The sequence below is a fragment of the Simochromis diagramma genome, unplaced genomic scaffold (assembly GCF_900408965.1).
Source record: "Simochromis diagramma unplaced genomic scaffold, fSimDia1.1 OVJJ01000205.1, whole genome shotgun sequence".
Classification (NCBI taxonomy): Eukaryota; Metazoa; Chordata; class Actinopteri; order Cichliformes; family Cichlidae; genus Simochromis; species Simochromis diagramma.
This window is the reverse complement of record NW_024386782.1, coordinates 12,608,908-12,874,670: the sequence shown is the minus strand read 5'-3', so window position 1 is coordinate 12,874,670 and position 265,763 is coordinate 12,608,908. Positions and strand designations below refer to the sequence as shown.

The window sequence follows — 265,763 nt, the reverse complement described above, 5'->3', positions numbered from 1 at the left end:
ATGTTGGGCCATCAGTGCCAACATGCATGAAAGCTTTCCTTTATGTCATATTTTGAGATTAGGCAATGAAAAAACAACCCCCCCCCAAAACAAACAACAAAAACACATTTAACTAATGTGACATAACACCCACACAAAGTGTTGTGGGTATAAAGTGTGTAGTTAAAAAATAACAGTATTTTTGTCAGTTTGCAGATGAATTCATAAAGAGTCTCTAAATAATATAAATGATTTTAATTACGTGTGTTTGAATTGTTTAGTTGTGTTAAAAAACATGTTTGGGCTCAGTGTGTTTCTGGTATAAATGGCCACCATGCATGTGTGCTGTTCTTGCTTTGCTATTACACCTTATTATACACTTTATTTCTGATTAATGTTATCTAACAGAGCGATAATTTTATTTTTTTAGTGCAAAATCAAACAGTGTCCCTCAGTGTGCGACATGTGTACTTCTCCATGTTTGTTTACACCAAAATCCTGAACTAATTTTTTACAAAACTCTTAAAGTTTTCTGCACATTTATAAAGATGCAGAATTATTATCCACAGATTCTAAAATAGTTTTTGATTTCGTTATGTATGTTATGGCTGTAACTTTGAAGTAAAACACACAGAAATTATTTATTTGTTATGCATTTTCATTTTTGTGAGGTCAGTACAGGATTTATTTTAAACTGCAATTAACCATAATAGCATATGAATTTCATTAAATGAATAATAAGAATTATTATCTCAATGGTATTTTTGTAGATTACACGTTTTCCACTTTGTTGCGTTTTGAATTTAATGTCTGAATACAAACAGCAATGACTGATGGTGCGAATACATTAAAAAAAGTTTCATTTCTTTGTGTTATTTGGGTTTATGCCTCTTCTGTAAAGCCTGTGTGAGCTGTGTTGGTGTTAGTGTTGCATGCCATAGCTCACAGGCCTCATATTAGACTGAACCAAGTACCCATCAAAAGACTCAACTCAGTGATGCAGCAGGCCCTGTAGGGGAAGATTTCATGTTTGAATTTAATAGATAAACCTTATTTAGAAAAAATCAGCAAATGTTTTTTTTTTCTTTTTTGTGTCTTTTTTTCTTTTTATATAATGTCCTATTTGTGCATTTGTTATGGAGTGGATTATAGAACAATAAAATGCAATGATAACAAAACAGCAGTGTGATTAGTGCATTTTGAGGTTAAGATGTGCTTTCAGACACAAGACATCAAATCCATTATTGCAAATTAAGTAAAAAAAAAGGGGCAAAAGTAAATGAAATGCAATTTAAAGCAATTAAAACAATATAATCTATAACACACAAATTAATCAATTATTCGTTGTGAAATGACAATATGACGTAATACATTAAGAAAATAGATTAAAACTCCTTTAAATATAAAAACCAGTGTATTGTCAGTTGTGCTGTAAATACGCCTTTTTCCATAAGAAGACCAGCCAATAGGAAACTACAGTTATTAAAGAGCCTGTTTAATAACTAAAGAGACCTTTATCATATGAATATGTCAGAGACAGTTTATTCACATGATTAAAAAAAAGCTATTAGAGAAAAAATAGTTCATATTTGTTTATTTTAACAGTCCAAGCTTCTTTCATATCTTCTCTCGAAAACGCAGTCAAGCTATTAATAACGTTTAAGCAAAGCTGAGACACAATCACACTTTTACAGGGGGCTAAAAAGTTGCCCATCTTCCGCAAGTCCGCAAGCAGCGGAAACATGCGCCACTTACAGCAGTTTATGTAGGACATTAAACAAGTCTAAATTCAGCTTCAAAGGTGTTAAAACTGCTCGCAGTGAAAATATACTCCGGCCTCTGTCGCAGTTTTCATTAACACGAGAGAGCCGTGGATGTAAAGGCTTAGCGCAGGCTGTGTAAACGTGTGTATAAACCAGTAATAAAGTTCTTACCTCAGCAGGCTCCTGCAGAGACCTGTTAATTCCTCCTCTGCCTGGCGTGAAAGAGGGACCGCCAGCCTGAGCCCTCGTGCCTTAATTTGAAGCAGGCTGGGTTTTATGATAATCAGCGCTGACACCGACCTGCGCGCCATGAATAGAGGAGGGCACCCTCGAGCCTGCGTTCCCACGAGCCGCATTCCTGCGGTCAAGTTCAAGCTCAAAGCGCGAGCCACCATTACTATGCGAGGCGTGCCGCGTGGCTAATTCCAAAAAGGCGCGCACTGCTCGCCGTGGGAGAGTTCGTCACCTTGTATTCAAATGCAGCAGCAGATAGACGGATAGGCCCACTGAGAGGTTGTGGGCTACACTCTGAAACACACCAACGGGGCTTCTGCTGGCTTTACTTTCACCAAAAGCTTTAATAAATAAACAAAAAGCACACAAACTCAATCTCCAAATATCCTGCAGTTAAACAAAACAAACAAAAAAGGAATACAACTTACTTTCAATAATTATAATGATCTAAGTGTCCTTTAAAAATATCTCAGTGTGAAGATTTACTATTTTTTTAATTTTTATTTTTTATACACTCCGTTTTCTGTTGAGAAACTTTCAGGTTCAGTGATCTGAGTGAGCCCAAATGGAAAAAATAGTCATCAAATGACTTATCAAAATCTCTAAAGCCTAACAGCTGGTGTATTTTATTAGACTATAAGTGTGGTAAAAAACAAAAGTGTAAAAAAAAAAACCCCATGTAGCAACAACATTTAACTGAAATTCCCAAATGAAAAAGAAATGATTCAGCGTCTACAGGTGATCACAGATCAGCACAAATCAGCATCAACATTACAACCCCTTATCAGATTATGAGTTAAAATGTATATTTTTGTTATCTTTGGGGGCAGTTTATATTTATATATATGAAAAAATAGTAATCTACAGAAACACAATCTGAGGAAATCTAAATGAGACAGAAATTTTGGTACAGAAATTGTGATTGTGTAACAGTGACGTGTCAGTGGATATGAAACATTTCTGAAGGGCAGATTTACTAAAACAGAAGTTTATGTTCACATTTATCAGAAACACGCAGCCCGCGCTTTCATTTAAACCTTCTGAAGGAAAAAGACTGGGCTTTTTCTTCATAGTTATTATTATTAATATTATTATTCCCACATCCAATCAACTTATTGTTGGATACAGTGTATAACACAATAAACAGTGTGCTTCAACTGTGGCTTAGGCTAAACTTTATATTTTGGATGATTTGCAGATTTAAATCTTTCACAGTTTAAATAAAAATAAGTTGGATGCTTTTTGAATTCGTACGATGAAGGCTTAAAACCAGACTACATGCTTGTATGCACGAGGATGACATCCGTGTGAGTAGTTTCAAACGCAGATCATTCCCACAAGTATGGCGGGCGTGTAAGTGTGATGTGTCTAGTCAGAGTATAATTGGCTGGCTCAGTCTCAGACAGCTCTGTCCCACCTCCCCATGTTCGTGTATTTGAGGTCCCATAAAACAGTGTCTGGCTCGCTGATCCCCCGACCCCTGGGGGAATAAATCCCTCACTCATGATTTGGATTTTCCGGCTCTGTCTGCGATTGTAAAGTCGAGAGTTTGAAATGTCACAAAGTTCTTAACACCTTTAAAGCATCTATTTCTATTTTCATATTCTTTCAAAATTCACTTGGTCTGACATGTCACTGTGACTGTCATCTATGTAAAGCTATGATTAATATTCATATCTGAAATTAAAGTCAGCAAATTATTGGCTTTTGCTAGCCTTTAGCTACCAACAAAACAAACAACACCAAAACATGGGTTTCACCCATCATGTAGCTCTGCTATTGTTTAGTATTTACAAGCCAGTATACCATTTCACTAGCCTCTTTTACACCGACCTCCTCAGCTGGCGTTTAAAAGCCAGACAACCTCATAAAGGCATTTTACGTTCAACTCTCTGTGGTCCTGCTAACAGAAACAGATTGATCAGTGTGAAGGGAAACGTCTTATTATGTAATGACGACAGAGAGGGCTGGCCAGGTCAGATGTGAGATGAACCCCTGACCCCGGCTGAGCTGCGGAGTGTGCCGCTGACCACGGGGCTGTTGATGAAGTCGTGGACCTGTGGACAGTGCATTTGGTGACCTTTGGTGTCAGCTGCCGGGCAGCAGACGGATGTGTCTTTAACTCAATTAGCACTGATTAGTTGACCTGTGGAGGAGAAGCCAGCGAGTTACCTGAGCTTAGATCAAAGCTGGATTGGAAGAAAAACTGTTTTCCTTTAATATTATCTAAACCTCCCCAAAACACGGAAACACAAGCTTTTAATCTCCACAATCCAGCTTTCACAACATTATTCATTGATCATTGTTATTATTATTATTTACAGCTTATTAATTTAATATTTTTTCTGTATTTTATAATTTAACAAAATAATATATGATTACACACAGAAAATAGCTAGAAAAATAGCTAGTGTTACAGAGTTTTATGCGTCTGTTTGTAAATATGTTCAAAACTCCAGCAGACGCCAGTTTTTCAAGAGAAAAATGCATCTTAACTTTTAAAGTTTGCCAAAGCTTTCATCCTCTTCCAGTGACCTTCATAAACAGATGGGGTTTGTTTACTCTCTCTGAGGTTGACGAGATATAAATATAAATTAGTACAACATAAAAATACCAGCTTTAGACTGATGAAGGTATGTTATGTAGTCAGTCATTAATTATTAGTTTGTCAAAGTTATTTCAAAGAAAAAGGTGGCAAAATTTCATTGGACTTAAAAATAGCAATTTAAAAGTATCTAGCAGTGTATTGAAAACTAAATCAATAACCTTAACTTTTATGTGTTTTAACTTTCAGTGGTTTAAAGTAATTTTAATTGTCTCGCTTTCTGTATATTTACACAAAATTCCCTGGTCTCTATCTATCTATCTATCTATCTATCTATCTATCTATCTATCTATCTATCTATCTATCTATCTATCTATCTATCTATCTATCTATCTATCTATCTATCTATTTATTTATTTAAGAAAAGTGATTAATGCCCAGATTTTTTTCTTTTCTATTCTTCCTTGTCAACAGTTAAAAGAAATCCTTTTTGTTTTGTTTTTTAATTTTGCCAGTGCAATGATGGTCAGTCTGGTGGGCAATGATTTCATACCCCCAGCCCACCGCACACACTTACACACACACATACACACCGCAGGGCAGTCATTTTTCAATCAGCCCTGTGGGCCTCTGACAGGTCTGGGAGAGGGTCTGCCTCCATGTAAGGCAGACTGGCAGGAGTGACACCTCCGTATAGCAACGTTAATTATGGGCATCTGTTCGGACGCCCCAGTCTGGGGGTCTTCTAGGGTCCTTGGCTGTTGCCATAGGGACGGTGGAGAACCGTTGGTGGTTTTGGGGGGCAGACAGAGACCCCCTTATTCTCTTGAGGGGTGGCCAGACATGACCCCCCACAACTCACCCCTTTTGATTTGGGTGGGAACAGGGAGCAGCCAGCCAGGAGAGAGAGAGATCTTTCCAGCTTCATCTTGGGGACCATGGGTGCACCTCCTGAGAGGAGCAGAAACACTTTTAGTTTCAGTGCAGGAATATTGTAGCAGTGAGAGTGTTGTCCCTGCTTTCCTAAACGATTTCCACATTAATACTGAGTGGTTAAACTGTAATATGGTAGTACAGATACAGAAGACATACATGCAAACAAATTAGAAATACCCAACACTTACACTGCATTCTTCAGACTATCCTCCATGACACTGCACTGACTTACATTCATCTAAACCTCACCACACATAGCTACAACTGGGGTTCAGTCTGAACTCCAACCTGAGCTTACATCAAACCAGAGTCATCTCTTTATGCTTCGTGTTATGAAAACTTTCTTCTCATCCTCATAATGTGATTGCATAAAAAGATTTAAGTCCCCACTGTATGAGTGATACCTGGACACACACACACACACACACACACACACACACACACACACACACACACACACACACACACACACACACACACACACACACCCTCTGCATGAACACCCTTTATTCCCACTTTGCATACATTAGCCAGTGTCTGTGTTCTGAATGCATTGTTGTGTTTTCCCACACCCCCCTATTTGATGTCTCTTTTGTCACTGTGAATAAAAGCAGACTGACGAATGGGAGGTGGGCTGTAGCTCCATTTCAGGGGGAGAGACCCCCATTAATTGCCAGCTACAGAGGCTGTAGGTGACCCCTGCTGGACAACATGTGAATATTCTGAGAAAACTCTGATCCTCATGACCTGAATGGAAATCTGAGTCTCACAGGAAGCTTAGAATAACTGCTTTGCCTCCATGTTTGGTTGTGTAAAATAACAGTTGCATGCTGCACTCTTATTTGTGAAATAAGTATACACAGTGGAGGAACAATTCTTCTGAATGTGATGACGAGATCCCAGCAGACTAAATGTGGAGCAAAGAGCATGTTTGTGTGGGATAATGCGGGATTAATGCTGAGAGGTAGTATGAAACATTTATAACCTATATCTACCTTCAAACACAATGATCATGGGAGGTCAAATATAGCTGTTTTATATCTGAGGGTCATTTTTTTTTAGCTCCCCACAGAAATTCAAACACTGCTGTATTTTCTTTTTTTCTGTCCCCATAACTGTTAAAAATGTTATAATTACACTCTTGCTTTTATTTAATTTGCTTATCTGTCTCATCTCTGGTTTTAAGTAGATCTTAACACATATTTTATGTGTTTTATGTGCTCACATATATTGACTTTTGTAAATTAGAGCCATTAAAGATGTAGGGTAGGAGATAAAAACACTGTGCAGTCTGACATAAAGAAGGACACATAGTCATCCCAACTCCTGAAGTAAGAGGAGAAATGTTAGTTGCACATTATTGTCTATTAATATATTGTGTAAAAGCATTGTGTTGCTGATTTATTAGGTGTTGTTAACACTTTACACCCACATAGACTGTTTTATTAAGAAAACCCATCAAATCAAATGTAGTCCAATAAAAAGCTGTTCCTCAAATATTCCCTGATAATGAAAAACCAACAAGTGTGATTCAGTCTTCTTTTTCTTCTTCTTTGTCCTTTTAGGATTTGCCACAGCAGATTACTGATACATCTATCTGTCTCTATTGTCCTCCTCTGCCACACCATCCCTCTGCATGTCGTCCTTCACTAAATCCATGAATTTTCTCCTGTGGTCTCCCTCATTTTCCTCCCACCTGGCAGCTCCATATTCAGCATCTATTGTCCAGTATGTCCTCTGCACATGTCCAAACCGTCTCAGCCTTGCCTCTCTAACTTCTTCTATCTTCTCTTCTTCTACCTTCTCCTATCCTTCCTCATCACTGCCAGTGAAAATCTTACCATCTTTAACTCTACCACCTCCAGCTTGGCCGCCAGCCTTTTTGTCAGTACAATTGTTTCTCAATCATGCGTCACAGCAGGTCTCACTCACTTCCAGCTTACAAACCTGTAATTAAGAATAAACATACAAGTAAAATTAACACATGTTTCACATTGTGAACACAAAGTAAAAATGCAGAATCTTTGAGAAGCAGAATTTATGGCAGAGTTGTTGGGATTGCATAGGAAAGGTGTTCCTAATAAAGTGAGTCAAACAGGGGAACAGAGAGAATTTGAGTCATTTAACTACTGTAAGTGAAGGTATTAATGTCACACTCAATAATATTCCTGTGCAGTCCGGGCTTTATTTACAAAGTTCACATATATTAACGGTTTTCCCTCTGATGTATTGATTACAACCTGACTTTATAACTTTGCTGTCTCCTTCCTGTAAAATGATGTGTGGCTTCTGCTTTGCAAATGTTGGATTTCCAAGAAAGAAAAAAAGTAGAAAAAAAATAGTCACCTGTCATGTGACACCAATTGTACCCACTAGATGGCCCTAAAACACCACAGTGAATGCTCCCCCTCAGTCACCTGGTGTCTTGTTCCCTTTTGTGAATCCATAATGAATATCATGTAAAGAATCCAATTTTGCTCAGTCAAGGTTTTCATCACAGAAACTTTTCACTCACTCGCTTCAGTCCCACTGGTGTTACTGAGAAGTCTTCCGTGACGTTTGAAGCGTCCTTCAGCGGAGTCAATCTGAGTCTGACGTGTAATTTACCGGAGCACCGAGGACAGGCGGCAACATCTCGGTGTCCTTCAAGAAAGTTGCTCCGAGCGTTTATTAGCGCAGAAGTGGCAGCAGGGAGCGAGACAGTGAGCAGTGGGTGTGAGAAACAATGCTTGCTTTGCAGTGATGAGACCATTAGTGGTACTGTGCTGTGAAAGGGATGAGACAGAGGGCAAAAGGAGGTGACCTGCTATCAGGACTCTGTGAATGTCACAGTTCAGCTCTCCTGAGCCTGTCGAGGTTTCAATTAGTCTGCCCTTTCTACCCACGAGGTTAAAAACCAATCCTTGTGCAGTGATCAATGGGATTGTTAGCCTGCTGCTCAGGTATGTGTCGATGTGGTGTTTGGGTGTATACACGTTTATACACATACCTAAAATATAGTGTTAAAAATAAATGAATGCCCTGTGCTTTAAAACACAGTGTGCCAGTACTGCAGTGTGAAGCACAGACATTTCTGCTACTGAAGGATTTACAGGTCTGTCTGCATAATCCACTCACAACACCTCCCACCCCCTCCTTTACCCAACCAGCCAGACAGCAACAAGAACTCAAAAGGCACGGAGGAGAAAGATGTTCGGTGGACAAACGAAGGACGAACAGGTTGCTCAGAATCACAATGAGCTATGAAGGGCAGGTTTTAGAGCTAATGGACATTTAGGCTTCACTTAAAATAATAGTTTGACATTTTGGGGAAAGACCCTTAATTTTGCTTTCTAAAGGAGACTTCCACAAGGAGACTATGCTGTAATTATGAAGATGTAAATACAGGGAGGCAGCTAACCTGGCTCTGACCCAGCCTCAAAATCCAGCTCACAGCACTTCTATCAATCACTAATTATTATAATTGATATAATGCAAAGTGCAAAGTCCTGACACCACATGCCGACCAGCATTTGTAGCTCGATGCAATCGTTCTTCCAGCATTTCTTTTACTAAAAATGAGAGCGTTTGCTTTCCAGAATCTCACACACATCATCACCCACAACAGTATTTGTAATTAGAAATGGAAATCTTTGAGATTCTTCCAAAAAACAGTGGAAAAAACACAGATCCTGTAAAATCACTGCAATTTGGTTTCATGCATTCCTATAGTGTCAGTCAATGTTTTCCCTGTCTTGCTGTTATGACAGGCACGTCTCAGCAAGCCAAAACCATCACTTGTGGCAGGTTTAATGATATTGATTATCCTTTCGTATCAAGATTACCATGTGTTCGTATGAGACCGTAGGCAGGGGTAGAGATAATTAGCACGCCTATAACAGCCATGTATCTTTGAGATGCACAGTATCTCCAGTGGAGTTGTGTGCTTTAAAAAATATGTTGGATTCACGCTGTGTTAATGTTCTGACAAGCCAAATGTGTTGTAATTAGGAAAAACAAACAGATGGGCATTTTCATTAGAGGCGTTAAATGTGGGTGTGTGTGTGTGTGTGTGCGAGAGAGAAAGGAGAAGAAGAACGTGGGGGAACTCGAGTTTTCAGAATTGTAGGTTTGGTGAGAAAAAGTCTAATGAGCGTCACCAACAAAACCCCCGAAAGCTTCTCTGTTGAACATTTGAGTTATTTCACTGCATTTTATTCAAGAGGTTTCGTCACCAGTCTGTTGATTTGCCTTTTTTTTTGCTTGCGTGCTAAAGCTAGAGAATAAATTAAATGCATTTATGTGCAAAGCATGCTTTGTTTGCAGTGATTGGAAATGGCTCCATGTTTTCCATTTCAATAGCACGCAGAAGAGAGGGGAGGGCTGCTAACAGACAGACATGACATTATGCAAAGCTCCACGAGGGGTGTTTACACTGCTATGAAAAAACAGCCCTTGAACATGTGAAGCATCGCTGGTTGGCGCAGAGAGACAAGAAAAGAATGAGGCTGGAAATAAAAAAAGCCAGAAGACCTGGGTGATGAAACCAGGTTAAAACTGGAGTAAAGTGGGTTAAGGAGTCTGTAGATCTAGTAGATCATTTAGTCAGATTTGTCTCACAGTTGGGGAGGCCGTATGAGGCAATCTGAATGAAACACGCTCTATTATCGGGCCAACTAGGGCAAGACTCACCTGCAGCGATAAAGAAATAAAGACCTACTTGTTTCTTCTACTCATTACTGTGTAAAGTTGTGATAAAATAGGTATAAAATAGGTGAGTTACAGGACTGAAGGACACAGTAATGATGTGTAGAGGAGAGAAGGCTGAAGGCTGGGTACAGAGGAGCACAGTTACAGGGAAATCTGAGGCTGTGCACTGGCAGAGTAGAATAAAGCAGAGCTAAAGGGGCTTTACACTATTACACGTCAAATTAATTTACACATTATGCAGCCTGTAAAAACAGTGGTATGTTATCAAAGGCTGCAGGATTTTTAAGACTGATCCCGATAGTTAGTGATTTGAAAATCTGATATTCTGATACATCAGCTGATATTTTTCCTCTCAGACATTTATTGGCCGTTACTGATAGATCGTCACGTTATCGGCTGACAATACTTGCCAGCTGATAAGCTGGTCAGGCTCCACATATTCTGTTGTGTTGTGGAAGGACACTGTGGCTCAGATCACATGCTTTAGTCCCTATTTTGATGGCATCAGTGAATTCAAACCAGTCCTCCAACTAGATACAGACATATTGATCATGTGACGTAAGCATTCATTAAATTTCATATAGCAGTCGTTCTATAGTAAAAGAGTGAAAGATCAGTGATTGTTAAAATACACTCTTTCACACGGGTTTGAAAAACCTGTTGCCAGGGTACTGAGCTCTGTTCCAGCTAAAAGTGACGACACCTTTGCAAAGACTTCTTCACACTACTGCTTATTTGTAAAACTCCTTGCACAAATGCCCTGCAAGGTCGTGTTCAGGGATTAGACAGTCTCTTAATGCAACACGGGTGCATGGATCCATAACAATCAAAATTTAAATGTGGTACTCTGAAGACTGGATCACCGGTATCTTGCTTTGGTTGCGCTTTTCAACCTCCCATGCTGAGGGACCAGAAGGATGAGGCTAACAGTCTGAGGCTCCTTAGTGTAGTGGTTTACATATTCAGTGCAAACGACTCCTAGTTTGAGACCTGGAGGAGACAGAAAGCAAGACTTTTATGAACACTGACATCTCATGTGTTGTGGCATTGTTTGGTGGTAAATCTGTCTTTAGTGTAGAGCAATTAAGATAAAATAATAAAATAATTTATTAGAAGAGTTCATATTTGAAGTATTGACCAACTTGAACATTTTGTTAAAGTTGGGGCGCTACAGTGACATTTATAGTCAAATTGTAAATACAAAACAACAAAGGACAAAAGTGTTATGTGGCTCTAAAGGCTTATTGGTGAGATGCGCAATCCAAAAAAGGAGTTTCTGAGGAAATCTGTTAAGGATGAAATCAGGTAAAACATTTTACTCCTGGAGATGTTCAGTAGGTCACTGTGATCACTGTGTGTCGACTCTAAGTCTTTATCAGGGTCTGTCAATTTGTCATATCACAGTGTTAGTTCCTTTGTTACTTCATTCTTAAAGCAACCTAAACATGGAGTTAAAATAGCCTTTCCAAAGCAGAGCAGCTCTTAGATGCTATTAGAATAATTAAATAACTGATTAAAATATGGATCAAGATAAGGAGAGTAGAATTATTTAGCATTTTTTGTAGAAGCTATCCATTTATAAGCTCTCCATTATTTGTGAAATAAAATAATCGATGAATTAAACAATATTAAAGAGAAAATTACAGTTTATTACAACTCAGGTTTTGTTTTTGTATTCAGGAGGTCTTTGCACTATAACACCGTATCCAGTGCACTACTCAAAGAAACTGTTAACATGTGAAAAAGGTGCAACATTTCTAAAAATGCAAAAAAAAAAAGGCACGCATTGTCAGGTCATCAGAAAGGTTTTAGACAGAACTATGTTTTCCTCCCCACATGAGATCCAACTTTAGACTTCAGTGAATAAAATAGTCAGTCTCCTACTTGTGATGGAAATTTACAATTTGGGGTTTTTAAAATAAAAAAAGGGCGTGTTTTTTTTTTTTTTTTTGTCCATTCACCTTTTCTCTCTTTCCTAAATATTTTTGACCCATACTCATGCCAACATGCTGGATCTATTTAAAGCAAAGATGCAGCATTTTCCCACTGGTAGAAAGAGGAGACCAGAGTTTAGAGCTGAGCAGCAGCAAAACATGGAGTAGTTACATGAAGCAGAGCACACGAGAGCAAAGTGATGAAGAAAACTAAAAGAAATAGCAGAATTTACTGTTGCCCCAGTACGAATGATCATGTCTTCCTCTTTTATGACAGGATCTATTCAGGACCGTGCCTACAGTATGCACTTGTCCCTGTGTGTGTGTGTGTGTGTGTGTATTTCTCTCTTCATATACCGTATGTGTGTTAAGGAGGAGAGCTTTCTGTTTTCAAATCGGTGTGCTATGAATACATCGGCTTCCACAGACACTGGATGAAAGCAGGAGGAGGAGAAGGACGAAGGCTGAGTGTGACACGGACCACAGATGCTGCACAGGAGAGCTCATTAGAGACATGTCACGCACACACACACACACACACACACACACAACCACACACACACACACACACACACACACACACTTCGATCATACTTACACACCTGAATCACTGAGAATGTACACAGTTACACACAAAGACACGTGCGCAGCAGACACACACTGTCTCGCACCCACAGCTGCTCTTTCACACGTGACCTGAATTTTAACTGCCAAGGTAGATCAGTGCTTAATTGAGCATGTAAAAGGTTTTCTCTCTTTCTTCTGCTTTTCTTTTCTTTTTTCTTTTCTTTTGGAAAGTCTGAATGTTTATGTGTGCGTGTGTGTATATGCGTTGTTGGTGTTAAAGCTGTCATACAGTCAGCATTAAAAGCCCTCCCACATCAGCTAAACCGTAAGAAAAGAACAATTGCACACACAAACAAATCAGCCCTGAAACTGAACAATGAAGATAAAAGATTTTTTTTTAAATCCAAAGAAAAGCATCACTAAATTTAGTTCCACTGTCTAAGAAGCACATAGCTCTCAAACATCACCGCTGAACTACTTTTGATTTAGGAATGTGCGCCTCCTTCGTTCTCTCCTCCTCCAAACTCTCTGTTCTCTCGTTTGATTATTGTCTCTCAGCTGCTGTTTAGCTTTTCATTACAGTTTCTCATCATTCTTCGACACTGACAGTTTCTGACAAACATTTTTCTTGTCAAACTTAAAATCGCGAATTAGTGACAGACTCCAACCCATCTCAGCAGCACCCTTCACACCAAAAGCAAGGTTAATTACTTTGCTTTTGCAGCAGGCCCCTGGTGTGAAGGCTGCCAGTGGACTGGATTTTGTCCAGAAAAGAACAGGTAAATGATGAGATGGACGACAGGATGTTACAAAAAAGGAGCCCTTAAGTTTAGAAAACCAACCAACCAGTCACACACAGCTATGGCATGTGGGGCGAGCTAAGCTAGCTTCTCTGTCTTACCGTGTTAAGCTTCATAGCGCACAACAGACACCAATCCTAACAAGACAAACTACTGGCAAAGATTTACCGGTACTCGTTATTCCAATTATATGGACCACATGTACGACGTTATTACTTACAAGCAAGAAAGAGCAGACAGATAAATGAGATGGATGACAGGTACTGTGATTTCCTCTCTCGCTTCTGCCAAGTTTGAAGAGCTGACTCGAAACCAAACCGTCTCACAAGGGAGGAGATGCTTCCCTGTTTAAACTACTGCACAGAATCAGAAAATTAAGGACCTTATTTAACAAAATGACAAATTAAATACACACAGAGTATAAGAAATTAAATCATTAAGGCATGTCACACTGTGGTCTAAGCCCCTTACCTATTGTACTGTCATATCTCTATGTCCAGATACAGAGAAAGTAGGCTCACAGTTTTGAAGTTTTATGTAGTAGGACATAAATGTATCTCTTAACAGCCTTGACACAGCATTTCAATGCGATTGAGGTTTGGACTTTAACTGGGCCAGTGCAACTTTGACTCTTTTTTTCCTGCCATTGTGTTTAGCTTTTCTGCTGTGCTTGGGATCATTATCCTGCTACCTGATCGAGTTTGGTCGAAGCTTTATCTGTCCGAGGTAGCTGTAGAACAGGAGGTAGAGCTGGTCGTCTGCTAATCGGAAGGTTGTTGGCCAGTGCCAAATATCCCTGCACTCACTGACTGGCTGCTCCAGTCTGCATGCCAAATACTTGGCACACATACATGTGTGCAAATGTTAGATAGAAAGCCCTTCTGTATAGAATTGGTGCTTGTGTGAATGGGTGAATGAGGTATGTTGTATAAAGCGCTTTGAGTGCTCTAGGAGAGTAGAAAAGAAATATATAAGAATCAGTCCATTTACCATATTCGAGAATACTTTGATACACGGAGGACTTGAAGGTGCTCGGGTCCTGTGGCTGCAAAACAATCTCAAATCATCATCCCACCACCGGCTTGACAGTCAGTATGAGGTGTTTAGTTTTCTCCAAATGTGCCGGTGTGCAGCTCTGCTCCATGGCACTGTGTAAAAACAAACCTGGATGCTCAAGACCTTCAAACTGTCAGAACGTCTGCTTTTATAGAGGCGCTCACTTCCTGATGAGCAGTTAATTAAGTGCATTTCATTATCAACATCTGGCTGTTTTGTACCCTCTTAATTCCTGTGGAAGTAGAGAGGGTTGCTTAACTTTTGTTGTGTAATAGAGTAATTTTTTTAAGTGCTATTGTGATTTTTCTCAGCTTGTATTTACCTAACTTTAAGACCAGTTAAGGAGCAGATGATTTTTTATTTTTTTTAATTGTGGCCTGAAACATAAAAGTGTAAAACTGAAAGAAGATTATTTTCTTTTTACATGAATGTAAAATGATTTTGGATATGTGTCATAAACTATTGGAGGAACTTGCTTTATGAATTGAGAAAATTGTTCTCTCTGTATATGAAAAATGAATGAGATCATAACTTGTGGTCATATTTGATTATAACCAGTTTTTAGTGAAGCATGGCATCTTGCACTGGATGTTTTGCCTAGCTCTTCACTACATTGTAAGCACAAGGAAAAGTGTCCTGGAGTGACTGGACTCCCATGTGTGATTTACAGTAATTTTATGGGATTACACAATCCCATCCCTGACACTGTCAGTGGTTGAAGTGTGAAGAATAAGGTTGTCCACATATTTGTGAGTATTGTTTAGAGACCAGATTTTGACCTTTCATTAAAAAAGGCCTAAAAACCCCCAAAAGTGACGTCTACATCCATCATTTCAGGAAACTGCCTCATGCAAACAATAACACGGCGCACAGTGGTACTTTTGGTTTCTCACTTATGCTCGAGGGGTTGCCACAGTGGATGGATCTGCATGTTGGATTTGGCACAGATTCTCCACCAGATGCCCTTCCTGACAAAACCCTCCCATTTCTCCAGGCTTGGGACCAGCAGATGCACACGTGTGACCCCCTGAGGCTGAGAGTGTGTCTCCATCAGGTCTCTGCGCACAGTCTGACATCGATAAAGGAATTGAAAGCGCACACCTTTGGCACTTTAAGACATTGGAAACATTCATCCATCCATTTTCTTCTGCTTATCCTTATCAGGGTTACAGGGGACTGGAGCCTATCCCAGCTATCATAGGGCAAGAGAAATAGTTTCTTTGAATTTCAGAAGCCAGACACACCCCAAACACTCTCCTTCTGATTACATGTGTATAAATATCTACTTACCTGAACCACACACACATTTATTGTTGTTTCAATGCTGTCATTCACATTCACATGCTCGCCGTTTTAACCTCCAGAGTTGCTGTTGTCAGTCTGCAGAGAGAGAGGGGCGATTCTCAAAAAGTACAGCCAACCCTCTAAAAGTGATTTAGTCTCCCAAAGTTTACAAAACCAGGAAATTAAAACATTCTTCTTCTGTGGTGACATGTGATCTGGCCCACCTTTATCAAAGCTCAGCTGTGAGCAGCAAAGAGTGTCCACTTTCCAGAAGTTCTGCCAAAGACGCATGCGGCACTGTGTTGCCCTTTAAGCACCATCCTTTCCCCACTTCCTCGGTTATCTACTGTATTATAGCACCAGAGGCTAATTTCCTTCATCTGTTAAGTAATGGCAATTACTTTAATTTCTGGCACCGGGATTCCAGTTTCAAAATTCTCTATCCTACTTTTTCAGCATACTTCAGCTTCCATTTCAGGCAGCAGGTTGCCAGATAATCTCTTCTCTATCCTACTTTTAAAGATTCTTCAGTTCCCATTTCTGGCTCTGAGTTACCAGAGATGTTTCTCTGCAACCTACTTTTTCAGCATACTTCAGTTCCCATTTCAGGCAGCAGATAGCCAGATTCACTTTCTCTATCCTACTTGTTATATTTGCTTGCTCCCACTCCGGGAATCGGTTGCCAAATATTTCTCCGGCCCCACAGGTGAGGGGCTGTATTTAGCCGGATAAAACACAGCAACCAGATTGTTGCTGCAGATTGGATTAAGGCCCATCATGGTGTGCACTGTCTTCTGATATGGCAAGTTACATTATTCCTGACTGGGGTACAGTTGTGACAGGAGCTGAGAACGTGGGTTTGCAGCAAATCTCTTCATTCAGTCTGGAAAATGCAGGAAATTGTTGCATATAAAAGTGCCCTAAAATGGTCTTGGTTCATCTCTGGTTTAAAAAGACTTCTAGATTTCTACATCCAGTATTCAGCTTTTAGACTTTGGGCGAGGCCATTGTATTTACAGGTTGCAACTTTCTCTTCCGTCTTTTGGTTGGAAAGCTAAATAAATTATAGAAGCTAAACTATCATAAATTTCAACAGGTTTCAACATTGCATTCTTAGATCTTAATGTGCGTTGTTTCATGCAACAACTCGAATGGTCAAACATGTTTGATCAGTGCTACTCTGACCACAAGTGGAAAGTAGAGGGATTCTTCACACCAAGAGATCTTTCTCCTTTACTTCAGATTACACTTATTTAGATTCAGGAAATGTTATTCAAGCATTTCATCGTGCCATTCCAGACAGAAACCACAGAGAAATAGGATCTTAGCTGCAGATTCCTGGTCTTTAGCACTGGGATGCCACTCTTCTTTACTTCTATCCTCCTTTTTAGAAATCTTTGGCACTTCTCTTTGGCGCTCATTATTCAGTCTCATTATTTGACTTTCACACATCAGCAACCTTCAGCTAGTGACGAGTTAACAGTTCAGTCTGCCTCAAGTTGCCAGATGCACATACTGCTTGTTTCATTTTTATCATCTGACTACATTGCAGGTCCTAGAATTGGTTGCGACATCCTTGAGGGTCAATTCACCTTTCTATCAGAGATCCCACCTTTTAAAATACAGCAGCCCCAAAACCTTCTGTAATCTATAAGCTCCCATATGGCTCTATAAGCTCTATATCTATGTTAACAAAGTGTTTTATGGGGTCTTGACATCCTTTGACTTCTTCATAGCATTTAAACACCAGATTGTTGCCCACAGAGAAACTTGATGGCATCTTTCTCCTCACAAAACCTTGTCTTAATCTGTCCTGCACCAGTGTGCTTCCTCTTGTGGCACTTGACTTTGGCTGTGTCCATCATTTTTCTGAGATGTTAGTTCAGTGTTACGCCCTCTCGCTGCATCATCCTCACCATTGCTTATCAGCACAATTACCTTTAACAGCCTGCCTAAATCAAAAATATGCCTCCAGCAAGAACCTTTGCCTTAAAAGGCATCTTCTTTTAGGGTCAACAGTCAGTATTTAACAACAATATTCAACTCTACAAAGATGTCGCTCCTTTTTCCAGTTTTGGGGGATCCACCAGTCCCACGAGCTGCTGCTGATCTTTGATGTGGCGTTCCCCAAACCACATCCTCTGGCACAGCTTGTTGCTTTATTATCAACAAATGTTTTCCATTCACATTTGTGGTTGGGGTCCTTGCTACTAAAAAACGTTTTCTCAGCCCATAGGCAAACACAGAAATGTCTATGTCACACATATCTGTGTGGAGAGGCACAGGTGAAGATGATCACTGGGTTGCATTGAGCAACTGATTTTGCTAAAACATAAGGTCAGAAGAGATGGAAGTGAGATCACATCCCTCTCAGAATAAAATAAAAACAGCTGGCAGAAGGGAACAGATTTTACATTTACACAGCAAACAGGATGAGTAGCATCAAGAGGTCTGACTTAGTTAGTTGAAAGGCCTGAAGTTACAAGGAATAAGATTATGTAGCCAGATTAACTGCTATGAGGTTGTACCATAGACAGTATAAGAGATGGATGAAGCACCATGACAACACCCACTGATTCTGGGCTATTAATTTTGAAGTTTCAACATTATTTGAAGGCCATGTTGGTATTTTATAGCCAGACATGACCATATTTGGATGAAAAGGTGGAGTACTAAGTTGTCAGTTAATGGTAGCTCTCTTACACAGTGTGTTTTGTGTCCTGTCTCCCTCCCCTCACCCTCAACTGGTCGGTCACAGCAGATGGCTGTCTGCACGAGGTTTCTTCCTGTTAAAAGGGAGTTTTTCCTTCTCACTGTTGCCAGTTTTCTGTACTTTGCTGTAGAGGCTACAATCTAAAGCACTTTGTGGTGCCTGTTATCGTTAAATTGAACTGAATTGAACTAGGAATCTTAGCTAGCAAGCCTCATCCTTAAACTGTATGAGACATGGTATGGTATTTAGTAACAGACTAATAAAATACTAGAATATAAATCACTGAGACTGAATGGACTATACAAGGAAAGCAATGAAACTAGGAAAGACTTTACAAAGAAAGCCCTAATCTTAGGCATTAGATAACTTTTAAACAAGAATGGTCATTCAGTTAGGCATCGTTCAGGATGCAAGGGAAACCCATAAATAACTTCAGCTGACAAAACTTATGGAACAAATTTATTTGGAGTAATGAGACAAAATAATGAGAAAAAAAAAAGTTTTTAGCCACAACCTTAAAAACTACGTTTGGAGAAGAGTCAACGTTTGGTGTGATGAAAAGCACACCATCCCTGCTATGAAACTTGAAGGTGGATCACTGACATTTTAGGGATTTGTTAGCTACACAGGGAACTTGGTTAAAACTGATGGCAAGATAAATGGAGAGTGTTATCCGAAAATACTGGAGGATAATTTACACTCATCAGCCTGGAAGCTGCGCATAGGACGTATTTGGGTGTTCCAACATGACAATGATCCAAAACACAAGGCCAAGTCGACCTTTCATTGGCTACAGAAGAAAAAAGTTCTCGAGTGGCCATCTCAGTCTCCTGACCTCAATGTCATTGAGCCACTTTGAGTTAGGAAATGGAGGCATTTTGGCAAGACGAATGAGCAGCTTTACCATCTGAGAAGATGAAGTGCCTCATCCACAACTACCACAAAAGACTTCAAGTTGTCGTTGATCTTAAATGAGGTAATAATAAAATATTTGGGTAGTTTCTCATTATGATTTAAAGAGGACAACCACAATTGTTCACCCAACCACTAGCCATAAGGAAAGAAAAGTTAGGTATTATCATTAATATTCATATAAAAATGACCCCAAGAAATCACAAAAATCACAAATTCTGCCAGGTTATGTAAACTTATGAACACAGCTGTTTGTTCTGGGGGAACCCGATATCACGGCAAAGCATGTGATAGACACGTGTGTCCATTTTACGCTTTGCCTCTCAAAAATGTGAAATGTACACGCATGCAGAAGTAATTTGCAGTAACAGTAGAGGGAGATATTTTATTTGAAGCACAAAATAATCTCAGGAAAGCCTTTAAACAGAAATTACTAACACATTTACATGTAAATACACATTAGCTGCCTAGCTTAATCGTTCCTGGGAATTAAGAGACAGGGAATGTACTTCATATGTTTTTTGCTCACTACCGACTTTCTGGCTTTTAACATATTATCTCCCCCTGCTAGTAAAGCATCTTTTGCATGCATGTCCATCTCACGTTTTGGAGATGCAAAGCGTGAAATGGACACGGTGGACCGGCGTGTCTATTTTGCTGTGATATTGGGGACATTTTGTTTATGTCATATCTGCTCTCTTTCTACATTTTTCCCATAAAATGTTTCTTGTAAAAGAAAGACAAAAAAAAAAGAGAAAAGAAACAAAACTCATGTAAACCTTTCTCTCAGTGCTTCAAATTATAACCCAGTGCATGCATGTCTGCTTTTCTAGAAACTCAGCCTCAAGCCTTTAAAGGAAAAGTTCTTCAGTGAAGCCTCCGGAGAAAACATAAAATATGAACGAAGGGAAAATTAGGCCAAAGCAAACATAAACCAAGGGCCCTGTGGTTAGACGGTATGGGGGTATTACATGTGGTTAGCTCCGCTGCCAACCTCGTCTCCTCCACTTCCTCCATGACTGCCCTGCTGCCGCCCAGATGGGCCTGCTGGGCTCGGAAACATTTAAACTTAGCAGGGTGGCTAAATCAAGCCTGAACAACTGCCCCATCAGCACAGAGACTGGAGTTTGTAAAATCTAGCTCAGTTTATATTTCTCCTGACTGGGAGGTATCCTGTTTTCCATCTTTTTATGTGGTTTTCTTTGATCTCCTCTCATTATCAGCAAGGCCAGCAAATAATAGGCAAACATGTGAGTCTCAACCAGCGTGGAGAAGCCATGATGCTACAGAAAGCTTCATTACGCAGGCTGCCTTCCTACTGAGGGCAGCCTGCGTTACTTGGAAGTGGCATTTTGCTCCAGTGAAGATGCTGTAATAGCTTTCCAGAAGTCTTTTTTGTCTCAGCATCCTCATCCGACCTCCCTTGTGTGCTGTGTGTTCTCCACTGTGTGCGGATGGCTGCCCCCTTGCTGGAGAGTGATTGACATTGTTTGTCTGTTTGGTGAGGCGCCTGACATTTCTAAAAGTCACAGCTCACATTAAGGATGAGCCTTCTTCGGGCTTGCGTGTGCATGAATTGCCGCCTGTGTCCACCACCACAGCATATCTGTTCTCTATGACTGTAAACTTTAAGCAGAGCCAGACTCAGATGTCTAGTTTTGCTTCCGACTATGAATAAATACAATTTGATATATTTGGTCTTTATTGCATCTCCTCTCCTGCAGCAGAGTGGCTACGAACCAATCAAAAAACAGCACAGGGCAAACAGTTTAATCCTGCAATGTTAGTTCTGGTGGGCTGATCTTACACATGTTCAGAGCTCCCTGTAGCACTTCCCAAAGGCATCTGCAGTAAAAACTCTCAGAGCGGTGCTTCTGCGGTTCTCTGCTCCTCCTCCTGTCATGTTTTGAGGGAATCTGAGATGCACTGAGAGCTTGATGAATCCCCCACAGTTTAGCCCGTCTCTATTTTTCCATCAGTCTCAAAGCGCTGATGAGAACGTCTATAAATGTGTCCGCTTGTAAAATAAACACACCAACTGGATCAGGAGTTTATTTTATTTTACTGGATCCATAAGTGTGTATGTGTGTAAGTGTGTTTGTGTATGCGTGTGAGTCTGACTGAAATTTCCATGCACTTTCTCCTGTCTCATAAATCTTTTACAAAACACAGCATTGTGTTTGAAAGCCACCATGAGTAAAGCAGGAACTAACACGAATGCAGCCACGTGTACACTCTAAACCAGATTAAATATGACTGTAACACAGCTTTTTTGTGGAGATTTTGGATTTTTATTTTGTATTTTGTTCCCTCATCGTGAAACAAAAACAAAAACAAACACATAGACATCAAGAGAGCATGATGAGGTGTTCGAATGGCTGAATGAACTCACATTTGCAGGGCTTGTTGTCACGTGCAGCGCTTCTGCTGAAGAGTTTTGTGTTGACAACAAAAAGGAAAAGCTTTTGCATCAGTCCGGGAAGGAGATGCAGAAAGTGCCCCTGCGTTTTAAGACTACACTGTTTAACAAAAGCAATAATTTCATGTTATTTGGAGCTCCCTTGCCTCTGTGGTACAGCCGTACTGTTTAGATCTAAAGTCGGCTTCTGTTCCAGACGATCAATTTGGGGCTGACACACACCTCTCCTTGTACGCTCATGCGCCTTGTTTACAGCTCAGGCAGCTCTGAATTCCTCAGTGTTGGAAGTATAAGTGGAAACACACAGAGGCATAAACTGAAGAGTCATCTCTACGCAGGTGTGAAATTCATTGCAAAAGCACCGCATTATATTTCAAATGACTCGTGTTTATGCATCACTACCTTACCATCTGATGTTAGGAAGCACCGCTTTCAACACATTTTATGGATGTTTAATCCCTTGACATCCAAATTTATCCCTATTTCCCTTTGAAGGTGCTCCAATTAAAATTTGATAGGAACAATAGATGAAAAGTCTTTGTGTTCTTGAATCTGCAGTCCCCCCGAGCTCCGTGGAGTTTTTAGCATCTTTCAGCTCACTGTTTTGGTTTACTCTGTCATTCCCAAACCTCTAATCAGTGTCATTTTCAGAAGCGGTGGTAGACGGCTGTTGTTTCTGTAAATGATAAAAATACGTAAAATGATATAAATACGGCCCCCGAGGCGAAAGACACATAAAAGCCATCCGACCCATTCATCTAACCACCCCGCTAAGTGATTACTTAGTAACCGTGATTTGGCATTACTGTATATCGCCGCTTTCATTGCCAGCAGAGTGCTTCCACTCTAGATTTAGGGGCTTTCGCCCGCTCTTCCCTCTTCTTCTCCAACTCTTCTGATGAGGTCGCAGGTAACGTGTCCTTCTGATGACTCCTCTGCGTGGGTTTTGTTTGTTTGGTACAGTGAGCTGCCTCTCTCGTGCCAGCCAAACGTTCATCTCCTTTGGAGGCATGCTTTGTTTTGTCTTCCTGCCCAGCATACATCCAGTTTTCTCTGAAGGTTTTCTCAGGCTTCCAGATCTCGTTTTGACTTCACAGTTCCCTTTAACCGACATTTCTCAGTGACATTTCAAACGACACTTTGATGTCTTTTTATAGCGCGTCCCTTCTTTGTAGACATCAGTTAGATTCATTTTTAGATCCTCCGTCAGAGGAACCGGAGGATGTTGAGTGTTAAATAAGGTTAGAGGAGTTTATCTCAGAGTCTGGGACTGTAATCAGAGGACAGTTCCTAATGGCAGGTACATTACACTCCAGTAGCTAATTCATTAAGGCATAACAAGCTCCTAAAGCCCAAACTTCACAGGCTGCAGTCGTTGCTCAAGCCCACAGACTTAACATTAAAGATAGACATCACTATGATGTCAACCATTAATGGAAAACAACTTTGAAACATTGGGCTTTGCATTTATGTGCGACAGTGAAAATGGGGCATTATCAGCTAAAGCTAGAGCTTCCATAATTCATTGTGTTATTAAACACAATGCTTTTTTTGGCTTAAACCAAAGAAATTAAAAATGAAACAGCTGAGTCCTTCGAACTTCTTCTTCTTGTCCTCCTTCTTCTTCTGTGGGTGGGGGCAACCTCCAAGTGACTGATTTCACATTCGGTGACTGATTGTACTTGCAGTGACCAACATCAACACAACTCTTTGGTGAACCCTTTCGATCCCAAGACGGCACAGGAGGGAGGCAACTTTGTTGTGGTCTGACTGCAACCACTCTGAAACAGACTGACAAATGAAACTGCGTTAATATATTTGGATCGCTTATCACGGCTCGCATTCTTTTATTTTATCTATATAGTTTTCTTTTTTAAATCTTTTATATATCTGTTGTATTTCTCATACGCCCTCTTTATAATTGCTGTTTAAATTGGTTTTAATTATCATTCATTTTTCTATTTTATATGTGGATTGTTTTCTTTTTTGCATGTATTGTGGACAGCAAAGAAAAAGTTTGACTGCACAGAGAAACATGATTAATTACTGCGCATATGACAATAAACTTTGAAACTTTGAAACTAAAAATACTTTGAGGTCTAATTTATAAACGCAGACAGATTTTCAGCAGGTTGCAATCAATCTGAATCAGATGAGCGCAACTCATCTGTCATACGTCTCGTTGCAGGGGGCTCAACTCCGCTGGTTGCCAACTGGTTTTATTCTGTTTATATTCTTATGAAAGTAAACCTGCTGAGCTTCTGTGGCATTTGTTACATTTTTCTGCCCTGCAGCAACTACGTCACGATTTGCGGAGTTTCTGAATTTCTGCTTCACATCTATGAGGTTCTGGTTGGACTTTGAATGCAATCAGGTTTATGCCATTTGTGATTTTTAGCAACTGATCACAATTAATCATCACAAACAGATTGCATGTAATTGCCAACATGACCTCATTTGTCGCAGACTGATGGCAGACTGATTCTGTCTTATTTATCGCTGTCTTGATGCACTAAAGTCACTTTGAAGATGGCGGCTGAGTGTTAGTAGTTGCAGACTTGGTCTTCATCTGTGAAGCAACCATTCTAGAGGCAGCAAGATTTCAACAGTTTTGGTTATGCTATAGCCTCCAGTCACTGTTTTACCCAGTGTTAGTATAGCACACTGGGCACCTGTCACTCCTGCCAACCCCTTACTTATGCTTAATCTCGAGCCTTTTATTATTTCCCCCTTAATAATAAAAACCTTCATTTAGAAATGAAAAGTTGTTATCTTTGTCTAATATTTAAATCTGTGACAAGCATACAAAAAACAGGAAATCAGGAAGGGGGCAAGCACATTTTAACACCACTGTATATAAATAACTCAGACCAAGTAAATAAAACTGCTACTTGGACAAGATTTTAAAAATGTCTATTTCTGCTGTGAAATCTGGCAGTTTTACACTGTGGGGTGAGGAACTGTGGGTTTGACTTAGTTTGGAGACGTAACTCTTATGAACTGCAGTTCTTGGGACTTGTTCTTTGAGTTGGCTTCATTTTTCTTTTTCTTCTTTTGTGATTTTCCCTTTTCTTTTCTTTTCTTTTCTTTTCTTTTCTTTTCTTTTCTTTTCTTTTCTTAAAACTACCCCCAAACAAATAATGCAACATTTGAAAAAAATGCTCATTTTCACATTTACTTGTGTTTGTTTGCTATCACATCAAACTTAGCCCAAGGCTAAAAACGGCTGTTGTTAAGTATTTATCAGCTACAGAGTCAGATATTTTCTTCAGGAACAGGTGGAGCCCAAATCACAAATATTAAACTTGCATTCATTATGTGGTTGCTGGACTCTACATGAATGCTGATGCTGCTCCATGTCTGCTGGCTTTGCATGTTTACTTATTATTGCAATGATCTAATATTAGAATACATTCATTGTGTGTTTACTGGCGTTTGCTATCCCCAAGATGCCAGAACAAAATTTGATTTACTTTAAGTAGTTTTAAGCAGGTAGCACAAACTCACAGGTGAAATATTTAAACTCAAAAATCAAAACATTCCGTATTTCTGCACGGTCAAACTGAAACACGCTGTTTTACACAATCCCAAAGATGCATTGTCGTATCTCCACTTTAATATGAATTTGAACAGGTCTGAGCAAACTTCAACACTATCTAGTGGCCAACAGGTGAGCCAGCTTTATTACATGAAGGTAAAAATTAACTCATATTCTTTATTACTTGTTTAATGCTCTAATTTAAGGCCTCAATTCCACGCAGATAAATCTGAAATATGAAGTTTTTGTGCGCACGCCAGCTCCGTAAATCCCCTCAGTTCTCCAAATCTTATTATAAGAATAAATGAATGAAATCAAACAGAGTATATACAGACTTTTTTCGCAGTCATCGTGATTATCATGATTAGTGGCTCGATTAAGATTCGAAAACCAACTCCTGCCTGTATTACACAAGGGAAGATGCATAATTCAAAACCATCTTGAGCACGGAGCAACAGACTGCAGACCTACAGTATGATGAATAACAAAGAGGAGTGAACTGCTCTTCTCACTTGATCACTGACAGGAATCAGTGTAGGAGCTGGACCTGTGGTCAGACAGCCCCAATGGCCAAGAGCTGCCATCAGCAACAAACCGCCGACTGCTGCTGGGTTTGTGCTCACCCCGTTGCAGCAGTGAGATGTTGCCAGGTTGGGAGATTTGTCTGATGCAGCCGGTTAACAGTTAACATTGCTCAGCATTAAGGTCAAACCCTGCAAACGTTAATTAAACGGACAAGAGCCCCAGCTTGTCTATAATAGGTGGCCTGGGGGTTATACGCGTAAGCACACAAGTTCTTCCATTAAATGTGTGGAAACACGAGGTGACACGAGGGTGTTGGGGTGGGTGGGGGTTAACTGATGGTCAGACTGTCACTGTGAGCTTACGGGTAAATTTAATTCGCAGACCCCGGATCAACCTCGGAGGTTTATATAGGAATCGGATTATGGTCACATAAACTACATCCCTTCTCCTCTCTCCTCTTTTCACCCCCCACTCTCTCCTCAATCCCTCCCACCCACCCACACCGCCACCCTATCCCCACTCTTTGAATGGGGGGCGCTGGAACCGTCTGCCCGTCACTGCTTGCCTCTTTGTTTAGACCGATTCCGCTTCTCTCCCTCGGCGTTGCTGCTGGCGAGGAGGGGGGACGGAGGGAGCACCTTGCTGTCTCTCTCTCGCTCTCTCTCTCGCTCTTTCTCTTTCTGTGTGAGTGCTCCTGCTCCGATCTGGCACAAATCGGCGTCTGACGGGATGACCGGCGCATAGGCTGCTGCTCAGTGAGGAGAGGATAATGTTGAAGGAGTGAAAAGTAAGATCCGGAGCGCTTGTGCAGACACTCGCCCTGGTCTCTGTTCTGCCTCTGCAAAGTGCTGTTTCACCCTTGTTCCGTCGTTCGCCGTCTCTGCACCCCTCGGGGAGCTTTGGAGAGCACCTGATCTGAGGCGCAAAGCTTTGCTTTCCCTAGGACTGCACCACTGAGGCGAACCTTGGTTCGGTAGACACGGTAAGAGAGAGAGAGAGAGAAAAAGGCAAGAATACAATGTTTTTCGCTTGCATGCTTTATGAAATCAGTCATTTGGTCAGTGTGTCATGTCTCAAGTCGCCGGGTAGCCGGAGGCGGCTGAGACCGCTCTGCTGCGGGAAGATGCTTTGAAGTGTGCGTTTCTCGGCTTAAAAAACGCACTTTTAGAGCAGCTAGAAGAAAAAAAACCGAAAAAAAACATGGGTACATTTTTCTCACATTGCTCTAATTATATGCAAATACAATACCAGAAAGTATTAAAGTATTTTTTTCTTGTGGACCAATCAATGCCTTCCTGTTCGATCACACCGTCAGCTTTTGAGAGGCGCGCAAATCGCACCCGTTTGGGATATCTTTAATTATTTACAGGTCAAAGCTTTTAATATTGGTCTATATTTACAACCCATGTATGTTCATGCATAAATCATCAACTCAGCGAGTAACCTCGTTAGCGTGCCCATTACATGGTTTCATCTCAGGAGAGCTTGTCTTCATATCACGAGAACTGGTTTACACGGGCGCAAAAAAACCTTCTTAAATCTTAATCTACAGATGTCAGAAAGAAAGGAAACCAGAAGGTGAAGACGCCTTCTGCCGGTGATGCAATTATAGAAGCGCATCCGAGCTCTTGAACAGGTGTTTGTGAAATCTATTATGTAAATCAGAGGCTTTTGGTGAGCAAACAACATGTGCTGAGTGACTGCCAAAATCAGATCTCGTGGTCCATCTCCAGAGCTGTCACCTGCGCCTGACATCAAAGATCCTCCATGGAATCTGAGTTACTAATGATCACAGGGTCTGCTTGTCAGTATGTTATCTTTACACTGAAGTACCCCGTGCCAACTTTGCTTTGCTGAAAATATGTGAGAAGAAAAATGAAGCAACAAAAAAAAAGTGTCGGTAAAAAGATGGATTGCCTGGTGCCAAGTAGGTGAACAGATCTTAGAGGGTTTTATATTGATGAGTGCCCACTCTGTAAACAAACACTGGCATGTACAAATCACAGTGAAGGAGGAGAACAGTTTAAGTCACCTTGACGAATGAGCTGTATTGTCTGAGAATATGAGAGCCCCTGCAGCCCAATAAAGCCCATTCTGTTTCCATTCACTGCCTCAGCCTGGAGGAGTCCAAGTCTTTTCTTCTTTTGCCTTGTTAGTGCGCCCACCACCAGCTGTGTGTCAGTGCCATAAAGCAGGACGAGGTTAACTAGGCAACGACACGTTATAGAGGAGCTCAGGAAAATGTTTGCAAGAGGCTACAGAGAGGCAGAGAAGTGGTGCTTACAGGGCGAGAAGAGAAAAGTGAGGAATGAGGCAAAGAGGCTCAGCTGAAAGTTTACAGCATGCATTTTTCATCCTGTCCGGATCTGTGTGTGTGTGCTTGAGAGATGGTGTATGTGTGTGTGGGTCATCCATGAGCCCCGACACGCATGCAGTAGTTGCGTGTATGGTTGCGTGTTGAAGTGTGTATGTAGATGAGTGCACTCATACGAGCAGAGGGATCAGAGAGCGGTGTTGTGAGGAAGAAAGGGGTCTGATTCTAAAATAGAGTACGAGCTCAGTTCAGCTGCCTCGCTGTCTATTTGCTGCACACTTTGCACTCATTCAGCCTCTGTATTGTTTATCGTGCATCTCTCTGTGAGCAGTCTGCAATTTAAGGAGCCACTTTGCATCAGTGGAAGATGGAAAAAAAGAGGCTCATATGCAATGCTTTTAGAGATGCTAGAGTGTGATTAATCATTGCACAAAACTAGTTCCAGCTTTATGTGAGCATTTTTCTGCTTTTTTTGTCTTGTGTATGAACATGAGCTGAATTTCTGTAGTTTGGCTGGAGAAAATAAACAATCTGCAGAAGCATTTCAGTGTTTTTCTGCCGTTTCTGTGGAGACAGAAATGAATTATTGAAACAATCACTAAGTTATTTGTAGCTGAGTGACAAACATCACTGTTTTTCCAGATGTTATAGAACTGCAGAGTCAATATCTTTGGGTTTCAGTGGGCAATCAATGAAACTGCTGTTTCTTTTTTTGTGTGTTATTTTCTGATGAAAATAATCATTAGTAAAAGCCATGCTGGTCTCAGCTCATGTGAATTTTTTTCAAGAGCCTTGCTGCTGGCATATTTGTCAGTGGAAGCCAAAGGTAATTCTCAGTCAAGGTTTGATTTTATTCTCTATGGTTAGAAAGTGCCAACTCTAATATGTCACTTAGGTGATTATGGGTTCTATTCCCCACTAATACAGTGTTAATAGCTAACAGAATGGGACTATATAAATGCAAATGAGCACCAGCTTTGCGCTTATAGCGGCTTAGGTATGATCAAAATAAGCTTAACTTGGAGAGAGCCACGGGCTTGTTGCTGTATGATTGTGCATCTATTAAAAGGTTCTGATATTGTTTGGCTCAGAATGTGATGGGCAGTGTTTTAAACCTCTTTTTGATGTTTTTTAACCTGGATTTTATAAGCAACGGACTCATCTGTGAACTAAGCTGTGAACCAAAATGGGAGCTTTAACGATCTCTTTGGGCTTTGTGGTCCGTGTGGAGCCAGGAGGGGAATAGGTTTGTGGACTAACAATGACTTTACAGTGAATGTTGTAAAAACTGTCTGTTTTCAGCACTGGACAGCTCCCAAATCTCAGAGCTCGGGGACCTAACTGCAAACACTTGGGAAATAGTGCAAGAGAAATGAATACTCAGTGTTTTGAGGTCCTTGGATTGGGATATTGTCGAACTCCGTCACTCTGCGGAATATTGAAACCCTCTCGCAGCCTGTGCACCCAGCAGCCAAAACCCAAGGGGGATTGGGCAAGCCAATCCATCAATCAAATTCAGTCTATAGACTGGGAGGGACTAAAGCAACCCATGAAACCAATCATTACAAGCCTAGATGGGACCACAGCTGAACAGCTCACCCACACAAAGAGAAGGGCCCTCTCTTTGTCTTTGGCCAGGGGCTCTCCTCGAAGGTCTGGTGGAAGACAAATGTTTGGTTTCACAGATGGATGAGGAGAAGGTCTTGAAGGCAGCACGGAAGTTTTAACAGCCCCGCAACACAGAGATTAGAATATCTTCCACACGTTCGCTGGTTAATGCAGTTATGTTGTGATGTGTAACGTCCTCCCTGTTTGAAATATGTCCATTCAGCAATTCTTTGCTGTTATTGTTAAGTGCTGATGTGAGAATAAGCTGATGGCTCAAGACTCTCCAGGCATTTGGCACTGGTGACAAACACTTGGAGGACAATACTCTTCCATTCTTCTTTCCTCGCCTAGTTGATATTCCACAGACTCAGCACATCATTAAAGACGAGGAATCTTCTTGGATGATGTCCCACCAGCGTGTGGGTCTATTATTCCATTTCATTTCACAGCTACTCACTTTTCTGACCACCTCTGGCTGCAGAACTGAACTGTGGTCATAAACGGCGGTCTGTTTACGGTAGATCCGATGATGCAAGGCGTACACAGAGGGCGTGAATGTGTGGAGGTTCAATATACTACAGAAGGTAGCACCTGATCCTTTGTTAGCATTGTTCCTCAGAGCCAACCTCAGAGGCTTCACCTTTGACCTGTGCTCTCCTTCAGACACAGCAGGCTTCAGCATGCTAACAGCCTTTCGATGCTTATATTTGACCTTTGACCTTTAAATCATTACTCATTTGACTTACAAAACATTTCCATGTGTAAAGGTGCTTCTTTCTTTATGATAAAACGGAATAAAGGACTGTAACGTGAAAGGTGCTGTTTGCAGCCTATTTTAGCTCATTGCTTTGGTTTTGTGCCTGTGTTTTTATTTTGCTTTAATCTCAGCAACAAGCAGCAGAGAGATGGTGTTATTAATGGAGGATTAGCCTGATAATGGACAGAGATGGACAGAGACTGAATATCAGAAACCTGAGGAAAAAGTAAAAAGTATCAAGTTAGCGCACTAGCAAATGTTACAAATAGCAAAAAATGATAAGATTTCAAGCTGAAACTACGATTCAGTAAGTTTTATTTGGTACAGCAAGTATCTAATTAGTACCAAGTACAGCAAAATGTAATTATTTAAACTTACTTACTTAACTGTACAAAGCCTTGAACCACCCCTCATTTCTGTGCATTTTGCTTCCAAGCATTTAGACTTTCTCGTAGTTGTATAAAGTGCTCTTGAGCAATAGTTCTCCAGGCTTTCTGAAGGTCATTCATTCAGCTATTCCTTGGCTGCTTTTTCACTCCTTTTCAGTCTTTGTATGTGACCATTTTCAGAAGAGTCGAGCATAAAAAAGGCACCCGACTCAAGGGATGAATCACTGTTGCTCTTACACATAGATATAGACAGACAACTTAGCAACAAACCAATTTAAGATTGTATCTTTAGGGACTATTTTTTTACTAGAAGCCTGTCACCAAACATGTAATTTGTTAACGTTTCTTAAGTTGAATCTACAAAAGATAACACAGACTTGACATGGTACTTTTTGGAACAACAAAGTGATTTCCAAAGAGTTATTAGCTGAAAACTTGGCACTGTGTGCAACGTGCCCTTAAAAAACTATGAAAACTTCGCCATAGCAGATGAAGAGTATTTCCAACAAAGACCTGACACAGAACCTGAGAGATGCATCTGGCTCTTCAGTTGATCCGTTTGCTGTTCACTGAAGCCTCATCAGCAATGGTCTCAATATAACATCCTTCAAGAATCCTGGAGAACTACTCCTGAAGACTACAGACAAATCTGTGTCGAAGAATAAAAGTGGTCAGACCAAGTATTTACTTCAGGCTTGTTACAATTATACAAACTCTGTTTTTGCCTTCTATGGTGTAGGTTTGCACGTTTTAATAAATCAGTACAAATATTCCCCCTTTTCTAACAAAACATAAAGAAATAAGAGGCGACTCCAGACTTTTGCACAGTACTGTAACCAGTGAAAACTATGAAATATTTCACCTAGATAGTGAGATAGTGAGATTTGTACCTACAAATCTTAAGTCTCTATCTCAAGATTTTTATTCATTTTTTCATCATTTGGCCTGAAGTCTTCTGGAATCCACAAGCAAATTCTTCTCCATTATTTACAGACTTTACAGTCACAATATTTCTCCTCTGATGTTGATATATTTTGATGCATTTGCTTCAGAGCAGTGATTGACTCCACACAGAATCTGCTGTGTGCTGGTCTTTATTTTCCTCTGAAAGCTACCTTACAATGCTCCACTCTCACACACTTATAAATAATGCGTCTCCCTCGTATGTTAATCAAATGCATTTAAATTGACTTTTTTGTCCAACTCGCAGCTGGCTGACCAAATTTCTCTCTCTCTCTCTCACACACACACACCAACACACATATGGCAGTGACAGAAAGAGGCTGAGAATGAAGAGGTGGAGAGAGAAAATGAGCATATCTGAGATCATCTGCTGCAGGTCTGTTGAGTGCAGCTCCACAGCAGCTTAATAACACTACAGGAAGGTAGGAAACAGATGGATGGTATAAGAGCTGTCAATCTCTCTCAGGTACCTACAAATCACTGGCGACACATACATTAAAGAATTTCCTCTTTGGTACCTGCTGCATGTTGTCTCACTGAATAATTCACACACACAGACAGACACACACACACACACACACACAGAAAGAGTAAAGTTGTTACAGCTTGTAACCTACTTACACTTGTGCAAAGCCGAGTCCTGACCTAAGTCATTACACTTCTCCGTGTCTATCTCACTGGACTTGTGCGTCAAGGATCCTTCAGATTGATCTAAATTGCCTTTTCCCATTTTACTGGACACACATCTAGTCAAATTTTACCTCGACCTCTCCTGAGCGTGTTATCGAGCTGTTTTAAATAACCCCCGTCCCAGCACCCAGTGAGATCAATGGTGTCAGTGTGAGAGGATGGAGTGTGTAATCTTGAATCGGAGGGACCAGCAGCTTTCCAGTGTCCTCTCTGCAGCTGAAGCCCAGGCCAGAGCTGTGAGTCATTAGCTGCTCTGAGTATAATCAGTGACCACACAGGCACACTGAGTGTGAAGGCTTTTGAATACTTGATCCAGATTTTCTTTTTCTTCCTCGTTGTTGTTTTAAATTCTTGAGTAATTAATGTTCATGCTCTCTGGTTTTATTGCCTCTTTTATGGTCCGACATCAACAATGCAATTTGGATTTTTTACTCTTTTCTCTGCAGTTACTTAGGAAAAGTTGGATTCGAGTGTGCAGAGTCTCCAGGATAGACTGGCCTCAGTGTTTTTTTTGTTGTTTTTTGCGCAAACATTAAATGAAAAAGACTTACAGAGTTACTGGGGCAGTTTTTAGACCTTCCACCGTGGCAGTGTGTTATTGTCATAATGCTGATAAAATGACCTTCCTCTTTCGCTCTTCTCTCCTTCGTCTTTTTCCTCTCACCACTTTGTCTGTCACTCATCCGGAGCTGTTTTTCCGCTCCTCACTCGGCTGCTCTCTGGAGGTAATGGTTTTGTGAGATATGATTAAAGAAGAAGGGGAGAACAGGAATCACCTTTTGCTGTCGGTTCGCAGTAGGAGACACGCGGCAGACAGTTTGACTCGTTTCTGTAAAACTGCTTCAGTTTCTGTCCTCGGGCCAATTCTTAAACTATGTTACGTTGCTAGACATTGATTGTGCTGCTTCCTCTTGTCATCTCAAGATTTTGCAGATTACTGTAAAAAAAGGAAATAATATTAACGCCTGGATTTTACATCACTCAGAAAGTGAAAGAAGAGCTCAAACCCTGAAGGTTCAGTCAAATGTTGAGCATGAAGTGATTTTTTTTTCTTTTACTGTGAAAACAAATATGAACTTCGAATTTTTCACAACACAAACACAGAAATCAATTGCATTAATTGGCTATACGGTGTATTATTGACAAGCTGCATGCAGCTAGCTCCCACCCTGCTGCAGTGGAAGAACAATACTTCTGTTTTGTTCTGGAGTTAGTGAGACATGTTCATACTTCTCCAGTCTTAAATTCTATCAACTCGGTCTCATCAATGTGAAGATAGATTATTAAAAATATACAAAGCTGTGAAACTAATCTTTACGTTACTATAATCAGAAATCAAACATTTATTATTTGCTCGTGAAACAGAAGGCAGACTTTTTGTACAGTACCCTTAATTTCTCATGCTAAATGATGGCTATTATTTTGGAGTTTTACAGTTTAAAAAAAGTCAGCTGGAAAAATGAGAAAATCTTCTGGAGACATAATTTCACCGAACTCAGTGTTCAGTGATTATAGTCCAACTATCTGTAACATCAGCTGATAAAATGACTTTGTTTTTCCATTCTCTGTCAAGATGATCCCACACTGCTGTAATAATGTTGATGTCTGGGCTCTGGGGAGGCTAATCCATGACTGATAGTTTTTCACTGTGTGTTTTTCTATCCAGCTCTGCTTTTCCTGCTTTGGCAGTGTGTTTGGGATCATTGTCAAGCTGACAAGTTAAGATGTTGCCATTCAGACTCTTTGCAGATGGTACTGCACGGTGGATCAAAATCTGAACATACTTTTCTAATTCCATCAAGTTTGACAAGATTCCCAACAACTACTGGCTGAAATACAGCCCAAAACCAAGACAGAGCCTTCACCATGTGGTACAGATGGCTGTAGACACATACTGGTGGACCTCTGTCCTCTTCTCTCCCGCACATATTGACAAAAGATTATATCAAAACCTTCAATTTTTAATTCTTCAGTCCTGTTGCTGCTGATTTGCAGACCAGTTCATATGTAATTTGGCATACCTCAGCATTTTCTCCCTGTTTCCTTTCCTAATGAAGGAACCCATGATAGCCAATCCTCCACTGAGAGCATTTGTCATGAAAGGTAGATCAACTGAAGGCCGAGATACTTCTGTCAGGTCCTGTTCAGGTCTTTGCTGGCTTTTGTCCCATTTTTTAATGTTATAACCCTTAGTTAAAAATTATTTTGTTTTCTTTTGTCCCACAGTTGCCAAGTTTTTGATTAATGGCTCTTTAAGAATCACTCTTTTTATCAAACTGCGTCATCTATCTTAAGACTTTTTTTGTAGATTTAACTAAAAATTCCTTGAGATAGTATCTTCTTTATGCACAAATAAGTCAGTATTAAGGAGTTTAACAAAGAAAGAAAACAAACAAATAAATTCCTCTGAAAATGGTCGGGTACAAGGACTGGACTGAAAATGAGTGAAAGACCTTTTTTAGAAAGCATGGAGAACTTTTGCTCAAATATGACAGACACTCTGGCTGCCTGGAATCATAATATAAAAAAATAAGGGCTTGCTCAAGACTTTTTTGCAAGGTACTGCACTTTGTGCAATTTGTGATGTGGCGCACATGTTCATGACAGTCACGCTGGTCCCAACCTGGCCTGATTAAGTAAACCTTTGGAGCATATGAAACATGTAGCATGACGGAGGTGCAGGCGTAAAGTTGCAACGTTGCGCATGCAAACATTTATATGTAACTGCAGCAGGAGCTGATATTTTCCTGCTTTTTTAACAACCAAGTGTCCTACCAACTGAAAACCTGAAGGAGATTTGGGATGGGGGAAGGGGCCCTTCCTGCCTGCATCATGATGATCATGAGTGCAGTCAGCAGACTCACATGATGTAGGTCTGCCAGGCTCGCCTGTTAGCTTCCTTTGCATCTCTGTCACTCCCCTCGCCGGCTCTTACAATGCTCTGAGAATGCATCCTATTCAGACAACATCGGGAAAATGTGTCAGCTGGACATCCACATTGAAATCCACTGAAGCATTTTAGAGTCTTCTGGCTCTTTTCTCCTCAAGACACAACTGTGCCTGTTAAAGAAAAAAGGGGCAATTTAGAGGGAGGCGCTCACAACATCTGATGTCTCATCCTTAACAAAAGGTGGTACTGGTTAGCATTTGCTGCTGTGATTGGATGACCGGTTCACTGTATGTTGTAAATCCCCTCTGGTAACACTTTGAATGGCTGCTGTCTATAGGCATACAGTGTTGTGTGTCATGTAGCACCCATACAGACTGAGCTCTGTATTCTGCTGGTGTGGGTAGTGACTGTTGGGCCCCTGCCAGTCCCAGGCCCTCAGATACAGCGCTCTCCAATGCTCTCCGTTTTCAAGTCTGGGCAATCTCCTCAGTGTCACGACCCTCTCCAAGCCTTTAGAAATCTCTTGTCACCCACCCAGCCAGCTCAACCAATGGTTCAGGCCTTAAACATGCAGAGAGCCCAACGGCTCGACCCCAATCTGTCACAGCCCGTCACGAGGGCCTAACCCACCTTTAGAGATGGGATGCCTCAAAGTGTGTGGCGCTGCGGGGTCTGTGCTTCTTTTCAGTCATCCAAAATGGAAATGATTGCCCACTATTAAAAATTGCACACTCAATAGTTGTTTAATGACAGCTTAGTTTGGCAGGTGTCACTGAGTCCAAGAGGAAGGTTTTCTTTCCAAGACCTACACACTCCGGTTTTATACATTTGAAGGTTTCACTCAGCTTTTCTCATGGTCAGGACACAGCGCAACCATTATTCCTGTAATTTATTAAAGCCTGAACTGGTGTTACACAATCTTCTTTCTAAGCATGAGGGATGCTGGTGGCATGGGTTGCTGTTACCGTGGTAAATGCAAAAAAGGCCTTTTGATTTCTTGGATAAATAATTTACTTTAACTGAAATCAAGATGTGTTGGACAAATTTCTCAAAACAATTTCACTTTCTTCAAAGAGTCTGCTAGGAAACCTCAGTTAAAGGTGTTGGTGTAGTCAAGAATGCTTAAAGAGACAGCTTTGTCCACAAGTGAATTAATCATTTAGATTTACCCGTGCTGTTTAACCCGTCTTAAAATATGTATATATTTTAAAAACATAGAGTAGTTGTGTTTTCTTCAAACTGCACGCACTTCTCTTCATCTCCATTTCATACCACATAGCTCCATCTCAGACATCTCACCATTGAGCTGAGAAGCCTCGGGCACCAAGCCAAATCCTCTGGCAAAGTCAGCAGCTCTTTTCCGATGTGTGGTAGGATTTCCTGAATGTTGTGCAGTAGGACTGCACCACAATCGCCTTTTTACTGCGGTAGTAAATGTTCACCCAGTCTAACAGCAGCTTTTGGAGCGATGCCATTGGGTTGTCAGAGAATTCAGTCCAGTTTTCTACATTAGATTTCTCTCTTACTGCGTCTGGTACATCAAACCAGACTCACAATATTCAAAGCCTCAGCTGTTGCATCAAATCTGTTTGTATGTGTCAAACAGGAAGTTGAAGCTCAGGTGGAAGAGAAGCTCCTGGGCAAAAAATGTAAGTTGCTGTTGGCAAAAGCATTTAGTGAAGGTATCCAATAATGCATCCATAGTGCCTCCTACCATTTCTAGGAGAGGAAGGGTTCAAAGGTCTCCTTGTCTCATCGATTGAAAGCAGTTTACAGGCTCTCACACACAATAGCGTTTCTTAGGTCATTGTCTAGACAACACGTGGATGCAAGCTCTAGTGAAGTGTGTTTGTAATGCAGTATTACTTTTTTGTTATGAATAAAATCGATCACCTAAGGTTTCGTTTTCAGCGATTCAGTGTTCAAGGCTGTTTTGGGGGAAGGTTTTTTTACGTTGCCACTGGTAAGCTGGAAATGGAAAGGAGTGAATAAAGGATCAGAAATTTGCGCATTCAGAAACATTGTGAAGGTCAGCATTAGTTTTTCTGGCAGTACTATTTGATTCTGCTCCTTGTCAGGGCTCCACAGGTTTGGTTACCCTAACTTATGGATGTATATACAATACTGTGCAAAAATCTTAAAGAAAAAACTGAAAATCTTTCTTTATATTTTGCTTCCAAAGAGTCAGACTTCTAGTTTTTTAACATGCTGTTTTTAGCAAAAGCACTCCAGGCATTCTGAAGGTCTAGAAAAATCGTTTTTGGACATTGCCTTTCTGACTTAGTCCGGTCCTTGTACGTGACCATTTCCAAAGGAAAGGGGTTTTATTTGTTTGTTTTATGATCTTTCAAGCATATAAAAGCACCTGATTCATGATTTTTTCTCATTTATGTAGTCGAATCTATGAAAAATATCAAAGATAACATAGTTTGACAGACATAAAAATATGTTCATGCCAACTACGTGTTTTGAAGAAACGGGACAATGGGTGAACAATAGATGAAGTGAAATGCTTTAAAAAGCTACCTACAGCACATGAACATATCTGAAAGTCATGTCCTTACGGAATAGGGAAAAAAAATCCAGCAGGGACCTGACACAGAACCTGAGAGATGGATCTACTATTCACTGAAGCCTCATGAGAAATGGACTCAGTGGGATGTCCTTCAAGACGCCTCTTCCTGAAGAAAACTCAGAGACATTAGAAGAAAGCTTGCCTGGAAGAGTTGAGCCTGTGTTGAAGAATAAAGGCAGTTGGATCAAATATTTAACAACAGCTTGTTACTCTGTTTTTGACGCATGTGTTTCTATTTCCACTGCACTCATTTCCTGTTTTTTAGCAAAATAAATGAGGGGTGACTCAAGACATTTGCACAGTACTGTACTTGTATTGGAGAGTGAATGAACAGGATGCTGCGAGTAATTTCCTTTTTGCTGTGTTGAAATGGCACAAAAGCTTTAGATTTTACATACTAGACATGCAGCCCTCTTTTGCCACAGTTATTACTAATTTCACTTGGTCTGCTTAGATTTGAAGAAGGTTTTATAAACAACGTCACCTGGTTTTTATCAGGCACACAAAAGGAAACGCAAACCTTCACTTCCTCAAACAATGAAAATGACCAACGTGTTTCACCTCATAAAAATCATATTCTAATATTTTAGGACTTTTATTCAAAGTGCTTTAAAATTTGCCTCATTTCCTGCTTCACACACTCACACTTACATGCTGGTAGCAGCGACCTGCCATACAAGGCATTACCACTGGGCACAATTTGTGGTTGAGTGCAGCTGTAAATTGGACCCCTTCAGGGCTGTTATTTTTCTACAGCCTGAAGGGGTTGAGAAATCAAATTTTAACCAGCTTACTTTTACTTTTCTCTAGTATATAAATATTTTTCTTCATTCTATTGACCACAGGCTCTGAAAGCATTAGAGCTGTAGAGTTTCAAGATGATAGAGAGCTCTAATAAGATCTAATTCAACACAATTTCAACTATAAAAAAGGTGGCATGTGAAAATTTCCTTTGGTGGTTTTGATTAGAATTACATTTTAATGCCAGCAGTCTGGGAACCCACTGTTTATTGCTTGATGACTTTGTTTCTGGAGATGGGGGAATATTTCCTAGTGTATTTCTGGTGTTGTCAGAGGTGTTGCCTGAGGCTGAGACTTCCTCTTCTGTCCACTAATCATTGCTTATGTATGCAAATAGTTTTTTAAAAGCTAATGGGTTAATTTGGCAAATGCTTTCCCTCTTTAATGCGCTACTCAAATGGCTTACATGGTGTCAAAGTCTGCTCAGAGGTGATTGGTTAATAGCACTTAAACTACAAGTGGAATCCAAAAAGCTTCCTGTATCCATAATCCGGACATTCTGCAAACATATTAATGCGCAAATGTGTGTTTCTAGAAATTAAATGTCATGTACGGCATCAGGCAATTGTCTGACTCGACCAATTTTGTGTATGCACAAATCTGTCATTTTTTTAAGATCAAAATCATATTAGAGTGAAATAATGAGGAGACTCTAATAGTTGTGTCAAAAATCTGAAGCTAAAGTGAAACGGAGCAACTAAAATACTTTTGCGCCAAGCATAAAACCTGAAGTTTCAGTTGTACAAACACACTGACTTTCAAAACATTTTTACCTCCGATTGAGAGGGATTTTCACTCCCATATCATCGCTCCCTCTCACTACTTTCCCTCCTCCCCCTCTCTCAGCAGGTCTAGGATGGGGCTCGCTCTGTGTGCAGCTGGGCGGCAGATCCTCTTTCCTCTGATGCTGCTGCTCTCTTTAAGCTTGGGTGAGTTCTCTGTCTCCTTCCTGCACATTCTGCTCTGCAGAAACAAATCACCACAACAACACAAATAATAATAACAATAACAACAGACAAAGTCGACATACAGTTGGGGATAGAGATACCAGAGATAACAGGAAAGAACAAAGGGAGGTGGAGTAATCGTAGCAGAATAGAAAAGAGCCAACAACACACACACACACACACACACACACACACACACACACACACACACACACACACACACACACACACACACACACACACACACACACACACACACACACATGTATATAGACCTTGACCTAGACAGGTCTGTAATAATTTGACTGTTTTAAGTGAGACCTGACATGTTGGGGATGTTTGCAGACATGCTCAGAGGGACTGAGCTGGAACCGCTCCAAGCCCATTTATGCAAGTTTAGCCGACCATCTGTTCCATTACAACTATGCATAAAATTCACAATTACAGAACAAAAGAGAAATCATCCCCGAGCTGCAGCTCTCTATTGGATAGTATCACAGGTTTCAGGTCCCACACGCAGCCAGCTGACTGCCCGTACTGAAGATAAGTTTCTCTCTTTAATTACTTTCACTGCAATTGGCATGCACGGCAGTGGTCAGCCTGGATTTTCATTAAAACAAAAACCTGCATTGCACATTTCCAGAATCAGAGCATTACTTTACTAGTCACTGCTCTCTGACAACATACAGTTTTATCTCGCCACATGCAATAGTATTTTGTCTGTTTTTGTTGCACAACGAAGAGTTAAAAATAAACCTGAAAGATATTCCAACTGTTAAAATGAAACAACAGGATTTGAGCCTGTGATGTCTTTCAGAATTGAAGGGAGCAGATAATATTTTATCATCTCTGAGTTCATCACCATAAAGTCATCCTTGTGCATATAACAGAGTGTGGGCTAAACAAGATTTAAAACTGGGAAACAGAGAGAGCTATATTAAGGTTATATAAACTGTATAAACTGAAGAAAAATTGTAAACAGTGTACAGAGTTTATAGTAAAAACTTCACCTCAGTAGTAATGTTTTATTTCAGCAGATCTGTAACAGATACACATGGTCACATTGTGAGTTGATGAAAATCACAAGAAAATGCCAAAAAACTACCTTTGGCTAGTGCAAAGTGCTTTGTTAAATACAGATCGCCTCAACGCACCTCTGCAAGGTTTAACTGCTTGCATAACACTGGAACAGGCCAGGATTATTATATACCAGCCTAATGATGGATTTCTCTATAAAGGAATAGTTGCACACTTTGGGGAAAGCATGTTGTTGGAGCATTAGATAACAGCGTGGTTTGGCTTAGTGTGAAGGCTGAAAACAAAGCACACCAGGATGTAACTTTCCCTCAGCTAATGTTGAACACATTTTAAAGATTTTGTGTTGATACAGACAAAACTTTTGTTTTGTTACACATGGACTTAGCACAGCTTGCTGTTTCCTGCAGTTTCCAATCTTTGAAGTTAACCTGTAGCTTCACACTGTGCAGACATGTGAAAGATGATGGGGCTGGTGAAACTAAATTCAAGTACAATATGACAAACTTTTATGATATTTGGCAATTAAATACTCCAAGAAAAGTTCACATAATTTGTGAACAATATCAAGGCGCTAAACTCAGACTTTTCCCAACTGACCTCAGTGTATTGGGCACATTAGGTTTAAATTTTGGGTCATGGCATTTCCATTTGAGCTATTCCAGTAAAACAGAGCGAGGAAAAAATACAATACAATACAGTGAGCATGCATTACTTTAATCTCTTTGATTCTGCTGTGATAGGCTCAGACTTTAAAGGCTTAGGCTGTTGGACAGATTGTGTTTTTGTACAAATGATTAGCATAAAATACAATCTTTCATTTGTAGCATGCAACATTTCAGGTGTGATTTTATGCTGTTTTGTCTACATAATGAAGGGTTTGCTTGAAATTACTAAAATTTAAATCTTTGGAAGCTGAGCACTCATTTTTTAATTGATGGATAAGCAGTTACATTTCTGGGACTGCCCTCTTCAGATTTAAGTGTATTTGTGGGAGTTTTTTTTATTTTTAGAAAGCATCCCTGGTGCTGACAGATCAGCTTTGACCTGGTGGGAAATGTACATGGGACCTCTGGAGGGCTGTCAAGACAGCTGACAACACCCATGTTGATTCTCAAATGTTGGCAGCCGAACCTTTAGATCCTGCAGGTTACAGAGTGAGTCCAGTGGGGATTTTGCTTGACCTTGGACCTCGGGCTCTTCTCTGTGGTGTGGTGTGGCTCACTGGCCCACAGTAGAGGCTGCTGCCATTGGGGAGTGCCACTGACATGGAAGAATCAGCTTAACTAAAATAATGTGCCTGTCAATGTAACATCTACATGGATGTCACGACCTAAGGCCTCTGGAGCATTGCAGTGTAACGAGATGAGGAGTTCAATTAACTCCTGTCTGTGGTTTTAATGCACAGATAGACCTACAGTACCTGGTGATCTGCTGCAGCTGGAATGTGCTCTGATTGGTATCCTACCCACATGTGACTCTTAAGTGGTAAATGACAGCAACATAAATATTTTTAAAATACACTTTACACTTAGAGCTTTAAAGTCCATAATAGTTGGAACGATATTGACCAAGAAGAAAAATAAATTTTTGGAACTACAGATGGGTCTGTTCATGACAGAGAGCATCCTTTCATGTCACTTCCCGCTCTTTGCCTGGGGTTTTCTTTTCTCCCCTCCCATCACCTCCAGGCTACGAGGTACACTTCCTCCATTCAGTTTGTTGGATTAACTATTTTCCTCCATCCCTCTCTCATTCCTGCTCTGCCTCTTGTTTGAGCTCTCATTCTTTTCCCTCGTATTTGTGATTCTGTGATTACATCTGATTGGGGGGAAGGCAGCGGGGGCGTCCTTTGCGCGGAGTTTCTCTCAGGGGGTTCAGTCTGTGAAAGCCGTCCAATCTAAATGCAGATAGAAATATCTTTCTGGGATTCTGTTCCTCTGTGTGCACTATTCCAAATAAAGCAGTTTTTTTTCTTTTTCATACATGTGCTCTTTTTATGCCCCTGATTATTTTCTATTGTACTTGACTAACTGTGAAAATTTTAATGGTGAGGGAACAGAAAAGGCTTATGAACAAACAATGAAATATAAATAGGTAAGCAGCAGTTTATTTTTTTTTTTTAAACTATATTAAAAATATACCAAAAATAAATAAATGAATGAACTGAGGGTCCTTTTGGAGACTTTAGATGTATCCTAAAATCTTCACTAATAGTGGATGGACAATGCTCAGTCATCAAGGCAAGTGTTGGCTATCATTATAATTTATCTACATAGGTTCAACCCTCTATAAATATATAGATATAATACAATAACAGAAGGCTGGGATGTTACAGCAATGTGCACAGTGTGGCAAAAAATGTCAGAAGATTGTAGGAAATAGTCATATCTGTACAGGTGTTGTCATGGTTACATTAAACCTGTATGTCATGGCAACCAGACTGAGTTAGTTGCTGATATCAATCTGCAGAACTCAATATTTTGTGCACAGAAAGTGGCATTGAAAACAACTAATGCCATATCGTGTTAGTCAGTTTGGTTTATAAATTTCAATACAGCCTAAACTTCCTGTGTACGTGCAACCTTTTATGCATATAATGACCAAAATCAACCAGAAGACATCATTCATGTATGTACAGTAGTGTGCAAAAGTCTTGAGCCAACCATCATCTCTTTTTTATTTTGCTGGGAACATGGGAAATAGATGGAGTGGTTTATTGAAACATGTGCAGACATACATGGAAATACAGTATATGAGGCAAAAACAGAGTTTCCGCAATTCTAATGAGCATCAAAGTCAATAATTGGTAAGAACACCTTTATTCTTCAGCACAGCCTGAATTCTCTTAGACAGCTTTCTGTTAATTTCATTGTTGGCAAAGATTTATACCAAAATGTTCAAATTTGGATTCCCTCCACAAAACCTCTCTCCCAACTTCCTCTGCAGGTGACCAAAAATTCAAATCACTCCATAAGACCTGCTGACCTGTTGCTAATTTTTCAGAACATGGCACATGGCATTTGGCATTCCTCAGCCTTTTCTCTTTGTTTCCCTTAATTAAGAATGGCTTCTTGACAGCCAGCCTTCCACTGAGACCATTTCTGATGAGCCTTCAGTGAACAGTAGATGGATCAGATGCATTTCTCAGGTTCTGTGTCAGGTCTTTGCTGGACTTTTTCCTAGGACATGAGTTTGAGGTGCTATTCATCTGCTTTAGATAGAGTTTTAGGTCTGTTACTTCTTTTGTCCTCCACTTGTTCATTTCCCCCCAATTTTTCGGACACACTGTACAGAATGCTGAGATTTGCCACGTTTTAGCTAAACAGCTCTTTGTGAACCACTTTGTTGGTTCTATTTTATTTCTGCCACGCTTTGTTATGGCTGACATTTTTCATAGATTCAGCTAAATAAATTTGAACAAATTATGTGTTTTCATGACAGGCTGCTAGTAGCAAAACATCTTAAGATACAATTTAAAACAACAAGACTGTTTCCTCCCCTGAGTTAGGTTCCTTTTTATGCTTCAATGCGTCATAGGAAATGTTAAATGGCTTAATAAACATGGTCTTTGTATACTGAACTGAAAATAAGTGAAAAAGCAGATAATGTTCAAATAAAAACTCAGAAAGACTATCTATCTATCTATCGATATAGATATAGATAGATATATATATTCTTTCCATTGTTTTCATTTCTTCTAAGCTAAATTTCCTTGAACGCATTGCATAATCATGTTTGTTCTCTTGTTCATCCTCTCCAGGTGCAACCTCCTCCATTGTGAACATGCGTAGGATCACTCATCCTACAGTGCAACAAATGTTGGCAGGCAAAGCCACTCTGCCTTGTGTCTTCACCCTCCAGACCAGCACCTCCACTGGGCCTCCTCACCTCCTGTGGACTCGTACTAGGCTAGCAGGGGGAGGACAAGGTGCTCCTTCGGAGCAGACTGTGCTTTCTGCTAAAGGTAAAACAACAACCTAATGTTCCTGTTTCACTGAGTCAGCAGTATTCTGACTTTATTCAGTCAGAATACCCAGTGAGACTTAAAGCTACACTAATCAATAGTTTTGTATCAACAACAGATCAAATGTGTATGTGTGAGGTGTTGTTCACAGATATTAGCTGACTCAGCTGGCCAGGCTGCAGTATTTATAGAATTTATCTTAAGGCCACAAAAGAAAAGAGGGAAAAAGATCTTAACAAGCTGATGGTAACAGCTCCTGGAATAAAAGTGAAACAAACCTGCACTTCTAAATGTCCAAATCTGCCTGAGCAGTGCTGATTAAATCCATCCACAGGGTACCATACAGCAGACAACTTAACATTTTATCGGGCACAGCTGCCAGCTGTTTTCAGTGAAAGAGCTCTTACAACGCACTGTAGAAAATTGCTAGCACATAGCATAAAGCATTCAGCAGCAAAACAAGCAGAGATCAGGTGGAGAAAGAAATATAACACAAAATGAATGCTAATGTTGTTCTGTATGTGTTTGATATGCAAACGTGAAACTGTTTGCTAACATGTTGTGCAGTTTATAATTTGGAGACTCACGGGGTTAACTAAATGCTGCAACGCTCAACAAGAAGTATGCAAATACTAGGAGGGAGGCAAAGACTACATTTGCCCAGGGCAGAACAGGGGCACAGGTGCATACAGGCAGGAAATAAACAAAGGCAGGAAGTGGAGGACCTGAAATTAGAGACATGAATCCCAAACAGGAAGCAGAGAAATCAAAGACAAAACATACTTCCTTTAAGATCATGGATCTGTCTAAATGTCAGATCTCTGCAGCAAACAGTGACTTTCTCAAACAACTGGTGAGAAAAGACTAAAAACCAAAAACCATGTCAGGGGGGTAACTGTTCTAACTTTGTTGGACAGTTAGGTGTTAGTGGGTCACCCCATTGCTGGTAGCAAAGGCTTTTAAATCCATATACGCAAACATGTAGCAAAGTTTATTTTCTACCTCTAAAATCTCTTTAATGATGAAACCTCTCTTTCTGTGCCCAAGGCGATGTAATCAAGGTGAATAAGGCTTTCAGTGGTCGCATCATGCTGCCAGGATACGCTGCCAACCCTCTGAATGCTACCATGGAGATCTCCAGCCTCCGTACCAACGACTCAGGCACTTACCACTGTCAGGTTGTCATGGGCAACGACTATGAGAAGGACACTGTTCCCCTGGTGGTGTCCGGTAAGTGCAGCAGCCGCCGACGAGAGATTTCTGTGTGAGGAAAGTTTAGGGCCCCAAAGGAAACATATAGGTTAAGCACAAGTGATGCACAGAGGGTGAAGTGCATTAAATCGAAGGGCTTTAAAATTCCTCTTCCAGCTTAATTGATTTTGGTGTTTTATTGCAGCCAAGCCTTGTTGTGCTAATGTAAAACAGATAATGGCAGCTTTTAAAACAGAAGCACCTCATCCCCCCCAAACCACTTTTTTTTTTGCTTTTTTATTTAATTAAGCATTAATAACATTGATTCACTCTATCGATATTATAATGACTGCTTTAATTAATGTAGCGTCATGCTTTCTGTGCTTGTTTTGTTTTTGTTATCTGGTTTTCCGCTTGAATAATTGTGTTATTCATTTAATTAAAGTGTTTGCACTGAATACCAATACCGGTTTCTCTCGCTCTCTCTTTTTTTTTCTTTTTCTGTGTGCTCATGTGTGAAATTTCAGCCGAAACTAGAGTATCTTTGCTTGATCTGTTTGTGGCCCCTAATAACATGTTCGCTGATTACATTCCCCCGATGTATTGATTCTGACTGTGTTGGTATATCTGTCAAATTAAAAGGAATTAAAACAGTTTGCCACCTGTCTCTGGGTCTGTCTGTGTAGGTGTGGTGTTTCACTACCGGTCTCCCAGCGCTCGTTACGCCCTCTCGTTTAGTGACGCCCAGCGAGCCTGTCAGGAAAACTCGGCTCAGATCGCCACTCCGGCCCAGCTGTGGGCAGCGTACCATGACAACTTCGCCAGCTGTGCTGCTGGCTGGTTGGATGATCAGACTGTTCGGTGAGGAGACAATCAATAAGTTCTCTTCTCTTGCTCGCTGCTTGCACTTTCTGCAACACTGTGGCACTTTGAAGGACTGAAACTAATGACTATCCTGTTTGCTTCCTCTCTTCTTGGATCATCTGCTTTCTCTATTAATATTCCTCAGTTCTTTTTGCCGCTTCATCTACTTTAAGATCGTGTTCTTTTCTGTGTTGCTGTTTCTTTGCTATTAATTTTATTCTAATTTATTCTAATCCCTTACCCTTTAAAAGAGAATGCAAATAGGAATTTATTCTTTACTGATATTTAAAGTCTTAATGAAAAGAAACACTTTGATATGTGATCTAACACATTTGTCACGCAGTAAAACGTCCAAGTTATTATTATTTTGAAACAAAAGCAAAAAGTTACTTACATCACTCCCAAATGGTTGTCTCCACAGATATGCTGTCCAGGTTCCAGAGCTTGGCTGCTACGGACATAAGGAGTACTCTGCTGGAGTGAGGAATTATGGGAAGAGGGACCCAAAAGAGCTGTTTGATGTGTACTGTTTTGCAAAAGAATTGGATGGTACACAAACACACACTCACATTCATGCACACACAAACACACACACAAGAGAAGATATAAAACAGCATCAAGAGCTCTCACAGCTTTTGGCTGGTTTGCATCATATTCTGCTACAACATTAAAGGGATAAGTCAGGACTTTTTTTTTAAGTGTTCTTATTGTTCTCACCAAATCAAGTGAAAAGACACAGAACAAACCCACATGTACACATGTGAAAGTAAGTCAGCAATCCAAAATAACAATAAAAAAACCACCATTAAAGTTCATGCGCTACAAAATCATGGCTCCCTATTTTTTATTATTTGCATTTTTTTTTATATAACAATATTCACATTTTCAATACTTTCAGAAGGAATTTTGGCCTTTAAGCCACGCGTGCTGCAGAAACTAAAAAACCCCCCAAAAAACTTAAAAAGATTTTACAGGTCTACAAAGAGTCCTGTGAAAAACTAAATACTGCCCTCAAACTAGTAAAAAAAAAAAAAATTAAACAAAAAAAACCCCACACACATATATATATTTTACTGTGCATGTGCCAGTCTTCCTTATCCACTTTCTTCTCCTCCACCTCCTCTGTAAGATATATTCAGTCTTGTGAAAAACTAAGTGCACCTTACTGTTTTCATGGGAATTAAAATGGTAAGGTACAGACAGGTGCAGCTAATCAAACCTACTTGATTAACTGATCTGGAGCAAGTGTATAAACGCATAGGTTTTCTTCAGGTGTGTTATCACAATGCCTCTATCTTCTCAGGAGTGAAGGTCCCCAAAAATTCAGCCCAAGGTCAGACCGTGCAACACTCGGAGAAACTGCAAAAACCCAAGACTCATGTCTCAGAATCTGCAAGCCTCAGTTAGCATGTTAAATGTTTGCGATAATACAATTAGAAAAAAGACTGAGCAACTTGTTTGTGAACAAACCACGTGACTTCTTGAACAATGTCTGTTGTACAGACAAGACCAAAGTGGAGATGTTTGGCCACAATGCACAAAATTCAAACGCAGCTTATTAGCACAAAAATCTCAAAAACAGGACCTGGACCCCTGCAGTTACTGAGTTGAACATGAAATCTTTATACCAAAATACTTTAGACTAAAGTTGGGTCATGTGACAGTACAATGAGAAATTAAGAAAACAGTCAAAGGTCAAAGTTCAGACCTCAACTTCATTGAAATGCTCTGGTGGGACATCAAGAGAGCTGTGCATGAATGAATGCCTGCAAACCTCCATGAAAAGAAGCAACATTTTATGGATGAGTGGGCTGAAATTCCTCCATAATAATGTTAGAGACTGAAAAAGTCGTACAGATAATGTTATTGAGTTATTGCTGCTAACGGTGGTTCTACAAACTGTTAAATCATAGGGTGCACTTTACTTTAGAATACCACCAGCCTCGTTATTTTACCTCGAGCACTATTATATAACATTATGTGGCATTTCAGTAATTTAACCTATTAGAAATTTGACAGGCACCATCTGCTGTCTCTTTTGTTTCCCTGCTCCAGGCGAGGTGTTTCACTCCTCGGTCCCAGGCAGACTGTCACTTTCTTCTGCCTCCGACCGCTGTGTGTCCCTTGGGGGCCAGCTGGCCACAGTGGGGCAGCTGTACTTGGCCTGGAGGGCCGGCCTGGACAGCTGTGCCCCAGGCTGGTTGTCTGATGGCAGCGTCCGCTACCCAGTGACCTGGCCTCGTGCTGACTGTGGAGGGACAGAGTCAGGAGTCCGCACGGTCACGCCCAATGACACCGCTGACAACACTACAGCACTATATGATGCCTACTGCTACAGAGGTATGGTGGCCTAGGGGTCAAATGATGTTTGTTAATTAAGTATTAACACAGCAGAAAACATCAATACAGTGAATTTATAGTATGATAAGGTTATGTAACATAGAATATTGTTTTATTTCCCATACAGGAATTAATAATGACTACAGGCATGATTACATACACAGATGTGACTAACATATCACTCCCAAACAAAGCCTTGAGTGTTATTAATGCAGGAACAATGACAATAAATGTCACTGCCAATGTTGTAGCTATGGCAACACTTGTTTCTGATTCATATCTGAGAAACTGTTGGATTGACAGAAGCTGTGGGAGAGAAAGAGAGAGAGAGAGAGGGAAAAGACGGGGTATGCTTAAGTTTAATATCTGGATGCTCAACTGTCAGTTTAGGCTTTTGTGCTGACTAATATCGTCAAAATTAAAACTCTGTAAAGCTTTTAGAGGCAAAAACCTTCAGTGAATGTCATACAAACAGCAAATCTCTTTGCCCTGTTTCCTAGGTAAAGTGAAGAACACAGGCTCCATCTCTCAGATCTACACCTCCCTGTGGAAGCCCTGGAGCTACCTCGCAGGCTCGAGCGATGCTGACTCTACAGGGACAGCTAGTCCCGACGTGACTTCACAACAAACCACCACGATCAGAGGTGTAACATTTATCTGCAGTAGGCACATGAACCAGTGACGCCAACCATCTGGTTAACCAGAAAATTTGCTCATCCAATCAGTCGATGTAGACAGTGAGAATTAATGTAACATAGAAGAATTAAAAGTGTATTTTTCTTTGCACAGAGTCACCAGATGACAGCGAGCTTTCACCTTCCAACTGGACGGGATTGGTTGACCTAGAAGAGGAGGACTCCTTTCACAGTGCTGATGCCTGTAAGTACAAATGCTAATATTGACTCCCATAAGAAAGAAAACTGGGTTTGATGGGCAAAGACAGCACAAATGAACATTCACATCATTGTCTCAAGCCTCAGACCCTTGGTCCTCAGAGTCCTCGACAACATATGTAACCCTCCAGTTAATCCCGGGACAGAACTCCTTTGACTGGGGAGAGTCACTGGAGCCTGGACCCGACTCTGAGGAGTTTCTCCTGCCCCCAGTCCATCCAACTCCTCCCGAGAAGAAGGTTGGTTTTAAGATTCTGTTGGGACACTTTAAACACTGAAACAGGGACTTTGTATTGAAATCAGCTTTAATTTTAGGTTATTTCCAAAATCGTCAAGTCCATTTGGAAACCGTGGAACTATCTGGTGGGGACTGAAGATGAGGAGGGAACCCAATCACCGAGAGGAGAGTCGGAGGAAGAGAAGATTGTGACGAAAAAGGTTGACGAGGGTTCACAGGAATCCAGTACAGCACCATCAGGTGAATGGATGTGTCCTGTTTTAAACCAGTGAATTAAGATTAGCCAGTGAAGTGGGATTTACTACATTAAAATGCTTTTATTACTGAATGAACTCAAAATGTGTAAACAGACCTTGATGTATGTCTTACTTGGAGATTTCTATTATTCTGTATAGTTTAAGAATAACAGGACAAAGGGGACATGCTATAGCTCTACAGGCTCTTTAAGGCATAAGTCTATTGCACAGGGTTGGGTTTCTTCTCCCTGCACTCTCTCACAGCTTATTTGTCTACCCTCAATTGTCCTCCTATCATAATAAAGGCTAAAATGCCCCCAAATACTTAAAAAAAAACATAAAAAGAGAAGAAAGAAAGGACACAAATACTCAAATTATAGACCTGAATGCACACATGTTCATTGAGTCTGTTGAGAAGACTAACTTGCGATCAGATTTTCTATTGAATTTTACTATTACATTAAAAGTATATATTTTTTAGACAAATACAGATCAAAACTGTGAGAAAGTGAGTATTTCAGATTCTAAATTGGGATCTAGCTGAGACAGGAGGAAGGCCATTTCTTAGGAGACACATTTTAGAACTGTGAGAAAATTGTCAAAATCTGATCAAAAGATGTTAAATCGAGCTCAGGTCTGTGTGGGAGAAATGGGAAGAGGAATAGGATGAAATAGGCCATAAGGAGACATCTTATTTAGATTTTTCCTTTTTTCTTCAGAACCACAGCATCTGTGTTATGAAACACTGACAGGGCTTAATGCCAGTGTATATTTATGAGCATGTATTTGGAGCATATTTGTTCAGTAACTCGCACAGTGTGTGATGTTAGGGATGAGCAACTCAACAAGATGATGCATTAAGCTCCTGGAACAAAGTTTATTAAGAAACAGTGACATTGGGGGGGAAGCAGACGCCTTTACTGAGGAGAGCAGAACTCCTGAAAGAAAAGCAAACTCTGAAGTCTGGAGAGAAATTAAAGTCACACTGACATACAGTAGCTCAGCTGCCACTCCCGCAGGACTGCTTTCAAGCTGTGATTGATACAAAGTGTGACAGCTGACGAGTTCTAGCTTTAAGCGGCGGCTTTCTTCACACTGGGATACAGTCTGTAGCAGAGGTTCTCAAACTTTCTGCGGTCAGTAGGGTCACTGAATTGTTTCTCATTTTTGTCACTGAGTTTTTCCTTTGGAAAAAAATGGCAATGGCAACATGTCATCATAACAATGAATCAACATTGCAACTGATCAATGATGCCATCTGAGCACTCAGGTATCATTAGCCAACAAGTTAGCTAATACTTTAAAAAACTGTCACTAGCAAACCAGCATGAGTAGCCTAAATTTGGCTAATAGTAAACCTCACTTGATAATGTATTTATTATATATTATAAGTTACTAAAGAAAACACTACACATGCAGACCATTTGTTCCAGAAGAGAGTTTTATCATGGAAAACATTATTATCATGATACAGGAACAGCACCTCTGTAGCACATCTATACATATGGACATTATTATACGAATAAATGTATTATACTTTTCAGCTAACTCTTCCGGGGAACCTTTAACATGACAGCTTTTGTTATGTACATACTGGGTATCATATGGGTTGAATGTAATGGTTTGCAGAGTAAAGATCCAATTTCAAGACACCTGAGCTCAAAAACAAAATGTGAGCTTTAATTCTGAAATGCAAGGATATAGTTGAAACAAAAAGTCAGTCTGGAAAAGCAAAGGGCAGAAACGATTCAAGGCTGGAGACAGTAGAACAAGGCACTGAGCAAAATCAGCAGACTGAAGCAACACAACAAATGTAAATACTAAAACAGAGAGGTGTCTGTGAAGGTTCTCAGTCATCCAGGTCATCGTGCTACAAGCAAGTTCAGCATAGGCATTAGTTGGCTTGAAAAAACTTAAAGCTCCAGTCAGAGATAATGGGTATCACACCAGAAAAGGTAGCGTGTTCCCACATAATGTTTTTATGTTTGATACTTAAGAGCCAGGTAAAAACAGAACTAATTTCGTGACTCAGAATTTCGTGAGGCTGAACATAGCTCGTTAAAACCATGAATTGCTTCACTCACTGATGGTTAAACAAGACACAAAGACACAAAGACAAAGTCAAAGACACACAAGAGTACTAATCATCAAAGTAAGACTGGAACTCACAACACCCCCCCCCCCCCACCCCGAAAAAAAACCCCTTACACTGTATAAATTCAAAACAAAGGAAAAAATAGTCTAAACAGGAAAGAGAAAAGATGTGATAAACACAAACGTAAAAAGAAACACAGACCTTTAGTGTGCAGCTGAAAAAAAAATAAGAAATAAGAATTTATTATTGTTTTTATACCTATGCTTGATTGGGTGACTCATTAGTGTTTCTTTAATGTTTGGTGGTTTTTCATTAGCTACAGAGTAACAAAGACAAGCAGACACTCGCTTGTATTTGTGACCACTGTGCTGCTGTACTATACTCTGAACCATTTCCTGTGTGATGCTGCTCTATTAGCACATCTCCACCAGTGTATCAGTGGAACGGGGATTTGCACCTTAGACATGGGAACCAAGTTTGGTTGCGAATGTGAGCAGACAACAGAAAAGGAGTGAAATGGAAGTCATCTTTTTCCATTTCCAACATGTCAGTGTTCAGCAGGTTCACAGGTCTGTGTGTGTCCACAGTGGATGAAAGTGGTTTTAAAACTGCAGGCATCTCTGTTCAGTGTGTGTTTAAACTATGTTGGAGTTACTGATTTAATTTTGAGGCTTTTTGTGCAGAGCTTTTCAGTTTGATTCTGTTTGGACTGACTGAATCTTTGTGTGTGCGGCGTCTATTTTAGCTAACAGCGACTGTTTTTGAGGTAATGACACAGGCATTTAAAGTTTAGCACTTAAATCTCTCAGTAACTTTCAGAGTTCAAGTCAATCTATTTTTGTTTCTTAGTTTCTTACATCTTATTGATAGAAATTATTTATTTTAGCCACATCAGAGAATTGTATAGCTTTCACACCAAAGTCTGCCTCGTTGCATTCGCTGCCTGATGCAGCAGTCAGGTATGTGTGGATGTTTTGATGTTAACAAGCAGCCTTCACTGAAGAGAGCTGTGGGATTCCAGAGTAAAATATACAGTGCACTGACAATACTACAGCGCAATGTTTATTATTTTTGCTTAATGTGGGTTGATTTTTATCTGTTGTGTTACATAAATGTTAAGCTGACTAAAGCTTCAAAGGTAGTGTGGTGGATATTTTATTAGCATCTTTTAAAAAATATGTTTTATGAAGATTTCTTCAACTCCGTGGCATAGTTTTCACTAATGTGCAAAAGTCATGAGCTACCCTAGATTTCTATATATTTTGCTAGGAAAATGGGAAATAAGTGCAATGATTTAGTGAAACGTGTGCAAACATACATGGAAATACAATATATAAGAAACAAAAACATAGTTTGCACAATTGAACTCTCTTAGACAAGCTTTCTTTTCTAAGAGACTACTCATTTCTTTAAGTAGTCTTCAGGAATAGTTCTCCAGGGTTCTTGAAGGACATTCAGAGCTCTTCTTTGGATGTAATCTGCCTTTTGTTCTGTTCTGTCAATCCTATACTGCTTCAGTAATGTTCAAGTCTGGGCTCTAGGGAGGCCAGTCCATGTCATGCCAATAGTCAATGTCACTGTCAATCAGACCCTTTCCAAAATCCGATGGTACTTTTCTGAATTCTGAAAGGTCCCCAACACCACTGGCTGAAATGCAGCCCCAAAACATCACAGAGCCTACACCGTGTTTTACAGATGGCTGCAGACACTCACTGCTGTACCTCTGTCCTCACCTCTTCTGTAAATATTGACAAAGATTTATATCAGAAATCTCAAATTTAGATTCATCACTCCATTGGGCCTGTGGTCACTGGCTTCCAGTCCAGTTCTTGTGTAATTTGGCATACCTCATCCTTTCCTCCCTGTTTCCCTTCCTTAAGTACGGCTTCTTGACTGCCACCCTTCCACTGAGACCATTTCTGGTGAGGCTTTAATGAACAGTAGGTGGATCAACAGGTTAAAAAGCTGAAAACAAGTGAAAAAGCAGCCAATGACCAAAGAAAAACTTTGAAAGAAAGCCCCGAGACTCTTGTTCAAAATCCCTGTTTGCACAGTACTGTAAATGTATTTGTCCAAAATTTCCATAGTGGATTCATCTTAGATTTTAATTATAGTTGTTTATTTTTTTGAGTATTTTTGCCATGACGCAGAGGTAATGGGACCCAAATGAAGACTCAGAGGGGAGGTGGAAGTAAACTGAAAAGGAAACTTTTATTTCAGGCTGCCACAAAGCCTCCAAATCAAACATACATAGGAAAGACAAAAACAGAATATCACTACTGACAAGGAACACACGGGGAGGAAAACTGCACATAGGAAACAGACACTGAAATAAGAACTGAGGGGAAGATAACACTATTTATACACATGAGGTATTCAAGTGAAGTGGGCAGGGGAGAGTAATAAGAAAAAGCTGAAACTAATGACAATGAGACAAAGGAAGTAAAACTAAACACAGTAACACAGGAGCAAATAAACTACCAAAATAAAACAGGAAGTAAATAATAACTGGAAAAGGAAAAGACAGGAAGAGGGCAAAGGAAACACTGAGGAGAATGTTACCAACATTATTAGACTATAACCAAAACTGAAGATTCAAAACATGAGATAACCGTGACACCAAAGCCAAACAATGACTGAAAACAGAAGACTCCTAATAACATCAGTAACCGCAAACGTCCAGAATATAACCCAAAAATCCCATAACAAAACCCACAGACCGTGACAAGTTCGATATTGTTCAGCACCAGCTCAGATATTTTCCCTTACAAAAATCTTGGTTTATTCTTTTCATGATTATGTCTTGTTGACATTTAAAAGTCAAAAAGACACAAACACTGCTTAATATTCTGAAGCTTCACGCTAGACTCAGACAAATGAACTGCATCAAGTTTGAGTAATTCTACCCATACTTCTTACTTTTCCATGTGACATCCAATGTTTGACAGATAGAGGCAAGCACTATTGAGGCTTCTTTTTTAAATGGCTTCTCTCGGTCTCCTGCTAGATAGTGTTGTTAATATTGAAGTGTAGAGAGTGCAGCTACAGTTATGGAGGAAAACAGCTGATGTAAAGCTCACACAGCTTAGAAGTGTTTGTTTTATCACCCTTGGCAAAGCTGAGAGAATCCATAAGATGAATTTCACTTTGTAACTCCTTTCCCTGTCTGGAGTAATTGCACTGCTGACTTTTATTTTGCTTCTCTTTTTCTTTGCCTTATGCCCGGCACAGATTTGCTTTCTTTGGGAACGCCATGGTTCAGCAGTCCCCCAGGAGAGAGCACCACACCAGCGAGTGAAGATTCACCCACTCATCTGGCATCTACTTTGGCTGCCTCCAGTATATCTATGACTACAGAGAGCAACAAGAGCTGGGAGAACTCGGAGACACCTACGTCCACAACCTCCAGGCCTGCACCTGAAATCCCCTCTTCCAGCGGAGACGCCTGGATCCGTGTCGATGCCGAGACCACGACTCAGCCTGGAGACAAGAGGGGGGAGACGGTGACCTCCAGAGCCAGTGGGAGAGGACGAGGAAGAGGGAAGAAGAACAGAGGGGAGGATAGGAGCAGGGGAGAAGAGAAGGGGAGAGGAGAGGAGAGAGGGAAAGCAGAGGAGGAGGGGAGTGGAGAAATCACCGGGGCAGAAGCAAAAGGAGAAATACAGGTCTCACGCCGGCCAGTCGGAACAAGTAAGCCAAGAGAAAGATCCAGAGAAAGATCCAGAGAGAGAGGTCACAGGAGAGGACACTCCACAACTACCACAACCACAACTACAACTGACACGGCCTCAACCACACCTGACACGACCACAACCATAGATGACACGACCACAACTACAGCTGACACGACCGCAACTACAGCTGACACGACCACAACTACAGCTGACACGACCGCAACCACAGCTGACACGACCACAACTACAGCTGACATGATCACAACCATAGCTGACACAACCGCAGCCATAGCTGACATTAGCACAACCACCACCATCACCACTGACAGACCTCATGAGCCAATAGACATGACCACATCTGGTACAGAAAGTGACTTTCCTACTTCCAAATCCTCCCCTGCTTTACCAGAAGCAGAAAAGTCATCCCTGTCAGTCTCAGATGCCCCATATCAGACACTATCTTCATCTCCATCTGCACCCCCATCCACCATGCCATCCATATCTTTCTTCAAGCCATCCCAATCTGAAGCTGAGTCTCATTTTCTCCCCTCATCTATCCCCTCTTCCTTCTCTCCAACTCTAACACCTTCCTCACCCCCACTCCATCCCCAAACCCCATCTTTTTCACCTTCAGTCCCTTCTAACGTCCCATCAGAGACTCAAACTGTTGGATTGGGAGACAAAGCTACGTCACCTCATTCAAAAAATCAGGAAAGCTCCACTGACGCCCTAACGCCACTTCACTTAGTCCCAGTGGAGAAGGTGGTGGTGAACGGCTCTCTGGATAACCCTCTGTCCCTGTCGGGACCCCCAGATGAGGAGGAGCCTGCCTGGTCTCATTCTGTGGGCTCAGGGGCCCTGTTACCCGTCACCATGGAGGAAGAAAGCAGCAGCACAGGAGGAGGAGGAGGAATCAACATCAGCACCACAGCGCTCAGTCCAACATGTAAGCATCTTATGTCTGTTTTCAGATATTTTGTTATGCCTTTGGTTGCCTTTACCTTTCGTGCTTGCTCATGTAACTTTTGTTAGTAATCCACAACTATTTTTCTTGTATGTAATTTAAAATTAAAAGAAGGAAAATCGGGCAAAGAAAACACAAACAGTCAGACAGACACATATTAATGAAAGTTATCTGGAAGGGAAAACAAAGGCAGGCTTTAAAAGGATGAACCCAACTTTCTGAGATAGCTGTTCATCACAGTTTATGTTCTCTTTCATCTTTGACCTTTTGTGCTCACCATTACAAGCACTTTTTGTGTTCGGTGACTTATTACTGAGGATGTTGGCAGTTTGCAAATGTCTTTTTTCCACCCACATAAAAAACCTCGTTAGGAAGCTCAAAGATTCTCTTTAGAAATGGGACCAGGAAGATCTGTTCTTTAAACCTGCCATGACCATAGTCTGTATATAAAAGAAACACATAAATCAGCCAATTGTCTGTGTACTTTTTGAAACCAGACGTAACAATCGAGCAGTGGTTCTGAGAACATCGTATGGTAGCAACTCAATCACAAGGTGGCCAACACCCCTAAGGCTCACCCTGCTTTATCATCTACTCTAATCTGTACCATGAAACTAGTGCTTTGAGTTGTCTTTATGAGCATTCATTCACACTTTTTGGGGGCTTACGCTAACTCCTGAGGTAAATATGAGGCTCTTTAGCAGCTAAATCCTATTCTATGTTCACCAGCTGCTCGCTGTCTTCTTAAAAAGACGTGAAAAGTAGACGTGGACATTAGAAATCTTTTTTTATGGGGTGTTGAAAGCAGCTGTCTGGAAATCCAAACAATGATGCTATGAGTATCGTTAAAGGTAATTTTTTGTACGATAATCACCATGAATGGCATGCTTCATATTGCATTGTTGTAGTAAAGATCATATCTGCTTTATATCTGCTGGTAGCTCCAACTGGCTGGGCAGCATAAGAAAGTTAAGTAATGCATCAATACTAATTAAATTGTCTTCAGGGTAATTTGCAAAGCAATATAATACACCGTCTATCCGTTGAGAAATATAGAAGCGACTTCATCCTTCAAGTAAGTACACGCCTGTGTCATGTCCTGTTCCTTGGAGTAAAGTCTGAGGCGTGCCTGTGTAAGCTGTTGTCCCAGAGAAAACTGAAAAGTAAGACGTGAGTTGTTGGATTACAAAAAAAAGAGGGAATTATCTTTCAAGACTACCTTTTCATTACTTTCCCTCTGACCTTGCCTCTGGCTTATTTATTCAAAAGATGCAGTTTGTTTTTCCTGGCAACAGAAGATGAGCCCACCATGCACAACTCATGATTAAGTCCGCAGCGCAGTGAAGCTGCTGGCTGGCCACCTGCTTTACTTCTTATTTTGTGCTTGATAATGAGAGCACACACAGAAAGCGTCCTATCGCTGAGCATTTCAAAACCCCCTGGGCATCATGCTATCACACATTTCTATGGTGATTTATTTTTGCTATGTGAAAGCTGCTCATGTCTGTGGCAGGCATGGTGAGGAGTCTGCGGATGGAAAACAGCTGTAAACTGTATTGACAAGAAGCCGAGGGCAACCATCTGGGCCGCTGGTGCGCAGTATGAGGGTTGATTGATTGAGTGAGAGACCCTAGAGTCATGCAGGCAGAAGGCCATAAACACACAGTTATATTTTTTTGCTATACAAACAGTAGAGTGGATGAAGTCACTCGCAGCAGATTGGACCTGAATAATAGCGTTCAGCTTCACACGTCTTTCTCGTGTACACACCTCTGCTCGGGCTCGGTCCCTTGTGGTTGGGTTTCATGCTGGTGGTCATTATTTGCTCTCCTGACTGGATCACAGAGCACTTCATCAGTCAGCTGAATCAATGAGACAGAGGAGGAAATAGCCTCAGGTTTGCTTTAAGGACCTTTAGTAAAAGCGCATTGTTCCTCAGAGGTGAACAAACACACATGTGGCTCCACATTCACTGCACAAACACGCACGTCGGATCTTTTTAGGCAGATTCTTATCTTTCTGTGGCATTTAAATTGCAGCCAGCTGTCTTGTTTCCACCTTTCTATTTGCGAGTGCTTATGCACGAATCATATTTTCAAGATAACCCGTACTGTTGCTGTGCCCTTGGCTATGATTACCAGATGCAATGCATAATCTGTGGATTAACTGTCCTATCTCTGTAGACATATTTACATGAGTACAGTTTTGCTGTTGCCAGTTTATTGTTGATGTTGGTACCCGAGCTGTCAGCCTCTGTGCAGAGCGAAGGGGCAGTCCACTCTGTCAGCTCCCACTACGGGCTATTGATTTTTCTGCACCACTCGCTTTAATGAACGAGCAATCGCACAAGGTTTATCTTTCACACATACATCCATACACACACACACACACACACACACACACACACACACACACACACACACGAGGCGTAAATCTGCTTGTCACAGCAGTTGATATTTGTCAAGATGTGACCTTGACTGATGCAGGGGGTGCAAGTGCACGTTAGCCCACACTGATGTACATTAAATGAAATGCATGGCTGGGTTTAGCACCTGACTTCAGCGGAATTCAAAGCGTGATGCGAGAGGAGTAGCTCGCAAAATTCATCACAGAGCTGAAGCTATTGACAGTTCTTTCTCTGCGCTCGGGTCCTTGTGGTTGAAAGCTTTCAATGCTCTTTTGTCCTTTAACCTTTAGCTCGCAGCGTTACGATCATTCAGAGGATGTGTGCTTCTGATCAGTTATTGAAGAATCTCACCCTGAGGGCTAATCATAGCCAGAGTATTGATTTTAACTCATCGTACCATGTAAATACACAAAGCCACACACCAAGACATTCACCGTCAACCTCACAAACACACACCACCCCCACCTAAGCAGCCTTCGGTGTCAGGGAGAGAGCTGGCAGAACAAAGACTCCCACAGCCGAGCTTTTGTGGCCAGGATGAACGAGTGGTGGTTTTCAAAGACCTTAACTTGCTATAACGAGCAGCTCAGGGGAGAAACACGTGGTAGTGTGTCAATTGATATGGAAATTTTTAATTGTGGAAATGGACCACACACACGCACACGTTTAGGGGGTGAATGGCTGGGACGAGGCGCTCAGCGGGAGGTCCCCTCATTTCTGTTGTGGATGGCTAATGTCTCAAGTTCTCACGCTGCCCACTATGCTCAATGGAGTGAGCGCAGGCTCGCTTTCCATATGGTAACCATGACAACTGTGGCTGTGAGTGGATGGCGAGGTTGAGGCTCTTCGGCTTCTGATCCCTTTGAAAAGAGACGGAGTGTGAAATGGATATGCATCTGTTGTAACCGCTGGTTATGACTGAGCTGCGCTGATGGAAAATTTAGAGCGCCGTGTCTTTTTTCTTCTTTTTTCTTTTCTCAGAATCATACATTGATTTTATTGAGGAAATTATGTTTAATCCGTCCATTTTAAGAGGATTAAAACAGAAATCTTTTCACCGCCTGCGAGATTAGATGCACCTGCTTTTTCTTGAAAAAAATAAATGATATCTACAAACGCAAAAAACATTCTCTTTTACAATGTTGCCAATTAACGGTTCCATTTTTCCTCCCTTTACCTCCCTCCATCCGTCTGTCTGTTTTAGCTGAGGTGGAGCCCTGCATGACAAACCCATGTCTGCACGGAGGGAAGTGCCTTCCTCAGGGAACGGGCTACACCTGCTACTGCCCACAAGGATACACTGGGGAGAACTGTGAGATTGGTGGGTCACGGTCACACATGCACAACACACACAAACATACACTGTGATATAATGAAGTCATCCCCGTGTCTGTTTGTATTTAACAAAGTAAGGCTCTCTAACAGCCCTTTAGAAGGGTCAAAGGTCAAGCTGTCCATCACTGTGGGAGATAAGGCCAATGGGAGGCAGAGGTCAAAGGTTAAGTTCACACTGTCAGGGTCGGCTGATGGTTACAGTCCCTCAGGGTCAAATTAAGTCAGCATTTGCATAAAGAACTTTTATTTTAGCTAAAAAAAAATGTGAAGGAAAGAAAAGAAAATTGCTCCAGGACAGAAATGACAAATCTCTGCCAATGAAACAGACTTCCATCATTACAGCCTCTTGAATTGTGTAAGCTGAATTGATTTCTTGTCCCTTGAAGAAAAAGATTAAGGTTCTGGAGTCATGTCAAGGCCGCTTAGTTTTACCAGGAGTTAAAAAAAAACCCCACCCTACTAATAATATCAGAACTCACTGACTCAAATTAGCACAACAAATGAATGATTTGTTTCCCACCCGAATGGCTTCATGTGCCTTAAACTTGATTGATGAATCTTTTCATTGAATAGATTTCTGTGCTGCTGATGGACAGAAACGAAAAGCAGAGCAAAGCTAATCTACTTTGCAGAGGTATAAATAGAGTTGAAAGCTGCTGTTCTCTGTTATTTGTGACTTTGCAGTCACTGATGCTACAGATAGAAAGAACAAGGTCAGAAGGCCCAACCGGCTGCCATGTTTTACAAAACCTACTGATGGTGACGCGAATAAAACTATAAGACAGAGAAGGTGTCGGTTTCACCATTTATTTCTCAGCATGTAATTCAGTCCCTGACTTTGAGCTACTTATTATATCAGCTTAAAAGATGAGATCTGAATTGAGCCTGCCGAGGTGTTGTGTTGTTGTGGTTGACCAATCTAAATATAGATTGTATTGATACCAGCGCTGGTATTGGATACTGGATATAGAATACTAGTGCAATACGCTCGATACTTTGTTTCTCTCCTCTAAGTGCAGTATGTAGCCCACTGAATTATGTTAAATAAAAGCTTTTTTTGGAAAAGAAAAAGTATACCACAAACATGCTGAATGAAAAATGTCTGACTGTCACGTCTATTTTATTTATAGCCTAGAGCACATTAAAAACAACAGATGTTGACCCAAAGTCCTTTAGAGACAGACACATTTACATCCCAGGGTCTCAAAAAAAAAAAACCCAATTTACATGAAAATCTCAAAGTTGTGCTTTGTTGTGTGTATTGTCTAATTATTGTGGAAAGTAAAAATGAGTTAGCGGTCATTAAAATCTGTTCAGATTTTCCACGATTCATCTCGTAAATCATGACACACAGCTCTCCCCTACATAAACTCCATCTACAGGTTAAAAGGATCACTACTGGTATTGACAATACTGGCCCTGTATTTACATGGTATCGGATCAGCACCACTGGTGGTATCAGGAAATCAGATTGTGTTTTGATACAAAAACACACATCTGCGTAGATTCAACTATGGATTGCATGTGTCTGCATAGAAAAACAATATTTAAAACTGCCAATATGAACCCCAAATACAAATGTGTCCAACACACCATTGCTAACGATCAGATTTTCACACTAAAAGGATGTGTTTGATTTTTTTTGTAGCATTTTCAAAGTGTTGCAGCATACCCAGTACTGTGCCAAGTGCATAGGTTGTCCAGGGGTCTTAGAGTATGCAAGCAAAGGACATAACACCAGCAAAAAATATACCACAATGCAATGCATTCATGACACACATAACAGCCACTGCCAGGTGGTGTTCACGTCAGCTGAGGCTCATAACTCTGCAATTTAGGTGTTAAGGTGTTTAAATACAGCTTTCTGGCATATTTTCTTTTTAATTTGTTACTCGGTTCTCTCAAAATGAGGTCAGGTTACCATAGAAACACTCTCTAACCGTTTATAGGTGTATACTCATGCACTAAATATCTGAAGCTGCTGTTCCCTTGCTGCATCATGTGCGTGCAGGAAAGTCTAAAACAAAGCCGAAGTCACGTTCTCTGTTAATGTCTCTGTTAGTGTCAGCGTCACAGTATCATTACACCGGGATATAAGGTGTTTCCTGAAAAATGTATGTATATGAAACGTTTTCAGGAACTGTATTAATGCTGTGAATACTGATAACGTCCCAACATACTGTACACATTAACTTGACTGACTCCCTAACATGGTAATATTTCAGAAGAAGTGCTTACAAGCCTCATTCTGTCTCTGCACGTCCCAAAGCAGACACCAGGAGCACTTTCGCTTCGGGACTGTGACCCTTTGAAACCGAGATATAAATCTGCCTTGAGGGTCCAGATTTGTTACTTAACACATGCTCTGCTTATTAAACAGCAAGTCAATCAAGGAAGCGAGTCAACAAAACAAACCGCACACACACAATTGCATGCACAGTAGCACCCTGTTCTTACTAAGTTTTGTGCTTTCAGTCACGTAAAAATGGACGGATGGACAGGCAGACAATCAAACTGACAGCCAGCAGCCGATGCGTGGGCATGATGCAAGGCTTTGTTGTGGATTTGCAGAATTTGCAGTATTATGTCTCTGAGGAGCAGCATCCCCTCTGCATAATGGATGAGCGGGACAATCGGATCAGACTTTTTATATTGAACAACAAAGAGCTGCACTGATTTTAATGGGGGAATGAGAGAGTTAGTGGTGCGTGTTGAACTGTGTGTGGTTAACAGTGCTCCCACTGATCCCGAGGTCATTCAAAGTCAGGCTACATAACGAGACCGGGGGGTTCGCATGCATTTGTTATATTTAGGAACAGGTGCCTGTGATTTTGATGATTTGAATCATGTAAGACTGAGTTCAACATTCAGTACATCATTTAATTTGAGTCCCAATTAAAAAAAAAAAATGTCAGTTTGGTGCCACAGAAGCCAAATCCTGCACATCGTGCCTTAAAGGTAGTTTTTTCTTCTGAATACAACATGTGAATTTTGAGAAACTTTAGGAATTTGTGCTCTCTTGAGTTGATATTTGATTTTAGGGACAAACAACATTGTTTGGTTGATTAAAAGTTTCCACACAGACGAGTGGGAACTCTTCCAAGAAAACACATTAGCATAAATCTCTTGATATCAGTCATTAAATCCATCCTCAAAAAACAGCCTAATTTTATTTCATTCTTCTTAAAAGAGGTGCACGTTTTTATAAACAGATAAACGACCTTAAACTGAAGTCATAAAAGGAAAAAAAAAAGGCCCAGAAACAACCTCACAGTGCATCCTGAAACACACACAACCGCAGGTTAGCCCAGATTAAAAATTAATCCTTTTGCAACATCACACTCAGGCTGAAGTGTGAAAGTCTCGCATGAGGCTAAAGGTCATTCTGGGCTGATCTGTCACTCAGATTTAGCTCTTCACAGCCACTGGCCTTTTCACTGCTTTTCACTGGAACTAAGCAGTCATTAAGCTGAGAGGAAATACTTTGAAATTCTGTTGAACTTGAAAGTCGCCTTCTTTCTACACTCTTGCTGTGAGTTTTAATAGATTTCTGCAGTCCTGGGGTGCATCTGTTATTCTGTGTCAAATAAAACCCCACACTGGTGAAGGAAGATTACATGCCCTCCATTTATAATGATAAAGAGATATTTTATTGATCTCTGTAGAGAAACGTTCTCTTTGTCTGATTTAAAAAAAAAAAAAAAAAACAGAGGTTAGAGAGAATAAGCAGCTGCAGAGAGCTGGAAGGGTTTCTGTTGTTGCTTAAGGCCTCTTAAGGTTGGGGGCAGGATCTGCTAAAACAAGAGCTTGAACCTAGATCTTTTGGTCAGACTCTGCCTTTCTGCTGGGCTATCCATCAAATTTACGCCTGTTCTTTAACTGCATTTAAAGAAAAGCATTCCACTGTGTAGCCTACTACTTCTCGCTCATGCAGTTGTTTGTAAATGGAGACAATGCAGAGAGAGAAAAGAAGAGAATAGACACATGAAGTCAACCTTGGATTCGGTAAATGCATAAAAAGAATGTAATAACACTAGAAAGGCTTTTAGAGTGCCTTCCTCTGTGAGAGAATGAGGATAAATAAGGAATGTAAGAGGAGATTAGACTGTCTGTATTCTCCTCACACCCCGTCTGAATTATGATAATGTACTCAGCAACATGGACACATTTCAGTGTTTAAAGCAGGACTAATAACCAGCTCATCTTGTGTCAGAGCTTGAGTGGCAGCAAACGCCCACACTGTTTTATTATTTTTTTGTTCTGAACAGCATCACTTCAGCTGAATATGTCCTATTAATTTGAACCCTAATGAGATCTGCAACCCATCTGTTCTCACTGCTTTTTCCCTTCACCGCAGACGTTGACGACTGCCAGTCCGAGCCTTGTGCAAATGGAGGCACTTGCATCGACAAGATTGATTCCTTCCTCTGCCTTTGCCTGCCCAGCTACGGAGGAGACATGTGTGAGAAAGGTGAGAGGCTGGTGCACGCACACACAAACACATACATGATTAAATAACAGATTACTCCGAGCTGTGTGAAAGGAATTATTTTGCAGTCTGTGTTTGAAACTGGCCTTTTCACCATTGTGACGCTTGCTCTGAAAGGTTTGTTGCTAACTGTGCTGGTGGAAATAATCCTGATCAGTGTGCAGCATCTGTTACTGCCGTGTGTCATACCACAATATCACAAGGGTGCGTCGCCTTGCAGATATCAGACAATGTATCTGAGTGTCACAGGGCTGCAGGGTGACAGATACTGACAGAATTTGGCCATGCACGTAAATCCACAGACTATTTTTTTAAAGCGTCAGTTAATATTTCCACCGTTTTTCGTCAGCACCACACATCCACAGGTTTGTGTAGCAGGTGATAAGAATCAAAAAACATCTTCTACCGTGTGTGACGTGAAACTAATGTTGATTTATCATTTATGACTAGTAATTGTCATAAATGCAGTAACTGTTTTATGTACGTTTGCATAAATGCAAAATTTAAAATGGGAAACTGGCATTTTTGATCTCTCTTGGTGGATATCATCTGTGCCTTACTACACATGATATTCAATTCAATTCAATTTTATTTATATAGTGCCAAATCACAACAACAGTCGCCTCATGGCACTTTATATTGTAAGGTAGACCCTACAATATTACAGTGGAAGTGATTTTGCACAAGACAACTCAGTGGATAACTGTCTTGCAATATTTTTGCAGAAATATTTAGATGCTTTACACCGAAATTAGCAATACAACTGTGTAAAATATGCACAAGTTACAAGCATCATTCAAAACTCTTCTTCACGTAAAGTACAAAATATTAGCATCAAAATATGTCTAAAGCAAAAGTCCTTCTATTACACATTATAAAATCATATAGAGTATATTATTCATAATTATGAATACATTAATAATAATCTGGGGATAGGAATACCACTTCCTGATGCTTTAATAGTTACACCTTGCCATGTTATGTTAAAAAGAAACCCAAACAGTTCCTGATGATTTGAGCTAACAACCAGTGTTATCCAGCTGGAAGAAGTCGTTAAAAAACAGGTACACTGTGGTCATAAAGGGATGAGCACACCCAGCAACAATACTCAGGTTGGCTGTAGTGTTTAAATGATACTCAGTTGGTAACAAGGAGCCCAAAGTGTGCCAAGAAAATATCTCCCGCTCCATTTACACCATCATCCAGCAGCCTGAACTGTTGATCCAAGGCAGGATGGATCCATGCTTTCATGCTGTTTATGCCATTCTCTGTAAACTGTAAAGTTGTTGTGTGTGACATCAGCAGTTTCTCAAATACTCAGACCTGCACCAACAACCATGCCAAATCAGCTTTCATCCACATTCTGAGGCTCAGTTTAAACTTCAGCAGGTTGTGTTGAGCACGACTACATGCTTAAATGTATTGAGTCGTTGCCATGAGACATGAGACATGCCAGCCTTAACAAGCAGATGAAGATGTGTAGCTACTAAAGTACTTTTGTAGATAATAGCCCGTTTTTAATGACCCCAGGAAGAGTTGCTGTTACCACAGAAAAAAAGATTGCTGATCTGGATGCACGCAAGAAAACCTTATTTATAAAACACCTTTGAAGCATAAGTTCAAAGTGCTTGAAAAAATGAATGTGGGAACAAAAAAGATAAAAGAGACTGAGAAGATGATATACAGTATAAAAGTAAAAAGAATAAAGTGGACAGCTGACAAAATGTTTTTCAATTCCTAAATAAAAAGTCAAAGGAAATGGAACAGCTTGTTCAGTCCAGAGGTTCTCCTTGTTTCCAAAATTTGTGTTGCAGCCTTGTGCAGGGTGACAGATACTGGGTGAATCTCCTGTGAGCACACACACACACACACACACACACAGACACACACACACAGACACAGACACACACACACACACACACACACAGCGCTGATTCATCTCTGCACTGGTCTTGGACACCTCCAGCTACAGATCCGTCCTCCTTGTGTGTGTGTGTGTGTGTGTGTGTGTGTGTGTGTGTGTGTGTGTGTGTGTGTGTGTGTGTGTTTGCCTGTGTTCGTGTGTGAATGTCGTGCACTAGTTGTAATGAGGATTAATGAATTTCTAACCTTTGCGGTTATAAATGATTCTACGGGCCTTGGTGTTAATAATGAATACCAATAGTGCAGAGAAAGAACCACGTGTGCTGAGAATGGAAAAGAAGCCTGTGTATAATTACAGTTCATGTATTTTACTTCTGAAGATGCCCGAGTCATATGTTTTAGTCTTTATTTGCTAAATGGAAGGAAAAAAACGAATTTCTGCTTCCTTATATAGACTATAGCATCTCACATAGCGTGCTGTATTTGACTATGTTTAAAGTAGAAACAATTTAACTTCCCTTCCTCTTTACAGATGTTGAAGGTTGTGAACACGGCTGGAGGAAGTTCCACGGCCACTGCTACAGGTAAGAATCATGGAAAACGGAACCAGCTTACTTTACTGCTCTGTGCCAGTTTACTCAGGAAAGACTGAGAAAATTAGCAGAGAGAAGTTGTAGGAATGACTGGATCCTGACAGAGTCTCGATGCTGCTGGTGATGGACCAGAGTGAGATGCCCCTAGATAACATGGATGAGCTGGAGGGGAGATTCAAATTAATTTGTATCAAATGATAACAATAGTTGCCTCAATGTGCATTATATTGTAAGATAATAGAAAGAAAACCCAAAAATCAGATGACCACCTGTAAGCAAGCACTTGGTGAAAGTGGGGAGGAAAAACTCCCTTATAACAGGAAGAAACTGCTGGCAGAAGCAGGCTCAGGGAGGGGCAGCCATTTTTAGCCAAGTCATACTTTAACCATACATTAATATAATACTTTATTCTCGACATCCATGACCAGGTTAGAATCACCAGTTAACCTGCATGTCTTTGGACTTTGGGATAATCCAGAGAACGTGGAGGACACAGCTGGAAAAGAGAACATGCAAACTTCTATTAACATTAAAAACAGAAGCCTTCTTGGCGACAGTGCTCCACTCCACAGCGCTGGTTGCACATTTTGAGCATCCTCAAAGTTTCATATAATGAGGTTAGAGCCCAATGAGCCAAAAGGACAGGTTTTGGTCGCCTTCTGACACTTTTCTCCACTCTTGGCTGTTAATGGTGTCGCTGAGAGCTGATAACCTTAATATGTTGATCTCAGACATGCAGCAAAACTTCTTTCTAGGAGTGACAGCTAAAACAACTCTAAAACAACTTGTTTCAGGTAAAAGGATTGTTATTTTGAACTGTGAATTATGCAAAATATTGTGCTGGAAATGAGCACAATAGGTAGGCAGATTAACTTGGAGCGCATGGATCATTAGCGAGGAAATCCAACGTGCTTTTGACGGAGTTAAAGTAGAGACTGAACACGGGAGATCAGATGTCTCGTTTTAAAGTTGAGCATCATTTAAATCTTTTGGGAAGCATAACATGTGAATCAAATCTGCTTTCACCGTGTCGTCCCACAGGTACTTCACCCACAGACACACCTGGGAGGATGCAGAGAAAGACTGCAGAGAGCACAGCGCCCACCTCAGCAGTGTCGTCTCTGCTGCCGAGCAGGAGTTCATCAACGGTATGTCTGACGGGTGATTTTGATTTATTCAGTCATAATCTTTTGAAAGAAAAAGAAGGAGACAATCAAGACAAATGGCACAAATTAAACCCAACACTCTTAGGAAAAAAATATTAAAGCAGAACAAAGTATTAATATCATACATCACAAACAAGGGGCGTGAAATCGAAGCTTAAGGGATAAAAACAATAAAAGGTAGAGTGTGAAAAAAAAACAAGAAGAGAAAGCAGCAAGTCACAAAAAACATGATTCACAAATTCGATTATACGGAAAAGAGGGAGAAGGTGGCGGTGCGATGCTATCAGATACATAAATAAAGATCTTACAGAAGCAGTTAAATGAAAGGAAGCCATGTACTGTTCGTTCCAGGTCTCGGTCACGACAACGCCTGGATCGGTCTGAACGATCGCACAGTGGAAGAGGACTTTCAGTGGACAGACACCAACGATTTGGTCAGTGATCGCTTTTTACACTTCCTGTTTTCAGACTGTGAAAAGTCATCATAATAAACCAGCTCAATAGGAAACACACGTTTAAAGCTCACAAAATTACATTTGCGTAAAAATACCATTTTTTTTCTTTTCACTTAAAAATATGACAAGAATCCCAGCCTGACTACAATTACAGATGAACTCAAATGCAGGTGAAATCTGGTGTTTGCTGCCGTGCAGGTTTACGAGAACTGGAGGGAGAGCCAGCCCGATAACTTCTTTGCAGGTGGCGAGGACTGCGTGGTGACCATTGCCCATGAGGACGGCAAGTGGAACGACGTGCCCTGCAACTACAACCTGCCCTACATCTGCAAGAAAGGCACAGGTACTGTAACAATGCTCAGCTCGCTAACAAAACTGAAAAAGGTCTTTTCAGATTGTCGGACAGGGAAGGACGCTCCCTATCAAAGATCTCCTGTCTTTACATGATTGGGTTTTCTGTGTACTTACCAGCTGGCCACCAGTTCTCATGCAGAAAATCAGTAGTTGGCTACACTTCACAAGTTGCTTTTTTGCTCTATAAAAGGTCATCGCTGCAGACGCTCCAAAAATTGACAAAATGCACGCGTGAAGGCTGAGATTCAGGCTAAAACCTGTATTGATTTTTGAGAGGAATATCAATCTAAATCTTCCTCTCATTGGCAGCTCTTTTTCCCCTGGCCCCACTTACACTTGTTCAGGCAGAAGAACTGAAACTGCAGTTATTGTCCTGTTCTCAAACGCCATGTGAAATTCCTACAAGCTGTTTTTTGTCAGCTTTTCTTGATACTTACTGTACCCAAGCCTTTCCTCTGGGATTCAGTCAACCTAAATGTGAAAGCAATGAGATCACATAGACTTGGGGGAAAAAAAGAAAGAAGACATGGAAGACCATCAAGAGGCCTTAGAAAAGGACGGGGAAGGATAAAGGAGGACAGGGGGAGAGGGATTAAGTCATTTGAGAGTGTTTGCTTGTCTGGCTGTGGTCTCATGGCTCTGTGGTTTGGCTGTAGTCCCTGTCTACTGCAGAGACTAGCCCCTTAAAACAGCTCTTTCTGTCAGCAGATACAGCAACAAGGCTGCCATCTAGAGGCAGCGCACGCCTGCAAATGACGACCTTCATGAGTTATTGTTGTGCATATTGTGCGATGCTTTCATTTACTATACATTAGCACTTACATTAAAAAAAAATATGCGATGACTGCAATAATGGGTATTTATTAGTGTGTCTGTTCTAATTAATGTCAAATAAACTCTGGATGTCTCTTCAGGAATTCAGCCTTTTTTGTATGAGTGATATGAGGCTTCTCTGTTTGTTTGTAGTGTTATGCGGGACCCCGCCTGCGGTGGAGAATGCCCATTTGATAGGTCGGAGGAGATCACATTATGATATCCATTCAGTGGTGCGCTACCAGTGCTCTGAAGGCTTCTACCAGCGCCACATCCCCACCGCACGCTGCCGGGCCGATGGGAGCTGGGAGCGACCAAGGATCATCTGCACAAAGTGTGAGTGGTCGCTTTAAACTGAAAGCATCATGTATGAGGAGAAAAAATTTTTTTTTTCCTCACATACAGGCTGAGTAGAAGTTGAGATGTGAAACTCCTTTTTACTTTTTTATTATACCATAACATTGCAGCATTGTAGTGACTTTGGAGCTCTATAATAGTGACTGTGCCACCAATACAAGTTTTTTATTGATTATTTTCACACCTTGCTCCTCACTTACAAATTCAGACGGTTCTGCCAGGTTGTTGTTTTATTGAGTCCCTTTTGTCATTAGTTTCTGAACTGGTTGGGCAAATTTCTTGAATCAATTTTGTAATTCAGATTGATTTATATGCATATATGCAGCATATATGCACACAAATGAGTTTAACACATTGAAAACCTTTAATGCAGGTGTCAAAATGAGGTCATTGTGTCAGACACATTAGTGTAACTACAAAGGCAAGCCCATTTGGTGGTGAGCAAAACGCAGTGGTTAGATTCACAGTGGACTCCTTATCAAAACTTTTACCATATACATCAGTATATCACAGTAATGAAACATCTTCTCAAACACGTCTGTTTGGTCACAGTTTCTTGTTGAATGCATATCTCTGTATGTCTTGACTGTCCTCTGCACTTTTACGTTTTCCTATATCGCATCATTTTTCTCCCGCTACACATCCTTACTCCCCTCCCAGCGGTACGCTTCCGCCCTTATTAGTGTCTGAGCAGAGTGCTCCATGCTCACAAATCATGTCTGTGGCACTCTATAAATGCTATAAATGTGTGTGACAATACTCATAATGCCCGCGATCGTATTTTGCCAAGTAGAGCCCGTAAATGATGACTTCATTCATAGTTGTGAGACAGAGACAGAAGATTCATTGTTAAAGTCTGAAAAGAAATGTTCTCTTTCTGTCGTGCACAAGGACACTAAGTCAAAGCAACTGTAAAAATCGTGGATGTAAATATGACCTCACACACACACACACACACACACACACATAACAACGCAGTAAAATATGATCCATTTAAAATCAGTGAAATTACAATCCAAGCAGCTCCTTGATGATTTCATCAAACCCGATAATTAGCATCAACCAACCTCAGAGCTTTAAGTCTGTTAAGTATCATTTATTAACTCTTTCCCATCTTAACAAAGGTGACTCACTAATAAATAATGTATCAGCTCATATTAGGCTTTTGTGTAGCATTGAAGAGTCAGCTGATTAGCGATGGGAACCTTCAGCAAGGAAATATATTTTGAGTATTTGAGTATTTATGGTTCAACTACACACTTAAGCTTCTTTCAGAGCAGATCGTTTAAGAGTAAGAAAATATATGCAGAGATTTAGGCAGTGAATATGGAATTTTTGTGTACAGTGCAGTAATTGTGCACAGTGACAAGTGTGTTGTTCATCTACTGCAGCTCATATACAACGTGTCACCATTTCCTCCCCTCTGCAGCTCGACGACTGCACCGGTACCGACGCCATCACCGCAACCAGCGCCACGACCGCCACGGCCACAGGAGACACGGAGGAGAGGGACACAAGGCCAGAGAGGACGCACACAGCTACTACTGAACCAAATAATACAACATCCACAATGCCTAGGTGCTAACCATGGCCCATAAGGAAAGACAGTAGATCACAGCAATTTCCATTTGCCCTTCCTGCTTCTAACCACTAACCGTGCTCTCTGCTTAGCTTTACTCCCCCAGTGAATAAGATTATCCCCATAATCTAACCTCCATGCTTTTTGATGCTTCTTTTTATTTTCTCTCTGCTTTCTTTAACCGAGGTCCATGCGAACACTGACTTTAGCACCGCCCTAACATCCGCCCTCCCAAACAGTAACTCCTCCACTCGTCTGCAAACTATAACCTTCTCTTGGTCTGTCAGCCTGACAGCAGTGTGTGAACGTATGCATGTAAGACAGAAACTTAGAGGAGTGCCAAGTCACTTTTTTGGAAAGGTTTGCTTGTTCTACATGAAAAAAGTAACTCATTTTAGTATTCTGTTTACAAAGCACAGATGTAATTGATGCAAGATAGTCCTGGTATCCCAGCTTTTTGTACGTGTACTGTAGCTGTTACTTTTCCATAGAGCACCTGAATAGCTGGTCTCTTTTATTCGACTGACGTGCTTTTTTTCTAATATCTGTTTGTGTAATGTTACTATTTATTATGAATCATTTGCTAGTGAACATGCTCGTTTTCTTACTTATCCTTTAGAAAGCTGACGTAACACCATTTTTCTATACCAATATGTAAGTCCAACAATCAGTCGATAACAAAATTAATCATTTGATTGCCTCTAATCTCTGTACTGTAAATATTGTGACGTGTGTTATTGGCTCAAACCTGATCAATAGCTGGACCTTGTCCAATCCGATAGACTCCCCAATCCCCATAAGCACTCTCAGCTAATGTATACGTCCCATTGACATAGTTTGTGTGGGTGGGATTACAGAATAATTTCAGATAACCACTTGATTGTACCTAATTTGCACGGCCATATTTACACGATGGGTAGAATGTCACTCTTTTTTTCGTCTCTTGTCTCTTTGATATTTGATCTGTTATCCACTTTTTTTGGTGTTATGACTTTTTGTCCTGCTGTTGTACTCCATTCTTAATAAAGCGAACAAAATGGACAAAAGTTCTGCTTTTCATTCATGCTATCAGCTGTTTTTCACTTTCAAACTCAGCGTAGTTTTGCCACGAGGTCATGGTCGACTCAGAACCTGATCAGATCAGTTAATCTGAGTCGGGGTTTTTCCCCCTACTATTATCTCTCTATTTTGTTTTAGCTCCATAGTGTAGTGCGAGCTAAACCTCATTTCCAGCTAGAGACAAAAATGCCCTGTGGGGTTAAACTAAGAAGAGCATCTGGTGTAAAACTTTGGAGCTACTCGCTGTGGTGACCCCTTGCGGCAAGGGATCATCTGACTGTAGCATCTGGATTTTGTCAATAAGAAGTTCTTAATGGTTATTTTAGGCAATAGATAAACTGAGGAGCAACATCAGGACTCAGTATAAGATGAATACAGATCACTTCAAGTGAATTATGCATGCTATTGAGTTGAAAATGATCATAGGTTTTTCACTTTAAAATACTTTAGTCTGGGTAAAGTTACAGAATCCTGCAAGCTGCTTTGCAACCCACCTTCACAACAGCTCCCTGTCATGCTACATCTGACTTAAAGTGCCTGTTCTCTTCTGTACAGTGCTTTTGTTGATGCTCTACTCACCTGAAGTGGCAAAATATCTTCTTTTGCAAAGGTGGACCTGATTAAAGTACACCTCCGGGAGCAATTTAGCTTTTGAAACACATACTAATGAAGTGCCCAGCGGGAGGTTTTTGGCGCGATGTTGATGCTAGAGGAGGTTTGGAGCTCTGCAGTTATTGATTCAGCAGAGCATGAAGACTTTTACATGGTATGTGCCTCAGGACTCGGCTTGTAAACTTTATATTGTTTGCCACTATATTTGGCTGATTTGCTGCATTTCCCAAATATTTCTGCTTTGCAGTATCATCAATTACACTGGAATATCAGTTTCTTCCTATTACAGTACCAAGCTTTTTAAAAACGACCCACTGTTTCATTTACAGAGCCGGACGGTATGGCTGGTCATGACTCTACCCTAATGACTGAGAGTCAGTTGGTGGGTCCAACACTTTATACCATACTAAACTGTTTTTAATGGACACTCATGTTGCAATAAGATAAAGCCTACAAGGTTAGGGTTGCGTTTATTTGCACTGTGCTTTCTAAAGTGTGTTATAAAATACAAACTTAATCTGAGCCACAAATTGTGACAAAGACAAAAAAAAACAAACAAACAAACAAACAAACTCAGTGATCAAACTTCTTGTACTGCATCTTACATTCAGCTGTGTCCTGCATATCCTATTGTATGTACACAAAAAAGGGAAATGTTCTATTTACCAAGTCAAATGACACTTTAGCAGCCAAAACATGTTTTCTTTTTGCTTTTTGAGACATTTCCTGCAGTAATCTGTGTGGCCACTGTGTCTGACAGCTCACCTAAATCCAGGGTTCACCTCTTATCAGTCTGATAACTTGAGCAGTGCAGTAGGGCACAATGACATCACCAGCTGGAGAAAACACTGACAGCTGGGGAGACGTGACTGCTGAACCCGCAAACCACTTGGTTCGGGAAGAAGCGCGTTTAAGTTTAGAAGCTCAGACGTGATATGCGAGTCATAAATATTCTCAATATTTAGCGAAGGAAAAGGTTAATGAGAATGTAATTTAATCAAACACTGACATGCACAGCTAGCTGCGAGAAATCTGTGTCCCATTTTTATAATACAAAAATAGCCACAGTTCAGCGCTCCAGTTCTCAAACTGTAGATAGAAAGAATGAGCGTGGTAATCATTTAAGTCGTTTATTAAGCAAAAACAAATTCCATGTGCTTCCTTTCCCCGTTTCACATGACTGTAAACTGAATATTTAAATTGAAAATGACAGTCTGGACTTGGAGTGGACTGGAATAGTGATTAGTATCTGTCTTATTTCTTTATACGCTCCAGTCACATGAAGGCTAGACCACAACGTCGATCACCAGGTGGTTTTTTCTTCTCCAAGCTGTCAGCTCGAGTGAGTCATCTCTCTTATCAGCAACTCTTAAGTTATTCAGCCTACAGAGGATTCAGCTGATGTTCAACATTTAATATACTCACAGTTAGCGTGGGGGGTGCTAAAAATCACACAAGGGTGAAAGTTGCAATATTCAAGATCAAAAAAATGAATCTTCAAATTTTGTAGCTTTGGTTTAGATTTCTGTATAGAAAAAGAGGGACTGAATCATTCTCCGGTGCTGCTGCTGACCTGTATGGTTCAGGTTAGTTGAAGTTTTGTGACGATACAAACTGGGTGTCTGCATGAGTCACCTGAACGCTGTGCGATCTGATCACGGTCCTCACCTCCATCAACAGCCTCCTTATCAGGGTCCAGAAGTCCATACAGGAAGTGGTGGGTGAGGTGACTGATTTTTTTAACAGTTGAGTCAGAGAGAGCAATGTTTTTAGATTTCCTCTGGGTTTTAGGGATGAAAAATGTGTGCATTTAATTCAGTTCGTGCCCCAGTAAGCATTCCTCACCAGTCCGTGGCTTGCGTGTGGTCTAGTTTTCCTTTTTCTTGCTGTTGGATTGTCCCGCAGGAACAGGTTTCATAAAATAAGCAGGGTTTGTGTGGCAGCGCAGGGCCAGCAGCGCCGGTGCAGCAGCGAGCAGCGCATTGAGAGCGATAACAGGCAACCGTTTGTCTGCTGGGACTCGGTACGTGAAGGGAGTGCGGGAATGCAGAGATGCTCCGATATGGCACCACTGGGTCTGGAGGGAACAGCGAGTGAGGGGGAGGGAAGTCAACATGAAGCTTTCCATTTTTCCTTTTGTTTAAACGAATATTAATCACAGCACAAGATGAGAAAACTACAGTTACCTGAGCCATGGCGCCGGCAAAGAAGATGGTCCAGTCCAACATCCAGCTACATCCAGGTGTTTTCAGACCGTAGATGAAGACCGTTAGCAATGGCAGTGCGTAGAATAAGTACACCAGCATCTAAAGGAATTGTGCACCAAACAGTTAAACAATAAACTACATATTATATTAGAGTTAACTCAGTTTCTGAGTCTTCGGTCTCCAGACTCACCATAACCCTGGGAAAGCCAACTGGGTCTTTGAGGTACGGCTCATACTGATAGATGTAGGTGAAACAGGTGTCCAGAGAACAGTCCAGCACTACCTGCAGCACAACACGAAGAGAGTTAAAACTGGAGCGCGAACAGAAGCGCAAGTACCGACACACAGAAAAGGTCTTGTGATGTTTCACTTACAAAGCCTCTAAACACGGAGAAGGCCATGGATCCGAGTAACAGCAGTGAGAGAAGCAGGTCAATGGGTCGAAACAGCAGACTTTTCTTCTGCTCTGCAGCGATCTGCTCGACACAGAAATGTTCACAGTTGATGTTGGTGCTGTTCATTTTACACCGTACAGGTTATTTTCACACGGGCATCGGAAAACTGAACGTGTCTGGAGATTACCCAGCGGAGCTGCCTGTGAGAAGACAAATGTCTAACACAGTCAAACTGGATATTAAAACAGCTCTCAAACTGCCTGCTCCCCAGTGGGAAGCCTGTGTGATGTCCCACTGAGCTCATGTGGGAATAAAGAATGTAACTGTGTGGAAAATTCACACCAAGCAAGAGGGTGTTACGTACCCTCCAGCACCTCCTTAACCTAACAGAGTTTTTCCAAGTACTAAAAATGCATTTCAGGTGGAATAAATATTATTGTGGGTACAAGTTAAAAAGGCCAACTGTGAAGAAATGTCCCCAAATGATTTTTCTGACACCATCTGGAGTTCATATGCAAAAACAACAATTTTCTTCTCCCAACTTACACACATATACATACACACACTTTTTTAAAGTATAATTTAATGTCATTTGGATCCTTGGATCCTGTTCTATTCAAATTTAAATCAGTCTAACTGTCACTTATGTAGCACCAAATCACAACAACACTCCGCTCAAGGTGCTTTATATTGTGAGGTAAAGACCCTAGAAACCCATGAACCATAACAGAGAGAAAACCCCAACAATCAGATGACATCACACGATCCACAAAGGTGCATATCAGGTTAACTGATGAGTCTCAGTTGGGTGGGTCCCAGTGTACCCTGCCTTTTGCCCTATGACAGCTGAGTTAGTCTCCAACCTTGAGCATGACTCCTAATTAGAAAGGTGGCTACAGAATTTTAAAGTTTAATGCACTACAATATGCACAGATATGTAAGCTGTAACCAGATTCTGGCTAGACTACTCTCGGAGTATATAGTGTATAATGAACACATCCTAAAAGCGAGAACTTTTTACCTTATCTGCTGTGATGATTTGCATCTCTCTGGGTCTGCTAAAGAGCAGCGAGGCTGCCCAGAAAGGTGCCAAAAAGAAGGGGATATTCCTCCAAAACGCTGGTCGAATGTTGGACCCATACTTGCCTGAACAAATGAGAACTTCATCAATACACGTGGTCACAAACAACTGCGCCCATCTGACCAGACTGTGTTCATGCTGCTCTCACCAATGACCACTCCTGGGATGTGAACGATCTGATGAGCGATGGAGGAGCCTGCCCACAGCAGGCCCAGGCTACGATACGACTTCCTGCACGACAGAAAGTCAGAGGTCTCACTAAAGCACAGACATGAGAGACTGTGACGGCAGCGGCAAAACCTACCCAGAGAACATGCGGTGGATGATAACGAAGAAGAGGATGAAGTGAACGATGCCCTCCCAGTAAGACATCATCAGTGCATAGGCAGTGGTTAGATGAGGCTCACCCTGAAGGGAAAGAAACATCCAAACTTTAACATTTAAACTTATGAAGTAAAAAACAAAAAACAAAACAAAAAACTGATCGGTCTTGGAGAGAAAAGCGAGAGGTTACCATTTTTATGTAGAAGCCCATGAAGCCAGAGATGAACCCATCCTGCTCTAAAGCATTGGTCAGACCCACCAGGCAGGTGAAGGAAAACTCTGCGAACACTGCAAACATACAGAGAAAGAAAGAGAAATAACAACCGTCCACCTGCACTTTACTCATTTATATGAAAGCATGTGTGTTTGTGTGACTGTACCATAGAACAAAGGGTCCACTTTGGCCTTGTGCCGCACAGTGAGGAAGAGGAGGAGAAGCACAGACCCCAGGATGACCGCTCCCATCCCCAAGATAACCAGAGGTCTGAGGACGAGTTCAGACACAACCAAGTTATTCTGGAGAACATTAACCAGTAAATCAGGATCGACGTAGATAATTAATTCTCTCTAAGCTGCTTTATTATAAAACGACTTTGAATAAAACTTAAACTTCATTTTGTGCTTTATAAAAATTAACTCAAGATCAGTGACGATCGACGAGACTTTAAAATGATCTAATTTTGCGAAATATCGCAGCTTTCATCACAAAAGGAGGACGTTTAGATAGAGGGTTCAAAAAGATTAACATTTCTGTTACTTGATTATTTTCAAAGCTTTCTCGGCTCTTTAATTGCCAGTTTCTCTTTGGTGAAATTCAAAAGCTCGGAGCAGTGTGGGGCTGTAACACTGATTGATTAACGCTCATTATCGTGGGCGATATAGCCTTACACTCCGTTAATTTAGATTTAGGCCTACGTTTTAAGACTTTATAACGGATCTCTTAAGTTCACAGCATTAGATTTTCCAGCCTTGGTGAATCTTTTTTTTCTCCTCTGGGTAAACACGCCCTTTTCCCTTCAGGCTGTGGGCCGCTTCATAAGCCTATTAATATCGGCGGCTTTACCATGCTTCCACACAACAGGCCGAGATTAGATTGAAATGATCCGACTACACACACACTTACTCTTGAAGCGCTGGGATGTTGTTCATTGTGTATAAAACTCCAGGTGCCAGAAGAGAAAGGAGAAAAACGCCGATTTCCGTCGGTGGCCTCATTCTTGTAAACGTGTTGTTTGGCCTCTAAGGTGAACTTTAAAAATGTTCCACATAAAAAAGAAATCTGTCCCTCCTAAGCACGTTTCAGAGCTGTGCACCGAGTCATGTTAAAGCAGCGCCCTCTGCGCTGCCGCTGAACGCAGGAGATGATTTAAAGCAGCGTCACGTTGCCTTTTGATCTGTGATGAAACCTTCAGCTCCAATAAGCCTGCTGCTGTCCTGCAGGTGTCAAAGTTCACCTCGGGCAGGAGGCACCTCTAATGAGAGAACATTTAAAGGGAGAGTAATGCAAAGTTCAGATAACGGACCGCTGAATCGCCCATCATGCGCAAATATCGCTCTTTTCCTTCACGTTTTTCATTAAATTCTCTGATCTGTCATTAAATGCGTCTTTTAAAACATTCACTCAGTCTTTGTACAGACTGCCACCTGGTGGAGGATGATTCCCCATATCAGTGTTTCCTCCCCTTGAAGTCCTTTCAAGTTCAGTTTTCTGTCTTTTTGCTTTCTAATCATGCTGTATGTAGATACCCTGCACCAGATGAGTCTGTACAATCCAGCTATTCAAGTCACGTGATGTCAGGGCAAGCGTGGTCTTTAGGGTCTGCTTGCCCATGGGGTTCCTTTAAGGAGCCATCTGTGCTGTTTGGTGTAAGATTAACTCCTCCATCTGATGTCTCCAGTCTCGATTAGATTGTGGATTAGATTTGATATCTTACAGAGAACACAAAGTTCAGAACAAAGATTATGTCTTTTAGGTCAGGTCACTGTTTAAAACTCACAATCAGTGTGACATTTTTACATAGCTTCTGTTTCTTTGTAAAGCACTGCCTCATAAAGCTCATTGTGAAGAATGCCTACACCTGCGTTTACACAACACCATCTCATGGATGAACAAGGGTGGGTAAAGCAGGTCTACATCCAGCGCACCCTTATCTTCTGTAACAAAGCTGCTGAAGAGGATTATGCTGCTGTTGCCTCAGAAACTTAGTCACCAGTGGAAAGAGAGCACCGAGAGGGGTGGGGAGTCCACGCAGAGAGTAGAAACAGACAGGCAGGCGATACTACTGCTACAACCCTTCACACACACACACACAGCACCAGCTTTTTTTTTCTTTCTTTCTTTTTTTTAGGCTGACACAGATTTTTTCTAAAACCTGCCACCATGTGGCACCCTTTGATTATCGGCATCATGACAGTGAACACCTCTCTAACCGTCTTCTACTGGGCCTTCATCCTGGGCGATGCTTACTACAAGTGGCTGATGGAGCCAGAAGACAAGCCCAAGAAGGTGGTCACCCCAGCTTGAGGGAGCCAGTATGGATCTACCTGAATGAGTGACTGGATGTTATTTGCTTAGGAATACTCTGCTCAGCTAGTAGTGCTTACAGTGAATTTCTGCTTCTTTTTTTATGTATTCATTTTTTTTTAACTGGAAAAGCCTTGGATTCCTGTTTTGAACTGAAAAAATAACCTAAAGCAATCTGCAAGTTGATGAGAAGAATCATTCTTACAGGTAAAGTGTCAATTTATCTTAATATTTATTTCGCATCATTTTATTGTGTTTTAGCTACATTTGTTGCTTGCAGTGTGAATCAACACACACACACACACACACACACTTCACACACCATCCGCAGGCAACAGGTCCTTCAGGTGACACTAAATGAACCGTTTAAGCTTTCTGCTGACTCGGTGAAAAGGTTTTGGTGGTGACAGTGGCATGAGTCAAGCAAATCCTGTTAGGATTACTAAACTACTAAACACCACCTCTAAACTGGCACAGTTGGTGTTACTTTCGTAACAGCTTCATCCTGAGACACATTCAGAAACCCTCGTCTCATCTCTCGTTTGCATCTCTCCTGAAAGCTTATTTTTCACTCTTCCTCCTTTTCCTTTTTCTCTCTATTTTATTTTATTTTTTACATCTCTCCACAACATGTCGCACGTCTTCTACTGGGGTATGCACCCAGTCTCTTGGTTCATTCTTTTCGCCAATATAGCCATAACGGTCATTGAATGGAAGTTTCTTGCCTCTCAGTTTTACAAACTTAACTGGAAAAAGGAAGAACAACAGGCCAATGCCTAAAATCCTGGCGGAAACCACATCCACATCCTGATGCTGCACTGAGAATATTTGTGAGGATAAAAATATCTCTCTCCATATATATATATATATATATATATATATATATATCACCTGTTTACCTGCCCACATGTACAGAAAAAACAAGATTGTGTAGCTTTAGGCTTGTTATGAAAGGGCAGCCACTATGCAACGCTAACCTTATGCTGTGTTTTTGTGGTTATTTCCAGAGCTGCTTCTGTACAGTTCACCCCAGAATTCAAAAACGAAAAACCTGAGGAATCGTCTCAACTCTTTGCTGCAGGCAAGTTCATTTTGTTTCCCTGTGACACTCCAATGCAGTGCTGTCTTCCATGTCATCTGTGCCATTTTCTCATCTTTTGTCATATGAATGGAGCTGCTCTCTGGCTCTTTATCATTTTTACAAGAGTCATTTATAAAGAAAAATACTTTAAGATGTGCATCTTTTCTACCTGCAATGATATCATGCTCTGTTAGGGAGCAAAAACTCATTCATGAAAGCATTGTTTCATGTTAGTGAATTATGTGACATGTCACAAGTGCCAAATTGTGTATAAGATCATTTGAAAGTATCTATAAAGTGATGCCAGTCTGGACCTGAGTGAAAGTGGGTTCACTGTAATATACATATCATATCTTTATGCAAGGGGGACCATAAGCCTCTTTGGCATATTACTGTCCACCTCTCCTCGCTCATATCTCTAATCCCCACAGATGGAAAGCTGATATTGCTCTATGACAGACTCAATCCTATTAACTCCGTCTGTCCTACATTCACTTCTCCTCTGTCTCGCTCTCCTGGACCGAAGACCCTCTGAGCAAAAGATGAGAATGAGGAATTCTGGGATTCAAGTCTAGACCAAAGATTAGAAGAATTGGCACATGGGTAGTATCAGGCTTTACTTGTCAGCTGAACTACATTTCTGTAGAGCCATTTTGTGACAGGGAGCTGTCACTGCTGAGAAACAGTACTCTCAGTTTCAAACCATCCGCACATTTCCACCTGTCACTCATCCTTCCGACACCCAGAAGATGTTGAAAATGTTCTAATGCTTAGTTTGTTTCCCTCCTCCGCCTCCTCCTCCTCCTCCTCCCTGGTGCACCTGTATCACCTGTTCTCCAAACATTCACAGTGCAGGAGTGAAGGAGCGCAGATCTGCAACAAGACAATAAATCTGTCATCACCCAAAGAAACAGCCCCGAAGCTTCAACGCTTTCTGTGAGCTGACAAAACCATAAAAAGAGTTTCAAAAACCGACCAAGACAAAACATGAACCGGCAACCAAATGTGTCCCTGAACGCCTCAGGAGGAGCTCTGCTTTCAAACTTCACACAGTCTGCGTTTGAGCTCCGGCAACTCCTCCAGCTGTCTAGAAGGAAGGAGGAGGAGGAGGAGGAGGTGTACTTTGTGGACTACATCCCCCCTGCGAGAGATGCTATAACTCTCCCACCCAATGTAGTCTATGTAATAGTTGGGGTGGTGGTGATCATAGTGGCCACCTACGCCATAGTGGGACACCTCATTGATGACCTGTTGCATGACCTGGCAGGTAACCCCAGGTGGACACATCCTGAACTGATGCCACCGTGTCCACTCTGGCATCTGTGTTTGTGGTGTTCTTTCTGTCCCTGAGCTCTCGTGAATCAACTTTTGATCTTTTCCTTGTTTTGACGACAGTTTCCTTCATGTTCACCCTCTGGTTTGTGGATAGGATAACCTTCCCAGTGGTGTCTGTTATTCTTTTAAGGTGAATGTCAACAGCTGATCAAATGGCTGCTAAAAAAAAGCCATCTTAAGGGGGCGGTCAATGTTCAATTTGTGCAATTCCACAAAGTTCCTGCTTTGGCTATTTAATAACCCCCCAAAAGAAACAGCATCCTCTATGCTGCAGTTTGTCATGCATGACATGACAACTGAAGTGAATCTAAACCCGGTGCAATGCCCCTTTAAAAGATACACAGAGAAGACATAAAAATAAATCATTTTAATTCATTTCCAACATGTTTCCTCTTACAGACTGGATATTTGGCCCCAAACCAGTGGAGGATGATTCAGAGGGAGGGGATGCAGAAATAGAGGAAGAGAGGCGACTCAGCGTTTCCAGCAAGCTGTTGGAGAAAGATGAGATCAGAATGGAGGAAGAAAAAGAAGGCCAGCTGCCTGGTTTCCACCAGGGAGACGCAGGCCGCTGTCGTCCATCCACCCCTCCGCTGAGAAGCGCCATTGCTTCGTCATACCCTGGAGAAAAAAGGATTTCCACACATAGCGTGACCTTCGCCTGCCCCGTGGCCCCTTACGTCACTTCCCTTTGAGTTTTTTCATCGCAGCAGTTTTTATTACGTCTTAATCACAGTGCAGTGATCAGTGATGTCCTCGCTGTAGTGATGCAGAGGCTGAGGCACTCTTGTTTTATGCTGGTGTTATAGTTAGCGTGCAAAAAATGTACAAGAAAATGTTGTTAGTAAGCACGATCCATACTGTCAGTCTGTTTCTACTGCACCATGCTGAAATTCGCTGTCCAGCTGCTCGTGGTAAAAACTGTAAACAAATTAAGTTTCAAGTAAAAATATCAGTTATGTTAATAACTTAACTTTACATCTAAAAATGTTCATTGAAAACACACTGTGTCCAGTTCGTCCACAAGGCTAGACAGAAAGTGTTGTGAAATTGCAAAATCAAAAAGGCCTGTCATGTTACATGTGCTTGTAATGTGTTTCTGAAGAAAACGTACATCACTTCTCCTGGTGTTGGACTAAACTTCTCCCCAATAAACAACTCGATAATACACGCTCGTTCCTCCTGTCTTGTCTGCTTTCATTAATCCATCTTACCTTCTCCTAATACCTGCTTGTGTCCAGGGTGATGACCTTGTTTATAAATGCAGAGGATTATTGCACTTGAGCATATTAAATACAGCTGAGTGATGTAAGATAGATAGATAGATAGATAGATAGATAGATAGATAGATAGATAGATAGATAGATAGATAGATAGATAGATAGATAGATAGATAGATAGATAGATAGATAGATAGATAGATTTCTACAGAGAGACAAACAGGAAGTTTGTTCACATGAGATACAGCTTTGCATTTATTTTAAATCTTACTTTAGCAGTCATTAGTCATAAGGCTGAACAGCTGTGAATTAGAGGATCTTCACAGCTTCCTTGATTCATGCAAAGAGTTTCAGTCACGATTTCCTGAATTTTGAGTAAGTTTGCTGTTGTTACAATGCTGACATTGGAGAATGTGATATTTCCTCCTGATCTCTTTGTATTTTGCACAGAACGTTCTGTGCGATTAAATCTTTGTGCCGGCTTCTTAATACAGCGATGACCCACAGATATTAACTGGACTCGCAGGCTGACAGCAGAGGCAGCCAGACTGCAATGGACAGCGTAAACGTTCGTCACAAAGAGGAAGATGGCACAGTGTTATTTGAGTCATATATCCCTCCTTCTCGGGATGCTATCCACCTGCCCACCTACGTCCTCTACTTGCTCATAGCCGTCTTCATCGTGTTTTCGGTTCTCTACGCCATCACGGGCCACCTCATCAAAGACCTCATCCATGACTGTGCAGGTTTGTTACTGTACCGCTAGCTTTTTAAAGACCAGAATAATCAAACCACAAGCTACTGGCAACGCTTCTCTCTGACATCTGTCTCCTACCCTCTCTTTCTGTACTCAAGACTGGCTGTTTGGGGAGCAGCCTGCAGAAGTGGTGGTGAACTACTGTGAGGCCAAGGATAAGTTCATGGCAGACTGGTCCCCACAAACCAGCCCTGAAGTAGAGGCAATGGCCCGGGAAGAGGAGAACAAGGTGATTGACAGAGACTTTATGAAATCCCCTGCCATCTGGATCATCTCTACAGAACCACGAGGGGCAAAAACAGGACCCCGGGTGGTCTTTGGGAAAAGGACTTGAACACATCAGAGACTTGCTGTCGTTACAGACCTTCTGTATGTGATGTGAATGTATAAATATCTAGATGGATGATGAAGGTAAAGAACCATTTCTGTGTGAGGCTCAAAATAGATTATTAGATTTAATTTCAATATTATGCAAAATAAGATTAAAAAGTAAGATTAAAGATTTTAGTATAAGCCTTCGTGTGGATTTTTTTAAAATATAAATGTTTTGTGGAACGTGCATGTAGCACTGATCTATCATGTGGAGTAGTAAACAAGTATCTTGTGAAAATAGTTCTGAAAAGTCAAGCCATGAAAGTAATGGTACAATTACACTCTTCTCAATAATAATGATGATTTGTCTGTTAACAATAATTATCATTATTATTATTTTTAGGTAGCCTCAGCTGGTCTGCTGCTGAATTTATTTATTGATTATTTATGTTTGTGTTTATATTCAGCTTTTTCACGTTTGGATAAGGTGTAACTTCGTAACTACTGTGTAGAAATGTACACCGCGCAAAAAGGACAAGGCAGCTAATTTGGCAGCAGACATTTATAAACAGAATATAATGCTGCACAGTAAACAGGACCACCCCACTTGCATTTGAGATGCAATGGTAAGCGAGAAAAGCACCTCCTGTGGTAAGATGCATGGCACTGCACGCTGAGACAGTGACGTGGTCTAATGTTATTCCAAACTCGCAGTTTCTCATTAAGTTTCTTCAGTTAAATGTGAATGTAACTGCCTCTCTTTTTGTGTATAATGGCTGAAGGCTTCAGCGGTCCTATAAGGACATCTAGTGTCTGCTGTAGTCATTACAGCTGAATATTATTTCAAACTGGAAAACCTCTGGAAATAAGGTAACTCATTTAAAAAAAAATGAGAAAATATGACAATGATCTTCAGAATCTTTGATTTCAACAATTAATATTTTATATCTTAAAAATGTGGTAGGTAGTTGCACTTTATTCTACATTTCTCCTTTACTTCCATGTATTTATTTATTTGAGAAAGCTCTAAACTCACTCCACACGCTTTAGAGTTTTCAGACCTTTTCACAAGTATTTCACGTATTCTATATTTCATAGACTATTTAATTTCTCATAAGTCTAAAGATCAGTCGTAGATTTCAATGCAAAATCAATCCGTAAATAAATAAATAAAAGCTTTTCCAGTTGTCTGTAAACTCTCTGTGTTCCTCTTTTATGAGACTCTCGGTTCCCTGCTATAGGGATCAATGATCAATTTGAAGCTTGGCTGCACTGCTGTAGGTCACAACCAGTTTTAATGTGTCAGTGCACACAAAGATCCACCGAGCACTAAAGAAGCCCAACCTCAGTCCAGGAGAGGGCGCTGTGGTAGAAACAGCCCTTTAAACTGCGTGCTGCCACGTGGAACTTGATGGCTGATAGAGGTGGGGTGTTCTTTTAAGTGACATGGGAAGAGGCTCCTGATGAGGCAGTAAACATTAACCATCTTTACTCTCATTTTTGTTCCCCTATCAGCTGAAATTAGAGAGCATTTGTCCTTCAGCCTGGAGCTGTCTCCATCTCTTTCTGTCCTGATCATTTTTGAGAGCAAATTAGCTCCACATTAGTTCCGTGACTCCTAACAAGATTACCAAAGCTACATCCGCTCCTCACATCCACTCGCAAACAATGCCACAATCTCATTAACTCTGTCCCCCCCTAATCCCTTCACCCTTTCAGAGCGCCCCTCCACCACCATTCTCCTTAGACAGATAAAAGTGTGGCCAGTCTCTGCAGCTGTGTGGAACAAGTCTAAATTTGCTTTGTCACTCAGGTTGAACTAAAAAAAACAAACAAAAACAAAACCCCAACAATCTTATAATAAGCCGTAAAAACAGAGCTATAATCAGTCCCAGCAGACTTGAAAGCATCCTGAAATCATTTTACTGAAAATAACTGAGTCACTGTGATGAGATTATTGGTTCTGGGATTAATATAATCTGAAGGTTACAGTATGGTTAGTCTATAATTTAGGATTCTGATCTGGAAATCATTTGAATCTCTAACATTTATTTCATGCGTTCCTGGAAAATACATTTGAGATGGAAAAGGCCTGCGCTATTAAATCTGATATATTACATCAGATAAGTGAGTGAAAGTAAACTCGCTTCCAGCCCATCAGTAATAAGAAATCATATCCATCACTTGCTGTTCCAAAACGACTTCACATCAGAACCAAAAAAGCTGTTTTATTGCTATTTATAATTTCAAATATCTACTGCTTCCACCATTGTTCTCCAGAGTTTATTATTCGTATGACTGCATGACAAAGAGCAGGACTATAGCATAATTAATATTTAACACAACTACTGAGCAACAGTTTTGCTTTGAAAACAGGGAAACCTGCAATTTCCAATTAAATCAGAAATGTAAGCTACACATTACTGCTAAAGAAGGCAACCCAACCCTGTGGTGTCTATATCTTTAAAAGAGTGGGTATATTCCTGCCCCCAGCTGCTCTCCTGGAGGGCTGAATCAACATTAGTGGCACTCTCTTGTGTGGGCTCGTAGCATCCTTTGCTTTTCATTTTCAGGGCGCGCATCCTCTCTCTCTCTCTCTCTCTCACACACACACGCACACACACCCCCTCCAAACCTGAGCGGTGCGCGATGCCTCGGCCGCTGCGGATAGCGTGCTCCTGTGTGGATGTGGCTCATGTACTCCAAACAAAAATGAGTGATGTACGGCTGATTTGAACGCAGCGATGCTTTCCGGCATGGATGCCCGTTAAATGACGGAATAGCCTTTATGGAGTGGAGCTCATCGTCGCCGGAGCAAGTCTGGGGAGAGTCAGAGAGGTGAGGTGGCTGATTGTGTGCGGGGGGACACCGCAGCGGAAGACGGATGCTTATTTGGCATTTTTAACAAAAACACGACTCCGGCGATACAAACCGCGGTTTCAATCAGAGCACTGACTGCTGCTACAGTCAGGCCATTTCAGTTATTTTCTCTCACTTGATGTTCACCCATCATCCATCCTGGATAAAAGGCCGTTTTTCTCTCCTCACAGGGCTACTCACACACAGTAGCCGCGGATCGGAGAATAAAGCTATCGGGGGTGATGCAAATGTCTCTCTGTGATTGCGCATGTGTGCATTTATCCTTACACAGATACATTTGTAAAAGGGTTTCTGATGGAAGATGCCATTAAAGACGCGGTGGTTCTGACCTACTTTGCAGGAATAAACATAAACTGCATGCACCAACTAGGCTGCTTAAAGGGCTCATCGGTGCAGGTGGGCAGTAGGGCCCTGGAGGCGCTCAATGCAGCTGTCCTAGAAGTGATAACTAAGGCTGAATTCCTTCATGTACGCCCACCAAGTGCTTAAGAGATGAAAGCTTGACTTTCATTAATAAGGGATGGTTTTTGATAACCACTCATCACATAGCTCAAATTCTCCATGGTGACCACACCATCTGACCTATATCTGCATTAAGGGAACAGTTGTGTAAGACAGTTGTGATTTGGATGCGCTGTTTACCAAAATACTACAGCATGTATACCATTTGTCCACCTGGTGAACTTTTAAAACCCTTTGGCATGCATACAGCTGTCTTTACATTTACTGACCCAGCAGCTGTCAGGGGCATTCCCCATGAAGTGGGGGAGCACTGATGGGGCAGTAGCAGTTGGCCTAATGTTGGGCATATTTGTCTGTATACTGTTTGGGTGTTGACCCAGACTGTCTGCATCTTACTGCCGTTATTTCTAACCTTAGGGGTGACTGTAAAGGCAAACACCCCCTCCGTTAGTTGGTAGTGAAGCTCAGTTGAACTTTGACCCCGTGGCTCCTCTCTTATCTCTTCTCTCCCCTGCTGAGACTCCAATACAGAGGTGCAAATGACATCATGCTGTTATACTGAAAGGGCTTTTAGTGGCTTTTAAATTTCAGGAAGAGCTCTTTGTTTTTAAGGGCACGCAGCAACACGGAGAGACCGTTACTTGGCTGTTTTGTGTTGGAATGGATCTACTTGTGCAGGTTTTCACTCACTCTTGTCTTGTCTGTTTATGTTCATTCAGTGCTGACTTTGCTTTTTTTGCCATTTCTTTCACAGTACTCAAGATCCTTCATCTAAGATCACAGGTCACATGACAGGTGTGTATCCCCCCCTCCTACACATAACTTAATATTTCCATGAGTTTTCAGTTTTTTTGATCGCACCTTTTCCTCTTGTTTAGATTTGTGCAGTGATGAAACAGACAACTCTCCCCCTCTCCAGCTTCACACGCTCAAGCAGTTCGAACAGGTGAGAGCTTTTATTTTTAGATATCATGGAGTATGATGTGAGGGACACTTCTTCATCCCCATGATGCTGCATTTGAATGAATTATGTGCCAGATGAATACATGCTTCATGCTGCCATCTAGTGGCTTCATGGACTCACAGAAAAAAAGATAAAGTCAGAGATCAGTATTGAGGAAATAAGGATAGTCTAACCCAGGAATTCACGCACATACTCCAACCATCTGGAGAGCATGTTTTAAAACTACCGTACTGAAAAGGAGAGCACCTGCGAGTGGAGAAATGTGGATGGAAAACACCCAGAACTCTCCTGGTATTTTAAAAATCTGCCTCTGGCTACTGCATGGCCCACTTTAGGTTCCCAGTGTCTGCTGCACTATTGCTGGGCATTGTAGCAGTCACATTAGAAGAGAGTATATTAAGTATTCCTTTTAATGTCTGGCAGGGTGCTGTTCAGAGCACTCAGAATATCACTGACACAAACTCCAAGCCAAAGTCATAATTAGCATTTTAATGTTTTCTGCAGTTTAAAAAAAAGACATTACAAATAAAATGTTATTTGCAAATGAATGTTCCCTTGCCTACACAGTTAGGTCCATAAACTGCATTTTTTGTACTTTTCCCTCTGTACTGACATGGATAAGCAGAAGAAAATAGATATGGATTGTTTTTAATACTTGGATGCAGTCAATGACTGTCTGAAGTCTAAAACCCATGGACATCACCATATGTTGTATTTCTTCCCTGGAGATGCTCTGCTGGATCTTTACCGCTGCCATTGTCAGTTGCTGCTTGCTTGTGGGTCTTTCTGCCTTCGGCTTGTACTGAATAGCCATAAAAGCATGCTCTGTACAGTTGAGATCAGGCCACTGGCTTATCCATTGATGAATATCCCATTTCTGTGCCTTGAGAATCTGTGTTGCTTTGGGTCGTTACCCTTTTGAACTATGAAGCACTGTTTGATCAGTGTTGCAGCATTTGTCTAAATCTGAGCAGAGAGTAAGAATATACAGGCTGAGGATTCGGTCACTCCTAATGTTTTTTCACAGTTTCTCTGAGAGGCTTATTTTGGTGTTTAGTCTAATCTGATGTCCTTTAGGGGCTCATATTTAAAATGACAGTGAAAAGCTATAAAATACAAATTCAGCACTGAATCAATTTCAGATATTAAGTTCGATTCATTTACCATGAAATAACAAGGGAAGTGGCCATGAAACTGCTTGTGAGTCAAGTGTCCAATTAGTTTTGAGCCTCTGAAAATGGGCAGTTGCGTATAAAATGGTAGCATTTCCTAAAGAGTTGTTACATACTGATTTAAAATTGATTTTAAAAGCACTGTGGTGGGGTACAGAGGCAAAACTACAAAGCATGTTTGTTTTCCAACAAATTATGGCCCTAATTGTACATGTAGAACTCATTTATTTTTGCTATAATGCTATAATATTCATATGTGATTTCCCGATGCATTACTAAAGTGAAAACTGATAATAAAGAGGGGATGAATTGCAGTATATGTTTTTCTGTCACCTTACACAAGCACAGAAAAATCGCACCCTTTTTAATGAGATAGATGGACAGTTTTGCCATGCTTACGTTTCTACAGGGATTTCATTTAAAAAAAACAAAAAAAACAACAACAACCTGAAACTAAAAAACCCATCCAGGCCACATTACTGTCAGAACTGTTGAAGCAAAACATCAATTAAATTTAACCTGTTTAGTCGGTTAAAAGATCTCAAAAAGCAGCAAATCACACCACGATCTAAGAAAACAACTGAGAAACAACGTCACTGACATCTATCGGTGTGGAAAGGGTTACAAAACCATTTCTAAAGCTTTGGGACTCCGTTGAACTACAGTGAGAGATATTGTCTACAAATAGAGAAAACTTGGCCAACCACCTTCCCAGGAATAGTCGGCCTACAAAAATTACTCCAAGAGCACGTCAACATCAGAAATCATCTTGATGATCCCCAAAACTTTTGGAAAAATATTCTTTGGACTGACGAGACAAAAGTTGAACTTTTTGGAAGTTTTGAGTCCCGTTAAAGCTGCATAAAACTAAAGAGCATTTCACAGAAAGAAAATCATACCAGCATTCAAACATGGATGTGTTAGTGTGATGGTTGGGGGCTGCTTTGCTGCTTCAGGACCTGGATGACTTGCTGTAATTGATGCAACTATGCCTCTCTACCAGAAAATCCTAAAGGAGTCTGTATGGGCCACCAGGTCATGCCCTGAAGCTCAAGCACACTTGGGTTATGCAGCAGGACAATGATCTGCAACACACCAGCCAGTCCACCTCTAAATGGCTTAGAAATAATCAAATGAAGTTTTTGAAGGGACCTAGTAAAAGTCTCGACTTAAATAAGATTGAGATCCTTTGGCATGACCTTAAACAGACTGTTCATGCTGGAAAACCCTCTATTGTGGCTGAATTAAAAGAATTCTGCAAGTAAGAGTGGGGCTAAAATACCTCCACAGTATTGTGAAAGACTCATTGTCAGGTATCACAAACACTTGATTGCAATTGTTGTTGCACAACTAGTTTATTAGGGTTGGGGAGCGATTACTTTTGGATAGGATACCTAGGGTACGTTTGGATAGCTTAATTAAAACTTGTATTTTGTATTTATTCAGGATATCTTTGTCTAATACTGAAATTTGTTTGATGATCTGAAACATTTAAGTGTGACAAATATGCCAAAAACTATGAAAGCAGAAAGGGGGGAAATACTTTTCCACAGCACTGCACATGCCTCCATATGCATGCTACTGCAAAGTCTTGCCCTAGAAGATAACAAATCAGCACAGGGAACCCATAATGTTTAACTGTTAGTGCATACCTGGTCTCACAGAAAATATGAAATGATATCAATTCAGTGAAAGTAAAATCAGACAAAAATCATCGGTATTTAAAAGAAATGGGAGAAAATTCATGTCCAGCAACACAAATTATTTCATTAAACCTTGTGACTGTTTCTGAACTGCATGTTAGAGCAATCATTTGCTCTTTTTTACTTTTATGAGTATATCACTCATTTGCAATGTACCCAATAATAACATCAGCAACCTAAATTCTTCTACTACTATATTCAATTAAAGAGACTGTTATAGACCAAGAAACTGATCCCCAGGTTCTCCACAGTATATGACATCTCCGTGCTTGTCTCTAAAAATGTGTGTTTTTGGACATGCACTTTATAAGAATAAAACCTGCTGGAGGAGCTGATAAGCCCAGTTAAAATGGGATCAGGGACCAAACAGTCACGAGAGCTGACTGTTTGGAGAGAGTGTGGCCGGCACATTTACACCAAACAGTACTTCAAACAACACAGTGCAGAGTTATACATACACACCATAAATCCAATTTATTTCTCTTTGATGAAGAGTGGACACGTGTGTTTATTTATGAGGATGCGACTATATTGTGTGCAGAGTTTAAATGTAGAGGTAGATGATGTCATCCCTGATGTCACGTGGAGACTCTGCTTGGCGCCCAGCCTATCTTTGCTCTGAATTATTTAGCAACAGCATGTAACCTGACACTATAATGGACACACTCACTGAAAGCATCATGAACTAAAATGATCTAATTGTCCTGTCTGTGTCTCTGTATTATCCAATCTTTTCACACTTGGTTTCAGCTTAGGTTTGTATTGTTAGGATATGTAGAACCCGTTTTTCCCTTTTCACTCTGGAGTTCAATTCTTTCAGTTTGCTAGTTTCTCTGAGGGACATTCAGGGATTCTCCACAGTGAGATTGAGGACAGCTACCTATTAATAGCACTGTGGCTCACTGCTCCCAGGTTTCCTATTTCTTTAACTTCTTTCCACTCACCTGCCTGTTTCACTCCCACCAGTGTCTCAACTTCATTCCCAGAGCTGATTGTGTAGCTATCACAGGCTATGGTAAAATCAGGGTGGGCTAATCCATCTTCAACATCATTATTAGTGTAAGAGGAGAAAAAAAAATGACAGCAAGGTTCCAAAAGATGCAAAACAACATTAGCATCGACATATACTCATATTGCTTCCAGTCAGCCATATGTCCCATATTTGCTTTTCCTGTAGCTCACTAAAAGAGCTTTAGAAAGAGCTATTTAGCTAATTATTGTTAACTGGCTTTAGCTGTTTGCTAACTTGGTTTGCACTTTAGTGCTGAAAGGAAGAATGGATTTTTCTGTTGTTTTCTTTATCTGAAATATCTCCTGCTTCTGCCACAAACTGACATTTCTGTCAAAACCATAAATAAAAAATACATTTTCTAATAATGCAAGAGGCTAAAAGAGCTAATGCTACTGCTAATTTTCCCTACTGGCTTCTACATTTGACTCACCGAGAATGTTTAGGTTAAGACAATCTGTACCCTGAGTAAGATATTGAAGATGATATTTATATACTATTTTTAAGAAAAGGAGCTTCAGAAAACCCCCAGAATGGGGGTACTAATTTGGTTGTGAAAGTTTAGTTACTTAAACTATAGCAAAGCTAAATAAAAAATAAAGCAGGTGTTATAGAGAAATTTTCATATCCCAAATTCAGCAGTGGCGGATTTTGACAGTGGTTTGAATCCATACAGAAAAACAATGCAGACAAAAAGAAAAGATCAGAAAGCGCCTCACATCTCACCCCCTCCCCTCCTTTTTTTTTTTTTTACAGAGGTGTGAGATTTCCTTTCATATCACAAGTAACTGTGAGTCTTTTTGACTCCCTCCTCCCCTCCTCTCCCTTTCCTCCCATTTCCCGTGGCAGTCTGAGATTCCAGACATGTCTCCCCCCAGTAAGATAAGCTCCTGTCCCCTTCCTGTGCAGACCACAACACACCATGGAGCTCGCACGGCTGCATCTCTGACCGCCGGGCTGCAGAGTAGCCCTCTGCACTGCAAACGCTCCTGAAAACCTCAGCGTGTGTGTGTGTGTGTGCATGTGTGTGTGAGTGTGTTAGATTTAGTGTGTGTGAGTGATTTTGTAGATTGTGTCCTTATGGCCTGTTAGATGCAAGAATGACACTTTGTAAATATTCTTCTTTTTTTTTTTGAGGAAGGCATATCTGTCAGTTCCTGGACTCTAACAAAAGGGCATGCTTAAGAGCTGCTGTACTTTGAAATGGACTCCTTTTCTCCATGACATGGAGAAGTCGAGGACAGCTATTCATTTCTGATCTATGATGGACATCATGTCAAGCAGTGTGGATGCGCTTTGACAGTCATGTCTAACGGTTACCGTACTTTATCACAGCACCTGAATGACCTGAAGAAGGAGAACTTCAGCCTCAAGCTCCGAATCTACTTCCTGGAGGAGAGGATCCAGCAGAAGTATGAGGAGAGCAGTGAAGATGTCTACCGCACGGTGAGTGGGACAGCTCTCTAATTATTAGGAAAGTAGTGGCAAACTACTTGACTTTTGGTGATAGCTGATTTTGTGTTTACAGTTAATTAAATAAATTTATTCATTTATCAGTCACATGTGGTGACTGTCATAAACCATTGCTTTACTGAGACATGTTTGTTGATCCAGCTGTCACACTGGTTTGGTTGAGGTGATGGGACTTTACCAAGTGCGCGTTACAAGACATGGCTGCCCTGTGAAACACTAACCTCCAACTACCTCTTTTTGTAGTATTTTTTAATGCAGTACATGTTTCTGGCTGGTTTGGCTGGCTTCTCTTTTCCTATCCGGGGTGCTTCATACTGGCATTTGGGGTTTTGTGCCCATTGGTTGATTCACAGCACAGAAACACTCAGAGACATCCAAGGCTGCATAAACATGTAGAACAACACCACAATGTCAGAAAATAGCTTATAATAAAAATCAAATGACTTCTGTCATGAAAAAATATTTATTGGATGTGTGTGAGCTGTAAGTAAAATGTTGAACCTTATTACTTTTTATTACAACTCAAAATGAAAGAAACATAGCACAAACGTTATCAAAAGAGATATTAAATTGACATTGAAGCTCTAGTTGTGTCAGTGATAATACTAACAATAACTTGTTTTATACAGCGGTTTTCATGACAACCTGAATCTGGATACCTTATTTTATTTCGCAAATACATTTGCATTTGTAGATACTGTAAAGGTTTATGTTTTATATGGATACATTGTAGATCTTATAAGATTTCTTATACTGTAATTTAGTTATGTAAGTAACACATTTAACATTATATCATAAAAAATGCATATTTTATCTATAGTTAATTCTTGTAATTACATTGCTTGTAATGGCATGCATGTTTAAATCCGAGTAGGGCTGGGCCATATCATACCTTTCATGGTAATACCGGTATAATGTTGGGCAACGATAAGAAAATGAAATATCGTGATAGAATATGGATAAAATGCGCATGCGCAGTGCCTTTGTTTCATACGCACATGGCGGAAAAGCATGGCGGCAACGGAGAATGAGAAGGGCGAAAGGATCGTTGAATGAACCAGACTTAGTTTGTATAAATGCTGCAACTTCAGTGGTGGAACTGGTTTAGCTTTCATCCATCAGATACACAACAAAGCACTATTTTTGGTAGAGCATGCTAGCGGGCCGTCGTTATTACCGTGTTTTTTGGAAAATACGGCACACTTAAAATCAATCCTTTGATTTTTCTGAAAATTGACAGTGCCCTTTATAATCCCGTGTGCCTTCTGTATGAATTCTGGTTGTGTTTACTGACCTCGAAACGATTTTATGTCGTACACAGCGCTCAAAAATCTGTCAAATGTTTTAGTACGACTTTGCTAAGCTACGAAGCCGCACCGCTTGATGGATTGTCGGAGCATTACGGCTATCGTAAGCAGGAGCCTCGCGGGGTGATACGTACTCTGCTTCAACATAATATTACGTGTGTATAAGCTCTTTTTAAGTTTTGTGTATATTATAAATGGTTATGCTGAGGATATGTCGGCCAATTTCCACTGGAAATGCCTTTTGGTTAAACTGTCAGCGAGGAATTTGCACTGTTACATTTTTATATAACTTTAATGCAGTTAAAAAAGCTGCTTGTTTAAGTGAAAATACATTGATCTTTGGGTTTTTTTGCACTAATAAAGTTGTGGAGTTATAAAGTATTTTGTCTAGTGTCAAATATATCGTCAGTTATATCGTTATCGCAAATTTTCAAATGTATATCGTGATAAATATTTTGGGGCATATCGCCCTGCTCTAAATCAGAGTATAAGATGTAAAACACATGCTTAAATTTTTTTCTATTTGTCTTCCATTTGGATGCTCATATTGCATCTCATATTTATTTCCTCTGAACTGATTTGAAGTGCAGCAAAACAATATGCCTTATACATTAATTAAAATAATTGGTGCTTGGAACAGAGTAGCATTTATTTAGAAACTTGGTAAAGCTTCTGTCCTGGAATCAGTATTTTGGATACGTGAATTGATTCGAAACTTGAAAATGTCAATTTAGATTTACATTTGCAGTGATTGCGTAGATCGCATAGCCATACTTTTATGCAAGAGCCATTTTTTTTTTCAAGGATCTAGCTGATTTTAATAGGAGCAAAAAAAAAACAAAACAAAAAAACCCAAACAAATCAATTAAATTAAATTAAAAAAAAAACAGCCAACAGTATATCTTCAGATATTCTTGACTATGTTAAAAAGTAAAAGGATGGAGTCATAGTTTTCACACTTTCTAGAGATGTTGTTCAGATTGCTTTAACTGTATTTTCATGATCCCTGGCTTGATTAATAAAATATTAACACGACAGCACCAGTATTATGTAATACTCCAACAGACTAGGTTATTGAAGTCTGTTAGGATTCTGTGCTGCTTTAAGGGGAGAACATCTCTGGAAATGGTTTTAAAGTTGGTTTTGTCCCAAGCAAAATATTTTTTATACAGAGTGAAACTGTGAGAGCACAAAATAAAAGATACAGTCCACAACTAGTTAAAATATATATAGTAGGAAGGGATCCAGACAGCACATCCTCCACCAAAAACCTATAACCAGTTGTGCAGTTTTAAAGATCGTGCTCCACCTTTTAAATGTATTTACATGTAGTTTTAGTTTCATCTTGACAAACAGACAGACACAAGTGTAGCTAGAATCATAAAGCTAAATATAGTATCAGAAAAGTATTGTTAGAGTGTTGGTACTGCAGGTCACCTGTTACAGTGTCATAGTTGGAGTAATGAATGCTTGTCTTTAAATCAGTGCTATAATCAATAATTAATTTTAAGATCATCAAAATATACAGAATATATTAAAATATTAGATTTTTAAATAGATTCATTGATCAATAGTGAGAATTCTCTGCTTATCTGAGCAAAGCAAGAAACTCACAGATGTAATAATTAGTTGCAGATCTAAAAACAATGGTCTTTCTCATAGAGTCTCTATGAGGATGCTGTTTCTGTGAACATGCTGCTTTGCTCTGCTTCTAAATGTGTTTTCTGCGTCCATCTCTGCATGCAAAGTGTGCACCTACAGTAAGGTGACCCAGTTCAGCTGTTGTCTGTTTACAAAAGCCAGCCGGCGTCTCTTCATCACTTTCGTTCTCCCCTGGTTCTAATTCCTTTTTGATGACCACCGACTCTTTGATATGAGAAATTAATGGCTGCTTAATCCAGCCAAACAAGACCTGAGCGTTGGTCCTCTTATCCTCCACTATTACTGCATACCAGCAGTGATTGGGTAAACTCGATCCCATGTTGTACAGACATGCAGCTGGAGTTTAATCCGTGTGCCTCACAGGCCCCACTCTGTGTGACTAAAGGCTAATCAGTCAAAGCACTTTTTATTTGGAGACTAAATCTTTGTTCTGTGGATGCTATCCGACCTGAGCTGCTCGTGTTGAATATCATGACAGAGTGATAATGTTCCCATCTTTCCTCCGAAGCATCTCTGTGTAATACAGTACAGGCTGGCATGTTAGTCCTGGGTACATAGTGATCTCTCTGAGAGCCCAAGAATCTCTATTTATAGAGCCGGCTTCAGTGCACTGATTTATTTATCACATGTGTCATCGTAACACGTGCTTGTATGTTTCACTTTCAGTCACATCTTAAACATATTTGAGAAACATAGTGTGGTTTAAATATGTAATAATGTGTTTAATTGTTTCTTCAAATGTTCAGTTTTAGAGTCCTTACTATTTTATATGGTAAAGTTGAGGAAAAAAAGCGTTTTGTGCTGGATGGATGAGTTTAAAGAAGCCAGAAAACCCTAAATATTTACCATTGTTTGAGAGAGCCAGGTCAGCTCTGTCAACAGAACAGCTAGCAGCACAGCATTCCCACACAGAGGTACCTATACACCTGTACATCACAGCCTGTAAAATAGCTTAGCACCGTGTAACTGTCCCAAGTACATGATGGGTACACGATTACAATAATTAGTAGGAAAACATGGCAGTATACTACAAATATACACAGCATTTCACAGTATAATATCACAAGCAGCCAGGATCTACAAACCTAATTCCAAAAAAAGTATTTTCTGAAAAAAAAAAAACAAAAACAAAATGCAACTTTTTTCAAATATCATAAACTCATATTTTATTTGCAATAGGATGTAAAAGAAAACAACAAAAAACAAATCGAATGCGTAAAGTGAAAAATTTAGCATCTTTATGAAACATATTAGCTCGTTTTAGTTGGGACTGTGTCATCCTCTCTTCTTTTAACACCAGTCTGTAATCTGTCTGGGAACTGAGAAGACCAGCTGTCAGACGTTTGGATAGGAACATTGTCCTGTGATAGTCTGATATAGGATTCTAGTTTCTCAACTGGACTGCAGGAAAGTCAGTTCAGCACCTGGAATCTTCTCCTTTGAAGCCATGCTGTTGTAATAGATGTGGTATCCAGTTTGTCTTGCTGAAATATGCAAGGCCTTCCCGAAAAAGACTTTGTCTGGATGGGAGTTCATGCGATCTAAACCTTTATAAAGATGCACGCTTTTGAATTCAGCACTGACACCAAGCCAGACGGTCCCTCTCCTCTTCAGTCCAGAGGACGCAGCATCCATTTTTTTCCAAAACAGAATTTTTGGGAAACAGAACAGTTTTCCTCCCATTAGCAGATGTCTGCCCATCCCTGGTTTCTTCCTGTTAAAAGGGAGATTTTCTTTCCTACTGTTGCCAGTGCTTGCTCAAAGGGGGTCGTTTGATTGTTGGGGTTTTCTCTGTGTTATTAAAGGACCTCTACTGGATCATGTTGACATGTGGCTTTTTCTTCTTCTTTGCATGATAGAGCTTTAACCAGCACTGTGGATGACGCAGTGAACTGTGTTCACAGAAACTGATTTTGGAAAGTGTTCCTGAGTCTATGCAGTGATTTCCATGGCAGAATCATTTGTGTTTTTAATGCATGTCCTGACTGAAGGCCCAAATCACAGGTATCCAGTACTGGTTTTTGACCTTGTCCTTTGCGCACAGAGATTTCTCCAGATTCTCAGAATTGTTTGATTATATATTTTTCACAGATTGATGAACCTCTGTCCATCTTTACTTCTGAGAAACTCAGTCTTCTATACCACCACATACTTTTCTGACCTTTTGTTGTCCGTGTCCCAACTTTTTTGAAAAAAAGTTGCTGCCGTCAAACTCAGTTATCTGATATTTTTCATAGTAAAATGTTGCACTTTAGACATGTTACATTTTTTTTTATCTTCTATTGTAAAGAAAATATGGGCTTAAAAATTTAGATATCATTGCATTTTGTTTTTATTTATATTTTACAGAGATTCACAAATTTACTGGGTGGTAAAAAAGTAGGTGGGTTTATAAGGTACATGTTAAAATTTGGATTTTAAAACATTTATTTCTATAGTTTTCATCAAGCTATTTGCACTGTGATGTCAAATATGTTCTTAAAATCCACAAAGATGTCCAGAGTCTTTAGTCTGGAAAAGTGTGGAACTTGGGGAAGTTATTGAAGGACCCTTAAAATTAGAATAGAATACAATAGCATAAAATAGAATACCCCTTTATTGTCATTGTACATCTACATTGAAATTATGGATTTCTAAAGAAATTACTCATCTAAAAAGCTGTTGTCAGTATAATTAATGGTATCGATACTACCAAACCATGTAAATCTTTGGTATATGTTAAAACAGGATGAGCAGGATAATAATTCCAAGAATTGAAGCTGAGTGATGATATGTGATAGCACATCACTATTAGCTGATCACTCCCCATGATACAGGTGTGTTCAATTTCTGTGTGGTGAGCCTGTCAAGGTTCGAAGTGCAGCCATCCCCCTACCCTTAGTTAAAAGTGGATGTGTTGCTGAGGGCCGTCAGGCCAGGAGAGGCCAAAGTAGCAGGTGCACAGTGATGGGTGGCTATATATAGAGCTGTTTGCGAGACAGTTCCTGTAAACCATGTTGTTGTCTCACGCACACGCACACACAAACACAAACATGCACACACACGGGAATACATGTTTGCTATTATCAGAGTCTTTAGACAGGCTTCATATCATCAGGAATCTGGAACCCATTTATCACATATTTATTGCATATGTTAAAGCTGCTGTTGCATGACTTAGTAACACAAGTTGAAAAGGATTGTTTATCATAAGACATTACGCTGAACAATGGCAAATCTAAAAGGTATATCTACAGTTTTTATAGTTTTATTTTAAAACTTAAACATAGAAATATAGAAAACCCAGCTTGTTGTAGAGGTTTTTTTTAAGATAGTCATGGATTTGTTTAAATTAAACAAACTTCACTCTTAAAAAAAACACTCTTTCTTTTGTTATTTTTTTCTGTTGATATGATACACTGAACATTGAAACTCATATAGTCCACACAGTATTTCTGCCTCTGTTGGGTCATTATTGTCACTGTCAATGGTTCTGCTCATTAGTTTCTTCATAAATCAGTTATTCATTTCCTTTATATTTCAGAAACAATGAAAAATTATTCATCACACTTTCCTGCAGTCCAGGTTTATTTCATCAATCGTCTTCAGGCTACTGCATAGGCAGTATAAAAGATAGATGTAGTGACATCATCCACTGGTTTCTGAAGTTTTGAGATGAGCGTTTCCACTGTCGCCAACTTGGTTTCAAAAAACTGGATTCAGTGGGGATTGATTGACTTAATTTTGTATTTAAAATGACCGAAAACAAGTGACTGAGTGCATGAACTCATGAGTAAAGTGTTTTACAGAAGTCAGCTCAGAAACCTGTTTTCCCAAAGACTTCCAATGGCCTGGAGGCCCTCTTAAGGCTTTTTGTCAATTTTCGACCAACATTTCATTGAGTTGACCTTGAAGACTTTGATGTAACCCAAATTTTCATAGATTGTTAACATGATCTGACTCTACACCACTACAAAGTTTGAACATTTCATTGAAATATTTTTGAGCTATTGTGTTTACAGACAGAATGACTCCACACATGACGTCCAGGGCCGAGGTAATAATTGTTATTTTAGATATTCAATCAGTTTTCTTTTGATCAGTAATTTGTTAGTCAACTAATACTTGCAGCTCTACAGCTGCAGAGCCCTGCGGATTTAAGCACTCATAGTTCATGAATATTGGTTAGTTTCAGGGTGATTGATTTTTTTTTTGTTAGTATTTCTGGGTACTCTTAACAGGAGAGCTCTCTAACAGCAAAGAGGAAAAGGTCAACACACGTGCTTGAAGGGGGAATAAAACTGAACATTTAAATTGCTCAGTACCGACCACTGAGAGCTGCATTTGTTCAGCCTGCAGCGGACAGACAGAGACAGACAGATAATCCGTCCTCTCTGGCTTTGCTGAGGTCAGAATGGAAAGAACGATCCCCACGATTAAATTGTCAGTCCTCTAACTCTGTGTGAGAGCTCCGATTGGCACCTAAAATGTCCCCTGTGGACCTCAGCAGGTAAACAAACTGTGGAGTTCAGCTTTTGGCCACAGCGAGCGAGTATCTGAGCTGCTCTGAATTCTCCAGCTCTAAATATACCAGCCGTGACAGTTCGGTCAGATGCTCCGCACTGATGACACACAACACCCATGAAGCCTTGATTCACTCAGCAGAGATGGGGCAATTACAGCCTGAGATGTAGTGGTTAAGGACACTGAACAAGGACCAAGACAAATGAGTGCTAAATATGTGACAGAGATTTACACAAACAGCAAATCAAAAACAGAGAGAGTGATGAAAACTTAAAAGCTTTTCCACATTTTATCATATATATATATATATATATATATATATCCATTCTGCACAAAAGGATCAGCCATATTTATTGCCTAATTTATTGTCTAACCACCTGTCGTTTGTGAACTCAGAAAGTTTTGCATTTTGGCTGTAGCCAAAGTGTGCTAAAGCTAGCAAGCTTGGGTAATAAACATAATTTTACAGACTTAAGACAGTTAAAGCGGCTTAGAAGCCATAAAACCGTGAATATTAGTCAAGGAACCACAACTGTTTTTTGTTTGCACCGCGCCGTAAATAAGAATCTAAAAAATGTCACGTTTTGCTGTAGGTACCACGGTTACTTAGCAACTGAGGCCACATGAGGAGGGTTTTATTTATTTATTTATTTTATTAGTAGATTAACAATAATGAAGCTCAAATCAATTTTTTATTACTGATGAAAGATTTCACATGATTTAGTTTTTATTCTTTATGCCTCACACATGTTTTATTTGTAAGATAAGGCAGAGGAGGTGGTGCACCGGGGAGTGAGCTTGTTTTAAGATAACACGATGTGTTAACTGATTATCTTGATGCTCTTCATCTGTTGCAGAACATCGAGCTGAAGGTGGAAGTAGAGAGCTTGAAGCAGGAGCTTCAGGAGAAACAGGACCTTTTGGACAAAGCCCTGTAAGTCCACAAATATTCATCAGAATTAGTTGTGAAAGTACAATAAGGTAAATACTACTAACAGATTATAACAATTAGACAGATGCAACGCCAATTGGAAACTAAAGATCAATAACAATCAAGTTGAAATATTCTTCAGACATGTTCTGTGATTATTAATAATCTATATTGCATTTCTTCTTCTGTGGTCTTTTCTCTTTTCTTTCACTGATGTACACGTTACCACAGCACTTGGTTAACTTTCTTTTCTGATTTGGCTTTCATGAAGTGGTGTTCTTGCTGGATATTAACTGTAATGCTCTACATGGTCCTGTCTTAACTATGGTAACACTTCATATGACTAAAAGCTCATATGCCATGCAGCTGCTGGTAGACACACACACACACACACACACACACACAGCAAGCCAAAGCGTAGATCATTAACCTTTAAATCTGTGTTCTCATTTGTGACCACTTTATCTTGTGTCCCTGTGGAATTAAACAATTAAAGAACTGAAGGTTGGGATTTTGCTGGGATATGTTGAGATTAAATAGTGGTGTAAGAGTAACATTTAAAGCATGGGTGTCAAACATCGGGCTCAGGGACCATCAGCATGACAAAGAGCCCAATCCTGTCACGGCTGAGCAGCCATTGTGTTAGTGGAGTGGACCCAAGTGTAGACACGGAAGGAGACGGAACTGAATCTTAACAAAAAAACAAGCTTTTTATTTGGCCAAAAACATGAATACAAAACAAGGCAAAAACGAACCAGGGCAAAACTAAAACTAAAACCTAAACTGGGAAAAGCTAGGCTGTACAAAACTATGACAAGGAAAACATGATTCTGAGCAGGTGTATGAGAGTAACTATGACAAGAAAAACTGTGAATATGAACATAACCTGACCAGAATCATAAGGTACCTGGGCTCCACCATGACATCAGGAATGGAAAACAGACACACCAACAGAGAGAGACAGAGGACTTAAATACACAGGAGGGAAAAGAGGGAAGTGGAAACACCTGGGGAGACACAGCTGACACCAATGATTATGACCCAACAGGGAAAAGTAAAACTAAGCACACTGAACATAGAAACAAGACTTTCAAAATAAAACAGGAAGCATGGAGAGACATGAATTGGGACACGCAAACTTGACACAAGAGACAGAGGGAGCGAGAGAGGGAGAGGGACACAGAGGAGAGAGACACAAGGGGAAGCTACATAGACGAGGAAGAATAGAAAAAACATAAACCAGACTAAAACTCAACCAAGACAAACCAGTAATAATACTAGAACTCTACCTCAACTTAAGAATATTACATGAATATTAACATAAGAAGTCAACAGTATAAAATAACACAAAACGCTGGGTCACAGATCCAGCACCTGACAAATCCAGTGTGAAAGAAAGCATACATTTTGGAGTTTTAACTACACTTCAATAGGTTTTGCAGCTTTTGCTCTTGGTAAAGATTTCTCAAATGGCCTTTTATAGATAGTAATTAAGGATCAGATGAACAATTCAATGCCAGAAAAGTTTCTGTTTTTTCAGTATCTACTATAGGATTTTAATGTTTTTACTATGGGTCAGACAGTACGAAAAAAAATAGGGCATTTTCTGTGAATTAACAAAAGCATTTTGTTTTATAATTAGAGAATATTCTGGGGAATGAGCTTCCAGAACTTTTCCCTGTAATTTTACACATTGATTTCTTAGAGAGACCAAAAAACAATCCATTCACATCCTCCTCATCCTATGGGGCAGGTGCAGAGCCCAAAAAATGGGACAAAGGTAAAACAGAGTGCAGAACTCCAGAGTCCTAATTTATTGCATGGAACGGCTTTTCGAGCCCAGCTGCTCTTCATCAGACATGAAACACCAACCATAGCATTGTTTGTCCTATATAAGAACTGATTTTTGATTGGATGTAATTGGTCATGTGACCATTCACAGGTGATTTACGAGGGTGCTGTTTGGTGTTTCATTGTCTGATGAAGAACAGGTGCGCTCAGTAAATAAGGAATCTGGAGTTCTGCAGCGTGTGCATTCTTTTTCTCACGCTGGCAGATTTCTTTAATTTACTGCAGTAGAATTTTTTTATTATCATGTAGAAAAACTGAGGCATACTTGTGTATTTTTTAATCATTATTATGTCTGGTTGTACAGCATATGTTGCAACAGTTTTATGGTAGTTTAAATAGTTTACATTGATGACCCACCAAGATTATAAAAGAGATGTGTGGGCTGTCTGAACAGCCTGAATGTCCACTTGACATAAAGGACACTTGTCCATGAGACACTTACGTTGCTCAGATGGGTTCAGAATATCCCAGTTATCTGAGCTGCTGCATGTGGTGGATAAAGTTAAAAATGTATGTAGACAGGGTCCAGAAGAGGACTCGTGGCGTCAGGGTGGCGTGTGCCATTCTGGGAGCAGGAATTCTGGGATACCGCTGTTGACTCACTAACTGATATAGAGAGATGCTTGCACAGCTGGAGTCCAAAGGAGTCAGACGTTGCATGACACACCAAATGTGCTGGCACAGAAATATAAAGCATCAGGGCGTGTGTGAGAAATTTCAGATTAAAGTTTAAATTGTTCACGTTTGGTGGATGTTTACCTTCAGCTGAGTGTGTCAGCTAAGTATTTTATCGCACACATCTGCAGGTAACAGCAGGTACAGCAAATTGACATCCTTACGATACAAGCCTCTAGTTAACGGTGAAAGTCCAGGCTACTAATAAAAGGGATACAATTCTGCTTTTCATGCACAACCCTACAAATATCAACCCTTTTATATTATGAGATCATCCCTTCTATGACAATAAACACCACGGGTGGTGTGCTTACTTAATCTCTGCTATTAGTGGAAGGGGCTAAGGAAATCCCATGAGCACTGTAGCAGACAGAAAACCTATGACATCATATTATGTCTTGGCTCTCACTAATATTTCCATCATGCTCTAAAAATGACACCCCCCGGACAACATTTAGATCTGTGTGTAAACTGCTGCTGGGGTTTTAAATCCCTTATTAAATAAGCTGCTACTCAATTCAAAGTGTAAGATTAGATATTTTATTAGGCCTACATGTTTTTGCATGATAACATTTATAATATGTGTTGTAAGCCTGATTGTTGTAAGCCTGACTGTGTTAGCATTGCAGGAGAGGGATGACTTGGATGTACCCTGCATTTTACACTATGACAGTTTATTCAATTTATTTTGAACAGATCCAAATGACCTGGTTATTGGAGTCCAAACCTCATATACAGTGGGCTATGTGCTATCTGATTGATTTTGTGATTAGACTGTGATGTCCTTTTCTTCTTCAGCACAACAGCTGAGAGCCTGACCAATCACAATGAGGCAGAGCTACAGAGACGGTGTCAAGAGAGACAGCAGGAAATTGACCACATGCAGCAGGTGCTTGAGGCAAAGATTCAGCTCCTGCAGGAGGTTGGTCTGCTGCTGTAATACTGACACTTGGAGATATTCTGTGATAGTGGCCAATCTTCCCAAATCTTAACTGCTTTGGTGCATGTTTCTTTCAGGAGGCCCAGCTGGCTCGCAGCGAGGCCGAGCGAATGGCCTCGCTGGCTGGATCACAATCCCATGCTTCCCTCCTCTCCTTAGATGCCGCGATGGAGGAAATCCCAGAGGATGAAAGGCCTCCAAATATCCTGTCACCATCTAACAACAAAGACAGGTAAGAAACTACTCAGTTCTGGAGAACATGAGAAGAAATCCATCCTTCTATGTCACTGACTGGTCCTCTTTCTGCTTTCAGGTTGATAGAGGAGCTAACTAAAGAGCTTCGCACTAAGGAGGTCTGCATCACTGAGCTGTGTGGAGAGAAGACAACACTCACACTCAGGGTGGAAGAGCTGGAGGGACAAGTTCATGAGCTATCTAATTCCCTGCTGCAAAAGGACAAGGATGTTGAGGTACATATAAGTTAAATTTTACATAAAAAAAAAACCTCTGAAGCCAGGTCTTAAATTTCTTACTGAAATTAAAGGAACACTTTGAAGACACATCTCAGATGGAGAAAAACATGCTGGATATCTATCATGACCTGGACTGGGTAATGTTTTAAGAATGAAAAGATGCCATGATGGAAAAGATGATAGAAATGAAAGTTATCAACCTGCAGAGGTCTGATTTCAAAGACACAGTGAAAAAGTGCAAAATTTATGTGACAGGTTCATCCTCGAAATTTTGCCAAATTTCATTACGACAACTCAAAGTGGTACTTAGTAGTTTGTTTGACCCCCAAGTGGTTGTATGCATGCCTGACAACATCAGGACATGCTCTTAATGAGATGACAGGTGGTGTCTGTGGGGCATCTCGACCCAGATCTGCACAAAGGCATCACTGAGCTCCTGGGCAGTCTGAAGTGCAACCTGGCAGCATCATATGGACCAAAGCATAATGTCCCAGAGGTGGTCTACTGGATTTAGATCACGTGAGTGTGGGGGCCAGTCAAGCGTATCAATTCCTTCATCTTCCAGGAACTGCCTGCATACCCTCACCACATGAGGCAGGGCATTGTCATGCACCGGTAGGAACCCAAGACCCACTGCACCAGCGTAGGGCCTGACAATGGGTACAAGGATTTCATCAATACCTAATGGCAGTCAGGGGGCCGTTGCCTACCCTGTAGAGGCCACACCAGTGGCCTGCTAGAAGTCTCATGCTCATCCCATTTCTCCTTGCACAAAGGAGCAGATACCAGTCCTGCTGATTGGTTAAAGACCTTCTACAGCCCTGTGCAGCTCTCCTAGAATAACTGCATATCTCCTGCATGCTCCTGAGACTGTGCTGAGAGACACAGCAAACCTTCCATCCTGGAGGTGTCCAGGTATCACCTTATGTTACTGACTTTAGCCAATGCAAAACTAGTGATAAACATCAGAAAAGATGATGTCAGTGGCCTCCACCTGTAAAGTCATTTGGGGGCGGGTGTCTCATTGTTGTCCCTCCAGTGCAATTATGGTTAATTCGTTTAAGACCAAAGGAATTGAAACTGCTTAACAACCCCTCGGTTACTTAAATGACCACATCAATATCCTAGAAGCCTAACTGAGTTGATGATTTATGCTGATTAAAATGTGTTCCTTTATTTTATTACATTTTTTATGTATTTTTGGAGCAGTATATTATATATTATATTATAATGGACCCTGAGGTGCATGTGTAAAATGCAAAACCATGGATACTTTATATAAGCCGTCTAATGTTACTGCATTCCTCTGGACCACCATGTCTCCTCTGGCCAGACTTCTGTTCTAGAAAGACATCCTTAAAGCAGCATGTGTTCATGCCTCAGCCATATTTTACCAGCTATTCATGTAGATCGCAAGAGCTGCTGCATGCACCAAATAACACTTAAACACATGGATATGATTAAAACAGTGTCACAAATACAAAATAATGTAATATAGAAATATATTAGATACAAAATTCTCCTTTCTTTTTCTATGTGTATTCCTGAATTGGCTGGAGCTATTAGTTTTTTCTCTTGATAATTTTAACCTCTCTTTTCTTTTACACAGTTCTATCAGGAGGAACTTGGTCAAGAGAGGCTGCGGATCGAGCAGGAGATGCAGGTATGTGGATTTTAGTATTTAAAACGGTGCTGGATCATTAGCTTTCAGCTGTTATGTTCTATCCAAAGTGTGAGAGCGGTTTCACACAGCAGACTGAGTGAAGAATATTTTGATAGACTCTGCCTCCTTATGGACAAGTGACACATTGCATTGATATGACTAGCACAGACACACAGCTAAATTATTTGTAGGCAATAAGAAATGATCTATAGTATTTAAGAATTTTTACAGTGCGTACAGTGTGAGTGTGTTTGTGGTATAGGACCACATTTTACCCAATTTTATCACTGAAAAAGGTAAAATAGCAGCAAGACATCCTCATAACCAAGCTCAAAGAGCGAGCTCATAACAATATCATGAGTAAAAATAAGTAAAATACTCTGAAACTAAGCTGAAACTACATTTGTGTAGAAGAAAGGGACCATGAGGCAGAAAAAAGAAAACTATGTTGCTTTTTGAGGCTGTAATGTATTGTGTATTGCTTAAGGATTCTAGTGGTAGCGAGAGCCATCTTACTGGGGGCTTATCTCATCACGAGAAGTGCCAGAATCTCATTACATTTACAGGCTTCAGCTGCAGTGACATCCTCAAGGGCACACTTCTCTCCTGATGCATGATGAAACTACGAATGGAGAGGGACTATTATTTGAACAGCAACTCACTGTAACCTGGACAGAATCTCTACCCTGTTGAGTAGAGATCTTGTAGGGATTAATACTTAAGAACACAGTGTGTGTTTAGTCTTACTGAACCTGTGCAGCGGTGCTTCTCTGTATTTGAATTTGTCAGCATTTGCTGCAAACATATTTGTTGTCAGGCGGGTTTTGTTTTCAGGGAGGCTGTGCAGGCGTTTTAACTTGTAAATCATTTCTGAATGAAGGATGCAAATGTACTTGTTAGGCAGGCTCTCTGTTCAGATTTCAGACAGGACACACGTATGGGTAAAAGCATGTGTGTATGAGTGAGTGTGTGCCTCGGTCAGTGTGCAGTGAAAGGGGAAAAAAAGCTGAGGCAGCAATGGCAGCTGCGCTACGGCACAGCATTTAGTTACTAGGGTAACAGTGGAATTTGCATATGATCAGCAACCCTCTGAGTGTGGCACGTGGTATATATGAAAATTGTTGGCTGGATTCAGACTGCTCATGTGTTTAAAAGCTGATATTCAAATTTTCATGAGGCTGTTTGACTTTGCAAAATCAGAAGAAGATGATTGTTTTTGAAGTATAAGTACAACTGTATATAATACATGCTATATATATTATATGCCTCTTCCGTATTGCTGAATTGGTTTCTAAATCAGTGGAAGAAACTGTTGTTGTGTGTTCTTACCACAGCTTTGTTTACATGTCCTCACAAACATCAGAAGAGAGCATGTAAGAATGAATTTAACTGGGTTTGTGTGTGTGTGTGTGTGTGTGTGTGTGTGTGTGTGTGTGTGTGTGTGTGTGTGTGTGTGTGTGTGTGTGTGTGTGAGTGTGTGTGTGTGTGTGTGTGTGTGTGTGTGCGCACGTTTCCATGAGGAGCCATCCTTCACGTACGTGTGTGCATGCAGGCGTCTCACTGGTTAGCAGTTTAGCAGTTCTGGTTTCAGCCAAACTATCGATTGGTCAGATTGACCTTTGAGTGCTCGGTGACCCCCGACACTGATATCAGGTTGTGTTGTTTCAGACAGACACCCGCCATAAGAGCTCATAATTAGCTCCCCGGACACCACAGACACTTAGCCAATAATTGTCTGCAGAGAACAGCAGGCTGGACATGAATATAATCTGAAACCTTGTAACATATTTATTTCTAGGATCTCTTTGTCAGGAATAACATGCATAAGTGTAGACCTCTGAAGCAGTTAAAAAGCAAGATGTTTCATAGTAGTTATGAGCATTCGAGTTCTCATTAAATCTGAAAGAAAAACATTTTCGGTTGCATCCTTCCCACATATGGCTCTCTGCAGCTAAACCTAATTTTAGAGAAAATGACTCAGGTTCAGCAATTAGTCTTCACAAAATCAGCAATCAAAGACTTTGAAGCACACATTAGTGAGGATTTCCAGTCTCATTCTCTGCTCTGACGCAGTACGGCTGCTTTCAGAGAGAAAAATGGTACACGGCAGGCTTCACACTGCATATATCTGCTTGGAACTCACAGTGTGACCATCTGTTTGTGCACCCTCGGGCAAACAAAAATCATAGCCGCTGCAGTGCTGAACTTACACGGTCAAATGCAGGATAAAGCTCTGGTTGTTTGGTCATTACAGTCCAACCATTGTTGAAATATCAGCACCATGGCAACAGAAAATAATTGTAATAATATTGTGCTGGTCTAACGAGGACACTATTTACAGACTAAAGCCACCATAGCAATCGTGTTATAATCATATAATGATGTTTGATACGTTTGTTAATAGCAGTGCAGTTAATTGTGTTTTTAAGTGTGTCAGTGTATCTATTATTATTATTATTATTATTATTATTATTTTATTATTAATTAATAAATTATTAATTTAGTTAATGACAAACAATTTGATATCTGATAAGAAACTCTATTAAGAGTTTATTTTCATATGCTGGCTCATTGCAACACAGGTGTTTTTTGTTAACTGTATTTATTGATTAGTATGTGATATCTTCTATTTTTACTCTGCAAAGCGTCTGCATGACGACGGAAGGAATAAAGGTCAGGAAGGGGACTCTGGAAGAAACAGAGCATACATTTATTAACCTCGGAGGTCTTTTCTGTAGTTTATAATTGCGTGTAGTGGTCTTGTGTACAAATGTACAATAGTTTTGCGCGCGCCCGTGTGTGTGTGTGTGTGTGTGTGTGTGTGTGTGTGTGTGTGTGAGAGAGAGAGAGAGAGAGAGAGAGAGAGAGAGAGAGAGAGAGAGATGGGCTGTGTCATAATATTTATGAACGTCTGGAGTGATTTGAGTCCCCAGGTTGACTTGCCTTCGCTGATAATTCAACTGGTTATTAGATAATATTACATTTTATTTTATAAAATGCAGCTGTTTAATATAAATGTGTGCACTGTTGTTCTTTTTCATTCATCCTCAATAAAAGCCCACTTTAAGGGTTAGCATGCGACCATGCTAATGCAGCTAATGTTAATTGTATAAAACAAATATAACTTGGAGACGTTTAATTTTATAGATTAGCGTCATGCTACTGGGCTTTTCACCTGTTCAGTCAGGCGGACGGAGCTTAGCAAACCGGGTAGGAGGAAGTAGCAGACTCCCGGGGGAGCGACTCTCTTTCCTGTTTACAAATAAACCCAAAATAGAGGAGATGTTATTTAGGGATGAATTTAAATATGCGTTTTAAAACGAAAGTGTCTATGTTTTGAACCGGTATCTCAGCGGGAGTTAAACTGCGAGCATCCCTGAACGTCTTCACCGGGCTTCTCAACTCCCCCTCGTTTTCCCTGAATGGTGCGCTCCGACGCTGCAGGTCTGGTTCGGGCAGGCGCTTCGTTATCTGACTGGAGGACATCCGACTGGAGTCCGGTGTGTCGTATCTCTGCCTGTAGCTGCTGTAACAGCTCTGAGATGAACAGACAGCCTTTGTTTGGGACACAGACGCCGCCGGAAGAGTCAGAGGATCGTCCTCGGACGCCTGTTACTGCTCGGTGTCCGCATACTGGGCAATAGATCCCGTCGCTTCCCGGTCACGATGAACCTGTCGTCGTTCGGAGCGGCTCGCGCCTCCGTGATGGTGCAGGGGCACGTGCGGCTGTGTTGGGAAATGCGAGATACGATGTTTGTTTTTTTGACAGCGTGAGGACACTTTAAAGATAAATACTGCGTCTGATTCACGACACATTACCTGACCAGTGTGCGCCATTGCGATTCACCTGCCCCTCCATCAGATGAACGGGGATCCTGGATGTCTTTGGATCACAGCTACAGTATAAACTGGTCTTACAAGCTCTTTTTTGTCTACCTCCTTTAATTTATCATGGACTTAGAAGTCATAGCATGGACTCGGTTCAATTAGGAGCATTACACTGTCCTGTTTATGTTTTTGACATCAGTGCTTGCTCTGAAGCTGGACTCTTCTTGCTGTTTATAAAGCAGCGCAGTCATTCTGAGGATCCATGTATCCTCACATCCTCATGTTAGAGTAAATAAGATGTTCTGCTGCTCCCTGATAACTATAATACTGTGTAATGTTTGATCTCAAGATGAAGGAGGTGTGTCGTATTTGTGGACGGGAGCTCTGTGGCAACCAGCGAAAATGGATCTTCCATCCTGCTGCCAAACTCAACCTGCACGTGCTGCTCTCTTATGCTGTGGGGCACGAGCTGACCCGGGACGGCAGAGGAGAGTTTGCCTGCTCCAAGTGCACCTTCATGCTGGACCGCATGTACCGCTTCGACACAGTCATCGCTCGTGTGGAGGCCCTGTCCATCGAGAGGTTGCAGCGGCTCCTGCAGGAGAAGCATCGACTGAGGCAGTGCATCAGCGGGCTCTATCGGAAAACCAATTCAGATGAAGGGGCTGTAACATTAAGTGGAAGTGATGACGGACCAGGGGATGGGATGGTGGATATTTCAGGGCTTACTCATGCAAAGTATTGCGCCCTGCTCCAGGAGGATTTAGTCTACTCTTTGTATGAGTCCTGGGCAGATGACAGCCTGGACTGCCAACATCACCACCATCCTCAATGTCCTGCTGCTAAAGGGTCAGAGGTTGCAGCTGAAGGCTCACAACGGTGTACGCCCAGCACTCCCAGAAGGTGCCGGGGATGTTCTTATTGGCGGGTGGCAGACTCTGATTATGAAGCTGTCTGTAAGGTGCCCAGAAAGTTGGCCCGGAGTATTTCTTGTGGGCCATCAACCAGATATTCAGCCAGTGTGGTTGGGGGAAGTGTGACTGGAGGTGGTGCAGGTGGAGAAGGAGAGAGGAAAAATATGGAAGATTCAGAAGACATCACCTCCTCTCAGACTCTAGTTCCTGGATCTCAGGACCCCTCGAGGACCTCAGATAGTGATCGCACTTTAGCTGGGCGAGCCAGCTCAAGCCCCTCTATAGCATCCCTGGAGGCAGCTGAGGAATATATTCAGCCTGGAGCCATAACAGATGGATCCCTGAGCTCCCCAGTGGATGCAATCGAAGACCAGATATCTGACTCCCTCTCTGAGGAGCACATGGGAGCTCCACTTGGCCAAGCCTCTCCTAGACGCACTTTCTCTCTAGCCCTCTCTTTGCTGCAAAGCTGTGCTGTCTACCGGCCAGTCCGGAGCACAAAAGGGAGCAAGCTCCCAGTCTTTCTCAGACGAAGCTCCAGCAACGGGGGCACAAGGTTGTCCTTTACCGATCCCGTTATGGGAATGCCTTATGGAAGCCCAAACGGAGAAAGATACAATCACACGCCAACACCTGAGCTGGATACCCCTCTGATCAGAGTGGACACTGGGCTGGATCAGGATCTGAAACTGGCAGACTTGGAGAAATTGTTTGAAGATTTGTACAAAGAGTATCCTCCTCCTCCTCCCCACCAGGTACAAAACCTTGATCGGAATGGGGATGTCGGCAAAAAGACGAATTTCATTAGTGCAGAGTGACGGCGCTTGGTACAGTAATGAAGTTGGCCTTTGATGAGCAAACTTGCTACATCTGCAGTAATCTGCCTGAACCAGCCTGACAGGCTTTGATGTTTGACACCGCGGTCTGCCCACAAAACCATTATCACCACATTTTAGCTTAACTATCCACATAACCCAGCTACACACAGCCTCTGCTGTTAGCTCTCACCCCAAAGGACCTGAGCTTCAGTAGCGTGCAGCCATGTTTAGTTGTGTGGTAACACTATACATTACACAAGCAGTCAGGTGTGGGTAGCATGGCCTAATTAGCTAGTCTGTGTGCGTGAGTGTGCACACATAAAGAACTAATGACGAAGCAAAGCATGGCACATTAGCGTATTTTAGTATTAATATTTGTGTTCTTCCAGCCTTTAATTTGTTACTCCTTATCTAATTTAGTCTTTATGATACAGCTGAGTGTTCATGATACATGAACACAGCCTTTAGACAGATGAGTCTTGCAGTTTTTCCAGCCTTGCAAAACAAGATTTTCCGCTCCAATATGTAAAGATAAATGTGTGTGGATGAGTTTTTGTGTGTGCTGTAGTTAAAAAAAAGTCTAATTTTTCTTACTCCTCTGTAATACCTTGTAGGGGGTATGGATTTGTCTGAAGCCTGTGTTTTTCCCTTACTACGAGCATGTGATCGCCGAGCGGGGAGTGCTCAGTGAATTGGGTTAGATATGGGGAGACGTTAAGACAAAGTGACTCCACTACTGCCCTATTTTCACTCAGAGCCCTTGAGGCAAAGTGATCCACGCGATGTCAGACCACTCTGTCATCTCAATACTGGTTGGCTACTAAAGTCACACTATTTCATGATAAGACCACCTTCTATCTTAATGTGAAAACTCTGAACTGCATCACCCAAACGGCAAACACATAGTGATATTCTTCCTGTAGTGAAAGTTGAAATCATTTATATGCTGGTTATGTGTGTTTGTATGTAGCAGGAGCACAGAGCACTTTGGGTAAACTCACTCATGCATGCAGATGCTCATAAACCACTCGAGTGGTTCTTTCCTTGTCATAGCACACACACACGAATGAACAGAGTTTATGTATCTTGTGCACAAAAAGTATTACGTAATATGCTGTGGTGGTTATGAAGGCTTTCTATTTTTTATGAATTTGAGAAAAATGTGTTTTCTAAAAATAATTCAGCTAAAAGATATTGTGAATAGGATTTTATAAGGTTAAACTCTGATGTCTTAACCTTTTTCCAGAGTCTTGTTGAAGAGCAGCAGAGCCAGCTCAACCAGTATGAGTGTGCGGCCGGTCAGTGTGTCAGCGAGCTGCAGAAGGCCCAGCTCCAGGTCCAATCCCTGCAGGCCAAAATCCAGGAGAGCGAGGCCAACAACATGGTGATCCTCATTAAAACACATTACAGCAGCTGGATATGTTCTTTTATTGTGCATCAGGCTGATGGCAGCCTAACCTAACCTTTCTGCCTCCGTCTGTAGAAGCTGCAGGAGAAGCTGAGTGAGATGGAGTGCGAGCTACGTTCGCTTCGCCAGGCCTCTCAGAGTCAGGAAAGAACCATTCAGGGCCTCACAGAGTCTCTCAGCACCAAAGACAGTGAGGTGTGTGTCTGGTTGTACCTAAACAAGGATCGCTGTGACGTGATTTGTAAACCTGTTGTAAATTTGCTGATTCTGCTCTAAGGCCCAGGAGCTGTACCAGCTGATTGAAGGGCAGAACACCACACTTTGCAAGCTGCAGGAAATAGCTCATCACAGCCAGCTTGCTCAAAGCAAGGTGAAACTTTTGACCTGTTTTTTAATCAAAAATGTAAATGTTGTCCTCAGTGTGAAAACATGTTGTCTTTTTGACCTTGGTCTGTGGTCGTTCCCTTCTTCAGGCTCCGGCAGGAGTTAGCGAGTCCTTGGCGCTGGCTCAGCTGCAGGGCGAGCTGGTCGGGGTGCAGAGCTCCCTGTTCTCTCTTGGACTGGAGCTGGAGGCCAGCCAGAGGAGTCTGAGACAGAGCCAGAGGCAAGCCGATGACCTGATGAGGTTCAAGGAGAGACTAAACTCAGATCTACAGGAGGCACTGCAGCACAGAGAGGTCACCGAAAAACACAATCAGGTCAGTCTGATTGTGACAGTGTGAGTAAACCAAACATGTTACACAGCACGTTTAACGTGCTTTCTTTCTACTGCAGGACCTGCGCTGCGCCCTTCACAAACTTCGCACTGAGCTTCAGGCCAAAGAAGCAGCTTTAAAGGAGAGCGAAGCAGAGAAACACGCTGTGACGCAGGAGAAAGACCGGAGCGTCGCACAGCTCAAAAGCGCTCTGCAGGACAAGGAGCAACAGTTGCAGGTGACGCGCACAATCCCACACAGTCTGCTTACATAATATATATACTGTGTATATTCATACAGTATATATATATTAGGCACACACACTTCTTTTTTAGCCCATCTAAAAATATATCCATCTGTAGGAGTACTCAGAGATGGTGGAATCAACGGGAAGCTCCAAACCAAATCCAAGAGACGCCCTGCTGGAGAAACTGAGGGAGCGCATTAAAGAAAGAGACAGAGCTCTGGAGGTAAACAAGCACACAGATTCACAGCAGGGATTGAAACTTGTGGCATATTTTAGCCACGGTTACATTCGCCTCAAATACACGGTGTGATTCATGAGCAAACTGATGTGCATTCATTGTCGGGACAGTGGGAAGGCTTTTAGTCATAAAAGAGTGTCAGTCAAGAGTCATGGGCACACAGCAATACAGACTCACACACCAAAAGGTCAGTGTGCAGTAATATTTTAGTGCAGTGGGAAGAAATATATGAATTAAAAAGGTGACGATGAAAAGCATGTGTTAAATCTCTCAGTGTTAGCTACTGCATAGCTAAACATTTTATGCAGTAAACTACAAAACTATGAAGTGCAAAGAACACGGTGAAGGTTGAGGATGCTTTTCCATCGCTGCCTGCAGCAATCCATCGATGACAAGTTCCACTGTGTGGAGGAGCGTGAGGGCCAGGTGAGGAGGCTGCAGCTGGCCCTGAGAGAGAAGGAGCGAGACCTGGAGAGACTCCGCTGCATTCTGTCCAACAACGAGGAGACCATCACGGTACGCTCGCGACACGCAGCATCATCATGTCCGAACTGTTTGGTGTGGAAACACTAGAACATGCATATTATGCAGATTAAAGCTCACAGTTTAAAACAAGCTTGAACCAATAAGCCAAGTGCATCATATTTAATAAATTGTGAATAAACTGAATTTTTTTTAGTTGTCATAACGCTCAGTAATCTCTCCATTTTCAAGAAAATAGAATTTTTCTGGCAGTTATTTCATGCTTCAGGTTTTATAGCATTAAACATATTACTCAGTATCTAAAGTTATGCACTGATATATTTTTGGTGATCGTGACCACCAGAGTCTTGACGGTTTGGTGCGGGGTAAAGAGCTGGAGCTGGAGCAGGCAGCAGAGGCCTACAGGAACCTCCAGTGGTTGAAGCAGCAGAGCGACGAGAAGGAGAGAAACTCCCTGAGAGAGAAAGACACCATCATAACCCAGCTACAAGCAGCACTACAGACACGCAGCCAGGAGGCTCAGGTACACACTGACATTTACAACAGGTTTCTCTTTCAATTATTCTCAGTTGTTTGCGGTGTAAATGTTCAAAGCTTTGAAAAACCATCCCATGTCGACAAACCTGTCTCACCAGTTTCTTACTAATTGCTCTGTTTGTTGTGTTGTGCGTGTGCAGGATCTCACAGCTGCCCTCGTCGCCAGAGTTCAGGCCGGTCCCACTGAGGTTGTGGAGGAGCTGAAGGCTCGGTTGGCTCTGAAAGAGAAACTCTTCCAGGAGCTTTTGGGAGACCGCAGCCGGCAGTCTAAGGAACAACAAGCACAGATCCAGGATCTGCTCAGCACTCTCAGCTCCAAAGACCAGTATCTGCAGGTGGGCGACATCGTGGCATCGAAGTGCAGCTGGTAGATTATAGGTTTGGGCCGTACAAAAAGGCGGTTCAGGAAGATAAAGTGTAACCTGATCTTTCTCTCTCAGGACTACTCCTACAGGCTTTCCTTAGTGATCAGTGAGCGGACTGGCCAGCTACAGGAGCTTCGCAAGCAGCTGTCAGAAAGAGAGCAGGAGCTGCATGAACTGAGATGGGACAAGCAGAGAGACACGGGAGGAGAGACGGAGCATCTGCAGAGTCTCCTTAAAGAGAAGGAGGCTTTTATCAAGGTACTTGCTCCGACATTTTCCCTTGGCTGTTTGTCTTCCTATAGATCCTGTACACCTGGTGTTCACAGGCTACTTTATCACACCGTCAGGAGCTGATGAAGGCCCAGGAAGAGGCCATGCAGCCGTTTTCCAAGGAGAGCGAGGCAGAGATTAAGGCTCTGAAGGAAGACATGCAGCTGGTGCTGAAAAAGGAGGCAGAGGCTCAGGTATCAGTGAAGCTCTTGAGCTGATGCACTAAAATTTCATGTTTTTTAATCTTTAAGTCACATCTTTGGGTTCTTTTTCTGCAGAAGGAGATCTCTGCTCTGCGTTTGTCTTTAGCTCACCAGCAGTCAGAAGGAGATGCCACAAAAGACAACACTGATCACAAAGTATGATTATTGCTTCATTTCGAGTCGCTTAGACAGTGTTTAGACATTTGTATTCCTTAGGAAATAACCACTTTACTCCTTTTTAACCCTCCCCGCCACTGTGATTCAGCATGTGCTGGAGCAGCTGGTATCAGAGTACAGCAAGCTGAATGACGCCTTGAGGGCAGAGAAGAGGTTATACCAAAATCTCACTCACATTCATAAGAGTGACAGGTAGGGAAATTCCACGCAGGTCTTGTGACGCTCTGGATTCCTGCAAAGCTTTTTTTTTTTGTCCTTTCTTTTTTTTTTTTTTTCAAAAACACCATTTTGTTCTGGTCTTTTTGATTTTGCAGCAGCTCAGAGAAGATCCAGGCCCTCCACATGGAGTTGGATTCAGTTCAGGCACTCCGCAGACAGCTGGAGGAGGTCCTGTCTCGGACCCGTAACACGGCCCTACTACTGGACAGGGCAGCTAAAAGGCAGCCTGACTTTGGAGGTGGGAACGGGCAGGGTCCAGCCTCCAAGGCTGCAAGCACCATTGTCACCTGATGCTCTGTGTGACCACAGCACCACTCAGTGACACTCTAAATGTGAGATGGAGCTGTCTCCAACCACTGACGGTCAGGTTTATGAAACATTGCGTTCCTGAAGTAAGAGAAAGAGATCTATATTTTAAAAAAGCCAAAATCTGACCCTCAGTGTGCAGGCAGCTTTGTCCAAATAACACAAACACTCCTCTTAATGGTATGAAGTGAAAATGTGCAACTCAGAGTTTAATTTATTAATATATTTTGTGAGTGTGGTGTGAATCTGTTTGGGTTTTTTTATATTGTTTTTTTTGAGGATTGCCTGCATATTGCTTTGTAGCTCGATTGTTCTCTATTGCCATTTCTGTGTACTGTCTCTCACCAGTGTCGCTCTTCCAGCCTTACTGTCACAGTGAAGTCACGTCTTGTGGAGAAATTCAAGCTCATGCCTTACAGTGAAACGTCTCACCATCCATCATTTGTTTTATATCATCTGTTTGTCAGCAGGATTGTGCACGCTTAGCGAAGGCCCAGGAAACAAATCCAAAAAAGACGGCCTCGTACTTTCCTTTAGTTCTGTGTTAGCTCTGATAGATATGCATGATAGAGTAGGCTAGTCGTTTTAGATATAAGCTGGCAGATGCTTTATGTTGTAGTAATTTTATATGATATGCATATTTTTAGCAGCTCTGCTTCTAGATCCAGCTTTGTACAGAGATAGGATAATCTACAGTCTAGACAGTGCTCTCTATTAATGACAGGAGATGTGAACACCAGAAATAAACCTTGCATATGAATTATTTATATGAAGTAGAGTACATTTTCTAGGGATTTTGTGCCCCCGATCTTTTCATCTAGCCTCACAGATGGAATCACCGTCAAAGCTCCTTCTGCTTCTTCTTTTTTTGTGTTTTAAATGCATCAAAAATAAACATGTGCTGGCTTTTTGTCAAAAGCACTTCTGTTATGGATTTCTCTTTATTGTGTTTAATTAGGAAACCTGAAATCCTCCACTTATTCCTTGACATACCTTCCGTCTTTCCCCTCAGAGCAACCCACAGTATATATCATCTCTCTGAACCTTTACCCAGAGTAGAAATATTATTTACCCGCCCTCCTCAGCCTCTCAACTTTGCCTTTTTTTGTCCTAAAGTGTAAATTTAAAACCATATGAACACGTGCTAGAACGTTTAATGTATAAATAAAAAGGCAACAAACAGCAACGTGTATTCTTAACACAAACTCGGTCCCAATTAATTTTCCTTCATGTCCTTCCTCCCTCATGCATGATAGTGTGGCATGGTTTTCATGTTTGCATGGCTTCCACTGTAATGCCCAGTGAGATATTCATAAACACAAAGCCCGTGTGGCCGGTCACTCAGTGTCCTCACGATCTAGCTTGAATAAAAATACAATTCAATACTCTTCCTACACCTTCCTCATATGTGGTGACATTATGTAGTGTCACAGTGTGTAAACAGGGTGCCACATTACACCAGTCAAGCCTGCAGGGACACATTACTCAATCAGTATTGCCTCAGCAGTTTTGCTGAGTTTCCTGCCCTCTCGCTAACAACACAGAGACATTTAGTGCTGTGTGCTTCATTAAAGGTGGACACATTCTGATAATTAGCACCCGTTAAACTTGCTCTGACTATGAAACAATCCTTTAATATGTCCCCACAATGCAGTGAGCAACTTTAGACACAAACCCACAACTATGATTCACATGTAGCTCTGCGCAGTGCGTGCGAAGGCCTATTATGTAAAACAGTTTCCCTTAGAAATTCTTTTCAGTCACTTTCCTGATGTTCCTGCTCTCTCTGTGAGTGTGTATACAACATTAAAAACAGAACAGAGAAGAGAACATGCAGTACTCGGTCACAACAACCTCCTTTAATCCCTGCAAACAGTCGTTACTCTAAATTTGCTACAGTTGTGTCATTTTTAGGTGTTTAAAGTGGCCTTCACACACACACTGTTACTGAGTGCACCGGTTTTTTGGCTGGCTTGCAACTTATGACATAACATTTCCCTTAAGTCCCATGACTTCCAAAGTGGTGATTCAGTGGAGAGAGAGAGAGGACTGTGGAAAGAATGGGATAGAGAGTGGATGCCGGGGAGGGAGAGGCTTAAAAACTACAGGAGAAAACCAGGGGGTTTGAGATTTAAAGAAAAGAACCAAAGCAAGTGGATACTTTCCCTAAATGGTCATTTTGTTTCCAGAGCTCAGCACAGAGGAGGAAGAGGGAGACGATGAAGACGGCAGCAGTGACAGTGAGGAGTTCACAGACAGCATAGAGGAGGATGACGATAGCGTGAATGCCAGAAGTTTGACCTCCGGTCAGGTAAAGTGCTTTTACTAACACTTCACTGTGACCATTAAGAGCATCTCACCTACTCCCATGACTTAAAGGGTAAGAACTAAGAAGTATTATTTCTAACTCTGTAGGCTTCTGTTAAGGCTCAAGGACCTGAGTGTGTGACCCGAGGGCTGGTGAGGGGGGCACAGTCCCAGACAGCTGATGTAAAGCAGCTCGATGAAGCAAAGAAGACACTCGAGTTCGAGCTTGAAGAAATAAAGTCACAGCTGGAGAGGGATGGATACACCTCTGTAGCTCAGATGAGGTGTGTAATTTGCTTTAAATGACTTATTGTTTACCTGATCGTGCTGTGTTTGATGGCACCATTATGCTTATTTGTCCTTCTGTTCGACTTTTGCTAGGAGTGCCCTGCAGAAGCTGCAAAGGGAGAACCAGGCCCTGAAAGAAAACCAAGTACGAGCTGGAGTGGTGGGGACAAACACAGAGAAGAGTCTGAGCCCAGAAGAAGAACAGGAAGAAGAAGAAGAGGAGGAGGAAGAAGAGGAGGAGGAGGAAGAAGAAGAAGAGGAGGAGGAGGAAGAGGATACTGAGGAAGAAGATGAACTGGAAACATCTCCGGTGCCGGCGGGGAAGCGAGGTCCTCCATGTGTTAGTCTGAGCAACGAGCCAGGGAAGAGGCACTGCATGAGGCCATGCTCTCTGAACCTGGGCACACTGACATCTCACCATCTCACACACCAACCTGAAGCGGTAGCACATCATACCCTCATTATCTGATCATTATTACAGATTTAGTGTGATTCTCTTTAGTGTTAGAGAGAATAAAATGACCAGACAATTTAATACCAGAAACAGTACTCAGATCATTAAATGTAACATATACAGTTTAGATGGGAAAATATGTCAGAAACAATTGAAGGGCAACAAAGTGTCACTAGTAAAGTTTAATTTAGTCTGATACTGCTTATAAGTGGATCGTCAGTAATCCAGGTGTACTAAATAGTTGTACTAACAAGTTTAAATGTAATCATATTAATTGACATGTTTTACATATAAATGTAGCTCTTAAAAAAGAATCAGAAACAGTCAGTTAATGTCTTGTTATATGTGATATTTCAGTGCAAGAGATGCTGTATGACTAAATGATTAAATGATGTGCCTGTGAAGATTACACATCAGTGTTGCTTAGATGCTTTGCTTTTGCAGGAGACAGCGGTCGCCGGTGACAGCTCTCAGGTCAGAGCGCTCTGGCGAGATAAAGAGGATGGCCTCCGTGAACAGGCGTCTCGTCTGCACGCTGATCTGACTCTGAGCCAGCAGGAGAACAGAGAGCTGCAAGAGAGGCTGATGGTATCTGAGGCCACGGTCCAAGCTCAGGCCGAACAGCTGAAGGAGTACAGAGATCTGCTCAGTGAGTCACTCTGAGGAGCATGTATAAAGGAAGGCTGGGATGAGTTAGACAAATACATTTAAACATATTTAATTATTTGGTATAAAGGAATGAAGTAAGTTCTGCCTCATGTCTGTGCAGCCGAGACGTCTGTCCAGCAGGCCAACAAGCAGGTGCAGGTGGATCTTCAGGATCTGGGTTATGAAACTTGTGGCCGGAGTGAGAACGAAGCAGAGAGAGAAGACACCAGCAGCCCAGGTGATGAACAAAGATCTGATTCATTTTAGACCAAACACATGCTCTTTAAGATACTCTCATTAATCATGTCTCACCTCTCCTCCTTGCAGAGTTTGACGACCTAGAGATGTGCACGTCGCTGTCCCATCCTCAGGACTGTGAGGGTGGTGGCTGGTACGCTGGAAGCTGCAGCAGTAACAGAGGCGCTTATGAAATGAGGGATGAGTCGGCGTCTCTCCAGCATCTGGTCCAGGATCTGCGCTCACAGCTTACTCGCTGTCACAAAGTGATCCGTGGACTGCAGCTCCGTGTCCGGTCTTTGTCTGCGACCAGCGACTACGCCTCCAGCTTGGAGCGCACCCCCCGCAAGGTACTGACTCACCAACAAATGCTGTACTTTAAATGTATTTAATGTTAAAGAAAAAACAATTCAAAAAACAAGGGTTTTTTTGCTTTTCATCCTCACCCTTTAGGTAAACTGGGCGCTTGAAAGATCACCAGCCCCGAGTGGTGTGGAAGAGGATGAAGGCTGGTTATCTGATACCCAAGGGGCTCGTCCAGCGTCCAAGCCCAGCAGGGAGCTCCAAGAACTGATGGAACGAGTCGCGTCGCTGGAGGCTCAGTTGAAAACTACCAGATCGGAGGGCAAAGGCCAAGCAGAAGAAGGGAAATGTGCCACCTGGCCTGGGTAGGTTAGCAGCGATAAAGTGGCAGTGTTGCACATTTACTTTTTATCTAGAATCAGTTGATGTATGCACATAAGAGCGAGACTAATCTCCCTTAACACTGCGGTGCATTTTGTCCCTGTGGCGGCTGATTGTCTGTGCAGGAAGTACAACTCTCTGATCCAGGCTCAAGCTCGTGAGCTGTCCCACCTGAGGCAGCGGATGAGAGAAGGGCAAGGAGTCTGTCACATCCTGACCCAACACCTGGGAGACACCACCAAGGTGCTGCAAACACACTCACTGATTCAGTGATATTTTCTACATTTTATCAACATGGAGAGAGAATAAAGTTCTAGCAAAGTTCATAGCAGATTCTCACAGATGCACTAAACGTCAACAACTTTCAGGCTTTTGAGGAGCTCCTGCGGGCCAATGATATTGACTACTACATGGGTCAGAGCTTCAGGGAGCAGCTGGCACAGAGCACTGCCCTGGCACAAAGAGTGGTCACCAAGATTAGTGGACGTAAGGAACGTTTTTTTTAAAAAACTGTTTCTACTGTTATTTAAAATCTCACCGCTCCATCTTTCCTCTTTTCTCTCCACAGGAGAACGTGTAGAGAGCCATGACGACAAGACAGGCCACGAGTTGCTCGCTTTGCGGTAAGTGAGCTTGTTCATATCTACGTGTGTAATGTGAGAATATGTAGGAGATTTAACTATTTTAGGGTGGTAGCAATTAAACCAAGGAGTGATCTTTGCTCAAAATCAAGCAGCCAGCAACATCTGGGGATGAAAAGTGAAGCCATCGCTGTTCGAATAATTAGTTGAGCCTGGTTCCAAAATCAAGTCAGTCCCCAGAAACTGACACAGACCAAAATTTAAGCAGAAGCATGAAGATCAGTTTTGGTCTTTATCAAAACTGCACCTGCAGTTTTGTGATCTGTTGACCCCCACTGAACTTAATAGCTCACTTTGCAGCACTAAGTCTGTCCTGCTGATTAGTTTGCTCTGTCATGTGACACGCTGTGAGGAGCTGTCTGCATAGCTACTTATGTTGGAGAGAAGACAGAAGGTCTGCTGTTAATCCACACGCGGGCCACCACGCGGATCATTTAAGTTACTCTAGCTGAACAGACAGCTACCTGGTGTCCACCCAGACAGGCTTTAAAATGCTCAGTGTTTCTGTATTCTTCACAGCTTGGCACACTGTTTCTGTTGGATTCATGCTAAGTCACTTATTCGTGGATTTCTGTTGTATTGACGCTTGCTGCTGTACTGATAAATATTTGTTTTGAAATATTTTCCAGCATGCAACATTTTTAAGGGTTATCAGGAAAGCTGGTGAAATAAAAAAACAAAGACAGTTAAAAAAAAAAAAGATGCTGTCAGAGAGCCAGGGGACCCAAAACAGCAAGAGAGACACAAATACATAGCATGAGGGTCTGTAAGGCCTCTAGACCCACTTGTGACTCACTAGAAGTGAATTCTCATCTTCTATATAAATGTGTCTGCATGGTCAGTTTGTCTCATTTAATTTCATTCAACTTTGGTTGCAATTCTTTTGGGTGTCCACAGATGTCCACACATCGTTGCATCACACACATTACTGATGCAAGAACAGAACAGGACATCATGTGATGTCTCAAAATTTGGGCCAGCCTATGAGGATGGATGATGACAGTGCATAAATTTACAGTAGTCAAGAACGTAGTGTAGTAGCTATGCAAGCCTTTGATTTAGTAGTGATTTTAGAACAGTATAAAAAGTACCTAAAACTACTGTAATCCATGGCTTCCTGGAGCTAACACATAGTATGTTGTTGACGGGCATGAAGGCACTGTTAACATAAAATACACATTAATAGGCATCTTATTAGGACTTATAAGCACCTCACACCCTATTAGTTAATGCTCTTTAAATGGGCTTTAATATAAAGTGAGTTATCCTGTGCTCATATAGGGAAGAAGAGCTCTTTTCACAGTAATAGTGTTGTTTATGTTGTCTAATATTACTGGAAAAAAATTTTCCTTTCCTATTTCCCCCAATGTTGATGCGTTTTCTGTTTTCTGTGCATCCAAATGAAAAAACTGACCAATAAGCAAATGTAAAAGCATTTACTTCGATTCGAGGAGGAACTAGTTAGACTTTCATCAGAACCTTGAACTCAAAAAACATTTTTTTGATCATGACTCAAGAGTTCAGAGGCTAATTCCTACAAAGAACACACAAATGTGTAATAGAATGAAATGAAAGTGATTAGGTTTAATATGTGAAAGGTCAGAGTTCAGTTTCACTGTGATATCATGACCTTCTGTCCACGTGCAGGTTAAGTAAGGAGTTGCAGCAGAAAGATAAAATCATCGAATCACTCCACACGAAGCTGCAGCACCGTCCCGAGACCCCGTCCAGTTGCCACGCCCTCTCTGAGACTACGGACCAATCAGATAGGACCTCTTTGGTGTCCGATGAGTACCAAACCAATGAAGACTTGGAGCTGTGCTCTGATTTGGACACCAGGGAATATCAGGAGGAACACCGACTCCGGCAGCCAGGACTCGGATCAGATCCGGAAGGTATTGTTGATGTTAATCTCTCTTTCTGTGAAATGCATCTTTCTATCATTTCACCTTCCATTCCCCTCTTTTAGTCCGTTCCTCTATCCCACCACCTCTTCCTCCTCCTCCTCTTCATGGCCTCCTCAAGTCTTCAAGCAGCTGTCCCAACATGCTTTGCACAGCCGCTGTGGGTTTGACCAGAGGTAGGGGAGTCACAGACGGCTGTTGACTTGCAAAGATCATTTTCTTTTTTCCTCCTCATCCTTTCGTCTTCTGTATGTGTCCTGTCATTCTCCTCCAGCCCTTTTCAGTGAGCCTGTCTCCTCCTCCCTCTCTATCCCCTCTGGCCCTGACGGCTGGGGTCACGAAGTTATGTTTGACCCCCGGCCCAGAGCTCTCTCTGTGATGGCTGTTCGCCCAGAGCTGGACACGCTGTACAAACAGATGAATGAGCAGAACAGGGGTGAGGGGCCAAAGAGAGTGTGCCATGTGTGGAAAATACTCAAAACCTGTCTGAAACTACAGTCACACTTGGAATTGTATAGAATGTTTGACTGATCTCTGACAATTTTTTTGTGTGTGTGTGTGTGTGTGTGTGTGTGTGTGTACATGTGTTTGGATGGCTGGCTACGGGCTTCCCAGAGCCTCATGACAAGGCTCTGTTCACCCTTTCACCTGATCACCACAACCAGCATGGCCTGTCAAGCTACAGCCAGCTATCCCATCATGCCTTTCAACCCTACCAGCTGGGGGGCATCCCTACAGGCCACTTAATGAAGTCTGACTCAGGTTTAATGTCAGGGGGGCCTTTGTGGGACATGGAAAACTTCGTCGGAAGTTATTCTGGATCATCTGCGCACCAACCAGGAAGCAGCCAAACAGGTGTGACACACAAATGCAGTGAATTTATTTTTGGAATATTTATGTAACTTAAGAGCTTCTTAGTTGAATGAATAATACAACATTTTATTATATGACTTTCTTTCAGGGGTAAATTTGATAGAGGAACACCTGCAGGAGGTGAGGTGCCTTCGCCAACGCCTGGAGGAGTCCATTAGGACCAATGAGAGGCTTCGTCAACAGCTTGAGGAAAAACTGGCCACCACTGGACGTGATGGGGGTAATGCAGCTTTCCACACTTGAGTAACAACAAACATCGGCGCTTCTTTGTCTCTAAAAAATGACACAATGTGTTTTTTTTTCCAGGGGCTCCAACCAACATTTATATTCAGGGACTGGACACAGTCACTCAGCTGTCCAATGAGATCAGAGTCCTGAAGGAAGAAAACTTGGGTCTGCAGTCCCGCTTGCAGGCCAGCACAGGTACTTCAGTATAAAGGCAACAGACATTTAAGACAGTTTGTTTTGTTTTTTGTTTTTTATTTTTGTAAATAAACCCATTTAGTCTGTCCTATGCTCTCAGACACAAGTGAGGAGGTGGTGCAATTGAGGGAGGCGGTGTTTACAGCACGCGCTCGCCTGAAGCAATCAGAGCTGGAAGCTGAGCAGTGGAAGGAGGAGCTCAGACGGCTTCAGGCCCACAGTCAGGAGCAGGGACAGCAGATTCACACATTAAGGCAGGAGCGGCAGGCGGGGCAGGAGAAAACCAACAGGTGTGTGCAGATAATGGCTGTGTCTGTCTGCGTGTTCACATCATCGCTAACTGTTTTATTACTATAACGTATCTGTGCATTAACAGGCTCCAGCACGAGGTGTCACTACTCCAGCAGCAGCTATGTGAGAGCAGGGAACTGATCCACTCCCTGCAGAGCGAACTACACGTCTATGATCGAGTGTGTTCCAGCACAAAGGCCAACAAAGGTCAGGCTATCAAATTAGCTATACACAACATCCTACCATAGATATATACAGCGACTTGCAAAAGTATTCGGCCCCCTTGAACTTTCCCACATTTTGTCACATTACAGCCACAAACATAAATCTATTTTATTGGAATTCCACGTGAAAGACCAATGCAAAGTGGTGTACACGTGAGAAGTGGAACGAAAATCATACATGATTCCAAACATTTTTTACAAATTAATAACTGAAAAGTGGGGTGTGCGTAATTATTCAGTCCCCTGAGTCAATACTTTGAAGAACCACCTTTTGCTGCGATTACAGCTGCCAGTCTTTTAGGGTCTGTCTCTACCAGCTTTGCACATCTAGAGACTGAAATCCTTGCCCATTCTTCTTTACAAAACAGCTCTACAGCTGCTCTGTGACGGCCTCAGAGGTTGTCTAAGAGAATATTGGGAGCAATAAGACCATGAAATCCAAAGAACACACCAGACAGGTCAGGGATAAAGTTATTGAGAAATTTAAAGCAGGCTTAGGCTACAAAAAGATTTCCCAAGCTTTGAAAATCCCACGGAGCACTGTTCAAGCGATCAGTCAGAAATGGAAGGAGTATGGCACAACTGTAAACCTACCAAGACAAGGCCGTCCACCTAAACTCACTGGCCGAACAAGGAGAGCGCTGATCAGAAATGCAGCCAAGAGGCCCATGGTGACTCTGGATGAGCTGCAGAGATCTACAGCTCAGGTTGGGGAATCTGACCATAGGACAACTTATTAGTCAGGTACTGCACAAAGTTGGCCTTTATGGAAGAAGAAAGCCATTGTTAACAGAAAACCATAAGAAGTCCCGTTTTCAGTTTGCCACAAGCAGGGACAGGGAAGCTGGTCAGAGTTGATGAGAAGATGGATGGAGCCAAATACAGGGCAATCTTGGAAGAAAACCTCTTGGAGTCTGCAAAAGACTTGAGACTGGGGCGGAGGTTCACCTTCCAGCAGGACAACGACCCTAAACATAAAGCCAGGGAAACAATGGAATGGTTTAAAACAAAACATATCCATGTGTTAGAATGGCCCAGTCAAAGTGCAGATCTAAATCCAATCGAGAATCTGTGGCAAGATCTGAAAACTGCTGTTCACAAACAAATCAATCTAATCTGACTGAGCTGATCACCCAAAGCAAAAAGTGGTTCTACAAAGTATTGACTCAGGGGACTGAATAATTACGCACACCCCACTTTTCAGTTATTGATTTGTAAAAAATGTTTGGAATCATGTATGATTTTCGTTCCACTTCTCACGTGTACACCACTTTGTATTGGTCTTTCACGTGGAATTCCAATAATAATAACAACAACAATAATAATTCCATGTTTGTGGCTCTATCTATCTATCTATCTATCTATCTATCTATCTATCTATCTATCTATCTATCTATCTATCTATCTATCTATCTATCTATCTATCTATCTATCTATCTATCTATCTATCTATCTATGGTCCCAGTGTCCCTTACTTTGGTGCCATCTGGTGGTACATGAACAAACAGATAAATGGGCTATAAAAAGAAAAAACAATCACTGGATGTTTTTCTGTGAATTGGAATTCCCAGAATTCTTTGCAGCTCAAGAAAAGCTCTAATGTATGACAAATATGAAAGGAGGAAAGAATAAAACCCTCTAAACCCCTCGCAGCACCTAAGCACAGCTGTGCCTAACACGTTCTCATATTTGTGCATTTCATCTTTCGTCTTCAGGCTACCTGTGCGGGGTACCAGTTCTACCAGTAGAGCTGGGGGAGTTGTTGGGAGAGGTGAGGAGTCTACGGGCTCAGTTGCAAAACAGTGTCCAGGAGAACAGCGCTCTCAAACAGCTGGAGCTCCACAAGCAGCTGGAACAAAAGCTGGGCGTGGGCTCACCTCGGACTCCCTCGCTCTCTGCTCTCACTGCCAGCCCTCAGAGGGAAAACTTCTACAGACGTCAGTTGCTTCATGGTGAGACATGACTGGGCATGACTCCATCATGCTACAGTGTAAAATGCCTGTGATGTTCAGTGTGCAGTGGTAAAGTTTGCAGTGTGTCCAAGCCTGTTTGCCTATCTGTGTGCTCCGCAGACCCAGCTCCATCTCCACCAGTCAGGGACATTGGTCTCTTTAACTGTGGATCTCCTGGTCCTCCATACTCAGACTTGGATGACAGCCATAGCACTGCCAATGGTGTGACTTAACTTCAGTTACTGCAACTTAATTTGACTTAATATGAAGAAGGTTTATTTGCTTTCTAACAATAACAGCACTTTTGGTTTGTGTGCTTGTTACTGAGTAGTTTGAAGAAATTCTAATTTCCACAAAATAAAAATTAAAAAACCGCTTCATTCGAAGTCCTTCCACAATACAATCCAGCTCTTTTGTCTCCCGCAGACCCTCTTGATCCACACTCTGAGCTGGAGGGGGATGCGCCCGATGGATCATTCGCGAACCGTCATGGTCGTCACGCCATCGGTCACGTGGATGACTTCAGTGCTTTGCAGCAGCAAGTCCTCGAGGGCCGGAGCCTCGTCCAGCGCATGGAGATGACCCTGCAGGCCTGCCTCGGTCCACCAATGCTGGATGTAAACCAGAAACAGAGCAGCGAGCTGGTGTGTTTTCACCATCCTAGCAGTCGGCGACAACTGAAAATAAAAAGTAATGAGCACAGAGCACGAGTAACTAACTGAGCTGTGTTTGCAGATTATGGATTACGGATGTGTTAGGAGTCTTCTGTCTAACACCAAGACTCTGAGGCAGATCTTGGAGGAGGCAACGTCTCTGCTGAAGATGTTCTGGAGAGCAGCTCTTCCCAGCACGGATCCCTCCATCCAGAACCTTAAGAAGGTTTTAAAATGACGCATTATCTTATTTGTTTATTTGGCCTTTAATAGCATCAAACAACTTATGTTAAAATAAATGTTAACAGAGTATATCTGTATGTATTTGTGCATGCAGGAGCAGTGCATGAAGGAGGAGATCTTGTCCTTGAAACTGCGTGTGTCTGAGCAAGAAGAAGTTCTTAAGGGGACAATACAAAGACTGAGGAGCACCAGCCGCACCAAGGAGAGCATGGAGCACTTCATAGTCAGCCAGCGTGAGTGTTTACGTGCATGTGTGTGTGTGTGTGTGTGTGTGTGTGTGTTTGTATGTGTGTGTGAGAGAGAAACAGGAATGTGGGACGGTCAAGTGTACTCATCCCTTTACTGATGCCTAATAAGGTATGAGTAAAGGGAAGTAAGATACAGAGAGGTTCTCAGCAGACAACAATGCTAGTCCCTTCTCGGAAATGTCGTCTGTTTAGAGTTCAGAAATAATAAAGGAGGTGGTTCATGGTCCCTTGGGACGCATGCTTCTGCAGATTTTGCACAAACATACAGTCCTGCCTTTCGTGTCCCACGTGCAGATGCCACCAAAAACAGCTGTATGGAATAACATCATAAGGAATTCCTTACCCCCTGACCTCAGAAATATAAGTTCATTCCCTCTTTTTAAGTCCACCCTCAAAACTCATCTGTTTAAAATGGCTTATGTTTAAACCTCTGTATGCTCTTAACTTTTATCTTGGTGCTTTGAAAGGTGCTATTTTTAAATAAAATGTATTATTATTATTATTATTATTCTTAAGTAATGCAATAAAAACAAAAAAGAAACATTGTCCTTGTTTTCTACAGTATCAAGGACTCGTGATGTGCTGAAAAAAGCAAGGACAAATTTAGAGGTAAGCCATGTGCGCAGCCTCGGTTACATCACTTACATATTCTTAGCTTATCTGTGTTTGTGTTCCACAGGTCACAGTATTGTGTTAATCAGGATTACGTGTTGTGATGTGTGTTGTAAATTCATTACTGTTGGCTTTTCTGTCCCACCTGTTCCTTCATCCTTACCTTGTGTCTTTTCTCCTCTTCCCTGGTCTCCTCTCTTCCTTTCCATGACCCCCCCCCCCTTCCTCACCCAGACGAATAAGCTGAGACTTTCCTCTCTAAGTTCCTCCTCTTCCTCTCCTTATGCTGGTAATTGTCTGACATCCTGTGCACTTGTAAATATGTAGACGTTGTCCCAGATACATGTTTTATTAGATGACATAGTTCGTCCCTCCTGAAGTGACGATGATCATGTAATCTGGGGCAGCTTTTACCTGCGTGTGGAGTTTTGCCTTTTCTAATCATCACAGCTTTACCATCCTGTCTAACAGCAAACTCCATCCCGACTTGCATTTTTAGCATTTAATTACATTTTTCATTAAATGTAACAGGGGATATAGTGGTGGAGGTGATTCTGGTGCAGAGTATAAAACACACTGCTTTGTTGACTATAGAGAAAGTTGGAGTTGGATGCCAACTGGATGTATTTTTTAAGTGATGATGGTTGAGGAGGAGTTCCCGAGTCGTTCTTGAGTTGTTCTGAGCGCTGTTTTACGTCAGCGTGCCTCTAGTGTTCAGGCTAAGTCTATTTACAGCTTCCAGTGTGAGTGCAAAAATAACTGCACATACTCATAGTTCCCATTCTGTATGTATGCTGCACGAGCGTCACTGAATGATGTGCACACAAACTTGTGTGATGACTTTAAGGAAGTTTCGATTGCTTCGTTATTGCCAACAGACACGCAGCACTCAGCTGAGAGTGTGTGTGTGTGTGTGTGTGTGTCTTCGTGAAAGATGTTTTAAAGGACAGCATTTCTTTTTCTTGTATCATTCTTCATCCTCAGCTTTCCATCTGCAAGGAGTTGGGGATTTTCTCTTACGGCTAACATTTTACACAGCAATCCCCTCCTGCTTTTGTTTTTAAAAGAATAGTGGGACATTTTGGGAAATAAAAGTTTTATCTGTAAAATGGTGCATACACATCACATGGGTATCCAGCACATCTGTGATGATACCTTTAATTCTGAGTAATTAATTGCAGTACTTAAGATACCCCTCATTTCCTTATATTTTGCTTTTAGGGAGTCAGACTTTATTGTTGATTTTTTAAAGTGGTCTTCAGCAAGTTGTTTTCCAGGCTTTTTGTAGGCTTTTGGCTACTTTTTCACTCATTTTCAGTCCAGTGTTTCACCTGACTGTATTTACAGGTCAGGACTTGCTGCTTTTTTGTTATGTTATGTCTCTCGACACTGACCTATGAATCATCCAAGGCCAAAAAAGACACCTAAACTCAGTGGATGAATCAGTGTTGTATCTACACATAACACACAATATCTTCAGTCAATTCGTGACTAGCAGCTTATCACAAAAATACCTCATTTGTTTTCAAGATAAAGCAATGTTATGGGTGGGAAATTGTATTTTTGCACCAACAAGGTGATTCCCACAGAGCTAGCATTTCTTAGCATTTCTCAAAATGCTGTGCAGTGTGGAAACCGGACAGAATAAGAGAATAAAAAAAGTGGCAGGCCTATAAACCTATCCACAGCAGATGAACACCATCTGAAAGAAATAAGGCTGTTAAGGAACCAAGCTTAATTAAAGGAAACACTGAGGACTTTTTACAGCTTTTCTCAAAATGAGGTTTATGCATCATATTTTACAGAGCAGTCTAAAAAAAGACTCGCCAGCAAAGACTGCAGAAAGTAGCAGTGTGCAGTTCACAGATAGCATTTGTTTTATCAAGCTGAATGTTAATTTGTGAATTTGAGAGTTCTGGAAGATTAATTTTTAAGTTCAGGTTTAAGTTGTAAGCTAAAGACTGTACAATAATAGAGTGAAAACTCCAACAATCTGAAAATCCTCTTTGACCAAGCACTTGGCAACAGCGGGAAGGAAGAACTTCCTTTTAACAGAAAGAGACCTCTGGCTCAGGGAGTAGCGTGTTCCCCAAAATGTCAAACTATTCAGTCAACATCTCACCGCTCTGGTCAGTTTTATTCACCTGTATTATGTATGTAAGGATTGTTTACTAATAACATTCCCATTTCCTTCTTGTTCTTTTCCTCAAAAAATAAAAAATCCAGCTGAAGAGCCAGGAGGTGCTGCCAGAGAGCGGCCTGCTGATCGCAGTTTCCTGAAGGCCGGTGGTGCTTCTGGAGTCACAAGGGCCAGTCAGCGTACGGCAGCGAGAAAGCGCAGCAGCCAATGCCTGCTTTAGACTTTCAAAGAACCAGCCTAAATGCTACGACCTCTGACCTCTATGCTGAAATAGCCAAGACCCACAATCCCACCTTTCCCCTCACAAGCCCTGCTCTTTACCGCCATCCAGCCATAGATGCTTCAGTCCTTTCCTCCTCCAGGCACTGTGTACACAGTGCAGTCTGCACCTGGAGGCTTACCTGATTCCCCTCACCCACTCCACTGTTTGTGACATCCCCCACCAACACGTGTATTATTGTCTTTGAGTGATACAGTCAGCAGTTTGCCTTGTAGTGTGTGTGTCAGAAGAAGGTGTTTAAAATGTGCCTATGAAGGCTTCAATGATGTGACGGAAGTGGTCGAGGATGCCTTTAGATGCCGGGTTACACAGAAAGAATTTGGGTATTTATCAGGTAAAGATTTTACATCACTGGACAGCTTAAAGATGCACCCGCCTTACCTGCGTTAAAGGCATCCCTGAGAGAGAGCCAGACAGCCTGTGGATGGAAGAGATGTTCATGCATGTTTAAAATGGCTTGTGAAAGGAATTCTGCACACACGAACACACACACACACACACACATATATGTGTGTGAGTGTGTGTGTGTGTGATGGAACCCAGCCCACTCAAAGACAAGACAGCTTCAACTTTGACTGCCACAGAAACTCAAGTACTTATTCTTGTGGCACTCTAATTAAAAAGGACACCTTGCAAATGCAATGCAAAGAAAAATGACACTGACAATGTATCATTACACACAGTGGAGGAATGTACAGTAGGTAGTCGATCACTGCTATTAGTTTGCTACTAGCTATATCTGTGTTTGTGGAGGAAGCTCATGAATGGTATGTCAGACATTAGCCGAGGCTTAGAAACAGCTGAACAGGAAGGTTCCATTTCAGTCACAAACGTCCTCTTTTAGACCCCAGAGGTGCTTTATTGGCATCCAACTCCAAACTGAAAAATGCTAAACAAGTCACAGAATTGTGAAGCTGGCTGATTCTGATTTCCACGCTGGACTGTAGTTTGTAAAAAGAGGTTCGAGTACTCAAATGGAACCAGGCTAAACACGCGTATTCACTCCTCTGCAGGAGTTCTCATACGAGCATGTGCAATAACGATATAGTTTCTTGAATGATTATGCTGCACTGGGTTATTACTTCTTTGCCCAACACTGAATTATTATCATTCACGCTCATACTGATGTTAGGTGACAAACGGTGTTACGATTATACTTATTTTTCTCGAGTGTTTATGCATGACAGAGATTGTAAATGTTGAAAATTTAGGCTATGGAACAGGGGATCGCCAAAACTTGCCAAAGTTTGAACTTTGAACTCTGTACTTCACTCTGACTTGCCTTATCCATGCGAATGGCGAAACCCCAGTTGGATCAGGTCGGTGGGGTTACACAAGTGTTAAGTTATTGGGTGGGCCTGTTGAACCACAGAGACGGTAACCGTTAGACAGCTGTGTTCATTTAATTTAGAACTGTGTGACAGAAATGAGCTCCTTTATTGGACCAAAAAAAAAAACTCAACCAAGTGGCCATATGCTATTGTCTTTGCTATTTCTCTTGGTTCAGGCCATCCTAGCATTCCCATGGCAACGGCAATATGGATGATGCAAACTTTGGCAGGCTGCTGGTGGGGTCGTTGTTCCATAATTCACTTACTTCACATTTAGTTTGGTGTGTTTTCTTGCTGTACATTTGCCATTTTATGCTGTAACCCCTCCCCCCAAACAAATCTGCTTTTCTGGATGATGTTTTGTGTGAGTGCGTGCGTGGAAACATCCAACATTTGCTTTTTTGCAAAGTTGATTACCTGGGTAGCTGTGCAATAGCTTGATATGTTTTATTTTGATGTTAAACATCATTGAATTCTAAGTGTGTTTGCAATGTATGATTTCCATGCAGTGTACGTTAAGAGGTTTGTGTCACTTTGAATCACTTAGTCATATATAGGCTGTCTGCTAAGTAAACTATGCCTTCGTGATATTTACGACACTGATCACAATGCCATCCACCTGTAACGAAGCTCTGATTGATGTTGCTTTACTTGCCTTCAAATTTTAGCTCGAGAGCCTCTTAAGTCCGCTCTCGGTGGTAGAAATGGCCTTCGACAAGCGTCTACCTGAGTTCTGCCAAATTAGGTTTTGTTTGCGCTCGAGTCTTCAGAAAAAAAAAAGACAAAAGTTGCCAAGTTTTACAAAAAGTGGTAAGATGTTTTGAAGATTTGTGTACTGTAAATAAAATGAAAAGCCAGTGACTGGAAAGATTATGAAGTGTTTGATTCACAGAGCACCTTATAAGAGCGTAAACAAAGCCTTTTTGTTGAGGAGGGAACCAATAATGCTTTGTTGGTGCTGAGTTGCATATGTATATTGTGCTCTGACTGGTGCAGCTTTTTTTCCTGAGTTTGTGCATAATGAACTAGAAGGCCGATGCAGGACTCTTCAGGATCCTGTCTCTGATGAGTTAACCGTGTGTTGTGTTGGCAAAAGTATTACCACTGAAAGATTTTGGGAAACAATAAAATTTTAAAAAACACTTTAAAATCTTTTACTTCTGTTTGTTTTACATCCAGATCACCAGTAGCAGGGATTTTCCCCTCCCACTGTGGTACCTTACAATATAAAGCACCTTGAGATGACAGTTGTTGTGATTTGGCGCTATATAAATAGAACTGAATTGATTTGAATTCGTTTTTTCTATTACCAGTAGGAAAAGTTGATTTGATAAACACCACAAATAAGAGTGATGTCAGAGTGAACCAACACCTGGTGCACTCGTCACTGCAACAAGGTGAGAGGTTTGAGATCAAGTGATCTTTAGGGTATTGGATCACCTGCTTCCATCTCACCTCATCCCTAGCATCGTCTGTCACACCTCCTTCACTACATCATGAATCTTCTCTGTTGTCCTCCTCCTTTCCTCCTGCCCCGCAGCACCAAATTCAACCCTTCATCCCATTTGTTCAGCATCCCTCATCTGTGCATGTGTATCTTACCCTCTCCAACTTTATCTCCAGTGGTTTAAAATTAAGTGGCTGAAATAAAGCATTTCAAGGTATTAAGGACAGATGTTTAACCACGAATCCACACATACAATAAAGAGTCAAGTTAAAGAGAAGACAGAGGAAATGGATCAGTGCACCCTCTTTATTTTGATTTATATGCAAACAAGTAAAACCTTGTACAGTTGATCCTTACACTGCTTCTGCAAAGCATTTTTAAAAACATTCATGAAACCGCTGTAAAATTCAAGTTTCAGTTTCAACCTTAAAACAGCCAAGTCTACCAGACATGGATCTTCTTTGAATTTAGGACTTAATCCATGTCTGGGAATCTGGCTGCATTGCCACAATCCCTTGTCATCTTGTCATATGAAACTCTTTGGACAAAACTTCCTAGCTAGCCTTACCTTTTACAAAACACTTGTACACCCAACAGGATTTATGAAAGCCCCTTTTACAAGTCTGGAGTTTACCAGATGTTGGTATATACTGTACTTAAGATGCAGACAAATAAACACCAAACTGAAAAAGTGGAAAACACAACGTTTAAAGCCACCATACCAAAAAAAAAAAAAAAAAAAAAAAAAAAAGAGAGATTAGCTTCAAATGCTTTTATGAATACACATGGTAAGCAAACTTTGTACAACACTTGAGTTCTGCTCATGTCGATTCATCTGATGACGTGTCTCTGGCTACTGTTTGAGGTGTGCGCGTTCAGTCACTTTCTAAATGTGCACCACATGTATCTTTATAAGGGCAATCAATACCAAGCAGCAAGGTGAAACTGTTCGCGTGTACAGGCCTCTGTATAAAACTATACAGTACATGTAACAGATACAGTACATTCCTGTAATCCTGTTTGATAAATACAACTCCATACAGATACACACAAAGCACAGCAAAATATCTTAATTAGACTAAATCAGATCCTGCAGTCCAGAGAAGCTACAGTACACGCGTTCTCTGCTGCATAGTTAAAAGCTTACATCGACACTCCTGCTCAAAGAACGGTAAAGTGCTCGAAAACTTACATCAAGGCAACAGCAGAACTAAATGACCTTTGACCATCATCATGTGGAAAGTGGGTCTCCCAGTTAAAACAGGTGAGTACTCCTCCCGCGACCAAAACTTTACCATATACTGAAATGTATGTGGCAGATTCCACTGAATGACAAGAAACGGCATCAAACCCAACTGTGGGTTCTGCATCTTTTTAAAACTACAAACCAGGACCCAAAGACTGGGGTCAGAAATGTCCTTGTTTTTTAAAGAAAGTCAGATTTGATTTTTCAGCTAATATAATTAAAACCTTTCAAATAACACACAAAGTTTTCATAAATACAGTTCGCTCTTTTATTGTAGAAACCTTCACTCTTGTTTGACCGGCAAACTGTACTCACTAATACAAAGTTATCATTGTTTTAAAAGGCTGACTGACCGTGTTAGGCCTCAGTTGCATGGGCCTAGACACCAGTTGGAGACCAACTGACAACCACCGGTTGTTAGGGAAAAATTAGTATTGCACAACCTGTTGTGTGTGGTTGCTGGCAGTCGCTGTGAAACTGACTGCTAAGCCTCAGTCACTCACTAAGTCATAGGTTTCACTTTGAAGGACAACAGTCGGTGAGTCATTATCAAGTGTTTGCAGACAAATCAGCATCTTTCTTGAAAACTATGGCAGCTGTTATAATCTATGAACAAAGTAATCACATGATGGTTTTTGGCATAGCACTACATTTGAGAAAACCAGCAACCACTTTCAGCTGGTTAGGAAATGCACAGATTTCCCTAGCAACTGGAAGTTGCTATGGCGTCGCCAAAGCCTCTCTCTTTCCAAAAGAATGTGCCTCTGTACACACATGTGGACAGACCACTAAAAGATAATCAGCTATAAATTAATTAACCATTAGCTGCTAATCAATTCCATGTCACATTAAATGAAAAGAAATTTGCTTTTCTTTCACAAACAAGGACAGCTCCAAGTCGCTGCAAACGTTTGAGCACTACCTGATGTTCCTGCTGCTTGCTAAACAAGAATAAACATGATACTTCTGGGTTGAGCTAAAATGTAGTATTTCTGCTTTTTATTGCACTTTAAGTTCAAGCAATGCTAAATTTGTTGCTCTTCGCATCAGCCTGTTGACCTAGACTTTGTGCCAGTTTAAGTCTTCCTGTTATTCACCATTTACTCAGCTAAAAGCTTAATGGAATTAGTGGAAAGGTGAATACAATCACTCAACACTGATTAAATTCAAACTCAACTGAATTAAAACCCAAAATCCAACGTAACATATCATTTACAGGTTCTCTACCTGAAAAAAAGTCATGTGTAACAAGGATTCGCACCCCAGAAAACATGATTATGAATCACAAGGAGCAGCAAACGCTTGAATACACACAGTGATCTTATCCGTCCGTAGAGGTCAAAGGTAAAAAGCCACAATATGGTTCTCATTGCTTTCTCCAACACCTGGCACACACACTTCGCTACTATTGTTTAGAGCCCTATGTAGACAGAAGTGCAGCCTCTTTAAAACCCAAGTCACAGCCATGGGCCTCTAAGCTCGTCTGTAAACTTGTTTCAGTGCAAGATATAGCTAAATGTAACAACAAGCGCGCACGCACACACACACACACACACGCATATACACAAACACAGACTCACACGCACAAAAAACCAACAACAACAACAACAAAAAAAAAATAAAAAACCCACAGCAGATTATAAACATGCTGCTAAAAGCACTGGGGGGCACCCGAGCTGAGGTTTAGATAGGCTTGTAAAGCAGAGAAGTGACATATTTCTTCTTGTATCTGTGAGTCGCACTCAGCACCATTACTCCATCCTAACCAGGAGAGGAAAAAACAAACAAACAAACAAACAAACAAAAAACAGGCTGTCATTAAGTTGGATCCAAAGCATCAGAACAATGCAATATGCTTCAATTTGTGAAAATACCAACTACGTACATATTGGATTACTGTTGAATACGCCATTTACCACAAACCTCACCACAGGTTTGGCTCACATTGAACCACCTAACTGATCAATTACCTAATGACATAATAAAAATAATGCAAGAGAACTGTAGAAGTAAGTTCTGAATGTGGTCAGTGGTGTGAATCGTTTCACACCACTGACCACCCCTACCAGCTTCCCCTTTAAAGCAGAACATCTTCCCTTTGTCTGCACAAGGACTGAAAGAACTGATATAAAACTGATATGATTAAAAATCATGTTCATGTAAATGTGCTGGAACATTTAACAAAAAGAAAAAAAGAGGGTGGGGGAGCAACTACTAACTTCAGTGAAAATGTGAGTCATGAGTCATTCTGCTGCAAGTAAACCTACCTTTATTGAAAGTGCATATAGGTGATTTAGCATGACATGGTTGGGTTCAGGCAGCAGGGCAGGGTCACACTAACAACAGACAGTAGGAGGAAAAGTCACAAAGAAAACAGTAACACGAAAAGATGAGTCACATCAGGGTCTAAAACAAATTCTATCTGATTTGTAAACTGAGAGAAAGGTGCGAAAGGTGTAGATACTCACAGATATATTGGTGTCCTTGTTGAGAATGACTTGAAGGAGGTGAGGCGGGAGGATGGGCGGGGCTTTGAAGTGCTCCTCAGGTCTGAAGACATACTGCTCCTGTCCATACGGACCAGGAGGAGAGCTGGACAGGTCTAAAGATACAGCAATCACATTTATATGAAATTTCACATACACACTTTACTCTACAGCTACTGACCAATTAAACACTAACAACAACAATAAAAAAGCTGTATTCTTTATTGTTGTATTTATTTTTGCATTTATTATTCAACTCCTTTCCTGGGAGCTGTATTAAGACTTAAATTGCTGGGACTGTTAGTGCAAGGTCAGGAAAGGCATGCTGCAATATGACAAGGCACTTTCCAGTTACTATTTACACATGCTGATTACCTTTAGTTGACTAAATAATTCAATAACGGAGCAGGCTGACCTGACGTGTCGGAGCACTCCAAAGAGTCGACCTGAAGGGCGTCAAACACCTCAAAGTCAGACTTTTTCACATGGATCAAGTTGTTGATAGTTCCCATCTGGCTGGTTACCACCGGCTGCCGAAAAAGAGAGAGAAATCATCACAGAGGAAATGAGGAAGCATGTGTAAAATTAGCAGTTTCCTGCACAGTTTTCCCTAAGGCAAAAGAGCTATTTAGCAGCTTTCACCGAATAGAAGGGCTTTTCAAAGCTTTTCAGTCCCTCTGAGGTTTCAAAGTCCACATTTTGTGAGGATAACACAATACAAGATGGATGAAACTTAAATGCTAAATTTCCACAAAGGAATGTGTCCCTTCCTTTTTGAACTGTCAGAGGTCTCTGCACCATGCCAAAATGCAGTGTGCATGAATAAGTTAATGGGGGGAGGAAAAAATGAAGCTACTGTACCTCTGATGGATCATGCACCCACTGTCCATCTACAAAAAACTTGTACTGGTGCTCTCCTTCGGGCAGGTCCAGAATTGCCACAAAATCATTATGGCTTAGGAGAAAGTAAGAGAATGTATTAGTGTGATATGAGAAACGTTTATCTACAAACTCTCAAGCTACAGCTTTACTTATAAAAGATAATGAATGTGATAACGTACCGTTATCCACTTCCTGTTTACCTTTTATTTAGCGGTATCTTTGTGTTCCAGTTATTAAAAGAACCAGCAATGTAGACCTCCTTCCCACCTCCGGCCCAGCGGATCACAGTGGGGCGAGCCTGAGGACCAGTTTTAACCAGATCATCCAAATCTGGGGTGAATTCTTTCTCTGCCTGAAAGTAGTAAACATATAAATCTCAAATATAAGCTGTTTTAAGAAAATAAAGCTTTCAAATCTGAGGAAGTGGTGTGGAAGACAAATGTGTTTCAATATTATAATCTGCATACCTTCGATTCGGGTCCATGTGTGTTGAAGGTGTTGGGGTCATCTGTGCTGTCCACCATCTTGCTGCTGGGTTCTTGGTCTTTGGAACTGCTGCCACTGTCTGAGCGATGGGCCTTGGCACCATGCCGATCTCCGGCCACTCTGTCACTTGTGTTGCCCATGGTGCTTCACGTTTTTTTTGCAGTGCCACTGGAAATAAAGAACAATCCATTATGTGTTTAAGCATAAAGCAAGATCTTTCAGAAACAAGAAAAAGACTTGAAGAAACAAAAAGACTGTAGGCAGAGATCAGCACTAGAAATCTTAATAGCTCATGGTAATCTCCTGTTTTTTTCCCCCATTATAAATTTTATACATCTGATACGGATGAAACACAGTTTGTCTATGAAGCAGGAAGACCCCCCAGGTTTTCTGGTTCTTCAGTCAATAGAAGAACCAGAAAATATTTTATTTAATTTTTGAAATCCAGCCTTTAATGTCTTATAAACTTTTCATTTTTTTGTGGTTTTCAGTGTGGAACTATCTGGTTTTTTTTATATATCTCCAATTTAACAGATCTACATCAGTACAAAACTTTTGATGCTGCTGACAACAAATTCAAAACAAGATATGAATATGAAGATCTCTTGAATAGACACCATAGTCGATCTCCAGTTATCCAAAAGACAATACATCGCAGAAAGAAGCTGAGGCTGACCACAGGCTATTGTGACACATGTTTAAATGCAAACTGAACCTGTTACATGAAACTATTTGTTCAACATGACAAACACCAACTTAACACGATGAGCAGCAGCCTGACTCAGGCAAAAAAGCTAAACGCCTTTGCAGTGGGGCTAACCCGCTTACCGGTCGGTAGACGGATAAAGACAGAAAGGTGAAACAGGGACTGTCTTCTGGCCGTGTGTCTGGACTTGAATCATAAACCGCCTAACGTAAATACAATCATGCTTTCAGACATAACGTAGTAAGAAAGCCTCCATTAGTTAACGCCCACTAGCTAAGCTACCGCCAAATCAACAAGTTTTCACCACAGAACTTAAAATAACACATACGCAATTTTGCCATTAGTAAATAATCATGAGTACTCGTACAGCTTGCTGACTGAAACCTACCGTAGTTTCCCCACCAGCTGTTCTGCTGTGTCCACTTCAGGTCACTTCGCAGGAGAATATTTTTAGCCCCTGTTGGGAGTTAAAGTTAGCTAACTGCTAGCTGTCACTGTCTACAAGCAAACGACCGAGCTGTTTGCTCTGTTTATCTGCGCCGCAACAAACACTTTCACCATTAAATTGTGGCAGACGGGAAAAAAGAATCACCGACACTCTCCACCTATCTGCACACTGACATTAGTTTGTGTTTTAGCGGAGGGCGGGCCCACCTCTCTACAACAACTGCAGAGAGCCCAGTGCTGCCCCGACTACGGAGAGCGGTTAGGACAAAAACTGTTCAAACAACCGAAAAAAAAAAGGCTGAAGGTCGCCAGGAAGGCAACATCTGTAACAAAAACGCCACAAAATGAAGAAGGTTAAGAGACACCCACAAGGAACTTAAGTAAAATAAATCGTATTTTACGACTGACTGCATAGTTAAATAAACATAGTAAGTAATAAGCAAGTAATGTGATCCCAGTGAATATACAGCATTGTGCAAATCACCTCTCACCTATTTATATTTCCCTTCCAAGTAGCCAGACTTTACTGTAATTTTTTTAGTGTTCTTCAGCAGCAGTTCTCCAGGATTTCTGAAGATCTGTCAGTTTTATGTTTTTGACATTGACTGCTTTTTCACTTATTTTCAGTCCAATCTTTTCAAATGAATTTTTTAAAATTGTTTTATTATTACTTTTATTATTATTATTTATGATGCCTACTATCAAACGTTTAATTAAAAATGCGGTTTGTATAGTATGTCTATACCCCCTGAGGCCCCAGCTTCCAAAAATCCTGGGGTATTTAACTTGTCTATGTGGGCAGTTTCATTTGAGCTTGAAGATACGGATTATGGAGCAGGGGCTTCTCTCAGTCCTTGGTGATGTAAACTCACTTCAGTGTGGACATGACTGTGTTCTGACTGTGTTCCAGGAGTTTTAAGTTCGTGGCAGGATTTAGCCTTGATGGTTCCTGAACATCCTAACCATTTTCCTCTCATCTGACAGTGACAATTTGGGTCTTCTTCTAAACTTTGGCAAATGGATGACACATCCAAACAACTTGTACAAGGAACAAGATATCTGGACCTGCAATTGTTTAGAAAGAATTGTTTAGCTGTTTAGCAAGAATCCAAAATTCAACTGTACACGTTTTCCCTTCCCTCCTAATTTTGGAGGATTTAATTTGTTATGGAGAAAAATGCACCCAGAAATTTCAATCAAAAATACAAAGCTGATGCAAAAATATTCTCAGTTTTTGTATTTCTGTTTCATCTCCTTCATCATAGATGCTAACCGGATGGAAGTTCCTTACTGACACCAACACAAAGTTTATGTTCTGTGTGGAAACAAATCCACAGGTTTTGTCTTTATTGGCCACTTGGCAAAGATTTCAACACATCAGACTGATTTTCCAGTCAGTGATCCTTACATTACTGAGGAGGCAATATCAGCATTCAAGCCTCCCTGGAAGGACCAAGTTTCAACAGCTAATAAATCAAGACTAGTTTCAAGCTCAGAAAATGTCACATAAACTAAACACAGAAGATTGTTATCATGCATGCTACACCTAAACTCCATCCACTTGGCTGTGTGAAAGAGTATGAAACAAATGAATGAATGTTAACTGTAGCAGGAATGTGTTGTGCGTATGTACTAGGTTGAAATGAGGATTGAAACATGACAAACATATGCTTCTTGCAAGTATTTTTCATCGTTAAATCCCATAAATAAGCATAACTGGAAACATATATACAGTAATTTGTATAGTTATAAAACACATCTTCTGATGTTATCATCAGATTTACACACACATAAGGCACATTTAAATCGTTATCAAACAGAGAGATCGGTGGTTTTCACATTGCACAAGATGTGTGTCTTCATTCACACACTGTTCCAGTGTTAACAAGTATTCGTTTGTCCAAGCCAGCTATTTTTAGTGGACAGCTGCTGATTGGAGAACAGTTTGTTTGGAACCGCTGTCACTTAGGGCAGGTGTTTACAAAATCATGTATACAGTGCATAGACATGTGAAAGGTTCAGCTGACATAGCGTCATTTTTCAAACAAAGGAAACACACAACGCTATGTCGCGTATTTGTTTCATCACAGTTTAAAGGAATATCCGTGGCATAAATGAAATGAGCCATTATACTTAACACGTTTTAGTGTTTTTCCAGAACTGTCTTTTTGTGTGTAAATAACGCAAGTAAATGTAGGAAGAATGGTATGTTTTACAGTAAGAAAAAAACATTTGAGCATGCATACCACAAATTATTAATGCTTTAACTACTGGCAGACGGCTCTTAAAACATGCACTGTATGCTTGATTGCCGTCTGTCTTTTTGGAGTTATTTCAGGCATTTTCAAGTCTGACATATTAAGTAAACCTTTTTTTGCAGTATCATTTTGAGATCCCTAAGCCACTCTTCATATACTCATAAACCACGTAGCTAATGCTGACTGCAGGAATGACTTTCATGAAGTTCGGCAGGATGCCCCGGTAGAGTCCAAAAACACCATCTTTGGCTACAATCTTCTTCATCAGAGAACTCATAGAAGGCTGGTTTGATGGTTCCAGAGATGCTGCAAAGAAATATTAGCTATGTTAGAGAACCAATTAAAAAGCAAAAAAATAAACTCACTGGCCACTTTGTTAGGTACATCTGCCCAACTGACTTAATGCAAATATGTAATCAGACAGTCACATAACAGCAACTCAACATATTTAGACATGTAGTCATGGTCAGGACGACCTGCTAAAGTTCAAACTGAGAATCGTTTAAGTGACTTTGATTGTGGATGGTTGTTTTTGTCAGACAGGCTGGTCTGACCATTTCAGAAACTATTGATCAGCTGGGATTTTCCCACACAGTCGTCTCTAGGGTTTATAGAGAATAGTTAGAAAGAGAAAACATCCAACGAGTGCCAGTTCTCTTGGTGAAAATGCCTTGTTGATGTTAGATAACATGTAAGCATGGATCCATCCTGTCTTGTATCAAACAGTTCAGGCTGCTGGCAGTGTAATGGTGGAAGAGATACTTTTTTTTTTAGCACATGTTGGGTCTCTTAGTACTAGGGATGGGTACCGATATCCGGTGCCATTATGGCACCGGTTCTGACATAAACGGTAGTAACCAGACCGAAAAGCAGCGCACATTTTGGTGCTTTTTTTTTTTCCCCTGAGATGTCATACACTTTGGATTCCAGCCAATCATTTTACCTTTCCAAGGATAGTAGGCGGGCCCAGGTACGTACGTTCTTTTAGAGCAGAGCTACAGATTAAAAATGCCCAAGGCGAAGCGGTCAAAAGTCTGACTGTACTTCACAGCAAAAGATGCAAACTCAGCAGCCTGCAACAAGTGCTTTAAGGCGATACTGTGATACTGTCAAAGGAGGTAACACCTCGAATCTGATGAAACACCTGGTGACGCATAGCGTTTTTTTAAAAGCTGAGAAATGCACCGTATTTGATAGCTTGCTGCAAGACCTTACACTGAGCACATCTACTGCGGATGTGGTAAATCTCCATTAGCGAGTTAGTGCGGATCACCCCGTGCATGGGGCTGGACGGTGCTTATCATTTTGCAGAAAAAAAAGAGACTGCTGAAAATAAAAACATAAGAGGTTTTTGGACAAAGTTTGTGTTCTCCATTCTTTAAGCACCGGTTCGAGCACCGGCACCGTTTCAAAAGTACCAATTTGGCACCTTACTTAGTACCAACTGAGCATTGTTCAAGCACAGCAGCCTACCTTAGTATTGTTGCTAATCACGCCCATCCCTCTATGACCACAGTGTACCATCTTCTGATGGTTAATTCCAACAGGATAAAACCTCATATCACAAAACTCAAACCATCTCAAACTGAGATTTTGAACATGACAATGAGTTCACTGTTCCTCAGATGGCCTCCACAATCACCAGATTTCAATCTAAGAGGAGAGTCACATTGTGGATGCCAGTATGAACCAAGGATTGTCTCTGGGGAATGTTTCCAGCACCTTGCTGAATCTATGCCAAGAAGAATCCAACCTCATAACAGCAACATGTAACTAATAAAATGGCCAATAACAGCCAACATTTTTGTCTATTCGTTTCTTTACTCATATAACACTGATTTGTCAGTTTGTGAGACCATGACCCTGTCTAAACGTTACACTCAAAAAACAACTTTCATCTCAAAGTGAACAACATTAAAGAGGAATGCCCTTTTTCAGATGGAGCCCCCTTTACATTACGTGGGCTGTAACACAAGTATATATTTAGAGAAAACATGGATCACTTTTACAGAACCTTTACACCATCAAATGCAACCCGCCCACCTTGAAAAATATTGTGCTATTATTATGTTACGAAGGGGCTACCTAGTTATGTCATTACTATTTTCAAATATCAGGCTGTGTTTACCTTGTGCTTGCATCCGAGTGCGCACAAGTGCGAGTGGATAGCTTGCCAGCTGGCCACAGGTACTAGAGATGGTCCCACAGCCCAGCAACACCAGCACTCCAGGGTTGGCTGACTCAGTGGCGTAATGTGCCAACCAAGTGTTCTTTAGAGTCTAGAGAGTTATGATAAGAGAAAGGAAAATTCAGCTAATGTGCAAAATCAGCATAACACAAAAATTTCTCTCATTTAATTTAATGCAACTCTGCACGATGGATTGGTTTAGTGTGCATATAAATGATCTAATTAACTAAAGTGCAATCCATTGTGAAATATCCATGCGTCACAAAGCCAGCATACCTCATAAACAGCCAGGTCTATCCCAGCGTAGGGAAGGATGCCCAGTGAGTTTGGTACGTAGCCCTTGTAGAAAGCTTTGACGCCCTCCTTCCTCAGGATCTTCTTGGCACAATCAAACATTCCTGCATACTGGCCAGTTTTCCTAAGCGTCAATCGCGTCTTTAATACCTAAGAGAGAAGCAATGCATAAAAAATACAAAGGAGGTCAGATTCGGTTGGTTTGCGTGGAGAGGAGGTGTTACCACATCCAGTGAGGCAGCATCACGGATCTTGTTACCTCCATTGGGTAGATTGTTGTCTGTGCTGTGGCCCCAGCCAGAGAGCCAGCCAGAAATCTCTGGTGGGTCTCAATCTTCGCTCCTTCTGATGATAACAACCTCTTATACTGTAGCAGAAAACGTAAAATGCCACAATATTTGTTACTACATTTAATAGCTGCAAACAGAAGTATTTAAAAAAAAAAAAAAATTCACATTTCAGCAGTATGGTTCCTTACTTGTTCATAAGCCATGAACTTAATCGCCGTCTCGGGTGCAATCTTTAAAACATTTATTCCATTTCCCCTCCACAGCGAAGTCACACCTCCTTCTGCAATCATTTGCTTAAAGCCCCCTAGCAGACTTATCCGGTTGGCCTTTGAAGAATGAACCTGCGGTGCAAATATATGCTTTAAGTAAAACACGGTCACAGACATCTATTTATCCATCTATTTGTTCCACTTCTGTCATATTTGTCACCTGCATGAAGACTTTCACTCGGTCCAGTGGGGCAGTACCGGTACGAGAAACAGCCCCTGCCACAGCACCTGCAACAAGCTGCTTCCACCAGCCACCTGTGCTCTTCTCTTCCTCTGTGAATTCATCTGGGATTGCAAGACTGTCACCTATGTCCAGAACCTAGTGATTACATAAGCAGATTTACTCAGCGAGACCAAATCCATGAACCCTGGCACATCTGATTTACAGTCATGGGAAAAAGAAAGCTCTCACAGGACTCTAAGCAGTCCAGAACCATCTTTAGCAACAATCACGTTAAGTATGATCATTTTTATCAGTCTTTTGCGTCAATGTGGATGAATTCTTATTTAAAACATTGCTTCACTTCATTGAGGTTTGCAGGCACAGCTCTCTTAAGGTCCCACCCCAGGATTTCAGGTTGAAGTTAGGACTAGAGCCTGACTAAGTTAGGACTTTTAAGACTGATACCAATACCAGTATCTTGTGATTTAAAAACCTGATGTATCAGCTGATATTTTCATTCTTTCAGACACATAAAACATAAACACATTTTCCTAATTTTTGCTTTGTTAGGGAAATATGTGTAGTTATTTATGGTTACTGATTGCTGTCTGAGGGACGAACTATGCATCATCTACATTCATAACATGGCAGAAGCCTGTTTCTCCCATCTCTTCTTTACTACATAAGCACCGATACCAATATATTGCCCTACTCATATATCAGTCAGGCTTTAGTGTGGAGTTTGACTGGGTCACTGCAACACCTTGATTCTTTTCTTTTTCAGCCATTCTGTTCATTCTGCAAGACAGATGGCCTCATATTTGACTCTAGAATACTTAATTATACAGAGGGGTTCGTACTCAGTGGCTGCATGGTACTTCCTCCTCTGTGCTGGCAGCTGTTATGAGGCGTTTGTGCTGATATGCTGAGTTTGGTTTTCACAGCTTTAAATATATTGGTGTGCATTATGGCCAAACATCTCCAGCTTGGTCTCATCTGTCCAAATGACATTGTTTTCACAAGACTGCATTGAGTCCTGTGAAACCCTTATTTTTCTTCTGACTGCATGTCTGTGAGCAGACGGGATAATACTGTAGGTACAAACAGACTCTTATTAGTATTTCTCTTTCTGTGTAATACACATTATAAAATGCCTTATAGGTGAATTTCTTTGCCTTTGATAATGACTCTTTCACTGAAGGGCTGTGCCACTTAAGGGTTTCTTTGTGTGGTTTCAAATGTACAAGGTCAACAACAACAACTTCTCCTTTTTGAGGTCAGTGATGCAGAAGCAGTTATATTGTAACCAGAAGGCAACATTTACAAAATCTTCAACATGAGCTGTCAGCCAAAAGATGAAAACATTATAAAAACAACAACGACCACCACTATTTTAGATGTGTAAATCATTTAAAAGGGTTGTAAAAAAGGATATGCAGTGAGGAAAAGCTGAAACCATTTGAGCCAAAGAATGATTTGAGCTTCTTGTCCTTTCACTAGAATAACTACTGAGCTGAATAAACCCTTATCTAGTATATGCAGCGTTTTCCCCAAAGCATAAAGCACTACTGTGAGCTCTATTTGAAGCTGAAAGTCAAACTTAGAGTGCCCAGTGGGAATTTTCAACTGTAACGCAGCCTCAAGTTGGACTTACAACTCAAGATGTCAGTGCAGCCCCACCAAACCTGAATTAACCATCCAACGTGGCAGCAGTGAAAGAAAACACAGTAAAGCTGTACAAGTTGTAACCTTTACTATCAATGTTGTATAGCTCCCTAAATGAGCCACTCACAGAGCACTGACCAGACTCCATCCATGAATGTCCTGCAGCACGGTTTATAAGTATTGCCAGTGATGGATACATGGCTCTACCTTGCTAAGAAGCACAACAAATCCTGTTTTCCCTCTTTTCCTACTTTAATACTGGAGCACGCTCAGTTCGGTAGAGACACCCAGCTCTGATATCTGACTTCTGAGATAAATGGAACACATTATTAGCTAAAAACACACTCTACTGGCAGTCTAATGCAAAGCTAAGGGGAAAGGCAAAGGTTCTTGGACTTGCTGCGGTCATCTGTAGGGCACGTTTCCTGTATGACAATGCAATTCTGCCTGAAAAAGACTTCTGAAAATTCAGATACAAGCTCTGTGAAGGACAGGCACTGTTTGCCTCATGGCTGAGCTAAAATCTTGCGCTGAACAAGTAACAGAGCAATCAAAGATGTCTTTCTTAGCACTAGCAAGAGATGGAGGAGTGAGCTGGGGGGGGGCAGAGTGTGCTGCTATGACCTAATTATCTTGCCCAGGTCACCACTTCCAAAGCTGCTGCCTTGTGTGAACTGCAGAGGAAATCTATAAAGCTAGCACGAGAGGACTACACAGTATGTGATTCACTTCACAGCAGCTGCCTCTGTGTGTGTACGTCCACTAAAAGCACTTGTCTGTGATACAGACAGTATATGTGAGTGATTTTATATGATACATACTGAGGAGTGTTTCCAGTAGCGTATAATCTCTTCCAGGTTGTGAGCAGGGCATAACAGGAAGTGTTCCCTCCACTCGTTCCAGTCAACCATCATGGTTCCATCTATATCCATACTGAGGAAACACAAGTTTTTATCCTATGAAATGTATGATTATTGTATGGAAGTACACTATCCGATCACATATACTTCACATAATCTTAAATTTTATTCTTCAGACACATTGTAACCAGACACATGTCACAGTGCGTAAAAAGTGGAGGTCAAACCTCTGTAAGATTTTTAGGGCATCCTCTCCGCTGACACCTATGCCCAGCTCTGCAAGAGACTGCTGGATCTCTGAGGAATCGATGCGCCCTGACACATAAACACTCCAGTGAAACAAGCTGCAGTATGTGACTGTGTAAACATTCACTGGAAAGCCATGTGACTAAAGCAGAGCATTCATTTATTTCTTGCAGCCTCGCTCCTCTCCCTACCATCATCATTTTTGTCCAGGCTCTTAAACGTCAGCCACAGCTTCTTCTCGTGCTCCTTCAGATACTTGGTAAACTCGTTGAAGTCCAGGCACCCGTCTTTATTTTCGTCACCAGATGACACTATTTTCTGTAAGGTAGAGATATAGTGTAAGTGTCTCTTCATTTATATTCACAGTGTCTCACTCTCTGTCTCTAAACACACACACACACACACACACACACACACACACACACACACACACACACACACACACACACACACACACACACACGCGCACACACACATAGGCTGTTAAGTGTCACATTACTACGGAAATGCATGCAAAACGAGCAGGCCAGGACTTGAAACTCATATCTCTGTGTGAGTCCTCTCCCTCAGCAGACTGATATTTACCTGTGCAGCACCCTGGCGGAATATGCCCATTGCCTTGAGGCCCTCTCGTAATTCAGCAACATCCACCTTCCCATCTTTGTTGGTATCGAGCCTTTCAAACAGGTCCTGGTACGACCTCTCACTGTCGGTATCCCAGCACCGGGCATTTGACAGTAACGTCCGTAACGTCTGATACATTGTAGAGCTAGTGTGCAAACTGGGTCCAGACCTGAGCCGTCCTGCAGTCGGAGTCAAATTAGCAAGCCATACTGAAAATCACCCATAAATCCAATGCAAAATCCACATGCGAACTCGTCGTCGGCAGTGACAAATCGGGCTTATACTCGGGTTATTCTGCAGCCTGCCCTATGCAAAGGTGCACTCCGGAGCGTTTTTGGGGAACTGCAGTGATCTGTGGGCGGAGCAGTGTAGGCTACGTAACTACACAGTTGTTTTTTACGGAAAAGCGGGAAACATGGCAGCATATGAAAGCGGTGGAGAAAAAAATATATAAAACTCACGGAGGGACCATATGCATAATCCGGCTTATGATTTTAAAACCGAAGTTAACCATCGTTTGCCCATGTGACATGTGAGAGTGCATAACAGAGGACATTTAATCTCTTCATGTAACAGGACGTGTGAGTACAGCGCAGCACCGCTCCTCTCCAGCAGAGGGCGACGTTTCACTGCACAGAAACAGCAACGGGGTAATACTAAACTGTATGCATAACACACTGAGGTTATTATAGGTAACTAAACCAGATTTCAGTCAACTTGAATTACCCCCCCCCCCCCCCCACAAAAAAACACCCAAAACAAAACAAAAACAAAAGAAACCCCCAACTTTATAAAAAAAAGCAAAAACGAACTGAACAATCAAGCAGTCCCTGACACGAGAGCCTTTGTGTTGTAATATTTGTTCTACACCTTTAAATCGTACCCTTGATAAATGTTTCTGTACTATAGCAAACAAAAAGACAGGCAAACTAAGCTTAAATATGAACAATCAAATCCACTTTGGAAAATAACTGAAAGTAAATTGGACTGAAAACCAAAGCATTTTAAAAAGTAAATAAAAAGGCAAAACTATAATGTCTCTGAAAGGTGCACATTCTCAGAAAAATTATAGTTTTTAAATGTTCTTCAAAGAACCATTTTAAAAAAGGTTCTTTGAAAAACCATTTAAACCATTTCTTAATGGTTCTTTGGGGCACCTTTAAAGGTTCTTCAGTGAACTACTGAAAGAAATGGTTCTTCAAAGAACCATTGCTTGAAAGGTTCTTTGTGGCATTAAAAAGGTTCTTCTATGGTATCAGTCTAAAGAACCACTTTTGGTTCCAGTTGACACCTTTATTTTTCTGAGTGTAGAGTAGCCTATACTATATGAGCTGATAACTGCTATTTCAGCCTGTTGACTGGTTATGCATCAGCTCAGGATTGCTTAAATTTGAGCGACTTCTGGTTTATTTAGTGAACGGTATAAAAGTCACGTCTAACCACAAGTTGGATACTTCCTGCCATTCCCATGGATGACACCCAAAAGTGTCCGCACGTCTACATTACTGACAAATGAGGCTATGTTTTAGATAAAGAAAAAAAAACTTTTATCCATCAGTCTTTTAGTAGATTCAAACATCTCCACCATAAGCTAGAAGATTAAAGCTGCTCACAGCCATAATGTGCTATCTGGTACTTTTCCCATGTGTTGTTTTTATATATTTTTATTTTTCAGTAAAGCAACTGAACGCATTCAATTTAAATTTTATTAAGATAATTCTTTCATCTCTCATATCACATCCTGTTTGCACGTTGTTCTATTTTATCCTGTTGAGGTAGTCTACTTTATTTAGCTGATTTTATTATAGAATGTAAAGTCATGTGAAAAACAAAGATTTCACCGGACTGCATGTAGTCATGCGAAAAACAAAGTAAATCCTTCCTTATTTCAGGGTAATTACGCGATTAAGTAACAACCAGCTTTATTAATTGATCAGGAAGTATGAGCACCTCTTTAAAAGCAGGGATTTTGGCAGTTTGCTAAGCGTTCAGTCTTCCCAGGAGTGGATGCCCAAGCAAATTCAGCCCAAAGCCACAACATGTGATGCTTAAAGAAATAAGAAGAACATCACACCACAGTTTAGGTTTGCAAAACTGCCTCGGAGCAAACCACGTGATATCTGGACTAATATCCTTTGGACAGATGAGAACAAATTGGGGATGTATGGCCATAATGAACAGCACCACATCTGTAAAAACCTTTTCGCATAACTTTATTCAGGTTTTCCAAACCTTTTTTGTGAAAGTAAATGTTATCATATTTTATTATTATTTTTGTCCCCAGCTAGCAATTATGTCTGCAATGATCACTTTGTTCACTACTGATAGAAAGATAAGATAAGGGTCAGGTCAGGTTAAACCGTATACAGTCTGAGATGACATTGTTCCATGCATTTATTAACAACGTTTACATTTTAATAGTGCTAACTGCGGACAACTCAACTTTAAACCATCTTGTTTTGCATTTCCTCCTTTTGTCACATGCCACCTTCTGTTTTGTCTTTTATGGTCAGTGCTGACCCCCCACAAGAGGTGTTGCTGGTGTTGCCCCAGTGAGTTTCAGCCACACTGTAACAACTGTACCAGTACCCACATACACACGTTAAATTCGGGCTGTCGGCATTTCTTTTTTCCCTTTAACCTAGCTGTCCAATCACACCGCGGAATTTTCCTGGCGTCATTAATATTGTGTTTCAGTGGGTGGGAAGGAAGAGATTTGAACTTTGAGTCGTGTCTGCAGAGCAGCGACAGCTGAGTGAGCAGCAGAGACAGCTCGGAGAAAGTGTTCGGCTGTCTACCACCTCCACAGTTTCACCCGGATACTTGCGCTGCACAGTCTCACATCATGTCGTTTATTCTTATGAAGAAAAAGAGATTTAAATTTAAGGTGGACTTCGACTTGGAGGAATTGTCGTCGGTTCCCATTGTCAACGGAGTTTTATTTTGTAAAGTCAGACTACTGGATGGAGGTTTTGCTGAAGAGTCTTCCCGGTAAGATTTTTCTTATAATTTAATTTAGCTATTTATAGCAACAGGTCACTAGTTGTGTGGGAAAACTTTCACCAGTCAGGCCCAAATTCAGCTTATTTTTGACACCTGTTTGCATTTATTGCGTCGTGGTTGCTTCTTCGGTGCCTACAGCATTCCGCTGTATTCGTAGCTGACGTTTAGCTAACTCAACACCAGCTGTTCGCTAACTTAAACAACTTAAACTTACCTCAACGACAGTTGAAGACCTGTATGTAAGGAGGCAACAGAAAAGACCAGCAGAGTGATTTAACGCATTAAAACGAACACAGAGACTCTCGTTCGTCGTTTCAAGAGACAGATACTTTTTTTTAAATCTAACCCATATTTGTAAAGTTTATCTAAGCAGTTGCCAAGCAACAACTGTTGTTAATTGTGTAGTGGAACAGTGAGACCACCGGTTGGGATATTAACAATAATGGTTAACATTGGAATGTTTGTTTGTTTGTTTAATATAACACTGACTCTGGTTGAAACAATTATTTAAAGTTATACTTTCATTCATTGTTTTTCTAATGATTAAAAAAAAATACAAATCTACAGTAATCACGTGTCCCTAATTTATGGCAGTGAGAAGCCCCAGAACAGATTGTTGTTTTTTCAATTCAAAGGCGCATGCTAGGTCATAGTCTCCTGGGACGCTGTTTTTTACGTTACTTTAATGAGTCACTCTGGAAAAACGGAGTCGGAAGCGCTGGCCCTCATTACTTTGCTATGGTAACTCTCCCTAAACTATTGTGTAAACACGGTATTCTTAAGTTTATCCTGCCTCAACCACTGCTTTTTATTTCCTGCTTCCTTTGCAAATAACCTGCAAACACTCTATCTATCTATCTCCCACCCACCCATACCTTAAAGAAAACAACAACAATAAAACAACTTTGTTCCCAAAGTCAGCAAAGTTTGTAAAAGTTTTATCTATCATTCATTTATTTGGCTGATTTTTCAGCTTTTGACTGGTGATCCTGTGCATGGAGCTTTTGTGTCTCAGTGATTGTAGATGTAATTGCTCGATAATAACTTGTCCAAACCATAACTTTCCTTTTTGGAATATGAATATATATAGATATATATATATAGATAGATAGTCTGCAATGATAGGATTGCATTCAGTTTCATTGCACATGTGGAACAACAATAAAGATGTGTTCTGTTTTATTCTACTGCCCAAAAAACTGCCTGGCTACTTTTGTGGTTTTGAGAGCTGCTTTTAGAAGGACAGTATAAAAACTATTTAGAAACATCTCATTATACTTCTTGAAAACCTGCATACAAAAATAAAACTGTAACATTTCCTAACATAAAAGAATGTGCTAAATTGATACGCATGTTTGTTACTCAATATCAGACTATTGCAGTTAAATATTTGCTGAGGATGAGTTATCTCAAGACATCATCTGATAGACAACGAGGGACAAGGGTTGGAAATTAGCAATAGCTATAAACTTTATATGCAGCACACCAGTTTGAGAATTGCCGAAGCATAAAAGGAGCTTGTTTACTGCTTGAATAAGTGCTAATCCTTTCTTCTCCACACATTTGGAAGCTATTAAGATACTGTGATATATCTGTATGTCCACTAGTAATTAAATCCACTTGTCTTACAGGGAGCCCGTCCAAGCCAACTGTGTGCGCTGGAAGAAGAAATTCTCTTTCATGTGTAAGATGAGTGCCAACGCTGGGACGGGTGTGCTAGACCCCTGTGTGTGCCGTGTGTCGGTGCGCAAGGTACAAAACCCTTTGTTTCTGTTTTGCTGACACAATTGAGAATGCACAGTGTGGGTTGTTCCATAGCCATAGTTCATGCAGTGAACAGAGACTTGAGTGTCTATTTACATAAGGTTAGAAGAACTGTTGTAACTTCAACACAGCAGTTCATTGTTGTTCACGGACTTTAGTTGTCCTGCAAAAACTTATAGAGGCAAGGAATAGTAAATAAACAGGCAAATGATGTGATATCACTTTTTTGTCATTTCAGGAATTGAAGGGTGGAAAAACATACGCAAAGGTAACACTTTTCTTCTAAAGTGTGTAGAATTGTTGTGGTGGAAAAAAATCTGCTTAATAACAAGTCTTATAAAACCTTTCTAAGATAACGATGATAACGAGACGTCCTTCAGATGCCCTGAGAATTTTTTTTTTTTTTTTTAATAGCTTGCAGTTTCCGGCTTTGGTCACTGATTGGGGGGGAAAAAAAGACTGACATGTTAACCAATAACTCCAATGAGGAGTTAAAGAATTAAGCAATCTTATTTCTCAAGTTTCCAAGATCCCAACTCATGCCGGTTACATTGTTTCCCATAACTAGACCTGCATTGAATTTCTGTGTTTGTAGGACTTAAATCTCGTGATCCTTTGTAAAAAAATAAATAAAAATCTATATTTAAGGTATGTCAGCTGACTTCTAATCAGTTCAAACTTGTTGAGTTGTCACTTTTCACTCTGCACAGCTGGGCTTTGCTGACTTGAACCTGTCTGAGTTTGCTGGGTCTGGCAGCACAGTACGACGCTGTCTCCTGGAGGGATATGACACAAAGAACACCAGACAAGATAACTCAATTCTCAAGGTATGACAATGATGCAAGACACACAGCTTTAAAACAACAATAAATAAGATGGAAAGGGACCTTAAGAGTATCTATCACACTGGTGATGTGTTGTCACAGCTCAGAAGTTCACTCTTGTTTGTCTGTTCACATTAAGAAAACTAAGTGAATTTCTCAATAGACAAGAACACATATATATGTGAGGAAGCTGAATGTGTGACATACATTGGGAAAAAGTGAGCGCCCTGAAAGCTGAGACAAGACATGTTTGAGCTTGTGACTTATAAACTACCTGCACTGTGGGAATGAGGTTAAAATATATGTGTTCCTCCAGGGCAAAAAGAAAGACATGCAATCAACTTTCTCAGAAAATCTTATTATATTAACCACACTTAAAAGATACCGTGTGAAACCAAACTAGAAAGCAGAAAGCTGTATGCCTTTGTAATCCTTTCTAAAGCTGCCAATCCTGTTGCTCTTGTCTCTGTCACAGGTTGTCATCACCACACAGCTTATGTCTGGAGATCCCTGTTTTAAAACGTAAGAGTGCTTCTTCAACCTAACATCTCACACGTGCAACTAAGAAATTCTTAAATTATCTTTTTTTTAAAAAATATATATATATATATATTTATTTATTTAATTTTGATAAATACTCAATTTGGTTTGCATGCCTAACTGCAAAGCTTTACATTTGTGGTTGCAACGAAAGTCTGCTCCTGAGGTATAAACGTCTGCTTCTAACCTCAGAGGAAGTGCTTTCTTGACTTCCTGTCTGTCCTAAAGTGACACCCTTACACATGTTATCAGTAATGAGATCCAGAGAAGTAATGGCAAAGTACTTTGTAGGTAAGGCCTTATTGTTGTCTTATCTGAGAGCTAATGATGCCTCACCCAAAACACTGAGCTGCCCAACCTTAAGAGTGACCAATGGCTGATATGTGATCAGAAGCTTTATGTAGAACAGGTTTGTCGCAAATGATGTGATGTAACGTCGCACTCCTGGCAAAGACTGTACCATGTGCAAACATTAAGCTGCCTTTCTTGATATTTCTTTCCTGTTTCAGCTCATGCTTAGTGTAATAACACACAAGCGGTTGCCCTGGAGATGTCTAGAGCTTAGTCACCCACCCACAGAGTGTTAGTCATTGTGTGTGTGTGTGTGTGTGTGTAGGATTTACAACGCGGAGGAGAAAGGATGCTCTTTTTTTCACATTTTGTAGAACTCACGTTACTGTGCCTTTTGTTGTTTGTCAAACTAGAGGTTGCTCATAACTTGCTTATAACTAATACTAACCAGTGTGATCAAACAGCCAGTTGTTTATGAGTAAATGTGTTTGAATATTATCGTCAAAGCTACACAGAAAGTGTGTTTACATGGATGGTTGATATTTTGACTTGGCAGTAAAAGCACCAGCTGATTCCAGTAGGGACACACCAGCTGTGAAGCCAACATGCTTTCTGGCTGCATGTGTTTTTGAATTTGCCCTTCATTTTAATGTCATCTACATACGTAAAACATGCACTTTATACAGTTGTGGCAGAATATCTGCCCACCACAGACACACTTGCATAGAAACGCTTACCCAAAAGTATTCAGAAATCACTTATGTGTTATTTCCAGCTATAGTAGGTGTCTATGATAGCACAAACATAGATGAAGTCTTACTCACAACACCAGCGACAGCTGTTCCAGCTGTAGCAAAAGGTGTCACAGTTGAATCAGTGAGCAACCCGGCAAGCTCACCTAGTCGTGAATGATCAATTCAGTAACCAGCTGTGGTTTCCATGCCACAATAAGCCAAAAGGTCTGATGTAGGGAAGCTTTGTTTACATAAGTTTTAATGAAGTTAACCAAAACCTGTGTTCCCTTTAGTCCCCCATCTACAGCCATGACTCTGGGGATCCCACAGGCAAATGCAGAGGGTCTACTTGAGGGGAGGAAAGGAGGAGACATGCACATATCACACTCAGTCTCTGGTACGTATATGTAGCTTATGGCAAATACCCTTTAATATTACTGGTCAGTTTCTTACAGAAACACAGATATTTTTTGGGAGACTGTAATGGGGTCGACTATGAAATCAATATTCCTTAATCATGACACTGGATAGCAGTAGCTGCATTTACATTTTATCATGTTTTGTTATTCTTTGTCAATTATGATAGCAAAGCTATAAAAAATGTCTGATTTCTATTTAATTTACTGCAATTTATTATAATTTACTGAATACATCACTTTTTTTTAACAGGGACTCCAGGAAAGTCTGTATCAGTGCCAGAGGAGCTGGTAACGTTTGGTCACTCTCGAACACCCAGCTATGCAAGTCAGCTGTCAAAAATTTCAGGTAGAAATACTGTGACACACATTTATTCACTTTAATCATTGGAAATGTTCTCATATTTATTTACTATATGGGTTTTTCCCCCTCACATGCTGTAGGTTACAGCTCAAACAACTCCAGTTTAACAGATCTGAGCCATCGGCGGAGCGGGTCAGGAGGTTCTGCCTCTACGGGCATCGGCAGCATCCTTGAACACAGTGATCAGCAGGTGGAGAGAGGAGAGAAGGAGAATAAGACTACTCCCCCAGTCCCAGCAACTTATCATCATACGTTTGACAGCCCTGCAATACATTTAAAGGCTCAAAGGTGATACAGACAGTTACTCTGACCTTGGAATAGTATGCTATTGATAAGATGGTGGTCTTTTGACCACTATTACATTATTTCCATGCTCTATTTAACCTGATGACAATGTATAGTATTTCCTAATTTATAAATGACATTTTTTTTCTTGGTGTTTGAACCCTGTATTTGCAATACTGACCCATGTTTCTCTTCCCTTGTTAGACACCCAGTCAAGCAGAACTCTGTGGAGAATCAGCTGAAAAGAGTGGATGCGACCAGAGTGGATGCAGATGATATAATTGAGAAAATCCTCCAGAGCCAGGATTTCAGCCACGGATTCTTGGACTCCAGTGCAGAGGGTGTGTACTCCTGATCTTGGTGTGGAACGTTTCCCACCATGTTGCAGATGGGATCAAGTTACTTTGAGGTGTCGCAACAGTGTAATGTCTCTAGTGGTTAATCCAAGTCCTTAAACCGATCTTGCCAAAGATGATTCATCTTTCATGAAGAATTGCATAACTTATCACAGTAATTCCATGAGGTGTGGTTTAAACTCACATCTGGATAGCTACCCTGTTACAAAGTCTTAGAGAGAGAAGAGTTGTTTGTTGTGTTGAGATTAAGAAAGGATGAGTCTCCCTGTTTATTGAGACAAATGTTGCACACATTTTTGTGTGGAAATGCATCCTCAAGTATAAACTACCTACATCTGTTCCTGAAAAGATCTTGCTTGCCTAAAACTCATTTATTGGTTGATTTAACCTTAAAACAAGTGGGGCATTTTTTTTTAAGCCCCGACTGTAGGAGCTGATTTTCGTTTTTCTTATTTCTAATGTGTATTTGTGTTTGTGTTGCTGCAGAGGAGGGGCTCAGCTTGTTTGTTGGTCCTGGAGGAAGTACAGCTTTGGGAAGTCAGCACATGAGGTGGGTTTGATTATGTAACCATGGGTTGGGGGTGCAAGACACCAGACACCAAACATTTACTATAAATATGGGCAATTAGAAGAAGGCTAAATAAGGGTTCTGATAAGGACTCTATGTATCTGCTTTATACTCTGTGTAACTGGTCTTCATGTTCTATACTTAAGGGGCACATTTTCATGATAAAATCAGATCTCCCAGATCAGATGGCGATCCTTATATTGTGTGTGTTTTCCTGTCCTGTAACAAACTGCGGCATTCTCTTTCAGGGTCGCAATTGGAGCCTTTGAGCAGGTGGTCATCAAGCGCTAGGCTTTGCAAAGCACGTGTCCCCACAAAGGGTGCTGTATTATTCTGATGCAGAGGCCAAAGGACTGAACAGTGGCTTTACCATCAGAACTTGCACCATCTCATTCCAAGGGAGATCTAATTTCTCTTATGCAATCACTCTCCAGCTGATGTGCAGCTTAGCCAGGACAGCCCCCTAGTGTTCAGGAAGTGGAGCTGAAGGCCACGTTATTGAAACGTTTTGCGGACTGAGATAATTGGTGCACTGATCTTCTTGTCCTCTTTGGAAAAAGTAAGACATACTGTAAGTCTTCTGCTTACCCCACTTAGTGGCATTTTCAAGCTGGGGTTTTCATTTAAAAAAAATGCTTAAAATAATTCCACATGTCCGTTAGATGTCTTTGGTACAGCTGTGATTTTTTTTTTTTTTTTTTTTTTTTTTTAAATTCACTTGAAGTGACAAGCCAAAATGTCTGTGTCAGTGGGTTTGTTTTGGTTTTGGTATTTAAGCTGCAAAAACAAAAGAGGGTTGTGGAAGAAATATGGCATATGACTGTGGGTTAAAGAGGGTTTTTTTTCCCTCTCTCTCATTTTTTTAACAGGTGTTTTCTGCAAGAAAGGTAAACTTTTGACATCTGTGAAAAGGATTTTATCTAAATGTAGATTCCAGACAATTGCATACCTCTACCTATGTAAAATCTAAGTATTATAAAACTGACAATGGTTATAGCTGGTTGGTTGGTTGGTTGGTTATTTATTGTGGTTATAGTAAGATTTTATTTTAATAATTCATGCTCAATACAAATGAACACCTTTCTTCATCTGGTTGTGATGAAGGGTTACAGCATTGAAAATATTGACATTAATACAGTTAATTGTGTGTGGATGTTAAGTTAATCAGAATCATAATAATACAAGTAATATATTTTTTTTTTAGTCACAAATTTGTTTTACCAAATTAAAGATGTACAATGCTTAATGTATATTTTGCTGCCAAATATACATCTTTGTACAGCATCTGTATCAGTATGTCATTCTGACAACCCGCTGGTTATTATCACATGCACATATCAGTTTATAGAGATTAACTGTATATACACTCAGTCAGTTTGACATTTTCCTGCATTTATTGTCAACTTTTTTTTTTAAATAAAAACTTTAATTCTGGAAAGTTTCTATCTAGTATTTGTGCTTCATTTCTAAATCCTAGTGCAGAAGAGTGTGAAAGACAGCCACATTTCAACAAAATAATTAAAAAGGAAAGTAAACACTGAAAGAGAAACCTCGATGTTTGGAATAACTGGATTTTGTGTCTAAATTCTTGAAATGTGTACGCCAAAACCATAGATGTTTTAAAAAATAAAAATATAAAAAAAAAAATTGACGATGCTACTTCCGGTTTGGGGAAAGCCTTTTCAAAGTAAGACTTCGCTAACTACATTCACACGAATACCAACAGAAAGATTACGTGTTTTGAATTAGTTATACCTGGATATAATTGTAAAACCACATCTTTTAAAACCGTATTTGTTTGACCTGTCAAATATAACTTAAACCATTCCTGCGAGCTTGCATGCTTTTATTTTAAAAGTTAAACGCGCTGACGTATCAACGTCGCAGGACAGCAGCAGTGCACCACAAACGTCACACTTCCGGTTCCACCTCGCAGTACTTTAGCTACACCGACGGCGGGAAGTTATTATCATCAATTTAACTACATTTCACCAAGGATTAAACAGGCAAATTTATTAACGGTCGACAGTTCACTACCTAATGTTGATGGATCTGTAGCCGGATATACGCAAAAATTAAAGAAAGCATAGCGGTGGTGGATTCAGCTAACATGGCTACCGTCGGAAACCAGCTACCAACGCAGGCCGTTAGCAAGCCTACATCTGGAAAACATGGAAACGTACTGCCCCTGTGGGGCAACGAAAAGACTATGAATCTTAACCCAATGATTCTTACCAACGTGCTGTCTTCGCCGTATTTCAAAGTACAGCTTTATGAGCTAAAGACCTACCATGAAGTTGTGGATGAAATCTATTTCAAGGTAACGATAACAATAACATCTGCTGATGCTAACCCGCATGCTAGGTTAGGTAACCACGTCCAGTTTAGCTAGCGGGGTTGTAGCAGTGTACAACTGTCGTAAAGTAATAAGCGCAGCGGGGAGGGCAGGGTTTATATAATTCCCAATGCAGGCGAGGGAAGCTGGTGTTGTCGTGTTGTACAGCACAGTATGCGTATAACTTTGAATTACTGTTAGTTAAAGAGATTATTAACATTAACATTATCATATCAATTAAAGTGACCTTAATTGCCTTCCGTCGTTAACGTTAGAACTACTCCACTTGAGTTTGAGACCCGTTGATTGGGCATATGTTAAAGAAATATTAGGAAAGTAAATCTCTGTCGTTGTTTTGATAATGCCTTGAAGCGTCCTAGAGTTGATTGGTGTGTGTGGGGTTTTTTTCAAGCGGTTTGTGTTCGTCTGTGTGCCTGCAGGTGACTCACATTGAGCCCTGGGAAAAAGGAAGCAGAAAGACTGCAGGCCAGACTGGAATGTGCGGAGGGGTAAGTGAGAAGTACGTGCTTTTTGTACTCCCCACCTTTCCCTTTTTTCTGTGCCAGGATGAAGGATGGCAGCTTGATAAAGTCACTTAATCTGATCTGTAAACTGGTGAAATCAGTTGTGCACCATTACATAAGCTATAATTCACTGCACTTCCGCTGGTGAGTTTAATAGTTTTGTGGCAATGTTGCAAATTAAAGTTTTCATTTAAACTTGTCTTCTTTCGCTAGGTACGCGGAGTAGGCACGGGTGGGATTGTTTCTACTGCTTTCTGTCTTCTATACAAACTGTTTACTCTCAAGCTGACTCGCAAACAGCTCATGGGCCTGATTACACACACAGACTCTCCGTACATCCGAGCCCTTGGTTTCATGTATATAAGGTATGTGTTATAACTCACTACAATTTTTTTCTTATTTCAGAGGACAGATGAGTATGACTGAGATTTAGGACGACATAAAAAATCGAGCTCATTTTGAGATTAAAGTCGAAATGTAGACATTACAGTTGTGGTTTCAAGCCAAACAACTGCCCTAGCTCCCATTCCTTTTGTTTGGATGAGTTAGTGAGACAACTTGATCAGCTGTCTTATTGTGTCTTGTGATATAACATAACCATGGATATCCTTGCATCTTTACACAAATCTGACCAACTTTTCCAAGTTTGTGTGTGTTGTTGCCTGCACCTTCTCCTCAGCATTCTTAAATTTATCAACACACTGTTTATGTGCCAAAAGATAATATTTTTCCTTGTAACTAAAACCATTTCACTAACTCATCAACATTAGACTTTAATCTCAAAAATAGTATTTCGGCTTTAATCTCAAAATTGTGCCTATATCCTCGAAATGATTGATAAACTTTTTTTCCTTAACATGGCCCTAATGATCGGTAGATACATCATTGCAATTTAAATCATCATATTGTTTAGAAAAGTTTTCTTTGACCATCTCCAGTTTGCCTAAAAATAGTATAATCCAAAATATGGAAATATATAATTAAATGAAAACTATATTATACACATTTAAGTTATAATTAGAATAACAATATTCCAGTAATTTTTCGGTACAACTTGTAATAACAAGAGTCCTAAAAAGGAAAGTACATTTTAAGAATTTGATGTTATAAAGTATTCTGCAAGTTTCTTTTGCATTATTGTGAACTACAAGTGTATATAATACTCAAAAATTGCATTTTGCAGTGTGAATTTATTTATTAGTGTTTGCTGAAATATGGACAATCCTTTTTGAATTTTTCTCATAGGTAAACTGGACATTATTCAGATATGTTTCCATGTAGTTACAATTTATTTGTAAAAATATAATGCTTTTAACTGTAACAGTTTTTGAGGTTTACATGTTCACAAGTACACAAAACATGTTGGAAGTGGGTTTATAGACTATTAATAAAAATAAAGATGTGCTTGTTTACACGAATAAAGCTAACAAAGGTTACTTTATATGCAAATCAGAGATGGTCGAGCAGAATGGCCGTGATGGTTTGAGATGGAGTGATGTAAAGTTTTTGTTTTGTTTTTGTTTTAGACCATCATGAGCATTAGTAATTAAAATCTTAATTAAATTTTAAAATAAGTTAGTGAAGCAATATGACTAGGCAATGTTTTGTTTAAATAATTACCTCAAATGTGTAAAGCATGTTGCTCCTGTAAAAGATTAGCTCAAAACGATAAACTTCTGTGCTTGTGCTCCCTTTCCTGTCTCAGATACACTCAGCCCCCAACAGATTTGTTTGAATGGTATGACGGCTTCCTGGATGATGAGGAGGTATGTCACCTCGGGTAATAATTTCATGTTTCTTTCTCCTTCTCCTTGAAATGCACAGTTGAACGTCACTCATAAAAAGCTGTACTCCCCCACCCACCCCCTTGTGATGCTCATAGCTGATTTTTCACCTTTGCCTTCATTTGGCTTAATTGTCCCCAGTTTTTGTCCTCTAAACCTGAGTAGCTAGGTTACTTTTGCTCACTGCTCTGCTGCTGATTTTTATCGGGGTAAGTACCACACGTGATGCCGAGTAAATCTTTTAGTCACTGTAATTTTAAGGCATGCCCTCTGTTTTCTGACAAGCTTTTGTAAGGACTTGTTGCACAAAACTACATTTGGGATAAACCGCAATTGGAACACTGGCACCAAATAAACACTGTGTTGTTTAATGCATGTAAAATATTTGCTTACGTTAATTATTTTCATATTTAGGTGAAATCTAATTTTATCCCAGGCTGTGCAACCAGGCCTCCTCTGATGTTCTTTTGCATTATATTTGAATTGAATAATTCTGAAATTCTACCCAACTGGTTAATTCCCCTGTTTTTTTCTTTAGATGCCCATTGTGCAGCAGGTGAATTGGATATTGTATCTCAGCACTGTTGGTTTGCGTGAGTGCAAAGTGGCTGTTCTCTACCATATAAAATTGATAACTATTCAAATGGTGTGCACTTACCTACCTGCTCCAATCTGTGCTTACACTGTGGGCAATTTTTATTCTCTTTGAGCGTTCATTATGCTTTTGGGAGATTGAAGAAGGAAGCTAAAGCTTCTTTCTCTTTTTTCCCTTTAGCACAATGACAGTGTGCCCCAATGTTTCACTCTTTCTTTCCTTCATATTTAAGTTAAAGTTATAGTTTATAGTTAAACATTAGCACTTTTTTGAAGATGCTGTCAAGGATATGAAGGATGGGCATTGCGTCGTATAAATGTAGTGACTTTTGCTGCATAATTAAAGCTCACTCTGTAAATACAGACACTAGGAAATAACAGACAGGTTAGGTGAGACCAGACTTTTAAGATATTCAGAGCTGTGTTTCCACTATTAAGTAAGGCCAGGCACATTTGATTGGTTTTTGGTCTTTGATGAGAGATTAAGCTAGATGAACAGAGGTGAAGGTTCAGTGCTTGGTCATCACAAATTGCTTTTTGATGTGAGGCAAGATTGGAAAAAATATATATATTTGTCAATGTACTAAATTTGTGTGCTAACTGAGTTTTTTTTTCTTTTTCTTGCTTTATTTCCCCCCACCATTTGGTTTTAGGAGCTCGACGTAAAAGCAGGAGGTGGTTGTGTGATGACCATTGGAGAGATGCTGCGCTCCTTCCTGACCAAACTGGAGTGGTTTTCCACACTGTTCCCCCGTATCCCAGTGCCTGTGCAAAAAGTTATTGACCAGCAAATAAAGGCAAGGCCACGGAAGGTACCTCAGAAGGAGACGCAAGAGGACGAGGACGGGTTTGCAGAGTCGGGAAGGCAAGGAGAACGCCGGCGCTCCAGGTAACGGCAGTGATTCAAACTGAGTGTTTCTACTGAGCTGTAGACTTCTCGGCAGGTTATAGCTTTCATGGAGCAATAAACGGGACAGATTTGAGTCCTGCAGTGTGTGAGCTGTTGACTTGTTTTCATGTTAACTTATTTTTCTGCCCCTTAGGTTGTTTTTTTTTTTTATAACTAAAGAAAAAGAAAAGGTCTTTCTTATTATTTCTCTCTTTAATGCCAATTACTAATAAAAGCATTTTAACAGTATAAATTGTCAAAATTAACTACATATAAAAATTGTAATGTTCACAAAGGAGGTTTTTGCTTTCCACAAGGACTTTGATCATGAAATGTTATATAAGCTCAAAATACACGAGACACGTTTGTTAATTAAATGGCTAAAAGTAACAGAAAACGTGCAAACCTCTGTTAAACAGGTAGAACAGTCTCTTACCTTTAACTTTGTATAGACCAGTCATGCATGTGCATAATCAACAAAGGGACATTATTGGGTTATGAAAAAACCAAGGGATAGGTATTAAAGATGTTCATGGTATATTTGTAGTCTGAATGGACACATCAGATATAAATAAATTGCGGATTTAGAAGAAAGAGGGATTGCATAACTGAACTGCCACAGGACTGAAGGAGCTCCTTTGATATTTAGTGGAGCATTTAGATTTCATTAGTCTCTCCTTGTGTGTTTCTGACTTGCCAGAACAGTGTGTGTTGTGTGTTTTAAAGAACCCATGTTGCCAAAAAAAAAAATCCGATATGCACAATAAAGTTAGAATAGGTCATATTATTTAAATCTTAAGAATATGTATACGGTATGTGGAGGGTATTTTGCTGGGGTCCAAGCAAAATATGTGTACTGGGAAATGGGGAGGTCTCCTCTGACACCCCATAATGATCTCACCATCTCAGATAACTTTGTTTACCACTACTGTCGGTGACATCAGCCTTTGCTAATGCTGACATGCCCATGGAAACAGACACTGCACTATAAATAAGGCTACATGTTCTGCATATAAAACATCCTCATCTGTATATCTGTGCCGCAGTTTCAAATATCTGAACTCTGCCATAACTAAAAATACCACAGTCTTTTAAAAAAAAAAGTTGTGTGTCAGTTAAATGTTAAAACGTAAGAGTTTGGAATTGTGCTCGTGTGGTTTTGTTTTTGAAGTAAATTGTTCTAAGATGATTCTGTCGCTGTTTCCAGGACACCCAGGCGGACACCGAGCCCCCGTAGGTCGCCCAAACGGTCCAGGAGCAGGAGCCACCATCGCGAGAGAGAGCGCCACGGGCCCAGCTTTGATCGAGAGCTGGAGAGAGAGCGTGACCGGCAGAGGAAGGAGAGGGAAGGCAGGGACCGAGACAGGGAGAGGGGGGACAGAGGGGACAGGGAAAGGCGACGCTCCCGTAGCGCGGACAGAAACCGAGAGCGCAAGAGAAGCCGCAGCGGTAGCCGGGACCGTAGGAGCGAGCGCAAGGAGAAGGAAAGGGACGGCGGGGATGACAGGAGCAGGAGGAAGGACAGGGATCACCATAAAGACAGAGGCACTGAGAGGGAGAGGTCCAGGGATAAGAAGAGCAGGGGAGAGACTGACGACCGCAGGCACAAGGACGATAGGGAAAGGCACAGGGACGAGAGGAAGGCCAAAAGGTCCAGCCGGAGTCGAAGCAGAGAGAGGAGACACAAAAGTGGGGCAGAGGAGAAGAGCAGGAAACGGGAGCGCAGCCACAGCAGGGAGAGGGACAGGGAGAGAGACGGAGAACAGCGCTCTCACAAACGCAGTCGCAGCAAAGAGAGGAGCCACCATCAGCGAGAGTCCAGCAATGACCATAGTAGACATAGAAGCAGTCCGAGCATCGAGTAAATGCTGCCTTGCAGCAATATTACTTGTGTTTTTCCTCCTCTTTTTCTATATTCGGCTGTCTGCTCTGTCACTTGTGCTAAAAAGAAGGAACAGTTGCACATCGGACATTTGGATTTGTTGTCTATGGCTGATGTTGCTTTATGTTTTTCCGCTATTTCACTCCCCATTAGACCATCGTTAGTCTTCACTTGAATTCTGGAAAGTGGAAAAAAAAAGGCATTTTAATTTTCTATTTTTTGTTTTGTTGTCCCAGAAAGATGGGGGTTTGTACATAATTTCTAAGGCTGTCTACACGCTGCACACGGGCAGAGTTGGACTTCCTGCTGGGCCGGATGCCTTCAGTGCTATACTATCGCCATGTAGATTACACGATTCATGAAAAATGACTGTAATTACTTTCAGCCTGTGCAAAAGACCACATGTGGTTATTCTTAAAATTTGTCTGATATGCCTCTGTACACGAATGGTTGAAGTTCAACACTTAACGTGAAGGCCATGTGGCTCAGCTAAAGCAGAACAGTTCTGTTCGTGATCACGTGTAGACGTCCTGAGAGCGTTTTAATCCTCTCAAATGCGGTCCGCAAAGGGTAATTTTTACAAAACACACTTGAGCCCTGCTTGTGTTGTTTCAGTTATTGCTCTGTTGCATTTTGTTTTCTAATAAAACACTTTAAAAAAAAAAAAAAAAAAAAAAAGCAACGGGTCGTTTGTACAACTCACACGTACACATAAAGAAGCTGAAAGAAAATATTTTCATTATTTTATTAGAATGTAGTCTGAAAATTATTTGCATGTTAAATACACATTTAGCAATGATGATAATTTACAAAATGAGAATTAAAAAAGCAGGAGGAACATGCAACTTCAACCAGCAGTAGACATAAACCCATCTTTATAAAGAGTTTTTAATATAAGCATGAACTGGAGGACAGAGCCTTTTATTCTAAAGACTACTACTTTATTATCAGTGGTGAGGCTAATGCTGAATGCATCTCATGGTACACGAGCAGAGCAACCCACATTAATTCCCACAATCTAATGTGCTTGTGTATTGTGTGTTAAGGATTTGGCATCTAAAAGTGGAACCATTTTTAAAAGGAGAGGTGTGGAGGCCTCAGAAGTGCCTTTTCGGTTTACTGTGGAAGCCCGCTCTCTGTCCGCACACATACGGGCTCAGACTCTGGCCCACTAGCGTCTGCGTAAATGGCCAGCACAGAGATGCAGTAGGTGGCATTTGGTCTCATATCCGTGAGCATGATGCTCTCCCCGTACACCGTCAGCTGCTGGTGCTCGTGGGACCTGCTTTGCTTTATAACCAGCAGGCTGTAATAAGAAGCACCCTCCACCTTAGACCATGTGATGGAAATGACTGTTGATGTTGTGTGCGTGACATCCAACACGGGAGCTGAGATGCTTCCTGATGGAGAGAGGGAAAAAGTTCTGAACAGAGTCCCGGAGGACTTAGAACTTCAGAGTGTGATGAAGCTGGTAGACGTGGAAGTTAATTCTTATAAAGCTCTAAAATCAAAACTAAATAGAATAAAATCCAATGAATGTAAACTCACCATTCAGTGACATCTGTTCTTGGAGATCTCTTCTCCTGCGTGCGTGCGTCACCACTAAAGACAGAAGATCAGTTTAGATCTTAATGATTCGTTTTTAAACTTGTCTTAATTGTCACCACAAAGCTACTGAACCGTACTTTTTGTGACATTTATTGCTTCACTTTCTCCAGCGGCATTGCTGGCGGTGATCGCGAGATCGCTGGAAGCGATGTTGGACAGAGAGCAGGACAGCTGTGCAGTGCTGCACAGCTGGACCTTTGGCGTTATGCTGTTGTCATACACCGTGTAGTTGACGGCAAACACTGAGGCGTTCCACGAAACTGTGGCAAAGGAGCTGTTTCCAGTGTACACCACACCCGATGGTGGACAAGGAGCTGAGAGAGAGAAATGGGATTTAAAGAAGTTCATTCATTTTTTATTTAAAAAGAAAGAAAGAAAGAAAGAAAGAAAGAAAGAAAGAAAAAAATTCAAATAGCTCATATGATTACTAGTTACACCAGATTTTGTGAGGACACATGAAGCACCTGTGTAACTGCAGTGAACAACAGCTCAAATCTGGGGTGTAAGCTACCTGTTGTTCCATAAACAGGCATGGATGTGTCGCTCATGCCTGCAGCATTCCTGCTCTTCATTGTGGCGCTGTAATTCGAACTGCAGACGAGAGGAAAAATCAAAGTATGTCACATTTGTCCAATAGGAAGAAAGCTCGAACAGGGCCTGGCTGTCTCCCAGCAGACTTCCTGTCAAAGTGAGCATGTAACCGGTGTCGCCACAGGTAATCTGTTTCCAGCTGAAACGCATCACCTGGATCTCGTCCTGCATTGGGAAAAGCTGCACCTCAGCAATAGCTGGTGGACAGGGAACTAAGAGAGGAGGAGTCAGTAACAGTAATGTGAAAAGTTACTCAGGGTTTGACGAGTATGAAGCTCCTTTTTTACCTGCTTCAATCTGCACAGGATCACTGAAGGAGCTGTTGCATGTCCCGTCTGAAGCCCGGACAGAGAAATTGTAAACAGTTCCGCAGTCAAGGCCATTGATAACACAGCTGGGGTTTGTGCTGTGACAGTAAAGCATGTCTTCATTTCCAGCCTGAGCACAGCCGTAGTAGTCTTTAGCTGGTCCACTGGGAGTCCACGTCAGCGTCGCGGACTGATTGCTACACTGGTACGTAACTGAGAGTCCACTTGGCTGGCAAGGACCTGGGTAAAAGGAGCAATTAAGATGGTGTAAGTCCTAGAGTGCTAATATTAGTTATATTCTTCAGTCATTTTTGGTACTAATATCATACAAGTCTGAAAACAAATACCTGTGTTCAGTGTTACATTCTGACTGGCTTTGCTGGAGCAGTTCTCATGGCCAGCTGTCACAAACACAGTGTACTGCTCATCACAGTGGAGCTCTGATAAGCTGCAGTTTGTGGAGCTTGTGTTGCAGGTGTGCGTGTGTCCATCTGCAGCCTCAGCGACAACGTGGTAGGTTTCAGCACCCGGAGATGGAGTCCAGGACACCACCGCCCTGTGATGCTCACAGGCAGCGTTCACCCTCACGTCCGTGGGTGGACAGGGCTCTGTGGAAAAAGACGAGTCAACATAAATACACAAAGGCCAGGTGATGGGTTTTTAGTTACTTAGATTTAGTAGCTTTTAATTATCTGTATCTGCTGTATTTAAGCTATGATTTTGGCTGTATTACTAAACCACTTTGTTGGGTTTTTTTTTTTTTGCTAATTTATTTTAAAAAATACTTGTCTACTTCCAGTCTTTAAGCTGAGGTAAGCTGCATATCTGTTAACTTAGAACTTCCAAACTTGATGCACTTTTTGACAGAAAATAAACATGAAGACGTACCCATGCTAACTTTGGAGGGAGGACTTCTCATACTGCTGCAGGCGTCCGATGAAGCAGCTACGCTGATGGTGTACTGAAGGCCACACTGCGCTTCCTGGAGGGAGCAGCTGGTGCCGGTGTTATTGCAGGTCAACAACGTGTAATCACTGGCTTCTGCTGCAGCAGTGTACACAGTGTTTCTCTCACTACCCTCCATGAGATCCCACATAACAATGATGGAGGAGTTGTGACACTGGGGGACAGCAGTGATAGCAGAGAGGGAGCAGGGGGCTGAGAATGAAGCAGATGTTGATAAGTTCATACTGTGGAACGAGTAATTAACTGAAATGAGAAAACACAGCTCTTACTGACGTACCTGTTTCCAAACTGATGGGGGCACTGGGCTGACTCTCACACTCGCTGTTTTTGGCCAATACGCTGAAGTTGTAAAGCACACCACAGGCCAGGTCTTTCATCTCACACGTCATGTTGGTAAAGGTGGTGCAGTTGGCTCTGTAGTCATTTCTACCTACAGCTACACCGGACACAGTGTAGCTGTCTGCCCCAGGAGCATCAAGCCATGATATCCAGGCAGAGTTGGTCACACAGTCAACGCTGCCCATGATCTCCTGGGGCTGGCAGGGAGCTAAAACACATAAAGGTGATTTGGTGATTGGTTGGAAGGATCCATGCAAGCCAGCGTAGTTTGTAAAGTGTTTTTTTTTTCTTTGAAGCTTGAATTTAAAATCCTTCTCCTCTTATACAAGATCTTGAATAATTAGGCCCCATCTTATTTTGAAGACCTTATAGTTCCACAGAGCAGTTCGCTCTCAGACTGCAGGTTCCTAGAGTATTTAGAAGTAAAATGAGAGGCAGAGCCTGGATTTAGGAGACAGACACCCTGTCTGTTTAATATTAGGCTTAAAACTTTCCTTTCTGGTAAAGCATGTAGTTAGGGCTGGATCAGGTGGCCCTGAATCCTCCCTTAGTTATTAGACCTAAGCTGCTGGGGGGCCACTATATATATATAAAGTGCCTCGAGGTGACTATTGTCATTTGGCGCTTTAGAAATAAAACTGAACTGAACTGAAGTTGTCTAACCTGACTGGATGCTCTGGGTCTGACTGTGCACGCTGCGGCAGTGTTCTCTGACAGAGGTCACCTGGACTGTGAAGGTTTTTCCACATGTGGCATTGCTGCTGAAACATACAGTGTTTGTGGTGTTGCATAACTCGCTTTCGCCATTCTCAGCAGCTAGTGAAACCAAGAAGTGGTCAGCATCTCCGATGGCGTCCCAAGAAACTGTCAGATCGTTTGACGAACAGTCGACCTGGGTGCTCACGTTCTGAGGCGGGCAGGGGACTGAAAACATGACAACAGTTTGAATACACAGCTGAAAGCTTTAAATTGCAAACATTTGATCGCCTGCACAAAATTCATATTTTAAAAGTGCTTTAGGCTCTGGTCACTGGTGTTGTTTCTCTTACTTGAGTTGAATTTCAGAGGCCAGCTGGGGACGCTAGAGCAGCTGTCACCCATAGCTACAACGTGAACGGTGTAGAGGCTGCCACAGGTGAGGTTGTTGAGGCTACAGCTAAGGCCAGCGGTCTGACAGCTGTCATTATTAACATGGCCACTGTGGGCCATGACTGAGTACTTTACAGCACCCTGACTGGAAGCCCAGGACACAACAGCAGTGTTGTTAGCACAATCCATCACCACTGAGACGTCAGTGGGAACACAAGGTACTGAAGATAAAGCAGACACAACAAACAGGATCAGTCACTCAGTGTGGAGAGCATCATGAGCAAAAACCTCAGTATACAGCAAAATGATTACTACTGCTACACAACACCTTAACTATGCTGACTTTACATATTTAAAAGCACAGACTGTAGAAATAATAAAGCTTGTGTCCATCCCCTCACACCATAACTAGACATTGTCACACTTTTTCCTTGTTCAGGCTTCCTATGATTGGACAGCCTCCCAGCACTGACTAGATCATAGGTGTCAAACTCTGGCCCGCGGGCCAAATTTGGCCCGCAGCCTAATTACATTTGGCCCGCGAAGCCATACCAAATTACTATTAGAGCTGGCCTACTGGTATTATACAGCTAATATATATATTGTTTAGTATTAAGCTTTGCTTGTTCCATATTCAGTTTTTCAGCTAAACTTGTTTGAGTCCATAAGAAAAGATTCATTCTTATATCTGGAGGAAGATTTTTTTTTTTCAATAAATATTAATGTTAGCCCGCGACTTTGTTCCATTTTGAATTTTGGCCCACTGTGTATTTGAGTTTGACACCCCTGGACTAGATGCTTGGAGACCAGCAGAGGAAAAGTGGGAGTCTCAGAAAGGTTTGTTTGCCCAGTGACCACAAAAACATGTCACTTTCCTCACCTTTAAATTCTAACAGAGAAAAAAAAAATCCTTTCAAATATGAAAACAGAATTAAGAAATGAAGTTTAAATATAGCATTGAAAGCCTGCGTTTCCTGCTCTAGTAGCCATGCAATCCTCACCTGATTGCAGACGTGTGGCTGGACCGGAGGTGACGTCACACTGCTGGTTGGAAGCTGTGACGGAGACAGAGAAGTTCTGTCCACACATCAGGTCAAGGAAGCTGCACTGATTAGTGTCTGACATGCACATTTTTGACACGCCGGTGTCAGTCTGCATGGTGGCTGTGTAGACATCTGACCCATTACTAGGCTGCCAGGTTACCACAGCAATACTAGTAAGACAGTCCTGGCTGGCAGAGACTCTGATGGGTTTGCATGGCCCTGGTATAAAAACATATAAACTCAGATTAGAGCTCACTTCTCCATTATGTGTGGTTGGTCAAAACTGTGTATCTGAACAGTACGCACAGGTCTGCACAGAGACTGAAGCGCTCGAGTTTCCAGGACAGTACCAACTGTGAGGTGTGATTTTGATGCTGTATTTTTGTCCGCAGGTAAATCCAGTGAAGCTGGCTGTGGTCATGTTAGTGTTGAGACTGACTGACTTGTTTCCCGCCTCAGCGGAAACCGTGTACATCTTTGCCCCACTGTTGGCATCCCAGCTCAGAGACACCACTTTCATATCACAGTTCACAGTGGCAGACAAATTCTGGGGAGCACAGGGGTCTGGAAAGAAACAATGATCTGATAATGTTTCTTTTACTTGTGCAAATTTCTAAGAAAAACTGTAGAAACTGCTGAACAATTACAGACATGAGATGATGTATTCTGACTTCATTTCACTTTGTTTTCATTCGTCAATATCATACCCATGTGGATGATTGAGCTGTTGCTCGGCAGACTGGTGCAGTTGTTGCTCTTTGCTCTCACTACAACACTGTACTCCTCCCCACAGTGCAGGTCGCTCCAGGTGCAGGAGGCGGTATTGCTTATGCAGCGGTGAGTGTGGCCGTCGAGGCCAGTGGCTACAGCAATGTATGTTTCAGCTCCATCAGTTGGCTGCCAGCTGACGGAGCCCACGTCAAACCCACACTCTGCGTCAGTTGCCAAACCCCTTGGTATACATGGAGCTGTGTCCCAAAAAGGAAAACAAAACAAAACAGTCAAAACATAAACGTTAAAATAATTTGCATATGATGTAGAAAAAGTCCCACCAGTTTTGAAGAAGGTGGGACTGCTGGGGATGCCATTACACATGCTGCCCTGTCCTCGAACAGTGACATTAAAGTTCTGTCCACAAGGCAAAGAGGCTCTTAGAAGCGTTTGGTTTGTGCTGTAAGTCTTCACGAATCCGTTGCTGCCGCTCACTGTAACTAAGAAACTCTCAGCACCACTCGCCTCTTGCCAGGAGATCTTCACCTCATCGGACTCACAGAGCACCTCAGCAGAAACATTTGTAGGTGGACATGGCTCTGTAAAAAGAGAGAAAAGAGTTCAGATCTTCATCTTTTACATCATAGTTGATGAAAACTAGGTTTAGTTAATTAAAACAAAATAAAAGCTAGACTTTAGAAAGAAAAAACATTAAAAATATAGAGGAAATTCTTAGCTTTAGGCTTTGTTAATTTAGTAAAAGCTGTTATGGCAACTTGCCCAATGAGGCTTTGATGGACATGTTTACTGGCACTTTGGTTGACTCCCAACACTGTGAGTCAACTGCCTTTAAAACATTCTGTGTTTTTATTGTAATACATGTGCCAAATCTTGCCTCTCACATATGTCCTCCATCTAAATGTTTAAAAAGATCAACACAGATATAAATACTCAAACAAGCAAACCCACTCTGGAAAATAACTGAAACTCATCTGAAGGTCAAAATGAAATTAAAATAAAAACTAATTAGACAAAAAACGAATGCAAAAGTAATAACTCTGCCAGTAAAGATGTCCGATTAATCTATAAATATTTCTTACTTTAAACTTCAGCGTCTGATTTAAAGGGACTGTGTATCCCTGCATCCTGTTTTTACATGTAAGCCTCTAAACTTTTTGTAAAGAGGGTTGTACGATATAAAAATACAGTTTTTATTCCCGAACTTATTTTTACGTGATTAGAGTAATGAATATCTTCAACTCTAAAATGAACTTTAAGTATCAAAATCGACCCTTTAGAGTCTTATTACGTAAAAATGTTCTATGAGTGTTTTACTGCTGTTGATGCCTTAAGATTGACATGTTTGGAGGAAATCCCATTTCTTCTTTCCTACTTTATATATTGCTAGATTATTGAGCCTGCTATGCATGCTGTTTTATAAGATCATTACTTGTTTTATATTTAAAATATATATTCAAATGTAAAATAAAATATATCATATATTTACAATGGGAACAGTTTCAGTGAGAATCTCCACTGTTGTGTAGCTGAAACAAGGGATTTTCTGTACTTTACAGTTTGGTCTCAGGAGTACCTGTGTGGATGAACACGGCACTGCTGGGTTGGCTACAGCAGCCTCTGTTGTGGCCTGTAACAGTAAAGTTATACATCTCTCCACAGTCCAGACCAGAGAACTGACAGGTGGAGGTCGCTGAGTCACACGTTTTCTCTTCCCCTCCTGACGCCTTGATGGCGCTCGCTGTGTACAGTTCAACATTAGACCTCTCTTCCCAGGATAGGACAGCAGTACGGGAGCTGCACTGCAGATTGACAGCTACTCTCTGAGGAGGACAAGGACCTGAGGAAGATGTTTATGTTTGTTTTATTGTGAGCAAATGAAATCAGCAGCAGCCATGCATGCACATTACCTGTAAAAGCTCACTCACGTGTGGTAAAGTTAGACAGTGTCTGTGTGCTGAGGCTGCACTGGTCGTTGCTGGCGTTGATGCTGAGACTGTAGGTTTCCCCACAGCTTAAACTTGTCATGTTACAGCTTTCCTGCTGAGTTGTGCACAGAGTTTGAAGACTTCCACCAATGACAGCCATCAGGGAAATGTTAGTTGTGCCATAAGTGCCGTTCCAGGACACCAGGACTGCATTGTCAGAGGTGCAGTTGACTTCCACTTTCATGTCTCCGGGCAGGCATGGGGCTGAGGAAATATAAATATATATAAATATAAATATATATATATAAAAATATAAATAAATCAAGGTTCCCAAATGAAAAAAAAAACATCAGATATATATGCTGAGTGTTTCTTTACCTGATGTAAGCGAGACCACTGAGCTGTCAGAGCTGTTGTACTGCTGTCCTAACGCCTTGACCCAGACACTGTACACTGTACCACACATCAGCCCTGAGACCACACAGGAGGTGTTTGTGCTCATACAGGAGGTGTAGTGGCCATTTTGGTTGTCAAAGTAGGCAACATAACCCAAAGCGAGGTCACTCTGCTGCCAGGACGCAGTTGAAGTAAGCTGTCTGCATGACATGCTGGCTTGAACATTAGTAGGTGGACACGGCTCTGAATGAAGAGAAAAGGGTCACATTTAAACGCTCACTCTGGAAACACAACCTGTGCGTCACTTCTGATGGATTGACAAACCTGTCACGAGGCGGTAGGGTGCAGAGCTCACAGTGTTGTTGCATGCCAGGCTTTGTGTCATCACAGTGATGCTGTAGGTGTGGCTGCACTGCAGAGCAGTCAGGGAGCAGTGTGTGTTGCTGGTGTTACAGGCGACTGTCAAGTTACGGTCACTCACAGCCTGAACAGAGTACGACGCAGCACCTCTCGCTGCGTTCCACATCACCCGGGCAGTACTCAAGTTGTAGTGGATGGACACATTTGTAGGAACGCAGGGCTCTGGAGGGAGAACAAGTTAAACGGTCTGAACTGTGATATAAATGAGACAAAAGGTTTGGCTGAAACAAGCACCTGTGGTGAGGTATCCTGTCATCTGAGAACTGCTGTTACAAGTCTCTCCAACAGCCTTCACAGTGACGTTGTATTCCTCTCCGCATCGCAGAGGCCTCGGCTGACAGCTGGTTTGGTTGGTGGTGCAGCTGGCTGTGTGTCCTGAAGAAGCTGTGAGTACAGTAATGTAGAGCACAGCTCCATCGCTGGGCTGCCACGATATGTTGGCAGAGCTGCCCCCACAGTCGTAAATCACTTCAATATTGCTTGGCTCACAAGGTCCTGTGGGATCAAGAATAATATCAAGTATGGTAACTCTTTACAACAAGGGACACAAAAACTTAGTTACTAAAGAACAAGTGATGAGTCACGAACGAGCTGGTAGTTAATGAGATTTTCATCAGCAGTTTCTTAATAGCTTCCCTAATAATTTATACAAGATAATTATTCACTAAAGACATAAAGAATCTATCTGTTTATATAGCTATTATTGATTTTTGGCTCTCTTCCCGGCATGTCTTTGTTCTGTCTTCCTCCCCACACCCCCAAAGTTGTGGCAGATGGCCCCCGATGATGAGCCTGGTTCTGCCGGAGGTTTCTTCCTACTAAAAGGGATTTTTCCTTCCCACTGTCACCAAAGTGCTAACTTATAGGGTTTTATTTGCTTGTTGTTATTTGCTCTGTATTATTGTGGGGTCTTTACATCACAGTATAAAGCATGTACCTTAAGGCTGCTGTTGTGATTTGAGGCTATATTAATAATATTGAAATTAAAATAATCCATAGGTAATGAGGAACTTCACTATTAAGAGACCACTTAGTAAGATGCTTCACTACTTGTGGCAACACAGAAAGAGTAGCTAATATTGAATTGATCAGTAACGAGTAGTTTGATGCCACGTTGTGTGGGGTTTTCATTACCTGATGTTAGAGGGACCACTATGCTGTCAGAGCTGTTGTACTGATGTCCCAGGGCTTTGACCCAGACGTTGTACACTGTGCCACACATCAGCCCTGAGACGACACAACTTGTATCCGTGTCTGTGCCAACACAGAAAGTGTCGTGTCCACGCTGGCTGTCGAAGTAGGCAACATAACCTGCAGCAAGGTCACTCTGCTGCCAGGACACCGTTGCAGTGGGTTGCCCACAAGACACATTGGCTTGAATGTTTGTGGGTGGGCAGGGTTCTGAATTAAGGGAAAACAAACACATTTAGTTATTAAAATGCACACATGTACATACGTGTACACATGTTCCTTCCTGATTTGACTACTAACCTGTCATGAGGAGGGAGGCGTCAGAGATCTGACTGTCACAGGCCTGGTTTTTAGCCGTCACAGTGATGCTGTAGGTCTGACTGCATTGTAAACCAGTCAGAACACAGTCAGTGTTTATGGTGTTACAGGTTAAACTCAGGCCTTGCTGTGTCACAGCTCGGACAGAGTATGAGCTTGCACAGCTCCCTGCACTCCACTGCACCTGGGCAGCACTCACGTTATAGTGAAAGCTGACATTCACAGGAACACAGGGCTCTGGAGGGAGGAAACATTATAAAAGTTAGAATTTTTGAAAGTAAAAAACTCCCTCTGTGTTAAAAGCTACTGTACACTCACCTGTTGTGATGGTGGTGGGGACACTGGAAGGACCAGTACATCCGGGGTCCACTGCTTCCACAACAACAGAGTATTCCTGTCCACAAACCAGGCTGTTAAGATGACACGATGTACCCAAGTCACTGCAGTTGGAGCTGTGTCCGTTAGCAGACGTGGCCTGGACCATGTAACCCGTGTTTGCTGCAGTATTACTCCAAGTGACCAGAGCTTTAAAGGTAGTACAATTTAGCTCAGCTGACACATTGGTAGGAGGGCATGGGCCTAGAAATAGAGAGAAGCACAACTTGGAAGCAGATATAGAAAATGAGGAAATGAATGGTAAAATTTAAGTGATAGTTTGAGATTAAACCACAGGTTTATATGCTATTTAATCCATATACAATCTGCAGGGCTTTAATGTAACATCATGGGTTTATAGACTGTCTCTTGCAGTAACACCTGCACTATGTGCCAGTCTATGATGTTAGTAACAAGCTAAATGAATGTGCTGTTAGCATTTAGCTTCAAATTAATAAAATAAACACAAATATCTTCTTATTGTAGTGCAATTAAGAAGAGACCAAGTATATTTCCCTAAATGTAACTGATTTTTGAAAGATGTACATAGCGTGTGTACCTGTGAGCTTCTCTATAGGAGTGCTCCACTCGCTTATACAAACATTTGTGTGTCCCATCACTGTGAAAGTGTAGAGTTGACCACAGCTCAGGTCCAGGAAGGAACAGCTGCTCTGGGTGGAGTCACAGGTGGAGTTCACACCTGAGGCAGACGTAGCCTTAACAGTGTAATTCTGTTTTGTGTCACCTTGGTTCCACTTTACTGTAATGACGCTCGAGCTGCAGTTTTGGTCAGTAGTCGTGTTCTCAGGTTTACATGGAGCTAAAAGTGGTTTGGGGGGGAGAAGAAGCAGGTTTACTCAACATATAACAAATTATGTTTTGCTAAATGTCTTGGATTTAAAAGACCTGCACCCACCTGACTGAACCTTGTAGTCAGAGCCAGCAATGACGTTGCAGTGAACAGAAGAGGAGGTGACAACCACCCCGTAGACTTTTCCACACTGCAGGTCACGGATGGAGCAGGAGTCGGATGTCGAGTTACAGGAAGCTCTGTGATCATCTGTGCTGCTGATGGCCCAGGCGGTGTAGTTATCTGAGCCCGGAGTCTGAGACCAGCTCACAGTCATCATGTTGGTGTTACAGTCCAACTCTGCCACAACATCTTTTGGTAGGCAGGGAGCTACAGGGGAGCGTCAAAAACATAATGATACTATACTCTACATACGACAGACAAGCTGCCAAGGTTATTTGATAGGCTGTTAAAAGGACCTCAAAAATCCATATTTTCGTGGTTCTCGGGACCAAAAATGGTCCCAAGTCCTTTCAAGGTTTTAAAAACGGAATTTTTTGTATCACCAACTTAATTTGTTCTCATAAACTTCTGTAAAAAAAAAAAGAAAGAAGAAGAAGAAGAATTACACTGTCAGGTTTAAAGTCCGACTGGGATGCTTATCAACTGATCTGAGCTATTTTCAGAATTTATAATGATCGATACATGAAAATTAAAGTAAAAGAAGAGATCAGAGAAACATTCTTCAAACACGTTGCGTTTACGGTGGATATTTTGTCCACCAGGGGGCACTCCATAGTATCCATGTTGGCAATGTTTAAAATGCCACAAACACAACCAGCTGATCCGAGCAGCGCATAAATGAGTAAATAAATACTTATACTTAATTATACTTATGCCTGACAGCTCCATACCTAACATCCTCGGTCAAATATATCCACCACCCCTCCTCTGCACATGTCCAACCATCTCAACATTGCCTCTCCAACTTTATGTCTCAAAAGCTGAAGCTGAGCTGCTCCTCTTCTATTATATTTCCAATCCTGTCCTCCAACATCCCACTTCTAATGAAAATCTCATTGAAACCTCTTCTCTCCAGGCACCGCCCCCTGATCCATACTCTCACTACAGATCACAGTTAGGCTTCAAATATCATTGTCTATGCAGACCCTGCCTGACTTTCACCACTTCCACTTTCATCATTGCAAACAACAGGCTCAGAGCTGATCCCTGATGTAATCTCACCCCACCGGTGTCTTACTGTCATTCATTTCCTGCGCCACTCTCACATACTCCAATGCCACTCCTGTCTTCCTCACAGAGGACCACAGTTCCTCCCTTTGCACCAGATCACATGCTTTCTCCAGATCTAAGCAGGTCTAAGACTTGCTCTTGTAGTATAAATGTTTTGTCTTACCCGAGTCAAAATAAATATCAGTGTGTTTGCTGCTGTTGCAGCTTTCTGTGGAGGCCACCAGTGTCGCAGAGTACGAGCGGCCACAGTGAAGTTTCACAGCGCAGGAGGTGTCATTAGAGGAGCAGGATGCTACGTGGCCGTGCACCCCTGTCACCTGCACAGTGTAGAAACCTGCACTGCTGCTTTCATCCCAGGAAAAATTCCCATTGTTTGTCCCACAGTCCACTTGGACCGTTAAGTTTGTGGGCTGACAGGGGGCTGAAAGAAAAGGAGAGCTGATGGGTTATGCATGCCCCACAACAACTTTTGCTGCCGTTGCTATGGAAACACTCATTACCTGTACTTATTTCTATGGGTGGACTGTAACTGCTGCGGCAGTTTCCATCCTGGGCTGCAATGCGGAAAGCGTACCTTTGCCCACACAGCAGATCAGCCAGAGTATGGGAAGAGTTAGAGGTGACGTTGGCTGAATGAGGGAGTGCGCTGCCTATCTGCTCATACTGTAAGACATAGATAGCTCCAGTCACCGGATCCCAAGTGAGGGTCAGTGCGTTGGCATCACAGCTGACATGACCCGTCAAGTTAGTGGGTGGACACAAAGCTAGGAAGATACAGGAGGTGAGCAAATCAAAAAGGATTAATGTTTCAGTATTGTTGTTGTTACTTTTTAGTAAATCAGCCTACAGACCCCAAAACATAGAGATGCTCCTTCCAGCTTTCTCTCACCTGTCCTGAGCTGCACTGCTGAGCTTGGTTCACTCCAGCAGCCCCTGTCTACACTGACAACAGTGACAGCGTAGGTTTCCCCACAGTGGAGGTCAGTGAAATTGCATGAGTCTAAATAGTTTGAGCTGCAGGTATGAGTGTGTCCATCATCTGCCATTGCTGTTGCTATGTACATATCAGCTCCCATTACAGGAGACCAGGAGACTGTGCTGTTGCCCTCACAAGCTGGAGACACGGCGATGTTACCAGGAGCACAACGGCCTGCAGAGAACATAAGAAAAATGGTTTCCTGTTGTCTTTCTGAAAAGTAGGGAGAGCTCTCCTCATGGACATTATATGACTTCAAGTACCTGCTGGAAAGCTGTAGGCTGCACTTGGATTTCCTGTGCATGTCTGAGAGTAAGGTGTAACGGTAATGCTATAGGTTTCACCACAGTGGATGTCATGGACTTGACAGCTGGTAGAATTGGTGTGGCAGTGGTGTGCGTGTCCATCCTGTGCTGTTGCTGTCACATTGTATCCTGTAGCACTGGGGCTTCCCACCCACGTCACCAGGGCTGAATGATTCAAACACAGCAGGGCGGCGCTCACGTTCTGTGGGGCGCACGCGACTTTGGAGAGAAAAGAGAAAAACATTCAATGACCAATCAGGTTACAAACACACGAAGTTTAAACTGACATGTTATGAGGTTGACATTTAGAGGAAATACACATGAGGAAATTGATGACGTCATATTTTCCCTTAATGTTTATAACGATTTGAAAGATGTAGAAACAGATGGAATATAAGCCACATTCACTAGAAAATAGAAACTAATAATAGATTGGGGGTAAGTTAGTGAGGGTTGGCTGTCTGGCTATTTCCCCTTATTTTTATTAATTGTGCTAAGCTGATTTAGCAGGCTGGACAGTGCTATATCTGTCCTGTCTCCGTACGCTCTTGTTCTTTTCCCTTTTTTCTTTCCTCACTCCCCAACCAGTTGCAGTAGATGTCTGCCTCTTCCTGAGCCTGGTTCTGCTGGAAGTTTCTTCCTGTTAAAAAGGAGTTTTTCCTTTCCACTGTTACAAAGTACTTGTTCATAGCGGGTTGCTTGATAGAGTTTTCTCTTGAACACTGAAGAATACCTTCAGTATTCAAGTCCCAATAACCTTGAAGCAACTGTTACTGTGATTTGGTGCTATATAATTGAACCTGAAATTAAAAAATCAATACTATACGGGGCAGATATGAGGTCCAGTGGTGATTTCTTTTCATCTTACTCTATGACAGGAAAAATGTCTGTTATTTACCTGTTTCTAATGATTCGTTGACACTTGGGCTGCTGTTGCACTGCGCCCCCTGAGCCTGGAGTGTTACATTCAAATCCAAGCCACAGGGGAGATTTTCAAACACGCAGCTGGTATTTGTCGTGTGGCAGTCGTCCTGATGCCCTTTTCCTTCTACCTGAGCGAGGAAACTGAGGCTTCCCGCAGGGTCAGTCCACCTGAACACTGCTGTGTTGGTGCCACAGGTATACTGCTTAGAAATGATAACTGGAGAACAGGGAGCTGGAGAAAGAGCAGTACATTGGTTTAGCAGGGGGATGAAGCAAGATCACGTGTATGTGCCATTTGAAGCATGCTCACCTGTGGTAATGCTGGTGCTGGTTCCAGGCGCACTGTCGCACTCGTTACCGTGTGCAGTCACTGTAGCTGTGTAGATCTCACTACACTGAAGATCAGTCAGTGTGCATGAAGCTGTGGCTGAGCTACACGACAATTTGTGGCCGTTTGAAGCTGTGGAGTTAACTGTGTAACCTGTAGCATCAGCCACCGGGGTCCATGACAGAAAAGAGGAACTGGTGCCACAGATCAGAGTGTTGTTCATGAAAGTGGGAGGACATGGAGCTGCGAAGGAGACAAAAAGAAACACGTTTAATAAATGTGTTCGTTGATTCTAAAGATTGTAAAACATCTTTGTTTTTGCTGTGTGCGGTTTCCCTACCTGTCATTATAATATGGCTTGCTCCAGTGCTGTTACAGGTGGCGTCCTCAGACATGACTGTGAGGTTGTAAACTTTCCCACACTGCAGCTGCTTCAGCTGACAGGAAGTCGTGTTAGTCCTGCAGGAAATATAATCATGAGATGTGCCACCCTGAGCGAGCACAGTGTGGGTCAGAGCTCCGGGAGATGCAATCCAGGACACCGTGGCCACGTCTGAGCCACAGTGCAGGACGCTGGTCACGTTAACTGAGTCACATGGTCCTGGAGGAACATACATTACATGATACATGATGTGTCCCAAAAGTCCAAATATGATTTGGAAACTGATGAAATGCACAAATATATGTAAATGACACCTGTTGTGATAGTAGTTTGAATGGGAGCACTGGTGCAGCGGTTGTTCTTGGATGCTACTGTGATGCTGTACTGAGTGGCGCACTGCAGGTTGAAAAAAGAGCAACTAAGATCTGATGAGGAGCACGTCTCAGAGAAGCCATGTGGGCCCATAACTTTAGCTGTGTAGCTGGAAGCACCGAAAGAGGAATTCCAGGAGACCAGCAGCGAGTTTGATCCACAGTCTGTCACTGCTGCCAAGCTCTGAGGGGAGCAGGGTGCTGGAAATAGATATGACACACTGTAAATCCAACTGCTCAAGTAGTATCTATACAAAAAAAACTTATCTTAAATGATTTTGTGTTTTAAATGTAAACCTTTTAAGAATACAATTTCAGAGTTCATATCGCTTTTGTCAGGTTTAATACAGGCTGCACTTGTTCATTAATTAACATTGCAGTTTCCAGAGTTGGCATGTCAAAGGTTTAAAGTAACAAATTACTGGTGCAAGCTAACATATAATGCATGCTTGCTTTATCAAAGCCTTTCTGTTTTTCTTCCAGTATGTTGTTCAGGTTTTGTTTTATTGAGCTCCAGCATTAAGCAAAGCAGCGAATCATGATTCCCTGACTTTTAAACAAGACAAGAATAATGTGTTATCATTTTGTTTTAATATGAGCATTAATGAGTGTGAGTATTAGGACAGGAGAAGTGCAGCACTGAGGGAATCATGTGACAGCCTATCCCAGCTGACCCAAAGTAAATCCTCATCTATTGGAGGTAATTTATATGAATTTCAGGAGTGGGACCACACCTCCATCAGCATGTGAGGGCATGAAATTTAAAATGCTGTACTAATTAACATTTACAGGACAGTTATGTTGATTGTTTTGTCACATAGTTGGTATAGAATGATCTCTTTCCTTTCTTGCTAAATATTACGATTCTAAAACAATTGATTTTGGACTTTATCTACTTAAAAAAAAACATTAAGGAAATCAGCAGCGTTAGCAGATAGATGAAATTATAGATTTACAATAACCGTCATTGTTACCTGTCTGAACAGTCTGTGGAGGGCTGTGCGGTCCTTTGCAGCTGCCAGAGGACGCTTCCACTGAGACATTAAACGTCTGTCCACACTGAAGGCTGCTCAGAACACAGCTGGCACCAGTGTGGCAGATGACCGAAGTTACATTTCCAGCTAATGGCACAGCAGTGACACTGTATTGGAGGGATGCAGAAGAAGAGATCCAGCTGACCGTTAAGTCATTGGTGCTGCAGGACAAGTTTGTACTGATGTTCCCTGGAGCGCATGGCACTGAGAGAAACAGAACACAGTGGGAGTTAATCACAAAGACTTTTCTCAGCTGAACTGTGTACTGAGTTCGATGAAGAAAGCCATGACCAGTATAGTGTATTAAAACCAAGAAAAATAACTGATCTGGGATTGAGTAGAGTTTAAAAAAAATAATTGCTTATCAGTTTGATTGAAAAGAATGTAAAAGAAGGACGAGTATGATGCCTTGTTTAGTTGAGTTTTCTATCTTCACTGCTAAAGTGTTTAAACCAGTAATGTGTGATGAGGCTGGAAAGAGGCAGGTCTTGTTAGGTCAAGTTTCTTTTGCAAGAGATCAGTGAAAAACATAAATTTACATATTAAATCTCAAGTCCAGTGGGGGCATATTTAAGAAATTACTGGTGACAATATTATAGGATATAATATTATAGGAATATTATAGGAATTATATTATATTATAGGAATATAATATAATATATTATATTATAGGAATATTATAGGAATCACTGCTGTAAAAAAAAACGGTCCAAGTAGAAGAAGATTAATCTCAATATACTGAGACTGAGAGGCTTCTCCTCACCGGAGTAATTGCCAGTCAAAGTCAGTACCTTGGTCTTGCCTGAAGGGGGCACTGTAGTTGCTGACACAGGTGCCATCCGTGGCAGTCACAACAATTTCATATGCTTGGCCACAGAGCAGGTTACTCAGTGTGCAGTTGGGGCTGGAGCTGTTGCAGGTGAGGGTCTGCCCATCACTTATGGCTTCCACTGCATAGCTCAGTGCATTCGGACTGGGGTCCCAGGACACGTGAGCGGCTCTAGCACTACAGATCAGCTGGCTCGACACATTAAAGGGAGCACATGGTCCTGGAGTTGGAATGAAATAAAATATCAGTAACGCTTCCAGATTCCCCAAATAAGACCCACATTACTGACATCGGTGGTTTAGGTCAAGGTCGTGTTACCTGTGTTCACAGAGACAGTGTTGCTCTGTTGAATTTCACACTTGTCATCAGCTCCTGAAACACCTATTGTGTAAACCTCCCCACAGTGGAGCCCAGTGAGGCTACAGGAGGTTTTATTGGTTGTGCACGAGGACCTGTGACCTTCACTGCTCAAAGCAACAGCAGTGTAGTATTTGGCACCATCACTGGCGAGCCATGACACAGGAACAGGGTGTGGAGCACATGTGCGTGTCACTGTGACGTTTGTGGGAGGACACGGCACTGAAAGGAAACGAATAAGAAACGCAATTTGGAGGATTTATCTAACAAAATCTTGTGGCTCTATCTGCATATATGATCATGAAAAATCTGCAGGTCTCACATGTGTCCACTGTGACCTCTGTGCTCGGCAGGCTCTTGCACGTCCCAGTGATAGAAAAGACCGTCACTGAGTAGGAGCTTCCACACTCCAGTCCTCCTGTACTGCACTGTGTCTCTGTGGAGTTACAGTACAGAGGCTGGCCCGATCCTCTGGATATCACAGTGGTGTAGTTCTCAGCAGTAGTGGAGATGTTCCAGAAGACTGTCAGCTCACCAGTTGTGCAGTTCACATGGGCTCCGACTCCTTCAGGACCACATGGCACTGAAAAAAGACACACAACATCATCTGCCATTTAAAATCAATAGAAATGGTATACCATTTCTATACCAGAAATGGCGCTCCACTCACTTCCTTAGATTAAAAGCAGATATCAGATATCAGATATCAGATTTTAGATATTATTTATTATTTTTTAAATTAAAGTTTCAACACATTTTATTCAACTCATCTGGTTTATTTAGGATATTTCCATTTTTTTGTAATCATTTCTTCTGCAGGATCAAATATGGTGCTCTGATGAACAGATTTAATTTAAAGCAGTAGTACCTGAGTCCATGCTGACCACACTCGAGGCTGACGGACAGTTTCCATCATCGTAAGTGACCGAGACGTTGTATTTCTTTCCACAAGGCAGAGAAGTTATTGTACAGTTGTTCCCTGTGTTGCTGGTGCAGTTTAGCTGATCAGCGCTCTGATCTGCTATACTGGCGGTGTAGAGGCCTGTGGACTGATGGTTCTGCCAGACTATCACAGCACGATTGGCATCACAGTCTCTAAACGCTTCGATGTTTGTCGGAGGACACGGTGCTGGAGAGGAGAAAGATGATTCAGTTCACAGTAACTTAACAGGTGTTAAGTGTCTTCATCATAAATCTGCACATAACAAATGAGGGTGGATCTCACAGAAACATTGTTGGAGACTAACTATTACATCATTTTTAAGACTAATTCTGATTTTTGGTGATTTAATTTTTTTAAGTAATTGCGGGTTTAATTTCTTTAGGTATAATATATATATATAGTGTATAGTCTATACATAGGTGACACAACACAACAGTGTTATCAATCTTCTGACTTACCTGTCATAAAAGAAACCTCCTGACTGGTGGTGCTGTTGCAAATGAAATCCGTGCCAAAAACACTGGCAGTGTAGTTCTGTCCACATCTCAGGCCATCAATCATACGGGTGCTGTCCATTGACATGTACCTGTATGAATTGCCGTGTGCATCTTGGGCGACAATGACGTACAATATAACGCCGCTGCTTTCCATCCAATCAAGTGTTGCAGAGTTTTGGCTGCAGTCCACTGATACTGTGACATTGTTTGGGGTGCAGGGAACTGAAAAGAGAGGATGTTTGTGTCTACGAGTCTCTGCCACCTGGTTTAGCAGTATGACATCTCGGGAACTATGAAAATTTCAAACAGTGACTCAATACATACCAGTCTGTGCAACCTCCCCCAAAACTTGGGGAGAGGAGCACTTGTTATTGGAGGCAACAATCCACACGCTGAGGTGTTCACCACATGGCACATTGGTAATTTCACAGCTGCTGGAGGAAGTTGTGCAGTTGTAGCTTTCTTTAGTGTTTCCCTTTGCTTCTACAAAATAGGAAAGAGCTCCAGCAGCAGAGTCCCAGTTTATGACCAGCCTGTTAGGGTCACACTCAGCTTTCCTTCTCAAGTTAGTTGGAAGACAAGGAGCTAAAGAAAGAAAATGGAGAAGAATGTGTATTTCGTTCCTTTCCTTTAATTCAAAGTGTTTAAAAAATAACTAAACTTTACCAGTTGTTAGAGCAACCAACCACAAAAAGCTTCTGTAATCACATTTTAGAAAAGTCACAACAAAGACTGTAAGAAATACTCACAGGTTTGAACAATCACAGGTTCGGTGATGTCGGTGTTACATTGTAAGGTGACAGCATACACACGGTACGTGTAGTTCTGAGCGCACTCCGCATCAGTGAAGTAACACATGATGTCTGTTGTTCGACACTCCGTTGACATGCCATTGCTATCCACAGACGTCGCCACATAATAGAGGGCGTTGTCGGTGGGCTCCCAGCTGAAGACGACTACATTGCTGTTGCAAGTGTATGAAGCCTGAGAATTTGCTGGGGCGCAGGGGACTGGGGGAAAAAAACGAATTAAGGATGGGAGGATAAGATAAGTGCACCTCTACATCCCTTCCATCCTGGCATCAAATTCTAGAAATGACACAATGAGTCATTTTGCATATTTACATAATGCATCTTTTCCCCTTTTCACTGTAATTTCATGACATAAATGACACTCTCATCGTGACCCTAACTCGTCCATATATCGTTTAGTAATCGAAAATGACACAGAAAAAAGCTTAAATTTTGTAGACATGTTAAAAGAAATATGGCTAATGAACAGTTACTTCTATGTATTTGCAAGGGAATGCATACATAGCTGAGGTCACTGATGGCCAAGGGTGTTGGTGGCCAACAAAGCCAGTAGTGACGGCCCTTGAAGAGCTAGGTTCATGCTTGTAGAACCATTAACATTAATTTATTTATTTTCTATGCACCATTCTTTACGCACTAGAGCAACCACTAACAAAAGCGTATTGAATGTAAGTCCACATCGTGCACTTCTTCTTAAGCGACCAAAATGTTGCCTACTTTCTCTGATCACCCCAACTCTGGCCACTGTTCGTCTGCAGTGAGTGTACTCAGATTGGAACACGACTCTTGACTCTGTGAAAACTTTTTTAAAACCAATGCTAGCTATACCGAAGTGAGTTGTTGAGGATATCTTAAAGTTTTCTGATGTTGTTGCTGCTGTTAGCCTCTGTTAGCTGCTGTTAGTTGGCATTAGTGATACATTTGTTGAAATGCATGTAACATTGTTGACGTCTTAGTGCATAAACTTTAATACAATGTGAGAATGTAATCAAACTGTTTATCAATGGGGAAAGTGTGATTTTTAGGACACTTGAGCATCTTCCAGAAACTGGTGCCTGCTCTTATGTATTTTTAATGGATTCATTCAAAGTTTATGAGAATGTATCAGTTTGTCGAGAGATGTAATTACACATTAATTATGCATATATATCATTTTTTGGTTTAAACAACCTAGAAAAAATGATCGATTTCATCTTTAACATCACGCAGGCTACCAAATTCTGTTTTTCATTTACATTAAATTAATCACATCATCAAAGCAGCTTGAAGACTTGGTGTACAGTACACGATTGTGTATTTCCTTCACCTGTTCATGTTTCAGACCCATCCTATATATGACTTTTGAAAACTCCCTAACTTCAATAGGCTGTAAAGAGCTTTTGAAGGCTTTTTTAGCTGGTGTTAGATGGCAGGTCTTATTAGATAACATGAACTTGTGACTTGCTGCTCAAGGAACAAAGAACAAAGGACACCATGGAAAGAACCTAAAAAGTCTGACCTAAGGGTGCAGTTTGTTCTGAATAGATTGCACTGTGCAATGTAAGGAAAAAAGAGGAGGTGGAAGTATGATTGAAAACATGCAGTATAAAGGCGACAGGGGATGAGCCTCAGAGAGGTCATATTTTTTTTCACAGCCGCTGCCCTCACCTGTCTCAAATATTGAAGATATGTTGGAGGTGCTGCTGCAGTCGCCAGAGAGGGCTGTAACACGGACCTCATACTTCTCACCACATTTTAACATGGAGATCTGGCAGCTAGTCGAAGCTGATGTGCAGTTACTAGAAGCGCCGGTTCCATCTACAGCTGTGGCTCTGTACAAGCTGGCCCCAAAGACCACATCCCAAGTTGCTGTCACACTGCCACTGGAGCAGCTGTAGTCCACTGAGACTGTCGTCACCGAATTAATAGCTGAATAAAGTAAAGAAAAAAATGTACAAATTGTAAACAGATGGCATAATTATGTTTCAGAAGTCAGCAAAAGCTGTAAATGTAGGTACATGAACATATTCTCGGTTATCCCTAACAGGTCAAACAAAACACTCTGACGGAGCTCATTCACAAATATCATCACAATGCAGGTAATAGTTGTCCTCATCTATAAAAACAGGGAATCAGGCCTATGCTTCAGTGGTTCTGGTAGTAAATACTTTTCTACGCTTTATTTGGTGTTGATTTTATATTTTTAAACAAGAGAAGAGAAGGGAAATAGACAAATAATTGATGTTGCACGGATACTCACTAGAGGTAGTGTGTGTAACATTAGCAGCCTCCCCAGGCACCAAGAAGAAGTTGAATGATGATACTCCCACTGTGTAGGTGGAGCAGGGCTCCAGATTACTTATGTCAAAGGTTGCGCTGGTGGTGTTTCTAATGACTAGCATGTTGCTGGGGTTTTTATTGTCACTCACAGCCACTCGGTACAGCAGGACTTTATCCACTGACTTCCAAGTCACTCGGGCTGTACTTCTTCCTGTTGCTACTACTTTCACATTAGTGGGTGGCTGCACCACTTCCAACAGAAAATACAGGCGTTAATCAGTGATTTAGAAGTAATTATGTATATTTTATGTGTACGTGCATCATCTGAAAAACCATCAAAACCAGCTGTTTGTATGCACTTACACGTTGTTATTATCTTTGTGCTACTTAGGGCACTTCTTCCAGCACTGTTGGAGGCGTAAACTTTGCAGCTGTATGTTGTAAAGTTATTCAAATCATCAATTTGTCCCTTTGAAACTGTGAAGGTCTTAGTGAAACTCTGTGCTGGAGATTTAATGAACTCTTCCACAATTATAGTATAGTTAACTGCCCCCATCACACTGGTCCATTCAAACCTTATGGAAGTACTTGACACAGCTTCAGAAAGTGTGATCTGAGGTGTAGCCGGCACTGGGGGGATGTAGAAGATGTTCAGCATTACTTTATTTACTTTACTCTTCAAATAAAATTGCTTTGGTTTATTCAGATGGTTTAAAACGTGTCCTTACCTGTCATGGCTGTTTTAGTGTCTGTGCACACAAGATCCCAAAACACAAGGACCTTCAGGGTGATGTCATAGACATATCCAGATCTTACCCCCTGTACCACCATCTCTGTGCTGGTTGGTGGTATCATCACCATCAGCGGGGAAATAGTGGTGGAGTTCACAGCTCTCAAGTCCAACACATAAACTGAAGCATTGCTGTAGGTGCTCCATACCACATTAAGGGATGATGCTGAAGGAGATGTAACTGACAGGATATTACATCCTGAGAAAAGTAAGAACATTTATTTATTAAGTTTCTTTGTGGCGCAGAATAAAACAGATGGAAAGTCCTTAAAAGAATACTTAATTAGTTATTTTTGTTACTCAGTTTGAACACTTCGACAGCTTTCTTCAAGCCTCATGTTTTTCCTATGTCTAAGCACTTTTAATATGACATTCACAAGGTCAAACTCCTAATGGAGGTAACTCAGGGTTCAGCATCTTGCCCAAGGATTCTTTGACATATAGGTTGGAAAACCAGGAAGTGAATAACCAACCTTCCAAATAGTAGACCATCTCCAGTATCATTTTTGGGGTGACCCCCAATAAAGAAAGTAATAATAGACTATTAACAATCATACTGCCAAATGATGAAAAAAAAAAAAAAAACCAAACAAAACAAACCCCCCCCCCCCCCCCCCAGGTCATTTTCATTAAGAACCTCTTCTTCAATGTCATTCGCAAATCACCAAAACAACAATAAAACATTCCATAAGAAGTCATTCTGTTCCCCTGGCATATTCAGTGTGATGTTGAAGGGATATTCTCAAGGAAAAATTCCATATATGTTATACGAAAAAAAGAAGTGGGAAAAACAACAAATATAAACATCCATATTAATATCAATATTAACCACTTGACAAAGGAAAAAGGACAGAAGACCTACCTGCAGCCTTAACATGGGGTATCTTAAAAAAAAGAAAAAACTGTTAAGAAGCTAACTCAAAATTCTGTAATTACCTGAAAACCTAATTGACAATAGAAAATTCAAACTGCATAATTACCTGCATGAGGGACAATATGGCAACAGAAAAATAAAGGAGCCTCATCTTATTCATAGTAAAGGTCAGGATCACGGTATGTTACATCTGAGAAGTGCACAAAGATCCTCCAAACATCCTCTGAGATCTTTACAGGCTGCACACTGTAGATTAACCCCATGGGAACCAATCAGGAGATCCTAAACGAGGGCAAGTGAAGCCCCTAGGCTACCTGTCATCATGATACAAAGTACAGTAGCCAGTGCTGCTGGTTAAGCAGGGAAACGTCCCTCCGTGTGGCAGAGAAAATCAACCTTTTTTATATGAAAAAGAAACTTTTAAATCAAAATGATCTCAAACTGCTTGTGAGGAAAGTGGTAAACAGATAAGGAGGTCATTATAAAGATAATTGGAAGTACATCCCTGTGTAGCATCATTAAAATGTAAAGAGATTCAAAATGGTGTAAATATACGTCACATGTAAATTGATGATTTAAAGTAATATTTTAGCTCATTTTTAAAATGAAACACTAAATGTTTAGACTGCAAATACTTTTTAAAAAATACAGCAGGTCCTACAGTAGGAACTCCATGTGACCAAAGACAAACAAATAAACAGATTGTATATACATTGTATAACCAGTTCATTTCTTTTTGTTGTTGTTTTAGTGGGTTCAGTCCTCCTCAACACGGAGGCAAATATTTCACAAAACGTCTGGAGAGATGCTGTATCAATCTTCGGATGCTTTTTGCCAGAGGAGGTTGTGTTTCACCTTCTCTCTTGTGGCAAAGGTGTTCTGTTCCATTCAAGTAATAGTCTCTGTGTCATCTAAAAGTACAAGCCTGCTTTTTCTTTGGAAACCTTTGTGTAAGTTTGGTGGCATGTTTTGGGTTTTCATCATTAGACCATATTCGTATTCATGAATGCCTGTGGCCACAGGCATTCATGAATGATGGCACCATGAATGGTACCATCTAAAAATGTCATCTCCTCAACAGCCTGTTGTCACACTTCACTTCCATCTCTGTTCTTCTCTCCACATCCACAACAAACAGTTTCATGCCAAAGAGAAAGAAGGCAGTTGTTTATTGTTGGCCATCCATCCATCAGAAACTCAGATTTCTACTGAAAAAAGGTTGAAAGTTGAAAAAACAAATTGAAAATATGCTGGAATTGCCAACAAGGAAGTGTAAAGGCTGAGTGACAGCAGTTTATAGTAGATCATAATGAGTTTGAATCAAAAACTGTTTTATATGTCCTGTTAAAAACAAACAATTTCACAGTAGGCGTATCTTTTCTCTTGTCCTTTTTTTAAAAAAATATTTATTTTTAAAATTTGAAATCCTGGTGGCCCTCCACATCCATTCTAATTATTATGCTGTTTTTGGTCTATTTAAAAGCAAAATTCCACATTACAGGAAATATCCAAGTAGTTTTAATGTTCCCACATTAAAACATTAAAACAAAATATTAATGACATTATTACTGTCACAATTATCAGAGGGACCCATAAGATTATATTGTGTAATATCAGCTGTACAGACATTTGAGCATATCCCAACATTTAGAAATTTGTGTGAAAGCCTCACTTTCAAACATATATCCTACTAGTGATTGCAAAAATATGTTTACTGTAATAGAAACAAAGCTAAAGAAATTGAATTGTATCAGCCAATAAAGTTTGAACTTATAAATAAAAATATTTTACAAAGATAACAGTGTAAAGATAACTGCGCCTCATGAGGAAGTCATGACTTGGTTACCATCAGTGCATCCCTACAGGGCTTTTCTGTTCATAATATGGAGGCGTAGTTTAGTCTGTTGTGTTATATAAATGCATGTGATAGCCTGTTGTGCGTTTTAGCGTAGGTTGGCATCTCTGTCTCCTTCCTTAGCGCTTGTGTTTTTTTTTTTGTGTGTAAAATCCCCGGCTGGATGAATCCTAAACCTCATGCTGAAAAGTATCTGATTTAGAGTCGGGTAGCTTTTGTTTGCCACATACGTGAGACATTCTTCAGCACATGTGTCATTTCAGCCAAGTAACTCTTCTTGAAACTCCACCCCTCTACTTTATGGGCACCATTATTCATTTCATGGGTAATGCGCTGCATCAGGATCGCTACAGAGCATGTTTAGGAAGAAGAAACAGATTTCTTTGAGATAAAATACAACTTTTATTTTAATAATGAACACTGAAAGGAGTTAGAGAAAATTATTTCCCACTGCTACATATACGACTTGGGTGGTTGCCCACAGCTGAGTGTGTTACGCAGCGTTTAATTGGTCAGGGAACACATCCTCCAAACAAATGATAGTATTAGATATATCTAATATCTGCCGTGGGCTGGTGTGAGCATGGGTACAGCTGCACAAACACATCAAGTGTCATGCTCCTGGGTGAACGACCCAGCATTTTGAGTTTTGGGATGTTTCAAGTTTCAACTCATGAGTTGTTCTTTTGGATTTTGAGATGAGGTTTATGTTCATGCTCTGTATCCAGTCCTTTCAGTATAATATTGTTTCCTTGTGCTTCTTAGTTTTCCGTTGTTTGCAGTCTGTGTTTGTCATTAGTATATGTAACCTTGAGTTATCCTCTTTTGTGTTCCTTTTCTATCTCCCCAGTCAGTCGTGTTTGTTTATCTCCTGTCCTTGTACAAAATTCCCGTCTTAGTTTGGTCTCAGTGTTTGTTATTTTGATAGTCGCTTGTCCTGTGTGTTGTGTTTAGTTTTGCTTTGTTTGTCTGCTCCCTTTCAGCCTGGCGTGTTTATATCGTCTGCGTCTATGTCCTTTGTTGAATTGTCTGTCAGGCTGTGTGTGCGTTTGTTCTGCATATTCCTAGTTAGTGCTCACGTTGTCCCCGGCCTTTGTTATATTAACTTCAACAGCAATAAAGCTGTTGTTGAGTTTTAGACCTTGTCTTTCGAGTCCTGCAATTTGGGTCCCATTCTGCCTGAGACACAGCGAGCCTTGACCTCATGTTTCTTCTTTACTGTGCATAGTCTCATATAAATTTGGCGTACATCCATCAAAGTCTTCAAGTTTGACTAAATGACTTATTGATCAAAACCCGAGAAAAAGTCGAAAACCATGGCTCTTACAAATGTGTTGTATATTGTCAACATGTAGAAACCACCAAATACAGATTTAAAATATCATGTCACATTTAAACTCCAACTCAAGTAACCTATATTCGACAACAGCATAATAAAACAGGAAATTATATTTTCTGTGTGCCACCCCAATATTCAGGGGCCTCCATATGGCCACCCCTATGTAGAAAATCTGGAGACACCCCTGCTGACTGGTAAAAATAATTATTTAATGTTTTACTACAAATATTAACATCTTTGAGATTAGTTATTTCAGAATGAAATCAGTTTGTAGAACACCAGATGTGCCAGTAGACTACCACTGGACATCTGTTTATATGATTATTGCCAGTTGGTCAGTTCTCCGTTGCTCTAGTTGTGTTTCTCTACTTCTTTTCTTTCCAACACAAAGCTTTAACTGTGTTTTGGCATTCATTGCTTCAATTTAAAAGATGCTGACGTAGAGAAAGGTGGAGAATCAGGAGGATAAGAGGGGATATTAGATGTAACAAAAGATGTTCTAATCCAAATTTGTCAGTGTTTGTGTTATAGTGAAAACTAATATTCTTCCTTTGTGTTATTTCATATCGTCCCAGCAGGATCTTTAGTCAGCTAAAATGCAGTCACAATGAGACCACAGACAGACAGATATACAACTTTTAAGTAATATCTTAGTGGAAGATCAATTTCAGGATCTTACCGTGATCATTTTCAGGAAAATCTTGGGTGTAATTTCAATTTAATTTCAGTTTTATCCGTAACAAATCACAACAGCAGTTGCCTCGAGGTGCCTTATATTGTGAGGTAACTCCGACAATCAGACAAATCAAACAAATAATTTAAATACTGACAGACTGACTTTACACAGTGTTGTGATGCAGAACAATTTGCTTTATTTTTTTTTTTTCATCTGTCATCTGGGAGAAAACAAATCCAATGAAAGCTGGTGTGACATTCAATATTTCTCTGGCAATATGATCAGATGAGTCATCCACAGACTCCATGAGACGGATCCCTGTTGCCCCACGTTCAAGCTTCACAACCGGGAGACATCAAACTGAAGCCATATGGAGGTCCTCTACTTGGAGAAGTCCTAATATACGGTTTTAAAATTTGAATGATTACTGCTATGACACTTTTAAGTCGGGCCTCAGCATAATGTTTCAAGCTTTGTTTCTTTTCCATATTTAATAGTCGTCATTTCTTGTTTTTTTCACAGTGTAACTTCTAACTGAAACAGGACACATGAAACATGAGGAGTCGAGGAGCCAATAGTAAAACACTTATTCTTTTTTTTTTAATGCAGCAAAATTTTAAAATAATATATCTTAATAGCGCTCAGTAAATGCTCACATAATTTTTTTTTTCCTGTTTTTCAAGTTCGTTTATCTTTGATTTTAATATTTATTTTTAAGCTTATTAGTTAACAGATATTCATTTTATTGGATATTAATTATTATCAGACTCAGTGTCATCGTGGTATACAGAGTCTTCACAGTTATCACTGGTGTAAACATCGGCCTCTGTCCTTGTTGCTGTGTTGGTGGTCGGGGTGTTCACACTGGGAGAAAAAGGCAGGAGAAGTTCATCTTAGTAAAAACAAGAATCCTTTGTGGAACATTATACTCTAGAAATCACACTACAGCTATAGCGTACGGAGTCTGAGGCTATTTTACAGCCACTCGTAACAGACACAATAACATGGGCGTGTCATCATCTCCAGGTTTCCAAGATGTGATGTGAACAACGTTGAATGAGAAACAACAAACTCACCACAGTTAATTCACACTTCGTCTCGCACGAGAAATTACTGAGGAAAAAAAGAGACGGCATTTTAACAATAGCTCAAAGCTAAAGAGGAAACAGCTAGCAAAATGTAAATAGTTTTTTTATGGTTGTGTTTTTAAACAATGATATTCAGAAGTAACACCTCATGAACAAAATATATTAATATAGAAACAAACTTTTAAATGACATAGTTGGATTCTACCTAAGGATGGAGTCAGTAGATGTTTCTCTCTTTTTTCTGTCTTTATGCTAAACTATGAGACTTCCGGCTTTAGCCAATGAAATTCTTTTTGAGTGGTAGAAACAAACTAAAAGATACAATCAGTGTGTAACTATCATTGTTTTAGGTATAAGATGATACGTACCCATGCCAGCGTTACTTCCAGGGCAGGGAACTAAGGATAAATGAAAAGTGTAAAAGCAGCTGTTAGAATCGACTCGTTATACAAATTTAAAAATCAGAGTAAATACGCTCCTTGAATTTTGTTCCCACCTGAGTACGTCCTGGGCTGGCAGAAGGTGACTTTGCTCCCGTACTTTTCCACAGGTGCCGCCACCACTGTGTAGACATCCCCACATGTTTCCTCCTGGATGTCACAGTACATGCTGCCTGCAGCTGCCATACAGGTGTAGTTTGCTCCGGTGCCATACAGCTCCACTGTGTGATTATAGATCTGAGGGCCGAGCGAACGCCAGTATACCCTCAGGGTGTTGTTGGTCCTGCGATAGAGCTTGACCCCCGTTGGACAGCAGGCACCTGTAAAAGAGTGAGTGTAGAGTTGTGCTTTTGTAAAAAAAATATTTTTTAACAGTGTGAAGATTTCTACTTTTCCCTCCATTAGATGTAAAAATATTACAAATGTGTTTGTATTTATCGATCCTCACTGGAAGAGAATCCACGATATTTGCACTCTGACTTCTGTCCTGTGCTGCTGATTGCTTCCAGGTTGACGCTGTAGTTGGTTCCACAGGTGATGCACCCCATCAGGCAGTGGGTGTCTAGAGTGTGGCATTTGGCATACCCTCGTGGTGATGTCAGGGAGGTAATGAATGAGCGAGCTCCAGTGCTAGGTGACCAGGTCACATTGGTCATAGCCTGGGTGACCTGGGTCACGTTCACAGACATGGGGCAGCAAGGGCCTTAAGGGAAGAATACAGAACAGACTTAAGTATGGGAGGATTTTTAGATTCCTAGATTCAGTACATGTCATGCCTCCTCATGAGAAGCATCCACATTGGTGTTTTGCGTATAAACTTGAGAACTAATTCATTTCATTTAATGAATGACAGAAGCTTTTGGCAGATGTCTAACTGTTGATAACCTTAAAAGCAGAGATCAGCTTTAGCTCGATGCAACTTTAGCATATGGCTCAAATTAAAGTTGCTGTTTGGTGGACCAATTGTACATTTTGTTGTGGGGTTTAACAGCGTAACCAATCAGACTGTCATACCTGTTTCCAAAGTTTTACTGAATCCTGGCAGACTTTTCCCCACAGCTGTTGTGGCCACTGCTGTAACCTCGTAGACAGAGCCGCAGGGCAGTTGCGTGAGCACACAGGAGCTGTTCGTCGACTGGCAGCTTTGTCTGTCATAGCGTCCAGTGGCAGTGATGGTATAATTCGTGTTGGGGGTGTTGGGTGTGGTGAAGAGGATTCTGTATGTGGAACTGTTGGTCTGAGTCATATTCAGGATCTCTGGAGTGCAGGGAGCTGCAGCAAGACACACAGAAAAGAGGCGCTCACTTCAAAATTACAGAGATACAAATACAGAGTGAAACATTACTGCAAAGGAAGAAATAGAAAGTTTGGAAAATGTACTGATTCATACTCGTAATTCTGTTCACATTTGTAGACAAAATGTGAAGCAACTGGTATTTTCTAGTAGCTTAGCTAAATAAAAACCAGAACCATAGGAAGAAAACTTGCCCCATATCAAGAGAAGAGAAGAGAAGAGGCTTTCTCCTGGTGACCCTTCTACACAAACCATACTTGTTCAGTCTTTTTCAAATTGTGCTGTGATAACGTGTAACTTTTAACATGCTTTGGATTTTTTTTAGCTTCACTGAGCGATGCACAGTCTGAGTTTCAGATGAATTTGCACACAATTTGTGTGTGTTTCATAAAAACAGTCACTCTTCAGTGTTTAAATTACCTGTCTCATGCGTTTGCGGCTTGCAGGTGCGGTTGCATCCTCGTAAATCGCTGCAAGGTGTCACAGTCACAGAATAAGCTGTGTTGCAACTCAAATCTGAGAGCGCACACACCGGTGCTGTGTCGTTGCAGTGGATGACGTCTTTAGTCTGTGCTGCTGTCGTCTCATACAGTTCAGCTCCTTTGACTGGTGTCCACATGACTTCCAGGGTCTCCGTAGAAACCAGCTTTATCATAACATCCAGTGGGCAACAAGGGACTGAGGAGGAGGCGGAGAGAAGAAACTAATTAAAAATAATAAAAAAAAACAGGCAAATAACCACACACAGCCAACTGTGAGTTTCTCTTAGTTTGGTCATAAAACTGCTGTAGCTTTAAAGTTGGGTTATACATTTTGTCTGTCTAAAAGTGGGCTTTTCCTGTCATGACAACTCAGGCTTAATCATGAAAATGACTTTTTTCTTAAACAATAGCAGCATAGTAGTTACTTCAGAGAAGTTTACCTTTAGTTCCAACAAAGGACTTTTGAAATGAGGAAAAAATCCCATAAGAAACAAGCATAAACAAAAGCACTGGCCTGATCCTATAGGATGTGATTGGATGGTGCTGGGTTGGAGTAGACTGTGTTAATAGTGGTGCTGCTGTATATGTGGGTGCTTTTGTGTGAAAGTCATACTGGTAGTGTAGTTGCGGACGTGTCCATAAGGGCTGGAGCCGGCCTGGTTGTAGGGGAATACGGTAGTGAGGTAGGTGTAGCCACACATGCAGGAAAATGGGCAGGTGGTTAAACTGGTGTTACAGAACGTCTCCATTCCATCATCCCGCTTTATGAACGCCATGTAGTACTCCACCAGTGGCACTCCGTCCCACATCACGGAGCAGTTACCCGCTCTGGGCTCCTCCACCCAGATGTTCTCTGGCGGACATGGGTCTGTCAGAGAGAGACAATGGTCCTCAATGGTCCTTGAGTAATAACAGTAATAGACTTCACATGTCAAAGACTCCATGTGATAATTTGTCAAATATGCTTATTGGTTTTCATTAGGAGAGCTTGATGATCTGGTCACATCTGTAAAAGGCTTGTGGCTAACAGCTAAATGAATTCAAGATTATTCTTTTTTTCACTAAATTCACAAAGATTTAGCACAGGTCAGCTGATCACAGCCTGAACACTAAATCTGGAGCAACAGTAATGATTGTGTTTTCCTTTGTCACAAAAAAGTTCCAGTTGCAATTCCTTTTAGTCAGCTTGAGGCTGGTTCAAAAACTGAGCCAATCCCCATGGACTCCCATGATAAAATGTTTAGTTTTACAGCAGAGCACAGGGTGCTTAAAAGAACAACAACAACAACAACAACAAATCTAAAAAACAGCTAATTTAGTTCTTCATGACATTAATAGATCTTCTTTTAAGGTATAAATTTGCATTCACAGATAGTGTAGTTCATTTGAGAACAATGGGCTTCACTTGAGCTAATTACAACCAAGAGCAGGATTTCTCAATATTGAAATTCTAGTATTTTATTTCAATGCTACTGAGAGCTAATTTCAAAAGTTTTGAGAGTGCTTTAAATGAATAATAGTATAAGACAAACAACCATACATTACGAATGATATACCCACATGTTATGTAGTTAGCCGGTTCAGAGGGGCTGCTGGGTCCAGCATCGTTATAGGCTATGACATAGACTGAGTGGTTTTGTCCACAATCTGCAGGATTAATGTAACAGTAACTGTTTTCTGTGGAACAGTTTTGGCCATTAGAGGTCCAGACTAAGTAGAGATTAGCACCCCTCACTTGTGACCAGAATACAGCAATCCCAAGAGCCCGTCCTGGAGTCACCTGAACATGAGTCACATCTGGGCTCTGAGGTCCTGGAAATGAAACCACAATGAAATCAATAACAGCAGTCATGACTGGTCCTCTGGTACGGGTTCAAATGTTTATCAGCCTAATTTTTGAGAAGGTTTCTTACGTGTAATTTGACAGACAGTGACATCATCACCAGTGCGACCCTCAGAGTCCCATGCCGTGCCCTTAATACAGTATGTAGTTCCTGGTTCAAGGTTATCAAACTTCACCGTGGTGTCAGTGGTGTTGAGTTTGAGGCGGGTGTTGGATCCCTCTCTGATGATGACCAGTGTGTAGAGGACGGCGTCCTTCACTGGGTCCCAGGTCACAAGGATGGTGCCATTGGTAGGAGAGGATGTGTTCAAGTTGGGAGCCATTACAACTGCAGATGTGATCAGGGGGAGAAGTTAATGGGATTAATGGGGAATAAAAAACAAACAACAAACCAACAAAGAGACCTTACTTCTCCTCTCCTTGTTCCCATTTCTTTATAAGATATGAAATAGAAACTACTTTCCTGTGCTCCTGTTACATTCAGTTACCCTTCAGGATGCGAGACAACCTAGTTCTCATGGTTTCTCTTTTCACTTATGAAACCACCATGGAGCAGCGAGTGGATACAGTTTCCACCCTCGTGCTAGTTGCAACGACTTGGGCACCCATGACAATGGGCGGTGAAATGGTAAGCCACTATTGTCAGTGGAGTGAGATAACAAGTTATTGTTCTAAGGAGGAACAGAAACCTGTGTTTCACTCTTTATAGGCTGATTACCATCTTTACGGTAAAGTGGAACTAGAAGATAGTTATAAGTGCACTGTCAGTCACACCTGACTTGGCCCTCTCAGAATCAGCTGATGCTTTTGTACAGACGGCATCCAAATTTTTACTTTCATATTATTAAAATTTCTGAGTTACATGACCTCAAGGTACAACATTTCACTGCTGAAAATTATATTTAACTTATGCTTTTAATTTACATGGAACATGGCCCGATTATTTCTTCTAATTTAGCTCGTTTCAGATATTGACGTACCTGTCCTGGCCTCTGTGGGGTAGGATGGCTGGCTTCTCCCGCCTAAGTTGACGGACATGACGCTGAGGACGTAGTCTGTGTATGGCTGGAGCTCCACCATGGTACCTGGAGAGCTGCTCACAGTGCTCTCCTTGAAGAAATCACCTGTCTTTGACTCTGCCCTCAGGATGTAGCTGGTCGCCCCAGATACCTCTTTGAACTCAACAGTGATGCTGTCGCTGTTTTTGGAGTAGGCTTGCCCAATGCTGGGTACATCAGGGGCTAAGGAGCAGATGGTAGATGTCAGTCAGATAGATTCCAAAATAAAAGCTTTTCTATTTATAAGAGAAGTACAATGTATCACTGAAATACAAAACAAACAAACAAAAATCATCTTTTGGGTTATTATCTCAGAATTTTTACCTACTAACATATATTTCTTAAAAAATAACTCAAATTTGAGAAACTAACTTCAAATTTCAAGTTCCACATAAGAATTTTGAGACAATAATCCAAACTATAGATTTATTGATGACGACATGTTTTTCTTTTTCAGAAGCAAAAACAATTTTCCATAACAACTCCTGTAAGAATGCCATCTACAATGTTATAGATGCAGCAGTTGACCACAACTACCAAATTTAAATGCAGTTCTCAATAAAGTCTCCTTTTTACATTATAGTTTACTACATGTAAAAAAATAAACATTTACATTCTTACATTTATACATATTTATTCACATGTTACTGACAATTTGCACACTAAGATTTTATTTGAAAATTCTGAAATGACTGCATAGGCATACAGTTTATTATTTCCTCACATTTTCAGAAAAGCCTCTTGAGGCCTGAGCGCTTGGTTGGAGTGGGTTTCAAATATCTCTTTGATATTCGAGGTTAGTTGAGTCCAATAAATATAAAACTTATTTCTATACTAAAAGCCAAAATGTAATGTCTTCAAATGAGAACACGGCGTCTCAGGAGGATAACAAAAACGATTGTGCTGTCTATGGAAATATTGGAAAATGTGCAGCATAATTTGAAACGGCTGAAAGAGTTGTCTGAAATGTTTTTCTGGCTGTTCCATGTAACAAAGAGTGATGATATAAAAAAAAGAGAAAAACAGCAGAAAAAATGTAACAAGAACATTTTCACTTTCACTTTTAATTAAACCATGTTTGACCAAAGTATTTTGGGTATTTCATAACTATTAAATAGAACTATTTAACAACAACACAGTACAAGTAAAATGTTTGCCCAAACTATCTCATTAATATATGCACTAAAATAAATAGATACTTTTTTTTTTTATTTTTTTTTACACAGATACACTGTAAAACGTTACACTGACTGATACATTTCATTGTAGTCAAATGAAATGTACTTTATTGTTGGTGTGTAATCAGTTGATGACGAGAACATTTTTCTTAATTTCTCACTATATGAATAAATAAACCTTTGATTTTCTATATTTTAAGTTTTATGTTACTCAAAATTATTGCTTCGTGTTTATTTATCAATAAAGGTTTGCCCCTTTCTGTTTTTTCTGATGTTACCAACCTGTCGTCTCCTCAGTCTTTGCACTGCTGAGCACCCTGAGATTATTGTCCATAGCTTCTAACTGCATGGTGTACACCGTGTTTGGTGACAGGGAGTTAACTGAGCCCATGACTGTGTTGCCACCGAACTGAGCAAAGACGGGTCTTTCCGGGGAGTTCTTGGGGGTTGCTGTGATCTTGTAGGAGCTGGCACCAGTGTGGCCGCTCCACTGCACTGTCATGCTCTTTGATGTCACCGTGAACACTGACAACCTGATGTCTGAAGAAGATAAAGCAGAAAGTGTGATTAAAGGGGAATGTGATTAATTTACATCTTAAAGTATCTTAACTATTAAGTATCTGAAATATGAAAGAAGCTCTGTTACCATTTTGAGCCATGCATATCTGAAAGTGAGAAAAAAAAAGTCAGTTTAATGAATGAAACAATGAATGATCTTGTTAATGAAAGTCAGGAAATACAGTCAAATAAAGACAAGGGTATCCTTCCAAAGATAGTAAGCTTCTGCTATTCCACATTATATCCTGAGGCAAATTATGCCCTGTATCACATTCTCAGAGCATGAGAGGCAGCAGGCTGCACATTACCTTCACTCAACACAGATTTCAGGACTGGTCAGTGCAGGTATTTCTTTCAGGTCGGAATGAATTTGTCTATTGAGGTACGGCTGGGCATGCCGCTCGCACTTGTTGAAAGCCGTGATACTCAAAAGGGCCTGTGTTCATATGTCTCAAAAGTCCTCTACTCCCTGCTCTCTATCTGGATTTATGCAGCATGCACAATATCAAAACATTTTACCTTTGATGTGGAAAACACTGTAAATTACTTTGGTTTAAATTAACGCTGAATGAGAAAATAAGAACATCTTACCCCACTGAAGGTCAATAAAAACAAAAGCTTCAGCATCTTTAACTGCAACGTCCCCATGCCCTCAGTGTTTTTCTGCTATCCACTGCTTCGAGGTGAGATGCTGTTTCTCAAACTGATTTTAGGGAAGCAACTTGGTCTTAAATTTTTTACTTTCTTCTCTTTCTTCTACCTTCCTCTCTCTCCAACATGAAATGACAGGTGTGTTATTGTTTCAGCAAATACCAAAGAGCCCACAGGCTGTAACTCCTCCCCTCAGGGGTGTCTGTCTGTCTCTTGCCTATCAGACCTAGACAAGGAAGCTCACCTTTGTTAGATGACAATGTTGATGATAACACTTGTATAACAAATGAATGTTCACCTTTTCTAGTCTTTATGACGTGAATTAAAAAAATAAGCACAATACTTTCCTGTATTACTGAAGATCTTACTTTTCCCTGTGAGGACAAAAGAAGGTTACAGTATATCATATTCCACTGAGGCGTGGCGTGCTCTTTTGTGGGAACTGACCTCAAACTTTTAATTTAGGACAACATGTCTTATCATTGATTCCGAGTACAACTGAATGCATAATCTGATATGATTTGCGTCCACATTTTTCTTTTCTTATTTAGTAACATTTTTGGTCAACTTATTTGTTAAGGTAAAAAAAAATTGATATACAGTCCACCCAATATAAAAGTGCTCGCAACAAAACTCCACTTTCTCTACCTCAACCCGTCAATTTAAAAGACCATTTCTGACCTGAATAAAAAGCACATAAAAACCCTACTCCAAATGTGATCAGCATATCTGCTGAGAGACATGTCTGGGGCTGGGGAGAACGTACGTGAGTGCATATGACAGACGGGGAAACACAAGGACGGAACTGCATGATTGGGATCCGGGGAACAAGGAAGATGGGGAGAGGGGAAGATGTAAACACAGATGACACAACAGATACATACTGGCGAGACATAAGAGGAACATAATAGACAAGAAACGAATCTGAGGATAAAAGGGAACTGCAGAGTATGGAAAGAATAAACTCATGACTACTTAATGGAACCTAAATCATCATTATGACACAAAAAACACTCCCTTGGACTTGAATTTCTTTGAACTGTTCATTTTGCCGGCTGGAATGATTGTAAAGCATACATACTTGATTTGAATTTCTTTGATTCCCGCAGGGTCAAAAGTGCAAATTTAGGCTTAAATACATACATCCACCCCCACTGATATTTTGTTAAACGTCCCTTGCAAGTTGCACTTCGACCCGATGATTTTGGTTGCCATAAAAAAACTTCTGGCATAATTCTGGCTAGATATTAAACCACTCTTTTTGACAGAGTGGAGTTGAGTTTTAAAAGCAGTTCACAATTTTTCCGCCCGTTCCAGATCAGGGCTTTGGTGGTTCCTGAGTTGTTCCATCTGAACCAAATACGTCTCGTCTGAGGGTGGCAGTTTGGGTCATTCCAGGCCTTAGCAAAGTGGTGACACATCTGATTAACTTATGCTTAAGAAAAATTATTTGAGGTAATGAGCCTGGAATCTGCAGTTGTTTAAAAATGGCTCCAAGAGAGATCTTCCAAACTCAATCTTCAATTCTCCTTAGATCGACACTTAATTCATTTGGGTTTTCCCATTGTTCAGAGCAACTGGTCAATTCACTAAGTACCGTCAAACAAATAATTTTATGCTGGCAAAAAGAAACTAACAGTCCTAGTAAACCATGATTACTTATAAAAAACTTAACAGGCCTTGGCCATGTCAAGTTAAAAGACACCATTTAACCTTCAGAGCCACTATTAACATCGAGTGTATGTATTTCAACCTGTAAGGATACTTTTGACCTTGTGCAGTTTAGAGAAAATCCAAAATATATTCAAATGTACAACAAATTCTTACTTTTAAAGTCAATAAAGATGGGTTCAAAGAAATCATTAAAAGCCTAAGATTGCCATGAAATTCATGCCCATGATAAGTATTTGCAAACTTGTCTATAGAGCATGGAAAGAAAAGCGTCTGGACTTCTTTAAGTTTCCTTGAAGATGTTTCAACTCTCATCTGAAAAGCTTCTTCAGTTCTAAGAGTAATTGGTGGAGAGTCCCAAATTTTAAGTCTTATGGAGTGTTGCAAACTTCTGATCATAAACATTCAACTTAGTTTCTCTCCTTATATTCAATTTGAACACTTATGCCCCACCTCTGCAGCCCACCAGGAAAGCTTGCCCCATAGTTTGGTAACCAGTGGTCTGTCTACACCACAGCCAACTTCACCTACTTTGGGAACAACAGTTCAGGAATGTTGCTTGGACACTTCTTTTTCTATAATTACGTCCAGAACAACAACGAAATTCAATATCTCAAAACAACAAAAACTGAGCACAGTCTGGCACCAGCGGGCTGTAGCAGTGACAGTTAAAGAAGCACAAAGCTGTCTAATAGAAACTACAAGTAACAAGAGACAGTTTCTGTAGCACCTACAAGCCAGCAGCAATGGGCAGTAACACTGTCAGATGAGCACAATAAGGAAAAGGACAAAAGTTGATTTGAACTAAAGACAGGTTTTGTCCTGAAAAACAATATGACCTGACACAGATTAGATGTGCCTCCTTTTCCATGTTGGTGTGCATCCTTCTTGGGAAGAAAGTGAAATAATAGAAGCAATACCAGGGTGTTCAGTAACACATAGCATTGTGAAAAGATCAAGTTTACATTTATTGCTCGATCTCATAAGAGACATTGTACTGTATCATTAATGATGGCTTCACTATGGGATCACACGGTGTCTTACAGTCATATTTGAACACATTTTGGGCACTAGTGAGAATATAAACGTTATTCATCCACATAAATTTTTGCTGATGTTTTAGTTTTTTCTTTTATTTATTCCGTTTTATTTAACTCACAGGTAAGATTTGAAGGTTTTACTCTGAGACTGAAGTGATCTCTCTTTTTTCTGCTTTAAAACAACACAAAAAATAAACTCATCGGGTATCCTATGAACTGGCAAATGGATGAAGGATGAACTCCTGGTGTTTCCTTCCACCTAGTGGTTGCATGTGGTGCAGTTTCCTTTGTAGTTGAGCCATAGCCAGATCTGTAGATAGCCTCCTGGCCATGCAGTCAGTGGTTGACTTTATGTTGTGAACTAGGTATTCCACTATTTCACTAGAGAAATACGTGTTTTATTTTACAAGTGAGGCTGCTTTTTTTTTTAATGTGGTAGAAGTCTGCTGCGAGGACCAAGTGGTGCCATCTAAGGACTGGATGCCACTGGACGTGCCTAGAAAGGACACTCTCAATCTGAAGGCCACCTGTTTCCTTGGAGGGTGGTAGGATACAACGATTTGCAATTTTTTTTAAGGATTAACGTTTTTACTGAGATCTCAGGACACTTTATGTTGCTACTTTTTTTTTCCCTTTTTGGGTCAGATCTGATTCCACTTAACACAAAAACTGATGCATCTAAAAGCAAAACTGTGACTAAAGACAATTCAGATAACTTGAACACTTACCAAATACTGAATGCAAAGTGCACTGAACTGAAATGGACGGCCTACCTAATATATTTATGGACACTTGAAGTGATATATTGGACATTGTTGAAGATTACATGTTGAAATGATTTAAATGTTGTTCATGTCTATGTTTTTTGGCAATTTAAATGTTGAATACACTCAAATCACTTTTTTCCTTTAAGTTGTTGTCAGTGTCTCATTCTGAGTGGAGGGTTTTTCCTTCTTTAAGTTGAGTTACCACTGCCAGTCTCCTTACGATCCTAACCGAACCCAACAAGAGGAGATTCTCAGATATTTGTTTTTACTTGACTTTGGATGACAGATTACTGTGGATTTGACTGATTTTGACTACTCAGGTTAAAACAGGTGACAGAAACAGTTAAAAAGGGTGACAGAAACATGACATCTAGGCTGCGCCTAGAAATTCTGTCCATAAAAATTACGATCAGAATTGGTGACAAAGGGCAGCCCTGGTGGAGCCCATCACCCACTGGGAATGACTCAGACTTATTCCTCGCTATGTGGACCAAGTTCTTGCTGTATAAGGATTGAATGGCCTGTAGCTATGGTCCAGATACCCCATACTCCTGATGCACGTCCCACAGGACACTCTAAGGGACATGGTTGAATGCCTTCGCCAAGTCCACAAAACACATGAAGACTGGTTGGGCAAACTCCCATGCACCCTCAGGTATCCTTGAGAGGATAATGAGCTGCTCCACAACCAGGACGAAAACCACATTGTTCCTCCTGTATCTGAGGTTTGACTAACGGATGGACTCTGCTTTTCAGCACCCTTGCATAGACTTTCCCAGGGAGGCTGAGGAGTCACTGTCATTGCCCACATGAGCTTTGAAGTCTCCCAGTAAGTCAACAGAGTCCCCAGGTGGAGCATCCCGCCCAGGGACTCCAAGAAGGCTGGGTACTGTGAACTGTCATTTGGTGCATAAACGCAGATGACAGTCAGGACGCAAGGAACAAACCCACTTTTGAACTGCTCTTTGTCTGGCCCCTTACTCAGGACCAATTTGCCATGGGAGCCCCAGACAACATAGCCCCTGGGATCCCTGACACACAAACTGCTCCACCACAATAAGATAGCTATTCGCTGAGGGGATCAAATAAATTCACAGCACAAATTCCTGTTATCATTATGCAAGGGCACATGAATGTAGTTTGTTGTAGCTGCCATATAGTGCCTCAAATGGCCTGTCTGGGTAAATAAAAAATAAAAAAAATCAAAAAGAAGACAGAGAACCTGCCTTGCTCTCAATAAAATCCTGCAGCTAGTCTAACCTCTCTAGCCACTGTTAGCTCTCTCCTTGCATAGATACCCAAGCCCTGGTGGAAAACATGGCTGGGTGATGGTCAGGAGGAAGTCCTAAACAGAAGCCTCCCGTACAGCAACAACCTCTTCAGGTCTCATCGTCTTTCCACAGTGTGAAACCCATCCACTGAGGAGAATACTCTGGTAATTAACGATTCTGTTTTGAGACATGCGAGACACCAGCAACAATAGTGAATTATCTTCCATGGGCCAGACACTGAAGGAACCCTGAAACTATTAGCTAACAATAAATGTGAATTACCTAAATTATAGTTCACTTTCAATGAAATTATGTTACCTTATTTTGGAGATGAAAATTAATATTAAATCTGTGTGCAATCTTGCCAAAACAAAGTTTTCTTTCATCCATTGGACTAGGAGTAACATGTTTACCCAAATGGCATCATTAAACTGCTGGTTTTCTGAGTGGTGTCCTAAAAACTATGTGGGCTTCATAGATAATTGGGAAACTTTCAGGGAGAAAATCGGTCTTGATAGGCGATATATCTATATCTATATATATATATATATATATATATATAGTAGGGGTGCAACGATACACAAAATTCACGGTTCGGTTCGGTTCGATACTTTGGTGTCACGGTTCGATATTTTTTCGATACAAAAAAATGTTCATGCCTTTTTAATTTGTCATTTATTAAAATTATAAATATAAATTTTAACTCAAAAGTACAGTTTTTAAATTTAATGTTGCTGAAACAAAAGTAATTAAAAAAATAAATATATCTCAGGGCTCTCAAAATTTCAAAATCCCTGGTAGCCCTTCGGGCAGGGACTCTTCAGTTTTTGGTAGCCCAAAATAAATTTAAGTAGCCCGAATAAAAAAGAGAGCAATTTTTTGATTGATGTTTTGTTTCCTTTACAATATTATACATTAAAGTATAATATTGTAAAGGAAACATCAAACACGTGTTGATGGCCCGGATCTTGTTCTTACCATTCAGCTGACTCCTCAGGACTTGCCTGACCCTCTGCAGGTACTTGGTGGTTGCAGCTTTTCTAGCGGCCTCTTCATGGTTCCCATTCGCCTGCGGGATCCCCAGGTACTTGTAACTGTCCTCTATGTCTGCAATGTTGCCTTCTGGTAGTTCAATCCCCTCAGTTCTGACTACCTTCCCTCTCTTTGTTACCATCCGACTACACTTCTCCAGTCCGAACGACACTCCAATGTCATTGCTGTATAGCCTGGTAGTGTGGATCAGTGAATCGATGTCTCGTTCACTCTTGGCATACAGCTTGATGTCATCCATGTACAGGAGGTGGCTGACAACTGCTCCGTTCCGTAGTCGGTATCCGTAGCCAGTCTTGTTAATGATCTCACTGAGGGGGTTCAGGCCTATGCAGAACAGCAGTGGGGACAGAGCATCTCCTTGGTAGATCCCGCACTTGATGGTGACTTGTGCTATGGGCTTGGAGTTGGCCTCTAGTGTTGTGCGCCACATCCCCATTGAGTTCCTGATGAAGGCTCTTAGGGTCCCATTGATCTTGTACAATTCTAGGCATTCCAGTATCCAGCTGTGGGGCATTGAGTCATAGGCCTTCTTGTAATCAATCCAGGCAGTGCACAGGTTGGTCAGTCTGGTCTTGCAGTCTCGGCTGACTGTTCTGTCTACCAGTAGCTGGTGTTTTGCGCCTCTGGTATTCTTGCCAATTCCTTTCTGTGTCCCATTCATGTATTGACCCATGTGCCTGTTCATCTTAGCTGATATGATGCCTGACAGGAGCTTCCATGTGGTATGGAGGCAGGTTATTGGTCGGTAGTTGGAGGGGACCGGTCCCTGCTTGGGGTCCTTGGGGATCAGGACCGTCTGACCTTCGGTTAGCCATTCCGGGTGTCTCTCGTTAACTAGCAGCTGGTTCATTTGTGCTGCCAGACGCTTGTGGAGTGCAGTCAGCTTCTTTAGCCAGTAGGCGTGAACCATGTCAGGCCCTGGTGCTGTCCAACTCTTCATACTGGAGACCCTTTCTTGGATATCTGCCACTGTGATGGTTACTGGACCCTGTTCAGGGAGGTTGCTATGGTCTGCCCTCAGATCCACTAGCCACTGAGCATTGCCGTTATGGGTTCATATGCATATGGGTTCTCCCATATGCTCTTCCAGTATTGCTCCGTCTCCAGCCTTGGTGGTGCTGTTCTCTTATTATTATTGTTCCCTTGCCACTGAGAGTACACCTTTGCTGGTTCTGTGGAGAACAGCTGGTTTATTCTCCTGCCTTCTATCTCTCTGGTGTACGTCCTCAAGCGGCTGGCTTGAGGAGGTACATTATTGACCTTAATGACATTAACATTATTGACACTCGCTGACTTTTAATAGTCATTCTATAAATGCTGTCTGTTTAAACGGTCTTACCTGTAAACACTGCTGTATCCACCGGATTCCAGCCAGAGTGGATTCTGGAGTCTTCCCACACTCCTGTTAGTGATCCTCCATCTGGATGAATGAGAACAACCTTCTGAACAATCTAGCAGGAGATGGCCCATATCTATGGGACTGATTTCTGCTAATAATGCCCATTGTATGGACTGATAACAGCCGAAGCGGGTGAATAAAGTCACCCAGTCGCTAGCTGTGCCATTACCCAGCATACACCACTCCCTCCATAAATGCAACAAACGATACAAAAGTAATAGCCTATAATTAATTTATCTGCTGTATCTGCTGTTTCTCAGGTAGTTGTTTAATTATATAATTTACTGTGTTCTGTATACGTCACTACAATGTGATTTTGGAAATATATAAATATACGGACAACAGGCTCTTCCGCGGAAATCTCTTGTCGTCAATAAACAACGTTTAGGGAGCTCTATAGTATTCAATGAGAGGACCCTGCACGTCAATTGTCGACGCGAGGGGGGTACTCTGCGCATCGATAAGTGAAGCAGAGGAAGCCTGACCATGCATCACACATTTGACGAGTTGGCAGTGAGAACGTGTTGGCCTTTACTGTCCAGTATAAACTCTTAATAGCATGACTGTGACTTAAGTTTGAAAATAATCCTTCATCTTCTCCAGTCCTCACTTTCTTCCATCTTCCATCTCTGCCAGTGAAGTTTTCACACATTAAGTTTTTTACTTCTCACTAAACTGTATCTTTGGCTAACAGACAGAATGTGCGTCAATCTGCAAATTGTTTTTATGTTTGGTGATATTTTTGAAATCCTTTTAAATTATCTGCCACAAAAAATTCCTGCAAATATAGCATCCTATTCTGTGGCACTAGCTAGATGCTTCAATATTGTGATTGCAACTTAACTGACAGCTGCAGCATGGATGTATGACAGTGATGAGAAGGAGAAATACAGGCAGGGGCCAGTGGGACTCCCTCAGCCTCCTAGTAGATACACCTGTGGTATTGTTATGACCCAGAGCTAAACATATCACCCACACACCACTGCTTTACCTGGATCAATATCAAAGTATGACGTGTCCAAGCCTGCATGGCAGGGTGACCACAATACTACATCAGGCTTTTATGGCTGGGTGGCCAAGGGGTGACTTAACTGTGTCTGTGACATCACCAACAACAGCTTTTAGCTGGCTTATCTAAACATGGTGTGCAGTGTGACCATACAATACTGGACAAGTGGAGGACAAGGGAAGATGTTGCAGGAGTCAGAAACTACAGCAGATGAACAGTTTCTGAAAGTCATGTCAGTAAGAAACAGGAAAACATCCAATAAACCTGACACAGGACCTGAGAGATGCAATTGACTCTGCAGTTGATCCATCTACTATTTGATCAGAAGAAGTGGTCCCAGTGGAAGAGTGTCATGGTCTTGGACCATGGACTCAGAGGTTTGAGTTTTAGGACTTAGAATTCTTGTTTATGTTTACTTTTTATGTTTTGTTTTTGTTTCTCCTCCAGCATTTTAAAAAGTAGAGATTACCTCTTCTTCTGGAACTTCTTGGTATTTTCCTTTTGAATTTATGGACTTTGATTTGTAGACCTTCAGCCACATGGAATAAAGCTAGTTTTCAGTTTAATCTGTTGCTTGTTTCTGCTCATGTATTTGGGTTATTTTCCATGCAAAGTATGAGAATGGGAAGCTATCAAGAAGCACTTCTTAAGGAAGGGAAACAGGGAGGAAATGCTGCCAAATTACACAAGAACTGGACTGAGAATCAGAGACAACTGATGTTGGGGTTAGGGTATATTGCAACAATATATTGGAAGAGAACAGTGTGGTGGCCCACCAGAGGGCTCCACTCACACCCAGGTCGGGAGGAGGGGTTCTGCTCGTTTTTGGCGCAATGTGTCCAGTTGTAGTTTGGAGATGAATAAAGTCGGAATGGAGAGTTACAGCTCCTGTGTTGCCTGTACCATTTCTCCACAACAGAAGAAAAGGAAGTAAAGGAAGTTGTGCTTTGAATCATTCATCAAGAAGCCTGACGAAGTAAGTTGAAGAAAGTTGCCAAAGAGAGTTCAGTTCCACATGGAAACATTTCTCCCACTAAAAATGCTACGTCCTGATGAACAGAATCAAACTTCGGAGATTTACTTACCTTGATGACTGAGCATGCATCAAGACATCTTTTGTCGTACTTCCTGTATTTTCCTGCTGCACTCTGAGCTCACTGCTACTGCTGTAAAATGGCAAAGCTGCGACCCCTGCTGTTCACGATCAACACTGACAACAAGACTGTAGAGAATTTTCATTAGCAGTTTTATTTCCTATTAGTACAATAAATACTTTTTCTTTTATTACATTGTTAAATAAAGTTTATTAATTTTATGACTGCTCGTCACTGCTTTTCCTACCTCACAAAGTTCAGGGTTCACCTGCTGGGCCGGGGTCGTCATTCACTCAGATTTAACTCTGGGTTATTGGCTAGCTTAGCGTTAGCATGCTGTCTGTGCTGAATCTTCCAAAGAGTCAAAGTTGTGTTAGCAGCACAGTGCAGTTGTTTCTGTCCTGGGTCCAGTTTCCACTTTAACATCACGCCCTTGGCCTTTTGTGTAATAAAATATAAATAAAATGTCCATGTCCATGCTGTAGACTGTGCCATTATTATTCCAAGGAACTGAATTACTGCAAATCAGTTCTCTACGAGAACCATTTCTCTTCAGAAAAGTAAACAGCTTTTCTGAAGAGTCAACAGCTGTCCGAGCTGTTTAAGAGACATACGTAGGACCTCCAGTGACTTCATGCTAAATCCACACTGACTGCTTCATCAGCCCAGGACTTTTACATTTTTACATGATGTTATGTATAATTTATACCCATTATACCAAGATTTGGGCAGTGTTGTTGACAAAAGGTGAATTGTATGATTGTTAATCACATAGCTTTTGAACCTTGGGTCAAATATAACTTCAGCAGGTGGAAGAGCATCTGCTACGAAATATTCACATTATCACCAAAGTGTGAACTGTGACAGGAACATTCAATCATTGCTGTAAAAGAGACACAGGAACAGGGAGAAAATACAAACAGCTCAGAGAAATCCAACAGCTGCTAAATAGTTTGAACCAGTAACCAAGTGAATTTTGGTTGGTCAATGAATGCTGAACATCCTTATAACTGTCCCTGTGACAGTTAAAATAAAGTTGTTAGTTTTATATGTTTCTGTAATAGATTCATGTTTAATTCCGTTCATTTATTTGTTTTTATTTTGGGATAAAAATCTCTTGGATAAGATAATAAAAAGTATAGCATTGATTAAAAAACTTGTCTGAAATATGGGATTACAAAATAAGGGTTTGTTAAAGTTGTAAAGTGCTGTAAAGTTTGTTTGAGGTAGAGTTTGTAATGGTCACATGACCAGAGTTTGACTGAGAGCACAACCAATGCATTTTGGGTCAGAACTAGCATGGGGACAGAGCTAGAGATGCGGCTACAGCCACAACATTTAATGTTATTCTGCATGCGGTCCAAGAGGTGCACACGGCAATGGTTTTCATGTATATTGTTTATATAATGTTGTATACATGTTCTACATTGGTAATAAGAGGACATTTTCAGTAATATCCATTACATTGCATTTTTCCTGTTCTGCTAGCTCAAGACTGTTTATGGACACTAACATAAGAGACTTTGATAAGATCAAACATATTTACGTGATAAACTTTGTGTTTTCTTCAGTTTTCATGTGTCTGAAGAAAATAAGAGAGAGAGAGAGAGAGAGAGAGAGAGAGAAAGAGAGAGGAATAAACTTCCAAAGACATCAGTGTGATGCATGGCCATTGTTTGTTGGACCCCTGTAGTTACCATCCTCATTAAATATAAACAGTTGAAGAAAGTTTCACAATTTAAATTTTTTTTCAACAAATATCATGTATACAATTATGTTGTTTTAATGACATTTAGCATTCATCCTAAGTTCACAAAGCACATATGCACACTTCCTCCACCAGATATCAATGTTAAACATAAGTTCATTACAATTTTTAACACTTGCAGAAATGAATCTCCATTCTTTTGCAGACAGTTTGACTAAATCTGAAAATAACCTTTCATGAAATATAGATAGTAAAGTTGTCACTGGTTCATTTGTTACTGAACTAATCAAAGCACAGGCTGATCTTTGTCTAACAATTACCCAGAAAATATTCATGAAAATGTCTGAACTCAAATTGAAGTATGGTATGTCTTTAATATCAAATGGCATCAGAAAGACATGGACGTGTTTCAGCCTGTGGCCTTCCTCACTGTTTCTGATACACATTTGGGTGTGACGCTCTTTTAAACACCCCCTGGTCCTAAACTATTGCGGATAAAATGAAATAAATATCAAATTAAATGATGAATAGAAATATTTACAGCATGAGTTCCTTACTAAGTTGGTAGGTTGTCACAGCAGAGCTGTGCTTGCATAAATATGTAATTGAGTAAGATTGTAACTTCGGATCAGACATTTGATAAGACTGGTTTCAGACACCTATTTTTAGCTGTCATCAACAAGTATCACTGAGGCTGGAACAAACTGTCAGCGGTTAAAACCTCTGAGGAAGGTATGAAATGTTTACTTCCTCTTCATGTGCTTTACCCTCGTATTATATCTCTTTATCTCTGTTGATGCAAATTCTGAGCCTATGGATTTCTGTTCACCAGTCTAGTCAAACAAAGAGGAAAAATATAGTATTTGCAATTTTGTAGGTTACATTCAAATGTTTTATTTGTGAATACGCTGTTTGGGAAAACTAATTTTCTGTTTGGGACTGGCAGAGAAAAAAGAGAAACAGATGCTCCTGAGGTACTTGGTTTAGAAAGAAGCTTTAAATAAGCTGCACATTTGCATGGTTCAGATTAAAGTGTTTTCAGTGTGGGAAAATACTTGATGTACTGAGCTATATCACACACTGAGGTTTCTGTGGTTATTTTGCAGCTGAGTGCCAGAAATATCAATCAGAGGATCTAATGTCTTCTAATCTGTGTAACTGTGGTTTAACAGCAACATCACATCAGTTTGAGACTGCAGGTGGAACAAATACCTGCAGCCTTCAGACGACTGCAGAGACCTGCAACTATTAAGAAGTAACCTTCACGTTAGCTTTCTAACTTTTGTGGATTACAGAACTGGTAAGAATAACTAATTAATTTTTATTCCATCTGCCTCACAGTTAAATAAATCTTCAAATATTGGCTTCATTTGTCATGGTCATGCATATTACAAAACCTTTTTAAAGTTAAAAAAACATACTGTACAGATAAGTCGTCCATGTACAAGTTTAGGAAACATATGAAACATTTGCTGTGTAAAAAAAACTCATTTTATTTGAGCAATTTCTGAATTCTAGATGTGTAAGAACAGTTTATGAACACATTAGTATTTTGCGGTCAGGAGTTTAAGCAGGTTGTAGCTGCAGCTGTTTTCATGGATTTTCATGGATTTTGGGTAGACCACAGACTGAGCTTTTCTGTCACTGATGACTCATTTTACAGAGAACACATTTTGAGTCTCAGCCATGTGGACACAACAGAGAAACTTCTTCTATTTGGCCATTGGTGAGATGAACTTTATATCACTTAATTATTTTCTTTCTTTGCTATACTAACGATGGGCATAACTTTGTGCTGAACATTGGGGAGGGGGGGGGGGGGGGTCGTCAAGATCTCTGTCTAAATAAATTAATCTGGGTAAATTCCCAGATGATTAAACATGGAACTATGTAGCTGAAATGACTAAAGAAAATGAACAGCCTATTTATGCAAGATAGTTCATAATTTTATTTGGGGGGGGGGGGGGGGGGGGGTATTGGCTGGGTCCCCAACCCCCCTGGAAATCAGTGTTCAGTTCCTTAAAGGTTTTCTGTTATTTATTGCATCCAAATTAGAAACAAGAACAGTTCATTATTTCAGCATAATAAGTTATATTTTCTTTTCTACAGTCTCGTATCTGTTTGCATCTTCAGCATCTGCAGGTCAGTCATTTTTTCTGTGAACAGCATCAGACTCACAAATGTTTTGCCAACCACCAGATAAAACAGTTTTGCTACATTAAATTACATTAAATCCACGTTTCCCCTCTTTTGTTCTTTTGATACATGCAATGCTTTATTTTTATCTATTCTTTTATTAGATTAGATCTTTTATTAGTTTCTTTGAATAAGTGAATGAATTGTTTAAAATATAAACCAACAGTACTAATGAACATTTGAAAATTTGTTTTAATAGGTACACATTAACCTATATATATATGTGTGTGTGTGTGTGTGTGTGTGTGTGTGTGTGTGTGTGTGTGTGTGTGTGTGTGTGTGTGTGTGTGTGTGTTCAAGGAATGAAGGGTTGCTTTAAAAGCAGCATTTTGCATTTTAATGTAGATGAAAAAATTATAAACTAAGAAACTTTGTTTGGATCAGAACTCATAGGAAAAAAACGAACTCTGCACTATTCGTTGTACAGCAGCAGTGTGTGACCATGTTATTCCGTATTATTATCGTTTTTATGTACATATAAATATTTTTTACTTAGCATGAAAATCAAATATAAAAAACATTTAATGAAAACTTAAACTTACTACAATAACTCTTTTCAGGATTATCCATGTCAACTGGAAAAGTAAAATGTAAAACAATTGTAGCACATTTATTTGGTTTATAATATTAGGCCATATTTATCTGTTTGCAAGTCATTTAGCTCCTATTTTAGCACCATCACATTGCACAATAATGACTGCCCTGTATTTTTACAAGTTTCTATCATGAATCATGTTTTTAATAGTGTTGAAATTAAACTTATTGCTACATTTCAGAGAGCATCTTATTTTGAAGGTTTCAGGCAATGCAGTCAACAGTTATTCAATCTCTTTTTACATTGAGTTAAAAATCATATTTTTAATAAATCAAGGATTTTGAAATAATTAAGTTTTAAAATAGTTTCTGTAACATTTAGATTATGTTGCCAGTAATTTAGTTTTCTTTTTAAAGCTCAAAGACATTTTTCTTCGTGAAATATGAATGCTGCACACTGCGGCTGTTTTATATTTTTTTGTTATATTTTTTTCTATTTTTTTTATTGTCTTCTTTTTTTTCTTTTTCTAAGTGAATTTGCTTTTTTATCACATTTTTGCCACATGCATTAGTTGTGGGTTTCAGTTATCCATTTCAGATTAAAATCGATTTTAGCTGGAATAATGCAATATCGATTCATTAAATCCTGAATTGATTATTAAATATATATATATATATGTATTTTGCAAGAAACACCAGAATCTCAGATTAAAGCTTTTATTCCAACAACCAACAAACAGCTAAAACAACAATTGAGAGCAGGTTAACGATTCCACGCAAAGACCTAAACACAAAGCGTGGACCCGACACATCAGAATCTGACATGACGTGACATGTCAGCTTTCTCACCTGTCAGCACTTGCATGGACATGCGGTCGGGGCTGAAAGACGACTGTGCCAAACTGTGCCACCTAATTAGCTTGGAAAGAAAAGTGATTGGAAGGTTCCTGAAGATGTTCTGCCTCTCAATCGAGAAGCTTTTTCTGTTCTATGACCAAATAATGGAGAGTCCCAGGTTGTTAAGTTCTAGTGGGAGTTGTCCCTTAAGAGTCTTGAAGAAGTGAAGAGTGAGACCACATCAAGTTTCATCTGGATTCTTTGGATCCAGTGTAAGTTTCTGGACCTTTCCATTGGTGTCAGTCAGTGCTCTTAAAATATGTGGTTTTCCCAATTGGGCTTTCATCAAACTGGCAAAGATGCACAGGAAAGAAGGTCAAACACCAACTAGGAAGAAACAGAATGACAAACGGAACAACATGTAGCAGGTTGATCAGAGAAACTCAGGAAGACTCAGAAGAGTCTTCTCTATGCACAATATCCAACTGCACTTCAAACCCAAACTAGCAGTGCTCAGACTTCTAAATTGGAGAAACCAAACAGGCACTTCATAAATGCATGGCACAACATTGAAGAGGCACCTCGACACAGCTATACATCTGCATCTAAAGGATAAATGTCACTCTCTCAGGATGCCAATTTTCACATTTTGGACAGAGAAGACAGATGGTTTGAAAGAGGAGTGAAAAAAGCCTTCTATGTCCACTGTGAATGACCATCCTTGAACAGCTAACGACACAAACCATCTGCCTCCTGGACTTAGAACTGAAGAAGCTTCTCAAATGAGAGAAGAAACGTTTTCAAGAAACTTTAAAAAGTCCAGTGCCTTTTCTTTCCAAACTCCTTGGATTACCATGACCTGGATGATTGAGAACCTAAACAGCCATGCTGTGCCATATTCAGTAATAAAATGTCCCCCTGTAAATGTAGCTGTATTCTACAGAGAAATATGTTTTTTTCTATCATCCTTTTAAACTGCTAATTCTTAAAAAGAAAAACGTCTGTCTGTGTGGAGCTCCAGCCATTTATTTCTCCACTGTGAGTTTGAGTGCGCTTCAGATGAGTCTCACAAAGATGTTCAAATAGTCGCTGTTCTAAACAATAAATAGAAAAAATATTGCATTTGTTTTGTGTTCAGGTGGACCCATCAGATTAGCTGGGTCCATTCCTTGCTCTGGAAGAGTTGAACTATATCACAAGCTCATTTATATTCTACTTTTTTGTTTTCAGTGACCCAAACTCACCCTTATTTGCTTCTTTGACTTTAATGAATAAAAAATAAGAAAATAAATTAGAAACACAGTCTAATCTTGTCTTTTTTTGCTAGGTGATCAGATAAGATTAGTTAATCCTGATAAGTCTGAGTCAGCTCGCTGCTCTGGAAGAGTTGAAATCTATCACAAGAACAGCTGGGGAACAGTCTGTGATGATGACTGGGACATAAATGATGCTGAGGTGGTCTGCAGAGAGTTAAACTGTGGAACTGCTCTGAATGCCACTAAGTCCGCTCATTTTGGTAAAGGAACAGGAGAAATCTGGCTTGATGATGTGTCCTGTTCAGGAAGTGAGAGATCTCTGACTGAGTGTCAGCACAGAGGATTTGGGACACATGACTGTACACACAGTAAGGATGCTGGTGTTATCTGCTCAGGTAAGAAACATTACTGATCAAAGGCAAATATGTAATAATTAAGGTTGCAATATTTGTACAGTTTTAGATTTGAGCCATTGTTTCATGTGGTCTATGTATATCTACCTCTGTATTTATGTGGGATCCATGAGGTATATTTCAATTGACACTATTGGATTTGTCACTTCCCAGTTGAAAGTTTTTTGTTGTTTTTTTTTTTAATTTAACTTCAGATATGAACATACTGCATGCACACTCCTCATTGTGGTTCATACTAAATCTCTGGCAATGTTGAACAAGTGTTAGCATGAAGCAATTCAATGAATCTGTCCCGTCAGTATTTTCTTTATAATTCATAATCAGTTCAGTGTGTACACTGAGCAAAGGATTGCAGGTTTGGATTGTTTTAATTTCTGAAATTAATTGTGTTTGTTTACTGTGCCCAGGTGTGCCAGTCAGATTAGTCAGATTATCTGGAAGCACTTTGTGCTCTGGAAGAGTCGAAATCTTTTACAACAACACTTGGGGAACAGTCTGTGATGATAACTGGGACATAAATGATACTAAGGTGGTTTGCAGAGAGCTCGGCTGTGGAACGGCACAGAGTGCTGCTGTATCACCCCGCTTTGGTGAGGGAAGTGGATCCATCTGGCTTGATGATGTGTCCTGTTCAGGAAGTGAGAGATCTCTGACTGAGTGTCAGCACAGAGGATTTGGGACACATGACTGTACTCACCAAAAGGATGCTGGTGTTGTCTGCTCAGGTGAGAAGTGATTTTTTGTAAATACTAAAAATTATAAATATAACAAGATAAAACTGTTGTCATTGTTGTTACACATGTTGTCTCTCTGTGATTTCTGTTTTCCTCAGTGATCCTTCCAAAGCCCAGAATCTTCATGAATCCTGCTAATAAAGTTAAGTGGAGAAGTGATCTCAGCATCACTTGTTCAATATCACCTCAAAGCCAACAGCTTCTACAAGGAGAATTTACTCTGAAGCAGATTTCAGGCTCATTCAGTCAGACAAAACCATCAACCAACAACTCTGCTACATTCAAGATCCTCAAAGTAGATTTTGACAAGGATGGATTGTACCAGTGTGAATATTCACACGACTCCAGCATCTCCACAAGTGACTCTGTCAACGTCTCCGTTACTGGTAATAAAATGTAATATTGTTTAAATTACAGTCATAAAGTGACAGTGAAAATATTGTGTTTACTTGTTACGCCCACTACAGGTTATTATAATGAAAATATAACATTTTTTAATATAAGAAGTAAAGTATGTATTTCAATGATTTATCAATTGGTTAATTCAATTCAATTCAATTTTATTTATATAGCGCCAAATCACAACAAAAGTCGCCTCAAGGCGTTTTATATTGTACAGTAGATCGCACAATAATAGATACAGAGAAAAACCCAACAATCATATGACCCCCTATGAGCAAGCACTTTGGCGACAGTGGGAAGGAAAAACTCCCTTTTAACAGGAAGAAACCTCCGGCAGAACCAGGCTCAGGGAGGGGCGGCCGTCTGCTGCGACCGGTTGGGGTGAGAGAAGGAAGACAGGATAAAGACATGCTGTGGAAGAGAGACAGAGGTTAATAACAGATATGATTCAATGCAGAGAGGTCTATTAATACATAGTGAGTGAGAAAGGTGACTGGAAAGGAAAAACTCAATGCATCATGGGAATCCCCCGGCAGCCTATGTCTATTGCAGCATAACTAAGGGAGGATTCAGGGTCACCTGGTCCAGCCCTAACTATATGCTTTAGCAAAAAGGAAAGTTTTAAGCCTAATCTTAAAAGTAGAGATAGTGTCTGTCCCTCGAATCCAAACTGGAAGCTGGTTCCACAGAAGATGGGCCTGAAAACTGAAGGCTCTGCCTCCCATTCTACTTTTAAATACTCTAGGAACAACAAGTAGGCCTGCAGTGTGAGAGCGAAGTGCTCTAATAGGGTGATCTGGTACTACAAGGTCATTAAGATAAGATGGGGCCTGATTATTTAAGACCTTGTATGTGAGGAGCAGGATTTTGAATTCAATTCTGGACTTAACAGGAAGCCAATGAAGGGAAGCCAAAACAGGAGAAATATGCTCTCTCTTTCTAGTCCCTGTCAGGACTCTTGCTGCAGCATTTTGGATTAGCTGAAGACTTTTCAGCGAGTTTTTAGGACTTCCTGATAATAATGAATTACAGTCGTCCAGCCTGGAAGTAATGAATGCATGAACTAGTTTTTCAGCGTCACTCTGAGACAGGATATTTCTAACTTTAGAGATGTTGCACAAATGGAAGAAAGCAGTCTTACATATTTGTTCACGGTAATATGTGCGTTGAAGGACATGTCCTGGTCAAAAATGACTCCAAGGTTCCTCACAGCGTTACTGGAGGCCAAGGTAATGCCATCCAGAGTAAGAATTAGTACCAGCAACACTCAACAGTCACTCCTCAGTCACTTCCTAGAGTACACACACACTAAGTGAAAAAATACAGTATATTTATATTAACTGCTAATCATGAATCTATGCAGGAGTTTTGTGTCTGACTGGAGTCTGACCTGAGTTTTCTTTAATAGATAATTGTTAAGGAGAATTTAGTTCCAAACAAAGTTGGGATCAAGTGTAAATAGAAATAGAATTCAATGATCTGTGAATCTCATAAACATAGAAAACACATCACATGTTTACACTGAGACCATTTTAATAAATGAATTTTCACTCAGTTTGAATTTGATGGCAACAACACATCTCAAAAACATAGACAGGGTCGTGTTTACCACTGTGTAGCATCGACTCTTACTTTAACAACAGAACATAAACAACTGAGGAGACCAGCTGCTGGACTTACGGGAAACAAATGTTGGCCAGACTGAGGATTCAAGCTGCTCAACAGTCTCGACTCCTGTTTATTATGTCATTTTTATTTGATCCATCAAAAAGGTCTGAAATGCAGAAAGGCCAGTTCACTACCAGGACTCTTCTACTATGAAGCCATGTTGTTATAATAGATGAGACTCACTCCCACTGTGCAAAGTGATATCTTTTATAAGTCATTTTTGGACTTCCAATTTTGGTCAGGTGTTTTTTTGTTTTGTTTTTTACCTCTGATGAATGCATAGATTTGTCTCCATGTACGGGCTATTTATAGTCCAAATGTGATCATTGTGGACATCTTTTCAAAAACAAACTTAGACTCAGTGTCATTTTTATAATGCTTCTACGTGTATAGCCTCTTTAGTCTCATGTTTTAAGAGGGTGGAGGGTATGTTTTCTGGACAGAAACAGTTATATGTGAAGGAATGCAGAGTGATCAGTGGACATCTGAAAGATGGTGCAGCCTCCTGAGCTAAAACAAAAGTGAGCAGCTGCACAGTGGATTTGGAGCAGAAAGCTTCTCACAGAAACTTTGCAAAATGTGCGCATTGTTGAGTGGATAGTTCACATACCAGTGATGGCACGTTTCAACCTGACGTTCCAGTGTTCCAGATTAACTGGTGTCGCGAATTAACTGGTGACAGAGAGTAGTGTATTTCCCTTGGATAGGAGGGATCCTGGAGGAGGGTCATCACACGGCGGGTGGACAGTGGATCCGGTGAGGCCTCCACATGATGGTATTGCATGTCGCCGGCTGAAACGGCCCGAAGAGCAAACTGAGCTTTGATGTGCATGAACCACAAAGGAGGGTTGTGAAGCCAAAAATCCGGCAGCTTAAAACGTACAGCTCTGCTATCCATCCTGATTGCCAGTCCTGGTAGCCGGGCATCGGTCCTCCAGGATCTCCACTTCTGGCCGCAACCCGGCTCACAATGCACCCGACCCCTACTGTGCCTCCTCCGGGTGGTAGGCCTGCATTAAGATGGGCCCATGTCCCTTTTTCAGGTTGTGCCTGGCCGGATCCTGACAAGGATTCCTCCTGGGCGCCTCCTGGGTGAGGTGTTCTGGGCATGTCCTATTGGGAGGAGGCCCCGGGGCAGAGCCAGGACATGCTGGAGCGATTATATCTCTCGGCTGTCCTGGGAACACCTTGGTTTTCCCTCAGACAAGCTGGAGGAGGTGGTTGCGGAAAGAGAGGTCTGGGATTCTCTGCTTGGGAATAAAACTGTCACATAATGTCCAAAGAAATGACCCAGTTTAAAGTTCAAATGTTGAACGTCATACTGACGTCCAAGTTTGATCACTGTTGGCTGATAAATTGGACATCGTATAGATATCGAGAACTGGTCAAGGACCCAAGATAGACATGATCTGGACTTCTATCTGACGTCCAGTGTTTAGTTGGCTATTATGTGTCACATGCACACACTGAAAGTAAATTGTCTTCACATCACAACTGTGGTATAGAGTTTCTTCCTGCTACCAGGTGGTTCCTGTTTTACAGGGAGTGCAGAATTATTAGGCAAGTTGTATTTTTGAGGAATAATTTTATTATTGAACAACAACCATGTTTTCAATGAACCCAAAAAACTCATTAATATCAAAGCTGAATGTTTTTGGAAGTAGTTTTTAGTTTTAGCTATTTTAGGGGGATATCTGTGTGTGCAGGTGACTATTACTGTGCATAATTATTAGGCAACTTAACAAAAAACAAATATATACCCATTTCAATTATTTATTTTTACCAGTGAAACCAATATAACATCTCCACGTTCACAAATATACATTTCTGACATTCAAAAACAAAACAAAAACAAATCAGCGACCAATATAGCCACCTTTCTTTGCAAGGACACTCAAAAGCCTGCCATCCATGGATTCTGTCAGTGTTTTGATCTGTTCACCATCAACATTGCGTGCAGCAGCAACCACAGCCTCCCAGACACTGTTCAGAGAGGTGTACTGTTTTCCCTCCTTGTAAATCTCACATTTGATGATGGACCACAGGTTCTCAATGGGGTTCAGATCAGGTGAACAAGGTGGCCATGTCATTAGTTTTTCTTCTTTTATACCCTTTCTTGCCAGCCACGCTGTGGAGTACTTGGACGCGTGTGATGGAGCATTGTCCTGCATGAAAATCATGTTTTTCTTGAAGGATGCAGACTTCTTCCTGTACCACTGCTTGAAGAAGGTGTCTTCCAGAAACTAGCAGTAGGACTGGGAGTTGAGCTTGACTCCATCCTCAACCCGAAAAGGCCCCACAAGCTCATCTTTGATGATACCAGCCCAAACCAGTACTTCACCTCCACCTTGCTGGCGTCTGAGTCGGACTGGAGCTCTCTGCTCTTTACCAATCCAGCCACGGGCCCATCCATCTGGCCCATCAAGACTCACTCTCATTTCATCAGTCCATAAAACCTTAGAAAAACCAGTCTTGAGATATTTCTTGGCCCAGTCTTGACGTTTCAGCTTGTGTGTCTTGTTCAGTGGTGGTCGTCTTTCAGCCTTTCTTACCTTGGCCATGTCTCTGAGTATTGCACACCTTGTGCTTTTGGGCACTCCAGTGATGTTGCAGCTCTGAAATATGGCCAAACTGGTGGCAAGTGGCATCTTGGCAGCTGCACGCTTGACTTTTCTCAGTTCATGGGCAGTTATTTGGCGCCTTGGTTTTTCCACACGCTTCTTGCGACCCTGTTGACTATTTTGAATGAAACGCTTGATTGTTCGATGATCACGCTTCAGAAGCTTTGCAATTTTGAGACTGCTGCATCCCTCTGCAAGATATCTCACTATTTTTGACTTTTCTGAGCCTGTCAAGTCCTTCTTTTGACCCATTTTGCCAAAAGGAAAGGACGTTGCCTAATAATTATGCACACCTGATATAGGGTGTTGATGTCATTAGACCACACCCCTTCTCATTACAGAGATGCACATCACCTAATATGCTTAATTGGTAGTAGGCTTTCGAGCCTATACAGCTTGGAGTAAGACAACATGCATGAAGAGGATGATGTGGACAAAATACTCATTTGCCTAATAATTCTGCACTCCCTGTACTTACTATAGCTTTGTTATTTGTTCTTTCTTTTGTTCTCAGTGTTCCTGCAGCAGCCCAACATCTCTGTGACATCTCCAGATGGAGGACTGGTCAGGGTTCCTGATGGTTCAGAGATCATCAGCGGTTACAGCTTCGTCTTCACCTGCACAAACAATGAACACTATCCTGGAGGAGTTTTCAATCTCATCTTCTATGGCTCCAATATGAAACGCACCAAACACACAAAGCCATCTGTCAACAACTCAGCCTCCTTTAGTTTCCCTGTAGCTGACTTTGGACATGATGGTCGCTACAGCTGTGTGTATGAGATAACTCTGTCAGCAGGAACGTTCACTTCTCCTGAGGCATCCTCGATTCATATTATCATTATATGTAAGCAGACAGCAAAACATTTCTACTTGCTGTGAGCAGTATTTGAATGACATATACATCACTAGATTAATATCAACATATTGAAATGGATGTTGTTAAACATCACTGTAGTAATCCCCCAAAAGTATATTCTGTTCATCTGGATTTAGCGTTTTCAGTGGGAGAAAAAAAAAGTGACTTCTTCAGTCTCAGCTGACGGCAGGTTTCCCCAATCTTATAAACATCACATTTGCTGAAACCAGCCCACTGAAGGAACAATGGGCTGGGAGGTCAGTTCCTTGATCATTAATATGCAAATTGTCATGACAATTGATCAACAACGACTGATCAAAGCCCATGACTACCATTCACAGAGAGTTGAGGTTCCCCACTCCCAAAGGCCTTTGATCAGTTGACTAAAGACTCCCGAACTTATCTGTAGGTACTTCATCAGTGGCTGCTGTTCAGTCTGATAATGATGCAATGTGGCCACCATATTGACGAGATGGAGTCACGCCTCCTAAACCATGTGTGTCTGGAGTGTCAAATGTGATGTAGTAAGATTGTGGGTGGGTGGAGAGACTTTTACATGCCATTCACTGGAAGCCCATTGCTTCATAATCTGTTCTTGTTAACATGGATGATTTATGAGGTTTTTCACATAATTTGTTTTAAGTTTTTTAAAACCAGCAATGTTTGTCTCATGGTGACTGATCTCTTTCCACAGATTCAATCATTCCAGTCCTGAGATATGTTTTCCTGCCACTGATTCTGCTTTTGGAGAACATTGCCCTTCATTTCTACTATAAGGTACATCAGAGTAAATAAAAGCATGTATGAAACTGAGTGGTAGCTGAGAAATGTAGGAACAGTAACGTGGATTGTGTATCATCTCTCCAGGTCATCAAAAAGCAGAAATCAGACAAAAAGGAGAACGATGAGACGGATGTTTCCAGAGCTGAAGAAGTGGAGGCTGAGGAGGAAGCAGTCCAAGAAATAGAATCGAATCGAAACATAGAAACAAATGCAATAGTTTAAAATTTTTTGTTGGAATTTAGATTAAAATTGTTTAAATATTGTTTAATTATGTTTATGTTTTAAATGTCTGACACATTCCTGCAGCGACTCTATTTAACCTGACTTTACTGTCCAGTATAAACTCTTCATGACTGTGACTTAAGTTTGAAAATAATCCTTCATCCTCTCCAGTCCTCGCTTTCTACTTCTTCCTCCATCTCTGCCAGCAAAGTTTTCCACACATTAAGTTTTTTACTTCTCACTAAACTGTATCTTTGGCTAACAGACAGAATGTGTGTCAGTCTGCACATTAACACGTTTTTATGTTTGGTGATATTTTTGAAAGTCTTTCAAATTATCTGCCGCTTACAAAAAATTCCTGCAATTATAGCATCCTATTATATATATAACAATATATTGGCAAAGAAAAAACCAAAAGGCAGTAAAAAGTGTTGTTTATGCTTTGAATCATCATCACACCTGGAGGAGTTTTCCTGAAGACTGCTGAAGAAATTAGAAGAACGCTGGCGAAGAGACTTTCATGCACATTAGAATTGTACAAACTGTTTTTCCTCATATACTGTGTTTGTATAAAGAAAACAATTGACTTAAGACTTTTGCACAGTACTGTAATAAGGAAAATGAAGCTGTCTCCCATTCATGCAGCTTACAACAAGAGCTGACAGCAGACACAGGAAGTCAGTGAGAGAGATAACGGTATGAACGGCTAATAAACTTGAGATGTTGTGATTGTGTAATGTTGAACAAAAACAGACTAAATGCTGGGCCTGAATTTAGATACATTACTTTCATTTTCATCAAAGTAACTTGCAGGAAATTTTTGTATTGTTGTTGGCACTCTGATTTTATAAAAATATATGTTTGTTTTATATTTTATTCTAAAATCAATTTTTTTTTAATTCTTACATTTTGGGGGGACAAATTTTATCTGAGACTGATGGTGGAAAAATATACACAGATATGACAATTTTAAATCACCTCTCACCATCAGTAACACAAAATCCGCTTTGACCACCCTTTACTTTGTTGGGATCTAAACACTTCAGGCTGGAGGACGTCAGTGGGAACTAGAGATGGGTACCGGTGTCCGGTGCCATGATGGCACCGGTTCTGACATAAACGGTAGTAACCAGACCGAAAAGCAGCGCACATTTCGGTGCTTTATTTCGGTGCTTTTTTTTCCTGAGCTGTGATACACTTCTAGCCAATCATTTTACGTTTCCGAGGATAGTAGGCGGGCCCAGGTAGGTATGTTCTTTTAGAGCAGAGCTACAGATTAAAATGCCCAAGGCGAAGCGGTCAAAAGTCTGGCTTTACTTCACAGCAAAAGATGCAAACTCAGCAGCCTGCAACAAGTGCTTTAAGCTGATACTGTGATACTGTCAAAGGAGGTAACACCTCAAATCCGATGAAACACCTGGCGACACATAGTGTTTTTTTTTTTTAAAAGCCGAGAAATGCGCCGTATTTGATAGCTTGCTGCAAGACCTCACACCGAGCACATCTACTGCGGGTGGGTTGCCTGTTATCGGACCCGGAGTTTGCAACATCCCCCAAAAACCCGAAGAGTAGAGTCCTGGCCCCTAGCCCTGCCAGTGTAGCAGAAATGATGACGGATGATGATGGCAGCAGCAGCCGTTTGTCATGGTCCTGGGTCGGTGACCCAGCGCTTTGAGTTTATGATTATTATTTTCTAGTTTATTCTGATTTTGTATTAGTTCTTGGGGTTTGGTTGTCATGTTTATTTTCCCTACCTGTGTCTCCCTCTGTGTTCTGTACAGGTCCCCAAGTTTTGTGTTGTAAAACAGTCTGTGTGTTTCCTGTTTTACTTTGTAGGTCTGTGTCTCATTATGCCCATTAGTTCCAGCTGTGTCCCCTCCTGTGTGCCATTTCCTGATTACCTGGTGTGTGTATTTATAGTTGGTGTCTGCCTGTGCTTCTCGTTGCGTCGTCTGTGTTTCTCTGTGAATCTCCTGTGTAGTCTACATTATTCCACGTTTCTTCGTGTCTCTCTGCTCCTCGCGCCATGTCCTCCATTTTGTATTAGTTTTCCCAGTTTAGGTTTATGTTCGGTTCTGCCCACACCTTGGTTTTGTGCACTGTAAATAAAACCCACTTGCACCTCCGCCATTGTCTGCTATTGGATCCTCCTTTCTCACCCTCCACACGACTGCCGCCCCAGCCGTGACACCGTTCTTCTCTGCGTGAGTAGCTTAATGTTGTTCGTGTGTAATTTACGTTGAGTAGGCTAACCACGTTATTACATTAATGGATGTAAGGTGAACTAGCAAACGATACTCCCTTCACCCTGGACAAAAAGGCTAAAATGACCAAAGAAAAAGAGGAAAACAGCTAAACATGAGAGGTTTTTGGACAAAGTTTGTGTTTTTTCCATTGTTTAAGCACTGCTTCCAGCCAAGAGTGATGCCATATATGCCCCATAGCTGCAGAAAAGGCTAACATTATCTTTTTACAAAAAACCAGCTGAACATGAGAGGTTTTTGGACCAATGTTGTGTTCTCCATTCTTTAAGCTAAGTTCGAGCACCGTTTAAGCACCGGCACCGTTTCAAAAGTACCGGTTTGGCACCGGTATCGGATAAAACCTAAACGATACCCATCCCTAGTGGGAACCCTTAAAACCCCTGACAGATTTGATCAGCTCTGTCTTTGATTCAGTCCTTGTGGCTCACAAATCCTGGTGGGACATATGTGGTGTTTTCATTCCACAACCATCCGCAAAGGAAAGAAATCAAGAAAAAATATACTGATTTCTGGGAGCATATCAGACACCACTGATCCAGCTGTGCTGAGTAACTCTGACACACAGTGAAATTTCTACCTGTTCCTACCAAACAATTTCTTTTGTTGTACTTCCTGTGTTTTCCTGCTGCACTCTGAGCTCTCACTGCTGCTGCTCTAAAATGGCAAAGCTACGACCCCTACTGTTCAAGATCAACACTGACAACAGGACTGTAGAGGCTTTTCATTTCCTATTAGTACATTAAATACTTTTTCTTTTATTACCTGGTTTATTAACGTTATGACTGCTCATCACTGCTTTTGCTACCTGTTGAGGTTCAGGGTCTGCCTGCTTTGCTCGGGTCAGCATTCACTCATATTTAACTCTGGGTTCTTGGCTAGCTTAGCATTACCATGCTTTCTGTGCTGAATCATCCGAAGGGTGAAAGTCGTGTTGGCAGTACAGTCCAGTAGTTTTTGTCCTGGGTCCAGTTTCCACTTTAACATCACGCCCTTGTCATTTTGTGTAATAAAATATAAATAAAATGCTTATATTTTGCTTATATTTTATAGACTGTGTGTTTTGTAGACTGTGCCATTATTTTTTTTTTTTTTTCACCTAATGACACACAAACTGAAATCAGCTGATTGTCATGGAACCAATAAGCAGAATCGCAGATAACATTTCCAAGGAACTGAACTACTGGGAACCAGTTCTCTACAAGAATTAGTCCTCAGTTCCCATCCCTAATCTCGATGAAAGTAAACATGAGAAGACTGTCAACAGCTGGCTGAGCTGTCTGAGAACCAGATGTAGGACCTCCAGTGACGTCATGCTAAATCCACACTGACAGCTCGATCCACCAGCTCAGTCAGCACTTTTACATTTTCGTTGTTCCATGACGTTATGTATAATTTAAACCCATTATACCAAGATCTGTGGACTGTTGTTGACAAAAGGTGAATTGTATACTTGTTTATCAAATAACCTTTGAACCGTGGGTCGCATATTGCTTCAGTAGGTGGAAGAGCATCCACTCAGAAATATTCACATTATCACCAAAGATACAGTGGGGCAAAAAAGTATTTAGTCAGCCACCGATTGTGCAAGTTCCCCCACCTAAAATGATGACAGAGGTCAGTAATTTGCACCAGAGGTACACTTCAACTGTGAGAGACAGAATGTGGAAAAAAAAAATCCATGAATCCACATGGTAGGATTTGTAAAGAATTTATTCGTAAATCAGGGTGGAAAATAAGTATTTGGTCAATAACAAAAATACAACTCAATACTTTGCAACATAACCTTTGTTGGCAATAACAGAGGTCAAACGTTTACTATAGGTCTTTACCAGGTTTGCACACACAGCAGCTGGTATTTTGGCCCATTCCTCCATGCAGATCTTCTCGAGAGCAGTGATGTTTTGGGGCTGTTGCCGAGCAACACGGACTGTCAACTCCCGCCACAGATTTTCTATGGGGTTGAGGTCTGGAGACTGGCTAGGCCACTCCAGGACTTTCAAATGCTTCTTACGGAGCCACTCCTTTGTTGCCCGGGCGGTGTGTTTTGGATCATTGTCATGTTGGAAGACCCAGCCTCGTTTCATCTTCAAAGTTCTCACTGATGGAAGGAGGTTTTGGCTCAAAATCTCACGATACATGGCCCCATTCATTCTGTCCTTAACACGGATCAGTCGTCCTGTCCCCTTGGCAGAAAAACAGCCCCATAGCATGATGTTTCCACCCCCATGCTTCACAGTAGGTATGGTGTTCTTGGGATGCAACTCAGTATTCTTCTTCCTCCAAACACGACGAGTTGAGTTTATACCAAAAAGTTCTACTTTGGTTTCATCTGACCACATGACATTCTCCCAATCCTCTGCTGTATCATCCATGTGCTCTCTGGCAAACTTCAGACGGGCCTGGACATGCACTGGCTTCAGCAGCAGAACACGTCTGGCACTGCGGGATTTGATTCCCTGCCGTTGTAGTGTGTTACTGATGGTGACCTTTGTTACTTTGGTCCCAGCTCTCTGCAGGTCATTCACCAGGTCCCCCCGTGTGGTTCTGGGATCTTTGCTCACCGTTCTCATGATCATTTTGACTCCACGGGATGAGATCTTGCGTGGAGCCCCAGATCGAGGGAGATTATCAGTGGTCTTGTATGTCTTCCATTTTCTGATGATTGCTCCCACAGTTGATTTTTTTCACACCAAGCTGCTTGCCTATTGTAGATTCACTCTTCCCAGTCTGGTGCAGGTCTACAATACTTTTCCTGGTGTCCTTCGAAAGCTCTTTGGTCTTGGCCATGGCGGAGTTTGGAGTCTGACTGTTTGAGGGTGAGGCTGTGGACAGGTGTCTTTTATACAGATGATGAGTTCAAACAGGTGCCATTCATACAGGTAATGAGTGGGGGACAGAAAAGCTTCTTACAGAAGACGTTACAGGTCTGTGAGAGCCAGAGATTTTCCTTGTTTGAGGTGACCAAATACTTATTTTTCACCCTAATTTACGAATAAATTCTTTACAAATCCTACCATGTGGATTCATGGATTTTTTTTTTTCACATTCTGTCTCTCACAGTTGAAGTGTACCTCTGGTGCAAATTACTGACCCCTGTCATCATTTTAAGTGGGGGAACTTGCACAATCGGTGGCTGACTAAATACTTTTTTGCCCCACTGTATGTAAACTATGACAGGAACATCTAAACATTGCTGTAAAAGAGACTCAGGAACAGGGAGAAGATACAAACACCTCAGAGAAATCCATCAGTTAATAAATAGTTTGAAACAGGAACCATCCATGAGGAAACACCACTAACCACTGAACCATCGTACCGTCCAGAACAATATTTTGTTGATAGCCAGTTTATTTAAACCAAAATAGAAAAGATGTGTTGGTGCTTTTTAACCATTTGCAATCATGAAAGGAGGGACCTGGACAAATATACAGGGAGTTGGAGTTCTTTCAGCCGTAAGCTTCAGGTCAAAGTGTTGAACCAGCACAGGTTTTATTCCTGTGACGTCTGCGATGTCAGACAGCATGGCTTGAGGAGATTGGGGACCCAAATGCAGACAATGGAGTCAGAGTGAGGTGAACAAAAAAAAAAAACACTATTAAAAAAAAGCAAAGGAAAACTGAGAGAAACTAACAAAAACCTAGACTGGGGTAACTAAACATAACATAAGACCTGAAAAACATAGACCTTGAACAATAAACCTGTAAACACGGTGGAAGACAGAGTAAATGCAGAGGATGACAAGCAAACGAAGAGGAACAGAGGAACAACACACACTATATAAACAGGGAATGGCACACAGGCAGGGAACACAGCTGAGGGTAATCTGACATAACGAGACAAGGGGAAGCAAAACGCAATACACTGAACACAGGACAAGGGACTATCAAAATAAAACAGGAAGCATGAGAAATTCATAATAACTGAGACACTTGTGGGACTCATTTAATGGGTGGACACAGATGGATGTATTGTAATAGATACTGTCCCCCCTCCATAATGTTACCTGTTGGAGTGCTTGTTGTTGTTACTGGGTGCATTCAGTTCTTTATTACTGTATTTTGACATATACTGTGCTCATTGGCAATCCAGCTAGAATATTTTGGTCAATGATGATTCCCATGGGTGATGCTCACGCAGGCACTGGATGGGACAGCTTTGGGGTCCTGTGTGTTTTAGTGCACGGACAGCCTGCAGAGTGCAGCTACGCTAAACCAAAGTGCTTGTGTTTTCGTATTTGCAGAGCAAATGAACAAGTAAAGAGAAATGATTCTAAACTCATGCACGCCTGGAAGTGTAGTTTGTCCAAGTGTGCAACACACTGACACATGGAAACATGACTGACTCGGGAACAGAGGGAAACAAAGAGACAAGGGTGTCCAGACATGAGATGTGGGACACAGGACACTCACAGAGAAGACATGGGAACAGAGACTAAACACAGGCTATGATAAATACTACGGGAGGGAGAACTATGATCACCAGAGACATAACAACCAACGATAATTAAACCCAGGAATAACAATAATCAAAGAATATTAGGTCAGAATCAATAACACACAAATACTGGATCGCAGACCCAGTACTGTGACATTTCCACCCATGGTGACCCTTACATTTTATGATTCAAACACTGGTTAAAATGTAACAGATAAAATGCTTACATACATTTGATGATTCATTGGAATTTTGTTTTAATAAGTAGGTCAGCATAAGTGAGTTTTGGTTTGTCAATGAATGCTGAACATTGTCATTAAATATGAACATTTGAAGAGACTTTCAGAATTTTGATCATTATTTCAACAAACATCATGTATTCAACTATGTTATTTTGTATTAATTTCTGGATCACGTTATTCATTGTATGTTCACAAAGCACATATGCACTCTTCCTCCACCAGATGTCAATGTTATACATAACAAGTTCATTACAATTTTTCATGTTTGCAGAAATAAATCTCCATTCTTCTGCAAACTGTGTGGCAGGGTGAGCTTGGTGGGGCGACTGCAGGGGAGGAGTGGAGCAGTGGAGCTGGTGAACATCTTCTAGTCATGCCTTCCCTATTTCAGCTGGGAGCACTACAAAGTACCAAACAATAGAGTATCAATGACAGAGACAGTGTGACCAAAATAAAAAGGCTGAAAGTGAGATTCCCGAGTTGTGTTGGATTCTTCAGGGTTACAATATGAAAATAACCTTTCATGAAATATAGATAGTGAAGTTGTCACTGGTACATTTTACACTGAACTAATGAAAGTACAGGCTGATCTTTGTCTAACAATTTCCCAGAAAATATTTATGAAAATGTCAGAACTCAAATTGAAGTATGGTATGTTTTTAATATCACATGTCATCAGAAAGACATGGACGTGCTTCAGCCTGTGGCTTTTTGCTTGTCATACACATTTGAGTGTGACCCTCATTCAAACACTCCTTGGTTCTAATCTATGGTGGATACAGTAAAATAAATATATGAAATTAAATGGTGAATAGAAATATTAACAGCATGAGTTCCTTATTAAGTTGGTTAAGTAAAAGAAAATAAGATATGTGTCTGTAAAACAGTTAGCAGTGGTTGTCCCAGCAGACCTGTGCTTGCATAAATATGTACCTAAGTAGGATTGCAACATCTGATGAGACATTTGATAAGACTGGTTTCAGACACCTATTTTTAGCTGTCACCAACAAGTATCACTGAGGCTGAAACAAATTGTCAGCAGTTATGAAATGTTTATTTCCTCTTCATGTGCTTTCCTGTCATAGTATATCTCTTTATCTCTGTTGATGCAAATTCTTCTGTGAGCCTTTGGATTTCTTTTCACAAGTGCTGACAAAAAAAATAAGAAAGCTATATGCATATGTGCAAATGCATTCATTATTTTTAATACAATGAAACACTGAGCTGTTCTCACTACTGACACTTTGGAAAGTTTACAAGGACTTGATTCATAGAAATCAAAGCATACCTAATTTAAAGTGGGCTGATCTCCCTTCTGAGTGTTTCAATTATGTCTAAAGCAATGGTGTCAAATGCAGGATGTGGCCACGGGTAAAAGATTGATTAAATGAAGTAAAATCATGTGAACAGGGTGAATCTAGGTAGATTTTGTATTCAATAGTGATTGGTAATGATAGGCAGGCAAAGAGCCCCTGGATAGTACTGAGACACTGACTGATACACTGAGGAGAAATGGCATCAACATGAACTTTAAATCACTGAGGTAACTAAGAGACTGAGTGTCACTAACACATAAGCAGACAGAACAATCGGAGGCAGAGATTTTAAACCTTCTGTAAGTGGAGTTTGATTGCAGGTGTTTCAGAAAGCAGAGTGAAGGAAACATGTCAAGGCCACAGCTTGAGCGCGAGACAAACAACATCGAAAGAAACAGAGGGAAATATAGAAAAGACGAGTCAGTGGTGGAGGACAGGAGAGACCATGACATTAATGTTGCAGGGCTTCCAGTGCTGCTATTGAAACACGCAAAAAATTTGTACAGACACAAACACATTTCTGACTCCAGCTAAGAGACTTCAGTTTGTTTCACAGTCTGAATTTGGTGCATCAGGTGAGATGTGTGACTAGGAGATTGGTTCAATTATTTTTTGTTGGACTTATACATCATATACATGATTTAGCAATGTGGAAAAGAGTGCCAACACAGTTTTCTGTTGTATCATCTTGAGGCATTCCAGGAAAACTGTTTTGTGCAAACATGTCAGTATGAGTTTTTGATGACAACCACTCAGTTCGACACAATTTTTGGGTCAGTCCACATATTTAATGATTTCATCTCATAGTGTTGTTGAACATGTTAAACATCCTGTGGTCATTATGTTTTCTGTGCATCCGCCGCAATGATCCAAACAGATTTTTTTTTTTTGTAAGTTACATTCAAATGTTTTATTTGTGAATATATTGTTGGGGAAAACTAGTTTCCTGTTTGGGACTGGCAGAGAAAAAAGAGAAACAGATGCTCCTGAGGGAGTTATTTTAGAAAGAAGCTTTAGGTAAGCTGCACATTTGCATGGTTCAAATTAAAGTGTTTTCAGTGTGGGAAAATGCTTGATGTACTGAGCTACATCACACACTGAGGTTTCTGTGGTTATTTTACAGCAAAGTCCCAAAAATATCAATCAGAGGATCTAGCATCTTAATCTATGTAACTGTGGTTTAACAGAAACATCACATCAGTTTGAGACTGCAGGTGGAACAAATACCTGCAGCCTTTAGACGTCTGCAGAGAACTGCAGCTTTCAAGAAGTAATCTTCACTTTAGCTTTCTCTTTGTTGTGAATTACAGAACTGGTAAGAATAACTAATTCATTTTTATTCCATCTGCCTCACAGTAAAATATTAGCTTCATTTGTCATGGTCACGCAAATTACAAAACTTTAAGACACAACATACTGTACAGATAAGTCGTCCATGTAAAAGTTGAGGAAACAGTTTATTTGAACAATACAGGGAGTGCAGAATTATTAGGCAAATGAGTATTTTGTCCACATCATCCTCTTCATGCATGTTGTCTTACTCCAAGCTGTATAGGCTCGAAAGCCTACTACCAATTAAGCATATTAGGTGATGTGCATCTCTGTAATGAGAAGGGGTGTGGTCTAATGACATCAACACCCTATATCAGGTGTGCATAATTATTAGGCAACTTCCTTTCCTTTGGCAAAATGGGTCAAAAGAAGGACTTGACAGGCTCAGAAAAGTCAAAAATAGTGAGATATCTTGCAGAGGGATGCAGCAGTCTCAAAATTGCAAAGCTTCTGAAGCGTGATCATCGAACAATCAAGCGTTTCATTCAAAATAGTCAACAGGGTCGCAAGAAGCGTGTGGAAAAACCAAGGCGCAAAATAACTGCCCATGAACTGAGAAAAGTCAAGCGTGCAGCTGCCACGATGCCACTTGCCACCAGTTTGGCCATATTTCAGAGCTGCAACATCACTGGAGTGCCCAAAAGCACAAGGTGTGCAATACTCAGAGACATGGCCAAGGTAAGAAAGGCTGAAAGATGACCACCACTGAACAAGACACACAAGCTGAAACGTCAAGACTGGGCCAAGAAATATCTCAAGACTGGTTTTTCTAAGGTTTTATGGACTGATGAAATGAGAGTGAGTCTTGATGGGCCAGATGGATGGGCCCGTGGCTGGATTGGTAAAGGGCAGAGAGCTCCACTCCGACTCAGACGCCAGCAAGGTGGAGGTGAAGTACTGGTTTGGGCTGGTATCATCAAAGATGAGCTTGTGGGGCCTTTTCGGGTTGAGGATGGAGTCAAGCTCAACTCCCAGTCCTACTGCCAGTTTCTGGAAGACACCTTCTTCAAGCAGTGGTACAGGACGAAGTCGGCATCCTTCAAGAAAAAAATGATTTTCATGCAGGACAATGCTCCATCACACGCGTCCAAGTACTCCACAGCGTGGCTGGCAAGAAAGGGTATAAAAGAAGAAAAACTAATGACATGGCCACCTTGTTCACCTGATCTGAACCCCATTGAGAACCTGTGGTCCATCATCAAATGTGAGATTTACAAGGAGGGAAAACAGTACACCTCTCTGAACAGTGTCTGGGAGGCTGTGGTTGCTGCTGCACGCAATGTTGATGGTGAACAGATCAAAACACTGACAGAATCCATGGATGGCAGGCTTTTGAGTGTCCTTGCAAAGAAAGGTGGCTATATTGGTCGCTGATTTGTTTTTGTTTTGTTTTTGAATGTCAGAAATGTATATTTGTGAATGTGGAGATGTTATATTGGTTTCACTGGTAAAAATAAATAATTGAAATGGGTATATATTTGTTTTTTGTTAAGTTGCCTAATAATTATGCACAGTAATAGTCACCTGCACACACAGATATCCCCCTAAAATAGCTAAAACTAAAAACTACTTCCAAAAACATTCAGCTTTGATATTAATGAGTTTTTTGGGTTCATTGAAAACATGGTTGTTGTTCAATAATAAAATTATTCCTCAAAAATACAACTTGCCTAATAATTCTGCACTCCCTGTAAAACAGGAACCACCTGGTAGCAGGAAGAAACTCTATACCACAGTTGTGATGTGAAGACAATTTACTTTCAGTGTGTGCATGTGACACATAATAGCCAACTAAACACTGGACGTCAGATAGAAGTCCAGATCATGTCTATCTTGGGTCCTTGACCAGTTCTCGATATCTATACGATGTCCAATTTATCAGCCAACAGTGATCAAACTTGGACGTCAGTATGACGTTCAACATTTGAACTTTAAACTGGGTCATTTCTTTGGACATTATGTGACAGTTTTATTCCCAAGCAGAGAATCCCAGACCTCTCTTTCCGCAACCACCTCCTCCAGCTTGTCTGAGGGAAAACCAAGGCGTTCCCAGGACAGCCGAGAGATATAATCGCTCCAGCATGTCCTGGCTCTGCCCCGGGGCCTCCTCCCAATAGGACATGCCCAGAACACCTCACCCAGGAGGCGCCCAGGAGGAATCCTTGTCAGGATCCGGCCAGGCACAACCTGAAAAAGGGACATGGGCCCATCTTAATGCAGGCCTACCACCCGGAGGAGGCACAGTAGGGGTCGGGTGCATTGTGAGCCGGGTTGTGGCCAGAAGTGGAGATCCTGGAGGACCGATGCCCGGCTACCAGGACTGGTAATCAGGATGGATAGCAGAGCTGTACGTTTTAAGCTGCCGGATTTTTGGCTTCACAACCCTCCTTTGTGGTTCATGCACATCAAAGCTCAGTTTGCTCTTCGGGCCGTTTCAGCCGGCGACATGCAATACCATCATGTGGAGGCCTCACCGGATCCACTGTCCACCCGCCGTGTGATGACCCTCCTCCAGGATCCCTCCTACCCAAGGGAAATACACTACTCTCTGTCACCAGTTAATTCGCGACACCAGTTAATCTGGAACACTGGAACGTCAGGTTGAAACGTGCCATCACTGGTATATGAACTATCCACTCAACAATGCGCACATTTTGCAAAGTTTCTGTGAGAAGCTTTCTGCTCCAAATCCACTGTGCAGCTGCTCACTTTTGTTTTAGCTCAGGAGGCTGCACCATCTTTCAGATGTCCACTGATCACGCTGCATTCCTTCACATATAACTGTTTCTGTCCAGAAAACATACCCTCCACCCTCTTAAAACATGAGACTAAAGAGGCTATACACGTAGAAGCATTATAAAAATGACACTGAGTCTAAGTTTGTTTTTGAAAAGATGTCCACAATGATCACATTTGGACTATAAATAGCCCGTACATGGAGACAAATCTATGCATTCATCAGAGGTAAAAAACAAAACAAAAAAACACCTGACCAAAATTGGAAGTCCAAAAATGACTTATAAAAGACGTCACTTTGCACAGTGGGAGTGAGTCTCATCTATTATAACAACATGGCTTCATAGTAGAAGAGTCCTGGTAGTGAACTGGCCTTTCTGCATTTCAGACCTTTTTGATGGATCAAATAAAAATGACATAATAAACAGGAGTCGAGACTGTTGAGCAGCTTGAATCCTCAGTCTGGCCAACATTTGTTTCCCGTAAGTCCAGCAGCTGGTCTCCTCAGTTGTTTATGTTCTGTTGTTAAAGTAAGAGTCGATGCTACACAGTGGTAAACACGACCCTGTCCATGTCTCTTTAACAATTATCTATTAAAGCTCACTCAGGTCAGACTCCAGTCAGACACAAAATTCATGCATAGATTCATGGTTAGCAGTTATTATAAATAGAATGTGTTTATTCACTTAATGTGTGTGCACTCTAAGAGGTGACTGAGGAGTGACTGTTGAGTGTTGCTGGTACTAATTCTTACTCTGGATGGCATTACCTTGGCCTCCAGTAACGCTGTGAGGAACCCTGGAGTCATTTTTGACCAGGACATGTCCTTCAACGCACATATTACCGTAAACAAATATGTAAGACTGCTTTCTTCCATTTGTGCAACATCTCTAAAGTTAGAAATATCCTGTCTCAGAGTGACGCTGAAAAACTAGTTCATGCATTCATTACTTCCAGGCTGGACGACTGTAATTCATTATTATCAGGAAGTCCTAAAAACTCGCTGAAAAGTCTTCAGCTAATCCAAAATGCTGCAGCAAGAGTCCTGACAGGGACTAGAAAGAGAGAGCAGATTTCTCCTGTTTTGGCTTCCCTTCATTGGCTTCCTGTTAAGTCCAGAAGTGAATTCAAAATCCTGCTCCTCACATACAAGGTCTTAAATAATCAGGCCCCATCTTATCTTAATGACCTTGTAGTACCATATCACCCTATTAGAGCACTTCGCTCTCACACTGCAGGCCTACTTGTTGTTCCTAGAGTATTTAAAAGTAGAATGGGAGGCAGAGCCTTCAGTTTTCAGGCCCCTCTTCTGTGGAACCAGCTTCCAGTTTGGATTCGCGGGACAGACACTATCTCTACTTTCAAGATTAGGTTTAAAACTTTCCTTTTTGCTAAAGCATATAGTTAGGGCTGGACCAGGTGACCCTGAATCCTCCCTTAGTTATGCTGCAATAGACATAGGCTGCCGGGGGATTCCCATGATGCATTGAGTTTTTCCTTTCCAGTCACCTTTCTCACTCACTATGTGTTAACAGACCTCTCTGCATTGAATCATATCTGTTATTAACCTCTGTCTCTCTTCCACAGCATGTCTTTATCCTGTTTTCCTTCTCTCACCCCAACCGGTCGCAGCAGATGGCCGCCCCTCCCTGAGCCTGGTTCTGCCGGAGGTTTCTTCCTGTTAAAAGGGAGTTTTTCCTTCCCACTGTCGCCAAAGTGCTTGCTCATAGGGGGTCATATGATTGTTGGGTTTTTCTCTGTATCTATTATTGTGCGATCTACTGTACAATATAAAACGCCTTGAGGCGACTTTTGTTGTGATTTGGCGCTATATAAATAAAATTGAATTGAATTGAATTAACCAATTGATAAATCATTGAAATACATACTTTACTTCTTATATTAAAAAATGTTATATTTTCATTATAATAACCTGTAGTGGGTGTAACAAATCAATACAGTATTTTCACTGTCACTTTATCACTGTAATATAAACAATAGTACATTTCATTACCAGTAACAGAGACGGTGACAGAGTCACTTGTAGAGATGCTGGAGCCGTATGAATATTCACACTGGTACAATCCATCCTTGTCAAAATCTACTTGGAGGATCTTGAATGTAGCAGAGTTGATAGTTGATGGTTTTTTCTGACTGAATGAGCCTGAAATCTGCTTCAGAGTAAATTCTCCTTGTGGAAGCTTTTGTCTTTGAGGTGATATTGAACAAGTGATGCTGACATCACTTCTCCACTCAACTTTACCAGCAGGAATCATGAAGATTCTGGGCTTTGGGAGGATCACTGAGGAAAACAGAAATCACAGAGAGAAAGCGTGTGTAACAATAATGACAAAAGTTTTATCTTGATTATATTTATGATTTTTAGTATTTACAAAAAATCACTTCTCACCTGAGCAGACAACACCAGCATCCTTACTGTGTGTACAGTCATGTGTCCCAAATCCTCTGTGCTGACACTCAGTCAGAGATCTCTCACTTCCTGAACAGGACACATCATCAAGCCAGATGGATCCACTTCCCTCACCAAAGCGGGGTGATACAGCAGCACTCTGTGCCGTTCCACAGCCGAGCTCTCTGCAAACCACCTCAGCATCATTTATGCCCCAGTTATCATCACAGACTGTTCCCCAAGTGTCGTTGTAAAAGATTTCGACTCTTCCAGAGCACAAAGTGCTTCCAGATAATCTGACTGGCACACCTGGGCACAGTAAACAAACACAATTAATTTCAGAAATTAAAACAATCCAAACCTGCAATCCTTTGCTCAGTGTACACACTGAACTGATTATGAATTATAAAGAAAATACTGACGGGACAGATTCATTGAATTGCTTCATGCTAACACTTGTTCAACATTGCCAGAGATTTAGTATGAACCACAATGAGGAGTGTGCATGCAGTATGTTCATATCTGAAGTTAAATTAAAAAAAAAAACAACAAAAAACTTTCAACTGGGAAGTGACAAATCCAATAGTGTCAATTGAAATATACCTCATGGATCCCACATAAATACAGAGGTAGATATACATAGACCACATGAAACAATGGCTCAAATCTAAAACTGTACAAATATTGCAACCTTAATTATTACATATTTGCCTTTGATCAGTAATGTTTCTTACCTGAGCAGATAACACCAGTGGAGAAATAAATGGCTGGAGCTCCACACAGACAGACGTTTTTCTTTTTAAGAATTAGCAGTTTAAAAGGATGATAGAAAAAAACATATTTCTCTGTAGAATACAGCTACATTTACAGGGGGACATTTTATTACTGAATATGGCACAGCATGGCTGTTTAGGTTCTCAATCATCCAGGTCATGGTAATCCAAGGAGTTTGGAAAGAAAAGGCACTGGACTTTTTAAAGTTTCTTGAAAACGTTTCTTCTCTCATTTGAGAAGCTTCTTCAGTTCTAAGTCCAGGAGGCAGATGGTTTGTGTCGTTAGCTGTTCAAGGATGGTCATTCACAGTGGACATAGAAGGCTTTTTTCACTCCTCTTTCAAACCATCTGTCTTCTCTGTCCAAAATGTGAAAATTGGCATCCTGAGAGAGTGACATTTATCCTTTAGATGCAGATGTATAGCTGAGTCTTGTCTTGTCGAGGTGCCTCTTCAATGTTGTGCCATGCATTTATGAAGTGCCTGTTTGGTTTCTCCAATTTAGAAGTCTGAGCACTGCTAGTTTGGGTTTGAAGTGCAGTTGGATATTGTGCATAGAGAAGACTCTTCTGAGTCTTCCTGAGTTTCTCTGATCAACCTGCTACATGTTGTTCCGTTTGTCATTCTGTTTCTTCCTAGTTGGTGTTTGACCTTCTTTCCTGTGCATCTTTGCCAGTTTGATGAAAGCCCAATTGGGAAAACCACATATTTTAAGAGCACTGACTGACACCAATGGAAAGGTCCAGAAACTTACACTGGATCCAAAGAATCCAGATGAAACTTGATGTGGTCTCACTCTTCACTTCTTCAAGACTCTTAAGGGACAACTCCCACTAGAACTTAACAACCTGGGACTCTCCATTATTTGGTCATAGAACAGAAAAAGCTTCTCGATTGAGAGGCAGAACATCTTCAGGAACCTTCCAGTCACTTTTCTTTCCAAGCTAATTAGGTGGCACAGTTTGGCACAGTTTGGCACAGTCGTCTTTCAGCCCCGACCGCATGTCCATGCAAGTGCTGACAGGTGAGAAAGCTGACATGTCACGTCATGTCAGATTCTGATGTGTCGGGTCCACGCTTTGTGTTTAGGTCTTTGCGTGGAATCGTTAACCTGCTCTCAATTGTTGTTTTAGCTGTTTGTTGGTTGTTGGAATGAAAGCTTTAATCTGAGATTCTGGTGTTTCTTGCAAAATACATATATATATATTTAATAATCAATTCAGGATTTAATGAATCGATATTGCATTATTCAAGCTAAAATCGATTTTAATCTGAAATTGATAACTGAAACCCACAACTAATGCATGTGGCAAAAATGTGATAAATAAGCAAATTCACTTAGAAAAAGAAAAAAAAGAAGACAATAAAAAAAATAGAAAAAAATATAACAAAAAAATATAAAACAGCCGCAGTGTGCAGCATTCATGTTTCACGAAGAAAAATGTCTTTGAGCTTTAAAAAGAAAACTAAATTACTGGCAACATAATCTAAATGTTACAAAAACAATTTAAAAAACGTAATTATTTCAAAATCCTTGATTTATTAAAAATATGAATTTTAACTTAACATAAAAACAGATTGAATAACTGTAGACTGCATTGCCTGAAACCTTCAAAATAAGATGCTCTCTGAAATGTAGCAATAAGTTTAATTTCAACACTATTAAAACATGATTCATGATAGAAGCTTGTAAAAATACAGGGCAGTCATTATTGTGCAATGTGATGGTGCTAAAATAGGAGCTAAATGACTTGCAAACAGATAAATATGGCCTAATATTATAAACCAAATAAATGTGCTACAATTGTTTTACATTTTACTTTTCCAGTTGACATGGATAATCCTGAAAAGAGTTATTGTAGTAAGTTTAAGTTTTCATTAAATGTTTTTTATATTTGATTTTCATGCTAAGTAAAAAATATTTATATGTACATAAAAACGATAATAATACGGAATAACATGGTCACACACTGCTGCTGTACAACGAATAGTGCAGAGTTCGTTTTTTTCCTATGAGTTCTGATCCAAACAAAGTTTCTTAGTTTATAATTTTTTCATCTACATTAAAATGCAAAATGCTGCTTTTAAAGCAACCCTTCATTCCTTGAACACACACACACACACACACTCACACACACACACACACACACACACACACACAAACATATATATATAGGTTAATGTGTACCTATTAAAACAAATTTTCAAATGTTCATTAGTACTGTTGGTTTATATTTTAAACAATTCATTCACTTATTCAAAGAAACTAATAAAAGATCTAATCTAATAAAAGAATAGATAAAAATAAAGCATTGCATGTATCAAAAGAACAAAAGAGGGAAAACGTGGATTTAATGTAATTTAATGTAGCAAAACTGTTTTATCTGGTGGTTGGCAAAACATTTGTGAGTCTGATGCTGTTCACAGAAAAAATGACTGACCTGCAGATGCTGAAGATGCAAACAGATACGAGACTGTAGAAAAGAAAATATAACTTATTATGCTGAAATAATGAACTGTTCTTGTTTCTAATTTGGATGCAATAAATAACAGAAAACCTTTAAGGAACTGAACGCTGATTTCCAGGGGGGTTGGGGACCCAGCCAATACACCCCCCCCCCCCCCCCCCCAAATAAAATTATGAACTATCTTGCATAAATAGGCTGTTCATTTTCTTTAGTCATTTCAGCTACATAGTTCCATGTTTAATCATCTGGGAATTTACCCAGATTAATTTATTTAGACAGAGATCTTGACGACCCCCCCCCCCCCTTCCCCAATGTTCAGCACAAAGTTATGCCCATCGTTAGTATAGCAAAGAAAGAAAATAATTCATTGATGTAAAGTTCATCTCACCGATGGTCAAATAGAAGAAGTTTCTCTGTTGTGTCCACATGGCTGAGACTCAAAATGTGTTCTCTGTAAAATGAGTCATCAGTGACAGAAAAGCTCAGTCTGTGGTCTACCCAAAATCCATGAAAATCCATGAAAACAGCTGCAACCTGCTTAAACTCCTGACCGCAAAATACTAATGTGTTCATAAACTGTTCTTACACATCTAGAATTCAGAAATTGCTCAAATAAAATGAGTTTTTTTTACACAGCAAATGTTTCATATGTTTCCTAAACTTGTACATGGACGACTTATCTGTACAGTATGTTTTTTTAACTTTAAAAAGGTTTTGTAATATGGATGACCGTGACAAATGAAGCTAATATTTGAAGATTCATTTTACTGAGGCAGATGGAATAAAAATTAATTCATTATTCTTACCAGTTCTGTAATCCACAAAAGTTAGAAAGCTAACGTGAAGGTTACTTCTTAATAGTTGCAGGTCTCTGCAGTCGTCTGAAGGCTGCAGGTATTTGTTCCACCTGCAGTCTCAAACTGATGTGATGTTGCTGTTAAACCACAGTTACACAGATTAGAAGACATTAGATCATCCGATTGATATTTCTGGCACTCTGCTGCAAAATAACCACAGAAACCTCAGTGTGTGATGTAGCTCAGTACATCAAGTATTTTCCCACACTGAAAACACTTTAATCTGAACCATGCAAATGTGAAGCTTATTTAAAGCTTCTTTCTAAACCAAGTACCTCAGGAGCATCTGTTTCTCTTTTTTCTCTGCCAGTCCCAAACAGAAAACTAGTTTTCCCAAACAGCGTATTCACAAATAAAACATTTGAATGTAACCTACAAAATACTATATTTTTCCTCTTTGTTTGACTAGACTGGTGAACAGAAATCCATGGGCTCAGAATTTGCATCAACAGAGATAAAGAGATATAATACGAGGGTAAAGCACATGAAGAGGAAGTAAACATTTCATACCTTCCTCAGAGGTTTTAACCGCTGACAGTTTGTTCCAGCCTCAGTGATACTTGTTGATGACAGCTAAAAACAGGTGTCTGAAACCAGTCTTATCAAATGTCTGATCTGAAGTTACAATCTTACTCAATTACATATTTATGCAAGCACAGCTCTGCCGTGACAACCTACCAACTTAGTAAGGAACTCATGCTGTAAATATTTCTATTCATCATTTAATTTGATATTTATTTCATTTTATCCGCAATAGTTTAGGACCAGGGGGTGTTTAAAAGAGCATCACACCCAAATGTGTATCAGAAACAGTGAGGAAGGCCATGATGATGATGCCATGTGATATTAAAGACATACCATACTTCAATTTGAGTTCAGACATTTTTATGAATATTTTCTGGGTAATTGTTAGACAAAGATCAGCCTGTGCTTTGATTAGTTCAGTAACAAATGAACCAGTGACAACTTTACTATCTATATTTCATAAAAGGTTATTTTCAGATTTAGTCAAACTTTCTGCAAAAGAATGAAGATTCATTTCTGCAAGCGTTAAAAATTGTAATGAACTTATGTTTCACGTTGACATCTGGTGGAGGAAGTGTGCATATGTGCTTTGTGAACTTAGGATGAATGCTAAATGTGATCTAGAAAGTAATTAAAACAACATAATTGTATACATGATATTTGTTGAAATATTTTTTTAAATTGTGAAACTTTCTTCAACTGTTTATATTTAATGAGGATGGTAACTACAGGGGTCCAACAAACAATGGCCATGCATCATACTGATGTCTTTGGAAGTTTATTCCTCTCTCTCTCTCACTCTCTCTCTCTCTCTCTCTCTCTCTCTCTCTCTCTTATTTTTTTCAGACACATGAAAACTGAAGAAAACACAAAGTTTATCACGTAAATATGTTTGATCTTATCAAAGTCTCTTATGTTAGTGTCCATAAACAGTCTTGAGCTAGCAGAACAGGAAAAATGCAATGTAATGGATATTACTGAAAATTTCCTCTTATTACCAATGTAGAACATGTATACAACATTACATAAACAATATACATGAAAACCATTGCCGTGTGCACCTCTTGAACCGCATGCAGAATAACATTAAATGTTGTGGCTGTAGCCGCATCTCTAGCTCTGTCCCCATGCTAGTTCTGACCCAAAATGCCATGGTTGTGCTCTCAGCCAAACTCTGGTCATGTGACCATTAAAAACTCTACCTCAAACAAACTTTACAGCACTTTACAACTTTAACAAATCCTTATTTTGTAATCCCATATTTCAGACAAGTTTTTTAATCAATGCTATACTTTTTATTATCTTATCCAAGAGATTTTTAACCCAAAATAAAAACAAATAAATGAACTGAATTAAACATGAATCTATTACAGAAACATATAAAACTAACAACTTTATTTTAACTGTCACAGGAACAGTTATAAGGATGTTCAGCATTCATTGACCAACCAAAATTCACTTATGCTGACCTACATACTAAAAAAAATTCTACGTAGCTTCTTTTTTCCATATAATGACAGATTTTGTTGAGTTTAATCAACAACTACATGCAAGCATTTTATCTGTTACAGTTTAACCAGTGTTTGACACATAAAATGTAAGAGTCACCGTGGGTGGCATAAAATTTATGCTGGTTCAACATTTTGACCTGAAGCTTATGGCTGGAAGAGCTCCCTGTGTAAAAGAGAGTGGGAAACCATTGACTCGGAACTGGCTCTTATACTAGATCAACAAAAGGTTCCAGCTGAAAGGAAGTTGGAGAACCTGGGAACCATCATCTACAGTTATGGGGCCGAGCGGTTTGGGGTAAAGAACAACAGTCAGAGACAGCAGAACGACCCTTTAAACCAGTTAAAGTCCAGGAGACAGTGGGAAATTGACCGATTAGTGAAAGAGAGAAGACAACTGAGGAAACAGTGGAGGAGGGCCTGTGAGACAGAAAGGGAGGGACTTACTGTCCTGCAGGAGGAAATAAAGCAACAACTTACTAAGCTGCGAAGAGCAGCCACACTCAAGTACGTCTTGGTTGGTTGTAGAACTAGCCTTACCCAGGGCAGATACAGATGGAGACACAACCAGGTTCTCAGGTGTCTAGCTGAGAAAGTTGAGTGCAAAAGAAAATCCATTAATGTTCAACCTTTCACGAACCAAGAGGAGCGTCAGTTTTCTCCTGCTTGATGGACAGCAGGGGGCAGTGCCACAAGACAACCTTGAAACAGGCACTGTACATCCCATCGTATCCACAAGACATCTTCTCTGTGAAAGCAGCTACCTCAAATGGAGCAACTTGCAACAAGCAAGGAAAAGACACCTTGCGACATAAAGATGGTACAAGGTTCCCAATATATGAGTACAACAGACTGTACTACCTACAAACAGTAAACACTGAAGGTAAAGACCAGTGTAAGGGTTGCTATGACATGCAAACATGGCATGAAATTCTTGGTCACTGTAATTATGATGACATTCAGAAATTACAGGGTGTTGTTGATGGTATGGCAATCAAAGGAAAAACAGATAAATCTGTCTTGCATTGTGAAGTGTGCACACAGGGAAAGTTTGTTCAAACTAGAAACAGGGACCCTGATGCACGAGCCAAAACCACCTTAGAGCTGGTACACACAGATCTAGCTGGTCCAGTAGACCCAGAGTCCAGAGATGGATATAGATTTGCACTATCATTCACTGATGACTATTCCAGTGCAGTGTTATTGTATTTTCTGAAAAATAAGAGTGACACAGCAAAAGCAACACAGAAATTTCTGTCTGATACAGCCCCGTATGGGCAAGTTAAATGTATCAGGTCTGACAATGGAACAGAGTTTATGGGAAATGAGTATCAGGCACTCCTTAGCAAAAATGGAATCAGGCATGAGACCTCAGCACCATACTCACCACACCAAAATGGTACTGCAGAACACAATTGGCGCACTCTTTTTGATATGGCCAGGTGTATGTTAATAGAGAAACGGTTACCTAAAGAGTTGTGGACTTACGCAGTGCAAACAGCAGCTGTAGTGAGGAATAGATGTTTTAACAGACGCACAGAACAGACACCATATTTAATGCTGACAGGAAGAAGGCCAAACCTTTCCAGGATGCAGACATTTCGGTCAGTGTGTTATGCCTACAGGAAGAACAAGAGAAAACTAGACTCAAGGTGTGAGAAAGGAATTTTTGTTGGATATGACAAGAACAGTCCAGCTTATATGGTCTATGGTCTACTACCCAGACAGTGGGAAAGTACAGAATCATAGACTGGTGAAGTTTGAGACTAAAACAAGAGTAGAGAGACAAACACAGACTGACAAGGTGCCAGATGATGAGGGTGACTTTGAGACACCAAACAGGTTCACCAAGACTAGAGAACAGACTGATGTGAGTACAGAACACACAGATACTCAGGAACAGATCCCAGTCTGAGATGTCTGAGATGATCAGCCAGTCACAAGAGAATGAACTCGACTGCGAGGCTGCAAGGTATCCTTCCAGAGTGAGAAAGAGGCCTGGGTATTTAAGTGAATATGTTACTGATAAGGAGGATTGTGATCAAGTACTCACAAACATGGATTATTGTTACAGAGCAATGTGTAACATTCCCCAAACATTCAAGGAAGCAATAACTTCATCTAACTCAGAGAAATGGGTCAGTGCAATGGATGAAGAGATGCAATCACTAAGTGAAAATGACACATTTGTGGAGGTAAACACAGACGACACGAGAGCTCTCGATAAACACTGCTCGTTTATTACTCATCACCACAGAACTGAACACTTTCCGTCCAAAACACAGCAACAACACTTCCTGAGAACTGGGTGTGAGTGGAGCCCTCCAGTGGTCCATCACACATGCCCCCCCCCCCCCCCCCCCCGAACACCCAGTAGGGTCATCCCCTAGTCCAGAACCCTTGCTTTAATTAAACGTCCAGAACGGCTGAACCGGGGAGGTGGAGAGCTGGCGGAGGGGAAACGAGCCTGAGGGCCAGGCTGGCATGGGCGGTCAGGAAAAACTGAAGATAGCTCGGGCCCCGCCAGGTGGGGGGCGCTCCCAGAGGAAGAAGCAGGGTTGTCCAGTCCAGTGGAAGGCAGGCGGCCACGGCGGGGGGCCTGAGCCGGCGCCACCTGGTCATCCAGAAGCACATGTGCTGGTTTAAGTCTGTCAATAGAAAAAGCCTCCTGCCAACCCCCAAAATCCAAAAGGAAATGCTTCCGGCCCGGTTGAATAACCCGAAAGCAGCCGTCATACAGTGGACGCAGCAGAGGCCTATGAGCGTCATGCCTGACAAAAACAAACTGCGAAGAGTCCAACGACCTCGGAACAAAGGTGTCGGGTACACAATGGTGCACTGAGCCAGGAAGAGAAAACGAGTCTCTTGGGGGACGGAGAGACAGCACAGAGGGAGCGAAGCACGGGGGTGGGCTCTCAGGCAAGAATTCCCCGGGGACCCGGAGGGGCTGACCAAGGACAAGTTCAGCTGGGGAAACCCCAAGGTCTTCTTTAACCGCGCAGCACAACCCCAGTAAAACCCATGGAAGGCGGTCAACCCAGTTGCCATCTGTGAGAGAAGCACGGAACGCGGCCTTAAGCGACCGGTGGAAACGTTCGCACATCCCGTTGGCCTGTGGGTGGTACGCAGTGGTTCGGTGGACCTTGACCCCCAGGCCGTCAGCCATGGCAGACCAAAGCTCGGAAACAAACTGGGGGCCCCTGTCTGAGGTGATGTCAGCGGGGAGACCGAAACGCGAAACCCACGTTGACAAAAATGCCCTGGCCACTGCTGCTGCAGTAGTGGACGTCAGAGGCACTGCCTCAGGCCAGCGGGTTGTGCGGTCCACTACAATCAAAAGTTGCGTGAAACCTTGTGACTGTGGCAGAGGACCAACCAGATCCACATGCACATGATCAAAACGCCTCCCTGGAACGCGGAAGGATTCGAGGGGCGCCTGTGTGTGCCTATGGATCTTAGCACGTTGGCATGGGATGCACGCGGCTGCCCAGTCTTTCACCGATTTACGAAAGCCCGGCCAAACGAACCTAGAGCTGACCAGCTTGACCGAGGCCCAGATGCCTGGATGAGAGAGGGCGTGTACGGAGTCGAAAACGCGATGACGCCACGAAAGGGGAACTACAGGGCGTGGACGGCTGGTGGAAACATCGCAAAGCAGGCTAGGCCCGCCGTTCCACACGGGTCTGTCCTCCAGTACAAGGCCCGTTTGCGCAGACCGAAGGGCAAGGACGTCCGGGTCAGCCTGTTGGTCAGTGGCCATAGCCTCAAAGTCTATGCCAACATAAACGGGAGAAACCAGCACGCGGTATAGACAGTCAGCCACGCAGTTGGACTTACCAGCCACGTGCTGAATGTCAGTTGTGAACTCGGAAATGGCTGCCAACTGGCGCTGCTGGCGCCCGTTCCACGGATCAGAGACCTTGGACATTGCGAATGTCAAAGGTTTATGATTGACGTACGCGGTGAAGCTCCGACCCTCGAGAAAAAAACGAAAATGCCATGTCGCGAAGTGTAGGGCCAGCAATTCCCTGTCAAAAATGCTATATTTGCGCTCATTGTCCCTAAGCGTGCGACTAAAAAAAGCGAGCGGTTGCCAGACACCGGAGACCCGCTGTTCTAACACTGCGCCCACTGCCATGTTCGACGCGTCAGAGGTCAACGCAATCTCCGCCGACGGAAACGGGTGGGCCAGCAGGGCGGCGTGGTCTTGGCCCCAGAAAATGCCTGGATGCGTTCAGGGAGCCAATCAATCGGGTCCTTAGCTGTTTTACCCTTTAAGGCAGCATAGAGAGGCTGCAGCAGGTGCGCAGCTCTGGGGAGAAAGCGGTTGTAGAAATTGACCATCCCCAAGAACTCCTGCAGCGCTTTAACAGACGCAGGACACGGAAAAGCCGAAACGGCCCGGACCTTGTCTGGCAACGGAACCACACCGTCAGCGGAAATGCAGTGGCCCAAGAAATCCAGAACCGGCAAGCCGAACTGGCACTTGGAGGGGTTGACGATCAGGCCGTGTGCCGCCAAGCGCTGGAAAACCTGATGCAGATGGGACGCGTGCTGACTCTCAGAGCAGCTGGCCACCAATATATCGTCAAGGTACACGAAGACGAAAGGCAGCCCGCGCAAAACAGAGTCCATCAACCGCTGAAAAGTCTGGGCGGCGCCTTTCAGGCCGAACGGCATGCGCAAAAATTTAAACAGGCCGAAAGGGGTAATAACGGCAGTTTTGGGGACATCTTCGGCGCACACGGGAACCTGGTGATACCCCCGCACCAAGTCAATTTTAGAAAAAATTGAGGTGCCGGCGAGGTGGGCGGAAAAATCCTGGATGTGGGGAATGGGGTAACGGTCGTTCTCCGTGACATTATTCAAATGGCAAAAATCGCCACACGGCGGCGTACTTCCCTCGGGTGGGTGGGTCCCGGAGGAGAGTCAACGCACGACGGGTGGCTAGCGGGTGGAGAGAAGCCACCACATGGTGATATTTCGTGTCGTCAGCCGAGATGCCACGAAGGGCGAACTGAGCCTCCACGTGCACGAACCACGACGGGGGATCGTGAAGCCAAAAGTCCGGCAGCTCGAGCGCCACAGCAAACGTAGCTGCAGCCGGAGGCAAAGGTCTGGCGGCTGCTGATGCATCTAGAGCGGAGTCGGTGCCACCATCGGACTCCAGCATGTTCGAGTCAGGGGTCACCAATGTGGAGGTAAACACAGACGACACGAGAGCTCTCGATAAACACTGCTCGTTTATTACTCATCACCACAGAACTGAACACTTTCCGTCCAAAACACAGCAACAACACTTCCTGAGAACTGGGTGTGAGTGGAGCCCTCCAGTGGTCCACCACACATTTACCTTAACCACTTTGCCTGAGGGTAAGAAGACAGTGGGGAGTAGATGGGTGTATGCAGTCAAAAACAATGTTGATGGATCTGAGAAGTACAAGGCACGTTATGTTGCTAAAGGATATAGTCAGAGGATAGGTGTGGATTATGAAGAAACATTTTCCCCTACTGCTAACCTGACTAGTATCAGACTGTTGATGCAAAAGGCAGCACAAGAAAACATGCTTTTACATCAGATGGATGTTAAAGCTGCCTATCTTCACGCACCAATAGATTGTGAGGTATTCATGGAACAACCTGAGGGCTATGAGGTAAAGTCCGACACAAATGAAAAACTAGTGTGCAAGTTGAAAAAGTCGCTCTATGGGCTAAAACAATCAGGCCGAAATTGGAACAAGTTGTTGCATGAATATCTGAGTGAGAACAACTTTGTGCAGAATCCCGCTGACCATTGTGTTTACACAAAAATGACAGAAAATAAGAAGGTGATTCTGATTGTATGGGTGGATGACCTGATCATTGCTGCTAGTGATGAAAGTGAACTAACTGTTGTGAAGAAAATGCTTGCAGAAAAATTCAAAATGAAGGATTTGGGTAAACTGAGACATTTCATTGGTATAGATTTTGACCAGAGTGATAACTGTGTAAAAAATGTCACAAAAACAATATGTGGAAAAAATACTTGAAAGATTCAACAGAAGAGATGGTTGCAGATGTAATGACAAAACCTGCAACAAAAGTTAAGTTGTTCAAGTTTGAGAAGTTTATGTTTGGGCATTAACATGGTATATGGACATGTATACAGTACTGAGGAAGAAACCTTTTGTTTGTTGTTTGTTGTTTACTTAAGAGCATCATAATATGAGAGCAAGTGGGGGTGTTGACATAAGAAGAGAAAATGCTCTCAATTATGGAGACAGTCAAATGGTTCATTTATGTTTGATGTGTAGTTTACATTTGTGTGGCTGTTAATAAAGTTAGCGCGCTCTAGGGGGCGTATGCGTTTCATCAAAATGGCCGAAGGCTGATGTGTGTTTATTCCTCCCTAAATGTCGTCGGTGAAGTTTGCCATGCACGTCAGATTTTCCTGCGCATTTTCATACCTCTGCCAACACAGGGGCTTTGTTGCCAGTACAACAGCAAAACTGCTTAGAGAGATTGGGATCAGAGGACAGGCGCAATGGCAAGCTATAAGAGAATTAGCTAACGCTGCTGAGAGGACCAGTCACTGGTTATAGCTAAAAACAGCTGACATCACTTGGGCAGCTAAGGCAGTCAGCTAAGATTGAGCAACTCGTGGTGGGCGTGCCTCAACAGGGGCGTCGAAGGGTAAAACATAACATTAGAAATTTTGCTGGTTGCCTGATACAGCTGTCTCAGGGCCTCCTGGGGACTGTGCGGTTAACCTCATGGTAGTGAAACCAAAAGGAGGAATGAAAGAAAAGGAAAGAAAATTTTTCGCTCTTCTCCCCCCTGCTCTTCTTCCCTTTTCAGGGAGGCAGTGGGGAGGTAGAACGTACAGCTGTCCCTTTGAAGAAATGAGGCTCCATAAATGTTAAAGAGGTAAGTATGGTTTCTCAGTTGCAGTGAATAGATAGAAGAAAACTGTAGAAAACTAAACAGAAGAAAGAAGAAGAGAAATAACAATTTAACACAAACCAGTGACACACTCTGGGGCCTGATCAACCCTGGCAGGGCCTCCATGGATGAGGGTGTCTAGTGATAATGGCCAAAACACCCGATGAATCCAAGGTTCACTACTGACGATGTGTCCCAAATTTTAATATAAGCTAGATCAGACCTCTAATCTCTAAACCTAACTAAGGGGAAAAAATGGCAGATTAGCGTGGGTAAAAGACCGAAAGTTGAGGAATAATGATGTGTGCCACTGGTAAATTTCTGGGCTGCCTTTCCACATAACAGCCATCCCTCAAGATTTTCTCCATTTAAAGCAATGCATTATCAGGCATTGCAACATCTAGTCCTTTTACTGAATAAGCATTTTATCTGTTACATTGTAACCAGTGTTTGAAACATAAAATGTAAGGGACACCATGGGTGGCATAATATTTATGCTGGTCCAACACTTTGACCTGAAGCTTATGGCTGGAAGAACTCTAACTTGCTGTGTATTTGTTCAGGTCCCTCGTTTCATGATTACAAATGATTCAAAAAGCAACAACACATCTTTTCTATTTTGGTTTAAATACAGTGGGTGAAAAAAAATACAGGATTGTTCTGGATGGTTCAGTGGTTTGTGGTGTTTCCTCACAGATGGTTACTGGTTCAAACCATTTAGCAGCTGTTGGATTTCTCTGAGCTGTTTGTATTTTCTCCCTGTTCCTGTGTCTCTTTTACAGCAATGATTGAATTTTCCTGTCACAGTTCACACTTTGGTGATAATGTGAATATTTCGTAGCAGATGCTCTTCCACCTGCTGAAGTTATATTTGACCCAAGGTCCAAAAGCTATGTAATTAACAATCACACAATTCAACTTTTGTCAACAACACTGCCCAAATCTTGGCATAATGGGTATAAATTATACATAACATCATGTAAAAATGTAAAAGTCCTGGGCTGATGAAGCAGTCAGTGTGGATTTCGCATGAAGTCACTGGTGGTCCTACGTATGTCTCTTAAACAGTTCGGACAGCTGTTGACAGTCTTCTCATGTTTACTTTCTTCTTTTCTGAAGAGAAATGGTTCTCGTAGAGAACTGGTTTGCAGTAATTCAGTTCCTTGGAATAATAATGGCACAGTCTACAGCATGGACATGGACATTTTATTTATATTTTATAACACAAAAGGCCAAGGGCGTGATGTTAAAGTGGAAACTGGACCCAGGACAGAAACAACTGCACTGTGCTGCTAACACAACTTTGACTCTTTGGAAGATTCAGCACAGACAGCATGCTAACGCTAAGCTAGCCAATAACCCAGAGTTAAATCTGAGTGAATAACGACCCCAGTCCAGCAGGTGAACCCTGAACTTTGTGAGGTAGAAAAAGCAGTGATGAGCAGTCATAAAGTTAGTAAACTTTCTTTATCCAGGTAATAAAAGAAAAAGTATTTATTGTACTAATAGGAAATAAAACTGCTAATGAAAATTCTCTACAGTCTTGTTGTCAGTGCTGATCGTGAACAGCAGGGGTCGCAGCTTTGCCATTTTACAGCAGTAGCAGTGAGAGCTCAGAGTGCAGCAGGAAAATACAGGAAGTACGACAAAAGATGTCTTGATGCATGCTCAGTCATCAAGGTAAGTAAATCTCCGAAGTTTGATTCTGTTCATCCGGACGTAACATTTTTAGTGGGAGAAATGTTTCCATGTGAAACTGAATTCTCTTAGGCAGTTTTCTTCAACTTATTTCATCAGGCTTCTTGATGAATGATTCAAAGCACAAACCACTATTTTTTACTTCCTTTTGTTCTGTTGTGGAGATATGGTACAGGCAACACAGGAGCTGTAACTCTCCATTCTGACTTTATTCATCTCCAAACTACAACTGGACACATTGCGCCAAAAACGAGCAGAACCCCTCCTCCCGACCTGGGTGTGAGTGGAGCCCTCTGGTGGGCCACCACACTGTTCTCTTCCAATATATTGTTGCAATATGCCCTAACCTTATAACATCAGTTGTCTCTGATTCTCAATTCAGTTCTTGTGTAATTTGGCAGCCTTTCCTCCCTGTTTCCCCTTCTTAAGAAGTGCTTCTTGACAGCATCCCACTCTCATACTTTGCATGGAAAATAACCCAAATACATGAGCAGAAACAAGCAACAGATTAAACTGAAAACTAGCTTTATTCCATGTGGCTGAAGGTCTACAAATCAAAGTCCATAAATTCAAAAGGAAAATACCAAAAATTCCGAGAAGAAGAGGTAATCTGTATTTTTTAAAATACTGGAGGAGAAACAAAGAAAAATAAAAGTAAACATAAACAAGAATTCTAAGTCCTAAAACTCAAACCTCTGAGTCCATGACCCAAGACCATGACACTCTTCCATTGGGACCACTTCTTCTGATCAAACAGTAGATGGATCAACTGCAGAGCCAAATGCGTCTCTCAGGTCCTGTGTCAGGTTTATTGGATGTTTTCCTGTTTCTTACTGACATGACTTTCAGAAACTGTTCATCTGCTGTAGTTTCTGACTCCTGCAACATCTTCCCTTGTCCTCCACTTGTCCAGTATTGTATGGTCACACTGCACACCATGTTTAGATAAGCCAGCTGAAAGCTGTTGTTGGTTATGTCACAGACACAGTTAAGTCACCCCTTGGCCACCCAGCCATAAAAGCCTGATGTAGTATTGTGGTCACCCTGCCATGCAGGCTTGGACACGTCATACTTTGATATTGATCCAGGTAAAGCAGTGGTGTGTGTGTGATATGTTTAGCTCTGGGTCATAACAATACCACAGGTGTATCTACCAGGAGGCTGAGGGGGTCCCACTGGCCCCTGCCTGTATTTCTCCTTCTCATCACTGTCATACATCCATGCTGCAGCTGTCAGTAAAGTTGCTGTCACAATATCGAAGCATCTAGCTAGTGCCACAGAATAGGATGCTATAAATGCAGGAATTTTTTGTGGCAGATAATTTAAAAGGATTTCAAAAATATCACCAAACATTAAAAACATGTTACTGTGCAGATTGACACACATTCTGTCTGTTAGCCAAAGATACAGTTTAGTTAGAAGTAAAAATCTTAATGTGTGAAAACTTCACTGGCAGAGATGGAAGATGGAAGAAAGTGAGGACGAAGAGGATGAAGGATTATTTTCAAACTTAAGTCACAGTCATGCTATGAAGAGTTTATACTGGATAGGAAAGGCAGGTTAAATAGAGCCGCTGCAGTAATGTGGCAGACAATTAAAACATAAACATAATTAAACAATATTTAAACTATTTTAATCTAAATTCCAACAAAAGTTTAGACATGTGTGTTTGTTTCTATATGTTTCGATTCTATTCTATTTTTTGGACTGCTTCCTCCTCGGCCTCCACTTCTTCAGGTCTGGAAACATCCGTCTCATCTTTCTCCTTCTTGTCTGATAATTTCGGCTTTTTGATGACCTGGAGAGACGATACACAATGCATGTTACTGTTCCTACATTTCTCAGCTACCACTCAGTTTCATACATGCTTTTATTTACTCCGATGTACCTTATAGTAGAAATGAAGGGCAATGTTCCCCAAAAGCAGAATCAGTGGCAGGAAAACATATCTCAGGATTGGAGTTCTTGAATCTGTGGAAAGTGATCAGGCATCATCAGAATATCAATTGTTTCAACTGCTTTAAATGTTTGAAAACAGATTATATGGAAAAACCTTCTCATAAACCATCCATGTTAACATGAACAGATTATGAAACAATGGGCTGCCAGTGAATTGCGTGTAGAAGTCAACCCAACCAACCACAACCTTACTACATCACACTTAGACACTCCAGACACACATGGTTTAGGAGGTGTGGCTCCATCTGACCAATATGGTGGCCACATTGCATCATCATCATCAGACTGAACAGCAGCCACTAATGAATTACCCACATTTAGATTTGTAAGTCTTTGGATAGTCAAACAGTTGTGTAGTCACAGTTATATGATGTACAAATGTTGAGTTCTGTCGTCTACTTACATATCACAGAAACATGAATCCTCCAATATTCAGGAGAAGTGAATGTTCTTGCTGACAGAGTTATCTCATACACACAGCTGTACTCGCCCTCATGTCCAAAGTCAGCTACAGGGAAACTAAAGGAGGCTGAGTTGTTGACAGATGGCTTGGTGTGTTTAGTGTGTTTCATATTGGAGCCATAGAGGATGAGATTGAAATCTCCTCCAGGATAATTTTTATTATTTGTGCAGGTGAAGACAAAGCTGTAACCCTTGATGATCTCTGCACCTTCAGGAACCTCGACCAGTCCTCCATTTGGAGATGTCACAGAAATGCTGGGCTCCTGCATGAACACTGAGAACAAAAGAAAGAACAAATAAAGAAACTGTAATAAATAAAACAGGCACCAGCTGGTGGCAGAAAAAAACTGTGCGATTGTTTTAATGTGATATGAAGACAGTTTACTTTCAGTGTGTGCCAGTGCCACTGTAGTTAAAAATAGGGAGTCTCATCTACAGGGAGTGCAGAATTATTAGGCAAGTTGTATTTTTGAGGAATAATTTTATTATTGAACAACAACCATGTTCTCAATGAACCCAAAAAACTCATTAATATCAAAGCTGAATGTTTTTGGAAGTAGTTTTTAGTTTGTTTTTAGTTTTAGCTATTTTAGGGGGATATCTGTGTGTGCAGGTGACTATTACTGTGCATAATTATTAGGCAACTTAACAAAAAACAAATATATACCCATTTCAATTATTTATTTTTACCAGTGAAACCAATATAACATCTCCACATTCACAAAGATACATTTCTGACATTCAAAAACAAAACAAAAACAAATCAGCGACCAATATAGCCACCTTTCTTTGCAAGGACACTCAAAAGCCTGCCATCCATGGATTCTGTCAGTGTTTTGATCTGTTCACCATCAACATTGCGTGCAGCAGCAACCACAGCCTCCCAGACACTGTTCAGAGAGGTGTACTGTTTTCCCTCCTTGTAAATCTCACATTTGATGATGGACCACAGGTTCTCAATGGGGTTCAGATCAGGTGAACAAGGTGGCCATGTCATTAGTTTTTCTTCTTTTATACCCTTTCTTGCCAGCCACGCTGTGGAGTACTTGGACGCGTGTGATGGAGCATTGTCCTGCATGAAAATCATGTTTTTCTTGAAGGATGCAGACTTCTTCCTGTACCACTGCTTGAAGAAGGTGTCTTCCAGAAACTGGCAGTAGGACTGGGAGTTGAGCTTGACTCCATCCTCAACCCGAAAAGGCTCCACAAGCTCATCTTTGGTGATACCAGCCCAAACCAGTACTCCACCTCCACCTTGCTGGCGTCTGAGCCGGACTGGAGCTCTCTGCCCTTTACCAATCCAGCCACGGGCCCATCCATCTGGCCCATCAAGACTCACTCTCATTTCATCAGTCCAAAAAACCTTAGAAAAATCAGTCTTGAGATATTTCTTGGCCCAGTCTTGACGTTTCAGCTTGTGTGTCTTGTTCAGTGGTGGTCGTCTTTCAGCCTTTCTTACCTTGGCCATGTCTCTGAGTATTGCACACCTTGTGCTTTTGGGCACTCCAGTGATGTTGCAGCTCTGAAATATGGCCAAACTGGTGGCAAGTGGCATCTTGGCAGCTGCACGCTTGACTTTTCTCAGTTCATGGGCAGTTATTTGGCGCCTTGGTTTTTCCACACGCTTCTTGCGACCCTGTTGACTATTTTGAATGAAACGCTTGATTGTTCGATGATCACGCTTCAGAAGCTTTGCAATTTTGAGACTGCTGCATCCCTCTGCAAGATATCTCACTATTTTTGACTTTTCTGAGCCTGTCAAGTCCTTCTTTTGACCCATTTTGCCAAAGGAAAGGACGTTGCCTAATAATTATGCACACCTGATATAGGGTGTTGATGTCATTAGACCACACCCCTTCTCATTACAGAGATGCACATCACCTAATATGCTTAATTGGTAGTAGGCTTTCGAGCCTATACAGCTTGGAGTAAGACAACATGCATGAACAGGATGATGTGGACAAAATACTCATTTGCCTAATAATTCTGCACTCCCTGTATTAGAACAACATGGCTTCGTAGCAGAAGATTTCTGGTGATGAATTGGCCTGTCAGTCCGGACCTTTTTGACACATCAAGTAATAAAGCATGATAAACAGGACTGTTGTTTGGAATTTCGGGACTGTTTAGTAGCTTAAATCCTCCGTTTCCCATAAGTCCAGCAGCTGGTCTACTCGATTTTTATGGACTGTAGTTAAAATAAGTGTGGATGCTACACAGTAGTAAAGATTGACTCTGTCTATGTTTTTGAGATGTGTTGTTGCCATCAAATTCAAACTGAGTGAAAATTTTTTTATTAAAATGGTCTCAGTGTAAACACGTGATGTGTTTCTATGTTTATGAGATTTGCAAATCATTGCATTCTGTTTTTATTTACACTTAATCCCACCTTTGTTTGGAACTAAATTCTCCTTAAAAATTATCTAATAAAGCTCACTCAGGTCAGACTCCAGTCAGACACAAAAGGAAAGCTCCTGTATAGGTGGGCATTGTTGTGACTACCAGTTAATATAAATAAAATGTGTTTTTTCACTTGGTTTGTGTTTTGATTTTGGTTTGTGAGTGTTATTTAGTGTGTAATAAATTCATCATTATAATCATTCATTTGCTCACTCTACATATTGAGCTGCGAATCAATCTCTTATGAAAGCTAAATTGTTACATCTTAATAC

The 265,763-nt window shown here is 41.1% G+C and overlaps 13 protein-coding genes and 1 long non-coding RNA gene across 29 annotated transcripts; 7 read left to right on the top strand and 7 right to left on the bottom strand.

Moving 5' to 3' along the window:
- Positions 1 to 26,453: 26,453 nt before the first annotated feature.
- On the top strand, positions 26,454 to 73,808 carry LOC120727563 (neurocan core protein-like). Of its 2 annotated transcripts, none has more exons than XM_040021904.1 (20): positions 26,454 to 26,876; positions 39,731 to 39,810; positions 44,627 to 44,830; positions 45,878 to 46,060; positions 46,708 to 46,882; positions 47,307 to 47,434; positions 48,941 to 49,225; positions 49,726 to 49,869; positions 50,015 to 50,104; positions 50,200 to 50,357; positions 50,434 to 50,596; positions 55,919 to 57,307; positions 60,937 to 61,053; positions 65,425 to 65,538; positions 67,952 to 68,003; positions 69,054 to 69,160; positions 69,530 to 69,612; positions 69,832 to 69,976; positions 70,954 to 71,136; positions 72,587 to 73,808. In XM_040021904.1, the coding sequence occupies exons 2-20, from the start codon at positions 39,738 to 39,740 to the stop codon at positions 72,703 to 72,705; spliced, it is 3,912 nt and encodes a 1,303-aa protein (XP_039877838.1). In that variant the 5' UTR covers positions 26,454 to 26,876; positions 39,731 to 39,737; the 3' UTR covers positions 72,706 to 73,808. The 2 variants fall into 2 exon arrangements, with proteins under 2 accessions (XP_039877838.1, XP_039877839.1); XM_040021905.1 differs by having other exon boundaries at positions 39,728 to 39,810.
- Positions 73,809 to 75,523: 1,715 nt separating this feature from the next.
- On the bottom strand, positions 75,524 to 79,936 carry LOC120727564 (transmembrane 6 superfamily member 2-like). 2 transcript variants are annotated; one of them, XM_040021907.1, is made up of 11 exons: positions 79,538 to 79,936; positions 78,795 to 78,898; positions 78,605 to 78,702; positions 78,395 to 78,498; positions 78,239 to 78,321; positions 78,031 to 78,155; positions 76,989 to 77,090; positions 76,805 to 76,897; positions 76,594 to 76,713; positions 76,253 to 76,484; positions 75,524 to 76,137 (listed from the first exon to the last, which is right to left on the bottom strand). In XM_040021907.1, exons 1-10 carry the CDS (start codon positions 79,627 to 79,629, stop codon positions 76,275 to 76,277), a joined length of 1,131 nt encoding a protein of 376 aa, XP_039877841.1. In that variant the 5' UTR covers positions 79,630 to 79,936; the 3' UTR covers positions 75,524 to 76,137; positions 76,253 to 76,274. The 2 variants fall into 2 exon arrangements, with proteins under 2 accessions (XP_039877841.1, XP_039877840.1); XM_040021906.1 differs by having other exon boundaries at positions 75,524 to 76,484; positions 79,538 to 79,934.
- A 2,101-nt stretch (positions 79,937 to 82,037) lies between these two features.
- Positions 82,038 to 84,412, top strand: LOC120727565. The gene is made up of 2 exons (XR_005694555.1): positions 82,038 to 83,484; positions 83,754 to 84,412. It is a non-coding gene; the product is annotated as an uncharacterized LOC120727565 (long non-coding RNA).
- Positions 84,413 to 84,807: 395 nt separating this feature from the next.
- LOC120727561 lies at positions 84,808 to 88,114 on the top strand. 2 transcript variants are annotated; one of them, XM_040021903.1, is made up of 3 exons: positions 84,808 to 84,949; positions 85,082 to 85,320; positions 85,430 to 88,114. In XM_040021903.1, exons 2-3 carry the CDS (start codon positions 85,128 to 85,130, stop codon positions 85,663 to 85,665), a joined length of 429 nt encoding a protein of 142 aa, XP_039877837.1. In that variant the 5' UTR covers positions 84,808 to 84,949; positions 85,082 to 85,127; the 3' UTR covers positions 85,666 to 88,114. The 2 variants fall into 2 exon arrangements, with proteins under 2 accessions (XP_039877837.1, XP_039877836.1); XM_040021902.1 differs by having other exon boundaries at positions 84,809 to 84,949; positions 85,069 to 85,320.
- Positions 88,115 to 88,315: 201 nt separating this feature from the next.
- Positions 88,316 to 137,602, top strand: LOC120727555 (myomegalin-like). Of its 9 annotated transcripts, XM_040021891.1 has the most exons (49): positions 88,316 to 88,481; positions 89,740 to 89,780; positions 89,864 to 89,931; positions 95,169 to 95,279; positions 103,636 to 103,712; positions 107,034 to 107,157; positions 107,253 to 107,407; positions 107,489 to 107,645; positions 109,258 to 109,311; positions 116,118 to 116,255; positions 116,355 to 116,474; positions 116,557 to 116,649; positions 116,753 to 116,977; positions 117,054 to 117,212; positions 117,337 to 117,444; positions 117,838 to 117,975; positions 118,286 to 118,465; positions 118,620 to 118,814; positions 118,920 to 119,102; positions 119,192 to 119,308; positions 119,393 to 119,473; positions 119,583 to 119,686; positions 119,809 to 119,951; positions 122,209 to 122,330; positions 122,435 to 122,610; positions 122,708 to 123,056; positions 123,513 to 123,717; positions 123,838 to 123,954; positions 124,044 to 124,303; positions 124,407 to 124,621; positions 124,763 to 124,880; positions 125,006 to 125,123; positions 125,206 to 125,260; positions 126,926 to 127,173; positions 127,248 to 127,358; positions 127,457 to 127,618; positions 127,789 to 128,037; positions 128,144 to 128,275; positions 128,362 to 128,478; positions 128,561 to 128,768; positions 128,855 to 128,976; positions 130,709 to 130,945; positions 131,066 to 131,167; positions 131,369 to 131,589; positions 131,681 to 131,824; positions 131,936 to 132,074; positions 132,652 to 132,698; positions 132,936 to 132,990; positions 134,928 to 137,602. In XM_040021891.1, the coding sequence occupies exons 1-49, from the start codon at positions 88,432 to 88,434 to the stop codon at positions 135,059 to 135,061; spliced, it is 6,984 nt and encodes a 2,327-aa protein (XP_039877825.1). In that variant the 5' UTR covers positions 88,316 to 88,431; the 3' UTR covers positions 135,062 to 137,602. The 9 variants fall into 9 exon arrangements, with proteins under 9 accessions (XP_039877825.1, XP_039877819.1, XP_039877816.1 ...); XM_040021885.1 differs by lacking the exons at positions 88,316 to 88,481; positions 89,740 to 89,780; positions 89,864 to 89,931; ... (4 more) ...; positions 107,489 to 107,645; positions 109,258 to 109,311 and adding an exon at positions 112,212 to 114,808 and having other exon boundaries at positions 127,798 to 128,037; XM_040021882.1 differs by lacking the exons at positions 88,316 to 88,481; positions 89,740 to 89,780; positions 89,864 to 89,931; ... (4 more) ...; positions 107,489 to 107,645; positions 109,258 to 109,311 and adding an exon at positions 112,213 to 114,808.
- A 582-nt stretch (positions 137,603 to 138,184) lies between these two features.
- Positions 138,185 to 144,748, bottom strand: LOC120727560 (5'-AMP-activated protein kinase subunit beta-2-like). 3 transcript variants are annotated; one of them, XM_040021901.1, is made up of 8 exons: positions 144,094 to 144,748; positions 142,978 to 143,167; positions 142,714 to 142,869; positions 142,493 to 142,586; positions 142,047 to 142,161; positions 141,614 to 141,747; positions 141,413 to 141,481; positions 138,185 to 140,906 (listed from the first exon to the last, which is right to left on the bottom strand). In XM_040021901.1, the coding sequence occupies exons 2-8, from the start codon at positions 143,100 to 143,102 to the stop codon at positions 140,829 to 140,831; spliced, it is 771 nt and encodes a 256-aa protein (XP_039877835.1). In that variant the 5' UTR covers positions 143,103 to 143,167; positions 144,094 to 144,748; the 3' UTR covers positions 138,185 to 140,828. The 3 variants fall into 3 exon arrangements, with proteins under 3 accessions (XP_039877835.1, XP_039877832.1, XP_039877834.1); XM_040021898.1 differs by having other exon boundaries at positions 142,714 to 142,865; positions 142,981 to 143,167; positions 144,094 to 144,735; XM_040021900.1 differs by lacking the exon at positions 144,094 to 144,748 and adding an exon at positions 143,828 to 144,086 and having other exon boundaries at positions 142,714 to 142,865; positions 142,981 to 143,167.
- Positions 144,749 to 145,459: 711 nt separating this feature from the next.
- Positions 145,460 to 156,442, bottom strand: LOC120727557 (calcium-binding mitochondrial carrier protein SCaMC-1-like). 2 transcript variants are annotated; one of them, XM_040021893.1, is made up of 11 exons: positions 156,227 to 156,442; positions 152,971 to 153,361; positions 152,577 to 152,703; positions 152,367 to 152,454; positions 152,101 to 152,212; positions 149,612 to 149,770; positions 149,371 to 149,523; positions 149,152 to 149,259; positions 148,875 to 149,042; positions 148,539 to 148,689; positions 145,460 to 146,716 (listed from the first exon to the last, which is right to left on the bottom strand). In XM_040021893.1, exons 2-11 carry the CDS (start codon positions 153,145 to 153,147, stop codon positions 146,535 to 146,537), a joined length of 1,425 nt encoding a protein of 474 aa, XP_039877827.1. In that variant the 5' UTR covers positions 153,148 to 153,361; positions 156,227 to 156,442; the 3' UTR covers positions 145,460 to 146,534. The 2 variants fall into 2 exon arrangements, with proteins under 2 accessions (XP_039877827.1, XP_039877829.1); XM_040021895.1 differs by having other exon boundaries at positions 152,971 to 153,188.
- LOC120727559 (protein FAM102B-like) lies at positions 155,610 to 163,595 on the top strand. The gene is made up of 11 exons (XM_040021897.1): positions 155,610 to 156,000; positions 157,644 to 157,764; positions 158,015 to 158,044; positions 158,487 to 158,603; positions 159,076 to 159,122; positions 160,459 to 160,562; positions 160,835 to 160,930; positions 161,026 to 161,233; positions 161,435 to 161,571; positions 162,073 to 162,136; positions 162,403 to 163,595. The coding sequence occupies exons 1-11, from the start codon at positions 155,855 to 155,857 to the stop codon at positions 162,443 to 162,445; spliced, it is 1,113 nt and encodes a 370-aa protein (XP_039877831.1). The 5' UTR covers positions 155,610 to 155,854; the 3' UTR covers positions 162,446 to 163,595.
- Positions 163,596 to 164,036: 441 nt separating this feature from the next.
- Positions 164,037 to 170,816, top strand: prpf38b (pre-mRNA processing factor 38B). Its single transcript, XM_040021896.1, has 6 exons — positions 164,037 to 164,474; positions 164,930 to 164,998; positions 165,227 to 165,378; positions 166,719 to 166,779; positions 168,045 to 168,280; positions 169,488 to 170,816. The coding sequence occupies exons 1-6, from the start codon at positions 164,265 to 164,267 to the stop codon at positions 170,143 to 170,145; spliced, it is 1,386 nt and encodes a 461-aa protein (XP_039877830.1). The 5' UTR covers positions 164,037 to 164,264; the 3' UTR covers positions 170,146 to 170,816.
- Positions 170,817 to 170,922: 106 nt separating this feature from the next.
- Positions 170,923 to 182,800, bottom strand: LOC120727556 (fibronectin-like). Its single transcript, XM_040021892.1, has 24 exons — positions 182,380 to 182,800; positions 182,023 to 182,283; positions 181,407 to 181,667; positions 181,071 to 181,325; positions 180,714 to 180,980; positions 179,814 to 180,074; positions 179,484 to 179,741; positions 179,142 to 179,402; positions 178,764 to 179,027; positions 178,412 to 178,675; positions 177,159 to 177,416; positions 176,814 to 177,074; positions 176,413 to 176,670; positions 176,065 to 176,325; positions 175,024 to 175,284; positions 174,638 to 174,898; positions 173,913 to 174,182; positions 173,558 to 173,827; positions 173,017 to 173,277; positions 172,649 to 172,909; positions 172,282 to 172,573; positions 171,848 to 172,084; positions 171,711 to 171,764; positions 170,923 to 171,562 (listed from the first exon to the last, which is right to left on the bottom strand). Exons 1-22 carry the CDS (start codon positions 182,591 to 182,593, stop codon positions 171,985 to 171,987), a joined length of 5,580 nt encoding a protein of 1,859 aa, XP_039877826.1. The 5' UTR covers positions 182,594 to 182,800; the 3' UTR covers positions 170,923 to 171,562; positions 171,711 to 171,764; positions 171,848 to 171,984.
- Positions 182,801 to 182,814: 14 nt separating this feature from the next.
- LOC120722832 (fibronectin type III domain-containing protein 7-like) lies at positions 182,815 to 185,130 on the bottom strand. The gene is made up of 5 exons (XM_040013978.1): positions 185,076 to 185,130; positions 184,747 to 185,007; positions 184,397 to 184,657; positions 184,008 to 184,271; positions 182,815 to 183,928 (listed from the first exon to the last, which is right to left on the bottom strand). The coding sequence occupies exons 1-5, from the start codon at positions 185,128 to 185,130 to the stop codon at positions 183,633 to 183,635; spliced, it is 1,137 nt and encodes a 378-aa protein (XP_039869912.1). The 3' UTR covers positions 182,815 to 183,632.
- Positions 185,131 to 199,231: 14,101 nt separating this feature from the next.
- On the bottom strand, positions 199,232 to 209,406 carry fndc7a (fibronectin type III domain containing 7a). Its single transcript, XM_040021881.1, has 14 exons — positions 207,591 to 209,406; positions 207,088 to 207,106; positions 206,724 to 206,981; positions 205,186 to 205,446; positions 204,276 to 204,533; positions 203,923 to 204,174; positions 202,976 to 203,230; positions 202,301 to 202,558; positions 201,601 to 201,858; positions 201,035 to 201,289; positions 200,643 to 200,906; positions 200,515 to 200,544; positions 200,135 to 200,171; positions 199,232 to 199,922 (listed from the first exon to the last, which is right to left on the bottom strand). Exons 1-13 carry the CDS (start codon positions 207,645 to 207,647, stop codon positions 200,140 to 200,142), a joined length of 2,457 nt encoding a protein of 818 aa, XP_039877815.1. The 5' UTR covers positions 207,648 to 209,406; the 3' UTR covers positions 199,232 to 199,922; positions 200,135 to 200,139.
- Positions 209,407 to 219,853: 10,447 nt separating this feature from the next.
- LOC120727552 lies at positions 219,854 to 231,778 on the top strand. 2 transcript variants are annotated; one of them, XM_040021878.1, is made up of 9 exons: positions 219,854 to 219,962; positions 220,328 to 220,388; positions 220,772 to 220,804; positions 223,557 to 223,880; positions 224,306 to 224,623; positions 224,731 to 225,018; positions 229,838 to 230,170; positions 230,877 to 230,959; positions 231,050 to 231,778. In XM_040021878.1, the coding sequence occupies exons 2-9, from the start codon at positions 220,349 to 220,351 to the stop codon at positions 231,185 to 231,187; spliced, it is 1,557 nt and encodes a 518-aa protein (XP_039877812.1). In that variant the 5' UTR covers positions 219,854 to 219,962; positions 220,328 to 220,348; the 3' UTR covers positions 231,188 to 231,778. The 2 variants fall into 2 exon arrangements, with proteins under 2 accessions (XP_039877812.1, XP_039877813.1); XM_040021879.1 differs by lacking the exon at positions 224,306 to 224,623.
- Positions 231,779 to 245,334: 13,556 nt separating this feature from the next.
- LOC120727553 (deleted in malignant brain tumors 1 protein-like) lies at positions 245,335 to 250,095 on the bottom strand. The gene is made up of 5 exons (XM_040021880.1): positions 249,968 to 250,095; positions 249,550 to 249,612; positions 249,135 to 249,167; positions 245,922 to 246,230; positions 245,335 to 245,813 (listed from the first exon to the last, which is right to left on the bottom strand). Exons 2-5 carry the CDS (start codon positions 249,587 to 249,589, stop codon positions 245,464 to 245,466), a joined length of 732 nt encoding a protein of 243 aa, XP_039877814.1. The 5' UTR covers positions 249,590 to 249,612; positions 249,968 to 250,095; the 3' UTR covers positions 245,335 to 245,463.
- Between the last annotated feature and the right edge of the window lie 15,668 nt (positions 250,096 to 265,763).

Coding starts and splice junctions, on each gene's coding strand:
- LOC120727563 (XM_040021904.1), top strand. CDS start 39,738: ATGGGGCTCGCTCTGTGTGCAGCTGGGCGGCAGATCCTCTTTCCTCTG. Junction 39,811..44,626: donor GCTGCTCTCTTTAAGCTTGG/GTGAGTTCTCTG, acceptor CATCCTCTCCAG/GTGCAACCTCCTCCATTGTG. Junction 50,597..55,918: donor ATCCAGTACAGCACCATCAG/GTGAATGGATGT, acceptor TGCCCGGCACAG/ATTTGCTTTCTTTGGGAACG.
- LOC120727564 (XM_040021907.1), bottom strand. CDS start 79,629: ATGAGGCCACCGACGGAAATCGGCGTTTTTCTCCTTTCTCTTCTGGCA. Junction 78,899..79,537: donor AACATCCCAGCGCTTCAAGA/GTAAGTGTGTGT, acceptor ACTCGTCCTCAG/ACCTCTGGTTATCTTGGGGA. Junction 76,898..76,988: donor TCTCCGTGTTTAGAGGCTTT/GTAAGTGAAACA, acceptor GTTGTGCTGCAG/GTAGTGCTGGACTGTTCTCT.
- LOC120727561 (XM_040021903.1), top strand. CDS start 85,128: ATGGACAGCGTAAACGTTCGTCACAAAGAGGAAGATGGCACAGTGTTA. Junction 85,321..85,429: donor CCTCATCCATGACTGTGCAG/GTTTGTTACTGT, acceptor TCTGTACTCAAG/ACTGGCTGTTTGGGGAGCAG.
- LOC120727555 (XM_040021882.1), top strand. CDS start 113,474: ATGTTTGATCTCAAGATGAAGGAGGTGTGTCGTATTTGTGGACGGGAG. Junction 117,976..118,285: donor ACAACGAGGAGACCATCACG/GTACGCTCGCGA, acceptor CGTGACCACCAG/AGTCTTGACGGTTTGGTGCG. Junction 128,769..128,854: donor GGGCAGGAGAAAACCAACAG/GTGTGTGCAGAT, acceptor GTGCATTAACAG/GCTCCAGCACGAGGTGTCAC.
- LOC120727560 (XM_040021898.1), bottom strand. CDS start 143,139: ATGGGCAACACAAGTGACAGAGTGGCCGGAGATCGGCATGGTGCCAAG. Junction 142,866..142,980: donor CACATGGACCCGAATCGAAG/GTATGCAGATTA, acceptor TACTACTTTCAG/GCAGAGAAAGAATTCACCCC. Junction 141,482..141,613: donor ACAAGGACACCAATATATCT/GTGAGTATCTAC, acceptor GTCTGTTGTTAG/TGTGACCCTGCCCTGCTGCC.
- LOC120727557 (XM_040021893.1), bottom strand. CDS start 153,147: ATGTATCAGACGTTACGGACGTTACTGTCAAATGCCCGGTGCTGGGAT. Junction 152,213..152,366: donor GCCCTAAAAATCTTACAGAG/GTTTGACCTCCA, acceptor GTGTTTCCTCAG/TATGGATATAGATGGAACCA. Junction 149,771..152,100: donor GCTACTGGAAACACTCCTCA/GTATGTATCATA, acceptor TGTAATCACTAG/GTTCTGGACATAGGTGACAG.
- LOC120727559 (XM_040021897.1), top strand. CDS start 155,855: ATGTCGTTTATTCTTATGAAGAAAAAGAGATTTAAATTTAAGGTGGAC. Junction 160,931..161,025: donor TCAGCTGTCAAAAATTTCAG/GTAGAAATACTG, acceptor CACATGCTGTAG/GTTACAGCTCAAACAACTCC. Junction 162,137..162,402: donor TTGGGAAGTCAGCACATGAG/GTGGGTTTGATT, acceptor ATTCTCTTTCAG/GGTCGCAATTGGAGCCTTTG.
- prpf38b (XM_040021896.1), top strand. CDS start 164,265: ATGGCTACCGTCGGAAACCAGCTACCAACGCAGGCCGTTAGCAAGCCT. Junction 165,379..166,718: donor CTTGGTTTCATGTATATAAG/GTATGTGTTATA, acceptor TTCCTGTCTCAG/ATACACTCAGCCCCCAACAG. Junction 166,780..168,044: donor GCTTCCTGGATGATGAGGAG/GTATGTCACCTC, acceptor ATTTGGTTTTAG/GAGCTCGACGTAAAAGCAGG.
- LOC120727556 (XM_040021892.1), bottom strand. CDS start 182,593: ATGATGACTGTGAGCTGGTCTCAGACTCCGGGCTCAGATAACTACACC. Junction 173,278..173,557: donor TCCCTCCAAAGTTAGCATGG/GTACGTCTTCAT, acceptor CTTTTTCCACAG/AGCCCTGTCCACCCACGGAC. Junction 172,085..172,281: donor GCCTGTTTATGGAACAACAG/GTAGCTTACACC, acceptor TCTCTCTCTCAG/CTCCTTGTCCACCATCGGGT.
- LOC120722832 (XM_040013978.1), bottom strand. CDS start 185,130: ATGACGTCATCAATTTCCTCATGTGTATTTCCTCTAAATGTCAACCTC. Junction 184,272..184,396: donor AGCAGTGCAGCTCAGGACAG/GTGAGAGAAAGC, acceptor GTATCTTCCTAG/CTTTGTGTCCACCCACTAAC. Junction 183,929..184,007: donor ACCCATAGAAATAAGTACAG/GTAATGAGTGTT, acceptor CTTTTCTTTCAG/CCCCCTGTCAGCCCACAAAC.
- fndc7a (XM_040021881.1), bottom strand. CDS start 207,647: ATGGGGACGTTGCAGTTAAAGATGCTGAAGCTTTTGTTTTTATTGACC. Junction 205,447..206,723: donor AAAGACTGAGGAGACGACAG/GTTGGTAACATC, acceptor TCTGCTCCTTAG/CCCCTGATGTACCCAGCATT. Junction 203,231..203,922: donor ACCGGCTAACTACATAACAT/GTGGGTATATCA, acceptor TCTCTCTGACAG/ACCCATGTCCGCCAGAGAAC.
- LOC120727552 (XM_040021878.1), top strand. CDS start 220,349: ATGTGGACACAACAGAGAAACTTCTTCTATTTGGCCATTG. Junction 220,805..223,556: donor TGCATCTTCAGCATCTGCAG/GTCAGTCATTTT, acceptor TTTTTTTGCTAG/GTGATCAGATAAGATTAGTT. Junction 230,960..231,049: donor CCCTTCATTTCTACTATAAG/GTACATCAGAGT, acceptor TCATCTCTCCAG/GTCATCAAAAAGCAGAAATC.
- LOC120727553 (XM_040021880.1), bottom strand. CDS start 249,589: ATGTGGACACAACAGAGAAACTTCTTCTATTTGACCATCG. Junction 249,168..249,549: donor CTTCTTCTATTTGACCATCG/GTGAGATGAACT, acceptor TCTTTTCTACAG/TCTCGTATCTGTTTGCATCT. Junction 245,814..245,921: donor TGCTGGTGTTGTCTGCTCAG/GTGAGAAGTGAT, acceptor TGTTTTCCTCAG/TGATCCTCCCAAAGCCCAGA.